This window comes from Miniopterus schreibersii (genome assembly GCF_964146895.1).
Source record: "Miniopterus schreibersii genome assembly, chromosome: 1".
Lineage (NCBI taxonomy): Eukaryota > Metazoa > Chordata > Mammalia > Chiroptera > Miniopteridae > Miniopterus > Miniopterus schreibersii.
This window is the reverse complement of record NC_138101.1, coordinates 170523253-170811610: the sequence shown is the minus strand read 5'-3', so window position 1 is coordinate 170811610 and position 288358 is coordinate 170523253. Positions and strand designations below refer to the sequence as shown.

General features: G+C 37.8%; 6 protein-coding genes and 1 long non-coding RNA gene across 15 annotated transcripts; 2 read left to right on the top strand and 5 right to left on the bottom strand.

The window, feature by feature from the left end:
- Positions 1–23936: 23936 nt before the first annotated feature.
- On the bottom strand, positions 23937–112494 carry KIAA0586. 4 transcript variants are annotated; one of them, XM_081157608.1, is made up of 32 exons: positions 112391–112494; positions 111626–111977; positions 110438–110508; positions 107491–107560; positions 106478–106547; positions 100471–100642; positions 99507–99728; positions 97360–97510; positions 95443–95610; positions 94416–94539; positions 91128–91260; positions 90008–90225; positions 89516–89588; positions 87852–88076; positions 86749–86923; positions 83935–84129; positions 82349–82536; positions 80463–80570; positions 78746–78826; positions 78339–78532; positions 76931–77049; positions 72504–72703; positions 67869–68025; positions 67234–67453; positions 66454–66698; positions 65528–65604; positions 63290–63424; positions 59763–59928; positions 50931–51082; positions 49299–49407; positions 31551–31607; positions 23937–24284 (listed from the first exon to the last, which is right to left on the bottom strand). In XM_081157608.1, exons 2-32 carry the CDS (start codon positions 111822–111824, stop codon positions 24133–24135), a joined length of 4626 nt encoding a protein of 1541 aa, XP_081013734.1. In that variant the 5' UTR covers positions 111825–111977; positions 112391–112494; the 3' UTR covers positions 23937–24132. The 4 variants fall into 4 exon arrangements, with proteins under 4 accessions (XP_081013734.1, XP_081013733.1, XP_081013736.1 ...); XM_081157607.1 differs by having other exon boundaries at positions 112356–112488; XM_081157610.1 differs by lacking the exon at positions 31551–31607.
- Positions 112495–114313: 1819 nt separating this feature from the next.
- Positions 114314–130015, bottom strand: TOMM20L (translocase of outer mitochondrial membrane 20 like). Of its 2 annotated transcripts, none has more exons than XM_081157560.1 (5): positions 129814–130015; positions 129625–129668; positions 123489–123570; positions 123022–123164; positions 114314–116560 (listed from the first exon to the last, which is right to left on the bottom strand). In XM_081157560.1, the coding sequence occupies exons 1-5, from the start codon at positions 129947–129949 to the stop codon at positions 116549–116551; spliced, it is 417 nt and encodes a 138-aa protein (XP_081013686.1). In that variant the 5' UTR covers positions 129950–130015; the 3' UTR covers positions 114314–116548. The 2 variants fall into 2 exon arrangements, with proteins under 2 accessions (XP_081013686.1, XP_081013685.1); XM_081157559.1 differs by lacking the exon at positions 114314–116560 and adding an exon at positions 121924–122095 and having other exon boundaries at positions 129814–129997.
- On the top strand, positions 115766–121879 carry TIMM9 (translocase of inner mitochondrial membrane 9). Its single transcript, XM_081157583.1, has 4 exons — positions 115766–115851; positions 119737–119801; positions 120155–120250; positions 121458–121879. Exons 2-4 carry the CDS (start codon positions 119763–119765, stop codon positions 121590–121592), a joined length of 270 nt encoding a protein of 89 aa, XP_081013709.1. The 5' UTR covers positions 115766–115851; positions 119737–119762; the 3' UTR covers positions 121593–121879.
- A 4883-nt stretch (positions 130016–134898) lies between the features above and the next one.
- On the bottom strand, positions 134899–190059 carry ARID4A (AT-rich interaction domain 4A). 3 transcript variants are annotated; one of them, XM_081129619.1, is made up of 24 exons: positions 189861–190059; positions 188742–188798; positions 186839–186949; positions 185908–185973; positions 184670–184760; positions 178117–178196; positions 177938–178032; positions 176215–176347; positions 172403–172482; positions 171432–171508; positions 170864–171030; positions 161119–161191; positions 159995–160089; positions 159744–159841; positions 158539–158770; positions 155803–156053; positions 153224–153421; positions 150119–150203; positions 148890–149091; positions 146277–147413; positions 145911–146015; positions 141661–141867; positions 140900–141046; positions 134899–136891 (listed from the first exon to the last, which is right to left on the bottom strand). In XM_081129619.1, the coding sequence occupies exons 2-24, from the start codon at positions 188745–188747 to the stop codon at positions 136788–136790; spliced, it is 3840 nt and encodes a 1279-aa protein (XP_080985745.1). In that variant the 5' UTR covers positions 188748–188798; positions 189861–190059; the 3' UTR covers positions 134899–136787. The 3 variants fall into 3 exon arrangements, with proteins under 3 accessions (XP_080985745.1, XP_080985747.1, XP_080985746.1); XM_081129621.1 differs by having other exon boundaries at positions 148950–149091; XM_081129620.1 differs by lacking the exon at positions 189861–190059 and adding an exon at positions 189110–189164.
- Positions 190060–190427: 368 nt separating this feature from the next.
- On the top strand, positions 190428–206198 carry LOC308557538. 2 transcript variants are annotated; one of them, XR_013998842.1, is made up of 5 exons: positions 190433–190604; positions 191553–191605; positions 193598–193683; positions 193954–194152; positions 204831–206198. It is a non-coding gene; the product is annotated as an uncharacterized lncRNA (long non-coding RNA). The 2 variants fall into 2 exon arrangements; XR_013998841.1 differs by lacking the exon at positions 193954–194152 and having other exon boundaries at positions 190428–190604.
- Positions 206199–206543: 345 nt separating this feature from the next.
- PSMA3 (proteasome 20S subunit alpha 3) lies at positions 206544–228606 on the bottom strand. Of its 2 annotated transcripts, none has more exons than XM_081137894.1 (11): positions 228475–228606; positions 225818–225900; positions 220123–220246; positions 217417–217518; positions 217259–217332; positions 214606–214678; positions 213728–213793; positions 210770–210816; positions 208708–208775; positions 207082–207146; positions 206544–206700 (listed from the first exon to the last, which is right to left on the bottom strand). In XM_081137894.1, exons 1-11 carry the CDS (start codon positions 228493–228495, stop codon positions 206656–206658), a joined length of 768 nt encoding a protein of 255 aa, XP_080994020.1. In that variant the 5' UTR covers positions 228496–228606; the 3' UTR covers positions 206544–206655. The 2 variants fall into 2 exon arrangements, with proteins under 2 accessions (XP_080994020.1, XP_080994021.1); XM_081137895.1 differs by having other exon boundaries at positions 220123–220241; positions 228475–228561.
- A 4743-nt stretch (positions 228607–233349) lies between these two features.
- On the bottom strand, positions 233350–256930 carry ACTR10 (actin related protein 10). Its single transcript, XM_081117502.1, has 13 exons — positions 256558–256930; positions 254470–254542; positions 251518–251600; positions 250388–250496; positions 248444–248551; positions 246674–246741; positions 246319–246398; positions 242622–242657; positions 241283–241362; positions 241129–241202; positions 238083–238164; positions 236935–237136; positions 233350–235415 (listed from the first exon to the last, which is right to left on the bottom strand). The coding sequence occupies exons 1-13, from the start codon at positions 256632–256634 to the stop codon at positions 235234–235236; spliced, it is 1254 nt and encodes a 417-aa protein (XP_080973628.1). The 5' UTR covers positions 256635–256930; the 3' UTR covers positions 233350–235233.
- Between the last annotated feature and the right edge of the window lie 31428 nt (positions 256931–288358).

The window sequence follows — 288358 nt, the reverse complement described above, 5'->3', positions numbered from 1 at the left end:
CTGGAGCTCATACAACTGCTCATGGAAGTCACTGGCAACCCAGGCCCTTCCTCAGCATGTGCTCCTCATCCTCAGATTTGAAAGATGCTCTCCTTTCTGTGCTCCATTCAGGAAGAAGTGGGAAAGGGCTTCAGTTGCCTCATCTGTAAAATGGGTACAGGCTGGCTCTCTTTCCATTGAACTGTTCTATGATTCACCAACCAACCCAGTATCAAATAAGCACTGCTGAGAAAAAAACAAGACGGCTGAGTAGGTCACAGCTGCACCTGCCGCCTCCCGCAACCACATCAAAATCACAACTAAAATACAGAACCACCATCACTCGGAGCCTCCTGAGATCCGGCTGAACAGAAGCCCCACAACCAGGAAACTGAAGGAGCACCGAGACCCGTAGGAGGGGCGGAGACGCGGCCGCGGGCCCACACCCGGTGTCTCAGGTTAAACCCCAGAGGGCATCTTGGCAATGGGGGGTTCCCAGAGGAGTGAGGGCTCCCAGCCCCACAGCAGGCTCCCAGCCCAGGGCTCCAGGGCCGAAAGAGATGTCCCCACAACTCCGGGCTGTGAAACCAGTGGGGACTGTCCCTGAGGGTTGCGGAGGCTGCGGGAGCCCCAGCAGCTCCTCTTAAAGGGCCCGCGCATGGACTCACTCACATGCCCTCCCTCTGAGCCCAGCGCCAGGCAGCAGCCTGAAAGGACCTGGGACACTCGGGGAGGAACTAACCTGCCTGAAATCGGGGCGAGAGCTGGAGGGGCAGCTTCCTCCCAGGCAGAAGGGCTGGCAGAGGCCATTGCTACTTTGGCGAGTCCTCTCTGCACACAGCCCACAGGCAGGCGCCATAATTGAATCGCCAGCACCTGACTCACACCTTTGGCCCCGCCCCGGTGATTCCCAGAGGCCCCACCCCTCCCTACCTGCAGGCTTATCCAGGCCATTTCTAGGGGCTTTTCTGTACAAGTGGCCTCTCAAGCCTCATGCTCAGGACTTTCCTAAAATCTCTCAAACAAGCAGCAGCGGGCCCCATACGGCTTGATAAATGGCCCCAGGCCTGGCACTAGCTGCAGCCTGCATTGGTTCATAGCTTGGCCTCTCCAGGACGACAAGCCCAGCACAAGTAGCAGCCATCTATGGATTGCTGTGTAGCTCATGCTGGATGGCCCTGGGTAAGGCACTGGCACAGGCTGACTTTGTACCTCCTGGGAGGCCTCAAAGAAAGTGCACCTGGTGGTCAGGCTCAACCACGCTGGATTACAACCCTACCACATCCATGAGTGACACACTCAAGGGGTGCACTTGGTGAACACCAAAACTCCACTGAAGGAAATCCTGATCCATAGGGGTGTCTCCAGCACAGCAGCTCTTTGGCTGTAGTTGCAGCTGGTCCTCACAGCTGATTGGTCTGGGGGTCAATTCCTCCCAGTGACGCCAACAGCAACCAAGGCACAACTATAACAGGACAGCACACACAGCACACACAGGGGAGCACCTAGAAGGCCCAGCTCAGGTGACTGGAGAGGCTGAGTCATTGGACCCTACAGGACACCTACTACACAAAGCCACTCTACAAATTCCAGGAGACATAGCAGCTCTACCTAATATATAGAAACAAATACCAGGAAGCAGCCAAAATGTGGAGGCAAAGAAACATGTCACAAAGGAAAGAACAGAAGAAATCTCTAGAAAAGGAACTACATGAAATAGATCCAAGCAAGCTAACAGATACAGAGTTCAGACTAATGGTTATAAGGATGCTGAAGGATATTAGTAAGAGTATGAGGAAAATAATTGAGAAAATCGATGCTACAGGAACTGAAGTGAAGAATAATTTACAGGGAATCAACAGTAGAGTAGAGGATGCTGAAAATCAAATCAGCAATTTGGAACATGAAGAAACCAAAAACACCCAACCAGAAGAGCAAAAAGAAAAAAGAATCCAGAAACATTAAGATAGCATAAGGAGCCTCTGGGACAACTTCAAGAGGCCCAACATTCATATTATTGGGGTGCCAGAAGGAGAGGAAAGAGAGCAAGAAATTGAAAACCTATTTGAAAAAATAATGACAGAAAACTTTTCCTACCTGGGGAAAGAAATAAACTTACAAGCCCAAGAAGCACAGAGGGTCCCAACAAGAGGAACCCAAAGAGGCCCACAGCAAGACACATCATAATTAAAATGCCAAAGGTTAAAGACAAAGAGAGAATCTTAAAAACAGCAAGAGAAAAGCAATTAGTTACCTACAAGGGGGCACCCATACGACTGTCAGCTGATTTCTCAACAGAAACCTTGCAGGCCAGAAGGGAGTGGCAAGAAATATTCAAAGTGAAGAAAAACATAGAACTACAACCAAGTTTGCTCTACCCAGCAAAGCTATCATTTAGAACTGAAGGTGAGATAAAGAGCTTCACAGATAAGAAAAAGCTAAAGGAGTTCATCACCACCAGAGCAGCACTACAGGAAAAGTTGAAGGGTCTTCTTTAAGAAGAAGCTAATGAACAAAAGAATCTGATGAACTAAATAGATCCAGAGACATTGATGCATGCAATAGGCGATCATATTTCAGAGGAAAGAGGGAAGGGGGGTGGAGGGTGGGAAGAGATTAACTAAAGAAGTTATATGCATATATGCATAACCCATGGACACAGACAATGATGGGATGAAGGCCTGGGGAGGGGTGGGAGCGAGGTGGAGGGGGTCAATTGGGGGGAAAATGGGACACCTGCAATAATTTCAACAAGAAAGATAAATTTAAAAAAACAAAAAAACAAATAAGCACTGCTTACCTGGGATAATGCTTTTGTGGATAAATTGTTTCGTGCCCCACGAATGAGCCATGTGGTCTCATTTCACTCACACTCATTGTTCAAAATGATATCTGAAAATATTTGGCAATATGAAGAAACTTTCGTAAAAATGTTAAGTGAGACAAGGCGGGCTATAATAGTTGATCTAGGTACTGACATGGAAAGTTCTCTCTAAGATTTATTAAGTGAATGAGAGGAGGTCACAGACAACACTTATGGAAGATGTCATTAAAAAACTAAATTATAACAACACAAAAACTAGTTGAAGTGAGGTAATGGAGAGTTTCACTGTTAGTTCTATAGAATTCTAGCTTTGAATTTTTACTGCACATTAATATTCATATGTTACTTATCTAATGAAATTAATCTAAATTAATGATTATACCTATGCAATGATGTAACTATATAAAATTATGTATGGATAGGGCAGAGAGCTTGGAGAGGATTCTAGAAAAATGAAAACAGATGTGTCAGGCTGGTGAAATTATAGAAAAAGCCCCAATCTGTGTTATTATTGCCATGTTGCATGTGCAATAAATGTAATTCCCCCTACAGTTGTTCACATGAGGCACAGGCAAGTTTCTATAACAACTGGAGTGGGGCATTTTCTAAAAGATAACCATGGGCTTTGCTGATCAAGACATCAGACCAGTGCAGCCTCAGCTGGAACCAAAGTTTGGCAGAGATTACCTGGGAGGCTTGAAACCAAATTATTTTAGCTGAACCTGGTGAAATAAAAGCTGTCTCTCCAGTTTCATTTTTGTTCTTTTACCTCCAGCACTGAGAGCCAAATGCACAGGCCAAGAACAAGGCTGACCAGTACTTCCTCTGTCCCTGAGAGCCTGTCCTCACTGTGGCTGGAGCAGGGTGCTCTGTGCCTGAGCTGCAGAGCTGAGCTGGCTTTATTGACAGGAGAGGAGGCTGGCCTAAGGAGGACCAACCACTTAGCACTGCCCTGCAACTCTGCCACATGATTTCCAAATGGGAGGACATTACCTGGATCATTAACCTTGACTCCTATATAAACTTAGTCACTCAAAGCAGCTCCAAATAAAGCAACTGGTAGGGGCAGATTCCAAGTTGGGCATAGAAATGTTGGTATGGGGGTCCCTGCTGAAGTGTTCACAACTAGCTACTACTTATGACTCGGGAGCCAAGCACTCAGGTATCCACTTTACATGCAAGATCTCAGCTCATCTTCTCCGTGAGATATTACACACACACACACACACACACACACACACACACACACGTACACTCCCATTTTGTAGAAGGTCTAAATGACTGACATGCTCAAGACCACATAGCCCATCACAAGAGAGAGGCAAAACTCAAGCCCACCAATTTTGATGATTCCAAAATCCATACATTTAAGCATACTTTTAACATTTTTTCACATGGATTTATACTAGAACAGAGTTTTGGACCTTTGGAACAAGGACTCAAGCACATTTGAGGAGAGTTTCTTTGGTATTGGAGGGGAAAAAACAAAAGTTTTCTGAACACTTTCAATGCTACAAACAGACCCCCAAAAAAGCAGCCAAGCTTAACTCTACATAAGTGTGCACAACACGGCCTTCAGGCGACTGGGTGTGTTTTCCCCCAAGCAATACATCACCTGAGCCACAGTAGCCTCTAATGTATGGCTTTAATATATTACCAAGGGAACTTGTCCTAATGATTTACTGGGGTACACATCATTGGTATTATGAGGCAGCATTAATCAAAGCTATGGAGTTGGCTTCTGAAAACCATTAGGTAAATCCCAAGCTCTACATTTAATGTATTCACCTTGGACCACAGTCTGGAAGGAATGAAAAGATCTCATTGCCTTCTCTTTAAAGCTGCCTGCCCATTAGTAAAACTAGTGTGTGTGTGTGTGTGTGTGTGTGTGTGTGTGTGTGTGTGTCTACACAGTTACTTGAAATTTTAAAGTGCATTTTAAGATGAACAGTGGTTCAAAGGTCTCTTGACATGTGTCTCCCTGAAGGAAGAAAGGCCAGTCCCCTAGTGATACATTCTGAGGAGGGAGGCCTGCACTGGGTTTCTAGTTTAGTTGCCAAACATAAAACCAAAATATGAAACTAGAAGTCATTCACTTTAAAAAAATAGATTAATATCACTTGTTGAAGAGATAGTTTATCAACAAAGAAGCTGAAAAGCAAGCTCTGATGAAGGAAGTTATAGAAGGGGGGCCCATGGATGCCAGGTACAAACTGGACAAAGGGTGCACACTCTGTTTCTTCTCTGTGAACACTGTCTCCTTATTGATTATCCCCTGCTAAAAACCAAACCAAACCATCTGTTTGCTACTTTTGAAACGGAGTAGCCTGGCAGAGCTGCCAGTGCTGACATGAATGAGGAGGGGCCCCAGGATAAAGACCAAATTCCGGCACTCATTTCTGCACTGTATTCTCACAGTGTGCCAATCGGTCACGGCACAACGTAAGAACGCTTACATTTCTTTGCAGTAAAAGTTGATCAACCAAAATCATAGGGATATTCACTAGAGCTGAGAGGTCCCGCGGCTCGGTTTGCTCCAGGGACCTAGGGCTCCCTGCGTCGGAGGAGACGAGACACGGTGCGTCCAAAGCTCAAAGGGCCCGTATATCCTGCCCTCGTTCGTGCTGCTGCAGGCCTGCGTGTGCGGAGCAGCCATCACCCCCCACGCCCGGGGCGGACATGGCAACGTGGGGAGTGTGGGTGGCCAGGTGGGAAGGGCTGTCGATGAGAAAGACAGTAGACAATAGCTTTTCCAGGGAAACACCTTGGATAATGAAGGAAAAAGGAATAAAAGAGGTCAAATGATTGCAAGCCTGGGCAGCATTTTACATCTATAGACAAGGAGTCCTGCTCTCATGAAGCTAAATGGATGAACACACACTAAGCAAATAAAAATACAAAGAAAATGCTAATTGCCAGACACCCTGCAGCCTTTGCACTAATCACCATTTCCTCCAAAGGACTCCCTGGTTTGCAGCGAGCAGTGCCGCTTTTCAGGAGCTTTGCAGAGCTTTGCTAGTCTCCTCCCTCCTCCTGCACAACCACCTTAACCTTATTTACAACTTACGTTACCAGTTTACATGCAAGGCCCCTGCCCTGCCTGAGCTCCGAGAGCTCCACTCCCCGGTGGAGCGTCGCTGTTCTGAACTGATTCCCTTGTCCTGCTCTAAGGAAACCGACTTCAGAAACAGGTTACTAACTGGATACCTTAGAACTTAGCACATCATTAAAAAGAAAACTACAAGTGACCTCATCAAGTAGGGGTGGACGTTTAAAATGAGCCTTTATTAAAGCGGCAGCGTGCCTGCCACCAATAGCTCTACACATGATGTCTCTTCTACTGTGTAAAAGTTCTCCTATTAAGTTTTACTTCTAGATCCCTACCCACTGGGAGGATGATCACTGAGAAACATCCCTCCATCCTGGACAAAGTGATATTTAACGTACAGTCTGCAAACCTTGAAGAAGGAGCATATTTTCCCTTCGTTTTCATCTACACTTAATTCTCTAATGACATTTTCGGCTGCTCCAGAAATCATTTATTTGATTGTTTATTTACCCAAATGCAATTCAGCAGCAGAAAATATCTACGTCAGATGAGAGAAGGAAGATATTAAATGTCTTCTTTTACAAAGCAATTTCCAAATTCTCCCTTGGGACACAGATTAAACAGAACTGACTCACGGGGTGGTAAACCAGAGAAAGACTTTCATTCCTGTTAAAGCCACATCCAGGCCCACTGTCCAAGGCCAACTGTTCCTTGGCACCTGCAAGAAATCTCAAGTGGGCCCATAGCTTAGCGCTCACTCCTAGGGGATTAGCGGTGTCATAATCACATGATTAACCGTTATATGATTATTAATTCTTAGATGGTAAGTAACATCATAATACAGGTAGACTCCACAGCTCTCCACTCATTCCTAGTTAACAAAAAGTCCTCTGATCACTTACAATCACAAAAGAAAAAAAATCACAAAAACTGCTCAGTCTTACAGTGAGAATTCTGAACTGCATTCGAACCTTCCCCTCTCACAGGTCAGGGTCTGCAGCAGGGAGACCTGCAGTGAAGGAGTCTCTCCTGATTCTTTGCTGCCTCTACTTCTGCTCTCTCCCGCTCACTCTCTGGCTCCTGAAAGGTTGTAAAGTGGATGAAGGTGAAAGGAAAGGGGCATGGTTGAGTTCCCCTGTCTGCATAGCTAACTGAAGCTCATGCTCCCTAAGTTAGGCGAATGGTTAAAGCTGACCACCTGTCTTGTACATTTCTGGTTCCTCAGACATCATAGTGGGAGCATTAGATTACAAGTCTTTTAATTTGTGTAATGCATTTCCCTCTGGCTGGTTGTTTTTAGTCTTCCCTCTGCCCCAGGGAATTGAATGGTCCAACCCCTGGTTGGGTTCATGTCACCCCTCTAGGTGATCCCCCTGGGAAGATGGCAAATGTCTTCATCAGGGCTCTCTCCCACATTGCCCACTTCTGGGCCAAGGGAAAAGCTCACATCCCTGTGCCTCCCTTGCCCCTTGGTGGGATGGGTAGCTAGTTCCCAATGCAGCACAGTTGTTCTCGCTCTCTCCCCTGCTGCCTCAGGGCAATAGCCACGGCATCCAGCCTTTACATTCCCCAAACTCCTGGGACTCAACAAGCTCTCCAAGTGGTCTCCTCACAAGCTTCTTGCACAGGGTCCCAGGAAACTCACCACCACCCTGAAAACAGCCTCTCCCAAGAAATTCTATCTAACACCCAGCATCCGCCTTTTTTATCTTTGGGCCTCAGACTATCACCACCCACTGTGCAGGTCCTCTTTCAGTGGTCTAGCACCTCACTTTAGAATGGAGGCATAGTTACACCTATTATCTAGCCTTGGACTGGGAAAGAGTTCATTTTATGTACTTGTTACTAAAGGGTTCATTCACTCTACAGGCGGCAACCTGGCCCTCCTAGACATAAGCAGTGTAGCTGCCATACCCAACCTGAGTCCCAGAATGCAGTGCTACACTGCCTGCACCCAGGGGGCTGAATATTGGGAATCACTTGGACCAAAGGAAATGGATAAAAATCACAGCAAAACCCATTTTCTTTGGGAAAATGATTCACTTTCTTGGTCTTTCTCAAACAGATTCCAAAAGAAACCCCCCGATAGCCTTGAGAGGCTCACACACCTACTATGTACACAAGCAGACCCCTATCCAAGGGCTCACCCCTGAAACAGACGCATAAAGAGACCCACCCCACCCCTGCTGCCTCTTAGGCTTCCTCCAGTCCTTGGAATGCCTTTTATTTCAGTAGAACTGCTTTGTACCAGTGAGAAGTGCTGGACAATATCCTGGGCCAGTCTTGGCCACCAAGTGCCAGTCACCAGGGTTTTACTTTTATGGAAAGAAGACCTCTGAGGCCAGGTGAGCTTTCATTGCTCGCTCCTCTTTTGTGAGTTCAGAGTTTCGTGTGATGCCAAAAAAGCATTAGTCTAATACCTTGTTTATACAAGAGAAAGGTGAAGGGGCAAAATGGCTCCTTTCCCCCTATTTCTAAATCACCCTCTTCTTAATAGGTTAAAGCTAACTTCTTATAAAACCTTAACAATGAAACATCCGTGCCTGAAAGAAAGTCTCAGGCTCTTGGCACCGAGCACTGCCAGCACTTCGCAGTAAGATTTTCCTCTCAGCTCGCTGCTCTTTCCCTTTCAGCAGGAATGCTTTCTGGGTTTTATAGCCAACTGGGATGAGAGAAGCAAAACAGCAAGAGGCTTTCACGTAGTCATGTTACATTAAATCTCTAACATGCGGGCCCATTAGCGTTCTCTCTCTTACTTACAGAATACCACTGTGTATACATTAGGGTTTCGGTCCTCCAGAGCAGGCCTGCTCACGAGAAACGGGAGATTAAAGAGCTGAGGTCTCTATAGGAAGAGAAATAGCACGTCCACGGTGTTTATTTGTCGGGTTACATGATTTATGCTTTCTCATGTGAAGATGGAACGGAGAAAAGAGGACACGTGACATTGTTTAGATAATCCCCAAAGAAAGACAGAGTTCCTCCTGCAGGAGAGGGGTTGCCTTCCATTTAAAATATAAATGGTACTGACAGCTCACGGGGAAGAGAAAGATTTCTTATGTTCTAAGGAACGGATTCAAGATGCACCTAATTGAGTCTCCTGAGGGGGAGGACATTTAGCATTCTAAGGGAGAAAGGGGAAAAAAGGGATCAGGATTCAGGAAGCCCATAAAAACAGGGAATTTAGGGGCCTTTCCATGAGACTTTATGTTCACAGAGATGAGACAAGGAATGATGCGACGTGAATTTAAAGTGCACATTCAAAATTCTTTGGTTGGCCCGAACACATTTTAAGCAGGCTTCCCGCCTCTCAGTTAGCTGTCCATTCTGCGTGGATGATTGGAGCAAACAATAACGCTGAGCAAAGGCTTCAGAAAAGCCTAACATGGAAAAGAAAAATAAGTTGATCAAGCTTCGAAGGAGATATTCTCTTTCACCAAGCTGTTCTTCTGTTGGAAAAACAGGTGGCAAAGAAGTGCCAGCCCGAGCTCTGCTGATACAAGCCGTGATTTCACGGGGCTCCAAACTGGTGCGTAGACTTACAACTAGTGCGTGTCAGAAAGCTCTCGTGTACTAAAGGGCTTGTGCTAGGTGTTATACTCACTTTTTCTTTAAAGCCATCCTCACTGCTTCACAGGAATTGCATCCTAAAAGAGAAACTCCAGATGTGAACGTGTAGCAAGAGAAAGAAGAGACAGCTAAAAATAAAACCACGGCTTACTGATGGCGCTTCTGAAGGGAAAATCCTGACACACATTCTCTCGTTACTGACTAGTTACTGCAATAAACATGCGGTGAAAGCGCAGATACAATGATGTGCCCTCTAGAAACCCTCTAAGGGGCACGTGGGAGAGAGGGAACCGCACATCCCTTCCGTGGATGGTCTCCCTGTCCTGAACCACAGGCCTCTGGCGTGGTCACACAGGGGTCTCTCAGTTCGCGGTTGAAGCACGCGTCCCTTTTCTTACTGGGACGTTTCAAGTCCCTGAAACGTGACGTATGTTCATCTTACAAACAAGAGCTTTGTTTACAACATTTCATACCAAAGGAGCCTTAGGTTAATGCCAAGAGGCAGATCATTGCCGCCCAAAGGGGAAGAACTCTTATTAAAAGGGGAGGGTTTCAAAGCCACTTTAGAGCAGAACCTCTGGGTGTTATTTTTCAGGCATCATAGGGCATTTGTATTCAGCTGCTTTTTGATCCAAGTAAAACACTTCGAAAGATAAGTGAGGCTTGTTTCCTGAGTTAAGGATATCTTTACGTGACGGATGCAGGACAATCAAAGGCCTTTTTTCAGGAGCATATAAACTGGAACCAGGAGAAACAAATCTCAAGTCTGTTGAGAGATTGAGAAACCTAACAGGACACCTCCCGTTTAACACATTCTCAATGGGCTTCAGATTTCCTGGCTGTTCCCGAACTTTCCCAAGAAGCAAGGCATCGTAGATCACTGTCAAAACACACCCTGGCTGACACAGCGCCGGAGGAGTCCTCGACAACTCAGTGTACCCGAGCCAGCCTGCGGGGAGGCGGCGGCTCTGTCGGTGGAAACGCCCTCGCCGCTGGGTTGTGCACACGCACTCACTCACATGTTCACTCCGGACACGCTTGAGGCCTGCCTCCTCTAGCACCGGGGCCCGGTCCCGGCTGCGTCGGGCTCACCTGGGCCCGCCCGCCCGCTGCAGATGCGGTGCGTGTGGACGGGGCCTGCGCAGCTTAGTTGTTAAGTGCCCACAGCCAGGCTGGGAGCTACGCCTGTAGCGTCAGGGTGTCATTGATGAGAGGAGGCGTACCCGCAGCAGCATCTAATTCTTGAGCACCTTCCTCCCAGCAGCCTATCCTGTTCCTTCCTTCTTACTGAGGTCCAGGGCCTTTTCAGACAGGTGCCAGTGGAAGGATTGATGGTAGGCAGAGGAGAGCGAAGGAGAAGGGGGCAGTTACAAAATGAAGGTGCGGCCACCTCTCCCTCACCATTTTATTGCTTCTCCAATTCCAGCTTCCAGTAATGGTAAAGTATTTATAACAGACTAACCTTCCTGCCAGTAACAATTACAGATTCTAGACAAAACATGACACCTCTGGAGAGGGACCAGGAGCAGGCAGGAACACGAGAATGTTGATACCTCTGAAGAAGGAAACACGCTTGTTTGGGATCCACACTGACCCAGAGCACTTCCCAACGCCCACGGGCCCGGAGGAGACACTCAAGCAAAGGGGCAGTCCTGTCGGCCTGAAAGTCAGAATCAGAACTCAGGGCTCTCAGAAAGGCTGAAAATTGAGCAGGGAAATTCCACAGAGAAAGGAGCCACGGGGTGGAGCCCTAATATTTGCATATAATCATTCAAATCTTTTGCCGACTCCTGCACTACACATGCGCTGGGTGAAAAATCCAAGGAACCCAGCAGAAAGCAACAGCTGGAAGCCTGAGAATGCTGAGTAGAGATGCCAATAGTTGCCAGTGCTGGAAAAACAGAGTTTAGGATTCACGTTTCTCCAATTAGAGGGGCTTGGTAAACGAGTGGAACATTCCATTGAAATCCTAGAAGGGCCATAGTTTAAGAATAAAAACCACACCCAAAGGCTAACGGCTATGCTTATTAATGCTGACCCTATTAAAATTTAAGTCAATCCTTATAAATTTCTGCCTAAATTACCCAAGACTTACCCAAACCTGACGAGATCTCATATCCAGTCCCCTCCGCCTCTTTTTAGAACATTGGCTACTTCTACTTGTCCCAGTGCTGGCGGTGCTCGCACTGCTAATTAATAGACTTGATGGGAAAACTCCTGGTTTGTCTGAGACCTCTGAGAGATCTATAGAATTAGATTTTCCGATTCATTACCGAAATATTACTTTGCCCTCCATTGCCCTGTGAGACCATATTCTGTGGTGGTGGACATACCTGCAGCCTTCTTTAATAACCAGGAGTTAAGGAGAGCTGGCACTTCCCTGCTTCATGTGCAAAACTTCACAGGACTTGAGGACTTAGGGACTCACCCTCATATTTTTCTTAATGTCCAAACAAATGATCTTAATAATTCGATCTTCCCACAAGGATCCCCTCTAGGACAACAGGCAGGTAATTTATTGCTAAGGTCTCCTGATCTAAGCTGTTCACAGGAAGACTTCATATATTTCTTAATAAAATTGGCAGAAAAGGGACATAAAGGATCTTAGAAAAAAGCCACAACTCTACACAATCTTGGTTTACATCATTGAAAATTCGTAACTACATAATTTTAAAAAGTGACTACAGAAGTTGAGACTCCGTAATTCTGGTGGTGACCTGCCTTCAGGCAGACGCTCTGTACTCCTCCAAAATGAAAACAGTTCAAGGCCCCAAACTCAAGGACGGCTGAGAGGGTTGGCAGGATTGCCCTTGCAAGAGCTTCCCACGACGGGATTCCTGAATCCTTCCCTTGGGATGCTAAGGTAGAAGTTCCCCCTGCCCCCAACACTACATTTTGTATATCCCTAACTCTGCTCAAGCTATCTCTTTAATGTTCAGGAAAGACAAGGCTGCCTAATAGGCGTGTTAATTCAGCAGAGAGGTTCACACCAGAAGCTCATTGCCTAGAGGAACAGATCTCTTGATCTGGGAGCTACAACGTAGCCTCACCCCTACCCCCAGCCTGCGTGCTGGGGCAGCAGCGGCTAACTGATCAAAGCGCCTGCCCTGGGCTGATCAGCGCTCACTTCTGCAGTAACTCTGCGTTCCACACGCTGTGCAAGCCCTGGTACTTCTAGGCAACACTCAGCTTCCCTGTGTCAGCTGCCGGGCTGACTAGGAAATCCATCTACTGTCCACTCTGCATACCACCGCTGAGCATCGTTCACATTTTAATCCCACCTCTTGCTTCCCCTTGTGAGTGAAGAGAAATCCATGACTGGGCACTAAGAATGCCTACGTCCTACTAAAGCTAAATATATGCCTGCCATATTCCCCAGAAATATACCCAAGAGAATTAGTGCATCTGTCCACCAATAATACTCATAGCAGCTTTGTTCATAGCAAAGAATGGCGTCAATCCAAATGTTCATCAACAATCGAATGCATAAATTAATTTTGGAATATTTATATAATGTAATGCTACTTGGCAATAAAAAAAACTATTGATATATGCAAAAACATATATGAATCTCACAGAAATTATATTGCACAAAAGTAAAAAAGAAATGACTATATACTGTGTGATTCTACTTAGGTGAAATTCAAGAAGCAAAACTCACTGATGTGTGATAGAAGCCAGAATGGTGGTTACCTCTGGACAAGGAGGGCTGTGTTCTGCCTGGGAAGGGGGCACAAAGGAACCTTCTGAGGTCTAGGAAACGTTCTATTTCTACCTGGAAGGGATTTACACAGGCATGCATACACGTGTGAAAATTCATTGAGCTCTTTATGATTAGTACTTTTCTGTATAAAATATAAACTTTAGTAAAAGCTATACAAACCAGAACACCCAGTCAATCCTGATTTAATACTATTTTTAGATGGGTCTTACCTTAAAAATGGCAAAGGCATTCCCTGTACAGGATACTTTGTCACCACTGGACCGGAGCTACCTAAGCTGCTCCTTTGCCTAATGTTCAGTCTGCCCAAGTGGATAAACTAATCGCTCTGACTTGACTCTGCACTCTGGCAAAGAAAGAAATAGTAAACATTAAGCAGAGAGTAGAGGTGAATTTGGAATTGTTCATAACTTTGAGATGTTATGGAAACAAAGAGAATTGTTGACTTCTGAAGGTACCCTGATCAAAACTGGTAAAGATATTAATGATTCACTAAAATCTACTCAAGACTGAAAAATACCTATCAGTTAAGGTAGCCACTCATAGACAGGACATTGCCCCGGAAATCAGCGAAAGCCCTTGCTAACTCACACGCTAAACAAGCAGCTTTTATGACCCCCAAAACAAGTTCCACCAAGTTGACTTCTCTCCCCACCAAACGTGGAAGGAAAACTGGATCCATTTAAACTGGCTATAACTGGCTCAGAGCAATCAACCCAACCTTCCAAAAAAACATTCGCAATTACAGGGACGTTTTCTCCATAAAGAAAGGTTCTGACAAACCTGACAGCTGCTCAGAAGTAACACAATCCACCCAATGGCTGCTGATTACATTGCCCCATGATGTTTTGCATCTTGAATTCAATCAAGTTCCACAGTAGATAAATATGTAAAAATGGAAAAAAATTTCAAAATCTGAGCAAGAAGTGGTAGAATCATGTCTTACCTACACCAGCATAACCCTGGGAAAACCTGAGAAGACAGATACAGAAACTTCTCAAGGCCCTTGCAACATTTACAAATGGATTTTATACAAGTACCCGGGTCTTCAGGCTATCACCACATACCAACCAGCAGTCTGTAAGTTTCCAGGGTGGATACAACCTGTTCATTGATGAAAAGCTACAGATATCACAGGAGGAAAACATGGCTAGATTTTGTGTTCCCAGCACAGGGAGGCCCTACCTTCCTCTCCAGTGACTGCGGAACTCATCTCACTGTTATCAGTCTTACAGGAACTCCGCCAGGCTTCTCTCCTAACACAGAATTTACTCTCCATTCGGGAAAGGAGAAATCACAAACAAGACACTGAAGCTGAGTGTCCCAGTCAGGGGTTGGCAAACTACAGCCCCCGGGGCAAATCTGGCCTCCAGACTGTTTTCATATGGCCCACAAGCTAAAAAAAAAATGATAATAATAAATTAACTTTTTTTACATATTTTAAAAGTTTGTTTAAAAAACAAGGAGAAAATGGAATACATGATAGAGACCATATGTTGGCTGCAAAGATTATGTATTTACTACCTGGCCCTTTACCGAGAAAAATCTGCTGACTCCAATTCTAAACTATCAGAAATCCTTAACCTGCCTTAGCTTAGTGTTTTGTCACTGGTATTAACGGCCACAAGATCACTTCCTCCAAGCTCATACACATTTTCTCCTCTCTGGGACATCATTATACGATGTCCCATGGGATTGGGAATAACTCCACCAATCACTACATTTTGCTGCATTCAGATCAAGCTAAACACTGTCAGAAGCTAACCTAGTACACAGTCCTGTGCCCGACACGTACAAGCCACCTTCCCAAGGAGACATGATCCAAACCTCTGTATGATTTCTAGCTCAGTGGCCAGGTTTGCTAGAAAAGGTATCAGTACATATTAAATTGCAGAAATGGCCGCAAGTTCTTCCCACTCGCATATGCATGCTCCTTGCATTTGACTTTGCAGAGCTTTCCATCAGAACCATCAGAACACGGAGTTTATTTCTCTACTCCGAGCCTGGGCTTGGTTATGTGACTTGCTGTGGTCGACAAGGCATTAGCATGACATAAGCAGAGACTTGAAAGCTGCCTGCACATTGGAGCTTGCTCTCTCTTGCTGCTCTTTGGAACATCAACCAACATCATGTAAATGAGCTTGCACTAGCCTGCAGGTGATGGGACGCATGGACCAGTTATCTCCATTGTCCGGCCAACAGCCAGCAACCACTGGCCGTGTGAATGAAGCCATCAGCTACCACTGACTGTAAACGCCTGTGTGAAGCCAGACATCATGAGGAGCAGAGTAAACTGTCTCAGCTGAGCCCAACCAAGTTGCTCATCCACAGAATTATGAGTAAATAAATGGTGGTTTTAAGCCACCTAGTTTTGGGGTGATTTGTTTTGCAGAAAATGCTAAGTGAAACATGTAGAAATGCTTTAGAACAGTTGTGGAAAGGAGCCATTTTGGGTCCTGTTGACAACAGCTACAACAGTCTATTGGGGGGGTTAATATGTCATAATGAAAATGAACGTCTACCCTAGACCAATGGACTTGTGCTCCACACTTGCAACGTGACTGCACGTTGATGCTCACCGAGCAGCTGCCAGAGGCCGATGGCGTCAAGGCACAAACAGTTTATCTGAGACCTTCAGATCAAGCAGGCAACTTCAGAAGTGCAAATTTTACCCAAGGCAAAAAAACACAAAAAAAACCCAGAATTTTTGGTTATGCCCAATCAAACTGACAGACTTCCTTATAAGATTGTCAGTGTGTAATACGGGCTATTGTTTTCCTTCTTTGTTTTCCATGACTCCACTCTTTTCATTTCCCTCCTCCCTTTTCTGAAAAAACACATTTCCTCTACCTTGTTTCTAAGAATGAGTTAGACCATGGCCTCATCTGCCAACTGACCTCTTGCTGGACCTGTTGTCCCTTCCCAACTCCTGGGGTCACTCAAATTATGGGAATAGCTCTTAATGCTAACAACCTCATCAAGGATATGATCTGAAAGGCTCTTCTATATTTTAGAACATACAACAAATATCCCTACACCCAGATACTGGTTGTTATAATTACATAGAATTACACACAGCCAGTATTTTATCCAGAGAGGAAAATGAACCCAATCACCCCCATCTTAAAGTACTATCCTGGATGTCTATGGTACTTTCATAAGCCATGCAACTATTCAGGAATAAGACCAAAGGAAATAAAAATAGCTACCAAGCTTACCAAGAAATCCCATACGACTATCCCAACGGTAGATATATCTCCTACATTACAACTTAGTACTATCCCTAAGGTAAAACCTTGTGGAAAAAGAAAACAGAAAATGTCTCTGTTCAGGAAAAGCAGGCTACGAAATGTCGACTGAAATAGTCGTCACTGTTTGTCATAATAACTTAGGGCAAAAGACATACGCTTTCAACTCCTTACATATAGATCATATCAGTGCGCACTCCAGGCCTGTTCTTTATCTGTGACCTCCGTGCATACCAAGAACTATTCCTGGGATTCCTTACCAGCTCCTTTGAAGATTTTAAATCCTGTTCAGTCTCACCATCTGGGTCTCCTCAGAGGTCTCAAAGGAGAGATCTCCCCAGAGAAGTTAGAGGAGTCTATTGATTTGCTTGAGGGTTTTTGCCTTGGTTAGGGTCCCTGAAATTAAGAGACGTATCAATAATTTATCCCTCACTGTAGCTGAAATTATGAGACCATTCACACTGTAAAGACTCAGCAAAAGAGCTTTGATTTGCTTTGCTCTCTTGGTAATTAATGGACCATCACTTGGCTTTACAGTATTTATTGGCCTCACAAGTGGACACCTGCACTCTGGCTAATATTTCCTACTGTTTCTAGGTAAACACTTCAGTACAAAAAGAAAAAAAATCTTTAAAACATCCAGATACAGGCTGATTGCTCTCAAAGGTTTGAACATCTGAGACTGGGAATCTCTTCTCTGGGCATTAGATAGGTTAAATAAAAAACTGGATTCCTGACATTTTCTAAACTGTAATTATGGGATTTGTCACTATAATAATTCTGTTTGTGTGTTTTTCCAATGCATCTAGAAGAGAGTTTTTAAAAAATATGTATCTTTATTGATTTTAGAGAGAGGAAGACAGACAGACAGAAACACCAATGATGAGAGAGTCGTTGATCGGCTGCCTCCTGCACGCACCCTACTGGGGATCGAGCCCGCAACCGGGGCATGTGCCCTGACTGGGAATTGAACTGGGTTGTCCTGGATCCTTGGTCAATGCTCAACTGTTGAGCCATGCTGCCTGGGCTTTAAGAGAGTTTTTAAAACTACTGGATAACTGATATTTGATGACCAAATGATGATTCTATATTAGGAAGAGACAGAATTCCTTGTGGTCAGCCTTCTCTAGGAGCAGCAGATGACCAAAAGGCGGAGGAGGGCAAATCCTGACAAGCTGCCCAGTCTGGCCCATAAGTGTCCACACCACACTGTATGCCTGATGTGCTCCAAAGTCAAGTTCTGTTAAACAGGTACACTTATGCATTATGGTAGAAAACAGTACACTTCAGTGGGTTTCTTCTCAGTAACATCACAGAAATCCTAAGGATTCGACTACCCATTACTGTTCAAGTTACCCATCTATCAGGAAATGATAACATCAGGATGTTTTTATAAAGAAGTTTCGCCTGGCAGGGCGTGGCTCAGCCGTTGAGCGTCGACCTAGGATCCAGGCAATCGGGGTTCGATTCCCGGTCAGGGCACATGCCCGGGTTGCGGGCTCGGTCAATGACTCTCATCATTGCTGTTTCTATCTCTCTCTCTCCCCCTCCTTTCCTCTCTCTGAAATTAATAAAGATATATTTAAAAAAAAAGAAAAAAAAGTTTCAATTATAGAATTAATCTTGGATTGGGGCTGGTAATTCACTATGTACTAAGAAATGCTATTTCACAAGAGGTACCCCTGTAAACTCAATAAAAGGGATATTATTATTAAAAAGAAATGCAATTTTACTTATTTTATAGAAAAACAGTAAGATTTTAACAAAAAAACCAACAACTTTAAAACTGTTCTAAAAATGTTTAGCATTTAAAAAGAAGAATTCTTGCCTGGTCAGCGTGGCTCAGCGGTTGAGCATTGACCTATGATCTAAGAGATCGAGGTTTGATTCCGGGTCAGGGCACATGCCTGGGTTGTGGGCTTGATCCCCAGTTGGGGGTGTGCAGGAGGCAGCCGATCAGTGACTCTCTCTCATCATTGATGTTTCCATCTCTCTCTTCTTCTCTCTAAAATAAAAAAATATATATTAAAAAATTAAGTTAAAAATAAAAATTCTTATGAGACCAGAAATAAGCAAGTGGTAAGAAATTAATTGAAGCTGAAGTAATCATCTTATGAAAATAAAAACATTTAAGTCATTATTCTATTAATGAGCAAATTTATTTTATGATTTATACCAAAGGAACATTTGAATAACCATTACCCTAGTATTAAGGCATGGAAGCCCAGCAGCAGTAATAGCCTTAATCTTTTTAAAAAATTTTTTCTAATGTATTGGTTTCAGGTGTACAGCTTAGTGGTTACAATCCTATACTTTAGATAGTGTTCCCCTCGATATTTCCAGTACCCTGACTGGTACCATGCATAGTTATCACAATGTTATTGACCACATTTCCTATGCTTTACTTACTTCTCCATGTCTATTTGGTAACTACCAACTTATGTAACAGCCTTAATCGTGATAGAGTCCACCTCTCAGTAGCATGTCTTATAGTTCATTCTAGAAGTTGAAAATTATAAAATAAAATTTAAAAATTTTTAAAGCTTTTACCATCAAAAATGGCATTTAATTTACTTTTACATAACATAGTTTCATTCCAAAAGGATTGAGGTAGTTGGCAGAAAAATACATATAGGAGTAACCCTGGCCAGAATTAATTCTATAAAACAAAATGCTGACGAGCAGTGGAGTAAATGAAAGATTCTGCTGCTTCTTTAAAATTAGAAAAGGCAGGTTTTCTATGGTTGGGGGCGGAACTACCAGCATCTTTCTTTCTTTTTTTTAAAGAATTTTTGTGAGTTTATTTTAGCCAAACTGTTGACAAATGCTAGGAAGCAGAACCTCAACAGATTGAGATAATGCTCCCCCAACATCTTTCAATAAAAAATGCTTTTGCTAAACTTAATTATCTTTTTCAAAAACAGAAAAAGCTCTAAAACCAGAAGGCAAGGGGGGTAATGTTTCCAACACAGCAGCACTTAGAAATGTTTCCCCACCCTTCCCCCTACCCAGAGACCTGTAGATGAACATCAAAAACAAATTATGATACACACAACACATTTTGTTCTACTTTTTAATGGGAGCCATGCCAAGTAGACCTGTCCACAAGGCCACAGCAAAGAAAAACAGGTTCTAGAGGGAAACCTAAGGTGTGTAAGTAGCCAAACATCTTCGAGGAGCCCAAGGAGCTGCGACAGAGGACACATTTCTAAGTTTCTGTAAGTTTGTGCAGCTGCTATCGTCTGTGAAAAAACCCTCAAGCTCTTCCAAGATTCCCCAGGCTATGGGCCCTACTTGAAGTTTAAGGAATTCCACATTGCTCTTCAGTAATTCTCAACCCTGAGTGGACATTAAAACCACCCAGGGAAGGTCTTTTTTCTTTTTTAATACCAATGCCTGAGCCCCACCTCAGGTCAATGAATCAAACCCCTGGGCCTGAAACACAGGCATTTTTAAAGCACTCAGAGGTTCTAAAACGCGGTCAGGGCTGAGACTCACTAAGGAACTGAGAAAAGTCAAGGATGACTACAGTTACTGTGTGCTTGAACTTTCAGAGTGGCAGAAACATTTTCAGGGAGATAAATCTGTTTTCAGCTACAGCTAGGCTGCCTTTCTCATCTGCTTACACCTCCAGTAGTGTAAGATGCCGGAATCCCTCAGGATAATGACACCCATCATTTAGCGAGTGCTTATCTGGTGCCAGGCACTGTGCTGGGTGCCACCCCCAACATTATTGACAATCCCCACGATCCTGCCAACTAAATACTAAACCCATTCACCCAGGCAGCCGTGACAAAGGGGTTTATTTGCCTCTATCACGGAGCAAGTAGGTGAAGAAACTGGAATTAGAACCTACATGTATCTGGTTACAAAGCCATGCTTTTATTTTCTTATAATTTTATATATTTGTGCTTTGAAAGGTAATCCAGTCTCATTTCATAGTTTTTATAAAATATGAAGCTTTAGGGACGGAAACAAGACGGTGGCGTAGGTAACAGCTGCACCCGCCGCCTCCCGCAACCACATCAAAATCACAACTAAAATACAGAACCACCATCACTCAGAGCCTCCTGAGATCTGGCTGCACAGAAGCCCCACAACCAGGGGACTGAAGAAGCATCGAGAGGGTAGGAGGGGCAGAGACGCGGGCGGATCGGGGCTGAATCCCAGAGACATGGCTGCAGGCCCACACCCGGTGCCGCGGTTGAAACCCAGGAGGGACATCTCACCGGTGGGGGTTTCCTGGAGGAGGGAGGGGTCCCAGCCCCACATCGGGCCCCCAGCCCAGGGCTCCAGGGCCGGGAAGAGACGTCCCCACAACTCCGGGCTGTGAAACCAGCGGGGACTGTCCCTGAGGGTGGCGGAGGCTGCGGGAGCCCCAGCAGCTCCTCTAAAGGGCCCGGCACGGACTCACTCGGACGCTCCCTCTGAGCCCAGCGCCGGGCAGCAGCCTGAAAGGACCCGGGACACTCGGGGAGGAACTAACCTGCCTGGGATCCGGGCGAGAGGTGGAGGGGCGGCTTCCTCCCAGGCAGAAGGGCTGGCGGAGGCCATGGCTCCTTTGGCGAGTCCTCCCCGCACACAGCCGGCAGGCAGGCGCCATATTTGAATCGCCAGCACCTGACTCACACCTTTGGCCCCGCCCCGTGATTCCCCGAGGCCCCGCCCCGTGATTCCCCGAGGCCCCGCCCCTCCCCACCTGCAGCTCATCCAGGCCATTTCCAGGGGCTTTTCTGTGCAAGTGGCCTCTCGAGCCTCATGCTAAGGACTTTCCTAAAATCTCTCAAACAAGCAGCAGCGGGCCCCATACAGCTTGATAAGGGGCCCCAGGCCTGGCACTAGCGGCAGCCTGCATTGGCTCATAGCTTGGCCTCTCCTGGACAATGCCAAGCCCAGCACAAGTAGCAGCCAACTACGGTTTGCTGTGTAGCACATGTTGGGTGGCCCTGGGCAAGGCACTGGCAGAGGCTGACTTTGCACCTCCCAGGAGGCCTCAGAGACAATGCACCTGGTGGTTCAGATTCAACCATGCTGGATTACAACCCTACCACATCCATGAGTGACACACTCAAGGGGCGCACCTGGTGAACACCAAAGCTCCACTGAAGGAAATCCTGCTCCATAGGGGTGTCTCCAGCACAGCAGCTCTTTGGCTGTAGTGGCAGCTGGTCCTCACAGCTGATTGGCCTGGGGGTCAATTCCTCCCAGTGACGCCAACAGCAACCAAGGCTCAACTACAACAGGACAGTGCACACAGCCCACACAGGGGAGCACCTAGAAGGCCCAGCTCAGGTGACTGGGGAGGCTGAGCCACTGGACCCTACAGGACACCTACTACACAAAGCCACTCTACCAATTCCAGGAGACATAGCAGCTCTACCTAATATATAGAAACAATCACCAGGAAGCAGCCAAAATGCAGAGGCAAAGAAACATGTCACAAAGGAAAGAACAAAAGAAATCTCTAGAAAAGGAACTAAATGAAATAGATCCAAGCAAGCTAACAGATACAGAGTTCAGAATTTTGTTTTTAAGGATATTTAAGCAGACTATTAGGGAAATAACTGAGAAAATTGATAACATAATAAAGTACCAATTTGAAATGAAGGCTACAAGAACTGAAATGAAGAAAAATTTACAGGGAGTCAACAGTAGAGTAGAGGATGCTGAGAATCAAATCAGCAATTTGGAACATGAGGAAACAAAAAACACCCAACCAGAAGAGCAAAAAGAAAAAAGAATCCAGAAATATGGAGATAGCATAAGGAGCCTCTGGGACAACTTCAAGAGGCCCAACATTCATATTATTGGGGTGACAGAAGGGGAAGAAAGAGACCAAGAAATTGAAAACCTATTTGAAAAAATGACAGAAAACTTCCCCTATCTGGGGAAAGAAATCGACTTACAAGTCCAGGAAGCACAGAGGGTTCCAAACAAGAGGAACCCAAAGAGGCTCACAGCAAGACACATCATAATTAAAATGCCAAAGGTTAAAGACAAAGATAGAATCTTAAAAGCAGCAAGAGAAAAGCAGTTAGTTACCTACAAGGGAGCACCCATACGAATGTCAGCTGATTTCTCAACAAAAACCTTGCAGGCCAGAAGGGAGTGGCAAGAAATATTCAAAGTGATGAAAAGCAAGAACCTACAGCCAAGATTGCTCTACCCAGCAAAGCTATCATTCAGAACTGAAGGTCAGATAAAGAGCTTCTCAGACAAGGAAAACCTAAAGGACCTCATCACCATCATACCAGCACTATAGGAAATGTTGAAGGGTCTTCTTTAATAAGAAGCTAATGAACAAAAGAATCTGACAAACTAAATAGATCCAGAGACACTGACGCATGTAACAGACGATCATATTTCAGAGGGAAGAGGGAAGGGGGGTGGAGGGTGAGAAGAGATTAACTACAGAAGTCATATGCATATATGCATAACCCATGGACACAGTTAATAACGGGGTGAAGGCCTGGGGAGGGGGTGGGAGCGAGGTGGAGAGGGTCAATTGGGGGGGAAAATAGGACACCTGTAATACAACAATAAAGATAAATTTAAAAAAAAAAAAAATATATATATATGTATATATAAAGCTTTACAAGGTATACATAATTTATATTTTAAAATTGACCGCACTCATAATTTTTTTTTGTTACAACTGTAGTTCAAAGACACAATAGCTATAGTCACCCTTGACTCCTGTCACTTAGCCTATCACCTAGCCATTCAATCCCTGGAGACCAAGTTAGCGGACTCCTGTTTATCCTTCCAAAGATACTTAATGCATGTATAAGCAAATATACGTATGTAAGCATAGACATTGTGGGGCAAAAGGTTTATAGTTGTGTGGGAAATAATACAATAATTAATAATAATACAAGAATAAACTCTGTGTTTCATGTACTCACAACTGTAACCCTACTTTGCTCCTCCCTGCATGTGTGTACACACCATATATTTAAGTTCCATTTAAACAATGGTAGCATATTCACACACTTCTTGCATATGGCTTTTTCACTTTAATAATACATCTCAGAGCCCTGGCCGGTGTGGCTCAGTTGGTTGAGCATCGTCCAATACACAGAGAGGTCACTGATTCTATTCTTGGTCAGGGCACATTCCCCAGATTTCGGGTTTGATCCTCAGTAGTGGGCAGGCAGGAGGCAACCAATCGATGTTTCTCTCTCTCCCTTCCTCTCTCTAAAATCAGTAAAAACATATTTAAAAGATAGCATCTCAGAGATAATTTCATATCAACCCATAAACACTTATGGATTCCTTTTTGTACCCCACAGTATTCCATTGTACAGATACATCATCATACATCACTTTTTAAAATCACTCCCTTACTCATAGGCATTAGCTTGATTCCAAATATTTACTATTATAAACAATTTGGGGTGAAACACCTTGACTAACATAATTTCATAAGTATGTACAAATAATCGTTTCTATAGAATAAATGCTTCGATGAAGGAGTTGAACATGCCCTTTCCACTATTCCATGGTCCTCAGGGTTCTAAGAAATAACTCACAGCCACACTCATGGTGATTTACATTTCAATCACTTTATTTAAAAAGTTCACCTAACTCCCCAAATTATGCTTTTCATTTCAATAAACATTTAGAAATAATTTTTCAGAATACGTTCAAAGACCAAAATAGTCTAAGAAATAGTTTTATGCCAGAGGAAAATGACCTCAAGACCAGTGGCACAAATATTGTACCGGCTCTGACTCCCCATTCAGAAGGTGTCTGTTCCCGAGGACTCTGGGTCCCCCTGGACGCTGCTGGCACTCGGGGACGGAGGGCAGTCCTCCAGGTTGGCTGAGGGCAGCGTCACCGACATCTTGGTGGGTGACGTCTGACTCGTGAGGAGTGGCACAGCTTTACCGCCTGTAAAGAGGAGAAATTCATTCAGCCACACAGGTGTATCCTGAGTATTTATATGCTTCAGACTTTCCTACGTTATACAGGGGATCAAACCAAGGATTGCCTGTGAGGTCATTTCTTCTCTCAAGATGCTCAGGACTTGTCACAGAGATGAAATACACCCTCCCTCCTTTCTACCCCCACCCTAGACAGTTAGGGACATTTTAAAAGTATATGTTATGATATGAATGCTTATGTCCCCCCAAAATTCACATGTTGAAACCCTAAAGCCTGCTGTGATGGTATTAGAAGGCGAGGCCTTTGGAAGGGGCAGAGGTCATGAGGGTAGAGCCCTTATAAAGAGGCCCTAGAAAGCTGGCCCCTTCCACTGTGAGAACAGAGAGGGTGCTAGCTATGAACCAGGAAGGGGTGCCTCGATCCGGGCCTTCCGGCCTCCAGAAATAAATTTCTGTTGTTTAGAAGTTATCCAGTCTGTCATATTTTCTCTAGCAGCCTGAATGGACTGAGACAGTATTGCAAGTGCCATAAGCTGTGGTACAGATGATAAATGCTACAGGCAACATCGAGTAGAGGCGGTAGAGTTTGGGATGAAGAATTCATTAACACGTTAAAAACACACACCCAGAGTTGACTATATACGTATATCTACCTGTGAATACCCTAAATCACCCCTCTACGTTTAAAGCATATTGACTAAGAATATACAGAACGCCACCTTGGTATTATTTAAGATCACAAAAATCCTCGTTTCAAATTTCATGGACTTACCATATACACAAAAGAATAATAAGCATTTTTTAATATACATTTTTTATTGTTGACAGTATTACAGATGTCCCTCATTTTCCCCCCCTCCACCCAGCCCCTGCCCCACCCCAGGCCTTCACCACACTACTGTCTGTGAATAGTAAGTATCCTAAGAACAAAGTATCTTAAACAATGTTAAAGAAATCTCTGAGTAAAGAGTCATAGTAATTATTCTAAAACTCCTTTATATTTTTTAAGTAGTTTCCACAGTAATAAAGTGAAAATTTTTATAGGGACCACAGTAAAAGCAGATAGTCCTCTAGATTTCAATGATGACTCAGTCACAGCTGTCACGATGATCAGACTATTTGTAAAAGCAAATTCCTTTAATATTAAGAAGTCTAACAAACTATTTTAATATTACATCATTCCTTTTTATTACTTGTGTCAGGTTTTTGTTTTGTTTTGTTTTTTCATAGAGGAGGGAAGAGAATTAAGATCTGGCATTATTGTAGCAACATCACAAACTATAATACCACACACAGTAATCCTTTAAGAAAGAAATTCTTATGTCAATTTAAATAGAATAAATATTTTAAATAGGAAGGAAACTTTTTAAAAATTTAGCTCTGTCAGGATATAATAAAAAATAAGAAACAATAAGAACTGCTTTGAAATAATATCTATAGGACATAAGTGTTATTCAACTATTCTGACATTCTACCAAGCCATAATACAGAATACACAAAATAACCACGAGAAGTACCCCAGCTCAGAGCTTACCTCACCAGTAAAGTAAAAACTAACACAGGCTATAACTATGGCTGACAGCAAAATTAACTTTCAACCCATAAAATCAATTCAACGTTACCTTCCCCCAATTATTAAGAAAAATTCCACTCTCTGAGTTCCATATCTGTAAAAACTACACTGATGAGAAAAATTCTTTCCTGTTATCTAATTGCACAAAGTTGCTTTCTGTGTACCTTCATTTGCCACTTTTTTTCTCTTTGAATTGCAAAGACATTTCCAAATGTCAAGGACCATATTAAATTCAATTATTGTAAAGTTATGCTATTTCTTGTAGTTACTGCCTTATGTTAATATAGCAATTAAAGTTTTGCAAAGATCTTTTCACCATCATTTCATCTCATCCTGGGAGACAAGCTGACAAGGCAACTGAGGCACAGAGATGTTAAAGTTGGCTTTTCTGAAAGGATACCCTCACTGAGTAAAAATCTACGCATGCCTACTGTGTGTGCAGGGCTGAGATGGTGCCGAGAGGATACACAGGTGAAAAAGAAACTGTCCTCCGCTCCCGAAGTCTCGAAACGTAGCAGTGGAGATAAACATGTACAGGGATTCTTAGTTTAAACGAGGTGAAAGTGGCAGTTAAGCTGGGACTTAAGAGGTGTGGAAGGCAACGAAGGAAAAGAGGCCAACAGGATGAAGTGAAGGCAGAGTTGGTGTGCTAAGGGAACTCTGAGTATTCTGATACAAAAGTACTGACTGGGTAAGGGGGTGAGAGAGAAGGCTGGGAAGGAGGGTCAGGGTCAAGTCCTGTAAACAATTATGAGTCACAGCAGACTTTGAACATAGGAGTAATATGAGCAAATATATTTTAGAAAAGAGACTTCTAAGAGCCGTGTGGGAAATAGGGGAAGGAGAGGAATTTGTGGGACACTCCATGCAGAACTGAGGATCCTTCAAGACATCTGGGAAGCCTGAGTACTTTACAAAGAACTGATTCGGGCTCTGAAATGACAGGTTTACCTGACTAAGTAGTAATAAGAATATAAAAAGCTTGAGGCTACGGTGATATAGAGAGATGGGGAAATACTGGGATCAGTTCCATCCTTGGTGAACTCGAAGCCAGCAAGATGTGTGAATGGACTTTTCCAGGGGACCCTTAGTCAAACCCTGTACGGCAGTTTTAGAGATACAGAAATAGCAACATAGCCATCCCCTACACAAACACAGCAGCTAGAGCAAGGAGAACGGTGATCTCCTAGGGAAGGGAAGGAGACTGAGAAACGGTGACAAAAGTACCGGGAAGGACAAATACGGTGCATGAGGACAGAACAGAGGAGACAAAGGGGCCGCGTCAGGGTAGCAGAGGGCCCAGGGTGAAGGGTCGCACAGAGTCAGAGCCGGTTTTCCAAAAGGAGCCAGTACAATTCCTCTGCCTCGTACTCAGCAGAGCTAAGGCTCCCGCCCGCTTTCCTGTGCCCTCCGCCAAGTACCGCAGTCACCACAGTAGGCATTACTACCCCCAAAGGCTGATGAGGGAGAAGCCATTTGGGTGGCCGTAGGCGATGGCAGCCGCCGAGGACAGCAGCAGGAACAGTTTCAGGCACAAGCCCCTTTATGATAGGCCAAGGGCAAGGGCAAGGGCAAGGGCAAGCGCAGGGTCCAAACGAGGTGTAGTGTCCAGGCGCCGGGGCACGGTCCCATCCAGGCTGTGGGTGTGAAGCAAGGAGTGGAGAGCGGGGCTGAGCGGGGCGGGGGACAGCATGGATCCCAGAGCAGGATGGAGCCGGGCAGCGGGACTTACCATCTATTTACTCAGCAAATACCAACTGAGCACCTACTATGTGCCAGCCACTGTTCTAGACTCTGGAAATTTCAGCAGTGAGAAAACAGGCTCCAATCGCACTGACATCAGCTTCCAGTTGGGTGGAGCAAAGGACAAGCGAGGAAAGGAACATGAGGTATGACAGGCGGCAAGCGCGGTGAACACTAGGCGCGGGGCAGGTAAGGGACAGCGCCCTGAGAGATGCGGGGAGGTTACGTAACTTCCCGAAACCCCATTTCCCCAGCTACGAGATGCAGTACCGACCTCCGACGGTTTGTGAGCATTAAATGGGATGAGGCACGTGTTTTGTATAGTGCCGGCAGAGGAAGCACTCGGAACAGATCAGCTCTTCGTGTGAGCTTCTTTTACTTTTATGTACCTGGAAAGGAACTATCCCAAGAGGTAATGACCCTCAGGCTCGGCCACAAAAGGTAGCTGACTTCAGAAAGGATAAGACTGTCACTGAAATGCACTAAAAAACCCTATAACCCTACAGCTCTAGAAGGCCTCCAAATAATTATGCTACTTTTAACTCTAGTAATTGTTTTAAACACAAATTATGTGAATACAATGCATTATTTTATTTAAAAGTGTTTCTTAATGTACATTTTGGAAAAACTTTATGAAGTATTCATTTACATAAAACAGTCATAGTGTTAAGAACTTTAAAAGAGAAATTTTTAGTTGGGGAACATTTTTCTAAAAGCATCATTTTCTGTTAACAGGCAAAAAGAGTAACATTCCTATCCAGTTATGGTCCTCACAGAGATTAATTTTTTTTTTTTTTTAAGAAAAGATATACTATTGTAACAAATCGTCAGTAGAGCAAACATAAATTCTCTACCTACATTAAATACAGTCTGATGCTTTTGAATTTGACATTTTAAATTTCCACAGTCATGTCATTACTCTATGATGTAATTGTTTCAACAGCTGTTTTCAGGGTTTTATTTTTTTTTAAAGAGATCATTCCTTGATTCAGTGGGTTTGCAGTACGTCATTTAACCTGGCATGCATTTAAGCTGGGATGCCACTGAGTGAGCCCATGCATCTGAAGCTTCCTAAGATGTATTTTAATATGTTTTATAGATATTTGAAATTCAAATCTTTTTGGCTTTAAAAATATTTAAAATTTATTAACAAATCTTATGTTTTCTGTTCTTTGATATTGGATTTATAAGGCTATGGAAGAGGAAAGCTAAAATTTATCCTACATAATATAAAGATTTTTAATGCCCATTTAAGATTTTGCCTGTATACTGTATGTATATTTTTAAAAATATACATAACTTTCCAAAGGTTTTTAGATTTAGATAATCCAATTTCATCAGCAGGTCTTACATTCTGACTCTGATCTTGAAACACTCGGTAACCAATTATTGTACCTGTTATTTGCAAACTTACAGAAATTCAAACAAAGCATTCTCTCCTAAAGCATGAGACAAACAGATAACTGCACATGACACAAGCCATATATATGAATTTGTGGTATTCTTCTATAAGATGAGGAAAAGATAAAAGTACTTTAAATTGTCTGGATTTGGGGTTTTCTACATGCAGATAAAGACTGGTTTCTTATAAACTGCATATTTAAAAATTAAATTAAAAAAGAAAGAAGTGAGCCTAGCCGACTTGGCTCAGCACTTGAGCGTCGACCTATGGTCCAGGAGATTGAGGTTTGATTCCTGGGCAGGGCACATGCCCGGGTTGTGGGCTCGATGCCCAGCAGGGCGTGCAGGAGGCAGCCCGTCAGTGACTCTCTCATCATTGATGTTTCTCTCTCTCTCTCCCTGAAATCAATAAAAACATATATAAAAAAAAGGAAAGAAATGTAATGATTTTTTTTTTTATCCTCACCTGATGATACATTTACTGGTTTTAGAGAGAGGGGGAGGGAGGGAGAGAGAGAGAGAGAAACATCGATGTGAGAAACACTGATCAGTTGTCTCCTGTATGCACCTCGACTGGGGGCCGAACCTGCAGCCTATGTGCCCTGACCGGGAATCAAACCCACAGCCTTCTGGTGTTGGGATGATGCTCCAACCAACTGAGCCACCCGGCCAGGGCAAACGTAATAATCGCTAATCCTAGTACGTGAAGGATGTTAACCCATACCTCGTGGATGGGTAACCAGGAATCTGTGAATACCCTGAAATGTTATGCAAACTATTTCATAAAGTGCAACTGAGGAGGGAGACAGATGGCCACAGCTACTGATGTCTCAAAGGGGCCTGTGGCCCCCAAATACCTAAGAATTGTTGACTCAAAGGATACCACAGCCTCATGAGTTGTTTTTCCAGCAGTAATGGTGAAATTTGGAGTTCCTCTCGTGTTGATTGTGCATTCCTTATTTTCCAAAGGAAACTCTACTGTAGCACTTACCAAACCGCACTGTAATTATTTATGTATCTGCCACTTCCCCAGAACGGTATGCTCCTTAAAAGCATGGACTTGGGCCTACAGTCACTGTCTTCTGAGTGACCAGTACAGCAGGTATACAGTAAGTATCTGTGTTATCGTTATTTGCTTGTGGGTCTGTTGTTCCTGTTAAATATGGGCTACATGAGGATAATGACTTAGTCTTATTTAGCTCTGCATTCCACAAAGTTGTAGCATAATGCCAGGCACACAGGGGCCTTGAGATGATTGCTGAAGCAAATTGATTGGTTTCTACCTTGAGTCTGTGGTTCCTCATGACTAAAAGCTTGCTTAGATTCACACTGACCAGATCTTGTCTCCAAAATCAGCCCTGAGTTCCAGCAATGCAGTTGCTTCCCAGCTGTCTATGAAAATGTAACAGCATTTCAGCTGTGTTTTATTGAGTTCTTGAAGTAGTTTTCCTGTCCATCCTGGACGCATCTACTCTTGCTGTAATTCCTTGTTTAGGCAGCTGCAAAACTATCCTGCTGTATTCAATTCTCCTCACATACTTAACCCAGCCCTGCAGATTTTGCAACATTATAGCTTCAGTGCTTGAGAATAAATACTATTCGTCTTGATGAAGGTGCCTGGTCATTTGATGTTTAGTATGTAATGTTTTATCTGCCTCTGCTTTCCAGGATTAGTCGCTATTAAACATTTCTGTCCTTGCTTTCATGTTTAAAAGTGATTTAATATGTTACTATAGCCTCATCCCAAATATGTTTAGACATAAATCCTATTACATTATTTTGAGTTTGCTATTGCTTCTGTTTTCTAAGTGAGCTGACAAATGCTTATTTTAAAATTTACAATTTAAGATAAAATTCTTCCTATAGGAAGAATAAATGTATCGGCACCTGTAAAAACAACTCCAATTCTCTTTCCTCTAAAAAGCAATAGTTAATGTGAAAGATTTGTTTCTTCTTATGCCAGGTTCCAGCTGCTTCACTTTGTTTAAAACTGACTTCAAAGTTTAAACACTGTCCTGTCCCAACAAATAACCTCCCCCAGATGGAATTATCTCAAGTACTATCCTCAGAGCTCTGAATACCACACCTGCAGCCTTTTAATTCAACATTTTATAAACTTTCCAAAGGGAAATGATAAATTTTTTTCTGTCTCCTAACTTCCGGAGAGTTTATTGCCTGAAGGGCGTTCTATACCTGGGGAGAGTTTATAGATATTTTAGGCAAATAAAAAATTGGGACTGGTTTCCCTCTCAGGAGGACACCCGCACCTTTCCCTTCCCTTCTTCTTCCCCCAGGTGTCTTACCTTTGCCTTTCTCTCTCCTAAGCTCCAAGGGCCCTTCTGACTGTAACTTATTTCCTGAGCCTATGCAGCCCAGCTGCCTCATGTCTACTTTCCTCTGTAACTTTCTAAATAAACTTTCTCTGGTAAATTGAAAAAAAAATTGGAATTACTAACTCTACTATGTTGATTTTTACGAGAGAAAGAAATCGCAGGGAAATGAAAAAATCTGAATAGCTCCCAAATCCAACAGCTTTTAAAGTAAAAAAAATCATACCTGTAAATACAGATGCAAGATACAGATTGGGCTCAATTTGTGTCCGATCCGTATCACCTGGTGAAGTTACAGTTAAAAATTATTTTTGCATAAGAAAATCAGTTAAACATAGAAATAATCATGATTCATTTTTATTCACTAAAAAGAACACAAACCAAATGCACTCCCCACAGTTGCTCTCATAAAACCAGGTAAACAGAAGCCTGATCTAGTGGCCTTAATATAAAGAAGGAAGTTAAACAGCTGGATTTTAATGACTGTCAATAAAATAATACTTTACCTAATATATTATTATCTTTATGCATCAAAGATTAGGGAAAGGGGGAAGTAAAGGATCAGGAGAGAATTGGCAATTTGTATTAAGTAAAAGAAACCCATGGGCGATTTCTCCCAAGGTTAAAAGTTTTCACAGATTTTTTTACTTAAGGATTTAATCATTACAAAAAGAAGTTTAGAATTTCCCTTCTCCCTAGGCCAGCCTGTGGGGCATACTGCCCAACACAATCTACGTGAAACACCAATAAAGTTGTCAGGGATCACAGGAAAGCCCTACACTGTTCAACCAAAGCCAAATTTTAACATTAAAATGAAGTGGGCTGGGGGAAACTCTCTTTATGGCTAGAAAATGATGAAGCAGAGAAATGTTAAATAACTGGAGAGAGAAACCTGCAGTACACAGAGTTCTCAGGCCAAAGGCATTAGCTCCTGGTGAGAACATGCTGTCAACCTATGCTCTGAAAATAATCAATAACTGCCAATAACCACTGTTTCAAACAAATTCTTTGGCAGAATGATTTGGAATAAAGTCATAATATGGTACAATTAGTATTTTCTGATTTTTTCTAAGGTAAAAGTCAGTCATCTCTCAAGCTTCCTTTAGTTCACAAAAATTTCAGGTGGATTTAAAAGAAGATGATTAACTGAATGTGACTCTAAGTGCTACACAGTCCCATCAAGCCAAGCAATATAGTCTCACTGGAAGCACACATTCATGTTAAACTACTGTAGCTATACTATAGGAAACACAAAAATTAAATGTTTAAAAATTAAAATGCGATACAATTCAGTGAATAAATAAATGAACAGTTTTAGAAGAAAATATAGTTTTATAAGGGTAAGATTGTGGGCAAATACAGTTGACTTATATATTAATAATCTGCAAATAGACCAAAATTGAACATCCAACTTTGATAGTTTTTTTAAAAAACCTTTATGAGAAGTGCTCACTATGATGTTACTATTGGACACCACCTATGACTGTCACTTCCAGTCTGCCTTGAAGTTTCCGAGAGTTAGAGTGGGTGAGCCGTTCCTGCCTGGCCCCTCTGGCTTATCAGAATTACCTTTCAGATCCTAAAGGTGTCTAAGGAACAAATGTGGAAATGGGTATCAGGACCACCTGAGAGGCCCGTTCCACTGAAGAACCATTTCTTTCTAACAAGTAAAATTAAGTAGCATCTTCTCTGCAGTGGTTGCCTCTAAGCCCAGAATTCACTTATCTATTGTGTTATCGTAGGAAATCAGCAACATCATTCCCTTTCATACTAAACAAAACTGGGTGGAAACTAAGAAAAAGAAAACCTACCTTAGGTCTAGGTAAGTTTAATTTTAAAAATTTAAGTACCGTGTTGTTGTTTTTATTGATTGATTTGAGAGCGAGAGAGAGATATCAACTGGTTGCTTCCCGATCAGGGGTGGGGAGTAAACTGGCAACCAAGGTACATGCCCTTGACCAGGAATCGAACCTTCGACCCTTTGGTGTGCAGGACGATGCTCTAAGCACTGAGCAACATAGCCAGGGCTAAGTACCTTTTATGTGCTCATCATTGTTACACTAGGTGTTGTGAAGACCTTTTATGTGCCCATCATTGTTACACTAGGTGCTGTGAAGACCTTTTATGTGCCCATCATTGTTACACTAGGTGTTGTGAAGACCTTTTATGTGCCCATCATTGTTACACTAGGTGTTGTGAAGACCTTTTATGTGCCCATCATTGTTACACTAGGTGTGGTGAAGACCTTTTATGTGCCCATCATTGTTACACTAGGTGTTGTGAAGACCTTTTATGTGCCCATCATTGTTACACTAGGTGTGGTGAAGACCTTTTATGTGCCCATCATTGTTACACTAGGTGTGGTGAAGACCTTTTATGTGCCCATCACTGTTACACTAGGTGTGGTGAAGACCTTTTATGTGCCCATCACTGTTACACTAGGTGTGGTGAAGACCTTTTATGTGCCCATCATTGTTACACTAGGTGTTGGGAAGACCACAAATAGGACATTGTCTCAATCCTCTTTCATTGAAAAGACAAAAGTAACAGCAGAATGAGTAGTAGCAAATCTTCCAACTAATCCTCCTAGTTCTACGTAAAAAATAAGGAATTTTAAAGGCTAACACCCAATTGAGCTCTCTGCCTTTTAACAGTATATCACTTCTCTCTGCTAGTGTTTCCACATGAGTAACTTAAATTCTATGCTTGGTAATTTTTCTTTTCTCCTTCTTGCTCTACGGCCTTCTTTTTTATTCCCTAAGGAGGCGCTATATATTGTACCTGGACGGTGTTGCATAAAGGAGTTGTAAAGCCTTTTCTAAACCAGTGATTTTCAACAGAGGCCAGAGGTAAAGAGAAGGGGAAGTCTGAATCACTTTGGGGGCTTTTTCAAGCTAACAAGGGCTCCCTTCTATTCTGATGGGCCTATACTCCGGGTGTATCCCCAAAGGGAGTTGCTGCGACACTGAAACACTCTTCTAAATTCATAAAAACCTAAATGTGAATTTTATACACTCCATTTTCTTTGCAATAAAAGGTGAAGCATGTTTCATTTAAAAAATAAATTTTAACTCAAATAAAATGACAACTATTTCATTACTACAAGCCAAAGCATTCTTTGGGATAATCTCTTTCTATCTAACAAAATTACATCATTAGTAAAAACATCTAAATTGAAGTAACATATCAAATCTGTTATTATTTTTAGGTCTTCATTAAACCACTTCGTAGACTGAAGTAAAATTACTATAAGGCTGGATTTACTTAAAAGAAAATAAATGGTTTCCCTCCATTATACTGCTTCATTTTCTCTAAGTTCTTTGCATATAGTTAGTTGCTCAAGAAATATCCAGCTGAGCAATGTTTCTGAAATCTTTATGTCAAACAGATATACCACTCTGTGATCTTTTACAGATCATTTTTTAGAAAGAAAGAAAAAACCCTTTTTTCCTATCCATTCTATACTGTCGTATGTAAGATAAAAAACTGCAAGTAAATGACAACCAAGCACCCTGTTAGAGAGGGACCTGCAAGCCAGTGGCTGGCTCAGGAGCTGAGCTGCTGGAACGTGAACTCCCAGCGCGACACGAGCCGGCTGGGAGGCCTCAGAGAGGCCACCGTGGGCTTCAGCTTCTCCCACCTCACAGCTTTCTCACGGCCATCGGCAGAGATGATACGTGTCACTAACTCAGAGCATAGCTACAGAGTAGGCATTCGATAAATGGTAGTTTTAAGCAATGGAAAAAATATCCTAGGGTGAGAATTTAATAAGATAATAAATAAGTAAATAAATGGTAGTTTTATTATTTAGCATGGGATTATTTTCTAACTTTTCCCAATTGACAAAAAAATCATTTCTGTTACACAATCTTTTCAAAATATTTTTTGAGGGAGACTTTTTGTTTAATAATAATAATAATAATAATAATAATAATAATAATAATACTGCCCTAGCTGGTTTGCTCAGTGGTTAGAGCGTTGGCCCTCAGACTGAAGGGTCCCGGGTTTGATTCCGGCCAAGGGCACGTACTTCGGTTGCAGGCTCGCTCCCTGGCCTGGTTGGGGCATGTGTGGGAGGCAACCAATCGTGTCTCTCACATCGATGTTCCTCTCTCTCCCCCCCCCTCTCTTTTTCCCTTCCACTCTCTCTGAAAAAGCAATGGAAAAAATATCCTAGGGTGAGGGTTAAAAAAAAAAAAAAAAAAAGACTGATCACATATTATAGCAGTAGAGCTACAAGGCGTTTCAGAGATTATTTTATCCTTACTAATAAGGAAATTAAGATTCAGAGAGGGTGCTGACAAAGAAGTCAATGTCACAAATTAGTCATAGGGACTAAAACCCACAGCATAGTGCTTCCCTACCTCCCAACTTTTCATTCTCTTCTACTAGGATGTGTCTTCAGATACTGAGACCTGTAAGACCAATCAGAAATGACCTCTAATACTTTTTTTTATATTAAGGAAGAAAATGTAATGTTTAACAGCATAGCCTTTGCTTTCAGAGTTGGACTTGGTTTCACTCCCAGCTCTGTCATTTATTTGTTATGTGACCTTGGGCAAAATATGTAACCTCTCTGAGCCTCAGGTTCTCAAATATAAAATGAGAATATTACCTAATTAATTGAGTTGATTAAAGACCTTAGCAGAGTGCGTCACCTTAGGAAGTATACATAGATGGTAGCTATCATGAATTGTTGTTGCTATTATTATAAACATAAACAAAATTCACCTCTACCAAACCTGGGGAAGAATCTTGATTTCTGCAAAGATTTCTCCCAACAGTATAAAAAAGCTACTACGTCAGTATTAGTGACTACTGTCATTTATTCTTGTAACAAGTAGATGCCTCATAATTCTCACTTGCTGAGTGATGTGTTTACTGGCACGGTGAGTACTGGGCTCTGCAGGCGGGGATTACAGTAACAAACACAACCTACACCCTGGCCAGCACGATCTGAAAACTGCTTATCAAGTTTGTTGGTTCTTATACAACCTCATCCTGTTGTTCAAATGGAAGAAACCTAATACCGGTATTTAAGGCAAAGGACAAGAAGAGAAATAAATATTCGATCTATAAATTTCTATGAAAATTCAGAATGGGTAATATGAACAAAAGCTGAGTCATAAATTACCTATGAATATAATATATCCTCCTACTTTAACCACAAAAGGCGAATGCATCAGTTTTTATTTAAATATTTAAAGACACCACAAAATAAACACAAGTGACTTTGGATTTGGAAACAGGATGCAAGGGTGAGAAAGCAGCATCACTACAGGAACAGCTTTCAATGAGGGTGCACAGAGGTGCTGGGATGGGCAACGTGTGCACTGTGTTTCTACTAAACACTCGCTTTTAATTTTATTTTTTAAATCTTCACCTGAGGACATTTTTTCCATTGATTTTGAGAGAGTGGAAGGGGGTGGGAGTGGGGAGGGGGTGTGAGAGAGAGATCCATGTGACAGAGATTTGATTGGTTGCTTCCCACATATGCACCCCAACTTGTGCAGGGGATCGAACCTGCAACCCAGGTACATGCCCTTGACTAGGAATCTAACCCAAGTCTCTTCTGTGTGCAGGCTGACACTCCAACCACTGAACCACACCCACCAGGGCTAAGCTTTTTCTTTCAAATGGTCAATGAAAATCTTATAGCTATATGGTGTTAATTTGAAAGCAAGCCATGTTGTAATATTTTAAAAAGTGATATTTAAAAGGATAGGAACTTGGGTTTCACAAATTTTTTTAATTTTTGGTTTGAAAGTTTATCTTCTCTTTAATACTATTTTTAGTAAGAATCACTAGTACAGCAATACTTAAATCTATAAATCGTTACATTATTGCTTTACACATTCTTTATGGATTATTTCTTAAAACTGTATGGTACTATAAAGCTGTTAACTGCAAAGTAAGGATATAAAGACAAAGGCCCCCAAACATGAATTTTTTAACCCACAAAACGAGATTTTTAAATGGATGATGTCTAGAATTTGCAACAAAATCTAATAAGGAGAAATCTAAAATTCAGTAACATTCATAATAGTTGGATCTTTTATACTAATTTGAGTTCACTGACAAAAAAGTAATATTATAAATATTAAAGAAGTTAAAATATATAAAAAGAAGTTAATATTTTTTAAGCAAATTAAGTTACTCATTGGCTCCCTATCTAATAGGTATACAACTCTCTCCAATAACAGCATTTTCAGAAACAGTATGTTAGCAGCATAAAAGCTTACATTCAATTGCCACGGAACTGACTGATAATTCAGAGAATAGATGGCCCACCTATCCTGAATGTAAACCATGATTTATTTGAATAATGGAGATTTCATTATTAAAGCTCATTTAAAAACCACTTAAGTGCTTGAATGTATGGCTGTGTGGTGTTATGATGAAGAGTTCCTGCCTTTTAGGGGCAGGAATGTCTAGAGGGACATTCCAGCATTAAAATTTGGTTTAGAGCTGAGAGTCGATGTTTTAGGAGACAACTTTATCTACAGCACACTTCCTGTGGGCTGAACAGACCAAGACACAGCTACTAAAATAAATTCCTCTCAGATAGTTCTTGGTAAAAGCAAGCTAAAACGGTTTGAAAATGAAAAGAATCTTAAAAAATACAATAGGTTTGCCTCATGACAAAGCCTTACATTCCACATGATTTCATTTATTCAAAGTACAGAAACAAGGGAACAGATCTATGCTGTTAGAAGTCAGAACAGTGGTTAACCCTGCGAGGGTGCAGGCTGTGAGTGATAGAGAACACGAGGGCTTTGGGGTGTTGGCAATGTCCTGTTTCTTGAACTGGGTATGAGTTATAAAAGTAGCTCTGCTTTTTAAAATTCAGCTATAATACCTATGACATGTATACTTTTCTGTATGTATATTACACTTCCATAAAAAGATATTGAAAAAAACCCCAACAGATTAGTTTCAGCAATGAAAAGGTGATTCCTTTATAGTTCTGAAGTGTTTTCCAAGGATTGAAATAACCAAATAACTAACTTTACTTATTAGGTAGCCTTCAATATCAAGTGAACGGTTACTGCTAAGTCACAGGCCCTACTGCTGACTACAAAGACAAATTTCTTTCTATTTCTTTTCTTAAAACCGTGAAATGCCAGTGAGCTGAAATTATTCAGAAGCAGAAGGTGAGTCTTTGTCGCTGTTGCTCTAGTTTGACTCTCACAGGACTTGCTACTTAGGGTACTCAGTGCTCTGCAACGATTAGCTACTCACTTAAATTAAAAGCACAAACTAATATCATTTTAACTAATCATAAAAGCACCTTATTAAACATAATATTATAAAGCATAATATTTATAAAATAGTAATACATTCTATAAAAGGCATTTAATTCCTTATTTTTGGTGCAAAAAAGGTTGCTGTTTCAGGTCATGTCTATAAAAAACAATGATGTCATAACTATATTTAAAGTCAACTTTAACTCTTACTCAACAGTAACTCCTATAACTTTAATTACCCGAGGCCATAGTTGTTAGAGGAGTTCACTCTTATCACATTCTTATAAATGACATCTGATAGCAAACAAAGCTGAAGGCCAAGAAATTCTCTAATAGTTACAAGCAGTTTGAACCAAAGTGCCTCTATAACCTACACACAGAAAATCCCATTTCTGAGATGGAAACCCTTCCTAAGTATAAAAACTTCATTCAGATTATGGCCTATGACGATCACTAGAAACACACTGTACTATTCATGTTGCCTTTAAGGTGGACTTTTCCATATCTAGCCATTCCTAACTACACTTGGAAATAAGAATTAAATGTGACATAGTGACCAGTTCACTCCACCAAGGCCAGACCTGGTAACTTTTGGAAAAGAGTGAAAGAATGAAAAATGAGCTTTCAAATACAGGAAGCCACTAGAAAATAAGAACACCGTCATTCCCTATCCTAACATTCAAGCTTTAAAGATTTTCTGTTGAACAGCGAGTTTCGGGTGAGAGGCTAGGGAGGTGAGGGTGGATTTCTGTTCACTGTACACACGACACCAATGGGAATAAGGGCCAGTCCAAGTTCTACGTTACCGCCGCTCTGGGTAATAGTTCCAAGCTGTGAGGCACAGCTGCAGGGGCCCTGCCAGCAAGGCCGGCCCAGCAGTGCTTTGATAGCGTGGGGCCCTGAAGTGTCAGGATATAGAGAAGGCAGCAGTTGTTGGCTGTGAAAACAGTCTGATACAAACCAGATGGGAACCTACTAGATGGGCAACACAAAGGAAAACAATTGGCTCATTCAACAAAGTCAGGCCCCTGCCCCAGAGAATTCACAGAAGACAATAACAGTCACCCAGAGTTGATGCAAACAAGAAACAGCCATGTGGTTACAGTTTAAAGAATTGTTTTTCCTCAGACTAAACAAAGTTTTGATTTCTAATTCTTGTGTTCATTAATTGTAGTTTGGTGCACAAGCCTTTTGTCAAAGACAAATATTTCATTTATACAATATATACTTTTGCGACACCGAGAAAAAATATATGGGGACATGGAGACTAATTTGGTGCTGCTTCCTGTAAAGTGCTATAAACACTGGCTAAGCTATTTCAGGAAACTGGCAAATTTAGAAAATGATTGATCATGCTGACACGGTAATTAGAAAATATCCAACATAATATTTCCAGGACTTCCTATCTGTCTGATTTGTTTTAACGTAGGCAGAATGACAAGAAAGGCAGAAATCACAAGTTTCTTAGAACTATGTTTCTACCTAAATGCTTTTTTTAAATCTCATTAGGTAGGACAGTATTACTGCAACTATGTTCATAAGAAAAAAGTGCCATAGTTCCCCACAGCCTGACCGTGAGGCTCATCACAGGACAAAGTCATTCTCCATTTGGAGCTGAAAAGTGTGACAAAAGTTAACAATGAGATTTTAAGATAACTTCTGACAGTAACATTTTGCTTAAAGACTTTTGTAGGTATGTATTCCACAAAAGAGTAATTTGTTTTGCTATTTTAAAAGATAGTAAACAGCATTCTAGCTTAAAATAATCTGCAGGTTACTGAATTTCTTCCACTGGAAACCCCGTGGGCCTCTGCATTTACTACTGATGTAAAAATGCACCCAAGAAAGCCTTAAATTTGTAATCACCATTCTTAAGGGATGTCTAAGGAGTCCATCAAAGAAACCCTGAAAACAAAAGCATTTTCATGCACACACAGTATCTGAACGTATTTTATAATTAAGTGATCCTGTTTTGTGCTTTTATAATAATAAATAATAAGTGTGTTAAAAGAGAAGGCATGCATCTGTGGAACTGTGAAAATTGTTGTAGTCCATGAGATGCACCTCAGGCTTCCCAATCTGCATCTGCTGCAGAGTTCAGATTATTCTCACTGACTCTTCCCACCCTAGAAACTGAGGCCAACACTTAAATCTGCGTTAGATCTTTCACCCCTTGCAAGGTACTTCTGAAGTAACCAGAGAAGCAGAATGGAGTACCAACTTGGTGGAAAGGTTGATGCACTCATAAGCATTTCCAGCCACAGGTATTTTCCTGCTGCACTCAGCTGCACATGCGCACTCACATTTTTTCAAAAAGTCTAAATTAACTTGTGGCAACAGTGCTGAATAACTGAGCATTTTGACTAACTGTAATCATCAAATCCAAGAAGTCAGTTTCTACTATTATAAGCTGAATTCCCATGTAAAAAAGCAGGAAAAGAAATTTTTTTAAATATTATTTATCAGAGTCTTACATAAGAAGAATTAAGAATCAACACATCACTCATCAATGAATCAATTCTGCTAAAAGTTTGTTAAAAGTTTTTTCCAACACCTGAAATCAACTCCCTTACAAAATGATTAACAAAGGTAGTCTGTCTGGGATTTGTAAGTAAATTATTTCTTAGACTCTGGGTTAACTCATAAAAATTAGAGTTGTACCATTCCAATCATTAGGCTTATTGATAACTATTTGTGCACTTCTTCAGAAATAGCCCAATTCTACTTTCATGGGGTGTTTATATATACAAAAATATCAACCTAATGAAGTAGCATAAATTTTGTAAGAAAAAACAAAGAAACTGCATTTAACAATTTTTTCTCTCCTAAATACATCTTGATGTGATTTCAGAGAGTAAGACCAGGGCCAGATCATGCAGACCTTTTAGGTCACAGTGAGGAGTCTGGACTTTATTCTGGTACAAAAAGAAGTCTTGGGAGGGTTTTGAGCAAGGAGTCACATGATCTGATTCATGTTTGTAAAAGAACACTCTTGCTCTGCATGGGTAATCGACAATAGAGGATCGAAAATAAATATAGAAAGACCAGTTGAGACTTCTCAGGATATTAAGGTTGAAGAATATTATTCTTAAAAAATCAAATGCACAACTACAGAAGGTAGAAAACTTAGTTTGATATCAAGTCACTGAAATATATCTTGGCCAGTTTATTAGTATACTGAAAACCACAGTATTGAGCAACAGTTTTTAATAACTTCTGTGGACACTGAGACAATGAAAGAGTAGTGAGGTTACTTAACCTCTGTGAGCCTCAGTTTTCTCATCTGTATAATAAAACAACAACAATAAAAACATCTTTACATACTCACAAGTTTGCTGTGAAAATGAAAGCTACAATATGTGAGAGGTTCTTTGTCAGCTATAAAGCATTTGACAAATGTTAGGTTTCATCACTGTGGGTTTGGGGGAAGAAACTGATCTATCATACCTAGCAGTGACTGTGTTCTGTCGTAGTGTGACTCTATACCAGATATATTGAGTGGAACATGAATGAACTAGAAAAGAGCCTGTTGCGCAAATGAATGAGCATGCACGGCCTATGTGCCTTCAGCAAAGCAGGCATTTGTGATAGCAACTCTGAATAGAAGTTTTCCTGTTTACCTTCTCACCACTTGTTTAAGTAGTATATATTTGCGAGATATGGGTTAAGGTTCAATTTTTGCATATAGATGACCACTTGTCTAAACACCATTTGTTGAAAAGATTATCGTTTCTCTATTAAATTCTTTGCCATTTGTGAAAAAGCAATTGATTATACACGTGGACTATTTTTGGACTCTATTTCATTGATCTATTTGTTAATTTTATGACAATACTACACTATCTTGATTATTGTAGCTTTATAATAAGTTTTGGAGTCACAAGTGTAAATCTTCCTAATTTATTTTTCTTTTTTAAAGTTATTTGGGTTGCCCAGCCAGGCGTGGCTCAGCGGTTGAGCATCGACCTAGGATCCAGGAGATTGGGGTTTGATTCCTGGTCAGGGCACATGCCCGGGTTGTGGGCTGCAGCCGATCAATGACTCTCATCATTGATGTTTCTATCTCTCTCTCTTCCTCTCCCTTCCTCTCTCTGAAATCAATAAAGATATATTTTAAAAAAATAAAAATAAAAAAATAAAGTTATTTGGGTTAATACCCAAAATATATAAAGAACTCATACAACTCAGTATCAAACAAACAAACATCCAATTAAAAAATGGGCAGAGGACCTGAACATACAAATGGCCAACAGATATGTGAAAAGGTGCTCAACTTCTCTAGCTATTAAGGAACTGCAAATCAAAACTACAATGAGATACCACCTCACACCTGTTAGAATGGCCATTATGAACAAGACAAGTAATAAGTGTCAGAGAGGTTGTGGAGAAAAGGGAAACCCTCATTCACTGCTGGTGGGAACGGAAACTGGTACAACCACTATGGAAAATAGTATGGCGGTTCCTCAAAAAATTGAGAATAGAGTTACCATATGATCCAGCAATCCCTCTTCTGCATATCTACTGGAAAAACTTGAAAACATTTATTTGCAAAGATATATGCACCCCTATCTTCAATGCAGCACTATTCACGGTGGCCAAGACATGGAAACAGCCAAAGGGACATTCAATAGATGATTGGGTAAAAAAGATGTGGTACATATATACTATAGAATACTACTCAGCCATAAGAAAAGATGAAATACTGGCATTTGTGATAACACGGATGGACCTTGAGAATACTATGCTAAGCGAAATAAGTTAGTCAGAAAAAGGTAAGAACCATATGATTTCATTCATATGTGGGATATAAAGCTGAAACTCATAGACACAAACAGTATGGTGGTTACCAGAGGGAAAGGAAGTGGGGGGTAGTAACAGGTAAAAGGAGCCAAATATATGGTGATGGAAGATGATGTGGCTTTGAGTGGTGGACATGCAATGTAATATACAGATCAGGTATTATAGAAATCTACACTTGAAATCTTTATAATCTTATTAACTAATGCCACCCCAATAAATTTAACTTAAAAAAGTAAATTTAAAAAAGTAATTTTGGTTATTCTAGGCCCTCTGCTTTTCCTTATGAGATTTAGATTCAGTTTTAGTTTTACATTTAAAAAATCTTGTTAGAAGTCTGATTGAGATTGCACTGAATCTATAGATCAATTTGGGGAGTTCTGACATCTTAATTTGGAGTCTTCTAATACAGAAATACATTTCCATCTATCCATTTACTTAAGTCCTCTTTAATTTCTCTTGAGTGTTTTTGTAGTTTTTAGCACACAAATTTTGCAAATATTAAATTAGATTTATACCTAAGTATTTCATGTTTCTATTGGTATAATAACTTGTAGTTTTCATTACAATGTCTAATTCTCACTGTTCTTACAAAGAAATACCATTGATTTTTATATATTAACATTATAGCCTATGACTTGATAAAATCATTTATTAGTTTTACAAGGGTTTTTTTGTGGGAGTTTCTACAGACAATCATGCATCCTCTCAAACAGTCATAGTTTATTTTTTCCTCTAGAATCTTTATGCCTTTTACTTCTTTTCCTTGTATCACTGCATTGACTAGGACTGCAGTCTGATTTCAAATGGGAGTAGTGAGAGTGGACTTCATTCACCTTGTTTCCAATTTATTGGGAAAGCATGTAATTTTTAACCATCAAGTATGATGTTGGCTACAGGTTTATTGTAAATGTCCTTTATGGTGCTGTCCTTTGATTCTTAGTTTCCTGAAATTTTAATCATGAATAGATGTTGAATAATGTCAAAAGCTTTTCTACATCTATTGAGATAATCACGTTTTTCTTCTTTTTTTAATTTAAATTTTATTTTTCAATTACAGTTTACTTCAATATTCTTATTCTTATTCTTATTTTTGTTAATCCTCACAAGAGGATATTTTTTCCATTGGTTTTTAGAGAGAGAGGGAGGGAGGGAGGGAGGGAGGGAGGGGGGGAGGGAGGGAGGGAAGAGAAAGGAGGAGGAGGGGGGAGGAAAGAAAGGAGAGAGAGAGGGAGAAATATCCATGTGAGAGAAATTGCACACACCCCGAATCCAACCTGCAATACAAGTACGTGCCCTTGACCGGAAATCGAACCTACAACCCCAATATTTCTGTTCATATGGTGAAATACATTGATTTTTTTAATGTTGAACCAACCTTGTTTTACTGGGATAAACTCAATCATAATTTACTGTCTTTTTATATATTGTTGGATTCAATTAATGTTTTTAGAGGAATTTTGTCTGTATGTTCATAAGGGATATTTGTCTATATTCTTCTTTTCTGGTAATGTCTTTGTCTGGTTTTGGTATCAGGTTAATACTGGAAAGAGTTCTCTCCTCTTCTATTTTCTCAGAGAGTTTGAATAAAATTGATGTTACTTCTCCCTCAAATATTTGGCAGAATTCTCCAATGAAGCCATCTGAACCTGAAATTTTCTTTATTGGAATACTTTAAGAATTTTTTTTCTTTAACAAATATAAGATTACTTAGGTTATCAGTTTCTTCTCAAGTTAGAGTAGACAAAATTTTTTCATTTTGTCTATGTTGCTAAATTTATAAACATAAAAATATTCATAATATTGCCTTAGAATCACTTTAATTCCTATAGAATATGTACTGATTTTCTCTCTTTAATTCCTAATAACAATAATTTGTGTTTTTCCTTTTTTCCATCTAGGGTTTCCTGTCTAGAGTTTATAAATTTTATTAATCATTTCAAAGAACCAGTTTTTTGCCCTGGCCAGTGTGGCTCAGTTGGTTGGAGTGCCATCCTGTACACAGAAAGACCAATGGTTCGATTCCTGGTCAGAGCACATACCCAGATTGTGGGTTCTATCCCTGATCGGGGCACATGTGGGAGGCAACTGATCGATGTTTTTCTTTCTCTCTCCCCCTTCCTCTCAGGACATTAAACTCAGAACATAATGTCATAAAAAAAAAGCCATCTATGATTCTGTAAGTTTATTTCCAACAAAAATATAACCTGCTTTTCATATATTACTGTAATTACATTAATTAATTTTAGCATTTGTCACATATTTTCTGAGCAACATAAACAATCTACAAATAAGAAAACTGAAGAATGCTGTATTTTCAAGCAACTTTGACAACTAATCTATCTTAGCATATGAATACAAAACATATGATTTAATTTTTCCCCACTGATTATAATATAGCATGATTGACTTTCTAATTATTATAATGGCCTTAATATTTCTTCAATTTATTTTTGTTGTTGTCAATCTTCTCCCGAGGATATTTTTTCCATTGATTTTTAGAGAGAGTGGAAGGGAGGGAGGGAGGGAGGAAGGGGGAGAGAGAAAGAGAGAGAGAGAGAGAAAGGGAGAGAGAAAGGGGGAGGGGGAGTGGAAGGGGAGGAGGAGGGAGAGGGAGAAGGGGAGGGAGAGAAACATCAATGTGAGAGACACACATTGATTGGCTGCCTCCTGCACGTGCCCTGACCCGGTGCCAGGGATGGAACCTGCAACCTAGGTAAATGCCCATGACTGGGAATTGACCCTTTGACCCTTTGATCAGTGGGCTGACACTCTAACCACTTAGCCACACTGGCCAGGGCAGTCTTAACATTTTAAGAGAAAAACTAAAAGCGGAAAAAATGTTTTTTAAGTTACCTATTTTAATACATCACTCTGTAGAATTTAATTGTTCCTGGGTTCACATTGAATAAATGGATTTGAAACTAGTCTCATTTGTATTGAAGAAAGTTAACTTGCACAGTGAAAGAGGAAAATGGCTCATTAAAATCACTTAAAAAGTTGCTTTCACTATAAAATCTTCAGGCACATTAATTGGGACACAGACTCAGATAAGTGGTATCATGGGGTCAAAATATACCCAAAGAATTCAATATCAAATGAAAGAGTTTTACTCCTTGACTCCAAAATGTCATCTGTCTGAACAATCAATTCAATCTCTATCTTTTACATTAAAATATGAGAGTAATAATCAAGGGGCAGTGGGGACAAGGATTTTACAGATTTCCCAGAAGTACAGTGCTAGAACCTACGTCCTACCATATCTTCAGTTAATTTTTAATGATCATTGAAAGCACTGCTACTGCTAGGAAAATGCTTGATTTTTTAATATATACATATTAAACTATTACTCATTTCAAAGTGAAATACATACTTCCTCCTGAAACAGCCATCATTTGGTGTTCAAGTATTCTTAGAAGCATTTACCTGTCAGACAGGATGTGGTTTTGATTCCCTTGTGATAAGGTGAATTTCCTTCATTATCTTCAAGGCCTCTGTATAAGATAGGATTAAATTCCTTCAAGGTCACCTGAAGTCTTGAGCACCCTAAAGGATTATTTTAGCACTCTGACTCTCCTATTCTCTGAAATATTCTCTGGCAATGTCTCAGAGTTTCATCAAAAAAAAAAATAAAACCCACAAAACTTATGGAAATAAAGTTATAACTGATTATATTTGCCAAGGCAATCATATTCATTCAAAAAATATTCAGGCCCCAGGGTGGAGGGGATCACTGGGGGGAGGGGGGGGGAAGGGGACATTTGTAAGACTTTCAACAATAAAGATAAGTTAAAACATTAAAAACAAAATATTCAGGCCCAGCCAGTGTGGCTTAGTGGTTGAGCGTCAACCCAAGAACTAAGAGGTCACTGGTTCGATTACCGGTCAGGGCACATACCCGGGTTTCAAGTTTGATCCCCAGTAGGGGGCGTGCAGGAGGCAGCCAATCAATGATGTTTCCCTCTCATCGATGTTTCCATCTCTTTATCCCTCTCCCTTCCTCTCTCCCTAAAAATCAATAAAAACATATTTTAAAAAAATATTCAGGATGGAGATACGTATCGATTATAAAGTAAAATAGTTAGCTTCTATTTAATATGCTCACTGGGTATTTATTTCTCTTAGTCAAAGCTGACTTAGGTCTGCTCTCCTAACTTTTGTATTAGTTGTAAAATTAAATTAAAAATTTATACATATTAATTCCATTGATTTAAACTCTTTCTAAATAAAACTTCTTCCTACTAGTAACACCTTAGTTTCTCTTATTCTTCTTATGATTTTTATTGACTTATTGAATGTTAACTGGACATTATTTAATGACATTGTTCTAAGCCAACAAAAATTTAACTATTGCCATCTTGTGGTCAGACATTCATGTCTATGAAACTAAAAACAATGTCACTTTCCTAAAGAGAGATATTTACAAACAAATATATTTTTCTATCAGCTGAGAAAAATGATCATTTATTACATATAATATCCCCAAAGAGATAAAATTAATTTATAATTTTAAGAAACTGTAATTTAAAAAAAAACTAAATTAAATGTATAGTCATTGGCCATGAATGGTAACAGTACTCAGGAGAAGCACATCAAGTCAGTCCTGATATGTTAGGAACATTCATTTGCTCTATATGCTGTCATGATTAATTTTTAAATACCGTGAGAAAAGTTTTACAGGCAATTTTCATAGGAGTCTAAAATACAATATTAACACTACTATTCCATGGTTAGGTTAAAAAAGTAGTAGGGAGAGCAAAGTTCTGACAAGTTGGAGCAAGAGAGGCACAGAAAAGTAAAAATCTAAACCTCATATAGCATGATCTTAATAAATACCTTGGTGCTTCCTAATTTAGGTCCTCCCCCAAGTGCCAAATACATAGCTATATTTTGCAATTATATTGGCACTCAATAAATGAGATTACAGAACACAATTATTAAAACAAAGAAAAACAGTCCAGCTGTCGTGGCTCAGGGTTGAGCATTGACCTATGATCCAGGAGATCAAGGTTTGATTCCCGGTCAGGGCACATCCCCAGGTTGCAGGCTCGATCCCCAGCAGGGGGCATGCAGGAGGCAGCCGATCAGTGACTCTTATCGTTGATGTTTCTCTGTCTCTCTCCCTCTCCCTTCCTCTCTCTGAAATCAGCACAAAAAAAACCAACCAACCAAACAACAACAACAAAAACACACACAAAGGAAAACATTCTATTGCTTAAAATATTCCTAATACTTTTTCCTGGATTGTGAATAGAAAGTTTTAAACATCAGACATCTTAAGTTCTACTGCCAATTTTCAGAATTTAGGTTATATAAAATTTAAATGACTAAGAAGTAAGATGGCAAACAACAGGCCAACAGCCTTGCAGAAACATAAAAACAACATCAAAATGCTGTGGTACAGATTATAGAATTAAAGTTCAACCACACAATTTTGATAATCAAACAACAGTACAGAAAAGTTCATCCATATGATAGTATTTAACATGAGAATCCTTTGTTTTTAACATTATACTTGGTCAACATCACCACACAACAATAAATAGCCTTTTACAAAGCACCTTAACAGCCATACCCCTGCCTTTTATCATATTATAATTTAAAACACACAAGTATGATAAAGATACAGACTTGTATATAGATTAAAAAGGCAGACACTCAATTGTACAAGAACCAAAAGGTAAGATTAAAGGAAAAATACTACCTGAGAGTTTTTTAAATCCATTAGAAATAGAGTTTATTGGTAAAAAGAACAAACAAATACACCATCAAATATGATGCCAGATTCTTTATCTCAATCGACTGAGAGAAAGCAAACAACAAAAAAATCTAGAAACAGGATGTATATAAAACTAAAGAATTCTCATTCTATACCTGTTCAATATCAGAAGTATCAAACTATTATATTATTACTAGAAAATGAATCTTACCTTGTTGCTCTGAAAGTGAAATATCAGATTTACTTCTTACACGTATTATACGAGCTTGTATTGGCTTGTGTTCAACTTGCTTAACATCTTGGTCTTGCTTTTGTTGGTACTAAAAAATTTAAGACATGAAGTCACAGTATTATTTTTAAAGTTACTTTAAAATAATTTGAGCAGTTAAATCATTTAGGAGTTTATTATATAAAATTTGAATATTACACATGCCTTCTAATTGCCAAATGTTACAAAAGGAAAGATACTGCAAATAAAATCTTTAAAAATATTTGGATAATATACACATATTTCAAATATTCAAATCATTTCTATTTTTACTAGGAAATTCAGAGCTACTTCTAAATCAAACTATTTTAGATACATATGTATGGTGGTGTTAGTGTTTTCCTAATGATTAATGATGCTGAGATTCTTTTTATGTGCTTACTTTCCATGAGTATATCTTCTTTGAGTAAGACAGCTGTCCAAATACTTTATCTACTTTTTTTTAAATCCTCACCTGAAGACATGCTTAGAGAGAGGGAGGGAGAGAGAGGGGGAGAGAAGGGGGGGGAGAGAGAGGGAGGGAGAGAGAGAGAGAGGGAAAGAGAGAGAAAGAGAGAGAGAAACTTCGATGTGAGCAAGAAACATCAATTGGTTGCCTCTCACATGCGTCCCAACTGGGACTTGGGATTGAACCTGCAACCCAGGTATGTGCTCTTGACTGGGAATCAAACACGAGACCCTTTGGTCCGTGGGCTGATGCTCTAATCACTGAGCCAAACCTGCCAGAGCAGAAGTTCTTATTTTTTATAAGACCAATTTGTTAATTTTTTCTTTCATGGATAATGCTTCTGGTGTCATATTTGCATAACCCAAGGTCGAAAACAATTTTTATTTTATACAGAAGTTATTAACATGTATTTATTCATTAGTAACTAGTTTTTCTGATCTTTTCTTGATCACAGGTTATTAATACTGAACCCTACATAATGGTATGTTCCATAAACAATCTTTATTTTTCATATTTTTTGCTTTCACCCTCAACACCATGCAATGCTATACCACACCATGCAATGAATACTTATTGAGTAGAGTAGCCCACAGTGAGAAATCCATTACAATTACATAGATAAAAAACTGTACTTAATAACATGAGCATTTTTTTCCTCTTAGAGAGTAATTATCCTATTTTTTCAGTAAATAAGATTTCATGAACCACTGGCTAAAACTCAGTTTGAAGTTTCTTATCTTTCATGGTAACACATTTTGCAAATTTTAATGTAAAAAACATTTATTGAGTACCTACTATGTACAAATTAGTGAGCTAGAAATTGCACGAGATACAGAGGTATGAATGATAATAGCCACCCAACAAGGTAGCAGGCATTTTATATACATTATTTGTATCTTTAATTTAAAGCTGAGAGAATTAAGGCTTAGAAAAAGGCTAATTAATGTGTTCAAGGTCAGCTAGAAATGAAACAAGCTAAGATTTATCTCCAGGCTTGAATTAAGTAAATAAAGGATGCATGATTTGATGCTGACTCCAAAGACTATGCTCTTGAGAGTGCACCATGCTAAGACAATAGTGTTACCATTCTCATTTTAAATAAAGTACAAGTACTACTGATTGGGTACCTGAGGAAAATCTCCAGCTGCTACTGATAACTTATCATTTTCCTGTGCTGTCAGAAGTGTCGTGGGAAGAGCAAGATGAGAATCCGGCTGCAACCCCAATTCTTTCAAACTCATGGGACCACGACTAGCGCATGAATCTTCATAACCCTTGCCTGTTATCAAATATGTAAACAAAAAGTTAAAATAAATTGTTTAATTTATCTTAGACAAAGAATAAATAATTGGCTAAAATTATCAATATTTCCTACGTGCTGAATCAGAAGGAGTAACCAAAAGCCTGGTACTAAGCCTTCATGGCAGTGAAAAGCAAGCTCATCAGGCAATACACGCAGCACCTCCGCGCAACACGCGTGGCGCGTTCTAAGGTCCCGTCAAGAAGCTGCCCGTGCGGGCCACACCCGCCCCACTCCCGCACGCCAGCTCCTGACACTCCAGCTGGCCTTTCTGTCGGGAAGAGCCAATACAATACTTTCTATCTAAAGGGTAGCCTTAAAGCAAGCGGCAATTTCCTGCCTAGAAATTGCTTAGCTCTGTTCTGTAAACAATTTTCTTCAAATGATCAAGTTCCTCTTTCCCTCATCCAAATGGAATCTCGATCAAATCAATAAAAAGACGACAATAAGAGCAGAAAGAGATGTGATTTATTTAACATCACTGGACATTTACGGTGCACTTTATACTCGAAGCACTTTCATATACATTACCTCACTTAATTTGAATCTCAAAATCATTGTGAGGCAGGCAGGTCAGATAGTATTACAATTGTCTTTCATCGAGAAAGCTAAGGCTCAGGAAAGTTAACCGTCCAAAAATCAGAGGGCTAGTAAAAGGGACAAGGGAATTAAAATCCTCATCTTCCAACTCCCAGTCTCTACTCTTTATTTCACATTTTTGCTAAAATATTTCTAAGAAAATCCTGCTTTTCCTAATTAATGACTACATTTTAAATAAGGCACAGTATAGTCTATTTCATTTTAATCAATAGAAATACAGGGTGAGGCGAAAGTAGGTTTACAGTTGTGAATACATGAAATTGAATTTATTCTTATATTATTATTTACTAATTATTGTATTATTTTCCATATGAACTGTAAACCTACTTTTATCCCACCCTGTAGACATGAAGCATTATATACACTAAATTGTTTTAAATGAAATAATATTTTAAAGACCCCATAGATATTTTCCATTTAAAGATAGTCTGTTCAAAATTTCTTAGGTTTAGCAAATAACCACCCTCTGATATTTTATGTCAATCTATATTTTTAGGTGGATTTTGCATAAAGCAAAATACATTCATTGAGTTTTAAGTTATATCTTTCTGGTATTCAATCTCTATAAAACAATTTATCAACATTATTACCTGTTTTATTTTCATTCAGTTATCTAGAATAACATAAGATTAATTTAAGTAAAGGTAATAATATCCATCATTGAGTAACTATTGTTCTAGGCCTTATAAAGGCCTCTTTTATCTGTTAAACCTTTTTCTAGTATATCACTTTTCCAAGATTTTCTTTTTTGTTAATCCTTACCTGAGGACATTTTTTCCATTGCTTTTCAGAGAGTTGAAGGGAGGGAGAGAAGGAAGGAAGAGGGGAGGGAGGGAGAGGGAGACAGACAGACAGACAGACAGACAGACAGACAGACAGACACATCGATTGGTTGCCTCCTGCATGCACCCCGACTGGGGCTGGGGATCGAACCTACGACCCAGGTACATGCCCTTGATCGGGAATTGAACCCTTGACCCTTCCATGTGTGGGTCGGCACTCTAACCACTGAGCCACACTGGCCAGGGCTCCAACATTTTCTTAAGATTGGCAAATCAATTAAGACAAAAGAATTAGCATATATAATGTTAAAAGAGAAGAGATTTAAAACTTTGTGCTGATCATATGGTTATATACCTGGAAAACCCAAGAAACTCTAGTGAGGGGAAAAAACTATCAGAATTAATAAGAGAATTTGGTAATGTGACTATATACTAGATAAATATGTAAAAATCATTGATTTTTCTCTATATTATAGCAGTACACACATAAAAATGGAAAAATAATCCTTTACTATTGTGACCAGAACTATAAAATCATTAAAAATAAAATTATTAAAAAGGCATAGAATCCATATGAAGGAAATTATGAAATCTTATGGAAGAACACAAAATAAAATCTGAACAAAGAGTAAAATATACCATAAAAATGTTAATTCTCCCAATATTAATGAGTAAATTCGTACAATTCCAATTAGGGTGATTTTTAATTAAAAAAAAAAAAGAGTTTATATGGAAGAATAAATGCCTGAGAATTGCCAAGAAAAGTATTAAAAATTATTTTAAAAAGGGAAACTTGCCCTATCAGGTAATAGAATGTGCCATAAAGACACAATGGTAGAATATATTTTAGATCATAAAGAATGTTTTAGATCTAGAATAAAGAATCCAGAAAAATATTCCTACATCTATGGGCTTTAAATATAAATATTGGTTAATATTTCCATTCAGTAGGAAAATGATAGCTTATATAATAATTGATGCTGACACAACTGGCTATTTATCTGGAAGAAAATAAAACTGAACTTCTACCATATACCATTTGTAAAAATAAATTCCAGACAGACTTAAATATAAATATATATTAAATAATGGAAATCTTAAAAAAAAGCTAGGATATTACAAGCATAAACTTGAGTTAAGGGAAACCTAACCAAGCCATGAAAACACACAAAAAATATAAAAGACAGAAATAACTATATAAAAATTTTTATAAGTTATATGGCAAACAAAGATCATGAATAATGCCAATGAACAAAGTATAAATTTGGAAAACAGAATTTGTAATACAGATGACAGAAAACATGTAAAATATAGAAAAGTTACAAGAAAATTTAGAATCTAACAGATGGGGAAAGACCTTAAGGAGATAATTCATAGAAGAGCAAATCCAAATGGCCAACAAACATGAAAAGACATAAACTCACCAGCAGTCAGAAACATATATTTATATTTCAAATGACAAAAATAAAAAGAGTAATAAACACAATTTCTGGAGAAGATGCAGGAAAAAGTTTCTAATAAATTATTGGTAAAAATAAATTAGTTTGAACTTTTAAGACAGCAACTTGGCATATCTATTTTAAAATTAAAAATATATGTGCCCTTAGGCCCAGTAACTACTACTCGGAAACTATTCCATAAATATAAAATACAACAATATGTTAGGAGATATGTCTATGGATATGTACTCTAGCATTGTTTATAGTGGGGGAAATGCTAATAAAATACATATCCATCAACAGAGCAATGACTGAATAAAATTACTGGAAATCCACACTAACAAGCTTTATGCATTATCAAAAACAATGAATTTAAGCAATATCAGTTGATGTGAAGTAATTTCCACAGAGTTTACTGAGTAAAAACAAAACGCAGGCAAGGGAGCATGATATGATCTCAACTTGTAAAGTAACTGCATGCACAGATTCGTGCTTGTGTGTGTATAGTTGTATGTGTTAGGAAAAAGAGAAGTTTACGTATCAAATCTTAACATGAGTTCCCTAATATGGGACAGGAAAAAATGTGAGAAGGAGGGTGGATGGAGGGCACTAGAAAAAAGTCTGCAATTTAAAGTAATATAATATATATAAAGTATATAATATAATCACATTTTTGTTTTTATGTAAAATTATATGTGGGTAGTATATGGGTATAAAGAAAAATTAATTAAAAGGACACAAGGTAAATGTTGATTTAAAAAAGCACAACTAAATGTAGAAACCCAGAAAGTATATAATCAAACATCTCCCCTAAAGCATTAGAAGTACATAACAGCTTTCAACTGATACAACACCCTATCATTTAACATACATTTACTGACTATAGGCCCTCCATACTCTGCTCGATGACAGGGATACGACAGTGAGCAAGACAAAGACCTTACCCTCAAGTGAGATTACAAATCAGTGTGATAAGAGCAACATCAGGCCGGCGACATGAGAAGACTACACAGAGAGCATGCGACTCGGACCTAACCCAGAGATGAGGGGTCAGGAAAGGGCTTCATGACAGCCATCGTAAAAACGCTGAATTCGAGTAGTCGCTTCTAAACAGTATGCTCACTGAGTGTGGGCGTCTTGTCTGTACAGTGTAAATTTAACCCTTTGTACCAGGGATGCTTAAAGTAGTATTCCATTCAAGTCAAATTTAGTTAATCATAACTTGAAATCCCTATTCTTACCTTTCTAGAATCTTACTGTTATGACAAAGCAACATGATGGGCTTTGGGAGAAGACTACATCCACTTGAAGCTCTCAGTGCCAGCGGCAGCGCTGCGCCTGGCATGCCCAGCAGGTTATTCCATTTGTGTGGAGCCCAAAGGCACCTCAGGTTCCGCATCTCTAAAACCCCACTGACCCTATTCCTTCCTAGTCCTGCCCTTCCTCCGTATTTCCTCTCTCAGTGAATGAAAGTATCATCTGCCCGCTCATTCTAGGCAGAAAAGTGGAGATTTCTCCTCCCTAATTGTCACTCGGCTCTCCTTTTTCATATATACCTTGCTGCTGAATGGTGTCCCACCACATTTACTTTCCCAGCTGTCTAATCAGGCTCCTCGCCCCCAGTCTTAATCCCCTCCAACGTATCCATCGCATTGCACCTCAGGCGGTCTTGCTAAATGAAAGGTGGATTATAAAACATTCAGAATTGCTAGAACTTCAAAACTGAATTTCCCATGGGAAGAGAGTAAGACTGGCATTATTTTCCATTTTGCGCACAAATGGATCCCTACCATCTTAGAGTAAATCCAAAAGCTACTTGATATGTCACTCATGGTTTTTGGGACCTGGTTTCTGTTCACTGAATCCTAAACTCTAGTCCCCTGATACAGGCCTGTGTTCCCTAAGGCTTCCTATTTTTCCACTTTATTCCCTTCTTCACTGCATATTCTGCCCGAAAGGTCCCTCCTCACTGACTGCACGGCACATTTATTCATTTTTGAGAACTCGTTTCAGGCCGCCGCCCCTCGAGCGTGAGGCCCTGCTTGACTGCCCTCCACGGGTGCCATGGGCCTGAACCCCACCCGAGACGGACTTCACAGAACTCGGGTCATTTACGGCACGCTGCCGCCTTCTCATCTGCCGCCTCCCCTAGAGAGAAAGCCCGTGTGGGCAGAGCCTCCCCAGGCTTTATAGTCCTAGCGCCTAGAATGTGCTTAGAGCATAGCAAGCCCTCAAAGAATCTTTCCTGAATGAAAAACGAACAAACTGGAACGCGCTTATCCTACTTCACCATCTGGCTTACTCCTTTACGATTCAGTTTCACACTGGCTCTCGTGAGAAGCCTCTGAACTGTCATGTGCGGGCTGAGTTCGTCCTCTGGGCCCCCACGGCAGGCTGTGCTATCGCTCCAATCACGCGATGCTATGACTGCCGTCTTTCTTGTATTTCTCCTCTAATAATTTGTAAACTTCCTTGAGAGCAGATGTCTACCATCTCTGTACTTCAAGTGCCTAATACAGTACTAATATAGTAGTGGGTATACAGTAGGAATTCAATACAAGTTTCCTGAGTAAATAAAGAGCTATAATTGGTAGTAAATCCAAGAGTCCTCACTTGTTCAAAATACAGTTTACATTTTAGGATTCCCAAGCTAACTCTTCAAAGCTTACTTTGCATCTTTTTGTTACTCAATCCAACCTGAGAGCCTCAGAATTAGAAACAGTGGTAGGGGACGATGGGCTGCAAATAGGACACTTCATGAAAATGAGCAGGGATAGGGAGAAGCAAAGTAAGAACAGATGAGGCGCTATAAGCAAAGTTATCAAAAATCAATATAAAAGGCATGAGATTAGCCGCCAGCAGAAATGATGATACTCAGGCTTCATTCTGCTACAGTAACCATTATGTAACAAAACACTAGAAACAAGTTCACTCTCTACAGGCACATTCCTTTTAGGCAACTGTGGATAGTTTCTGGTTTTATTAAATACATGGAAAAAGCTATTTTTACATACTGCAGGTATTATTAAAGAGAGTAACACTTATCATGTGCCAAGCACTGTGCTAATGACTTCATGTGCATTGTCACTTACCTCCCCTAGGAACTTTGTACGGCAGATACTGTTTATGGTAACTAGCCTCCAAGATGCCCCCAATCCCTGCTGCTGGGGTTCACACACTTGTGTAGTCTCCCACTATGTTATTCTAGGGTTAGTCTGTGTTGTTGACAGAATGTGGCATAAAAAATGGCACTTCCTTGCTGAGATTAGATTATAAAAGAACATTGCGGTTCCATCTTGTTTGCTCACTTTCTCTCAGATCATCTGCTCTGGGAGAAGCCAACTGCTATGTCATGAGTAGCTCTGCAGAAGGTTCATGTAGTTAGAAACTGAGGCCTCTTGCAGCAGCCATGTGAGTAAGCTTGGAAAACAGATCCTCCAACCCCAATTGAAGCCCTCAGATGACCTCAGCCCCAGCCAACAGCTTGGCTGCAACCTCCTGAGAGATCCTGAGAACCACCCAGCTAAATCCCTCCCAGGTTCATGACTTTCGGAATTGTGTGAGAGACTAAATGTTTGCTCTTCAGCTGCTAAACTTTGAGGTAATCTGTTACATAGCAATAGATCACTAATACACTAATATTACCCCCATTTGATAGATGAAGAAACTTGGGCTCAGAGATATTATTTGCCCCAAAATACACAGAGCTGGAATTCAAACTGATATCTGAAACTCCGAAAGCCCAATTCTTAGCCATTCTGTTTAATGCCACATCTATATGCTCAGTCTTATGTTATGCCACGTTACTAATCACTTTTTCCAATCAAATCAAATATCTACAGTGTACCTACTATTAAAAATGCACTGCACTGTAGGTAATCTGCTAGACGCTACCGCAGGTACAAGGAGGAGTTGAATAGGAGATGCTCTGGTGGATTTTATTCTATAACAACTTAACAAGCACCTAGTTGCTATCAAATACCTAGCAGCTCTCAAGTAATGTGTGAGAGCCATCTAGTGTCAATTCTGTTTAATTGCAATCTGCACAGATAGTTGGATACAAATGTCACAATTTGTTTTTTTATCCTACTAATTTTGAATCCCATTTTAAAAGAACATAAAACATTTAATTCTCTCATTATGTGCCAAAATGATAATTCCAATCTTACTTTACATTTATCCCCATGGAAAACTCAGTCTTTAATTTCTTTGAATATAATGTGTACACTGAATATAAAACTGAGACTTTAAAATACTCTACAGCAGGGGTTAAATACTCTACAGCAGGGGTGGGGAATGTGCAGCCCGTGGGCGGGACTCAAAATTAAATAAATATAGGAGCTTTTTTCATAGCTAATTTTTAAGTTGACAATTTTGTATGGCCCGCGAGTGATATTATAAATATCCAAATGGACCTTGGCAGAAAAAAGGTTCCCCCTCCTGTTCTATAGCAATGTTTTTCTAACTTCAGGCATTTCCTTTTCAGATTTCTAGAAAATCTGCATACATCCACAAGTTTCTTCACTTATGAGAAGGCAATGAATGGGAAAGGGAAAATCAGTTAAATGAGAATAGAGTTGATCCTCATTAATTTGAAGACTCCATATTTGCAAATTCACCTACTTGACAAAATTTAGTTGTCACCCCCAAAATCAATGGCTGCAGCACTTTCAGTCATTTTCATAGTCATATACAGACATGTGCAGAGAAGCGAAAGCCTGAATTACCCTACATAGACTTTACCAGGTGAGGGTGAACAGTGAGAGAGGCACCACTTTCTTATCTCAGCTCTTATACTGTAAACAAGTGTCCTTCTTACTGCCTATTTGGTGACATGTTTTCCACATTTTTGTACATTTTGTTGGTGATTCTGTTTTAAAATGGCCCCGAGCATAGTGCTGAAGTGCTCGCTAGTGTTCCCAAGGGCAAGAAGGCTGTGATGGGCCTTACAAAAAAAATGTGTGTTAAGTAAGCTTCGTTCAGGTGTGAGTTACAGTGCTGTTGGCCGTGAGTTCAATGTTAACAAATCAACAACATATATTAAATACATGTCTTTAAATAAAAACACATATAAAACAAGGTTATGTATTGATCAACTGACAAAAATGTCATGATCAGAGGTTCACAGGAACCTAACTGTATTTTCCCTAAGGGCAACAGTTCAGTGTTTGCTAATTCAGTGCTCCTGGTGACTCTACAGAACATAAGTCCTGCAGAGAGCAAGAATCAACTATGCCAATGACTGTACTGGTATTCTCTGTTATGTTCTTATCCCCAAAGTATTATAGCAGAAAGTTTCATTAATGAAGTTTAAAAGTAGTCCTGAGTGCACTCAGCACTGAGTCAGAAATTCATATAGCACAAAGAGTGAATTTCTATGCTATTACCTAATTTAACCTTGTCCTAAACAAAATCTGTTAGATCACAGTTTTGATGAGCTATACTTTCCCATTATATATTAAAATAAATATATCACTATTAAAAAATTTTAAGTGTACAGATGCTTATTACCAAAATTATCTCATGCACCACCCACCCAATGGTTCATGTACCAACTGAAAAATGAATCACTTTCGGAGAAACACTGCTATATATGCCACAGGAAAAACTGCTACCAAACTTTTCACTTATGAAGACCTATTTAAATAAGAGAATCTTGCAAGGCCCCACCTGAAAATAGTTATGCTTTTCTGAGCTCAGATTAGGAACACTACTATGGATTATAAAACAAAACAGAATACAGCATTCAGCGTGGAAACAGTACAGAGAAAGTACGATGGGATTCAAAGTGCATATTCTAATAGATGACACATCAAGAAGCAGTATTTTGGTGTATACCTGTAACTGTGGCAAACTGCTGAGATAAAGGCTTAAGAGCACATTTTTGATCCCAAGACTCTGCATTAGCGACAGGCTGTTGCTTGTAGACAGGATGTCCCAGTAAGTTCTCTGCTGCTGCTGTGAGCCTGGGCCTTTGTCTTTCACCCAAACTGCTTTCCAAGTCCTGTAAAAAGTAGAAACAATTGTTAAAACCATTATATTAAAATCAAGTCAAAACAGGAAATATTTGTCAAACACCATGGGAGATCCATACCACTTGACGACTTAAAGGTACTTTAGAAAGTGCTTATTATGCCACATACGCCCTACATGAAAGACAGTTTAAAAAGTTAGTTTAATGAGGCATCTGGCCATAAGCTTTCATTTTAATCTTATTTTTTATGAACTTAAATAACCATTATCTATTTTTCCAACCTTCAAATTAGATATCAATAAAACACATAAGAAAAGTTTTATTATTTAAAACACTAAATGCTGAAACATATTACATACTGTTCACAAAGTTTAAAATTAGAATAGAAAACTTACCTTTCATTCTTCATTAATAAAAATTGCCTAAAGTTGTTAGTGTAAACTTTATAATTAAACAATTGATATGGAGAATATACCTCAACTGTTATAAAGATTACCCCTATACAAATAATTACATTTTTTATAAGTATGCAGATTAAAGACAACTACTTTAACCATTTTAATAAAGTTCTTTCCCTGGGAAAGTATAAAAGTTAAAAAAGAAAGGAGCAAATATGTTTCTTTGTCAAATATATTAAATGAATTTAAAAACTTAAAAAATTAAGACTTCTATTTTCTTTCTGTATTAAAAATTAGACATTATCACATTTTGTGACTTGGAGATATTCAAATTAATAAGTTTATTACTCAAGAACAGAATAAAAATTCCAATATCTAAAAGCTCTCAAGTTTCTCATTTAAAAGGAGTTTAATTTCAACCAAGTGGGTTTTTTTAAACTAGAATATATGAGGAAATCACTGCTGAAACATCTTTGATGACTCTAATGACTACAAAATAAAATATAACTTCTTAGCTCAGCATTCAAGGTTTTCACAACCTGCCTCACTCTTCTCCATGCACTTCTACCTCCCCTTATTTCCTAATCTGGCTTTTCAAGAACACCAACTGCCTCAGTATCCTTTAAATAGAAGAGGACTGTTCTGCAATTAATATGAAAACCTTGAAGACTCTTGTGCAAAGTTTGGAATGATGGCAGATACATTTTCTCTAGAATTTAATTAGAAATATTTCACAGTGCCTATATTACTCTGCCACTACCATATAAAATATTGTGCAAAACGCACTACCTTTTCTATTTAAATCAATATTCTAGGGTACTTGTAACTGCTGATACCTTAGCACTCTATGACCCTACTGAAGACTTAGCTTGCCTAGTCACAAAATGTTCTCGTAACTCAAGTATCATTTTTGTATTATACTCAAAGCTTAGACTCACGTAATTCTAAGTTACACTGTCTGTAATCTATAGTAATTAATGTACCTAGCCCAACTACATAAATGTACAAATTGCAGTTTTGCCATCAGACTGATCTTTGTCGACCTAAAGCTCCCTCTGGGCAAGTAGTTTTAAGCACAAAGAAAAGCCACTATTTTCTTACCAAAGCAATCTCTTAACATATAAATATATCATTATTACGAACAAAACAAATAATAGTTTTGTATGCATATGAAAGTATGCCAAATGTCACTGTTAATCAGACTGGCAAAATTTAAGATTAAGAACACCATGTGTCATAATGGGAAAAGAGACTCATATAGTTAGAAAGCAATTTATTAGCAACGTACTGAAATTATAAATGCTTGTATCTTTTGAACCAGTAATTCCTCCTCCTGTTATCTGATCTAGAGAAATAATTCCTCATAAGTGCAAAAAAGATTTCCTTATTATAATTTGAATAGAAAAAAGTAAAATGAATCTAAAAACCCTTAAATAGAACAATTAAATTATGGTATACTATATGGTAGATTAAAAGAATATGGTAGATCTTCAGAATTTATAGTTAAAATTTTAAGCAAGATTGCATAGTAATCCATACACACAGCTCACAATTTTACACAGGCATGTGGCATACACATTCAAATGCTTAGATTCTCAGGAAAAGATCTGGAGAGAATCAACTTGCCATGTCTGGGCTTCTGGCTTAGCCAGGACTGCATACGAACAAAGGCTGCAAGTTCCCTGTCCCCAAATTGGCCTTGGAGTAACTACAGAAATGAGAAGAAACCACAGATTCTGAAAACTAGGTAAAAATTGTGAAAAACCACTGGGGAAGACAGACAGCTGACTTGACCTGCTGTGTGGGAAGAAGGGGCTGCGTCCTGCGGAGGAGGGTGGCTGGAGGGGCTTCAGCAAGAGGAATGACTGGAGCAAAGCACTGGCTTCTTTCCCTCATCAACTTGAGATCGTCACTACTTGCCCCTTAAGCACAAAGGTCTTGGCAACAACCCAGGCTGACACTTGTAGCCAGTAACATCAGGGAGCATGAAGGCCCAACTGGGGTGAAAAGTCATAGGTAACATCTGACCAGGAACCCACGGGAGTCTGTTCCTTCGCCTTCTTCCCCTACAATCCCCAGGACTACATAACAAAACCTCCACTCTCCTTCGTAAATATCTGAGGGCGATGAGGGAAAAAAGGACATCTTCAATACTCTCAACAATATAAATATATATATGTATATATGTATGTGTGTGTGTGTGTGTGTGTGTGTGTGTGTGTGTATGAAATCTTAATGGGCTCCACAGTGCCCAAACCCTTCCATGGCCTACAAGGTTCTTTATGATTATCTGGTTCAACCTCCTCCTGCAGACTGGTCTATCTACAGCCCTAGCCACATTGAGATTTTCAATACTTTCTAAATATGCCCTAATCTTTCTTGGCTTTTATCCCTAAGCACATGACATTTCAGCTTTTGGAATGTCCTTCCCCTTCACCGCTGTCTAGAAAAATCCTATTGGGTCTTTAAAACCCCCATCAACATCATATCCTGTACAAAGGGTCATCGAACTTCAAAGAGATTTTTCCGTCCTCTGAGCTCATATACACCCATAAATACAGCTATATGGCAAGATGTTGCACTGCACAGTAACTGCTTAAGCCCTTCGTCCTCTATACGACTGTCAGCTACTTACAGGTAGGAATCCTGTCTCACCTTTTTATCTTTTCCAAGGCGGTGTCTGGCATATAGCAGATACTCGGTAAATGGTTGTGGAAGGGAGGGAAGGAAGGAAGGGAGGGAGGGAGGGAGGCCCTCACAAATCATTTGAAAGGGTTCAATTTTTTCAGCTGTAGAACAAGAGGGTTGGAACAGATGGCCCAAATTCCCTTTAGCTGTAAAAGTATGTAACGCTATGGTTCCAGGTTAAAGTTACTACAAGGATGATCCCTGAATAAGCTGAAGTATTAGCATGCTTTAACTAAAAGTAGAACTATTTTTTCCTGTATGTAGATCTAACCAAAAAGAAAAAACGCATTAAGGTTAAAAAGTACCTCTGTATGATAGACGGCTTGCTGTGAAATGCATGATTCCTGGTCTTGTTTAGCAAGAAGAGAATAAAATGTATCTCCATGAAACTTTTTATGGGGCATTCTGGTCACTTGTCCTTCACTGGGAGAATCATCTTCCTAAATGAAATATAAAGATAATTAATACAACAACAAAAATACTATCAAACAACTGCATTTTTCTCAATTATGATTAATAACACTCAGTCACCATTAAAATAGTCATTTAGCACTTTATGGAAGGAAGATGACTCTTCATTTCCATTTGGTTCTCATTCCCATCCAACTACAATAAAAATCCTCTATATTTGCCTCAAATATAAACAATAATATTCAGTAATTTGGCTACATTTAAACTGGGGATTTATTATAAAACCATATGAAAATGAAAGCCTCTGTCCTGTGACTGAATTACAATGATTCATAAATGTTTTACATTTTGGCTCCCACGGCGTCCTGCTTCATATTCATGCAGCACACAGAGCAACGCCACAGTGTGGCAATGAGGTGAAGCACTGCAGTTCTGATGCAAACGGGACTGCACATAAAAATGAGAAACTGCAGAAGTAGGTCAAGGCACCTGTAAGGCCTTCGACTGCTCCTTTGCCTTTGTGCTGATCTCAGGCACTTGGCCGGGGAGCAGGCAGCTGAAAGCCCTCACTGGAAAACCCAGCTTAGGGTTCTTGGTGCCTCAGAATAGAACTGTCCCCAAAATGAGGGACAGTGTGGGCCTAAGAGTCAGAGAAACTGGGTTCCCTTGTAAGTGCAAGTATTTACGTGATTTTAAATTCCATTAATAGTTTTTTACTTAAGTATTTTATTTTTTTTAAACCTCACTGAAGGATATTTTCTCCATTGCCTTTCAGAGAGAGCAGGAAGGGAGAGAGAGAGAAACATCGATGTGAGAGGCACACTGATTGGTGGCCTCCCCACCCCAACTGGATGGAGTCTGCAACTGAGGCACATGCCCTTGGCCGGAATCAAATCCGGGATCCTTCAGTCTGCGGGCGAACGCTCTAACCACTGAGCCAAACTGGCCAGGGCCAAGTATTTTATTCTTAATGAAATAAAGCTTATTAACTCCGGACTATAAGTCCTTATCTCCCACCATATACAGATAAATGCCTACTGGCACATGACTTCAAGTTATTCAGTTTTGTAAGACTGCACTTCTGCACTTGACTATTATGAATTTGTAGCATACCTGATTTAGGCTTAGTAAAAATATCAAAATTAGAATTTAGTTTCAAATGTGGAAAAAGAGAGATTGTTATAATTTAGTCCTGGCTCAGTTTAGCTATTTACTTTGAACAAACTTAAACGTGCTTTGGCACCATGAGAAAGTTCTGAGAATGGACAAAGATGACATAATGACATATTAAGTAGAACAAATGTTAGTATAACGCTTCTCTGAAAGTAAAGATGTCTCATATATGACTTCCCCCCATATTATTTTATAAATTATGTCTATAAAAGTGTAATTTTTAAATGCCATCTTTTTTCTTTTATAGGGCTTGATAATAAGTAGGAAGGATTAGTGCCCTGGGTCTTATTTCAGTATTTATTTAAGTTAATCCTCACCTGAGGATATTTTTTCTATTGATTTTTAGGGAGTGGAAGGGAGGGAGAGAGGAAGAGAAACATCGATGTGAGAGAGACACATGGATTGAATGCCTCCTGCACTGGCCCCAGCTGGGGCTGGGATTAAACCTGCAACCCAGGTACATGCCCTTGACAGGGAATCGAACCTCCGATCCTTCTGTGCTCAGGCCGACTACCTAACCACTGAGCCACACCAGCCAGCGTTCAGTATTTTTTTAAGCCACTGAAGTCAATTATTTTTAGCACAAAGAATTATAATCATGGTTAGAGAAAAATAACAAATGTATTACAAGACAGCTGGTTTAAACAGCTAAGGTCCTGCTGAAGTACCGTATAGCCCACATATTCAGGTGACACTGTGCACTGAGCTGGATTTTCATCACCTGATTACATTAAGTGTGTATTTTCCAGCTACTGGTGCCACGGAACTTAATAATTTTCTTTCATTTTCACAATTATAATAATGAGATGTGCAAGAAAGCAAATTCCTTCATGGATATTTTATTACATTTTATGTTTATGACAAATACTTAAGAAAAACTCTTGATCAATAGCAATAAGTTCATCTAGATAATCTTCATGTCAGATGTCAAAATTCAATGTGAGTCAGTCATTTCTTACCATATCATGGGCATCATGAAGAGTGCTGGATAAGCTATCACTTAGGTTAGTCAGACACAGTCCTCCATCTCCTAAAACTAGAAATTAAAATGTAAAAGTTTAGAAAAAAGAAGAAGCATAACTTTAGTAAATAATCTGACCATAGAGCCATAGAACATTACATTTAAACTTACACAATGAAAATACTGGCAAAGTTCATAAGTAATAAATCACAAGTGAAAGTACACTGTGTAACAAAGATGAATTTTTGTCTCACCTACCAACTTGTAAGAAATTAAAAACTATAAATATTGACTATAACTATGAAATTGAGAAAGAGGCACTCCTATACAATACTGATGTAATTAAAACCTGGTTAAAATGAAAAACTGATTAACCTTTCTGGAGAACATGTTAGCAATGAGTCACTATTTTAACAGTGCATATTTTGGCTCAGCAGTTCCACTTCTAGGTGTGTATTCTAAGGAAGGTATCAAATAAGGGCAAGGGTTGTCACTGGAGAGTGAAGTATAGTATGGAAACACAAAACCACCTAAATGCCTACCACTGTGGCACTGTTTTAAGAGACGACACAGCCACTAAAAAAAATTGAGGTACAGCTATATGTACTGATGTAGAAAGGGGTCCACAATATATTATTAGTATAAAAAATTCAAGTTTCAAAACAATATGTATAGTATGATCTTATTTTTAAAGGTAAAAACACATACAAATATACTTTGTTATCTATATATGCATAGAAAATAACAGACTGGAAGGGAATACCCCAAACTAATGATATTAATTCTGGATTGAGAAGGGAGAGTTTATTTTCTTTGCACTATACCATATTAAATCTTTAAAATTAAGTAAAAACACTTTAAACCAAAAGGTATTACTTAGGAATTATATTCTAACCAGTGAAATCAATTTATATGTTAACTTACTCTTGGGAGCTGCTTTTCGATCACAGTCATATAAAATCTCTCCTTCAGAGATGGGTCTTTCCGTTTCAGTGCCAGTAATGCTCAAGGTGCTCCCCACTGTTGAGGAATCAGAACTCGGCGTTTGCATGCGGAGAAGGGCTTTGGGGTCAGCAGGAATGGGCATCACGGGAACTAGCTTCGGAGGAACAGGTTGAACAGGGAAATCCATACTCTTAGGTTCCTCATCTTTGGCCACAGACATTACACTAAGAAGAAAAAGACATATTTTGAACTTATTAGGTCACTGAAGGCCTATATTAATTTTTATATTAAAAAACAGGTTCAAAGACTATGTCTCCTTCAGCAAAGTGTTTCTATAATCTGCACTACTATAACTAATTAACAAGATTTATTTTTCCAAGACTGTTTTCATGCTCTAATCACAGACCATCTTGAAAGTTCTACCATCCACAAAATAAATCTACATGGGGATATATGGTACTATAAAAGTCAGCTTATCATGGTAAATATTCACATTGGGAAAAAATCATTTTCTATATGATAGATATCTTAATTTTAATGTCTCCCAAAAAATCTGTTTTTTAAAAAAAACAATGTAAGGTATAAGTTTGGTAAAAATTTTAAAAACTTAAAATTTATGAAACTTGTTTCTACTAAAGTATAAAGTGGTTTATAAAACTTCACTGATCATTTCTGATGTTTTCAATGGGTGACATAAGTCAGCTTAAGAGGAAATGTACAGAAATGTACAGTTACTAAAAGTGAGTATGTTATCTTTACATAGCTCTCAGGTGACATTCTTCTGGAGGAGAGTTAGGATTCTCTTCTTCCAACGGCAGGTCTCCATCACCCCATGGCTTGGGAAGCTCTGGGCTAGATATCTTCAATTTATCGATGGAAATCTCTGACAAAGTTGGGGTAAGAGCAGGTGCAGGAGGTGGTGTAGTAGCAGGGGTAACTGTTGGAGTATTAACTAGTGTGATAGCAGGCATGTCTTTTCCTAAAGATTTTTTTAAAAACAAAGAAAATATAAAAGATAAAACAACTCCATAGGAAGGCAAGATATATTGTTTCAGAAATCCTATAACATTTTAGCGTAAAATAATAATAATGATAATAGCTACTAATGGAAAAATTCCCAAATTAATTTATTAAAGTATAAAAAAACAACCTTGAAAAGACATCACTTTTAACACTACCATGAACTTAAAGTAGTTTAAGTGTCTATTAGAGTATATATTTTAAAAAGTGGCAACCAATTTGTTAGTTTCCATGCAAGAAAAAATGATTTACTAAAACCTAGTGAGCAACAGGCATCTGTATACTAATCTATAACGCATTTTATAAGACAAACCATGAAATTTTATTTAACAGTTGCTGAAGTGAAAGCTGAATTATAGAAATTAGGTGTGTACCTTTTTCAGTAGATATTTCCTTCATGGGAAAAGCTGTATCATGGTCTGAATCACAGGGAGAAGAATCTGGTGTTTTCACCAACACATGCTCCTTAGGAGGTGAAGGTGAGTGAGGAGGAGTTGGCTGTGGGGTAGCCACTGGGGTACACACTCTTGCCTAAAATAAATTAACAAAATAAGATAAATGGTACTTATAATCACACAAGAAAAGGTAATTTAAAACAATAAAATGAGCTCATTCAGAGATTACGTAGAATTTAAACAGATGGGGGGGATAATGGAGCCCTAAATACCCTGGCTCTTGAACTTCTAAGCTCTTTAGGTTCAAGACTAGCCTGGAGACAATGTTAGGACTTGAAATAGCTCTGCCTCTGAAATAGGCCCCACAGAAACCGAAGGCTGCCTCTGCTGATATGGAGAAGATTAAGCAGACACAGCTGAAGATCAAACCCAAACATAACCTGGGTAGACCATGTACAGAAAGAAAGCATTTTAACTAATTTACGAGATATCAAAAGTCAGCCTTTTAGCACAAAAGAAAACAACTTATTAAAAGCAATGGAAGGACAGGAAGTAGGAGAGATCAAATAAAGACAATATGGAGATGAAAAGTATTAGGAAAGAAAAAAGTCCACACTTTGAAATTAATTTGTTAAATAGGTTAATCAATCATTCAAACAATTCAAAATTCAAAGGGTACAAAAGGATGAGAGTGAAAATTAGGTCTCCTTTCCTAGCTGGGTCCTATCTATCTAGTTCCCTTCCCCAGAGTTACTAAATATAATCTTGACTTAAGGCATTTCATATGCAAAGATTATCTATGGAATAAATTTCCAGTAGTGGGACTGCTTGGTTAAAGGGCTAATTGCATTTTTAATTTGAATACCTATTGCCAAATTGCCCTCTACAGGGTTGTTATTTTACACTCACACCATGGAGGATTCCTATTTCCCCAAGGTTTGCTAAACAATCAAACTTTTAGAGTTACTATTCCAATCAGTAAAAATAAAATTTCAGTGACATTTTTCTTATTATCAGTGAGACTGACTATCTTTTTATATGTATTTGGGTCAGTTGTTTTTTTGTGAGTAACTTGTCTGGACATGTCTTTTCCCCATTTTTCAAATACATTATTTATCTTTTTCTTCTCATTTTAAACACCTTTATATAGTAGGTTAATTGGCCTTTATTCTGAATTATGAATTACAAACTGACACACAATTTTAAAACCATGAAGCATATTAGAAATTCTATACCATTGCTTAGCAATTAGCATAGCCTTAGCCTTGATTTTTAAATGAAATACACGATTTTTTTTTTCTTGACTGCATAAACCTATATCATAAGAGCTCTGTTTTCAAATATAATGCTGCTGACTCATCATGATGACAGGATTTGAGGGTACTCTACTAGCATTGGTAATGGGCGACGACGACAAACTATCAGTCAACTGAATATTTACCAAGCTCCAGGCATTAGATTAAGCTCTTTTTATATATCATCATCTCATTGGATTTTTCACAAAATCTTGTCAGACGACTAAGAAGATACAACAGTATCATAATGATGTAAATTATCTTTAAAGACATCTTTTAAAAGTTTTGTTGTCTTACTTTTCACATTTAGATCCATAATCCATTCTGAATGAATCTTGATGTCTGATGTGAGGTAGAGACGAAGATTCATTTTTTCTTCCTCACGGTCAATTTAAACCAGCACCGTGTGTTGAGAAGACTGTCTCTCTTTCCCGGCACACGGCAGTGTCTGTTCCTGTGCTGTCGACTCTGTTCCACTGCTTTATTCATCTATTCTTGCACCAATACTAGCCTATCAAAATTACTGTAGTTTGATGATAATATAAACTATATCTGGCGGTGTGAATTCTCCAGCTTTGTTCTCTTTCTTCAGGATTATTGTGAGTAGGTCCTTTCTATTTTTATTTTTATTTTGGAATAAATTTGCCAATTTCAACAAAAATAATATGTTAAAATTGTGACTTTCATTATATTCAATGTATGTATCAATTTGGAGAGAACTGACATCCTGACAATATAAAGTCTTCTAATTAATTTTTTAAAAAGGTATAAATTCTCCCCAAATTAAACCAATCAAAACTGGATTAATTCCCATAAAAATCCCAACAAAATCTTTTATAGAACTTAAAAACTAATTTTAGAATATAGTTGGAAGAACCACCACTGGTGATCAAACCCGCAACCTAGGCATGTGCCCTGACTGGGAATTGAACCCACAACCTTTTTGGTATACAGGACGACACTCCAACCAATTGAGCCACCCGCTGGGGCAAGACATAACAATTCTGAAGATAAGGAACCATATGGCAGTGGGGGAGGGTCAGCAGATTTTGGTAAACCAAGTTTATTTAAACTCTGTTTCTACTATGCAGATGAGACTAAAGTAACAGCTGAGGGTTCAAATTCACAGCTTCTCAACTCTAAAGTCCACGCCCTTAACAATTACATATGCTGCCTGTTTATACTGATTTTTCTACATTTTCTCATTCAATCACCTCATGTAAGTATATGCAGTATATCAGCAGAAAACAAACCGAAATTAATCAGCATAGAGAAAACCATAACCCTGACAACATCTGCACTGCATGAGTCACCAATGACCTAATAAAGCACAGGCCAAAACTATGTACTAAACTCTGACACACTAATCGCATTACACCAATTATACTTCATATTTGAATTTTATGGAGATTGGTGTAAATTCATGTTTATGCCTCAAATTAGTCAATTTAAATGTTTCACTTATATCAAATGATGTCTCTGTCATCTATAGGATCAGAAGTGACTACAAATTTTTAAGATAGTAATATAGAGTACATTTTAGTTTGTATAATTTCATGCTGCTATTATGGGGTTCAGAACAAGTTGCCCTGAGATGTGCCTCTGTGCTATGAAGATCTGAGCTAAAGGCAACTTTAGCTGCTGGCTCAAGACAGACTTCTGCCCCTCCCTTAATTAGGGCCCTTGCCCATAGTAAGAGATTATCACAGATAACATCTTGTGACCTAACTATATGGCAGTGTAAACTACTAATTACTGAACATGTGCTCTCCCTGCAATGGCCTTCTGAAGCCTCAAGGTGCCTTACCTCACCCCTAGCTAGGGTGGGATATGTCACATATATCCCATTTTCCCTTTCTGTCTCTGAACCTCTCATGCAAGTGGGGTCTGACTCTCATATATGCGGAGTTCCCATACATATGTGTATTAAATGTGGTTATTTTCTCTTGCTGATCTGTCTCATGTCTATTTGAATATTAGACCAGCCGAAAGAACCTTGAAGTTAGAGGAAAGTTTCTTCCTCCTCCGCACTATAATAGATTAAAAATTCTATTACCATAGTAAGGCTCATTAAACAAACAATAACCAAAGTGTCTAAAATATATATTTTTAAAGACAAAAAATATCTATCCGTTTACATAGTGACCAAAAGCAAGTGTGATCATTAGCTGTACCTTGAATTTTTTAAAAAAGCTATAAAGGATACTTTTGGAACAACTGGAGAAATTTGAACGTGGGTTCTATATTACATAGTGTTAATATATCAATGTCAAGTTGTGGTGGATGATAATGGTGTAACCAAGCAGAAACTTCGTTTCTTTAATATGCCCTTTTCTCCCTCTTTCCTTTTGATTCAAACTGGCCTTGTCCAGCCTAAGAGCACCCTGACTCACCTGCCTCTCCCTCCCTTGCACCACCACTCCCTTAATCATTAAGTCCTCAGTACAATGAGGTTCTGGTCAGTGGCATCAAATAATCTGAGGAACAAAGCCTGGGGTCTGTTGATCACAGAGACAGAGTTTTAGTCCAAATACAGATAACATCTAGGTCTCAGTTGTGTTTCAGCTCCAGAATGACCCCACCGACCACAACCTTGAAAAACCAGACAAAGTAACACCATGGCTGACATCAGGGCTAGATGCAGTGATCAACTACCTGCTACCCTGGCGCTGACCAATCAAGAAGGACCAAGACCCTAACCTCTTAGTCCCCCTTTATACCCCATCCCCTAGAAGCCAGTGGGGAGCTAGGTCTTTGAGCATGAGCTCACCTGTGACTCTGGGCATGGCGCCATTTCCTTAAAAATAAACCTTCACTTCCTTGGCCGCCAAGTCCTATTGCCTTTGACTGGGCTTTGATGCGCACAGGTGAACAAGCCCCTTTTGTTCAGTAACAGTATTTTGGTTATGTAAGAAAGTATCTTGTTCTTAGGAGATACTGGTGATGCTTTTACAGTGTCATGGTATCTGCAACTTCCAAATGATGTTTAAAGAAATATAACATATAAAGACAGATAAAGTGTGTAAAAATGTTACCAATTGGTAAATACAGGTAAAAGGTATATGTTCATTGTGTCTCATACTTTCAATTTTTCTATGAATTTAAAACTTTTAAAAATAAAATGCTGGGGAAATGTTACTATAATGATAACAACAAGGAATCAATCTCCACTACAAACTAGGATTTTATCATACCCAATTTAAAATTTGTCCATTTTACTTTTCTTTAATAAATGTATCAAAAATTCCCCAGGAAACATATAAGGAATCAGAAAAAAAAAATTCACCAGGAACCCAAGTTACAAAGCAGTCATACCTACCGGCAAGTATGTTTTACTTGTTGAAACATCCCCAGAAACACCTGAAGCAACAGGATCTTGATTCTTTGTTTCTCTGTCACCCAGCATGACAGCAATGGTCTCAGCAAGAGCTTCATTCACAAAATGACTAATCATGTCTGAATTCACAGGAACCCCAGCATCGACAAAAAGCTGGAGGACGCCACCGCTTGTTCCTTCCACTACAGAATGAAAAAATTTCAGACTAGGTGTGCAAGAAATGTGCTTGCAATCCAAACCTTAATTCTTAAAATTTTAAAGATGCAAACATATGTGTACATGGGAATGAGAAGATGAATAAAAGTGAAAATACAATATCTACTTATTATGAAAGAGAGTAAGACAATAACTTAATAATGAACACTCTCTGTAAGCAAATAAAGAAGGGAAGGAAAATATACAAATGAAAATGTACTTATATGGTCTCTTCCCTACTGTAGAATTTAGTGATAAAAAGAATTTACATCCATATTAAATGTTTTCTCTGAAAACAATCCGCATTTCCAAGAATAGGCCATAGGAAACCCTGTGACAGATCTTGGCCAAAACCCAAGGATACAAAGACTGTGGGGGAACTTTAAAGAAATGGTAGCTGCTTTATAAATATGAAGACAACCTTCCTTCCTTCTAGTTTCAATACTAACATTCCAGGCTAATTGTCCTCAAACTTTTACAGTTCAGATGCTTGATATCAGAAGCTCCACAAATTTCCCAAACAGGTTGTACTTTGAACTTGTATGAATAGTGCATAAAATTCAGTAGAACTTTCTTAACAGACTTTACTAGATTTAAAGTGGCTGTATTTCTAAAGCTTTGTGTGGAAAACATGTAAACAATGATCTATATGACTTGATGGAGATGTGGCCTCTCCAAAGAGCACTCCTCCAATTTGTACAACTATGGCAGTAATATCCAGAATTCCCTAAAAAGTGGGTATAGGTGCCTTGGGATCACTTATTGAGGGATAAGTAATAGCAATTTACCCTGAAGTTTGCAAAGACTATCACAATCCCAAATTTATATTTGACATTATATGTTGACATGTCTCCTTTTTCATTCCCATATTTCATTGCTTGGGAAGACCAAAAATCAGAACATCTTTGCCAAACCTAGGAAAAACAAAAGCAAATGCACATGCTTTTAAAGAGAAGAGAACAGCCCGGCCGGGCGTGGCTCAGCGGTTGAGCATCGACCTAGGATCCAGGCGATTGGGGTTCGATTCCCAGACAGGGCACATGCCCGGGTTGTGGGCCCGATCAATGACTCTCTCATCATTAATGTTTCTACCTCTCTCTCTCTCTCCTTTCCTCTCTCTGAAATCAATAAAGATACGTTTTAAAAAAATAAATAAAGAGAACAGGATCTAAATACCCAATTTGGAAACTTTAAGATTTTCATACAGAAAAACATCAATTTCCTCATGACATTGTTGGTTTTTTTATTTCCTTCAAAAAATGAGATGATGAAAGAAAATCTAGGGTAGTAGCAGTGTAGGGAGCATCTGAGTAATACTAAGCAGGAAGAATTGACCAGATGCAACAATAAATTGTATGGAGCTGGAAGAGAGGCTGTGACTGGATGGCGACTGAGGAAGACCAAAGGAAAGGAAACAGAACAAACAATAACTCCAAGGCTTTGGAGATTGGGTGCTTGGAAAATTGTGACATTACTAGCAGAAACAGAAACAAAGGAAGAGCAGGTTTGGTTAGAAAAATGAGGTACATTTTGGACATGCCAAGTTTGGGATGCCAGTGGAACAAGTAGGAATATTCATCAACAGGCAGAACTGCAAGTTTAGAGCCTCGATGTGTGCCTCAGGGGTCATAAGTGACACAGGAAGAGTAACGGCAAGAGAAAACAGAAAAGAAAGAGGGAAGAGCACAGAAACCTGGGGAAATTTTTATTCAAGTATAAGGAAAAAAAGGTGGGGAAACGAGGCCTTAAATTAAAAAGATGGGAAGAAGAACAACAAACTAAAACCTGAAAACAAACACCAGCAGAACATTTTAAGAACTAGAGATGTCAACGATGCCCATGCAAGAGCCATAAAAGAGGACAAGGGTTTGAAAAGCGATTGTCTTTGACAACCAAATGCTGTGAGAGAGGAGCTCTGTTAGGGAGAAAATACAAGCAGTAAATTTAGACTTTGATGTCTAGGATTTGAGCAGTTAAGGGATGGCCTGGGGGGAGGAAGAGGTTATTTAGGAGTGAGAGAAGGAAAAAAAATAGAGGACTATAGAAAAAAAGAAGAACAAAGTTGGAGAATGTACACTATCCAACTTCAAGAATAATTTTTAAATTTACAGTAATCAAGAAATCTGGTATTGGTATAAAGATAGGCTGTAGATCAATGGGACAGGATAGAAAGTCCAGAAACAGATCCACACGTGTACAGCCAGCTGATTCTCAATAAGTGTCAAGGCAATTCAATGGAAAGGATAATCTTTTCAACAAATAATGCTAGAACGACTGGATATCCACATACCTCGCATCATATATAAAAATTAACTCAAAAGGTACCGGAGAACTAAACGTATAATCTAAAATCATACATCTTCTAGAAGAAAATCTTAATGATCTTAAGTTAGGCAGATTTCTTAAACAGTACACACAAAAACACAAGCTATAAAAGAAAAACTGATAATTAAACTTTATCAAAATTAATCTTTTGGTCTTCTAAAGATAATGTTAAGAAATTAAAAAGGCAACAAACTAGGAGAACATGTTTGCAAAACATGTATCCAAGAAAGGACTTGTATCCAGAACAAATAAAGAACTTTTATAACTCAATAATAGGAAGACACAAACCCTAATTTTAAAATGGGCAAAAGATTTAAGAAATACTTCACCGGCTGTGGCTGGTGTTGCTGGTGGTTAGAGCACCGGCCCTCACACCAAAGAGAGTCACAGGTTCAATTCCTGGTCAAGGGCACATACCTGGGTTGCAGGTTCGAACCCAGGCCCTGGTCAGGCGCAGGAGGCAACCAATGGATGTGTCTCTCTCACACTGGTGTTTCTCCCTCCCTCCCTGCCTCCCTCCCTGCCTCCCTCCCTCCTTTGGTCTCTCCCTCCCTCTTTTGGTCTCTCCCTCCCTCTCTCCTTCCCCCACCCCTTCCACTCTCCTTAAAAAGCAATGGAAAAAATATTCTCGGGTGAGGATTAAAAAAAAAAGATACTTCACCAAAGTAAATACACAGATGGCAAATAAGCACAAGAAAAATGGTACATCATCATTAGGGAAATGCAAATAAAAAGCAGAAGATCTCTGCATGCTGACAGACAGAATGGCAGAACAATGCAGAACACTGACAACACCAACAAAGCTGAGGCTGTGGAGCAGCTGGAACTCTCGCTCTGCTGCCTGGATGGCAGGAAAGAAGAGCCACTTTGGAGACACACAGCAGTGTCTGGTCAAGTTAAACATTACTTACCATATGACAAAGAGAAATGAAAAGGTTTGTCTAAAAGATTTGTATGCAAATATTCATATCACAGCTTTACTTATAATAGCCAAAAACTAAAAGACTACAAACATCCATCAACTGGTAAATGGATTATAAATTGTTATATCCATACAGCGTAATATTATTACACAAAACAACATGACTGTCAAAGCATTAGGGTAAGACAAACACAACAGACTATGGATTGTATATATATATATATAAAATTATAGAAAAAGCAAACACAGTGACAGAATGCACATCAGTGGTTGTTGGGGCCCTGCAGGCACAGGAGGTCAGGAATTGACTGCAGCGTGGTATGAGGGAACTTTCAGGACGATGAAATGTTTTTCAGTATCATGATCGTGTGGCTAATGTATAGCTGTGTTTACTTATCAAAATTCATCAAACTGGACACTTAGAATTGGTGAGTTTGATGGCAAGTAAACTATACCTCAAAAAAGCTGTTGGAGGAGGGGGAAGAAAAGGGGAAGGGGGGAGCGGGGGAGGAAGAGAATGAATGACCTGCGCGCCACAGAGAGGCTGGCTGTCCAGTGAGTGCCACCCAAATTCTTCCTAGGTGTCAGTCAAGGGCTAAGCACAAATGGAGAAAACATCCTTGATCCTGAGTAATTTATAGTCTAGTGAGTGAGACAGATATGTAAACCAATTACAATGCAATGTGATAGTTACTGTAACAAAGATATATACAAAGTGCTATGGGAAATAACAGAGAAATTTGGGTGGGAGGGATGGAGGGTGTTATAATGGTCTGAATGCTGCAGTAAGAAATAAGAGGGTGAGAGAACTAACCTCCACTACAGAGAAGAACTGGGAACCGATACAGAGAGTAAGAGCTTATCTTTTGTCAGCAGAATACCTGACCTCTAGAATATGTAAATCCACAATGACCGGAAAGTTTTGTCTTTTATTAACAAAAAAATTAAAGGATTCCGTTTCACTTACCAATATCAGAAGTCAACGCTTCACTGGTCTCACTGGCTGAAACACTGACATTAGCTATGGCCTGTTGTTGGATTGGAAAGAGCCCAGAGATAATTCTTGACATTATTTCTTGTTCTACCCTAGGGGATAAAAGTTAAGGATTCCTAAATTTGATTGAAATGTATAAAGTGTTAGAAATAGCACCCTTAAAAATAATCTCTAACCATGAACACAAGCATTTACATGTGAAAGCAGTCATTCTAAAAGCTGAATCTGAAAAGAAAAAAATTATATGTATCCCCTAGCAAAATAAACCACATGAACCAGATCTTCATGTGAGAGATAATTCATTAAATCACATTACAATCTTTCAGATTAGTCTAAAAAAAGTCTAAAAGACCTCGTAAATTCATAAGAAGGTTTAGGTCAAAGATTACCTAGCATACCATGCACCTAAAATGTTGGGTTTCACACATAGAAAACCACACAAGATCAGAGCTGGAAAAGAAAGCCAGCTGCCCTCTCTTCAAGGAATAAATACAGAGACTGCAATATGGGTAGGTAGTTTTCCTCTTAAAAAGGAAAGAAAATTTATTTCCAAGGTCATTGTTAGAAAGGAAAAAGGAAGGAGAAGGGGAAAGAAAAGGAATGCAATAGGAGACTGCTTCTGTACATAAAAGCAGCTAATAGACTGATTAAAAATTATTATACAAGTAAGGGATGTTCATTGTAAAAAAATCAGAAAATATATAAAAATTTAATAATCCCAGATTCAAGGATAAACACAGTTAACAATTTTGAATATGTTTTCTATTTTTCTGCTATGCACATTCATTTTGGAGTGAGTTCTTACAAACTACAGTTAAATCATTAGTATCCTGCTTCACTTATGTAGCAGTGTATTATTAATATATTTCAACATCATTTTTCTAAACCTAATCTTGATAATTGTATTAATATTCAGTTTAGTTTATTCTATAACTTCCTTAAGGCTTCTCACAGGGATAAAAACAGAGTTCATAAGTTTATATAAGTAACAAAGAGAACAGTGCCTTGCTTGTAATAAGCACTGTATCTGCTAAGTAATCTATGGCCTAGTGGCAGAACTGTAATTACTGTATTTCCTTAGGATAAATTTCTGGAAGTTAATCACTGGATTGAAGCACATGTACATTTTTAAAGCTTTGTTACTTAACAATAGCCTCTTTTGCCATAATAAACAGTCTAAGTACAAATATTCAAGGACAGAAATAATACTTCCAACAATTAGTTAAACACTAAGTACCACATTAAGTCGTTTCCAGTGACTATAACAAAGGAAAGAAATTTAATAAATAGGAGACAAGAAAGATTTTCAACTAAAATTCAACACTTTCCATTTATATTTGCTACTATGATTCTGTTAACACCAATACCAACATAAACTCACCAGTGAGTTAAACTATTTTCCAAGGTTTCTTTTCTTTGAATTACTTTGTCCAGAGTATCAGCAGTGGGCTGAAAAGTAGAAGCAACTGGTGGAAACGGAGGACCATTATATTTTGTAGAAGCAATTTTAACACTTCTATTAAACTCCAGAATTGGTTCAGAATATTCTGGAATTTCATCACATTTTTCCTCTTCCTGGTAATAATAAAAACAAAACGATTATATTCACGTATCTGTTCAACATTGCTGAGTGACAAGTGTAGGCAGGAAACTTATACAGATGAAGTAACCAACACTTCTAAATTAACCAACAGCATTGCAATTAGGTTGATCACATTATTTATAGTATACATGTTTGTTTATCACATGGAAAAATACTGGTAGAAAATGATTCCTAAGATTTGTTACCTGTATGACATCAATTACTTCATCAAAGTTAGTTCCTGGAAACTTCACCTCTTCTTCATCTACCTTCATTAACTCTGGAGTCTAAGAAAGAATTTACATAAAGTTTTTGGTGTGCTTAATGCCTTTTAAATGTATACATTATTTACCATATTTCTACCCATAGAATAAGCTTGTAACACTTGGCCCTATTTTTTTATTTTAATATCCTGTTCAGAATTTATTTCATTAGCAAATGAAATCCAAGATAGTCCCAAAGCTATTAGGTTCTCATTTCAATAATTATAAAAAATAAAATATAAGTTTTTCTGTCAAAGACTCTATCAACAATGAGATTTAAGTCAAATTGATATGATGGTGATTTCTCTCCTAGAGTTAAGAGAAAGTGTTTGAATGTGTAGATAATATAAGTACACACATACAAACTCACAAAAAGGCAAATACAGAATCAAAAATTTAGGAAGATAAACAAAATAGTTATTTTAAAAATTTAGTCTTTCAGTCTCACTGTAAATAATCTAGTTACCTAAAACTCTTTCTGAGAGCAGAACAATAAACAATCTGAAATTATTATTTGTAATCATATATGTTTTAATATACTTCTGGTGAAAAAATTACTGATGAAAAAATTAAATTAGGTGCAAATGCATTTAGAGTCAGTTCTAATTTACTATTTCTGCTTGTGAATAATTGTTGGTTTTCTCCCTCTCAAGACTGTATCCTTGAGGACCAAATTTGCTTATAATAGATGAAATGTGGGAAAAATTACAGTGCTATTTTGATGTGTAGTAGAGTCATAACTTCATTACTCACTAGCAAATAAATACTAGGAAGAAATGCATATTTGTGCAGAATGTCAACAGTATGATGACAAACTAACATCCCAAAACGTAAACTCTTAATTGTCACTATAAAATTCACATTCAGAAAAACAATATTTAGTTCCCATTTATTTATTTACTTTAAATATTTTTAACTTTTTAAAGAAATATATTGTTTTTTTAAATTGATTTCAGAGAGAGGAAGGGGGAGAGAGATAGAAACATCAATGATGAGAGAGAATCATTGATCGGCTGCCTCCGGCACACCCTCTACTGAGGATCGAGCCTACATCCTAGGCATGTGCCCTGACCAGGAATTGAACCAGGATCTCCTGGAGCATTGGAGCAATGCTCAACCACTGAGCCACACCAGAGAGGCTTTAGTTCCCATTTAAATAGAGATTCTTCTCCAAAGAGATAAAAATTCTTTCTTCACATATGAGAGTTTTACAGCGTAAGTGACCAAAAAGTTACACTAAGGATTATCACTTTCAAAATGTTTATAAATGTAAGAATCTTAAAGTTTCTTTCTTAAGTTCGTAAGCAATTCCAGATTCATTCTGAATCTCCTCCTTAAAACCCTAAATTATTATAATGAATTATAATTATAATGAAAGACTTTGCAGGGAATAACATTAGTTAAAATCTATAGTGAGAGCCCGGCCAGGCGTGGCTCAGCGGTTGAGCGTCCACCTAGGATCCAGGCGATCAGGGTTCGATGCCCGGTCAGGGCACATGCCCGGGTTGCGGGCTCGATCAATGACTCTCTCATCATTGATGTTTTTATCTCTCTCTCCCTCGTCTTTCCTCTCTCTGAAATCAATAAAGATATATTTAAAAAAGAAAAAATCTATAGTGAGACATTACTCAAAACTATAAAATAGATTTCTGAACAATACCTGTATCCAGTTGTTCATAGGAGAAGATGCTTGTTTGGGACTAGGCAGAGATGGACTGACATCAACACTGGCATTTGAAATGGTATCAATATCTACATTGGGTAATACCTAAAACAGAACACAACATCTAACTTTCTGTTCATCATTTTGACTCAACTATTTGTTAATCTACATATCAATAACATATATTTAACTTTTTATTGCAAAGTCAGTGAATAACAATTTTTTAATTATGAAAGGATAATTTACACTATTTGGAAGATAAGGGGGGATACAGAAAATCCTACTATCTTAAGAAAACTTCATTTTCACTATTCCCTTTTTTTACTATCCACTTATATAGATAGCTAAAATGTAAAATAATTTCATTCCTGATTTTTCAATGTAATTAAGTCATTAGCATCTTATCATGCTTCCATATAGACTTGATAATTATATTTTAAGTGACTTTATAATATACATTCTTTAATTTTTTAATCATTTTCCTGTTGGTAAACATTTAGGACACTACTAATATTTCCACTATTATATGTATATCACTACAAAAAACTTCTTCATATATACAGGGTTTATTTCCCTAAATTTTGAATTATATCATTAGACTAGATAGACAGATACTAGATTAAATTCTTGAGCCACATGGCATGAATATTTAAGATGCTTGGTAATTACTGCCAAAATGCAATCCAAATGGGCTCTATTTACATCATCAAAAAACATAATCAATTATAAGTTTTATCCACCCTTCACTCAAATTAGAGAATATAATTGCTTCAGCAATAACAGTTTTTAAATGGAGGTATATTAATTTGTATTATCTGAGTAACTAACAAGATTTAAATTATTCAGTTTGCTTGTTTATAAACTATTTCCTCTTCTTTAGTCTTATTCATGTTCTTTGAATATTTCTGGATTTGCATCTATGTTTTCTTATTAATTTATGGAGGTTTTTATATTTAAAAATTAATCCTTTCTAGCATATTCCTTTCATATGTTGTCACTATATGTAGTTTTCCTTTTTATTTAGAAATTTTTTACATATTTAAGTTTGAGATTTTATGGATTCAAATCTATTTTTGTATCATATCTAAGTTTTCCTGTCTCATATTCAGACAGCGTCAGCTTTGATAAAGATTCCATGCAATTGTCCTCTAATTCTTCCATATTTTTATATTTTGTAGTTACACATTAGCCTACTTGGAGCTCATTTGCTATATACAGAAGGAGTTTTAGAGTCTAAACAAACCAATTTTCCACATTGCTAAGCGACTATACATTATTTATAAGAATACTATCTCCCACTGATTTATACATCACACATTACATTCTTTTTTAAATAACCAACACAATTTCTGAAATACTTTTTTATACAGGACCAGTACCAAAACACTTTAACTTTCCTAAACCCTTTGTCCTTCAAATATCAAAATGATCCTAAAGTTCAAGTAAAAAAAAAAAAGTCTTTTTTTTTTTTTAATTACAATTGCCTTTAAATTATACATTAACTAAGGAAGAACTGACTACTTGAATATTTAATCTTCGTATATGTTCAAGTCTTCATATATATGTCTATATAAAGATTGAAGTGTTCGTGAAGTCACAAACACTGTATTTTTAAAATTAGTTATAATATATTGTTCAATTGTTCCCTTTGGAATATCATCAAGCCACCTGGATCTGAGGCATTGGCTTAGAAAAGGTAGCTTAAAGCATGGAAAGCAAGGATAGAGAGAGACATCACAGTAACACCACAGCTTTAAAGAAAAAGACCCGTCAAGAAAGCAAAGTTTTCATGAAGAAATATAATAGATGTTAAGTACTAAAGTTAAGCCAAAGATTTTTTTTTTTTCTTCCCTAAAAAACGTCTGCCATGCACCCCGGCACACCTGTACAGTGAGCTGAGGAGGATCCTTTTTTTCCGACTTCATTTCTACAACCGCTATGTTAGGTTTCTTTACTCCAGTTCCTGTTTTTCGAGATGATGGAGGAATAGAAGTAGTCACTGTTACAGGGTGTGGCTTGTTCACAATTACTCCAGCAGGTGGCATGGAATCACTATTACTTTGGGTTTGTCCTAAAAAGTTTGGGGGAGAAAATGAGTCAACCATTTCAGAAATAAAGGGGGAAAATCTAGTATACAACCTAGATCTTTAGGGCTGAATTCTCACATGAAAGGACGCACCATCTGCAATCACCTTTCCCTCTAGCACCACCATTCTCAACAAACCATGTAATCCTTTCAGCAATTACTAACATTTATTTGACATTCACATATACTAAACTACATACACTATCTAATTTAGCCCTCAAAATAAGCTTTGAGGTATTAATATTACCCACATTTTATAGTTGAGGAAACAGAGGTTGAGAAACATGCAATTTGCCAAAGATCATACCTGTAAGTGCCAAAACCAAGACTGAAGCATATGGCATTATATTGAGTATTTTTATTCTTAAATCTTCATAGAGCAACAATGGACAGACATAAAAACAACAACAAAATACTAATGTTTGACCACCAATAAATAGCATGTAGGCCAACTATTTGGTGATTATTGTAGCTGTCAAAAACTTACTAACTTTCAGTCCGCAAGTTCCACTTGTTACGGTACAGAGCACTCATTAAAAGCATAGACTCTAAATAAAGCCATACCATCTGGATTTTGAATTTGGGATCCACTCTAGCTATGTAGCCTTTGATAAATTACCCAACTCCTCTGTGCCTTGGTTTCTTCATCTATAAAACATACATTATGGTGTGTTTTATAGGGTGGATTAAAAAAGTTAATATATGTAAAGTGCTTAGATCTGTACCTGGCACACAGTAAGAACTTTTTCAATATTAGCTATTATATTAGTAGAAGGTATGTTTGAACAGGCATTAGCTACCAAGTTGACATGCCATTAACCCATAATATCAAAAGTAAAAACTTCTCTCATTTTGAAAAAAGTCATATTTAAATCATTCATCAAAATTAAGAATAGCAATGACACTAAAAGTGAAAAATAGCTAACTAGTGAGAGCAAAAATGATTTGATCAATTTTTACAATGATGAGCCTAAGAGACCTCAAATAAGTAAATAACCAACTATTGGCTTAGAATATACAACCACACAATTTTACTTATCACGGCCTAGTTCAAAGGTACATAAATGGTACTTTAAAGTACTTCCCCTAATACATGATGATATTAAACCAGTCAAAATGCTTGAATTCTTTATTTTATGAATGTCTATGATATCTAATCATTTTTAAATTTTCATTTCATGTTCAGCAATGTATTATAAATACCAAAAGAATGTTTCTCATGAGCAGGAGCTCGTAATATCAGAGACTTTCTGAGGCCCTCCCCACAAATATAAACAACACATAAAGGAAAAGGGAGGAGGCTATCATGTCAGCACCATTCTGTAAGTCCTGCTACTGCTAACGTGAATTTTAAATTTACCCATATATTTTGTTGGATCTTACCTAAAAGAATTGCCATAGGAATTAGATGACCTTCCAGTGTACCTGAAAGAGTAGGCATTTCTCTGCTTGGGCTGAACAAATACTGCTGATCACCAGGAGGCAGCATAGCAACGGAATGTTGCGGTTTAGAATCTATCTTCTTGGGTTTTGTTGAATAAAAGTCAGTTTGTGTTCTTATTGACTTTACTTTAGTGCCTGTAATAATCATCAATGGCAGATATTTTTAATTATTGTTTGAGGATCTACTATCCAGCCATCTAGAAATATACAACTCTTCTTCACAGAAAGATTTCACTCTATATAAGGTTACAAGTGCCCTGAAATAGAAGTAACGTATAAACCAGGGGTTGGCAAACATTTTATTAAATGGCCAGATACTAAATATTTTAGTCTCATGGGCAATGTGGTCTCAGTTGCAACATCTCAACTCTGCCATTGTAGCATGAAAGCAGTCATAGACAATACATAGAGCATAGTTATGTTTCAATAAAACTTTATTTATAAAAACAGACAGCTGACCTGCAGACCCTGGTTTCTCAACCCCTAAATATAAGTAACAACTTATACAAATACTATGACAGAATATATACAAGGACTAGGAAAAAAACATTGAATAAGGACTTGGGAGAATATTCAGACTATATTATTTTAACTCATTAAAATTTTTTCCTACAGGTACAAAAAGTTAATGATCATTTTTGGAACTGAATTTTTTTCATTCTCTCATTAGACCTTACTCATGACATAATTATGAATTACCAGTCTTTATCTTTTGAAATTACTTACAGATAATCAAATTCTATATCTATTAAAACCTTACACATGGCCCTGGCCAGTGTGGTTCAGTTGGTTGCTGCATCGCCCTGTGCACCAAAAGGCGGTGGGTGGGTTAGATCCCTGGTAAAGGCACGTACCCAGACTGCAGCCTTGATCCCTGGCTGGGGTGTGTACCAGAGGCAACTGATCGATGTTTCTCTCTCAAATCAATGTTTCTCTCTCTCTCTCCCTTCCTCCCTCTAAAATCAATTAAAAAAGAAAAAAAACAAACATCTCACAGGTGTTAATATCATTATATACTTTTTCTATTTCTATAAAGTAAATCTGTATAGACATTAAATCCTCAATTCTTAAAAAATTAGAAATTTGGTTATCTGTCTCTTTGGAGAAGATAAATGGAATATGAGAAAAGTGAAGAAAAGTAAAAGTATAAAGAAAAATAAATTATTTTCTAAATAAATTCCTGACATTACACATTTTAACTTCTAATGTGAGTAGTTTTATAAATCTACACTTTTAAATAAAGTTTCATGGTCCCAGGAAGGAAATCTTAGGACCACCTTCTATATTTTTCATCCTGTTCTTTAATATTCATCCGACTGAATAAATATTTTTCCTGTGTTTACTGAAGATATATTTTCCAAGCCTTTACTATGTGTTCTGTATCGCTGCAGACAGAGCAGAGGGAATACAGTGCTGAATAAACTGCTGTGTTCACAGAGCCCGCAGTCTAACAAGGAAAACAATCAATAAACACAACTGTAACATCAGACAGTCAGCCAAGGGCTACAAAGAGCAAGGAGGCAGGGCAAGGGGACACACGGGGTAGAAGATAGTTTTCTGGGACAGGATGATCAGGGTAAACCCCTCTGAGGAGCTAACGTCCCAGAGCAGAGACTGAAAGAACTTTGAGAGTGAGCCACACAAGTGCCTAAGGAAAAAGCTCCTCAGGAAGATGAAGCCACAGGAACTAAGGTCCAAGGATAACCATGTGTCCACAGATTCTCAACCATTCTACCATTAAACAGCTGCTTAATAAAGTTATTTTAGCCCAGGTTTTTTCTGGTGCACCATACAGTAGCTACTATAAATTCTTCACAACCACATTAGAGATATATAATCTTAAACAATAAAGTGTAAAACTATATTTCAGTATTTATTGCTGTGGAAACCAAACTGACACTTCACCTTGCTGCCACTGTGAGTAAGCATATACATACATCTTAAAGTCAGGAATAAAACATTTTGCACTCCAAGATAAAAACAGGGCTACCCTGTCTAGTTCTATTCTCTCAAATATACAGAATTTTAAGAACTTCCTTTAAATTACTGACCCACTAATAAAAATAACTCTCTTAGACTTGACTTCAGGTGGTGAACACACAATGCAATATACAGATGATGGATTATAGAACTGTACATTTGTAACCTATATAATTTTATTAACCAATATTGCTCCAATAAATTCAATTTAGAAATTTTTTTAAAAAGATTAAAAACTCCTAAATTTGTGCAATGCCAATGTCTGAAGATACACTATGGATGTGAGAAAGTGGCAGGTTTTCCATCTGGAACTAAGTTTTATAAACTCAGTAACGTTAGGAATTGGTGGGGTATTTTCCCTTCAAATAACTTTGGTATTTTTACTTTGGTAAGCCAATGAGCATTTGTATGATAATACACAGCATATGGCTGATCTTTCTGTTCATAAAGAACATGATGAAGAAAGGTCTTCAAGGAAATGTCTACTTTCTCTAAATTGTAATTTAAATTGTTCAAGGCTCATTGCATAAACGCAAATTTTATCATGCTTTATCTGAAGATTTCATCTAATCCTATATTTTTTTCCCACTTGTTCCTACCTTGTGCCTTGAATCAGGTCTATTATTTCCTACTCTCTTGGAATTGTTTTTCCATCCCTAAACATTAAATAATTTGAACTATATTTATAATAAATAAAAAGCAAAAATTAAACTTTACATATTAAACTGATACCATAAAAAATGAGATTTATCACACAAAAATGAGGTTTCTTACCTTTGACCCGTTCTATAACTTTTGGTCTCTGTGGTTTGGACTTAGGAGGTGGAGAATTAAATCTGAGATATGGTCCTTTTTTAAGAGTGCTGCGATGGCACTGGTAAACTGGTTTTCCATAAATTTGGAACATATAATCATCATCTTGCATGGCTGTGGTTGCTTTCAAAAAACCCTAAGTACACAAAGTTACTGAACTCAGCAACAAAATAGTCATCAAACACTTACCTCATTTTTCTAAAGCCTCCTTTTGCCAGCTTAGATGCTATCATAAGAATGATCAGGTCAGAATAGTCCTTTATTTTAAATGGTTCTTAAATTCTGGACATAATTTTCAAGCTACAGTTTTAAAGTTTTCAAAAGCATGAAAATTAAATATTAAAATCATATACCCAAGAAACATGAAAGTTCTTACACTACTAGGAATATTTTCAGCACCAAAGAGTAAGGTTTAAACACAATTTATATTTTTACATTCAAGTACAATTATATAGCATAAATCAAGTCTTTAAGTGATTTTCTACATTTCTAATCCTACCTCCAGTCATAACCCAAATGCCACACAGAAAGGTAGCATTTATTGAGCATCTACTTAGTGCTAACCCTTGAATTAGATGCTTTATTAATCTGCCCCAAAATCCATGCTTGGTATTAAGATAGTTACAGCCTAGTTAGAGCAACCAAAACATTCCATCCATAACACCTAGTACTATGTCTCACAATCACTAGGCACTAAGCATGCATTTGTTAAACTGAAACATTAAGGAACAAAAAACATATGTATACATACACAAAGATGAAATACATTTTTTATTACCATGTGCTACTAATTTTTGGACTAGATGATCTCTCATTATACTGCTACAACTAAAATACTGTGATTGTAAGTGTGAGATCACAGAAGGAAAGAATTATGTATTTTATGCAGTGATTTCCACATTATGGATATCCAAAACCCTAAATATCAACAATTTAAAGTTCATTTACATTTTTATAGTTCTTCATATTTTTACATTTTCATATTCTCCTCATTATTTATATCTTAAAGAAAAGAATTCGTTTTAATGCAACATTTATGCCACAAAGCCAGGGTAAGATCTTACTTCTTTTGGCTCTTTCTGTAAGCTTGAAGCAGGCATCCTCCTCATAGGCGGAGTTTTAAAATGCTCCTCTTTTTCTTTTTGACAGTGTTTTCTTGGAATTACAGAATTATTTACTGTTTTGCCTTGTTTATTAGTTTTAATATCTTTACTCATATTCTGAGCTTTCTTGGTCCTTTGATTCTTCTGATCCAATCTCTTTTCTTCATCTTTTTTTGCCAGTTCATCCTTAACATAACCAAAATTTAAATTACTTAAAATGTATCGAAGTACTAATGCTTTCGCATCATAAGTATTAAAATTTATATTCTTTTGTTATAAAAATACAGTTTAGCAGTTTTAAATGCTTTATAAATAAATAATATTGGCTTACATATGAATAAAAATTCTCAGGAAGAATGAACAGAAAATTAAAAAGACTAGTGTCTTGTAGAGCAGATGAGAAACAGGAGATGCAGGACAGAGGTAGGACAGCTTTTCATTATAGATCTTTTTATACTTTTTGACGTTTGAACCACATGACTATAGAAACTGTTCAAAAATTAAATTGAAAAAATAAGTTTCCAAAAGTATACAACTTTGTAATAAAACTCTGAAATAAATATTTATAAATTAAAGTTGCTTGAAGGTTAAAACGAACATATTTTGTATGGAATCCACAGTAAGAGAATGACATATATTGCTAGTTGTCTGCAGAGCCAGAGCTGGCCTCCAAGTCTTCTGACTCTTATTTAGTTCAGGTTTTTTCTGGTGCACCATACAGTAGCTACTATAAATTCTTCACAACCACATTAGAGATATATAATCTTAAACAATAAAGTGTAAAACTATATTTCAGTATTTATTGCTGTGGAAACCAAACTGACACTTCACCTTGCTGCCACTGTGAGTAAGCATATACATACATCTTAAAGTCAGGAATAAAACATTTTGCACTCCAAGATAAAAACAGGGCTACCCTGTCTAGTTCTATTCTCTCAAATATACAGAATTTTAAGAACTTCCTTTAAATTACTGACCCACTAATAAAAATAACTCTCTTAGACTTGACTTCAGGTGGTGAACACACAATGCAATATACAGATGATGGATTATAGAACTGTACATTTGTAACCTATATAATTTTATTAACCAATATTGCTCCAATAAATTCAATTTAGAAATTTTTTTAAAAAGATTAAAAACTCCTAAATTTGTGCAATGCCAATGTCTGAAGATACACTATGGATGTGAGAAAGTGGCAGGTTTTCCATCTGGAACTAAGTTTTATAAACTCAGTAACGTTAGGAATTGGTGGGGTATTTTCCCTTCAAATAACTTTGGTATTTTTACTTTGGTAAGCCAATGGTCCTAAATCTGCTGTCTTGAAACATTTGTTAAAGTATACTTCTTTCTTTTCTAAATGCTTTTGCTAGCTTTTCTTTCAAATACTCATATTCTAGTTATTATCCAATGATTTGCAGGATAGGAGCCATAATATAATTTATGAGACAAAGCACTTATTAAGTAAAATGAAAATTATTATTAAATGAATATAGTGACATAGTGAAATTAAGAATTATAAGTGGACTTATATATAAGAAATATTTTGAGGATAAGTATCATACTTATAAACTGGAAACAATGTTATATCCTAAGAATTAATTTGTCTTTTTTCTAAAGTCTACCTTAATTTCTGCGGAAATAGTTTTAATCCACTCATCCACTGTCTTTTTGATCCGAATCTTCTCTGACATTTCTCTACAAAAGAGAATAAAGAATTTTCTTAAATTAGCATTTGATGTCCTGAGAATAGAATCTGGATCCAATCTCTTAGATACTTTTGAATCTACTGTGTAGCCCAACATCCTTTGTCCGAAAAGAAAAAAAACAATGTTTTCATCAAATGTTAGAAGAATGTTTGTAAAGCACATGTAGATCCCAGAAGATATGTACCAAAAAGAGAAAATTAAAAGGAAAAGTCACATTTGTAAAAGTAATAGTAACATGTATAGATCCAAATTCAACTCCATCGTAACTACATATCATCAAAGGCAATAAAGAACCCTTTCTAAACATTAAAACACATTATACAAAATGAAGTGCTTAGAAAGAAATTTAAGAAAGGCTGTAAACTGGTGGTTTCATAAATAACCTTGGGATACCACATCCCGCCTTACCTGTTGTTCGACAGAGCACTGATAAACGAATACATGGCAGCTCCATCCTTTGCACGAACAATGGCTTCCAGGTTTTCTTCAAGCATTTTTTTATTGTTTTGTACTCCTCTCAAAATCTTCTCAGCTTCTTTCAATATTGATCTCGCACTAGTCGTCTGAAGCTTAATGGAATTCTGTGGAAGATCAGCAAGCCTCGACATAATCAGAGATTCTTCTGGCTTAAAAGAAAAATGGCAAAAATGTCACCATGTAAAACTCATTAATTATTTTAATCCAAACAAGAGCTATTACTATAGTTGGGCCATATACTATGCCAATATATTCTAAGGACTCAATTTGTCCAATTTAAGAGCTATAATAGAATACTGGGCAACCCTCTGTACCATTCCAGCAACTTTGACTAATGACCCAAGTATATCATGTGAGATGGTGTGTGAGGGATGCACCATCTCTGAAGGCAATAAAACAAATCTGGGAGGCTTGTTTCAGATGCCAGCGCATATCTGGTGAACACCCAGTGACCACAGTGGCCCTGGTTCTCACCTCTTGCATTCCTGGTCTGAAATAAGCAGTCTGTAAACTTTGTGTGGGTATTTTTGGTAAATTCACAAAGCTTTGGAAGAAAAAACAATAAATTATTGATTTTTTTAAAAAAAGAATACTTGGCAATTAAGGCTTCTTTCCATTTAGAAGTACTAATGTGAATGTTAAGTGAAACAGGGCTGAGAAGTCCATAGTGGTGGTAGGCAGTCCAGTGGCCAATAAAAACTACCTCTGGTGAAGAAGCTAAAACAAAACGAGAGAAAGTTGGCTCTAGGCAGGCACGGCAGATACTGTGAACTGGATAAGCAAGGCCCATCCACAGTTCTCTCCCCCGCTTCCTCCCTCTCCAATAGAAGCTGTAAAGCTAGAGGGGGCCATGTGGCTCCATGCTAGCCAAGAAATCACTTGCTGAGGGCTTCTGGAAAAAACCTATAGAGAGAACAGACTGGGTTGACATGTCTTTTTTTAGTGCTTTGTCTCCATCTTTACTCTTGCTTTCTGTCTTGGTAACGTTTCTATTCCTTCATAATTTTTACCTTTACTAATCATCAATTTTAGTATCCTGTTGCCACTTTACCTGGAGTATGCCATTTGTTTCTTTCCTTTTTTGGCCAAGATCATAAAGAACATTATCAGACTTCTGCACAGTCGCCTTAGCTGTTCCTAGTTCTTCATAGGAAGGAAATCTTTCAGAGCATAGAGTAGAAGTGCTGTGAAAGATTTAAAAATAAAGTGTCCTAAATTGTGATAAATTCAGAAAACATTTGATTACATAAATCTTTGAGGCATTCTTAGTTACATGAATTCTAAATGGTGTTCTTTTAAAACTGTACAATCAAATTAATCAATTGTATGATTAAACATATATAACACAAAATATCACAAGAGACAAAATTACTTAGACCAGACTGAGTAATTAGGCATAACAGGAAAAGAGTAGAAAAGGTTTTACTCTGAAGAAGCTAACATGCAGACTTTCACAGAATGGTTGAGTAAGAACCTCTAAAAATCCTCTTCTGCATAAGAGCAAAAAGAACACTTGCAAAAATAGTCAAAACCAGCTTTTTCAGAACTCTGGAAAGTAAACAAAGGCTTACAAAACCTGGGAAACATTAATGAAGAAAATGGCTGATTCTCAGTAAGAACAGGAAAATGTGTTGCATTTTTAACCTGCTCCATTCCCACTGCACTTTCCCCAACTCTGTGGTAGCCTTGAAAACCAATAGTCTCACAACAACTGAAAAGGGCAGAACAGGTTTGGAGCTCCTCAGAAAGTCCCATTCACAGGGTTTCTCTTTATTTGACTTGATTGAGAGCTAGCTCAGTGAGAAACTCTATCCCCCGGTCACTTTTCAAAAACAGTGGCAAACTGTTTAACATCTTAGCTGCCTGAGACGGCCATATCAGTTGAGGTGAACAAGAGAGTTTGCCAATAAACTAAAAATCTGAGGAATGAAATGTCCATTGTGTAGCTCTGAAAAGTTCCAACATATTACAGGGGATTTAGAAGGTCATGTGCAGGTACAGGAGGGCTATGTGCACATGCCCAAGAAAGACCTGAGAAGGGACTAATCTCACATCTGGCTGAATTGAGGCTCTGTGCAACAGGAGGTTAAGGCTAACAGAGACTTATAAACTGCTGGAGCACTGAAGGTGTTCCCTAAATCTCCACACACACCCCCCTCTCTCTCACACGTACACACACACCTGCTTGGCAAAGAGGGCAACTCAATCATTCAAGGCAGTTAAGGAAATCTCTTTCCAATCATTAGCAGACTTTAGCTAAATAAATAGAGACTTTCTTTACATGGCAAAGAATACAGAATTTAGTCCAGGAAAGAGCATCAAGAAAACAACAAACCCTGGGGGGAAGGGGGGAAGAAGAATTTCCAGAGTTGTCACATTATATTATTTTAAATGTCCAATTTTCAACAGAAAGTTTTGAGACACACAAAGAAACAGAAAAGTTGGATAAGATCAGACACAAGAAAAACGATAGTCAATAGAAACTGTTCTTGATGAACCCCTAATATTGGGCTAAAGACTATAAATTAGCAATTACTAAAGAAAACCAGGTTCAAAAATTAAAGGAAAGTGTAAGAATGAAGTCTCAGCAAACAGAGAATAGCAACAAAGACAGAAACTACTAAAGTAAAACAAATACAAATTCTGAAGTTGAAAAATACAATAACTGAAATGTAAAATTCACTAGACAGACTAAATAGCATATTTGAGTTGACAGAAGAATCAGTGAAATTAAAGATAGGTTAACTGAGATTATCCAGCCTGAAAGACAAAGAGAAAGAAAGAATGAAAAAAACTAAGAGCCTCAGGGACCTGAAGGGCATCAACAAGCACACCGACATGCAACACAGCCCTAGGAGAGAAGAGAAAGGTCATGTGCACCATTTAACTATACAAGGAAATAAAGGCCAAAAACTCCCCAAATATAGTAAATATTAATCCACTCATCCAAGAACTCAACAAACTCCAAGTAAAATGAACTCAGAGAGCCAAACAGACACATCCTAGTCACACTGTCAAAACCCTCAGGCAAAGGGAGAATGTTGAAAGCAGTGAGGGAAAAAGGACTCATCATGTACAAAGATTCCTCAGTAAGATTAACAGTCTGCTTCTCATCAGAAACGACAGTCCAGCGAGAGGACATATTCAAAGTGCTGAAAGAAAAAGAAAGTCAACCAAAAATTTTAAAAAAGAGAAGAAATTAAGGCATTCCCAGATAAACAAACTTAGAGGATTCATCACTAGCAAATCTACCCTACATGAAATACTAAAGGAGCCCCTCAGAGTAGAACAAAAGGACACTGGACACTAACCCAAATCCAAGCAAAGAAATAGAGTACTGGCAAGGTGAACTATAAAGGTAAATATTTTAGAAACTACAAAATGTATTTTTATTTATAACCCCTTTCTTCTCTTATTTAAGAGGAACTACATAAAACAATAATTATCAAGCTGTATAGACAGGCTTATAATGTATAAAGATGTAATCTGTACAATAGTAATAGCAGAAAGAAAGGGAGAAAGAATAAAGTTGTATTGGAGCAAAATCTTTGAATCCTACTGAATTGGTATCAATCCTAACTAGATTGTTTAATTAAAATGTTAATTGTAATCCCTATGGCAATCACTAAGAAGGGAATTAGGTAGTTTTATAAATGAACTAAAAATATCTGCTAAATAATAATGAAAATATGCATAGTTAGAACTGACTTAAATGATATAAACAGGAGTGATTTCACACAAGGTAAGGAAGTATAAGCTTTAAGGACCTTCATTTGCACAGGCCTCTTCAAAGGTGCTGGGAGGGGTCCTACCAGTTTTGTATTCAAAATTTTATATTTTCTTAAATAGGGTCCCCCAAATTATATAAACTAGGAGCCTCATAAAATCTGGATTAATCCCTAGATATGGATACTCCCTGGATAAAGGGGCAATTAAAATAGAACCTTTCAGCTTTAACATCTTTTGAATTGGAATAGTATAAATATGGAAAAGAAAATTCTGAATATTAAGTCAAAAGAAAAACAATTATTTTTTACATTTTATATCTATATATATTTTCATTCTCACCTGAGGATATTTTTTCCATTGCTTTTCAGAGAGAGTGGAAGGGAGAGAGAAACATCGATATGAGAGAGACACATCAATTGGTTACCTCCTGCACATACCCTGATGGGGGCCAGGTATTGATTGAGTCTGCAACTGAGGTACATGCCCTTGGCCAGAACCGAGCCTGGGACCCTTCAGTCCACAGGCCAATGCTCTGACCATTGAGCAAAACCAGCTAGGGCTGAACAACGCTCTTTTCCATCCAGCTTTTATTCCAGTCTCTTGTTTTTACCTGTCTGTCCTTTCAGGATTCCATCCTATTTTTGACCTTGTTAGTGAGGTTTTGTCTGAAGATTCACTTATTCTTGTCAAAGAATCCTGATTATTCAAAATTTGTTCCAATAGTCTTACAGTTCCTAAAGAGAAATAACAGCATCATTTTTCAAGTACTACTTCATTCCTCTTTTATATAATATTTCACATGTATTTATACCAAATTAGCTCCTTCTGATGGTGATCAACTCAATTCACTCTACAATGTAGGCTATAAATACACTCATCAAATAAAACTAATTTCATAACTCATGAAAATGATCCAGGTGAAAGTTTAGGCCTGATTTTATTTCCATTACAGAAAAAAGGAATTTGGAAGCGAAGTTTTTCTTCATAGCAACTATCAGCTGAATCTTCTCTTTAGCCTCATCTTTAATGAGACTACATACAACCTTTTCTTGGTGAAGATGGTTTTTAAAGATTTTATTATTTTTTTAAATTCCTTAAAACTCCTCAAATGTGTCCAAAACAGGACTTAAATACATTAAGGAATAAAAGCTTATACTTAACATTTTCACCTACTTTTCCTAAAGGACTATATTTAAGGGTCTTAATTATTTCAGGTCATTTATAAAAGTTAATATATGAGCACTTTATCCAACTGAACACAGTAACAAATGTTAAATTTCTCTGAGTTTTATTACTGAAACTCACACCTAAAAACAACATAAGAAAACATGCTCTAAAATGATCAGCAGAGCATTATTTTTTATTTATTAAAAGCAAAATTTGTTCATTAAAGGTTTAATAACCTATAGAAGACAATCAAAATATAATCATAAGTGTATATCTCCAACTCCTTCTATGAAGAATCTAAAGAAGCTTGATTTGCCCAAACCATTTAAAGAAAACTATTAAAAATAGAGAGCCCACTTTAGTTACTATCAAGCTCATTAGAAAATTATAATACTGAGTGTGGAAATCTGTTCCTAATATGACATAGGCCTAATAAAAGTAGTGGGTGCTAATAATAATTGCTTTATTACCTGCATGACCTGATATCTCCATATTTTCTTTTTCTTCCACAGGATTTTCCCTCTTTGATATTTTATCATCCTTTGAAACTGGTATCGGAGCAAACTTGCGAGGTGCTGGGGTCTCCAAAGGAGATTCCTGTTTATCAAAGCCCGTATCTTCAACCTCCCTTGATGGTGCTTAAAAGAAAAGAAATTTAACTTACTTCTTAAAAAGTTTACATTGTAGAGTGTTCAGCTTCCCCATATTTTAAAAATAAAACCAAAGTTATAAAGAATATATAAGTCATTAACAAGTATATAGAAATAACTTCACCCTCACTAAAAAGCAAAATAAATCAACAGACTATAAATATTTTACACATATAGCTAATAAGCAAGAAAAAAATCAATATGATAATGTTCAGTGCTATTTAAGCTGTGGTGAAAATGGCATAGCCGGGCACTGCCTGTGGCAATAAAAACTGGTAATACCTCCCTGGCCGGTTTGGCTCGGTGGTCAGTGTGTGGGCCCGTGGACTGAAGGGTCCTGGGTTTGATTCCCGCCAAGGGCACGTACCTCGGTGCAGGCTTGACCCCCAGCCTTGGTGGGGGCTAGTGCAGGAGGCAACCAATTGATGTGTGTCTCTCACATCGATGTTTTTTTCTCTCTCTCTCCCTTCCACTCTCTCTGAAAAGCAATGGAAAAAATATCCTCTGGTGAGGATTTAAAAAAAATAAAAAAGGTATAGGAAGTACTAAACATTCAACAGACTATCATTCAGTCATTAAAAATTAGTATTTTGAAAATAATTATGTAAACATACGAAATGCTTTTGGTATGCTAGCAAAGAAGTAGTATGAAATTATATTTATGCTACAACTACAAGGACAAAAATGATGTATGCCCAAGAAAAAGTATAGGAACATATAAAGTTTAATTTGAATTTTTAATTTACTCATTTTAAAAAATTTGTTACTGTCACTAAAATATACGGAAAAAAACACAATTCGGTATACAATCAATAAAACAAACATCTTTTTCCTTTAAAACTCAGGTGTGAAAAAACAAAATTACAAGCAAGTAGTTTTCCAGAACTGAGCATGAAACAAGTGTCTACTTCTATAGGAAGCACATGGGAGGGTCATAAGGAAACCCAAGTTCTGGCAGAAGCTCTGCCGCTCTTACTCTCATGCCAGATGACCTTGACCAAGCAAGTCATAACCTTCCTGTGCTTCATCTTCCTCCCTTCACAGCTTAAAAATGGACTCATATCACTTCACAATAGTTTTGTAAGGACCATTAATTTGTTGTAAAACAAAGAGCCTAACAATATAAGGAATCTTTAATACGTATGTAGTACAACAGCGTTCTAACAAATCAAATGCTGGGGATATTGTACTACATGGATCTGTGTATCATGAAAGGAATAGTCCTTGATTTTCATTAATTCATTATTCAAATATTAATAATTTAGAATACATGCATTCATTCATTTTAAATTCCAAAGGTTTCATACAAATAAGCTATGTATTCCTCTATTATAGAGATTTTAAAAATCCTATTAAGATAGACAGACTTGCATTACTAACTCTGAAAATACTTAGAAATCATTTATAATTATACTCAGGTGGTTTCTCTCCTGACAGAATCAATAAAAATAGTAAATCCACAGTTTGCCAGAGAACTGGAGAATTGATTATAAGCATGTTTGACACTAGATAAGTAAAACTTTCCTAAATTTATAAGTGCTTCTGACAATTTATGAAGGTTATTAATTAAAACCATAAACTAAGACATGATCAAGTTTCCAAATGACCTAAAAATTACTTGACCTACAAAAAGAACTGATTTTTATAAAAGACTTAATCTTCTACAACCCAATAATATACCACAAAGAAAATTTATAGCTGACATTTTTAATTCATAGAAAACTACATTTGTTTTACCTTGTTTGGAAGCAAACAAGTTATGTGAAGATAGGTTACTGCTACCATGATTAGAATGGTCTGGTTTTACAGAACAGTTTTCCACTGCTCTAGGAGGCACAGTAGCAGGCTGAAAACTACTAGTCTTGAGTGCAGCACTAATGAAATGAGTCTAGAAGAAAATTATGTTATTAATTTCAAATATCATTTGAAAGAGTTAGACGACAAAAAACATTGAAATTTATTAGAAGACTTAAAACAATTCATTCAATTTAATAAACAATGAAAATAAATACATTATATGCAACTATCCACTGTAGCAGTAATGCCACTAGAAGGATATAGAATTACAAAGGCCTGGATTCAGCCTGGCTCTGTGGTATGACCTTATCATTTTATGTAACTAGCCTAAACCTCAATTTCTTCCTTTCTCATTCAGAGATGGCTCAGGGGACACTGAAACAGGCTAGGAGATGACCAGAAGAAAGGGGACCTCTACTTCAACCAGATAATTTAAAACCAAAACATCTCATCTTTTATATTATGGATGATTTTGTTTTGAAGTAAAGGATTAAAAACCATTGCTAGTAAGCACTTAAACGGTAGCCATACTTAGCAGCAGCAATAATATATGCACTTATATATAAGTGTAAATTATAGCGGTAACTGTTTTCAGTGCTATTTATGAAAATATCTGAAATGTATCAGTATCTTATCCAATAAAACTGATTTTAAAAGAGAGTTTTATGCCGAGTAAAGAAAAACCTAAAAATATTTATAGTTTTACAGTATTCTTATAAAAGTGTAGAGATCTCTCTACACGAAACAGATGGAAGAGGCTCAATAAATTTCATTTCATTAAGCATTTATTGAACTGCTAATATACCTAGTATGTCACTGAAACCTCAACTTTCTCTGTAATTATATGCTTTATAAATAATACATCTGAATTAGCAAAGATTCCATTCTTCCAAAATCAGAAAGTCAATAAATTATGGGTTTATTAATGGAAGGATGGATGAATGGCAGAAAGACAATAGGACAAGGAAGACCCTCTCTTTAAGTTATCAATGTGCTTTTCAAATGTGTCATCTCATTTTGTCCTAAACAAAAAAATGACAATATTTTCTAGGTAAAGAAATAAAGGCTCACAGTACAGTTATTTGTAGACTGAGAACCCTCATAGGCCTACTCCTAGCCTCTTACTAGATAACATGCAGCACACTCAATTTTAGTCGTGCATGGGGTACTTAACGAAATCTTTACATTGTATGCCCATGATCATTCCAATAAAAACACTATCTTCAACCACATAAAAGCTCAAGGCAAACTCTATTAAGAAGTCTTAAAAATTACAGCATATTAGTGTTCACTTTGTAACAATATATCAAGCTATAACAAACTTATTTTTTTAAATGTTACATTTTAATTTAATTTTTAAAATTTTAAAGTTGCACATTAATTAGAGAAAAAGTAAATTAAAACCAATGTATTTATAATGCTGGTCATTTACCCATTGAAAAAAATTTTTTTAAGTATACCGAGTACTTGAATGCTGGGTCCTATCCCGGGATCTGGAAATTCCACAATAAATAAGAAATTATACTATCAGCTTCTTGCGAGGATAACTTTTTGTTATAATAGCTCAGTGCCTCATATTTAAAAGACACTAAACAATGTTCATTCTTTTAATTAACTGCAGAAGCAATAAGTATGCTGGATGTTTTCATCCAAGTGTGTGCATCAGAATGATTAGAGAGCTTTTAATTCCCAGACCCCAACTCAGACCTGCTGTCTCAGAATCTCGGAGAGGTACAGCATGTGTATTTTTATAAAGCTCTCCAAGTGATTCTCCTGCACATTTTCAGGCTAAGAAACACTGATGTAACAAATAAGTGCAATGTGATGTGAGCACTTTAAAAATGGTATGAATAGAAATACCACAAAAGGAGAAGCCAACTGTAAGGAGAGGTCCTACAGAACTAGTGACATTCGAACTGGAACATGCAGAGTTGTCCACACAGGTGGGAAGAATGACGAACAAGCATCATTATTTCAGAACTAAAACTCTTATAATCTAACGAGCTACTGCAATTATCAATGAATATCAGCTTAGAGACCCAAGTGATGAAAGATCATGGGATGTGTGCTGGCTTTGGTAGAGATACCTGAATATCTATTTGTTGTTGTTGTAGTTTTTCAAGATGTCTAATGTGCTGCTCCATAAACACATTCATTTGCTTTTCATGATCATGACAATGTAGCTTCTCGTGTTTATTCTGAATGCTTGTTTGCTGCTCTGTAACACGCTGTAACTGTTTGTCAGTCTCCTGTAACTTATTGAGTAATTCTGTAACAGAATTGACCTTTGCTTCCAAATCACTCTGCACCTAAGGCAATAAAAATATCAAAAGATATAAAAATATGCTCAATTACTGAAAATTATTTAAAGCAATTGATACTGAGAAATGATCAAACCAGATTTTTACCCTCTAAATCTCTGATGATTTAATGCCTTTATTTTTATAATCACAGAAATAAAAGGGACAACATAGCTATCCTTAAGTAGATCTTTTCTCTCATAAAAAATACCAAATCTGCCACACAATTTTTATAATGTGAGAAATAAAATACTTAATTAGAAATTTAAAAGAAGGAAATAGCAAAACAAAGTAGCTTTAGATACTTCACTAATCTCAGGCTGAGCGAGGTCAGCAGCCTGGAGTTCTAGTCTTGGCTCTGGGACCTTGTGCTGCTCTGACCTGCTTCTCAGTTTTCCCATTTATGAACTGAAAGGGTTGGCAGAGATGACCTCTAAAGTCCCTGCCAGCTCTGAAATAAGGATGGCCAACTGTCCCAGGTTGCCCAGAACTTAGGGTTCCCAAGACGAAATATCTTCAGTGCTAAAACTGGGAAAGTCCTGTGTTCTCTAGCATTTTCACAGCAATGAGGAGGTAAGTCTCACAACTTCTGGGAAGTAAAACACCGGCACAAAAAGGAAAATGCTTTCAAATTGAGAGCAACTAAAATGTCCATAACCTACAGTTGAATGCAACCATTTACAGAATCAGTTTCTAAAGATTTTCACATTTTACAAAGTAGATGAATGAATATCTGGGGAGAAAAATATACTTTTATCAGTGGAGCGGCTGTTGCAATGGCGGCGGCAGTCGCTGCAGCCACAGTTGTAGCTGGATCCACGCCGCTGGGTGAGGTTCTAGGCTCCTGAGCAACAGCGTCTTCTGTGCCTGCATCCTCTAAAAGCTGTACCTTTACTTCCTTAAACACAGGCATGCTTTGAGCTCTGTAAATAAAAAAGGGATACAAATATATTCAGTAAGCTACTTTGAACATTTCAAGAAATACCTAAGTGGTAATCTGCTGAAAGTGAGTTTTCTTGTGTTTTTTAAGAAAGCAAATCACCTGGTTTTCCCTATCAGCATCTTTTCAGTCATTTGGCTAATGAAATCTATCAAGCTAAACACTAAAGAAATAAGATAATTCCTTGAAGGCAGTGATATTTCAGAAACTAAGACTTCCGCATGGGAAAAAGACATAACCACAATTACAAAGATATATAATCAAGATGAACAAAATACAGAGGCATGGATAAAGGGAACAGACTGACAGCTGTCATGGGGAGGGGACTTGGGGGGCTGGGTGAAAGAAGGTGAAGGGATTAAGAAAAACAAAAAACAAAAACACATATGTAACACAGACACAGACAACAGTGTGGTGTTAGCCGGAGGGAAAGGGGGGTGGGGGAGTAGGTGGAGGTGGGGCAAGGCGGGTAAAATGGGGACTGAAACTTTGCTTGGGGCAATGGGCACACGATGCAGTGTGCAAATGATGTTTTCAGTTGTACACCTGAAACCTAGATGGCTTTGTGAACCAATTCCACCCTAATAAGTTCAATTAAAAGATAAAATAAATAAGTAAATAAAAATAAAACATGCAGAAAAGGCTCTAAGAATTTAAGTACCAAGTTTTATTTCCACAGGAAAACAACCCAAGGAGGATTGTTAAACTGATGAAAGTTATTTTTGAATTGTAGCTCATTTAGATTTAATTTTAAAATGTCACATGATTTTTTAAAACAGGCACAAAACACACACTATTAAACAGCCTGAATTAAAAATTAGTCTACCAAATTTGGCTTCCCAGCATCTGGGATAATAATGCCGAGGCTCAAACCACCAACCTTTCAGTTAACAGTGGAAGGCGCTGATTGCACACAGTACACCTGAAAGTTATATAATTTTATTAACTAATGTCACCCCAATAAATTCAATTAAAAAAAATTTTTTTTAAATGAGTCTAGCAAATATATACATATTTGCAATAAGATGTTTAACTAAATACTAAAAATAAAAGACAGGTCAATTGCCCTCTATATTTGGCCTAAAGAAGACAATGAGCCCTGGCCAGTGTGGCTCAGTTGGTTGGGCATCGAGGCAGCTGATTGATGCTTTGCTCTCACATCAATGTTTCTCTCTCTTCCTCTCCCTTCCTCTCTCTAAAAGTAAAATTTTAAAATGTTAGAAAAATAAGTAAATAAATCACTGACAAAACTGAAGTGTCCCTAGTAAAAGAACCTAAGTAAAATCGGCAGGAATGCGCTCCATCCCCAGCTGCTGGATTTCCCCCCTTGATTTTTAGAGAAGACACAGAACAGCTCTCCAACTTACTCCTCTTTGATATTTCTGCATTTCTACTAGGAGCATCATTTTTCTCTGCCTGAAAATTGTGAAGTTATCTTGAGTTCTCTACCCTCCGCTAACCTCCTCAAACCCACCTGAGTCATCAAATTGTGTCAATTATTTCATCACAATTGCAGGAACAGTGTCATAGAATTATAGAAGCAGGGAGAACCCAATGGGCCATCTATCCCAACTTCCTAAGTTTACAGATGAAGAAACAGGTCCACAGAGATCATGGGATTTAGCTGATCAAAGTCACATAACTAGTAAGTAGCAGTTAGGGTCTGACTCCGAGGTCTCCCCAGGCCACCTCGCCTTCTCTCTCAGAACAGCGCTTCTCCCTTATTACTTCTCCCTCTCTGTAAAACACGTCATCACCTCCTGCCAACGATTTTCATTCTTCCAGTTTTTACTTGCTTAAATACTGCCCACACATGTTTCTCCACCATTCAAAAATCTAAAAGTGTTCCTTACAGCCACTAAATAGGCTAATTTCTTCTGGCTGGCCTCCCACGCACGCCATTCTCTGGCCCTGCCCTAGCTTCCTAATACCTCCTATTACTTCACAAAACCTCTCTGGAGTCCCGCTCCCACCCCCTGCTCCACGCACGCCACTCCCACAGCTCACTCCACGCCCTTTCCCACTCTGTTCTCTCAGCTTCTTCTATCCACTTATTATAACCTCCTCCTTCAAGATCCACCATCAGCCTTACCCTTTTAAATAAGCCTGTCCTTGCCACACCTCCTCTTGCTCTCTCCCTTCATCACTCCTTTTGCATTTACTGCCTGTATCACACAATTGAGACTTGACAGTCAGCCATGCTATGGTTTAAATGTGTGTACAGAACAGTTTCATAATATACTGAATGCAATGCTGTTTCCTATGAGTTCTAGTCCCTATTTCCTCCACATGTGTACATATTCTCTTCCCGACTAAGCTCTAAGCAACCTGGGTGGGGTCGAGGCGGGGGACTTATTTTATACCAAACAGCAGCTAACAAAGTGCTAAGCGCATAGCAGGTGCTCAATATACGTATACTTAACTGACTGAGTGGTGTACTAAGAAAATGTAATTCAGATATTCCCTACCTCTCATTTCTGTCTGAGATCTGAGTATGACTTACCCTTTAAGATCTCTCATCCTACATTAACTGACGAACAAGAGAAATAACATTATAAGGCTAGACACCAACCTCTTTTATAGGCTTTTAAATTTTATGCTTTCCGCTATCAAATTAATAAACACTCAATGTAGCAAATGTAAAAAGATTCCAACTGTTAAAAACTGGAAAAACAGACATAATTTCTTATCTCATTCAGAAGAAACTATTTCCTTCTAGTCTTTTTTAAAAATGTTTTTCTTCATTCCTAAACCTTCGGAATCTGGCAACTATCCCATTGCTGTGCTGGAACTTCTCTCGCCGAGGCCACTCATGACTCTTATTCCATTCAATGGCCCGTTTCAGTCCTTTCCTTTCTTTACCTCTGAGCAGCACATCAGACTTAGAGCCTCATTCCCCTTGGCTTTGTTAGCACCATACCCCCACAACTCGGGACAAACCTTCTGAGTAGCAATTAGTAGCTAGCTTGCTACCTCTGCGTATCTCCCAGGAGTCCGGTTTTCTCAGCCCCATCCTATGCCATCTTTCTCTTCACTCTCACTGAGCCACTGCAACCATCTCCAGAGCTTAGACTACTGTCTACTTCCTGATGACTTCGAATCTGGATGTCCAACTTAGATCCCTTTTGTGAACTTGACCTTTATATTCAATTTCTTACTGGACATTTTTTTACCTGGATGTCTCATAGGTCACTCAAATCCCTTCCCGCATCCAAAATGAAATTTATTCCTCTAATGATTTTCTCAAAAATTTCCTTTCTCAGTGAATAATACTCCTGACCATGCATTTATACAAGGCAAAAATCTCAATTCATCAATTCCTGTCAATTCTATTTCCAAATTATCTTCCAACTCTGTCTACTTTTCTTCAGTGCAGCATGATTCCTACCCTCATTCCACCACTCCCTCATGTATTCAGGAATAATCTAACCCATTTCTCAAAGAGATCCTGGAAAAATGTATAGTCAGTTGGCTTCCTGTACTGCAGTCAGCCCTTTTCCAACACATTCTTTGATATAACCACCTGAGTGAGTCTTTTAAAACTTTTAAACGGTTTGCCATTTCTCTTGAAGTCCAAACTCTTTAAAAGGAGTTTATAACCTGGCCCTCTGCTTACCTGTCCAGTCACATGTAAGGCCATTCTCCCCTTAGTTCTAGACACTCTGGCCCAACTCTTCACTCCTATAAGGCTCTAGTTTATTACCTTTTATTATTATAGCTTTAGAGCATACTATGACATCAAATAGGGGAAATTTGCCATCACTCCATTTTTGTTCCTCCAAAATTAGCTATTCTCAACTGTGTGTATTCTATATGTATATATTCTTAACTGTATGTCCTTGTAGGTAAATCTTAGAATCACTTTGCCAAATTCCATCTACCATTTTCAAAAAAAAAAAAAAAAATCAAGTGACACAGGCTACAGAGAAATTTATTTCTTTAGACATAATTAGACTGTCTTTTAACCCAGCATAAAAGTCATTTTTATCGTTCTGATTCAATTATTATTCTCTATATTTGCAATTATCTTCTTAGAGGCTTTTCCTAGTTTGTTTTTTAAATATTCTGTTCATTCATCCTGAAATAGGGAGATAACTACTATCAACAGATGAGGGAAGTGTTGCCCTGGCTGGTTTGGCTCAGTGGTTACAGTGCTGGCCTGTGGACGGAAGGGCCCTGGGTTTGATTCTGGCCAAGGGCACGCATCTCAGTTGCAGGCTCGATCCCCGGCCCTGGTCAGGACTCAGTCCCCAGCCCTGGTGGGGACTTGTGCGGGAGGCAACCAATCGATGTGTCTCTCTCACACTGATGTTTCTCTTTCTCTCTCTCTCCCCCTCCCTCCCTCCCTTCCACTCTCTCTGAAAAGCAATGGAAAAAATATCAAGTGAGAATTTAAAAAAAAAAAAAAAAGAAGGGTAGTGCTCCCTCAGTCTGCTGCTTGTTTAGGAAAACCTTCCCCCTCTCGGGTCTGTGAGTGCTGAGAGGTCTGAGAGACTTCAGCTCGGAGAGTTCTGACCTGAAGGTAAGTTGATCAAGTCCCTACTATGGTTGCAAGCAGCCACTTCTATCAGATGACAGCTGGATAAAAGTGATAATCACTTTCTGTCTAACTGAGGCAGATGGAATCCACAATTTTCAGTTCAAGTACAGAACGTGGAAGACTGCACCACTCCTCATGCCCCTACTTCTTCTTTTTCATGTATATTTACAAACTCCAGTATACAATATACCATCGAAATTACTTTCCTAACCACACATATTCGGAATTGCAGGCTGAACAAACACAAAGAGGAAAGACATGATGAGGCCAAACAGCCAGTTGTAAAATTCTGGCGGGCTCAGATCACACCTCTGTGGCTTAGAGATAGTATTATTTTTGTGTTTCCCACGCATAACATGTATGGATAACTAGGAGAAAAAGAATAAATTTTTTATTTTAGTACTTGTGTATTTATTTTAACTGTATTATTAAAAATACTAACTTCCAAATTTCAGAAGTAATATAAATCTCTCACTGAATAAAGTGAGAGTTCAAAAGTAAGTAAAAATTTTTCCTATTTTCTAAAGAGGTTCAGGAGTAGTATACATTTAGCCTAAGAATATCTACTCATTCCATCCCCACTAATGACAATAATTTTTTAAATTGCCTCCAGAGTAGTGGATGTATTCTTTCATATTTATCAAGGTGCTGTTGACAGGGTTGGTTTTGTATTGTACTGATATTTAAGATAAAGTTGAGAGGGAACATTTAAGCGAAATAGTAGCCATGGGCTCCCTTCACTCCATCCAGATACTAAGCTTGTCCCTTTCTCAAATCTTGACCAGGAGAAGTCTAAATATCCTTTGGTGGTAAATAGCAGATATTATGTATTTGGAACTACCTGACCACTGCTACAAGGTATAGTAATGTGATTAAGACCACAGGCTCTAAAGCCCAGACTGCCTGTGTTTAAATTTTAGTCTAGTGTCTACTTGCTAAATGACATAGGGAAAAATCAATCTCCCTGGGCCTCAGTTTCCTCATCTATAAAATGGGAATTCCATAAAATTAAGATGGTAATGGAATCTATTTCATTGGATTTTGTGAATATTAAATGAATTAAATCACATAAAGTACTTAGAACAGTACCTTTTCTATAAAAATCGTTAACAGCTATTGCATACTTTGTATGTGCCAAGTACTATGAAAAATGCTTTATACATATTATCATACAATACATATTTCTTTCCTATATCCATAGCATAAAGTGAAGCTGATTTTAGAGAACCACATAAAACACAAGAAATGGCCCACCTATTTTCTGTAAGTGAAACTTACTTTTGTTTTAAAACTGCTCTGAGAGCATCTTTCTGCCCCGTGGTGTACTGAGAAATAAAGATGTCATTTGCTGCAAAATCAAAACATAAAAAATATACTTCAGATTCCTGAAAATTTGTTAAATTTTAATAAGCTACTCAAAAAAACCTTTTTAAGCTAAAAGAAAATTTAAGAATTCAGCAATAGGATTTCACAATTTTAAAAAGGCAAGACACAAGTGACTAAATAACAATAGTCATAACCTGAGACTGCAGGGAAAAAATTGTATCCAAAAAACCCTGAGGTCAAATTGGCAACATTCACTCAAACTCTAAAGAGAAAACTGCTTAGAATAAAGGAAAACCAACTTCTTTAAAAAGCATCATTAAATAAAATTTTCAAAGCATACCTTCCATCTACTACCTTACCAAAGACTATCCAAAACTTGGATTCAGAATTTGGTATAGTACCAAACCTATACAACAGGTTGGAAGTAATAAAATTACCTTTACCAATGCAAATCCTTTTCTGGATTTTAGAGATTCTATTAATAGCTTAATTTAGAAGGAAAAATAATTAAAATTAAAATAATAAGAAAAACTATTAGGTTGTTTAATGAACGTCTAAAAATCAATGAGTATTTAAAAAATCTAAAATTCTATCCTTATGAAGGAAATTCTGACACATTACAGCATGAAGACATGCTAACTGAAATAAGTCAATCACAAAAGGTCAAGTATTGTGATTCCATTTATATGAGGTATAGTTAAATTCACAGAGACAGCAAGTAGAACGGTAGTTGCCAGGGGCTAGAGGGAAGGGGGAATGGAGAGCTGGTGTTAATGAGTCGTACAGAAGTTCAGCGGAGGTTCAGAAGATGAAGAAGTTCTGGAGATGGATGGTGGTGACAGCTGCATAACAATGTGAATGTACTAAATGCCACAGAACTGTATGCTTAAAAATGGTAAAAATGGTAAATTTTATAATATGCACATTTTCCTATAATTAAAAAAAAATCAAATTTATCCTTTTACCTTTTTGTCTATTGTTCTCCTCTGTTTTATCCAAAGGCAACCCTTGCACTGCAACATCTTTAGAAAAACCCTTTGGGATATGAAAGGAAAAAATAAAAGGCTAAGTAAACTTCATGATTTATTATTTATCAAGTACTATTTCCTAGCCATGTGACTGCTGTGTTTGGGGAGCGAGGACTGTGTGCTTTATATACGTAATTCCCAGCACCACCAGAATGGGTAGGTATCTTGAAGCTTCTCAAGGGTTTGTTGAAAGAGTAGTGAGCTATCTGGCAAGTGAATGAGTAAATTAACAAGCAAGCAGTGGCCCTGAAATTCTGACTCACACCCAGATTTGCTACTTGTAGCAGAGCAAGTTATGTAACACATCTCGGTTGCTGCAGTTAAATGTGAAAATCTGATTCACAGCGAGTCTGATGGAGTACATAAGGATGGCCAATGCATGGCACAAAATCACAATTAACCACAGCACTCTTTGTCACTGAGCTCATAGCGTGATCTCAGAAGGCCTGTCTATATAGGTCATACCTACTGACAAATAATAGCTTTCTGTTCACAGGTGCAACTTCACCTCTAAGATTCTATTCAGGGCTAAGACGCCAAGACTTTTTAAGTACTAGATTCATTCAACACTGCTATTCACTTGCCTTAGACACACCTTTTCTTTTTTTCTGCTACATCAGAAAAAGGAAAAGAGAAAATCATAAAAGAAAACTGATCCAGGCTATCAGCTGATAACAAATGTTAACCGCCCCCCCTCCAAAAGCCAATGAGACTAGCAATACAGTAGAATGCACCTGGGAAGTTAATATAAAGAACTCCTACAAATTAGTAAGAAAAATCACAGCACAGAAATAAGTAATTCACAAAAGAATATAGATGGCCATATACAAGAAAAAAAATTCTGCTTCATTAATAATAAAATAAATACAAAATAAAACAATGAGATGCCTTTTATAGATCAAATGGCAAAGATTTTTTGTTTAATTTTAATGCTCTGTACTGATAAAGATGGGGCAAATAATTCCACTAATGACCTTGCTGGAGAGCATATACATTGGTAAAGTCTTTCTGGAAGCAATTTAGAAACACTTCAAAGAGCATGCTTATCCTTTCTGATCTAATAATTTTACATCTAGAAATTAATCCTAAGGAAATGACCAGGATATACACCAGAATGTTCATTACATGGTTGCTTACATTATAAAAAATTGGAGAGAGAAAACTTTAATGTCAAATGATAGGAATATGAGCAAATAAATATATGTACGTACAATTAAATTCTATAAACCCATTACAAGTTTCTATAAAAAAATGACATAGAAAAAATATCCTTAATATTACTTAGTTAGAAAAAAATATCCTTAATGCTATTTAGTTATAAAACAGTATAGTCCCATTTCACAAAATATATTCACACACAGGAAAAAAAGACACCTCAAAATGTTAATAGTTGTTGATTTTAAGTTGTTGACTTTCTTTTTTCTTTTTGTATTTTCCACAATGAATGTTTTTAAGTTTTTATTTTCTTTCTATACATGTGTAGGATTAGCCCAAATAGGAAAAGAACATGTTATCTTCTGGTAGTAGGGAGAAATAGGTATGAATAGGAGCGTTTATAAATGTGAGAATATCAGGCACAAATTCCTTCAGTTTTCTCATTAAAATAGCACGGCCAAGTCAATCCACACTGTAATCTTAGTACTCACTTATGAAACAAACACATGATGCAGAGAGACTGCAGTTTGTTGTTCATGATAAATGATAATGAACTAGGTTTGTTTTGCAGGCATATTTTACATTAGACAAATCTACACATAACAAGCTGTGAGCCCACATTAAATGTAATGGAATCCTGCCTGATCATCTTCATGATGAATGTCATTTATTCTCAAATATAAACTAACAGTGTATCCATACATCCTGAAAATTATTTAGATACTGAAATTCAAATAGCATTAATCATTAAGGCCTGCTCAAAAAAGAAACAGAAAACACCAACCCGAAGGCTAGGCATTTACTCAGGGACCAAGCACGTCACATTATCATACATTTTTACTGAGCTTTTGAAAAATTTGACAATACAATTTAATTCTTAATTTACCAGTTTCAATTTTCAAAATATTGTGAAAAAACATGGACATGGACAACAGTATGGTGATTGCCTGGGTGGGTGGAGGGGAAGAGGGAATGGGGGAATAAATGGTGGTGAACAGAGACTTGACTTGGGGTGTGAACACAACACAGTGTACAGATGATGGGTTGTAAATTGTGCACCTGAAACCTGAATAATTTTGTTAACCAGTGTCACCCCAATAAATTCCATAAAAAGGAAAAAAATAAAAACAGAGGGGGGAAAACAAAACAAAATACTGTGAAACTCTCTTCTTTATAGAGTTGTTAAATTGACACTACATAGGTCAACATTATGATTCGTGGTCAAAGTCTAGTTAGACCGCATCATCAGAACATTATATTTATCATCAAATATTTTCAGCATTATAAATAAAAAGGTCAACATGAGAATTTCATGTTTTTGTTTCTTAAAGACCCCTAAAAAACAACACAAAGACTTCACAATTGTTTGTATGATATATAATCACACCTCACTTTTTTTATTATGTTACTATTTCTTACTTTTGTATAAGTTCTCTTTTTCAGAATAGCTTTTCCTTAGATAATAGGAGAGGTGTGTTTTTTTTCCTCCAGTTACAGTATTTCTCTCCATGGTTATTATCTTACTAATGGATGTTTTTGATTCTATGGAAAGCTTTTTGGTTGATGCCTCAAACGCTATTTTCACAATTGTTGTATGTCAAACATTTCTCTTGGTAAGTGACATTTAAATAAAAACAAGGACTGTGCTAATCAAACATAATTTAAGAACACATTATTTGACAATACTGAAAATTTTAACATGAGCATAATTAAGAATCCTTTTGCTTACACTTTCTGACACAGGAGGATTTTCTAATGGAGGCTGGTGATTATTTCTAGCAGAAGCTAAGTCCGATGAACCTACCAAAACAAAGAAATCAACTTTAGTGATTTTCAAATCAGAACACTACATTTAGAAACTGTATAGGCATGACTCAAGAACTATAAACTTCATATTAACGCAAGACCTAAGTTGGAAGCCACTTTTCATGCAAAAAACTTAAGAATAATGAAAGTTTTTACAACTCATAATTTGGAAAATATGGGTCAGTACCGACAATCAAGTGAGAGAAGTATGAAATGTTTTAAAATATATCATTGTACTGTTAGATTTGGACAAGCTGGGGCAGAATCACTTGTCACGAATTAAAATGTACAAAATATAAAAGCCTGATTTAACAGCAGGCATATGATACGCTGTACCCCCCCAAAAGCAGCATTATAAAAAAGCATTTTTTTGTTTTTGCACATGTATTCATTAATTTGATCCTTACAATTAATTACCCATGAAGTGGGTAAACCATATGTCATCTTTAATTTCACTGAGCTCCAGGCAGGTTAAGTGAATTGGAAGGTGGAAGCCATCAAATGTGAGAAGTTGTGCTTTTCTACTATGCCAAACTGGGCATCACAATCCAAACAGAAGGCAAAGTATTTGGTAAAAACCCTTGGAAGAGGAAAACAAGCTCAACATACAAGTTAAGTATGTGAACTGGAAGAGTGTAAAAAAGCCACACAAGGCCAGGCCCCCCCTATGGCTCAGCGGTTGAGCTTCGACCTAGGATCCAGGCGATAGGGTTCGATTCCCGGTCAGGGCACATGCCCGGTTGTGGGCTTGATCAATGACTCTCTCATCACTGATGTTTCTATCTCTCTCTCTCTCTCCCTCTCCTTTCCTCTCTCTGAAATCAATAAAGGTATTTTTTAAAAAAAGGAAAGCCACACAAAGAAAACACACAATAGGAAATGTTAAAGTTTCATTCATTCTGTCTACTCCATACTATTCGATGCAGGCTGTGCCTGGCCCTTTTCCCAGGGAAAAGGGTCACTTCTTGACACCTGTACAAACTAGACGTATCTTACATTTGTGAACTTAAACATTAAAGATCCTCTAAATTTTAAAACACACAAAGAAATGAAAATAAAGACTAAAGATTTACGAAAACGAAAAGTTGAAAAACTACTGGGAATCACATACCACGTACAGTTCCGTTCAAGCCCGTCCCGGTTCTAAACCGAAGAGGCTGGTTTGCCGACGACGCCGGAGGAACGCGGGGCAGCTCGCCTTTCGGCGAAGCCAAAAGATCTCCCCGATGTGGGGAAGCTAACTCACGAAGCCTCTTCGCTGGTATTCTCACCCTTCGTTTCTTTTCCGGGCTAAACGCAGGGCCCTTCATCGTCCCGGCAGCGAAGCCAGCGGGGCAGCTCCCGAGGAGGGCTTCCCGCGGGGTCCACAAACCCGAGGCCGGGCGGGCTGCCAGGGAGCGGCGAGCGCGAGTAGACGGAGGGAACGGGAGTTTCAAGTGATTCTGGAACGGGCCGTCACCGACCTTTAAATAAAACAACGTCTAAACAGGCTATTCTCTAAGCTAGAAATTTTAACTTTGGTATTTCACCCAGCATTGGGACCAGAACACCGCTTCTACCCATGAACCCCACTCAGCCTGCTAAGGCACCGCGCAGACGGCGAGGGCACGAGAACGGCTGCGTGAGCAACCACCACCAGAACGGTGCGCTCCCCAGCCCCGAGCGGGCGGGCAAAACCGGGGCGTGGGCGCGGAGCTAACGTTTGCTGGGAAGAGGGAGTCAAGCAGGTGAAAGCCAAATCCGCAACGAACCGGCAATACCAATCGCATATGTTTGTTTGTTTTTAATTTTCCCCACGTAAGAAGCTTAATAGCATGCTTCAGCCAAGGCGTCTTACGCACCCTTCCAGATGCAACCACCGGCCACCTAAGCTCACCCCTCCGAGGCTCCGGAACGCCTGACAGCCGCACAGCCACAGGGCAATCGCTCGACAGCTTCAGTGGCCCGCCGGTCCGCACCCGCTTCCGGGGAGCCCGCCCTAGAGACACAACGCGCATGCGCGCCGAGAAATGGGTCCAAAACCTCCAACCAAAAAGCCAAATGCTCCCCGGTGCTCCTCCATCCCTTTCCGGGTGGAAACAAACTCCCAACCTAACTGGCTTAAAACAAGGTGTGAATTTCTTTAAGGCAGTACCTTGCCCCGCAAGACTTAAACATCGGATAAAACCCGAGAGGCTCATCGAAGACCTGCAGAGCCCCCGAACTAACTGGTACTACCGCTCGCATTTATTAGGGACTGTTTACAGCGTAGCTCCTGGAGACCGTTAGGGACGCCGATTAAGTAAATTAGACTTTCAAAAAGTTCCCGCAGATTCAGGTTACTTAGTGGCGAGGAAGTCAGGAATAGGAAGCACTGTCGAAGGAGAAAAAATCACAAAAATTAATTCTCGAGGGATTTTAGAATTATTGAGTAATATCGGCTTTCTTGCTCTCACGTTCCCCTCGTTGTAACGAATCGGCGTCGTAGGCTCTAAGGGCTGTTTGACACCGCCGCTCCCACGTGTTCTCTGGCCTCCAGCGGCTGCGGCACCTGGCGTGACCCCGACCCTCCGCCCCCGGACTCGACTGGCAGCGCAGCCCCCCACTCTCGCACTGTTTTCGGAAGCGGGAGCCTGTGCTTAAGTATGATCTCTTTTCTCTGCCCTCGGAATCCCGGGTTCCCGGGCGGGGGGCGGCAGGCTACGCTCCGGAGAGGTGGGGGGTCTCAGAATGACGCCGCCGCGTGTTCGTGGGCTGTGGGGGCTGCGGAGCGGGGCAGGGGTCGGGCATCGCCCCCAGAGCGGGTGCGAGACCTGCCTGACGTTCGTGTCCCTGGGGCGCGGTCGTAGTCTGCGGCTCGGGGCCACAGCAGGCTGGGTCTGAGCCGTGGGGGTCGCGGTCGGAGGCTGCGGGGCTTGGACTGTGGGGCAGCCGCGCCTTGACCTTGAGCGCACCGGCCGGGACCCTCCTTTAACTGAAAAAGCCCTCCCTTGACCCGAAACCAAGGCCACCACCTTTATCTGAGCTGCTCGTTTTCAAGGACGCACCACTTTGACGTTTCCCTTTGCGCAGTACTAGCGGCTTTAAAAAAAGATCAAAGCAAAAAATAAAATAAAAATGTAATCTTCTATAAAAGCTAAATAACACATTTAACACACATTTTATAGCCGCTGTCTGCTTTCATAGAAGAAATCCTAGAATTAAAAGGGGCCTTAGGGTCTCGGTTTTGGAGAACCTTTTAGTCTTAGCAAGTTCTGTGTTACTCCAGTTCCATTTCCCTCTTCATTGCTGGGCTCGTAGGTGGGTGGCACCCGCTTGTTCACAATTTGTTTCATAATATAGGGGAATTAAAAGATAGAGTGACAATGGCATAGCTGTGAGAGACTTTGGAGATGATTTAACTCCCTTGTTTTCTAAGTGTAACTTAGATGTGAAAGGAAAAGTAACCTTTCCCCTCTAGTCTCTAAAGTGTGACCACAGCCATTCATTAGAACGAGTTGAACTGGATTGAAACCCAAGCAAGCAGTCTTGCCCCCGTCTAGGCCAGTGCTCACAGGATTATCCTTTAAGCCTTGAAGCCAACCTTTAACCCCAAGAGCACTATATAGTAATCTTTCAAAAGAATTTGTTGCTCTGATTAATGAGTTGCCATTTAATCAGACATTAGCTTCCTAAACCTGCTGCAAATAATATAAAGGGACATGTGGTAGAGTCCTGTTAAAGCCTAGCAACCAAACAACTTAGTTCAGGTCAATTTAAACATCTGACCTATCAAATAAAAGACATTGATAGCCCTGGAACAAAAAACATGGCTCACAGGTCTGTTTTTCCTTTTTATTGTTATTTTATTGTTAACATTTTTACTTATTTCCTGTCTCTTTTTCACTCTCTCTATAGACATAGATACAGTATTTTTTTGCTGAACCATTTGCAAGTAAGTTGCAGACATGACCTTTAACCCTAATTTCTTCAGCATGAATCAATTTAACAATCTGTTACATAGCCAGGACAAGATTATAACACCTAAAATGATAACATATCCCCAAAATGTCATTTTTAACTCAAAAATGTTTCTTTTTTAATTCAGGATCCAAAGTTCACTTATTGTGTTTAGTTGTCATGACCCTTTAGAGTCCTAATCTAGAACAGCCCTCTACCCCCTTTATGACTTTTTTTTTAAAGACCAGTCTGATCTTACATATTGTTCCATTTGGTGGGTTTCCCGAATTATTCCCTCATGATGAGTCAGATCATGCATTTTTGACAAGAATACTACACAGGTGATGCTGTGTCTATTGTGTTTGTGATGCTAGGTATAATCATTTGGTTAAGGTGGTGACTGCCGGGTCTTACAATATAGAAAGACAGTTTTCCTTTTGTGATAAGTAACCTGTGGAGATGTTTTGAGATCATGGATATATCCTGATTCTCAGGAACCTATCGCCTAGTGGTTTTATGACCCATTCATGATCCTTGCCTGAATCACAAGATTACCAATGACCAGTACCAATCATGCAAGTACCAGGTTAGTGACAGAGGTCAAGGACATCAAAAGAATCATTTGCTTTAACTATTTTAACAGAATTAGAAATTTGGCTCCAGGCCTGGTACAAATCTGCATATGATTCTAAAAAAGAAATGGCAGACATCTCCCCCATCACATCCTAGTTAGTCTGTTAATTTCTTTTTAATATTCAGAAATTTCTGGGAATTGTTCTTCTGTGATGTCTGTTGTTTTTTAATCCTCACCTGAGGATATGTTTTTATTGATTTTAGAGAGAGTGGAAATGAGGGATGGGGGGAGAGAGAGAGCCAGAGAGACAGACAGACATCAATTGATTGCCTCCCAAACACGCCCCAACTGGGGCTGGGATGGAACCTGCAACCCAGGTACATGCCCTTGACCAGAAATTGAACCTGAGATCCTTTGGTGTGCAGGCCAACGCTCTAACCACTGAGCAACACCTGCCAGGACTATTATGTATTTTTTAATACATATAACAACATATGCTAAAGATCTGTAACCTCAAATAGATTGAGGAAACTTAATTTCACTTACTGAAAAGGAAGAGGCTTTTTTCGTTCTATATAACATTGTTTCAGGTGTACGTCATAATGATTCTGTATCTGTGTATATTGCGAAATGATCACAATACATATAAGGAAGAGGCTTTTTAAGAAATGATTTCGCCAACAGAAATTTAGATTTCTCAAATACACTATTAGAGCTTGAAGGGGTCTCCCCAGTCATTGTAATCTCATCATTTTTCAGATAAGAAATCGGGCCTCACTGGAGACATTCAAGCAAAAGTTGGACTACTTTTCCAGAACAGAAAGGAAACTCATGCATCAGAAAAGGTTTGAGCTTGATGACTGATAAGATCTCCCTTTATTCTTAAGTTCCCTGGTTTTATGATATATTTGCTTTGGCACAAAAATAACATTGCTGTCATCATTCCCAAGACCTAAGCCAGGGATTCTGGAACTCTTATCCCTTCCCTCCATCTCCAGGTTTCAGGGATATAATCGAAAGGTAACCCCTCAATGGATGTTTGCCTCTATAATAACAAACATTTGCTCTAATATGTGGAAACTAGGACTAAATACAAAGGCAACCACATTGCTGCTGCCTATTTGAATAATCAGTAATTGGCTTGCCTGCTGGAGTTTGTCAATCAGCATAATTTATGATTAACTGCAAAAGAAAATGCTGAAAGACTAGAAGATACCAAGGTAGCAAGTAAATTTGCAAATCATTCAATCATCTTTAGTATTTTCTAGGAACAGTTGCCTACAATTATGTGTATACCACAATCTTGAGTACAGGCGTACTTCAGAGATACTGCAAGTTTGGCTCCAGACCACCGCAATAGAGGGAGTCGTAATCTTTTTGCTGGTGGAGGGTCTTGCCTTCAATTTGTAAAAAAAAATGCAACATCTGTGAAGCACAATAAAGCAAAGAACAATAAAATGAGGTCTTCCTGTGTTGATGACTACAGAGAAGAGCTTTAGAGATTTAGGCAGACAAGAAATTGCTGGCTGCTAGCTCTGCAGATCAGTTGTAGGTCTGGGAAGATATTTGAAAAATAAAGAAAAAGGAAACCATAATGTTAATATAGTGGTCTTTGAGTAGAACTGTCTCTTTTATTTTCCAAATTCTGAAGACAAAGATTACATTACTTTTATAATATGATAAACTGTTGCATTTTAAGGAAGTATACACTATTAAGAACTGTAAAGGATAATACCAAGGAAATAATTTTAAATAAAGATTCATACCAACACTGTTGGGGCACTCCTCATCTATGTATTGTCAAATAACCATCATTTGTCACCCTGAGTTGTATACTAAGGGGCAGGTGGGATAGTTAGCAGAGTGGTACTGGTCTGCTATTATTTTGTTAAGGATTTATATGTCTATTTTATGAGGGATATTTCTCTCTAGTTTTATGTACTGTCTTTGTCTGGTTTTGATATCAGAATAATAGTAAATTCATTATACTTTTAATGTCTGCAGGGTCCATGGTGATACACAGTTTCATGTCTGATAATGATAATCTCTTTAAAGAACTCTTTGTTTTATTGATTTTTGTCTGTTGCTTTCATGTTTTCATTTTTTTAAATATGTTTTTATTGATTTGAGAGAGGAAGGGAGAGGAAAAGAGAGAGAGAAACATAGATGAAAGAAACATCGATCGGCTGCCTCCTGCACATCCCTACTGGGGATTGAGGCTGCAACCCGGGCATGTGCCCTGACCCAGAATCTAACCTCTCAGTGCATGGGAAGACACTCAGCCAACTGAGTCACACCACTCAGGCCTTATGTTTTCATTTTTGTTGATTTCTGCTCTTTATTATTTCTTTCTACATGCTTTGGGTTTATTTTCCTCTTTTTCTAGGTGCTTTAGTAGGAGCTTAGATTGTTAATCTGAGAGCTTTCTTGTTTTCTCTCTTTTTTCTGTGTTAATCCTCAACCAAGGATATTTTTTCCCATTGATTTTTTTGAGAGAAAGTGGAAGAGAGGGAGGGGAGAGAGAGAATCATTGATGTGAGAGAGACACATCAATTGGTTGCCTCCTGCACACTTTCAAGGCCCAGGATGAACCTGCAACCCAGGTTCATGCCCTTGACTGGGAATCAAACCCTCCACCCTTCAGTGAGTGGGGCCCATGCGCTAACCACTGTGAACACCAGCCAGGGTTCTTCTGGTGTATGAATTTAGTGCGATAAATTTTCCTCTTGGCACTGATATAGCTCTGCTAACACAAATTTTGATATGCTGTATTTTCAGTTTCATTCAGTTCAATGATTTTTTTTTCCCCCTTGAGACTTCCTCTTTGACCCATGGATTATTTAGAAGTGTACTGCTTATTTTCCAAACATTTGGAAATTTGTCTGTTCTCTTTCTATTACTCATTTCTAGTTTGATTCATCTGTGGTCAGAGAACATACTGGGTATGATTTCAATTCTTTTAAATTTGTTGAGGCTAGTTTTATGACCCAGGATGTTGGTTCAATGGGCACTTGATAAAAATGTGTATTCTGGCCGGGTGGTGCGGCCGACTGGTTGAGTGTGTTGACCCCGTGCACTAGCAGGTCTTCGGTTCAAGCCCAGGTCAGGGCACATGCCCGGGTGTGGGCTTGATCCCCAGGAGGGGGCGTACAGGAGGCAGATCGATGTGGATGTTGCTCACTCATTGACGTTTCTGTCTCTCCCTCTCCCTTCCTCTCTCTCTAAAATCAACAAAAACATATAAAAAAATGTGTACTCTGTGGTATTGGGTGAGATGTCCTGTAAGTATGGGTTGTATCCTCACTGACTTACAGGATAAAAAGGGAAAGGAGAGAACAAATGCAGACGAGCAGAAGGTCTGTCCCTGGCTGGAAAGGCTGACACGGAGCTACCCTGGCTTACGTTGTTATCAAATGAGAATGTCCACTTTCTCCATGGTGGTGGCACTTTGAATTTCCTAATTAGTTTCCTCTCCATATAAGTTTCATGAAAAGCTCATGCTTTACAGAGCCACTTTAAACAATTGATGAGTCAATAAGAATGACTTACACATCCAGTTTGTCTTTTGCATTAGTTATCAGGAAACTCAAAGCTAAATATAATGCATAATAATTCTGTTGATAAAGGGTACAGGATTAGTATTTGCTAATTTTTCCTTTTACATGCTGTTTAATTTCTATTTTAAACAGCTTCATTTTATACAAATCTTTTATATGAGATGCTCTTCCATTTTAGAACTGGCCAGACAGAATAAATAAATAATGTGATACACTCTTATATCTGGATTAACTGAGCCTGGGCCTCTATTTAGGACATGTGAAAATCCTAGTAATTCAGAAAGGCTTTTGATTTCTTTCGCTTCTCTGTTGCCCCCGGTTAGATCACGGGTGTCGTATGTTTAGAAGTGTCTGTACAGCGATTGCCCTTTCTGGGTTTTGTTTTATCCTCACCTGAGGATATTTTTTCCAGGGCTTTCCAGAGAGAGTGGAAGGGAGAGAGAGAGAAGCATCGGTGTGAGACACATTGATTAGTTGCCTCCCGTACATGACCCGACTGGGGCTGTGGATCGAGCCTGCAACCAAGGTACAGAATTGAACCCAAGACCCTTCAGTCCTGGGGCCAACACTCTAACCACTGAGTGAAACCAGCTAGGGCAGTGATTGCCCTTTTTGACTTGCAGACTGTATGACTCCTATAACTTCCTTTTAAAGTCTATTAGAACTCTGAATACCTTTCATTTGGGTTGTTGATTATAAGTTAGGATGGTGTCTGTTAACAATTAATAGGGCTTTGCATAGAGAAGGTAAAAGAATCATTAGCACAGGTCAAAGCTACATTAGCAACCAGTGGAATAGTTAACTTAAGTACTTATAGGACAACAACAGAGATCTCTTGGATTCCCTGGGAACCCTCCTAGGAATGGGGCTTGAGGTAGCAGAGCACATCGTCTTAAAACTGGAGATTGAGATAAACAGGATTTTTGGGTCCTATAGGTAATAGCATTTTAAACATCTCATTCTAAACTTTATGGTTCTTTGTTATTAATGATACGGGAGGTTGGGGGAGTGGCATATAATTACATACACTGTTAGAGATTCGTAAGATGAACAGTATTTCAGGTAGACTTTTTTCAGTTCTATTTCATAAACTATTCTTGTTTTGATTACCTGATTCTTCAAGTAGCCTAAAGACATTTGCTTGTAGACTGACAAACTTCTTTTCTTAATCAGGTGACTAATAAGCACACTGAAGGAGTATGGCCGCTCAAATGCCAGAGTCTGACCAGATAAAGCAGGTAAGGTGTCAGAGTCAAGGAAAGCATTTTGCAGAAATTTAAGGCACTACTGGATGCAACTATGTTGGTCAGTGACCTCACAAAATAAGTGTTTATATTTCCTTTCCAAAGTTGGATATTAAATGAAGCATATTTATTTTTCCAATAATCCGGGAAAGGATATTCAATGAGAAAAACCTGACTGTATTTTGTAGCTCATACTACCTAGATCATAGTATACCTATTTAAGTTAGTAAAAGAACCTTGATTTCAAGTGTTACAGGATATTTTGCCTAAACCAAAACTTCAGTGAAGTTTTGAAACATTTTTGTTTTATAAACCAAATATTAAAGAACCTTCTGATTTCTTTATAGTTTAAAGAATTTCTTGGAACCTACAATAAACTTACAGAAACCTGCTTTTTGGACTGTGTTAAAGACTTCACAACAAGAGAAGTAAAGCCTGAAGAGGTATGAAAAGTGTTGCCCAGTAAAAATTCTCTAAGCTTGTGATCGGCAATTTAAATGGGATCCCCCTAAGCATTTTGCTTGTTCCTAGTTATTACAGGAATTTTTGGCTACCTTTTATGTTCCATTGCTTGGAAGAACTGAAGCAGCCAAGGACCCATAACATTGAGTTTAATGATGACAAATTTAATATGACAGTCACATTGAACCAAGGCAGTCTTCTTTAGAGAAGCTGCCTAGGGCTTGCTGAGTTATTGTTCCATTGCAAGGAGTCTTACTAATTAGCTTTCAGTCATGATGACCTAGCTAGAGAAACTTGACATGGCTTTTCTATTTGACCCTGAGAATTCAGGGTAACTTTGGAAAAACCAGAGCTTGAATTTGGTCGCTCGCTCATTTTGCATAGGTAGACTCTGAAAACCCAATACTATTAGAGGTTATAACTTCTAATATGCTCATCAAAACATTTATATATTGGCTTAAAGTGACATAACTTCTTCCAGTGGAAGATACTGATAAACATTCATGCCAAGAACTTAACACATAATCAGCAATGAATAAGTACTTGTTAAATAAATGACAAAGTTTGATAAATGCTAAGTGGAATATTCTTATTGGTAAAAAGTAAAAGGTTGAGAATTAACTTAATGATAAGAATGGAGTTTCTCATTAAAAAGAAACTTGCCTGGACGGGGGTGGCTCAGCAATTGAGCATCAACCTAGAATCCAGGAGATCGTGGTTCGATTCCTGGTCAGGGCACATGCCCGGGTTGCAGGCTTGATCCCCAGCCGATCAGTGACTCTCTCATCACTGATGTTTCTCTCCCTCTCCCTTCCTCTCTCTGAAATCAATAAAGATATATTAAAAAAACAAACAAACAAACTTCCTACTGGGCCTCCTTTTTAATAATCAGAATAAGGGGTGGGAATGTGGACTTTCAGTTAATACTAAAACATTCCTGCAAAAAATCTAGTCCAGATGGCAGGGACTTACCATTGTTTTTAGTGCCTACAAACTTGTAAGTATTCAGTATTTATTATATCTTGTATTAACAGTTGAAAGCTATGGTCACCTGCTACTTATTAATACCATTTAATTGTCAGCTATATTCAAAGTACCCACTGGTTGGTCTTTTAGAATACATGTACTTTTTTTAAAATTAATATTTCTGTGTTAGCTCTTCCAACTTCTCTTATTTTTTATTTCTAGACCACCTGTTCAGAACATTGCTTACAGAAATATTTGAAAATGACACAAAGAATATCCATGAGATTTCAGGAATATCATATTCAGCAGAATGAAGCCCTGGCAGCCAAAGCAGGACTCCTTGGCCAGCCACGATAGGAAGTCCTGATGGATGGACTTTCCCTGAAAGATTGCCAATAGCTTTGCACTGGAAATGAGGATTCATCTGATAGAATCCCCTGAACGCAGTAGCCACCATGTGAACCATCTGTCATGACTGTTTGGCAAATGGAAACCACTGGAGAAACAAAATTGCTATTTACCAGGATAATCAAAATCGAAGGTCTGATTGTTCAATGAAAATAGTAAGATGCAACATTTGTTGAGGCCCTTACGATTCGGGAGCTTAGTCACTTGATTAGAACAATAAACCATTGTTTCTCCAATTGTGACTATTAATTTTAAAGCAAAATATGTGTTCAATCATGAATGAAATAGAAAATTTTTTTTATTTCTACAAGTAAAGTAAATGGAAATATCACTGAGCAGTTGTTTATGCTATATAGTAACAGTATTCTGACTGGACTGTGGATACGTTGAAATGTTTTTCAATCAGGATCATCCTCCAAGTGTTCCTGTTCATTCATGTCTGCCTCAAATTGCTGGTAAATACATAAAATAGTTACTTGCTAATCATTTCAATGCACGATCCTTTTCTTGCCTCCCTTGTGTCAGGGTGGGCATCACACATTCTTATTCTAGCTACATTTTCATATATCTTCAGGAAACAACCTATCTGAGATTAGCTTGGGAATGTTTAAGAATTGACTGTTACGCTCTAGTGGAGTGTGTGTTGTGTTCAAAAGCTGAGTCTATCATGAATGACTCCTGAGTCAGATCAACAAAACAGTGTCTTCTCAGCCATGACATGTGATCAGTGTACTACAAAGTGAACCAAAGTTAGTGTCTTATGGCTAAATGAATCCTAAAATGAAATTCTAGTTGATGCATAGGCATACCAAGCAGTTTAATGAATGTCGGTGGACTAATACCTATAATAATTCGCTTACAAACAGATTTCATTTGATATCAGTCTCAAGTTGTACTTTAGAAAACACTAATTAGCCTCTATGTTTCGATTTACCAAAGTGATATCTATGCTTTATCAAACTAATGGAAAGTAGAAGTGTTCTACTTTGATAATTTACTGTTTTCTATGTTACATCTAATTTTTAAGTCATTAGGTCATTTAAATAACAATACTACTTAATCTGTTGACATTACAGTCGCTCAATAATTGTGATATCTTTGAAAGTATAAAGACAAATAAAATGTTAACAATGCTATCTTTAAATCGAAACGCTGAAACGTATAATTCTCAACAAAATATACAATAGGTTATAATCAAAGGAACGTGAAAGAATTAGCTTGTTTACCTTACGTCAAGAAAGGCAATAAAACATTCAGAGATTTTACTGATGTAAAATTTTGGGCCATTCACACACCTACTTTGCTATTTCTGTGTATGCAAGCCCAGTACAGTTATTTATTCTGTCCATTTCACAAAGGTATTTAAATATGTGCTCACCTGGCAAATAAGGGGAATTTTGTGTAACAGCATCTCAAATACCTTGGGAGGGAGTGTGTGTTTAAAAACCTTCAGAAGTTCCCGTGGTTGCCCACACACTGAAAAGGCATTGCTGAGATGTTCAACCCCCATTCTGTGCTCTCCTGAAACAAATTGATAAGTTCAGAGCAAAATTTTAATGTTCTTCAAAATATACATTATACAAATTACCGAAAGAGCACCAAGCATTAAAACTTAAAGAGCATATCAAGATAGAGTCTATGTAAACAGTGTAAACTGGACACTGGCTGGCACACTGGAGCTGGACAGTGTGATGGACTGCAAATGCTGGCGCAGTGTCTCTTGAAACTGAAGCACTCTGGCTGACACATTTAGCTCGCTAAGTTATTTGACATACAGATGCCAGTCAATATATAAACATAAACTATCATAAATAACTGCTTACAAGAGAATGCTGACATTCTTACCTCTAGATAACCAAAGTTCTCCCATGCGTATCTCTTGCAGAAAAAGTTCTTGCAATTTTTCATTCCTCGCTGGATCCCACAACTAAGATTCACAAAACATTTAACAATGAGTAATGAATGTAAGGAATATAGTTACCAATCAAAATTATTTAATTTTTATTTTAAAATGCACTTCTTGAACCCAGTTTCTAAGTCCAAAGTATGACAAATGCAGTGGTTCTTTACAATATTGAAACCAATTTCTTAAAATGTAGTTACAGTTTCAGGCCATAAAAAAAAAATACATGGCATGTTCAAGTTAGGTCAAGATGCTTGTAATAACTCACCCATACTTCGCTCAGCTCACTAAGTACACATATCTGAAATCCTACTGTAATTAACTATAACAAAGATTGCTTTGTAATGTTGCAAAACTATTTTCTTCCCTGGCGTATTAACATTGCTTGTTGATTGGGAAACAGTATGTGGGGAGTTGGCAGTGCAGTTGGTGGTGTTGAGAAGGCTGCTGTGGTTTGCTGCAGCCTGGTTCATGAAGGTGACCACGGTCACAGGATGCCACATCACTGGTACCATGCCCAGGGCTGGTCTTTAAAGGGAGCATGAGCAACCCCTAGCCAAAAATATCAACTCCACTGTCAAGTCACTTCAACTTCAGTCCATTATATCTGGAGGATTTCTGTGTTTGTTTCCCAAGAACTCTCTTTTTTTATTTTTTAAATCCTCACCTGAGGATATTTTTTCCATTGCTTTTCAGAGAGTGGAAGGGAGAGGGAAGGAGGGAGGGAGGGAGAGAGAGAGAGAGCGAGAGAGAGAGAGAAACATCAATGTGAGAGACATCGATTGGTTGCTGACGCTCTAACCATTGAGACAAACCAGCAAGTCAGCAAGAATTCCCTTTTTAAAATGGGATGAGCCTGGCTCTGACCAGGTAGCTCAGTTGGTCAGAGTGTCGTCCCGATACACCAAGGTTGCGGGTTCAATCCTGGATCAGGGCACATACAGGAATCAACCAATGAATGCATAAATAAGTGGAACAACAAATCAATGTTTCTCTCTCAAATGAATGAATAAATAAATAAATAAATAATAAAAATGGGATGAGCCTGGGGAAGGGGTCATATTTTAAGCTTTTATCAACAAATATGCTAATGATCAGTAACAACGAAAGGTTTTATTCAACAAATACTTAGTGAGCACTAAAGACCAAGCCACTCTAGAAGAGTTGGAAGGGGAAGGAGACCAAGACCCCTGTGCCCATCCCCAAGGAACCCAGGGCAAGGGCAAGTATGCTTAAGATCAATAACACATTAACAATGAAGTCCAATGTCCTCTGGGCTTCAACGTACATTACATTACATCTGATGGGGGAATCAGGGAAAGTTTCTCAGAAGTAATATTTGCATGGCCGGTGTGGCTCAACAGATGAGCATCGACCTAGGATCTAGGAGACTGAGGTTTGATTCTGCTCAGGGCACAGGCCCAGGTTGCCGGCTTGATCCCCAGTGGTGGGCGTGCAGGAGGCAGCAGATCAGTAACTCTCATCATTGATGTTTCTATCAATCTCTCCCTCTCTCTCTCTTACTGAAATCAATAAAAATATTTATTTTTTTAAAAAAAGATAGCATCTGAGATATGAATAATCTCAGTGACAGTCTGATGGGGAAAGAGTACAGGCAATGCAAATTTGCAGGGGGAAAAATCAAGTGATCTTCATTTAGATGGATTATATGAGGGTGAATATTGCAATGATGATTAATTACCAATTATTGACGGCCAGCCATAGACTAGGAACTTTACATATATTATTTCCAACCCTTAGGAAAATAGTGCTGTCAATATGGGGCACCCGTGGAAGGCCGTGGTGCCGGCGAAGGGGTCTTGTTCTGCCATCTGCCGAGCGGGGAGCTCCTGCACAGAGCTATGTATTCAGGGCTGCCATTTAGGAGACTGTATCGGAGCAGCAGGGAGACAAGTCAGAAGTTACTCCACTAGTGAAGCAGTGTGGGCGCGATGGAAACAGAAAAGGAATGGGGTATGAGGTTAGAGCATAGAAAAATAAGAGCTGGGGACTGACTGAAGGATGAGGAGTCAGGGTCCCAGCAGGGAGGCTAGTGATGCCAGCAGCACCGTAAGGACACCGAGGAGGAGCGGTGGCAAGGGATGAGAGGGTGAATTTACTTCTCAGTACATTAAGATGAGATACCAATAGAGCACCTCGGCAACAGCCTGGCAAGCAGATGAAATTCGGACCCTGAGTCTAGAGCAGTACACCTGAGGTCACCTGTGGAGAAAGGAAGGAGCTTCCAGGGACATGAGGGGACAGTGCAGAATCTGAGGACAGTGGTCACAGACAAGCAGCTGATAGAGCTGTTAAAACTGCATTTTCTTGGGCTCCACCTTGACCTACTGAATCGACTTCCAGGAGCAGGGCTCAGGAATCTGCATTTTAACAAATTCCTCAGGTGATTCTTATAAAGTCTGAGAATCACTGTCTCCATAGCCCCTGGCCTACCCCTGACCCCTAAATCAGAACAGTCTGGCCCTCAGGTCAAATAATCTATATATTTTTAACAAATGCCCCAGGACAATCTAATGCGGATGGTCCATGGACCACACTTAGGGAAACTAAAAGGGCCTGCGGGTGAGTGGGAAGAGAGGCCCTAGAAGAAGTGGAGAGAGACATCTCTCCGTGCCTTAGTTTGTTCATCTATAAAATTAGAATAGAGTTGTGAAGATTACATAAAAGAACATTAAAAAAATCCTGCTTCTGCCTCTTCTTCCTCATTTGAAGAAGATCTTCATTTTTTCTGGTCTGTACTGCCACTGACCGATTTTCCCGTCTTCTTCAACGTCCCTCCTCCACCCCATCCTCAAAAAAAAAAAAGCTTCCATTCTCTGAAATGAAGTCACCATCGCTGGTTATCCACAACAGAAAAATGTCCAATCTTTTTAGTTTGTCTCAAAGCCCTGCACAATATGACACCAAAGTACCACTCAGCTGTCTCTCTGGCCACACACTCCTTAAATATTGGAATTTCGTGGTCTGTGCCTCTGCACAAGCTGCCCACAAAAAACAACAATAAAAAACAAATATTGACTGGGCACCTACAATGTACTAGACACTGGAGAGGCAAGTGGAGAGTAAAAAAACAGACAAGGTCTGCCTTCCTAGAGATAAGTCTAAAGATAGAAGCATTAATCCGTGTAACCAACTGTGTAACTGCCCCCATGGATAAGAGCGATGACAGAGAGGGATGTGGAGCTGAACCCGGCCCTACCCAGCCAGAGGTCAGGGAAAGTGTCTCAACTCTCCCGTCCAGCTCTTCGGACACTCCCTGTCCTGCTTCCGTAACTATATCAATTACACCTTTATTCTCTAAGTAACCGCATCCTGAAACCGCAGAAACCTGACTCCTGCCTCCCCGTGACCTTTTCATCCATCAGCATGAACTATGGATTCTTCCTGGACAATTCACCTCACCTCTCTCATCACCAGTTACCACCGACCATGGCAGCCCAGGACTTTACCTCTCACCTGTACTGCTGCAGTAACAGCTTCTCCCTTCCCATCTAACCTAAAACGTTTTTTTCTTCCCTTCTTAAAAAAAAAAAAAAGCCTGCCCAGAAGCCTTCAGTAATTCCCCCACTGAATCTTAAATTTCTTAACCTCCTTACTGCACCCCCTACTGAGCTCTCCAACCTTACCTCCCACTAGTCCCCACTCTGACTCCTCTGTCAAACTGATTTACTGAATAGACCTGGTAGACCCCTCACTTTGCACCTTTAAGTAGGGGTGCAGTTCCCTCTGTCCTGAATGTTGTCTCCCCTGAAACCAGGACCCATCCTTCCAGGCTTGGTTCAATGCTGCCTTTCCTCCAAAGTCGTCTGGGAAGGGCTGCATGTTCCAAAAACAGCCACAGCAATATTCCCAGTACCACCTGCACTCCAGAACCTCGCCTCCCCTATCAAGAGATGGAGTCTATTTCCTCTTCCCTTAAAACTGAGCAGGCTTGCCTGGCCGGGCGTGGCTCAGCAGTTGAGCGTCAATCTAGGATCTAGGCAATCAGGGTTCGATTCCTGGTCAGGGCACGATCCCCAGTCGGGGGCCTACAGGAGGCAGCCAATCAATGACTCTCTCATCATTGATGTTTTTCTCTCTCTCTCTCTCTCTCTCTCTCTCTCTCTCCCCCTCTTCCTTCCTCTCTCTGAAATCAATAAAGATATATTAAAAAAACAAAAACAAAAAACTGAGCACGCTCAATGCTGCAGAAGTGGTGGGCAGGTATGCACACACACACTTGCTTGGCCCTTGGGGCCCAGCCATGGCGCTGTGAGGAAGACCATGCCACACGGAGAGAGGATGTGTGTGGCCAACAGTCCTGACTAAGTGGACTGCCAGCATCAACTGCCAGACCCATGAGGAGTGTGCCTTCAGAAGACTGGCACTAGCCCAGAGTCAACCAGCCTGAAGCTGAGTGGAGCAGAAAGGTGCTATCCCCACCAGGCCCTGCTGAAATTGCAAGTGCAGAAGAGATACTGTTTTAAGCCTCGATGCTTAAAGCAGCAATAGGTAAGCAGAACATTTTCCGTGAAAATTCTACTCTGAAGATGATCCTCCCCCTCCTCTGAGCTCTTGGTTACTTTTCCCACCTTGCTAACCTCTGCCACGGCGGGGACCATGCCGCGCACTTGAGGAGGCTATCAAGTAGGCCTGGACTGATCCGCTGGACATGAAGGTTAAGACTGAACTCCTCCTGAGAAGTCAAAGAAGAACCTAAGAACTCTCAGTAGCACTTTTTAAAAAAATTGATTGTGACAGAGAAAGACATGGATTTGTTGTCCCACTTCTTTAAGCAGTCATTGGTTAACTCCTGTATGTGCCCTGATCCGGCCTCTAACCCACAACCTTGGGGTAGGGGGATGATGCTCTAACCAACTGAGCCACCCGGCCAGGACTCTCAGGGGCACTTTTTAAAAGTATATATCTATATATTTTTATTGGTTTCAGAAAGAGGGCGAGTGAGAGAAACATCAATGAGAGAGTCATTGATCGGCTGCCTCCTGCACGCCCCCGACTGGGGATCGAGCCCGCAGCCCGGGCATGTGCCCTGACCAGGACTCGAACCTGGGTCTCCTGGATCGCAGGTCGACGCTCAACCGCTGAGCCACCACCGGCGGGCCTCAGCTGGCCTTTTACAGCTGATGTGAGTAATTAAGTTGGGCCAAACAAGATTATGATGCTCGATATCTTTAAACACTACCAGTCACATTCCGTTTTGGAGAAAGAGCAGATGTTCTGCTTCTGAGCCAGGAGCCAGGCGCAGCAGGACCGGAGCGGCCCGGCCTGGGTCTCTCGGCGCCCGCGCCTCCTTCCCCTGAGAGCCCTGCCCCTCGCCCTGGCGGGCCCAGCGGTCAGCGCGCCCGGCCTGGGTCTCTCGGCGCCCCCGCCTCCTTCCCCTGAGAGCCCTGCCCCTCGCCCTGGCGGGCCCAGCGGTCAGCGCGCCCGGCCAGGGTCTCTCGGCGCCCCCGCCTCCTTCCCCTGCGAGCCCTGCCCCTCGCCCTGGCGGGCCCAGCGGTCAGCGCGCCCGGCCAGGGTCTCTCGGCGCCCCCGCCTCCTTCCCCTGCGAGCCCTGCCCCTCGCCCTGGCGGGCCCAGCGGTCAGCGCGCCCGGCCAGGGTCTCTCGGCGCCCCCGCCTCCTTCCCCTGAGAGCCCTGCCCCTCGCCCTGGCGGGCCCAGCGGTCAGCGCGCCCGGCCTGGCCGCAGCCTGGTCACCCGCGCGGCGGGCGGCGCCCTGCGGCCGCGTCTCTCCCGTCAGTGTCTCTCCCTCTCTCCCTCCCCCTCTGAAAAAGCAATGGAAAAAACATCCTCGGGGGCGGATTAAAATAAACAAATTTTAAAAATAATAATAATAAATAAAAGCTCGTGTTCCTACAAGTTTATTGTATAACTGGCTTCTCACAACCCCAAACGGCGCTAACTTCCCTTCCTTCTGTACGCGACAGTAAAGACTAAACCCGGCGGCGGCGTGGGCTGCGAAGCGCCGCTCAGAGCCCGCCCGGGACCCGCGGCCCGAGCGGCGCGGCACCGGCGGGGGCGGCTCCCTACAGCGCCCCGGGCGTCCCTAGAGCGCTTCACCTGGGCGCCGCGTCCGTCCGCCTGCTGCTGCCGGGCTCTCCTTCCTGCAAAGACAGCGTGCGCGTGCTGAGCGGAGCCTTCCCGCAGCGGGCGTGCGCCCCGGCCCCCGACGGCGGCGGCCCCACGGCCCCGCCCCGCCCCGCCCCGCCCCGCCCCGCGGGCCCGCCCCGGCCGGCCCGCCGCGCTCACTGTCCCGCAGGCGGCGCCTGAACGCCGGGTCGTCGCGCCGCTTCCAGTCGAAGTAGACGCAGTAGACCAGGAAGGCGACGGCGCCGCCGGCCGCCAGCGCGGTCAGGAGGCCGAGGAGGCTGCGGACGCAGGGCATCCGGCCGCGGGCGTCCCGGGAGCCGAGCGTTGGGCGCGGGCCGGCGAGCGCGGGGCCCGGCCGACCGGCAGGGGGCGTCGGCGCGCCGCCCACCGCGGCCTCGGCGCTCCCCGTGCGCAGGGCGCGTCCACGCCTCGCACGGCTGCAGGGGGCGGAGGAGGAGACCGAGGGTCCCAGAGGACGCGTGTGGGCGGTCGCGCCCAGGAGCGGAGCTCTGTTCGAACCCCGGTCTGTTGCTCTCCAAATTCGGAACCCCATTTACCCAACATACCCCAACCCCTATGCCTGCGGCACCCAGTCAGGCCCAACCAACACCGTAGGCCTGCAGTCTGGTTAGCGGGGGAGCTGGATCCCTCCTAGGCCTCTGTTTCCTCATCGGCACATTTCAGTTGAATCAAACCTTTGGTCTCCTCCTAGTACACGGCACTGCCCCGTGAGCTCCTGGGCGCGAGCCGTGCTCCCCACCCTGGTCTGCGTTGGCACCTGAAAGGACCCAGCAAGTCCAAAGCACCCAACCACCTTAGCTCGATAACAGAAAGGAAGGCATTTTGAAGCAATAATATTTAGCCTAGAAAAAACCGTTAATTCGCTGGGCTGAGCCTGACAGCCAAAGGTCCCAGAGCAAGCCTACCTCTGACTCATGACACTGACTGGCCTAGATGCTTTTCTTCCTAACATTGGCCTTACTCAAAGGACAGCAGAAAGGAGGAGGTAAGCGCTTACCCCCAATACCGGAGTTTTGAGTTTTATACTAAGCTAAAGAGAAGGCATACGCTAGGTATGGACCTAAGGAACTAAATTATCTTTTTTCTTAGGTTATTCAACTGCTCCTTACAATTTAACAGTATCACTAGTGTGTGCAGAGCAAGGTGCTCATCACTGCTGCGACCACCGTTGGGGCTGAGCAGCAGCCCAGGCCCTCACAATGGGAGTTAGCAGGTGTAAATTAGATGTAATTGTTTTCTTGGGTGCTGTGTTTCTTCCCATGATGACTCAGCCTTATAGTTGGGAACTTGAGCTGTTGTCAAAATCTGATTGTGAACACAAAAATAGAGGACAGGATCAGAATACACTGTTACTGTTTGGAGTTTTTGGTTCAGAATCTTGGTCATGGATTTAGCCTGGCTCCAAATAATCTTTTTCTAAGCTGACTGCTCTTATAATAAAACCACTCTGTCACCTTCCTGTCCCTTCCCATCCTTCATTTCCACCAAAGTCATAGTTAATCCCTATGGTACATGGAGGGGCACTGGGCCAGGGAAACTGTGCAGCAAGGTGGGTGTTCAGGGACAAAGTAAACAGTGACATGTAACAGTCAGTGAATTATTACAGCAATTAAAAATAAACAGATTACTCAAGCTGAAATTGCCACGGAGATCATGTGGGAAAGTAACTGAAAAATTTTAAGGCAAGTTTTTATGGTAAGTATAGGTTTTTCTTCTCAAATATAGACACCACTCTTGCTAATTGGGTGACCAGAATTCCTAAAAAGCTTTAATTATTTTCCAAATTGAGAGAGCATTAACAGTTGTCCCCAAAGCATAGTTCTATGCTCAATAGTAGCTCTTTCTTTTAAACAGCTTTAATGAGGTATAAATGATATACAAATAAGTTGTACATTTTAATTTTGACATACGTATACATCCCTAAAACCATCATCAAAATCAATAGTAATCATATCCATCATCCCAAAATGTTTTCTTAGGCGCCCCCCTTTAAACATTTTTTAAAAATTGATTTTGAGAGAGAGAGGGAGAGGGAGAAACATGGATGAGATGATCAGCTGCCTCCTGCATGCCTCCTACTGGGGATCGAGCCCACAACCTGGGCATGTGCCCTGACCGGGAATCAAACCCCAATAGCCTGGATCCTAGGTCGAGGATCAACTGCTGAGCCACGCCCAGCCGGGCTACAATGGGTTTAATCATTCATCTGTTGATGGACATTTGGATTGTTTCCAGTTTTTGGCTATCATAAAGCTGTTATAAACATTTGTATACAAGTCCTTATATGGACACATCTTTTCTGTTCTCTTAAATAACACCTAAGGTGAATGGCTGGATCATACGGTAGTAGTATGTTTAATTTGAAAAGAAACTGTCAAACATTTTTCCAGAATGGTTATACCGTTTTGCACTCCCACCAACAGTGTATGAGAGTTCCAGTTCCTCCATATCATCACAAACATTTGGTATGGCCAACCTTCTTAATTTTAGCATTTTAGTAGGCATGTTGTGCATTCTCACTGTGGTTTTATCTTATATTTTCCTAATGCCTAATGATATTGAACACCTTTTTAAAAAGACTTTTTAGAGAAGTTTTATACACACAACAAAATTGAGTGGAAAGTATACTCCCTGACCCTATACATGCACATGAGCCTACATTCACACATCATTATTACCCAGTCTATAGTTTACATTAGGGTTCACTCTTGATGTTGTACAAATATATAATGGTTTTGACAAATGTATAATTACATGTATCCATCATTGTAAAATTATGCAGACTAGTTTTCCTTTGTTCTGTGTCTATCTATCCCTCACTCTTTCAACCCCTGATCTTTTTACTGACTCCATAATTTTGCCTTTTCCAGAATGTTGCATACTCAGAATTATGCAGTCTGTAGTCTTTTTAGATTGGCTTTTCACTTAGTAATATGTATTTAAAGTTCCTTTGTGTCTTTTCATGACTTGATAGTTTTTCTTAGTGCTTAGTAATATCCCATTGTCTGGATGTACCAGCTTATTCATTCACCTGCTGAAGAGACATCTTGGTTGCTTCCAAGTTTTCGCAATTATGAATAAAGCTGCTGTAACCATCTGTGTTGCAGGTTTTTGTGTAGATACAAGTTTTCAACTGACTTCAATATATAAACTAAGGATCTTGATTGCTGGATCATATGGTTAGAATGTGTTTAGTTTTGTAAAAAAATAAACTATTTCTAATTGGCTTATCATTTTTACATTTTCACCAGCAATGAATGAGAGAGTTCCTGTTGTTCCATTCTCACCAGCATTTGGTGGTGTCAGTGTTGTGAATTTTTGCATTCTAATAGGTATGTAGTGGTATCTGTCTTAATTTGCATTTTCCTGGTGACATGATGTAGACCATTTTTTCACATGCTTACTTGCCATCTGTGTATTTTCTTGAAGTATCTGTTAAGGTATTTGGCCCACTTTTAAATCAGATTGATTTCTTATTGACTTTTGAGGGGTTTTTAATATATTTTGGGTAACAATCTGCTATGGTCTGAACGTCTGTCCCCCCAACCCCAATTCCTGTGTTGAAATCTTAATCTCTAATGATGGTATTAGGAGGTGGGGCTTTTTTGGGATGATTAGGTCATGAAGGTGGAGCCCTCATAAATGGGATTAGTGCCCTTTTTTTTACAAAAGAGGCCCTACAGAGCTCCCTAGCCCCTACCACTCCAGAAGGCCCTTACCTGACCATGCAAACACTTTGTTCTTGGACTTCCCAGCTTCCAGAACTATGAGCAATGTTTGTTTATAAGCCTTCTAGTTTGTGGTATTTTTGTTATATCAGGCTGAACAGACTGAAACGTAGTTCTTTATCAGATGTCTTTTACAAGTATTTTTTTCCAGTTTGTGGCTTGTCTTCTCATTCTCCTGATGAACACTGTTTATAAATGCTTATTTGCCATCGGCATATTTTCTTTGGTGAAGTATATATTTAAATCTTTGTGAAAAGAACCCCAAAGACAACTTTTAAATGTCTGGCTTTGTACATAAGGATCACTGGTAAAAAAAAAAAAAAGAAAGAAAGAAAAGAAAAGAAAAAAGAAGAAAAGAAAAGAAAAGAAAAGAAAAGAAAAGAAAACAATAGCAATTCACAAGTAATTTTTCTCAATGTAAATGAACATAGTTTTGGACCTTTTTACTATGTGTTAGATACTGGACCAGGCACTTTGTGGGATACAACTGTGACTAAGGAGTACATAAGGAACTAAACATCTAGTAGGATAGAAAGACACATGCATAAGTAAACATAATACAAGGTAAGTTTTCAAGGAAAATAATACACATTGAAAGTGCTATCTGAGTATAAAAGACAGCAATATTCTCTCTTGAGAATGTGCAGAAATCAGCAGAGCTTCATGGAAAAGTAGCTGATGAGGTAGCTCTGGACAAATAAGGATCAGAGTTGTGGGGGGAACAGAAGGAGCAAGAGGCAGAGGTTGGCAGGAGCAAGGTTTGGGCAATGCTTGAATAACTCTGCTTGACCTAGCTCCTGGCCTCATATCTATTCTTGTCCTGGCTTATTCCACCAATTTCTCCTCTGTTATGTGGCTTGGAGCCCTTTACTTTCTATAATTTCTCTCCTCCCACTGCCTAGTGAATTCATCATTGTGACCAGGCTCAGTTTTACTGTTGCTTTTCTCTGCAAAGCCTTCCCAGACCACCTTTGCCTTCGGACTTGGGCTCTGTATCACTGTCTCATGGCATGCCAAAGCTTCATATAAAAGTACACAATGGAATACGAAAATAGAAATCTCCATAATCTTCAAATAACTTGATTTTAATAGATAGCACCTTCCATTTTAGATATTAAAGTGTCTTTATACTTTTACTTTTTTAGTCACATGCAAGACCTATCTATCCAAAGTTTAGCTACTCAAAATATGCCCAATATTTGAACTTAATACCTAATCAATATTCATTTACTTTCATAAGCCTTTCTAGCCCCCAAATAAAAGGATTTTAACAGTATCAATGAATATATAATTTTGCTCTCTGTAACAAGGTCCCAATACTTCATTACCAGATTTATATCAATTAGAAGGGACAACATTCAGGCTGATAACTAGTTATCTCAGCTTTACTGATTTGCTACTCAAGGAAATCATTAAAATATCTAATGTATGAATCTAAGGTTGCCTCCTAGTTCCAAATGGATTCAAATGACACACTTTTTTCAATTTTATAATTAAGTATTAGAGAAATTTTATTGTGAAAACTGAAGAATATATTGAATATGCTTTGTTTTGTGAAGTCTGATTTTCCAACTGTAAGTTACTGGCACTTAGGTAAACAACAATCACTTGAATGAAAACTAAATATGTAAAGCCTATGTTTAAAACATGGCCTTTATTAATACTGCCCACTGAGCTTCATTTTTATTTTACATTGAAATACTTCTGCTTTGCAAAGAAAAGACAGAGAAGTGCATTTTACAAGAGTACTTTTTTGTTTTTAATTCTCTGGGAAAATGGAAGGAATCTGAATCACAAGTTCACAATGTGGTAAAATGAAATTAAGAAACAATGATTTTAGTAATGCTATGCCATCACTAGTGTTTGGCTCTGACTCTGTTCTTGTAAATCAGATCCTGATATACAGTCTAGAGCATCTAGGTTATTACTCTACAGCATATTAAACACAGAAGAGGAGGTTTAAAAAAAAAACCCTTTCAATGTACAAACATGAATTTAAAAACCAATTTTAAAAAATCACTTTTTTACATAATGTATATGGCAAAACTGCTTTAAATACATGATTTTGGAAGTTATTTACAAAATGTATCAGTCTGTGGAACAATTCACAGACATAGCATACATAATTGCTTGGCTGTTGCATCTCAACTTTGGGAGATATAATTCATTCGGCAGTATAGCAAACATAAAAACTGTGACAAAGTATCTTAAGGGCAACCAAAAACTTGATCCTCAAAAAGGTGTAAATACTGGGACTGCCAAAGTGTCTAGAGGAGGGCGTACTTTAATGATCCAGATGCCCATGTATAGTTCATACTGGTGGAAGGACTGAGACAGACTCCCTTCAACGCAGGCAGGACTGTTGGGTGCAACCTCCTGTAAAAGGGACAGCTGAGAGCTATTGTCATCCAAAGAGTGAATTAACCTAGAATTTTCTTTTTTTCAATTTTATTAATATTTTAAAAAATACATAAAAATACAACATCCAATGTCTGAATAAATATATTTAACAAGTTGCAAGATAATACCTTATTTTACACAAAATTTTCAGCTTTAGAAATCTTGTTAAATAACTTCATTGTTGTTATATATTTCATTTTTGTCTTTTTGTAACAAAATAAAAACTCTGAAATTACATAGAAAAAAGACAAAATATTTTTGTCAAGGGATAAGATAGTCCACTGAAAACTTATTCACAATTCCACTGTAAACATTAATAAACATTAAAATATTTGCATAATTGTGTGCTCAAAAATACTATAAAAAGTGGAAGACTTATTACAACTGTAGTTTTCAGTTAACTACACTTCCTTTCACAATTTATTTTGTCCCATTTACACCTTTAAACCTGGGCACACTGCTGAACATATACTTTGGCAGTTCTAAATAGCAAGTGCTTCCACAAAAATAAAAAAATAACAAAAACAACGACAACAATAAAAAAACAGAAACACACAACATAAACCCCCTACTCACCAAGTGTTCAATACATCTTAGTGAAAGTGCAGCAGTAACTATTCAGCTGGATAATGTTTTGATGTTTATCATGTGCACTTGCCTGTCTATGATTTAACACCTGAAAGCTTTATTATACAAATTCATATTTGCTAAGTGCCCTTTTTCTATCTTTGCAAAAAAAATGAAAAAAAATTGAGGAAAAATTATGACAAATATGTCAGGCTGCCTAACTTTCAGTTATTAATCAGCTTATTTTTTGCAACAGAAAAAAGAAAAGAAGGGAAGAAATATAATCCAGCCTGGAAGAGTTGACCGGATATACTTAGCAATGTCAAACCAGTTGAGTGCTTTCTGTGGTTGTATTTCACGGTTTGGGGATTTATGTCCATGGCAGCAAACTGCTGGGAAGGCAGAGAAAAATGAGTATCACCTGCATTCTACAGCAAGTACATTTTGTGGGGGAGATGATGACGAGGGACTCATTCCAGTGTCTGACGAAGCAGATGACATGGAGGCTCCTGCATGAGACACTGTGAAATCAAAACAACTACATTAGACTCGAAAACTATCATACAAAAGATACCCAGCCACTGACCATTTAGAAATTCTTAAAGATTATTCACTTCAGTTATAAGTCTTCTTAACTGCTGCATGTAGGAATAACAAATTGTCAGCAAAAAAATTTTTTTGGCTCAAATTAGTGGAATCAGTCTCTGGTCAATAAAATAACTCAGTTCAAATAAACTCACCATGAAATTTAAAGACCAAAGAGATATAAACTCTCTCTTTTTTTAAGTCCAAGACTCCCAGGCCCTCATTTTATTGATTGATTTTCAGAGATTTGTTCCACTTATTTATGCATTCCTTGGTTGATTCCTGTATGTGCCCTGACCCGAGATCAAACCTGCAACCTTGCTGTATTGGGATGACACTCTAACCAACTGAGCTACCCAGCCAGGGCCTGAGACATAAACTCTTAAACCCCTATTTGAAAGATCCCTGGAAGCAATTCATTTTGCTCCAAATCTGAAACACGATCAACCAGAGATAAATTCTCACTATATCAGATTCGTGTTTTATCTCTGGGTTACAGTACCTAAGAGAATTCACTTATCTCAGAGAATTTCCTGTAACCAGCTAACCACTGGCCTCTTTTTTTTTTAATAATATATTTAAAAAAATTTTTTTTAATTGATTTCAGAGAGGGAAGGGAGAGAGAAACATCAATGATGAGAGCCACTGATTGGCTGCCTCCTGCACGCCCCCTACTGGGGATCGAGCCCGCAACCCCAGCACGTGCCCTGCTGGGGCTGGAACTGAACCGCGGCCTCCTGGCTCGTAGGTCCACACTTACTTCTTACCTTCTTTCTTTCCTTCTTAACCCTCATCTGAGGATATGTTTTCCATTGTTTTTCAGAGAGTTTGGAAGGGAGAGAGAGACACACACATCGACTGGCGGGCACCCCCACCCCCCACTCTCCAACTGGGGCCGGGGATGGAGCCTGCAACCAAGGTCCGTGCCTTTGACTGGAATTGAACCCAGGACGCTTCAGTCCGCAGGCCGACGCTCTATTCACTAAGCCAAGCTGGCCAGGGTTGTCTTCTCTTTCTTCGCAAAGCTCACCTGCTCCCTGCTTATCTTTACCCAGTTGTTCCTATTTTCTTTGAAGTGTCATTTTTTTGTTTAAGTCTGTCTCCCTCGGCGAGTGCGGACTACCAATATGACATTAACTCATCGCTGCAGATTCTAACATGCATGACAGAAGTCTCACTTTAGGAACTCATTTCACACCGCAAAAGAACTACGAGAACCAAAAAGGGAAGGCAGCTAACAACAGAGCCTCCTAGCTGTCTGAAACTTCTAGCACCGTTAGGAAACTCAAAGCAGTTGATTCTCTGAAGGAGTTTCAATTTGTTAATTTGCTGCCTTCTTTTTGTTGTGTTTATAAGTTTTGTAGAGACGTCTTGCTGTTTACACTATTTAAAGTAAAGGACAAATGGCAATCATATCCCTTTCCATTTGCTCCACCAAAGGGATTAAAAACCGTTGGACGGGGAGTAGAGGGATTCAGGACCACATGCGACACAGGCTGCAGTGTCAGTAATTCATCCTCTCTCTCTGCCATGGGGGACAACTTCTCTCAGTACGGGTGAGCCTGTCATTTTTTAAAGAAACAGCCTCCCTGGAGCCCTCCTGCCTGTCCCATCCCATGGCTGCTATGTAATGGGCATCCTAGCGCTTCCCTCGCATGGAGCCCGCAACCCGGGCCTGCGCCCTGACCGGGAGTCAAACCAGCGATCAAATGATCGGAGGGTCAGCGCTCGCCTGCTGAGCCACGCCGCCGGGCTTTCTCGCCATTCTTTAGAGATCACAGGGAGCCCTTTCAATCGTCTATCTCATACCCTTCAGTTCTGGAAATTTTTCTTATAATACTGTTTTGATGATACTTCCTCCTATGTTTATTCAGTACCTTTTCTAGAAATCCTGTGATTCAGAAGCTGACTCTCCTGGCCAGATCCTATACTTTTAATTCTTCTCTCCTATTGTCTTTTTGACCTACTGGGACTTTTTTAGCTTTGCTGTCTAACCCTTCTATTACATTTTTAAAAATTCCTATCATATTTTTAATTTTAACATGTCTGTCTTGTCCTCTGAATTTTATTAATATATTCTTGTTTCAAGACTGCAGATCTTTCCTGTATCTCTAGATACTATTTATAGTTTGGTGTCTACATGGTACACACAGTCTGCTTTTCTCCAAGTTCCTTATTATTCTCGTTTTCTACTTTGGTTTCTGTCTTTACGTATGTAGAGGCTTTCTTGTCTGGTACTGTGGCTCCCACATTTAGAGAGGGACGTTAAAAAGCTAACAGGAAGCTGTGCATGAGTACGCAGGGCTTTTCAGTGGTGGGCCCTGCACATGCAACAATCGGCAAGGATCTTGCCTTTTGGTTCAGGAACCTCCAAATGTTGGTATCTATGTTAGACCATTTCTCTTGGGTTGTCCAGTTTCTCCAGAGGGACCCTTCTATTTTCTCCCAGGAGTTAGTATAAGCTTGGTTTACTGCTTCCAGGGATAAGCTATTCAGCTGGAAAAAGGACAGGAGTCTCAACCATTCAGTTCTGCGAACTTTTACTCACGATAATTATTTTTGGTTTAGCACTTAACCCTCATCTTCACCTATGGCTGGTGTCCCTGGGTATATGAGCCTATTGAGCCCTTTCACTCACTCAAGTAAGTTAATTTCCTATTTTCTGACACCATGTGGAAAAAGGTAGTTTGCTGAACAAGGTGGGACAGAAGGATCCAATTTCTCCTTCCATTGTCTATCAATTCCCATTTTTCAGCCTCACCACATATCCCTGCCATCAGAGCTTTTCTGGGGTGACGTGGTATGAAATAGCTTGCTTCCTGTCCCACTGCAAGAATAAACAAGCTTAGGTTGTAGCATTCCCTTATCTGCTAGGACAGTTACAGTTTATCTGCTCCTCAGCTTCCAAAAGACAGGCTGTTGACATTTCTTACCTGTCACAGTCTGCTGTCCCATTCTCTAGTTCCTTGTCCTTAAGGCTGTGGGACTTTTGATTTTCTTTACTATTATTTTAGTGGGGATTGAGGACAGAGTAGATATGAATGTGTCAATATTTAACTAGAAGTTAATCCTACTTTTTTTTTTTAATCCTTACCTGAGGATTATGTTTATTGATTTGAGAGACAGAGAGGAAGGGGGGAGAGAGAGACAAAGAAACAATGACTGGTTGCCTCCCGTATGCACCCCAACCAGGGATCAAACTTGCAACCTAGGTATGTTCCCTGACTGGGAATCAAACTGCAACGTTTTTGGTGTGCAGAAGGATGCTCTGAGCCACCCAGCTGGGAAAACCCTACACATTGTAAAGGTTTAGGTCAAATTCTACTCTCTCTCCATGACTACTCCAAAGTAATCGCTCCTCCTACCAACTCCTATACTTGTTAATATCACTCTTGGCGCCCTCATCACACACTGTCCAACTAGATACGAGAACCTTTGAGATCAAAATCTGGGTCTCATTCATCTCCATACTCCCAGCACATAGAAGTGGTCCTAGCACATGGTTCATGTGCATTAATGTTGCTCCCCTGAACTATCTTATACAGTAGTCGCTTAGCAAATGACCTAAGATCCCGACAAAATAATCTTGAAGATAAGCCATATGCCTATTATAGTGAACCTCATAATAACAAATATAGTGCCTATTAACGGGCAGCCAGTAAATGTTGAGCAGAGTGAATTCAGAGCGAGTTAGCTCTCGAGAACCCACCACATTTAGTAAAAATCTCACATTTTGTAAAATAGTTCATAGTCTCTTTCAAGAGTCTCACTCTGATTAATGCAGTTGTTGACACACTTCAACAATAGCAAAGAAGAAAATACCAAGAATCTAAAAACAACAATTAATAAATGTTTACTATATTCAAGGAGAGACAAACCAAAATATTCTAAGATGACAAGATATATATCTGAAAATAGAAGAAAGAAAAATTAAATCAAATTACCTTCTCTGTCTTTCTTTTTTAATCTTTTTCTCTTCCTGTCAATGGTCGCAACTTCAGACTTCAAAGACATGTAATATTTTCTGATTTCCTTTAGTTTTTCTTGAAGAAAAGATATTCTCTCTGTACTGTTCATATTATCTAATTCATCTAAAAGGGGGGAAAAAAGTTAATTAGGATTTCAAAATAATTCTTTCAGAAAAATATGGCAGCTCTATCAGAAGTCCAACTCATAAATCATCAAGAGCTTTAATTTATTAAAACCTACCATATTAAGCTAATAAGTCTCTATAAACATGGAAGATATTAAATTCAGGAATATGATTTCTTTATATATCCCAGTATTTCTGTACTAAACATTACTTGACGTATTATTTAAATGATCAGAAAAAATGTAAGAAAACATCAACACACAGCAACTCTGATGTACAATTGTAGTTATTTATCCAAATAGTTTTTTTAATATTGATGGCTTTCTCATTTATTAGTTATTTCCAACTGTCAATATTAGAAAGGGTGTTTCAGTTTCGATTTATGTAAATCATATGTCTTATTTCCTAACTGGAGATTTTCCTCCAGTGAAGATTTATCAAGTTAGTATAATGAAAAGACATGGATTTCTATTTAAAATAAGTGATGACTATTGATAAGACAGTATTTGGAAACCTAAATAAATGAATCTGCTAATTGTTACTCCTTATTTTGACATTTTAAGGTATATACCACTTTACAATATACATTCAAGTTTTCTATAAGCTTCTTACTGAGTTGAAAGCTCCACTTGTATGTCCTAGGGGATGAATTTGGATGCTTTTCTCTGTGTTTCTCTTTTTCTCCATCTTTGATGTGAGGGGATATTCTTGCAGGAGATCGTGCAAGCTTCTGTGGCTTGGGTACACTAAGATGCTTCATGGGGCTGCATTTACTTGAATTGTCTACGACAGGAAGATCTTCACTGTCACTGCTTTGTCCTATAATAAGAAAAAACTGACTCAGATTATAACTTATAAAAATCTCAAATATCAATATGCAACAGAACCAGCAATTGCACTTTTTGGTATCCTACAGAAACAAATGCATAATGCTCAAAGTTTTTTAACAGGAAAAAAACACCAAAGAACATCTAAATGCCCACCAACAGGGAAACAGTTAAAAATGATATACTACTGAATACTTTGCTAAAGTTGTTAAAAAGAATGAACTACAGGTCATAAGAACAAAAACAGGAAAATAGCCAAAGTTGTAATATATGTAGTATTGCCCCATTTATGTTTAAAACAAAACATACAAGCTACTCCAAAGAGGACCAACTGAAACTACATATATGAAAAAGCACAGAAAAAGATCTTGATGTACAGTCTTTAACATATATATAATAAAACATGCGCAGATACTTGTTTGCAACTCTACATCCCTCCTAACCAAACTTGTACTTAGAGATGCTTTTGGTTTTCAGTTAATAACAAATTAGAATTCGCTCTCGATTTTATGTTTCTCAAGCTCTATACCCTACTTCCACCCTACTCTCTCAAAAGCAAATCTTGCTTTCTACTGAAAAGGCAAAAGTTGAGGGTTACACACAATTTCCCAGTCCCTCTTCTATCTGTAACTTAGTGCTCCTTTGTTGGCCTCAAAAAGGAACTGTTTCTGGGCAAACTAATCTTTTCAGCTATACCCTTAAAACCATCTATTTCCAGCTTCTCTGAAATTCTTAATGTCAATTAACCAGCTTCTTTTATCTTCAACTTCTTTTCTCAGAGTCTACCAACATGCTTAGATGTTTTCTATCCTTAGAGAGAGAGGGAGAGAGAGGAAAACCTTCCCCTTTAGCTGGCACCTCTTTCCTTCTCTTTAGGGTCCAATTTCTTCAAAGAAATTCTTTATCATCCTGATTTCCACACCTTCTGATCACATCACTGTGCTATTTTCAGGGTCCAAAACACTCAATGACTATATATCGTGACCCCATTGAATACCCTATAGCACATGAGACTCCTTTCTTATTGAAACACCCAATGCTTGCTCACTTTCACTGAGCTCCCATCAGCGTCTACGGGAGTCTTCCTGGCCATCCCACATAAAAGGTACCCCACACAATTCTACCTTTGGTCCTTTTCTTCTCTTTTCTCAATTACATTTACAGCCAATATTATTTGTGTTAGTTTCAGGTGCACCGCATGACAATCAGTCATGTGCATTACTCAGTGCCCCCTGATATTTCCAGTGCCCACCCGGCACCACACACAGTTGCTGCGGTATTACTGACTCGATTTCCAATGCTGTACATCACTTCTCCTCATTCTCTCCCACAGCGAGCTCAGTGTCTTGTACTCCTGTGACAACTGTCTTCTACAGACTTTCTTCTAAGCTCCAGGCCCCACTTTCCCTAATATTGGGGACCTCTAACTCAATCCCTAAATTACTCTTCCAAAACCCTGCTGCTATTCCTGTGTTCCATGTCAGTTAACAAATTCCTCTTAATAACAGAACTGAGTCCTAGTAATTTTATTTCCCAAATCTGCTTCATTCATTCCTTCTTTCACTGCCTTAAACCAAAGATTTGTTCCAAAAAGTAAAACTGATCCATCTTTTTCTTCCATCCTTTTTAATCTTTTTAGCTCTTTATTTTGAGACGATCTTCAAACTTATAAAAAGATTATAAGGACAGTTGCCAAGAAATGTTTTTCTGACTCATCTGAAGGTAAGTTGCCCTACCATCCATACTTGAGTACTTCAGTGCTTATTTCTTATAAACAAGAACAGTCTCCTGTGTTAGTTATCTACAAATTAGCCCAAATCTTAGTTTAAATCTACAAATGTTCAGTATCTCACACACTGTCTGAGGGTCGGATTCTGGGAGCAGCTCTGCTGCATGGTCTGTCTGGCTCAGGAGATCCTGTGAGTTTGCAGTCAAGCTTTTAGTTGAAGCTGTGGTCTCTGAAGACTTGACTGGAGCCTGAGGAAATGCTTCCAAGGTGACTCACGGGGGTGTGGTCAGAAGGCCTCTGGTGTCTAGCTTGCTGTTGGCAGGATATGCTCAGTTCCTCACAACCTGGGCCTCTTCTTAGGCTGCTTGAGTGTCCTCAGGGCATGACAGCTAACTTCTCCCAGAGCAACTAATCCAAGGGAGAGCAAGGAGGAATCTGCAGCGCCTTTTATGACTTAGTCTTCCAAGTTGAATTCTATCACTTCCAATTTGTTAGAAGACAGTCCCTAAATTTGGCCACACTCAAGGGGAGGGAATTAGGCTTTGTCTCTTGCAGGGAAGAGTATCAACAAATTTGTGGACATGTTTTGAAAACCACCACACTCCTACAGAACCATAATATAACCATCAAAATCAGGAAATTAACACAAATACATTACTATTGTCTAATCCTCAGATCCTATCCAAGTTTCTCTACTTGACCCGATCGTGTCCTTTTACAGCAACAGGGTCCAGGTGAGAATCATATACTACACTTAGCTGTCTCATCTCCTAAGTCTCCTTCAATCTGCAACAGTTCTTCTTTCTTTGATTTTCATAACCTTGAGAATTTTTTAAAAAATTTCAGGCCAGTTATTTATAGAATATCCTTCAGTTTGAATTTGTTGATGGTTTCTCAAGATTACATTCATGTTATGAACCTTTGAGAGGAAATCACAGATATGCTACTATGTTCTTCTTGGTGCATTGCGCCAGGTGGGTACATGATTTCAACTGTCCCATTATTGGTGGTGCTCACTTTGATCATCTGACTAAGGTTGTGTCTGCCAGTCTTATCCACTGTAAAGTTACTCATTTTCCCTTGGTAATTCCTGCTACCTTTCTAGTCTCATCTCCCATCACTCTTTCTCTATACTCTAGTCTTGTATTGTCCAGCCACATAATGGCTACTAAGAACCTGAAATGCCTTTATCTTCTATAAATTGTATGTTCTTTCTTTGGCACATGTAGCTACTATAACCTAGAATTTCCCTTTCAGACTTGTATGAAGGCAGGTTTGGAAGGTAAAATTTTAATTTGTCAAAATCCACCATGTTTGCTCGGCCGGTGTGGCTTGGTGGTTGGGCATCAACCTATGAACCTGGAGATCATGGTTCGATTCCCGGGCACATGCCTGGGTTTCGGCCTCGATCCCCAGTAGGGAGTGTGTAGGAGGCAGCCCATCAATGACTCTCTCATCATTGATGTTTCTCTCTCTCTCTCCCCTCCTCCTCTCTCTGCAATCAATAAAAACATATTCTTTAAAAAAAAGAACCCACCATCTTTATTTGTACTATATTCTATGACTTAACTTTATTTCTTATTATACAGAAGTTTGTTTTTCATTATCTATTCATAGTAATTTACTAATTTTCTTGTTTTTTAAATAAGAACTTTATTTCCCCATGTTTTAACATTACCATACCATTTAGAGATCAGCTTTTCTAGATTCAAGAAAAACATTCCATTTGGAAATACAAACTTAATTTGCTTGTACCACTACCGCAAATGTTGTTTTTCTTTTATTCAAGTTTCCTAAATACATTCCTCTAATATTAAACTGTATTAGATAAAAAATAGGCATAAAAAATAATCACAGCTATCCTAGCTCTAAGTAAAATTGACAAGCACCTGGGATTAAAAATTAATGGAAAGCTGTAGCCAGTTTTGCTCAGTGGTTAGAGCATTGGTCCGCAGACAGAAGGGTCCTGGGTTCGATTCTGGCCAAGGGCATGTACCTCACTAGGTAGCAGGCTCAATCCCCAGCCAGCAGTTTGGGGGGGGGGAAGGGTACGTGAGGCAACCAATCGATGTGTCTCTTTCACATCGATGTTTCTCTCTCCCTTCCACTCTCTCTGAAAAGCAATGGAAAAAAATATCCTCAGGTGAGGATTAAAAAATAATATGAATTTTAAAAAAATTAATGGAAAATTTTCTATTTCAGAATACAATAAACCAAATTTATTTTTAAACTGACATAAATTACCAAGCCAACAACCTGCTGAAAATATTAACGCTGTACTAAAGCCAGCATTGAAAAGCACTAACCTGTTCCATTCTTTTCATTTTTGGCTACAGCACTTGTTCGCTTTGGGGTACGCTTTTGCTTTTTTGTCAGTAATCCACCATTTCCATCACTTGGCCTTTTCTGACCTGAAAAATGGGGAAAGAAAGATCTTGAAAAGTCAATAGCAATTATATTTATTCACTTGTCTACTCTACATGAATTTCTGTACATACATTTATAAAAAGGGCGGGGGGAAAGGGAATGGAGAGCAAGGAAGGGCAGAAAAAAGGAAAGGGAGGGAGGGAGGAAGGAAGGAAAAGTACTTTACAGGTCAAGAGTTCCTAAAACTCTTAATTTACTATTTGGTTTTAATATAAAGGCAAGTTTTCTCCCTATAAAGTCCTTACCCTTGTCTCTGCTCTCTCTTTCTTGAACAATAATACCACAGGTACCAGGGGCAACGCTGGCTTCAAATCCATTTGCTGATTCCCTCTCACAGAGACCTTCTTGGGATTCTTCAGCAATACTGTCAACTTCAATGGTTATGTCACTCTCACTTTTTATACTTCGAGACTCATCCTGACTGAGAGCAAGTGGTGAAGCTACTGAAAAGTTATGCTGTACTACAGGAGGTAGGGCGGGTGGAAGAGAAACGAGAGAGTTAGACTCAGAGCTTTCCACTGCGACATCTTCAACACTGGTCTTGTCCTTTTCGTCCAGATCATCCAAATCGACTTCATGGCAAACCAAGGTTTCGGGTCCGATCAGAGGCATCGCGTCATCCTCCTCTTTCAGTGGAGCGCTCACAGCTTCTGCAGGCGGGCTATCCAGTTTCGCACTAGTCAAGTCCTGAATGCCCTGGTTCGACTCTGCTATTAATGACGGCATTCCTTCATTTTCTACTTCAAAGTGCTGTTCGAAGTTTAAATTTTTCATTCCCTCAGATGCAACACAATCACCGGTCCTTTCTTGAGATATGCTATTTGTCATTTCCATTCCATTCTCAATTCTTATTTTTTTCTCTGGTGACGATTGTCCCAGTATTTTCCTTTTCAACTTTTTTTCTTTTGCACATTGGTCAATTTCATCTTCAGTAGCAGAAGAAAAGTTTTTACTGTCTAGTGAAGGAAATTCTAGACTGTGAGCTTCTATATGAGGTTCACTTCCTGCTTCGTCTTGGCTAAATGATGAAATCTTTATAATTTCTAAAGAAAGATCTTTTGTCTTGCTTCGTCTTCCCTTTCCTTTAGGGGATTTTTCTGCCTCTTTCTTAACTTCTTCTGCTTGTTCCACTTTATTTCCAAAAATTGGTACTATTTGTTCATTCTCCCCAACATCTAACTTCAGGGTCTCTAAAGGCTGCATTTGAGTCCTGTCGTTTTCCTTTAATACATGGGCAGCAATCTTTGGGTTTTCTTCATCTTGTTTATCATCATTTAAATTTTCGTTTTTTTCTAGTTCTTCTTTAATATCAGGAGGAAGTTCTTCACTCATCAAATTCTTTTCTAAAAGGTCTTCTGTTTCACTATCAGATGAGCCAGAGTCTGCAAAAGGAAATATTGGAAAGGATTCTATCATAACTACCAATTCAACTTTGTAATAATTCTGCCAAAGACAAATAAAACTCTTAATCATGCACCTCTGAACACCTTCCTATAGAAATAGAAATTTTTGATGTAAAATCAAACATACACTTGTACCAAATATGTGTGGGGAGGAGGATTTCAAGTGAAACTCCATGTAAAAATACGTTACATAGAAAACACTACTATTTTAATTCTGTAAAAGAGCTATTTTGCAATTTTCACTAGTATCATATTCAGGCTACAATACTCCTTAGAAAATTCAAAGGACTAGTACTGAGATATAAAATTATAAAGCAGTTTGGTCTGAGATCTAGTGGGTAGTGATTAATAAATGTGGTGGCCATTTTGTATCCATAGGAATCTGACATTCTAGTTAAAATAATTCTGGAAAGAAGCAGGTACACAAAATGAGTAATGTGAATTTCTCAAAACTTAAATATTCTTCTGATTAAGAGACAAATCATTCCCTTTAATTCAGATAATTTTAAATATAGAGTAAGGTTTTGAGACTGTATAGGAACTGTAAAATATAAAAGTTCTGTCCACACAGTGCTTATTTTCTAAAGAAGTTCAAAAAGGCAAACTTAAATGTATTTTGTAAATAAAAAGGTACATAGTTTTATTCTGTGATTTTACCACATACAGGATTTAGAATTCATTTGTTCTCATGTTAAAAAAGAACTTCTTTTATGTGTAGTTTAGCAAGACTACAATGTATAGTTTAGTAGGTTGTACACTGCACAAGGGCATGCTGTTTTCACTTTGTGGACATGTTGTATTTGTGTAATATGGCAGCCTTCCAGCAGATGGCAGTAAAGAGAAGGAAAAGGAAGCACTCCCGTTCCTAAACTGCACGCAGGCATCCCACAGACTAAAGGCAAACCTGTAGGTTCTGAAGAGCTTTTTCCTTGAAAGGAGGAAAATTTTTATATATAAGGCAACTATTTAATGTTTCTTACATTACATGGAAAAACATTTAGAAGTAGAAAAGTGGGGGAAAAGGTAAAAGCAGAATCAAATATGTTCACCTATACTCATCATGAAACATGTCTGTACCATATTAGTTTGTGCTCTTTGAACAACAAGGTCTCGGCTTCGCTGAAAGATCCTAGGGGAGAGCACTGAATTACAGGAGACACTGGTGCATGCTCTGAAGGACAGTGCAGCACACAGTAGGATGCATGGCTTGTCAACCTATCCTCTATTAAAATAGAGTATTTCTACAATATTGACAAGAAAAGGGATTCCTAAATTAAAGTAAAATATCACTAAGTTTTAAGTAATCATGGTATACTAAAATAAACATTTTCTTCAAATCAAAATTTAGTTTAAATTACATGAGATTAAAAACCTAGATGACTTTCTATGACTCTCACACAACTGACTTTTTTTATATTGTTTTTTTAAAAATCAGTGATCCTCAAAATTGAGCACCTTCCATTCCATTTGACAGAGGTGAGCTGTCTGCCATATTGTTGCGAGCACTTCTGGTACCTGATTTTCCTTCACCGTTTGGAGTCTTGGACAAACCATACGGCATGTTTGATGAAAGGGTAGATTTCAAAGGAGGTCGTCCCCGTTTTGACTTCTGTCTCTCCTCATCCCTCTTTTCATCTTTTTCACTGTCTTCTTTATTCTGGATAACAACAAAATGTATGAGAAGAGCCCATTCCTTAGGAAAAATGAACATTCTACTTCTCCAAGGAAAGCTGTAACTCAAAAAGTTTTAGATATTTTATGTGTCCATCCCTAATCTGTGCTTATAGAAAAATTAAAAACAAATAGTTTTCTAACACATTTTATACTTATATAAATGTGATGGTCTACAGTATTATAGACCACTGAGATTATATCATGAAGGTGAGAGTCGGTGCATTAGAAAGCTATCAACTGCTCTGCACCCCACCCCTTGTTCCTTACTATTTATTCCCTGAGGAAAAGAAAGAGATCTACCATAAAACAGACAAAACACTAGGCGAATCTCTACAGCAAAGGTTGAAAATTGAGGGTGTGGATGAAGATACAGCTAGCCAGCAGGTATGTGTTTTAAAATTTAGTATTAGCTTCCAACATTTAAAAATCAGATTTCAGCCCTGGCCAGGTGGCTCAGTCAGCTGGAACATTATCCTGTACACCAAAACGGCTGCGGGTTCAATCTCTAGTCCCGGCACGTCTGGGAGGCAACCAACCAATGTTTCTCTCTCTCATCAATGTTTTTCTCTCCTCCTTCCCCCCCCCACTCTAAAAAAAAACAAAAACAAAAAACAAAAACATCCTTGGGTGAGGATTTAAAAAAAAAAAAATCAGATTTCATTTTTTAAAATACCCTGACTGGATCCCACTGCAGAGGGGTTAGTTCCACCCTCTCTAGATGAGGAACGTGTCCTTTAATCGGTCACTATCAGTCCTAATTTACCTTTTTTCTATATAGCCGCTTATAGGCGTTTGAGTTTAAAGCCTATGCCCTAGGATTCACTGGTTTTCACCTTTCCTGAAATAATGTGTTAATGTGTTTACTTTTTTAGCTCTGAGTTATAAGAGAGAAAAATCACAATTACCTTAAAAGAATCAATGTAATTATTACAGTAACGAAACAAGATTTACAAAACACAATATGAATAATTCCTGTACATATCATAAAGAATATGAATCTATGAACATACTTTAGTTTTTTTCTTCTGTTTTTTCTTTGGTCCACCTTTGTCCAAAGGCCAGATTATCCTGTCAGCCTTCACCCATTCATCATACCTTAAAATAAAAAATATATTAAAAAACTCACAATAATACCTTATTTGAAATGTATTCATCAAATAAAAACAACAGTGGGATAAACTAAATAGTTTGTTTCTACTGTTGGCAGAAATGTGAAGGGCACAGGGGCTGGTTTGCTGATAACATGGGCCAGCTACTGCACTAGGTGCTTTGTATACCTGCCACCAATAGGGCAACACAAGACAGCTAGGTAAGCAAACGCTAAATACATTCAAGACTGAACTGCTTTGTTTTCCACAACTCCCACAGATCTGAACTTAATGAAATAAAACTGATTCTGCACTGGAATTCATTTTATTGACCAAATAATTTAAAGTCAGGTAAATTCAAACTTGCAGTATGATCAGTTCCAGATTTATGAAGTCCTCCTCAACTCTCTTTTCCTCACAGAACTCTCTCTAGCTTCTAGTACTTCTAATAAAATTTTATTTTGAACTATGTCACCTCCAAGACTGAATTTCTTTGAGATATTTCATTTCCTTTAAGTTTATTCTGTTTAGCTCAAGTTGAAAACTCATTTCTCCTGTACCTTTTCCAAAATATCGACATCACTTTTGAATTTCAATTTAGTCAGTCCAAATTACTAATCGGGCAAATAAGAAATTAAACTTTCTAGAACTAAGTAACAGTTTTTTTTACATTATGTAAATATATAGGTATTTATAGATAAAGCTCTATCAAAAATCTAAAATCTGAACATTTGAGCAAAAAATTACGGGCAGTCCTTGCTTCAAACTGTATCATGTTAATGGAACCATACTCTCATTTTGTAACCCAGTGACCATGGAGCCATGCAAAGCAAGGACACGGTTCCAAAACCCACAAGTTTTGGTTGATATGGTACCATGATTACCTATATTATGTTTTGAAAACTATCTCCTGGATCAAACCAGTATCTTCATTTTACCAGGTTAAGAATCTATGCGTTCTGACCTTATTTAGAAGCATTCATTCCCTTGGCCCTTTACTGAGGGAAGGCCCTTGCTCTCATGCAACTTACAGTCTGGTGAGAAAGTCAGACATACAGTAAAACCAAGTACAGTCTCGTAAACCAGGGCTATGCATCTGGACCAGGGCTAACACAGAAGGAGTAACTGCCCAATTCCAAAATTCCACAGGACACATCAGACGACCAGGAAGCACAGGCCTGATCTGGAATACAGCTTGTGCCGGTCACCGCGGTATGTCACAAGGGTACTTCCAGCATTAATACTGCCAACCAAGGGTGGTGCGAGGGTTTCTCTACTAAGACCAGGACTTCCCTCACAGTTTCAAGGGCCACACTGTTTTAGAAATCCAACTAGATTCTCTAGGAACTACGATGGCTCTATGTCATTGAGCAGACCAGAACTGTACTAGCTTTTAGAAGTGCAGAGGGACAGGGAAAACCATGAACCTTGTGAGTAAGCAGGTAAGTGGATACTTAGGAACGTCACTGGCTAGGGAGAATGTGAGCATACAATAACAACTCTGAACTGAACAGAATCTGAGGAAAAAGACGACTCTAACGTGTCCTAACTACAAAGATAGTGACTCAGAGTTCCTAAATGTGGCCCTTTCCCCCTAAACTCAACATGTGCATATAAAACAACAGTGAGATAGACAAGTTTGTTACTAATGTTGGCAGAAATTTGAAGGGCACAGGCTGGTTTGAGAGAGAAAAAAAATTTGAAGGTTTATATGCAATAAACTACTATCTTTAAAATCTTTTATATATGATAAATCCAAACTCTTTTAAAATGATATGAGATGAAAGAAACCTAACTCCCCCTCACTAAAAAAACCCAAACAGTTAACATTTACTTGAGCACTTGCTAAGTGCCAGGCATTGTTCTAAGTATTTTGTATGTTAATACAGGTATTAGCACAATTTCTCACATCATCTCTACAAAGTAGGTACTTTATCTTCCCCATTCAGAGATGAAGAAATTGAGGTGTAACAGAGTACACTCTGGGTATGCAGGGAAACCTTGGCGTACCCTGGCTCCAAACAAATACAGGGCAAGCAGAATATTAAGCACACAAGCCTTCCAAAGGAGAAAGGGAAAAGTGCTCCCTGATATTCAGTAACTAGTCTGGTACTATCGGGTTGGGCTTGATGTTGCTACAGAAGTGATCCGGCATCACAGCTAGATCATGCTGTTCTGTTGAACATGAACAATTTTACACAACATCAACATCCGACAAGTCTTGCAAAGTGATCGTGAGGAATCGAGAAAAAACAAGACCACTCCCTAATGGTGTGTAAACACAAAAAATAGAACATTGTCCAAGCTACAAAAAAGACCGAACATCCTTTTTCCCTGATGGCAGCTTCTTTACCAATTTACAGCGCTAACATTGGTCTAGTCTTCTCTCCTTATAGATTACATTTACTAAGATTATCAATCACAGAATTAACTGTACTTACTGACAGCATCCAATTGAGAGCAAAGCTCCACTTCCTTGAACCCTCCCCCAAAATCACCCAATAGATGCTCAAATCAAAGTCCTTTCTAACATTCTTTTATAAATTAATCAATTGAGAATTATTACAATGCTTGATAAAGTTTTGACTTCTGATAAATGTAATAAGCAAGTAAACCCACGGGCACTGTTGGGAGCTGTGGGCCTGGCTCTCTGCCCACATCCTACAGGGTATCCTCACAGAATCCTGGGCTGTGGCTGTTCCCAAAGGTGGTGCCCTGGGCTTTCACCCATCCGTCTGACACCCTCTTACTGAGTCACCTCAAGCTCTCCGTGCTGTGCACCCTCCCTCACTGCAAGCGAGCAATAGATCCAGCTTGTCAAATTACAGGTATGATCTGGCGACATTTTGTCTGGAAGTACTGGCACCGAAACAGTGAGAATGTTGGAAGTCTTAGAAAATTAGGATACACGGTGTGCTGTTGTAAATACACACATACCATTTCCTTTGGTTCTTCACAACATTAATTTGATCTTTTTGAAGCACTGAAAAGAAATTTCAATAGTAAGAAAATACATTTCTTGCTTACCTGACATTCCATCCATAGTAATGTACCAAATATAAAACTTCTCCGTCGTCAATTTCAGTGCTTTTAATACTGGCTTCATAGATCTTCTGCGTTTTCCCTCGGCCATATTTGACTTTCACTTTGGTTCCCGTTAGGCAGGGTTCCGTGTCTTCCTCATCTTCCTCCCCTTCAGAGTCGAATTTGCTTTCGGTCTCTTCCCTGCAGTAAGTTATAACATTGATAACTACTAACGACTCATGGAGACCAAACCACCGCACGCTACAGAGGTCCCACAGGAGGAGTGAAGCCTACGCATGACCTTACGGGGCTGCCGCGGAGCAGGAGAAGGAGGAGGAGAAGGAGGAGACGGAGAAGACCGGCTCGCCGCGCCCGGGAGCCCGTCGCTCGGACAGGCGCCCGGCGGCGGGGCCGCGCTCCCCGTGCCCCAAATCAATCACTTCTGTTAGAGCAACGGAAGAACAATATATGCCCTGAAAGCCTCTGGAACTCTTACTTCAGTGTCACCTTATATGTGAAAGTTATCTCAAAGTAGTAACTTCCTGCAACTAAATTCTTTTAAATCTACACCACCACTACTTTCTGCTCAATTTAGAATGGTTCTTCCCAAGACTGTTTGGTGGATAAAATAATGAACAAGAGCTATCTACCTTAGTAACCGTATCTTTTAAGCTAGTTTATATTTTAAAGGTTTCCCCACCCTAACAAGGAAACAATAGGTATTTGAATATCAGGTCACTGGTTGAAACTGGGATAGCACGAGGAAAATAAAGCTTTGTGTATCTTGTACTGATTTCTATTTGTTTTTACTCAACTCCCATTAGTTTTTCTTTGTTTTGATAATAAGGTATAAAGGAGATTCACATTGGAAGGTCCAGTAATATTTTTAATATTTTTACAAAAGAACATCCTATGTTAATGCTGCAAAGATTCAGAAGAGATCTGCATCAAAGGCCAGTCTAGTGTCACAAGAGTATTAAATGCTTAAGAGGAGGCACTGTGCTCTATAATAAACATGGGGCATTATTTTGGGGACCACAAGGGGGCCGACATGAAAAAGCTTTGACGAACCATTTGCCTTGGGAATGTTTTTTTCTCCAAGGGACCTTCCAATTACAGCCTGATAGGGTCATTTCAAAACACTATGAAAGAAACTACTTCAAACAAGTTTCTGCAGATAAAAACATCTCCCATTTCCATGATTCCTTGCTATAGAATGAGAATATACACTGTGTTTGTCTACATATTCCATTTTTATTTAATAAAATGGAATAGTTCATATATGTCTGAAATTTTCTCTAAAATATTTGTTCCATTTATACATTATAAAGGTTTTTTAAAACCACATATTTTATGTATTATGTTTTACGCATCATATATAATAATGTATTTTGATGCTTATTAACAAAACTTCAAACTATAATTAAGTCCCACTTTATAAGTGGTTCACCTTTGCTTAAATTTGTTGTCCAAGTATTTGAAATATCACTATACTCAACTCCAATTATTTCCTCCCACTTTTCCTAATCCTAATTATATTTAACTACAGAACTTTCTTTATTCGGTAATCTAATTCACATGTAATTGTGATAGCTTCCGTACTTATTTGTGATGAATAATAAAATTACCTCTCCATTCACCAGTCATTCCTATTTTTCTAAATATTTTGTCCATAGTCAACTTTCCGATGGATGTCAGCCACTAGCTGGATGCAGCAGGCCACTTTTCCCAAATTTTGCTCAACAACTCAAATTTCTAGAAAACTTAGCATCATATAATAATTGAAAAATAACTATGGAGGCGAGCTTATATTACAAGTGTGTTATGCTGTTGTTGCTGAATTAAAATTCATTTTTTAGTAGTATATAAAAATTAGTAAATCTATTTGACAACACAGAAATGGCCAACTAAACACCGTCGGATATTACTTTGATCTAGCTGGACTGCCTAACTGGTTATTTTTAAGTCAATTCAGTCCATACATGTATATAATACATGGGGAAAAATACAGCTTTCACTCAACAGCAAACAGGATGGACATTAAAAAGCTGAAATTTATTGGTGTGATGTGGGGCAAGAATGTCCTTTCCAAACAAGAATCAGGGGTGCATGCCACTTAATCTAATACAATAACTTGAAAAAGAAAAATGTCTTAGATAAAGCTAACACACAGAAACATCTGCTAGTACTGTGCACCCATGTGTTTGTTAGCTTTCCCACATTGTACCTTTTTTAAAATGGAATTTTTGCTGTCGCTGTTTCCTCTTGTCCACTTCCTCCATTTTTCTCCAGCTCCCTTCCCTGCTGTCAACTGCAGGACCTTTCTTTTGACTGGGTGGCGCAGCCTTCTTTGAGGCCACTGTTTAGGGCACAAGTGCTATTAAAATGGTGCGACCAGTATATTCTCTCCAATTCCGAAAGGCGATACACATCATCTTCACAATGTGTTTCACCTTCATTAGACAAGAGGAATGGAAGTCCCAATAAGAAAACATTCCCTCAAACCTGAGTATCTAAGCAGGAACAGAGCACTGCCGTGCTCCCGACAGGTGCTTCTGGAGAACAAATGTAAGATAATGTACCTCTCGTGGCTTTTCTCTTCCTCTTCATCCGAGTCTTTGTCAGAGTCTTCCTGCTTTCTCAGTTTCTTCTCCTTTTGCTTTGGTGTATTTTTTCTCCCCAGTAGTAGCTCATTTTCTTTTTTCTCTGCAGTTTCATAGTCATCATCTACATCCTTATTTTCTGTATCATTATCTTTTAATTTGTCTTCTGTTTTCTCTTCTTCAATTTCCTTTTTAATAGAATTTGCATCTCGAGCAATTCTCCTTCGTCCCTAAGTAGAGGGAACAGACGCTTTACAACAGCTACCACTATTAGGGGGGAAGAGGTTGAACAACAGAAAAATGCGTCTTTTTCTTAAACCTTCACAGCAGTGACTAGTCGTCTCTGTGGCTTGAGACAGGACAGTGACAACTTAAGTCCTGTGTACTTTTTTCCCTTCCTCTTGAAAGTATAATAATACCACATGTAAGTTACTTAATTAAGTCCAGGTCTACTATGATCCTTGGCTACAGACTACTTAAAAATGAAAAATGTTCTTTGTTCACTACATTATTCATCTGACTTTTAGTATTTGACTACAATAAAAGTTTTAAAGGCAGTATCTAAATGTCAATGATACAAGTTGGTAATAATAGTAATAATAAATCAACCCCCTAAGTTATGAACTTTTAAAAAGCTCTGTGGTTTCTAATTCTACTTTTTTAAGATGAAATTTATATTATCGCTATATTTCTGTGTGACTACATTTTAAAAGAACTGAATTGCATCAATGACTGAAAATTGAGCTGATCTCTTTGAATGAGTATCTGAGAGCTCACTGGGCCTGCAGTGTATTGTTCTGCCCCCAGAAGCTTTAACCCAGAGTCTTGTTGCATGCTCAACTGACCATGAAGCTGGTGAGCCATTTAAGTATTTCCTAAATTCTCCTTCAAGTCAACCTCTGCACATTGGCAGGATTCCCCTCTACTTGGAATACAGTGAGAATAAAAAAATGCCAACAATTTAGGGAGCACTAAAATACTTCACAATCAATATTTCAGTATAACAACTGTTCTTCCGAGTTCCTGACTATGTATTCTGTTAAACTTCAAAGGTAGACAAAGGAGAAATTTCTTTTTCTTATCACAAAGAACTAAAATGTATGTACCCTGAGAACAGGGACTTTGTCATGCTCACTTTTGTATCCTCAGATCTAGACAGTGACTGGCACATAGCAGGTGCCCTTTAAATATTTCTATGTACGAAGGAAAGCTTTTATCTATTAAAATTTAAGTCTGTATGCCTTTGTCCCAGAAATCCCATTTTTATAAATCTGTTCTCTATATTCAGCTATATTAGAAGAAAATTTTTACAAGTACATTCATTGCAGCACTTCTTATAATTGTAAGACATTGAAAAATCGCGAGGAAGGTAAATTTATGGTACATCTATACAATACAGGACTCATATAAGACAGTGCAGGTGTTTTACATAAGATGAGAAAGGTCTTTATGTAATGGCAAAACATACAATGGGGATATTATTCAGTCTTAAAAAGGAGAGATATTCTGATACAGACATGAATGAACCTTGAAGACATTATGAAATAAGGCAGTCACAAACGGACAAAGACTGTTTAATTCCACTTATATGAGACACCTACAGTAGTCATATTCATAATGACATCAAGTAGAACAGTGGCTGCCAGAAGCCGGGGAGCAGAGGAATAGGGAGTTATTCTCTAATGGGTACAGTTTCAGTTTTGCAACACGAAAGAAGGTCTGGAAGTGTTGCACAATTTGAATGTAGTTAATGCCACTGAACTGTAAACTTAATATTGGTTATGACAAATTTTATGTTCTGTATATTTACAATTTTTAAAAATTACAAAAAGAAAAGAAACAAACCAATTTGGATGTTTCCTAAAATTCACTAGACAATTCCATTTACTAGATGACAGTCAGAATGGACAGTCTTAAAAATGGTTTCTGGTTAAATAAAAGAGAAGGTGACTTCAACCTCCTCTTTCACTAACTATGATTTCACTGAAAAAATAGATGTATTACAGTAATTGAACTTCTTTGCCAGTGTGATAAATTTTCTTTTTCCTAAAATTTAATAAATCCTATTATGTGGACATCATTCAACAATGATCAAAACAGTGGCTGACAATTCTTACATAAGACTTACATAGTAACGGAGAGGAAGAGTAGAGTTAGAAGATAAAACCACTGTGCACATGACTAGAAAACAAGACAAACATGAAAAACAGCCACAAGAGCTGTACAGTGTGCCACGCAGCACAGGAGTTAGAAAGAGGAGATTCATTCATGCAACAACTATTTAATAAGTCCTCACTATGTGCAGGCCCTATTCTAGATGTCTGGGAACTGTCAATAAACAGACTGGACACTATAATCCCTGCCCTTGTGAAGTGTGACTCTAGTGCAGAGTGGGGTAAAAGAAACAATATATAATAAATAGAATGAGTAAATTAGAGATAAAAAGAGCAACGTTAAAGGGAATGTGCAGTGAATATTTCAGATTGACCCCAGGTAATAATGACTTGAACAAACAAAAACAGAAAACAAGAGGGGAATAATTTTGAAGGTAGAAAAAATAATATGGGATATCTTTGGAGTAAGGAAGCTAGACTAAACACTGGAAAATTAACTAGGTTTATTAAAGGATTTTTGTATGTATCTGAAAATGTCCATAATAAAAAATATTAAGTAATTCTTAAAATAAACACAGACAAAACTAGTTTAATTACTTACCCTTGGAGATTTTAATTCTATTTCTTCTCTTTCACTTTCACTGTTTGAGTCAATATTTTCCTCAGGTTCACTCTTTACTTCTACTAAAGGCATTTCTTGGTCTAGCTTTAGAGACTCTTCCATTGATTCTTCTAAGTCTTTTTTTTCCTCTTTTACTTTTGGTTCATGGTGGTGAATAGTTCTGAACTGAATATTTGCAGAACGGCAGTACTCCTCAAAACCATAGAGATACCTAAACAAACAATATTTCCTTTTAATAAATCTTAGTCTTTGCATTTAACTTGAATACTATGTTATTAAACACATTTTTAAAAAGCAAAATTCAAGCCCTTTTTCTTCTTTTTTTTAAATACCTGTTTCTTTGAACCGCATACAATAAATGTTAAGGCTAACTCAACAGCTTTCAATTTTTAAAAAGCTTAAATTTTTTTCTATCACAGGAGGAAATTATATTCATTGAATCTAGAGAAGTCTCTTTGTCCAAAGCTTAGTTTGATTTGAGCATTGTGATAGTCCAGGGATTTTCAACAAACAGAAACTACCTTCTACTCCCTAGATGTGAATTTATGAATTTCTTTGATAAGCTATGAAATAAATAAATCAGAAGTTCAAGCATTAGAAATCATTCAGGAGATTTTTCAACAAAGATGTTTTCATTTTTTCCAAAAATAATTTTAAATAAAAATCAGATATTGCTGCTCTGATTTCTCACTGATGGAGTTTCCTGTTTCTAAAGACCAGGCAGTTGAAATCCTCCTTCTTGGTAGGAGTATGCTTAATCAAAAGTTCAGGCGAGGCCAAGTTCAAGACTTTCTTTTTGTAAAGTACTTTTCCTCTTACTAAATTCTTGCTGTTTTTCTTCCTAAACCATCTTAGCTTGTGATAATTGAACATAGACATCATAGTTTTGATCTGCAGGCTGTTCACACAAAAGACACAGCTCCATAACATGTACTGTCATTTCAGATGATAAACGCTGCCTGAATCCCAGATTTTGAAAGGAAATTAAGACAACATGAAAAATGGAGCACAACCAGCTTGGTGCACTGAAATAACTATCAATCACAAGAATGTATTAGCCTAAACCTTTCCATACACTTTCTCCAACTTTAATGTTCTTTAATGTGCTCTTATTTGTTAACAAAATAAATGGAAAATATCCCTTGTAATTATGCATTCTTTGACAAATAAATTATACCACTTACTTTCTATAAGCAGTTTTTACATTGTAGGAAGCAGCTGAATTCAAAATAGGAATGCCAAGGTCCATATAAATTTGCTTCCATACAGCACCACTATCAATCTGGAAAATAAAGTTTTTATTTGTGAACATTTGCAAAGTGAAATAATCTTTACACCAATATTCTATATTCATTAAGAAAACGTGCTTAGTATCTAAAGTACATATAACAGTGAAACAACAGATGATTTAACTTTTTATCATTTCCTTACTTACATTGTCACATCCACCCTGATGATAAACCAGTCTAAAGAGTTTGAAGAGATTGAGATCTTTATAGCCCAAAACAGGTGGTTTGTTGATTGGAGTACCTATTTTTAATTATCAAAGGGCAGAAATAACATTTTTATTCAAATGGAAAAAATGAAGTTAAAATCTCTATATTCTTTATACCGCATTGTGGTGGTCCTTAGATTTACTTCCACAAATAATAAAATCCCCTAACTACTACTGAATTGGGTAAAACTAAATTAAACCTTAGGACTACAAGGGGTAGCCAACAATGTTGTTGGTTCAAGAAACCTGGGCAAGAATACACACAATGGAAAGGGTACATTTTAGGCCATGGTTCCATTTTCTCTGCTTTAACACAAATGTTAAGACCATTAGCAGTAATCTCAAGGATGCTTTCTAAAGGCCACAGTGTGTCTAGGACAATTTATCTAAGGGTTTCCCAGAATTAATGTAATGTCAAGAAGTATGATGATTTCTAAAGGTTCTATTTCTTCTAACTCTAAAGCTTTTATGTATTCTGACTTCTAAATAGAAATCCTATTCTAAACAGAAATCCTAGTCTATTTAGATAGGAACTGATCTATTATGTTTAATTTGTTGAGATTAAGGATCAGGCTAGTTTATTTGCCACAAAGACAGCAATAGTTAATTAAAGGGTATGTAGATTAACATTATGACTGTTCACTTTCTGTTACTGAAATAATATTATAATATATTTTGGTTTTATAAGTCCTAAGGAGGCTAAATTTAATTATACCAAAACTGTTTTCCTATGTATTTCTACTCAAAATAGATGTAACACCTTGCTGACTGGTCACAAGATTAGCTCATGTCTACACTTACATTAATTTAAGTAATGTTAAACACCTTATTGACAAAAGCAGCTGGCTGCACAGGTTAATTCTGGCTCAAAATAGCCAGTCAGCAAGGTGTTTTAATAGTTGTTTTTATTCCAAGTACTTAATTATTGTCAGGTATAACTGATTCTTAAGTTTTACTTTAAATTCAAATCTATATACTCATGATTCTAAAAAAAACAATGTATGAACCTAGAATCTAAAACTGTAAAATAAATGAATACTTTTAATTAATGAGCATGAAAGTACCTCTGTCTTCCATAAACTTATAAAGCTGTTGGAGGAAGTTGTCCCTCTCTTCAGGATCAAGTTCTTCCTCAGGCTGTAAAGGTAAAATATACAAATATGTAAAACAATGAATAGGATGAGATACATTGTCTTTTTTGTTTTGTTTTGTGAACTCAATATAAGGGGATACACTGTTAATGAAGCTGGAAAATATGAATTTCCTCAAAATCCTACACTGCCAGATTTTAAGTCATATTTTGATAGCGCTGATTTGACGCAACTGCCAAAATATACAAATCTCTACCCTTCACGCCACTTATCACTCTAACTCCACCCTTGAGTATCACCATAAGGACTAAGATTAACCATGAGAAGAAGGATCAGGAATGGGTGAGAGTGTTTTCACTTCACTTGTTGTTTTTTTAAATCCATTAAATTAACATGTGGCCTGTACACATATTTTGATAGATAAGCACAGTAATTACAAATGTATTTATTATCAAAATAATCCTCATACGAACATTAAAATGTTATTGTTGAATGACTATAAACCAAAGGTTGCAAGGTCACCCGGCAAAGACTTTTTGTTTAGATAGCATAATATTTTTAAAAAATTTAAATGCCTTGCCCCAGCTGGGTTGCTCAGTTGGTTGGAGCAGTGTTCTGTGCACCAAAAGGTCAAGGGCTTGATCCCCAGTCAGGGCGCATACGGAAGGCAAACGATAGATGCTTTTCTCTCTCTCCCTCCCTTCCTCTCTCTCCAAAATCAATAAAAACATATCCTTGAAAGAGGATTTAAAAAAAAATTTAAATGCCTTTAAATGAGTGAAACAAATTCTGTTTTGTCCCAGACCCTATCATCCCCTTTTAACACATTAGCCTGCTTTTCTAATTTGCCTGGTGTCTGTAGTTGACTTTGCAATCCCTGAAAATAAGACAATTTAAATTTTCTTAGGAAAGAAAACTAGCTAATTAATTACTAATTTATTTGGGAGTGGGGGAACTAACAGAAACAGTCATGTAAAAGCAACTATTCCTACAAATACCTATTTAAGTGTTACTTTTTACCAATTATATAAACCTAATAATTTCTTCTTATACAGCTAAGGTTTTTGGCTCTAATCAAAGAAACTGGTTATAGGTTCGAATAAAATATTCCCTTTTCTGATAGGCTACTTATAAACTAGTATTTGGGAAAATTCTTATTTAAAATTTATTCAGAATGATTTATAAAACTGGAGTACTTTGTTTTATCAAATATAAAGAAACTTAAGCCAAAGTTCTACTAAGCCTCAAAAATTAGCAATTAACAAAGTTAACAGGGGTCATTACTAAATGCTCAAATCAACAGATGGTAGTTTTTAATATAATATTGTATGTCAACTATAATTGAAAAATAATTTTTTCTTTAAATATATCTTTATTGATTTCAGAGAAAGGCAAGGAGAGGGGGAGAGAGAGATAGAAGCATCAATGATGAGAGAGTCATTGATCGGCTGCCTCCTGCACACCCCTAACTGGGGACCGAGCCTGCAACCCAGGCATGTGCCCTGACCGGGAATCAAACCCCAATAGCCTGGATCCTAGGTCGACACTCAATCGCTGAGCCACACCCAGCCGGGTGAAGAATAAATTTTAAAAAATAAACACTTATACCAAAAAAAGGAGAGAGAGAAATGACAGTCTTTTTCCCCACATGAGTTAAAATGCCTTGCTTTTGCAAGGTTATTAGAACAACTGCCTATTGCGGGGGAGGAGACGGGGGGCCACCACACCTTGTCTAACACTTTGCTGTACATCTGAAACTAATACACAATAATACTGAATGTTAACTGTAACTGAAAAAAACCCCCAAAAAACCTACCAATGAGTTAACTCAAGAAGAAAAGTAATCTAGCAGCCCAGGAATCATTTCAGCTATTAATTTTCAGGACTTGCAGTACAGGGGAGAAAAACAAAAACACCCCATACCACGCTGGCTCTATGCTTTGCATGGCCCTCATAAGCACAATATTCTCCCCTCAGGCTAACAACTCATTTCCAGTATTTATGATCAAACAAAATTCAAATAAGACCATCTTATCCAATATATGTAAAAGCACTTATTTAAAAAAGGCACTGATTTAAAATCAAAGTTTCCTCCAAAACAAGCAAAATGAGGCCAACAATTATAGATTAGGTATTTATTAAGGTTGTATCAACCATTTGATAAATTCTTAGTGATTAAGAATATACTTTTACAGATAAAAATTGGTGATTTAAATACATATATATGACTTAAAAATCAGTGGATGTCGACGTCCAAGATTGTATTCCATAAGAAACCATGGCCATAAAATTTTAAGTTTAGGTGCAAATGCTGCTTGAGGTGAAATTTACTTTCCATACACAAAGACAAGGCCATAAACAAAGTTTTAAATTTACCTGATGGTCTTTGCAAAAATTAAAATTGCTTAATCTTACAATTAGCAATTCTTCACAATCCGTTTTTGAACAAGCTGTGTTGTTAGTCACCTTGGAGTAGACAGTATATGGGAGGAAATGTCTTCAACTAGAAGAATTCGCCTTCGTGCCTTTTGTTTGGGGGCTCGTATTTGCTATCACATGGCACTTTCTCTGTTCATGGTATCTTCACACCCTCCTCATTGACAGCTAGAAGATGTTGCATCCCTCAGGGGTTTTAGAGTGGGAGAGAGTTGTAATAATGGGAGGTAGAGTCCACTAGACTGCCGATGAGCCTTCCTCCCTTCATTTAGTCAAGCATGTGAAGAGTAATTATGCTCCCAGTAAAATGGCAGGGAAGGGGGTTAAGGAGATAGAAGAGGCGCAGTCATAATCATCGCTCCAGGAAATGTACAATTTTAGTTGGCATCAGTATAATAGCTGTGTATCTATTTATCTACACTACAAGATTATGACATTTCTAACTTTGGAAACTATATCTTCAAATTCAGTTCAAACATCTATTGATGGTTACCATGAGTCAGGGACTAAGAAAAAGTACTGTGATTAAATGAGAAAACGTGTTACCTTCTACTTTTGCCCCTCTGAGTTTGGTAGGGGGTGTCAAAATGTAAAACAAGTCAATTCAACACAATGTGATAGGTGTTGTAAAATAATACCAGAGGGGATGAATGGTTCTACTGGGGATGGACTGACAGTGGTAACATTAGGGAAAGCTCCAAATTCAAAGAACAGACAGCCCAGGAGCTAGAAGCAAACAGCATGAACACGAGGCTGGCAAAGGCAGACTGTGATCAGGAAAAGACTTTGTGTTGATATGCTAGAAAATCAGAACTGGATACTCCAGGTAGCTGTGGGTCTGAGAGAGCTAAAGAGGAATTAGGTCAGCTTTGTGTTTTCAAAAGTTCTCTGCCAGGAACCAGTTTGATGGACTAGAAGGGAAAGAAAAGCTATTACAGTAGTCCACAAGAAGGATCAATGCCTGAATTAGTCTTGCCAACTGATGACAGAAAGATGACCCTCCCCGGAAGAAAAAGAGAGAGAGGAGTTAATGCTGATATATATACATTTTTAGTTTAAGTCTAAGTTAATTAAATTGCTCATATTTGTAGTCCTCAAAGTTCCAACACATTGGAAATGCTTGGTAAGTTCTATGATGCTACAAACATGCCTGCTTTACTCACAATTTTATCACCGATGACTGGCATTTAGGTTAGACACTATTATTATGTGAAGGAATGTGACAGTGAAAATGAATTAGGAGATTTTCTTCAACTGTTCCACATTCATTGAGTTTCACGACTAACATTAATGATAATATAAATGCAACAGGAGTCAGAGAACAGACAGAAAAAATAACAGCTGAGGATGCTCTTAAGTCGCAGGTGGTTGTGGCATAATCACTTGCTAGTATTTACCTCATTCTGTCCCCAACTACATTAATGACAAAAATGAATGATTCTTCACTCCGAAGGGGCACACATTCTAGTGAATGGGCTTTCCGCACTTCCTTGGGATGGAAGATGAATACATTTTGCTACTTTTTAATAAAAGAAGACCTTGTTTTTGCTGAGCTATTAACTTACTTACCCAGCAACTCTACTCTCCAGAACACAATTAGGAAGGTGAACAGAAAGTGTCCAAATTGTCAAAATATGCCAGTAAAAGACGATACACTTTACACAAAGCCCCTCGGACTGATATAACTTATACACAGTTTTAATGAGCGGGTCAGTAGTTTCTTTGCATATAACAGATTAAAACCACAAAGCCTGACATTTTGAAAGTGGGGAAGGGTGTAACTGAATTTGATCATTGTGGTTTCCCTGTGCTGCGTACTGTATGTGAAGTACATATCTTTTGTTGATGATACCGGTATCTCAGCTCTCACGAACCCCTACTGGTATCCTTAATAAGTTATCGATTATACAACACCCTCCTCCTTTTTTTGTTGTTGTTGTTGTGTGTTTTTTTGTGGGTTTTTTTTTTGTATTCCAGTACACCATGCCTATTTTTCAATACCAAAATTACTGTTTTTGTGAATTATGAATTAATGTTATTTTGGATAACAGCAGCTTTGTTTACCCTTCATGCTGGTGCTTACAGCACCTCATCTGGCCCTCTCTACTGGCTCCCCTTCTCACTCTACCCCTGGAACTCCGCCACACATTCTCTCAACTCCTCAGTTCTTAAAATCCTTGATCTCTCATGCCCCACTACTTTAAAAAAAGAGGCTGAGCTTGGAGTCCTCTGAAGTGGGCAGATCCCTCTGGTGGGGAAGTGAGGGTATTAAGACAGCACCCTGAAAGCTCCACTGTGGGGAGCTAAACACGGCAAAAAGTACAACAGCAGCTCTGAGGGCACCTATGGGCTGGAAGACTAAAGTAAAAGCAGCAGCAGTATCAGTAGCTGCTTATGCTTTTTTTGCATACAATTTTAAATTTGAAGCATATTAAGTAGCCTCACTGATTTTTTTAAAACTGTGAAATAAATAACAGAATTTACTAAGGTTAATGCATATAACATTTATAAGTCATACTCAATCACTGTAATTCAGGCAGATCGCTCTTTGTTCTGACATAGTCTGTTGGGTCCTTTCAGTCTTATCTATTGTGGGTTTTTTTCCTGAGTTTTTTAAACTTTCAATTTATTTTCCTATTATATTTAATATGAATAAAGAAAATGGGCAGCACAAAGGTGATACTCAATGTTATATACCTGACAACAAGCAACTTCTGAGCAACATCTAAGAGGCGGCGAGGGGAAGCTACAGGAAGCTCCACATTGCTGGAGAAGAGGGGAGGAGAGAATAAAAGGTGGGCGTGCATCACCTCATGAAGGGCCAGACTCACAAAGAGCTGAGATAAAAGACCTAAGCCTCATCCTGGCGATGTGCTGAAAGCCACTGAAGGGTTTACAGCACAAACCACTTATGTTTTAGGAAGATGTCTATGGATAATGGATTAAAGATGGAGAGAGTAGGAAGGGGAAAGATTATTCAAAAGATGCCTGAAGTAAGTGAGGGCAAGATATGAAGGAGTATTATTAGTCAAGAACTCTCACTGCAAGTGACAGAAACCTACCCCAAACTAGCTTAAGCCAAAAAGAATTAATTTATAAACTTACAACATTAGATAAGGAAATAAGATTGCTTACAGAGTGTACTGCCTGATAAAAACTGATCATGGCCCTGGGCTGGGTAGCTCAGTTGGTTGGAGTGTCAACTCATACAACAAAAAGGTTGTGGGTTTCATCCCCGGTTGGGGCGCATACAGGAGGAAGCTGATTGATGCTTTTCTCTCACCTTCATGTGCGCTCTCTCTCTCAAAATCAATAAACATATCCTTGGGTAAGGATTAAAAAAAAATCGATTATGAGATACCTATCTCATGTTTCCTTCCAAAGTGAACTTTCTGGAACCTTACAACAAATCTTCCATCACTGTTTCAAATAGAAATTTGCTAGAATAATTCTGTAGCCCACATTCATTCATTTATTCAGAAACTATTTAATGAAGGTTTACTCTGTGCCAAGCTCTGTGTTACTAGATGGTGTATATTTATACCGGTGGAAAAAGGAAAAACCAAAACTAACAACCACTGCTTTCATAGACCTTAAGTTTAAAGGAAGAGAGAAAATATTCTTAAAACTCTGTGAAAACTTCTGTCATCTTCCTAAGCCTCAGTTTTCTCAGTCATAAAAAATCCTGTTGTGAGGATTAAATAAACAATCTTACTTTAAAAATCATTTAGTCTCCAAGAATAAATTGAGAACACTGGAGTACTTTCAGGTTTCCATGAATAAAAAAATTCAAGCAATTATGATTTTATAATAGTGGAATGTAATTCTAGGCATTAAATGTATCAGTGAACTCTAGAAAATTCAAAGGTTGGAGAAATGGGTACTTCTAAACAAAAATAAACATTAGTTACAACAAGTCACTAAATTCTAATTTTCATTACTAAATATGAAATCAGAAGAGATTTTTGAAAGGGCCCAACACATAAGCCTACCTAGCAAACCAAAAAGATAAAAAAGCTTAAAACTGGTCAAATTCCCCTCTGATATTTAGTCTTCTAAACAATCACCTATTTATTTTATCCTCAGAAAACTCTCCTGCATTCATCCAAAGTGAATGTGAGTCAGGAGAGTAAATGAATAATTGACATCACTACTTGTGTTTACATGGACTTTCAACCAATTTCAAAGCTCAAAAGGAAATTCAGTAATATCTTTTCTAATATAAAATTTTCTTAAGACATTTAAGTAATACCCACAAAAATATTCTCCATTTACCAGTGAGTTAAAATTTAAAGCCATCAAGAAAGATAGGATCTAATTCCTGTCAGACTCTCAAGTTTTTTCCCACCCAGTAATAGTACGAAATATATTTCTCGTACTCGAATCCTAAACTACCAATGCTTAGGAATTCAAATAACTTTAAGTAAAAAGATGCGTCTCCATGGTAAAGCCATGGAATCTCAAATCTCCTTATCAAGGCTATATTACAATACTCAAAGCATCAAATATAAAAACAATGCCCACTGCCCACTAACACTGCAGAAGTATCTAACACTTGTATGATTCTGCTGCATAAAATTTACAAACACCAAACGAGAGGCTGAAGTATTGTTATAGTGGTTTACAGAATGTCATAAAAGACCTTTTTGATCATTGTAAAGCAATATTAAATCTTCACGAAAAGCATGGCATAATTACATTTCAGGAAAAATATGATCTGTAATGTAATACAACAGCTTAACCTCACTTATGTAGTAAAGGCCTATGTAATGACTAAGCCAGGTAGGCCTTGGATTATCAGATTTTAATTCATTTTATACTATACCCATTTTTTTTTCCTTTGCTATATAAAGATTCACCTGCTTTTCAGTTTATCAATGTATTAATTGTTTTAAAATAACTGTTCAAGACAAGTTAGAATGATTCAGCAACTAAATCTTAAATTCAAGAGCAAAAACTGCAGCTGATATTTTTTTCTAAAGCAACCAAAATCTCACAACAAAATCTACCTGTATGGCTAGAGAAAAAGAGGAATTCGTTTCTATCAAGGAATTCAATCAAGTATGTTATGAAAATGACCATTTGAAAAATAATTTAAAATAATCATATAAATCAGTGCCTGCATTTTGTAATTTTGCTTTTATTTTTTAGTACACATAAAGCATCCTGGTTCACTTAATTTTAACAGGTTCATAATTTAAATAATACATTATAAGAAGATGCTAGCCTTACAAAAGTCCTTACCTTTTTAAATTTTACTTATTACCTGCAAACAATAGGTAACAGAGCTTGCCTCTGCTCTTCGTTCTTTTTTACTAATGTGTACTCATAACTTGAATAAAACATTATGATTTTTATGAAATTAATAGCTGTAATAAGAGCACTATTTACTATTTTATAGCCATCATCTCCAATCTTACTACACAGCTCTTTTTCCCCTCTTTGTTTAAAATTTCAGGGTTTTTTTGGGGGCTGGGGAGTAGAGAAAATGCATTCTGAAAGGGATACCAATTAAAAGTATTAGCAAAATAGGCTAATCTTTTTTCAGTATTTGGCTATATAAGATCCTAAACTAATGTTAATTTAGAAAAAAAAATCAAAACCAGACTCCAACAGTTCACACCCTGAAAATGTGGCCTATTTATCCTGAAAACATATAATCTATAAATACAGATAAAATACAAAAATCACATTTGATATTTAGACTTTAAATCCTGAATTCTGCCAAGCTGTCTCATCATTTTCATTTCAAAATCTATTTTGTTTCAGAAAAATAGCCTTCATCCTGATATTCTAAAAATAGACTCCTACTGTCTCTTTTACAAAAAACAATTACTCTTGGTTACGAGCTCTATCATATCAGCCACATCACCAATACCTAAAATTCCTATTTAACCTCATTTTTGGCAATCAAAATGGTAACTAAGTATAAAAAAAATCTTACCTATATGCTGCATTTTCTTTCAAATGCAATATGGTTAGATTCCCCTTCTACTTAATCAGTACAGTGCCTGAACATTTTTCAGTCTGACTTGCAAATATTTGCTTTCCCTCTTAGGGCATAGCATCCGCAGGGTTATACAGCACTACTTACATTCTCTTCCACATAAAAATCAGACATTACATGAAAGGAAAAGAAAGACAGCCCATTTCAAAGCATCTGGCAAACCTCCATTGGCAACCTGCCAAGCCTCTGCTAAACCTTCCTGTCTTTCCGAGCATGCTCACTTAAAACCAACAGCACGTTACTATGGCAACTCTGTAGGCAGCCTCTAAGTATGAACCGCCATTCTGATTTCAGAGTGCAAAAAACCAAATACTGCAGGGGAAGTAAAAGGACAGAAATGCTGTATGCCCTTCATCACATACAAGTACACTCACTTTATTTTATAAATTCATATTTGTATATGTAAAAGAGGAACAAGTATTCCACATTTTTCAAGCAAATATTTTTCATGCTCAAATAGGTCTTCTTTTTCAGTAAACTCATTCTCTTTGTCTGCCCCCAAACCCCTTTACCTCATAATAACCAAAAATATACTGGACAATTTATCTCATTTGACAAAACACTGCTGAATAAATAGACAACATTCATGCACGTAATTATGTGGAATTCCATGAATGATTTCCTACAATTATAAATATATCTAAATGACATAGTAATATCACAAAGAAAACCATCAGCACTTAAAAAAATACAACCTAAATCTTTGCTATGATTTATCAAACTGCCAAAAGAAATATTCTCTTAATTTGTATATAATTTTTTAAATCCCCATTATCCTTGAGATACTGTGCAATGTCTGAAAGAGGTCATGTTTTCGAACTTCAGACAGACCAGAGCTAGATTCAAATCCTTGTTCTCCAGGTTTAAGCTGTGCCACCCTGGGAAAGTTACTTAACTTTATGACCCTCATTTTCCTCACTCAGTTACTCCACATGGTAAAAATTCAAATGAGTTAACACATATAATATACCTAGAAGTTACATTTCTTTCCTCCTTGGTTGTTTGGGAAAGATACTAAAAAAAAAAAAAAAGTTTGCACTTCATTACCCTGGAAACTTCTTTGTAACCTCTTATCAGCTAAACATTAGCTCCGATTTACACACTAAGCTAGAAGCCAAACACACACACACCCTCTTCCCCAAATCAAGGTGAAGTAGAGAAAGACAGAAGCAAATAACACAGAGCCTTCAAACAGCGGAAAAATATACAAAGGTACAATTTTTGCTTTGGAGTATTACAATGTTTTTCATATGTTACAAACAGAATTTCACCTACCACCTCTTCTTCTTCCTTGCTAGCCTCCTTTTCCTTCTCTTCCTCATTTTCTTCCGCTGGGCCATCTTCATCATCACTGCTGGATGACTCAAGGATTTCACTTATATCCATTTTCCAATTATCAGGAACAACTCTAGTTTTTAAGAAGATGCTTGCTTTCTGCAGCCCTAAGATTAAAAACGTACTTCAGCAGTTGTTATGGAATCAGCAGCATAATAATAGAAAGGCATAAAACCTTCAATCAGAAGATCTGGCTTCAAATTGAACTGTCACTTATAAAACAATACAGTAAACCTGAACATATTTCAAAAGTTACAATGTCATATGAATGTTTCTTATTACTCTAGAAAATACTGTTAGAAATCTTAATGGTAAAACATGTAATGTTATACTTAAAAATTGTAAATCAAATGTTCTTTCTAGCCATTAAAAAAAAATAGCCATCATATAAGAGGCGTATCAATGCTAAATAGTTAAATGGCACCAGAGAATCATCAGCCTTGCTTTAGTCACTATTTCCCATTAGAGCCACATCGTGACATAATGCACTGATTCATCCTTATCTTACCTGGTTTAGCAGAGAGCTCAGATTCAGGTAGATTGAGTATGTCTACTTCCTTGATATCCTTTCTTGCTATAGAATAACTAATTACAGAGAATAAAAGGGAGGGAACCATTATTAAACAAAAATTATCACTTAAATAGTCCATGTTAACACACAGAAAAATATAAACCTCAAAATCACAATTATTTTGCACATTTTAAAAAGATCCTTAATAAAGAATAGGAGATAATACAGGCAAAGCTGGTATCTTAATTCTGATGGTTCACATACTCACAGTATATTAATGAGAGCCTCACATTTGTAATATTTCAATGTATGCAACTCTCCTATATACAGTATGAGGTAGTTTATATCAGCATGATGTTTTCCTTATAGAAAACGTCTATTTTGATTTTTAATATTTCTTACATTTACTGCTCGGTTCAGTAAAAAAAAAATGTAATCGAAGGTAGTATTAGAATATGTTTACCATTGTAAGATATATTATGGCACTAGATTTTTCAGAGCATTTATAACTCAAATGTATATTTTTAAATTTTACATCTTTTTTTTTTTCATCCTTTTATGGAAACAAAGCAAAGTTAAAAATTAAGAAGAGTTTCTAAAAATCTGACTTTTAATCAGAAAAAAGTCAAAATAATTACTCTCGTAATATAAATTTTATTCAAAGAAAATTTCATAGTTCATAATATATAATAGTACATATGATAAATGTAATTTTTACAATTAATAAAATCAATACCATGCTTTATTTAAAAAGCTGTTTACTATTATTCTCACATACTGTTGTTCAGTTTTTATAGTTTTTAAATATAAAATAACATACATTACGAAAAGTCAAAACGTACTAAGTAAAAACTCAGTTCACAAAGTGACTAAACTTTAAAAATAAAGTCTTGGAGCTGGGAAGATTCTATCACTGTGATTCTATTTTTTCCTCCCAGGGTAACACTATGAAGTGATTCATTACTCACAATTTAGAATCAATAAATGATCGAACTAAACACTGGTCTTTTTTCACTGTGATGTCATCATTACAACTGGGAGATATTACCTAAAATAAAAAATAAGAACACATTAATTCCTATTTATCCTTGCTCAAATAAAGAATATATTCTCAAATGGATTATATTTTATAAAAAATAGCCTCATTATCAATACCTTCTATTATTAATGAATTATTTACCAAAGATAGCCTTATAATTTTTCTTAAGCATAATAGTTTTCTAGGTATTTTATTTATCCAGTCATTAGATTATAAAATAAATAATTAATGACATATAAATTATAATGTGACCACCACTTTAAAATATTAGGACTTACTCAGTTATTGTACAAAAATGTACAATCTGGTATATTATAATTTTTTTAAAAAATATTTATCTTTATTGATTTCAGAGAGAGGAAATGAGAGGGAGGGAGAGAGACAGAAACATCAATGATGAGAGAGTCATTGATCGGCTGCCTCCTGCACGCCCCCGACCGGGGACCGAGCCCACAACCCGGGCATGTGCCCTGACCAGGAATCAAATCCCGATCGCCTGCATCCTAGGTCGATGCTCAGCCGCTGAGCCATGCCCAGCCAGGCAGGCATATTATAATTTTTAAAAATTACTTGAATCAGGATCTATTTTGAAATAACCACCTAAGTTCTCTTTCTTACCAGGAAATGTACAATTTTTAGTAATTAATTCAAATCTGAGGAAATCTGAGTAAAGAACTTTTTAACTTCTTAATTTTAAAAATAATGTCTTAACATTAGTAAATAGTCTCTGTATATTTTTTATAGAATTTAATATTTTTAAAAATATTAGTACCTGCTCATTATTACCCCTAATACTAGCTTCTCTGCTACAATCTAGCACCATCCACAAAACTTTGTTCAATGATGAAAATCTTCTATATCTGCACTGATCAATACAGTAGCAATGAACTACATGGGGCTGAGCACTTGAAATGTGGCTAGCGCAATTTAGAGATTGAATTTTTAATTCTATTTAATTTTAACTGTTACATTTAAACTTCAATAGCCACACAGGGGTCATGGCTATCATATTAAACAGCATATATCCAGATAATTAAAAATTCTTGGCAATCATAGCAGCTATTTTAACATCAGATGAAAGTAAATGTTTGTTAGGTGCTTGTAATTGTTAAATTGATAATATATTTGTGCCCTGGACAGTGTGCCTCAGTTCAGTGAGTGGTGTCCCATGCACCAAAAGGTCACTGGTTAAATCCCCGGTGAGGGCACATAAGGGAGGCAAATGATTGATGTTTCTCGCACATCGATGCTTCTTTCTCTCTCTTCCTTTCTCTCTAAAAAGGAAAAGTAAATAAGTAAGTGAAAACATATTTTAGAAAAAGATAAACGAGAGGTGAATATTAAAAAAAACAGTATGTTTGTGTCTGCCCTCAAGGAGCTAACAGTATAATGAAAGGGTAAACACAAAAAGGAACACAAAAAGAGCACAATGGAAGGTAAGTAGTGATACCACTAGGCTCAGGATAATATGAAAACACAAAGGAGGAAGATTCAACCCAACCTGGGGAAGGAAAAAGTGTGGCAGCAAAGGCTTAAAGTAAGTCTTAAAGAATGAGTAGGTAGAGCCAAAGCTTAATTACCTCACCTATGAACCACTCTAATGGTCTTCAAATTGATTCCTGCCACCTCCAGTCTTTCCAACAACAATCCATCCAACGTACCACTGCCGCATTAACATTCCTACATGCAGCTCAAATAACATCACTCTTTTGCAAAATTCTATGCAGAATTATGCGCAAATTCCCTAGAGGAACTCTTAAAGACTCTTCTGCCTTATATCCAAGTTATCTTCCCAATCTTTTTTTTTTTTTTTAATTTAATCCTCACTCGAGGATGTTTTTATTGATTTTTAGAGAGAGAGGAAGGGCAGGAAGGAAACAGGGAGGAGGGAGAGGGGGGAGAGGGAGAAAGAAACATCGATTGGTTGTCTCCCACACATGCCCCAACTGGGGATCAAACCCGCCACCTTTTGGTGTATGGGAGGTGCACCAAGCAACTGAACCAGCCGGCCAGGGCTACTTCCCCAATCTTATTTCCTATTATTCCCCTACTCACGTCTAATATTTAGCCAAAATGGATTCCCAGATCAAACAGTTCCATGAATAAACCTCTTGCTTTTCTGCTTTTTACTTATCTTTGTAACCTCTAAGTAAGTCCTCTAGCAAAGCTCTGCTTACTAACTTTAAATCGTTCAAGGTGCATTTCAAAAGTACCTGCTTCATGAAGGTTTTCTGGATTTCCTTTAAATAAATGTCACCTCTCCAGACAAGAAGTCATAATATTTAACATATACTATTTTATATTATAGTCACTTAGATTATTTTCTGCATTAGACTACAAAATCATCAAATGTAGACTGGTGTTTAACTCATCTTTTATTTTGTATATCGCCTGACAAATGATAAATCTGTTGAATAAATAATTTTTTAAAAATCTCTTAGCAAATTATGACTTGAATTTTCTGAACCCAAATGCATTTACTTATCTGCGTACAGGGAGTGATTCAAAGGATTCGCAGGTGTTTCCCATGCACAGCAAATCTGTTAAACAGGAACTGAGTAATGTACTTACATGCACAAAGAACCCTAAAAAAATGGCCTCAGTTCTGCAAAGGATTCTAATGTAATTTGGGACACATTTTTGTGCCAAAACTACTATTAGAGACATAAGTGCTATCAAAACTCAGAGAAGAAGGGCAATTTATGTTAGTGCGTAGGGGAGATTGCAGAAAAGGTAGGCCCTAAGCTGGACCTTAAGAGATACTATAAAGAGAGAAGCAGGAAGAGGGGAAAGTGGAGACGGGCATTACCCAGCCTGATTGATTCCTTGTGAAATAAATCTCTTGCCCATCCGTTCTTCTCATTCCTTTCCTGAATAAGCAAAGATTAGTTTTCTCTACCAACATATCTTCTGACTCGCATTTCCAAAACCCAAGTATACCTTTCCTTTCCCCAGTACTCCATCCTGCTCCGGGGTCTGCACCAAAAGATTTTTAAATTACTATACAACTTTTAATTACTATATAACCTCTTTTAGATGTGTATAGTAAGTGTCTTGAGGGCAATGTATTACAAGTCTCATACTTCTCTTTCTTCTAAGGAACTTAGAACAAACCTGAGCTCACTGCAGATCCTTAGCAAATACTAATGATTTAAGGCAGGGTAAATGCCTGGAGGAGTGAAGTGTCTTATGGAGGGAGCAATTAAGAAAGAACCTGAGTAGAGAGCTTACACTAAGAATGGGAACAAATCAACAGCTAGGGATGGCCTCAAATACTTCTTTCAGAAAGCAGAACTGATTCATTAGGCAGTCAATCAAGTTTTTTTTTTTATTTTTATGAATGGGACTATTATTATGATTAAATCTCTAAAAAAGTTACTTCTAGAAAATTAGTCTAAATTTAGCAAAAAAATAAGAATGCAATAATCAAGGGAACTTAGAGGAAGTTACTGTAGAGATCAGGTTTAAAGTGGTAATTAGAACAGACTAAAAAAAAACCATTAACATGTTTTAAAGGAAAAATTGAAAAATCTCAATAAGTGATCAGTTACAGAGAATTAAAGAAAGGAAATAACAAGAAGACAGTGAAGTATAGAGGACCTGAGCATGACTGCTCAATTTTGCAATAAAGTCCAAATTAAATTTATGTAATACTTTCAAAATATTTTAAATATTTTTTAGAAATCCATGTGAAACAAATATGTTAAATGGTGATTAACTCTGGAAAGAAACCTTACTTACCAAAGCAGGATACCATTCAGTCTTCTCAGAAGTAGATACCACACCTACAACTTTTCCTAATAATTCATCATTGAGACGACGTTTATCTTCATCTTCCTCTTCACTAGTTTCTTCTTCCTTTTCATCTTCATTCCTAAAAGTCAGAATAACTTTATCATGATCTTAAGATAAACCATTTTGAATAGTCCGAGTGGTGTGAATGTAACACATACAATTCAATTTCTAATCAGGATTATCCCAGAATAGTAGCCTTTTCACTCTCATTGGAACTGAAGAGCTGGACACTTCCCAGCCCCATAGAAGAAGTCCTGAGCTGTCCATGGTAACTCTGAGCACACTTTGAGGATGTGGACTTAGGCTCTCCTGCCAAACCACTGGGACAGGAAAGACTATGTCACTGTAAAGTACTTACTGTATGCCAAATACACTTTTTAAAGACTCCCATTCTACTTTTTATGTATGCCAGATGCCAGGTAATATAATTTTCTAACAAGTTATGAAAAGATCTCATTAAAACACATCTGAGGGTTTACGTAGATAACCTAGCTGGATAACCAAACAATCAGAAAAACCCTGCCCGGCCGGGTGTGGCTCAGCTGTTGAGCATCGACCTAGGATCCAGGTGATCCGGGTTCGATTCCCGGTCAGGGCACATGCCTGGGTTGCGGGTTCGATCCCCAGTCGGGGGCATGCAGGAGGCAGCCGATCAATGACTCTCTCATCATTGATGTTTCTATCTCTCTCTCTTCCTCTCTCTGAAATCAATAAAGATATATTAAAAAAAAAAAAAGAAAAACCCATAGTAAGGACTTTTCAATAATGTCAATGTCATGAAAAGACAAAGTCTGAGGAACTTTTCCAGGTTAAAGGAGACTTAAGAACCAGATAAAATAAATGCAATGCATGATCTTGGATTGCATCCTGGAATCAGGGGATGCTGTAAAGGCTATTTTGGAGCAACTGGCAGAATCTGAAATATGGAGTACATATTAGCAGATAGAATTTTATTACGGTTAAATTTTCTGAATTGATCATCATACTTTGGTTCTACAGGAAAATGTCCTTGTTCTGTCCCAAGTAAAGTATTTAGGGGTAAAAGGTCATGATGCCTGCAACTTCCTCTTAAAGAGTTCAGCCAATTAAAGTTATTATTAAATTAAAAAACTCTAAAATGATGTGCCAAAAGTGTTAACAATCAGTGAATCTAGATGATGAGTATATGAAAGTTTATTGTAATATTCTTTAAAATTTTAAGTTTGGGGGGGGGAAGAGTACCCAAAGGACTTATATGCATGTATGCATGACCTATGGACACAGGCAACAATGTGGTGTGCCTGGGGTGGGGGGCAGGTGCAGGGTAGAGGGAGGTCAATGGGGGAATAAAAGATAGCTATAATACTTTCAACAATAAAGATATATTAAAAATTTTAAGTTTGAAATGTTTTTGAAATAAAAAGGTTAAAAAATATACTCACTCAAAATAGGAAAACCATTGTATCAATTATGGAATTTGGCAAAGAACTCAAAACAAAAATAACCTCCTTGAAAGTTATGATAATTATTGGACAAAGTAATGGGAAAAAATAAAAACAAGGTTGGCTCATGGCAAATGTAAGAATACAAGATGCTATAGAAAAATTACCCAAACAAATTTAGCCATTCTAGAAAAGTCATTTAACATTACCATAATTACTGTAATGTTACGATATATGATAACACTCACATAGGAAGAGAAGACCTCCTTCCTCTGTTTGTCTTCTTTGCAATTACTGGAGTTCCAAAATGCTCTGGATTTGTTAATGGAAGCTGGTCAAGTGTCTAGATAAGAAACAAACAAATGGAGTCATATTTTGCTCTACATGAGTAGCCTTTGTTCAACCCAAAAAGTCTGTGTCACCTTACCTCACTCTCAGCAAAATGTCTCTCTCCTTTTAGGCAAAGTGAGGTGCGTCTCAACGTCCTCTCATCACCATCATCAAACACTACAATAAACAAAAGAGAGAAAATTTATGCCCACAAATATAAATGCAACTGTACAGAATGCTGTTATTGCTATTTATTTAGGGCTTAATATTTGCAAGCAACATAATTTGTTAGTTATTTTTCAAAACCTTTTAAAATGTACATAGCACATTTTTCATTCTATAGATACCAAACAAATAGGTTAGGGAACTGTCCCCAACTGCAGCATAGTCAAAAGAGAGATATTAAATACCTTTCCTCCTAAGAGAATGAGCAAAAAGTTGGTTTACAAAAAAAAAAGTGTTATGGGGGTTTTTTCAAGTTATCAATGGAGTATGTCTAACCTCAAGAAACTGACTTCTGATAACGGTGCTGGATTATCCTACTGCTTCTAGTTATTTGTATGATAACTTACCATAGCAAATTCTAAAGTCATAAGACTCAAGTTTTTTCTTTTGGTAGAAGGGACTGTAAGAAGTTTAGACATAAAGGTTGAAATGGGGAAAACATCAGAAAGGTGAAATTTTTTAAAAATTCTGAAAAATAAGTCAAAATTACATGGAAGTTTTCTTAAAAGTTTTTACTTGAACCGTAATTTTTAAAAATCATACTACTTGAAAACTACTTGAAAATATTACAAGGAAATGGGGGTAAGAAATTTAACAATTAACAACTAATCTTTACCATATAACTAGCTATATTACTTTGATAATTTTATAGGTTTAATTTTGCAGAAATGTACTCTGATTTTAACATCTAAAATTTACAGAGCTTATTAAAAATAAAATGTTCTCAGAAGACACCTGACTGTCCAGCATTATGAAGAAATAAAATATAAGATGGAATCCTTACCTCAGATACTTAAAATGTATAGACATATCAACAAATGTCTGTGCATCTTATGAAAATAACATATACACAGGAAAACATATATATACAAAAATAATTATTTTAAGATTTAATCCTGCTTTTCATAATTCTATGTTTTCCATTCTAACACAATAGGTTAGTGTTAATAAAAGAAAGTTTTGCATTACCTTGATTTAATAATATCTTAGATATTTTACTGTTATCTATATAATCACAATCTTGCATAAAAAATTTTTTTTTATTGATTTTAGAGAGAGGGGAAGGAGGAAAGAGGGAGAGAGAGAAACACTGATGTTCTACTTATTTATGAGTTCATTTGTTGTTGTTTTTAAGTTCCCTGACCTTAGATGGAAACTGCAACCTTGGCGTATCAGGATGACTCTCTAACCAACTTAGCTACATGGCCAGGGTCAGCCCTGCATTTTTTAAAAAGGGTTGTTTTATTAGTACTTTGCCTTCAAATCACAAACTTAATTTTTTACACTAGAAACTTAATTACATAAGAGCACTCTACTCTTCAATATTTATCTACCTCAGTCAGTTCTTTTTGTTAGACAAAAGACATCTAGCTTAGACTCTCTTACATGCAGGAGACAATGCAGAGACAATTAACAGCTCCTGGAGCACTTATTCAAAGAACCATAATGATCCCACAAACGCAGCTGTTTTATACACTGTCAATGATGCAGAAATTAATGACCGACTCAGATACAATGACAGGATAAAACAACACCTTTCAACAATTACATCACTAACCTATACTTGATTAACAGTGCCCTAAACATTTGTATCAAAATTCTGATTAATGTGGTGTCAAGTCTAATAAATAAACCACTGTTCTTTGTAAAATTTAAAATCATAAAATTATCCTACCAAATTTAAAATAATGCTTCACATTAGTTGTTAAAGTCCATAAGTGTACTAAAGAATAAAATCTTAAAAGTTCCAATTTTCCTTAATGCCTACAATACAAAGATGGTGACACTGGGGACACACAAAAATACTCATATGCACACACATTTAAGTGGAGGTGTGAGGAAGGAAAATGAGACAGTAAGATCAATTAATAAGATCAAATTTAGGCAACAAAATCTTTCCCCCAGTTTTTTATCAATAATAAATGGCAGCCCAAGTCAAAATGGTTTTGAGAAATTTCAACAATTTAATATAATTAATTCTTGGTTTTTAAAATAATCACACTTTGAAGTTCTATCTACAAGAAGTTTTCTCTATAACTTTAATATATCACTTAAAAGAACACAAAATTTATAAGAATTGAAGAGTGACTTTGGCATTTTGATAAAAGTGGATTAACTGGTGTATTTAGTAAACTCAGCTTCTTTTCATTGAAGATGAATACTACAGCATGCCAAGAGAAAAAATGTAAGACTATTAAGATTTAGTAATTCTATGAAATTTCTTACATTTGTGAAAAACAGCATTTAAATAGACTATTCGCTGAGTGAAATAGAATAGATATAACAAAAGTAGTATCTGTTATTATTTACACATAAATATTAAAACCTAATTTGAGAAAAATGATAAAGCTGAGATTCTCTCGATTAACTTTAATCATACTAGGCAAAATAATGCCAATGCATACAAATATACAAAGCCTAACCCTAAACTGTTAGAATTCAAAGAAACAAAAGCAACAGGATCTAATCTAACTATTAAATACAAAAGATCTACCTGTTATCATAACACTGTTAGATGCTGGAGGATAGCAAGATAATAACAGTAAATAACTTTACCCACTATATAATTGGCTATCACTTATTAAATTTCTACCATGTCCTGATAGTGACAGCAGCCTCTGCAAGATAGGAATCACTATCTTCCTTTTATAGATAAAGGAATTGAGAATCAGAAAGTTAATCAGTGAGCTACAATTTAGTTAAGGGGGATCAAAACACGTAATACATAAGCATGAAGCAGAGGTATAAAATGAACATGGAACAAAGTCAAGAATTCTGACTTTGGAAAAATAAGTAGTATTATGTCTGTGTATCACAGTTATGATTAACAAAATATTTCACATAATGGAGTAAAAATTTTAAAATTAAAAATAGATGCATACCCTAGGTAAAATCAATAGTTCTACTATTCGTAAAATCATCTGCTGAGTGCCTCTAAAGCTAAGGTAAAAAACTTCAGGAACAGAGAAACTTGAGAAATTAACATTCAAATGTCTAATTATATTAACAAAATATGGGAATTCTAAGTCTCGTGGAAGGCCACTTAAACAATGAGTTAAAGCCTATCACAGGATTGAATAGATTTGTTTGGTAGGTTTTTTTCTTAATGATTTTCTAGTCAGTGGAATAACCACCTAGTTTTGAAAATATTTTGTGGTTGATTATGGTTATAACAACATTTGTTAGATGAGACTCTAACTAAATTAAAAGCCTTATAAGCCTGCAGCACATTCGAAAACAATGTCAGTGCATTCACCAGTTTCATCTGAAGTAGAAATTCCATGGGATCTGATACAACTGATGTGCAGAACGGTAACTACAAGGCATGGAAAAACTAAGAATCTTAAAAAAATGTCACGAAAATATATAAATAATCAAACAGATTTCAACGTTAAACCTAGTATATAGCCCAGCCGGGCGTGGCTCAGCGGTTGAGCATCGACCTAGGATCCAGGCGATCAGGGTTCGATTCCTGGTCAGGGCACATGCCCGGGTTGCGGGCTCGATCCCCAGTCGGGGGCGTGCAGGAGGCTGCCGATCAATGACTCTCTCATCATTGATGTTTCTATCTCTCTCTCTCTGAAGTTAATAAAGATATATTTAAAAACAAAACAAAAAAAACCTAGTGTATAATGTATATGTACATTTTATATATAAATAGCTAAATTTAATGGCAATTTTCCCCCTTATTTTTCAAATCAATGTGTTACTTTCATATTCCAAAAAGGCAAAAAGAGCAGCAGTTTTAGAATGTCTTATTGACAGTTTTATTTACCAGGAGTTAATGGCAACATTCAAGCGTACGTATGAATTCTATTCCAAATTTTGATACCTTTAAATGACTGTACAGATAACAACACACTTCCCCGCATTACAGATTCCTTCTCTTTAATGCAAGGAAAAGAATGGCCAAATAAATAAACTACGCTAGGAAGCACTGTTTTATGATAGGAAGAGGAATTATTTCCAAGGCTCAAAAAACAAACACAAAAATCCATGAGCCAGAGCTAATTATTGTTCAACCTTACAAGGCAAAGTATTATTAGATTTTTTAAAATTGAGTTATAGAAGATCTATAATCTCTTTCAAAATTGATTATTCAGCTATAATAGGAAATATTAATACCTATGTTACATAAGGAGCTACTATCATTGACTCATTGCTAACTTTTGATCACTAACAGTTATAACTCATATTTGATCCAAACCAGCAGTACAGTATCCTGCTTTGTTCCGTTTTTAATAATCTGACGTAATTTTAAGACCTCTTAAGAAAAAGTCATGAAAAATGATCATACTTTGTATAACTTTCTGTTTTTACCTATACAACACTTCCTTATGAACTAGAAATCAAGAAAAATGTCAGAAAACAGCAATTAAGTCCAATAGGTAGTGGGCACTCAATCAAAGAAAAATATACAAAGTTCATGACCTTTAAGAGATCTTTTTCTTTTGCCTCTCTTAAGCTCATTATTCTCCAGTCATTTCTAATGTGGTCTACCGTCCTTCAATACCTAAACATTCTTTACAGCAGAGTGCCATATTGAGTATACTTAAGGGAATAGTGCCTCTTAACCCTTAAATATTTTAGGTCATTCTCTTCATTACACAGATGCAAAGATCTTAAATATTTTTTTTCTCCTGAATAAGTCTCGTTTCTCCAAGTATGGTTTGTTTTCCTAAGTGTGTACAAGCTACATTAGATTCAGCCATTGTGCATATAAAAAAAAAAAGATTCTTGGGTTGTCACCTCCGGATCTACTAAATTGGAGAGAACTTGGGGTCCTCAAATCTCATTTTTCAAAACAAGCGCCAAGTGATTCTTATGTACACTAATGATTGTGATGCATGAATTATATGTAATTACAATTCTAAGCTCTTTGAGAACAAGAATTATACAATTTCTTCTGTAATTACCCATCGTAGAAAATCACCATAGAGAATGCTCAGTAGCAACTAGCTTTTAGAAATGCTAAAATTCTTTTCATGTAAAGGATAGAGGTTGCTATTCATAACTGAAGGATTATTCTGGGGTCCAGAAACCAAGAATGTGAAAACCTGAAAAGCATAGCTTCTGCAGAAGCATGAACACTGTATCAGAAAACTATACAAGTACTATGAATACAACCTTGATATTGGGTACCAAATAGAATGAGATAGTAGTATTTGAACATGCATCATATAATTTAACGATTCCGCGCACATCAACTCCTGTAATTTTTATCACTGCCTTATTTAACATAGCAAAACCGTATTTACTTACTCTCTAAGGGTTAACATTAGCTTAGTTTTTAAATCTCTAACAACTATCAACAGCCACAATTAAGCTTCCTAAAAATATGTAGTTCAGAAATAATAGACCATTGTGAACCAACACCAACTTCTAGGAAATCCAAGAATAAAAATGGTTACAAAATAGTAGTTATGTTCAGTAAATCACTACTACTACTAATAGAAGCAACAGGGAGTATAATTTTTAACCAAAGCATGTTCTTCACAGCTTTGAACATCAACTGGAGATGAATAATTTTTACCCAAAGCAACAAATCAATTAAACTAAAAGTAAACCTAAGGGCCATTTCTCTTCCTTCTACAAGGAAACCACAACACTATCATTATACTATTTATACCAAGATATATAAACCAAACAATGCACTAAATGTTCACTGTAAAACCAAGGATTGGATGTTATCCAAAGGATTGTATAGTTAGAAAGTAATGAGAAAAAATTTAGAAATGTTAATTGTTGATATTCTCATTAACATAATGGCAGCAACTATATAAGTAACTACACTTCGGTTTTAATTTACTTGTGTTATGACACTTGTTGCTATTCACTACAGAAAGTTTTTAAAAGCCAGTATAAGATTACGCAAGGAAAGTTAAGAGTGCATTTACATTAGTAGTATATACCATTCATTCTTTCTTTTTTGTGTCATTCTTGCACAGGGGTCATGCTATGCTAATCTTCTCTGTATCATTCCAATTTTACTATATGTGCTGCCAAAGCTAGCATGCATGTATCTTTCTTGCCCTCATTGTATCAAATTTCAAAAATTATGCTATGATTACCTAGGCTTGACTCTACTCTTGTCAGAATTTTTTAGCCTGTAATTCTATGGTAACATCTGTACTACTCTTATATAAAACAGGTAGCAATACAATAAAAGATTGCAAATTGTAATTACAGAAAAATTTAAAAAGTCTGATTGTTGACAATGCTAAGTTGTACTGACTTTCCTTATAAAACAAAAATAACCATAAATCTTGGGTGAAATTGCCACAATATCCAAGTTACCGTAAGACATAACTGACAGGAAAGAATACATATTTTTTTGCCAACATAATAATTCAGTGTTTTCACAAAATAGATGTATATGCAACCCCCAAATCAAATCCTACGGATTAAATTATTACTTTACTTACCCACAGTATACCAACTAGCATCTGTCAACTTGATGATAATAGCTTCCTGAAAGGATCCATCAGATGTCCTTGTTTCAACAATAGCTCCTACCTAAAACACAAAATCAAAATTTCATTACCAAATTTAAACAAAATCACCATCTGGGTGAAAAAGAATAATAATACTTAGAATAATTCTACCTTACACTGGTTTAGATCTTTATCACTTATAGTGTTCATATATTTATCATACAATTTGAGCCCCCTTTGGCATAGGTAAGGAAGCTATTATTACCCCTATTTTACACATTGAAAATTGTGACTCAGAAAGAGAAAATAATTTGCAGAGTACAGAATGAGAACCCAGTCACGTGTTACTTCAGAGCTTCTGTACTGTATCACATTGTCTTCAAAAAAACTGAAATATTAAGAACTGAAAAACCGTATGACGAAGCAACAATAGCTTCTATTTTCTTTCATAGAAACATTTGATTCAGCATTTGTATTTAAGGGACATTTTAGATATTCACCTAGAACAGGGGTGGGGAACCTTTTTTCTGCCAAGGGCCATTTGGATATTTATAACATCGTTCATGGGCCATACAAAATTATCAACTTAAAAATTAGCTATGAAAAAAGCTCCCAGATTTATTGAATTTTTAGTCCCGCCTGGAGTTGCCTTGGCAGGGCCAGACCAAATGCGTGAGGAATATCTCTCGGGCCAGACATTCCCCCACCCCTTAACTAGAGAGAGAGAGAGAGAGATGGACTAGTTGACCTCTTTCAGCTTCCAGACTTTTGTATATCAGACATTAACCAAAGTGGTATTCCGATATAACAAAGATTACATTAAATTCAATTATTAAGTCAACAGTTTACTTGGTATGTTAGAAAGAATAACAGAAGATTCAGACTTATGGTATCAGTATATTATTTAGCAAGCTAAATGTATACGACAACAATGTAAAAAACAAAATGAAGCATTGAATCCAAGAATTCAAAATGAAATGTGGCTGAAAACTCATGTTTATATATATTAAAAATTATCCTTCTGTAAGACGTTTAACATTCTTAAGTTAAGGGCATAGCCATTGTAATATAATTTATACTAACTACATAACACCACATTTGTATTTTTTGTTCTCTAATTAACATTCTTATAAAATTTTAAAACTGTATCTACAAATGTAAAATTTACGAAGTTATTGTATGAATTTATGATTCATCATTTCAGATTTTAAACTGTAGAACATACGTACTCTTAAAGGACCCTTTACTTGGTCATCTTGAACCAACTGTGTAGTATTGTCCTGTTTTAGGAGTACCTGAAAAATATTTTTTCACAGTAATTCACATTACTTTTAAAACAATACATGTATGGTAATACTGTAACAACGTCTTTAATCTATGCTTTCTTAGCATCCTGTGGTTACTTCTGTTATAATACTTATTACACCGTCTTGTATTTATGCTTATTGTCTCTCTCATTAACTGTGAGCTCCTTGAAGGCTAGAGTGCTCCTTCATCATTATAGGCCCAGCAGTTAGCAAATGTCAATGCATATTACAGGCACTTAATAAATGTTTGCTGAATTAATGAACTATAACTAAGATTATTAAAAACATTTATATAGGAAAATTACTATAAGGAAACACAAAAATGTTAATAGTAGTATTTCTGAGAAGTAAGCTTTGGGCATTAATCTTTTGGTACATTTTTTTATTTCCAAATATTATACAGGAATAATGTGTATACTTCTTTTTGGTCATAAAAGCATCTTAAAAATAAATTTCCTAAATCATTTTAATACTGTCTTAAAAAAACAATTCCCACTGTATTATTATTGCTAATCACTTGAAATCGTCTCAACATGAACATTATGAAAAAGGAGAAAATAGATTATAGCCTAAGTAAGCATAATACCACAAATAGGAAAGATCCAAGTGACAGAAAGTATCTTAAACATGGTATTTTCATGGAAGCACTTTGAAATAATTTCTTATTTTGAGTTATTTCTCAAATCTTAATGTGCTTTTTCTTTAGTTTTATGTATAACAGTGCTGTCACAAAGTAATGGTTCATTAAGTAATAATTCAATAAATGAAATGTTCATTTGCAGCCTCCCTCCTCCCCAACACTTTTCATTCTAGGGTTAATAAAGCTGTTACATAAAGAGAAAAACAAAATTACCTTAACTTTTACCAGCCTTTTCACAGTCTTAATTTTTGCCTCACAGAAGGCACCTCGGTACTTGGCACTTACATCCGTTCCCACTGTCAGGTAGGCAGGCTCATCAGCCGCCTGATGAAAGGAACATAAAATGTGAATTTCACTACTATTTTCCCATGTTCCAACCTCAAGTCTCATTAAAGGGTTGTGTTTAAAGTAATAAAAATGGTAAACTATTTGCTTATTAATATCATTGATAATTTAAAAAATACCCCAAAGCAAACACTTTATTAAAAATCCTTTATTTTATAAACTATATCCTGAAAACATAAAACATTTTAAATTGAAACTGGAAAGTATCTGTAGGGAAATATAATAATTTTCTTCAGTTACAAAATGTTTCAACAACGCTACATTTAAGAAACTATAAAGAAGAAAAAACAAAAAATATATCATATTAAGTGTCTCAATACTTTAAATTACTCAACTATGGCTTCCAGAAAATTTTGTTTTCAAGTGAAAAGATAATGCTATTAAAATACCAACAATATGTAATTAAGTGCTTATTAATATAGCTACATAAAAGCAACATCTTTTTGAATATGGTACAGATAATGAAGACAAACTTTTCGTAAGGAGAGCATTATCTGAAAAAAATCATTGGCTACAAGCTGTATTTTAAAGGTTAAGTCTGATGAATGCAGAGATATGAACTGATAGCTCAACACTTGTAGCCATACCAGTTTACCACACTACTCTTTTGGGTATATATATATGTGTGTGTGTGTACGCATATGTATATATCTTTACTGAGAAATACATACTTTTTTAGCCAATGACCCTAAGATACATGGAAAGATGTGAGAAATTTCATTCTATGATTTATTTTAATCTTGACAACAACAGAATGATTGCTATCTCAATGTCATTTTACCTATTTTTTTCCAAAAGCTAAGTGTACTATACAAGTTGATTCAACATTGCCAAGTGCAAAAGTTACAGTGTACATGCTTAAGAGATACACTTTTAAGTAGAAAATGATTTTCATTTTCCAGTAAGTTTTCCCAAGTAACATTAAAGGTTATATGTAACCTTTTAAAAAAGTAATATTAAAGTTCACTTTAAGGAGATAAAGCAAGAGAAAATTTGGAAAAATGCTGTATTTCACAGCTTAATACACTGAAACAGTAAATGACTAAGGAATCAAGAACCTCTTAGTGTATTTACAAATAATGCAAACTGAAGAGGAATACTTTTAGCAAGTAAATATGTGACCTGAAACATTCAATGTTACAGCACAACAGACTGCTATCCCCTCCTTTCCCTTTAAACATCACATATGATGTTTGCAGTATTAGTTGCCTACAGAATATACATATATATATATTTTTTAGGTTGGGTAAAAATTTAAAAATATTTATTATAACAACTGAACTAAAACTACTTGTTTTGGTTCACCTTCAAACATTTTAGCCACAGAATTTCACTTTATCCCCAGCAAAAATGGTACCTCCCTTACACAATCCACATATTCTCTCCTTAGAAAAATCACACTGGCACTGGGGAAAAATAAAATTTTCAAAAAAATCCCCTAAAGAACCAAAGCAGGACAAAAGCTTTACTTCTGCAAAGGTTGCTGCCAACACAGGAAGTGTTTAAAAATACTAGCCCAATGGACAACAATGGAAAGGCAGCCTTTCCAAAGTGCTAACTGCCTCAGAGAGGAGCCGAGCTGACTGCATTTTGCATTTAGACACAATGATCATTTTTCACCCATTCAACACGTCCTCCTTTTCAGAAGGCGCTGCCTAGTAGAGAAATCAATTTTGAGTAGCAAAAAAAAAAAAATGACATTCCATAGCACTAGCCTCACGACAGGCAGCGTCCAGGGCACAAGGTTCAGAGCAGCGCTGACTCCACTTACCTTCATTTTTGTTGGTGACCTATGGGGGTCCAGCTCAACCAGCTCTGTTCTCCGTCGCTAGAACGATGGGGAGAGAGTCAAGCCAGGATCAGTCTACACCGGGGACAGACCCAGGGAAAGAAAGTAAACAAACGCCAGCGGGGAGGGGCAGAACCCGCACCAGCAATGGGATAAGAAGATCCCCTCGGAGGGTAGCTGGGACGCGGGAGCAGAGGGGGCAGCGAGAACCCCGCGGGCGCCGTTCCGCCCTGGACTTCGCCAGCGGCCCACCGCGCCCCCGCCTCGCTCTCCACTTTGACCCGGAATGCTCAACTCGGATCCCCACGACCGATCCCTCTGGAAAAGGACAGGGCGCCGTTTGGGCTTACCCTAGTCCCCGATAGGCGCGGTCGCCCCGCCTTTGCTCGGCCGCCCCCCGGATACCTCGACTTCGGCCCGCGCCCCGCCTCCGCCGCTCGGCCCCCTCGGCCCGCCCCGGGCCCGCGGTGTCACGGCGCCATTGCTCTCCTTCCTCCGCTCTGCACCATGTCAGGAAGAAGGAGCGCTTCTTCGCCCGAAGGGGCAGGGGCCGAGGCCTTCAGCGGGAGGAGCGAGGGTGAGGGGAGACCCGCGGCAGAGGAGGGGGCTGGGGGGGCGGAGAGGAGGAGGGAGGTGGCCCGGACAGTGTGTGGGAGGGGAGGGGAGCCGCACAGCGGCAGCCGCCGCCTCCTCCCTGCGCCCGCCTCAACTTTTTGTACAGCCCAGAGAGGTACCTGCCTCCAGCCCCTCGGGCTCCTGCCATGGACTCCACAGGGGACGACGCGCCGCGGAGTTGGGGGCAGGCTCCCCAAAGCAGCCCGCCCTTCACGGCGCGGAAGCAAACTTAGCGGCGCGGCCAGTCCCACAGCCATTTTCCCGGGGAAGCGGCCGAGCAGGCGGCTGCGGCGGCGGTTCCCGCACTTGCTGCTGCCCCTGCTCCGCGACTTGCCCCTTCCCCTGCGCTCGTCGCACCGCTAGCCTAGCACCCCCTTCCCCACCTCCAAAGCTTCCAACTGCACCGGGACCCCGGGCAGCAGCAGCAGCAGCTGCGACTGCCGCTTGATCCATTCAGTATCCCCCACTTCCCTCCTCCCCACCTACCAACTGCGGGTGAAGTGCGTGGTGTCAGCTCCCGAGTCCTCCGCCCCACTGACCCCCGTGGGCCCCCGGCTGGGCAGCACCACTCCTGGCCGCCGCGGCAGTTCCTGCGCCCGGTTCCCCACTAGCCCGATTTACTGCCACAATCCACCAAATAACAAGCTGTTGAGCAGACTCGCTTCTACACGAACTCCTATTGGCTGCTCATGACGCCGAAGAGCTCCGGATTGGAGCTCGCTGCCTGCCGTCCTCATTGGATGTAGCTCTGAAACTTAACGGATTGGTGCGAAAAACAGCAGGTAGGACATCTTCCACTTGTGATTGGCTGTCTCCGAAGCCTAATATTACTGGAGAATCAGGTATTGAGTAAGCAAGTCCTGCAAAAGGATTGGTTGAAAAGACTCCGGATGTGCTTGACTGAGCACTGATTGGTAAATTGAGGGGTCAGGAAGAGCGGTTCCGCACGAGGATTGGCAGTGGAGTGTCCCATGGAAACCGAACCCGGAGCTGCTGCCAAGACTAGCACGGGGGCGGGGCAGGGACTATCCAAGGCGCATGCGCTAAGCCTGCTTCTCGGCGCCATTTTGTCTAGGCAGCGGTGGCTGCAGCTCTATCGCATTTCGTGTTTCTGGCGAGACGTCAGCTAAGTCTTTCTCCCGTAGGTTCTTTTCAGTGCGGTACCCGCCCGCGGTTCCCTCCAGGACAGCACCTAGCGAAGGTCAGAGGAGTCGCGGGTCTGTTTAAAAGGTCAGTTGGAAGCTGCGGTGGTTCGATCGGCTGGGGGATGGCGCAGCTCTAGCGGCACCGGCACCGGAAGTGAAGGGGCCACAGGGCAGCCATAGCGAAGTTCTCTGGCGTCTGGGTGGGAAGTAGGGGGCGGGATGAAAGGGGGCGAGGCTTCCTCTCCCGCCTTGAGAGAAGGAGGCGGAGGGGGAAGTCTCTTTCTTCGCGCTAGTCCTTGGGCTCCTCTAGAGAGCTTAGAGGTTTTGTGGGGTTTGCTCCACCTGTGTTCCGGGAATTTGTCATATATTCAGCCAAGTCTCACTGGCCGTGGGCGCCTCCTTAATTAAGACGGGGAAGGCAAGGTTCTTAGACACACGGTGCGTGGGGACAGGTGTTTCCGCGTGCTCCTCTGGCTCTTCAGCTCCGGGTTTCGGAATGCGGAGCATTCCCGAGCCAGCCCTGACGCTGCTGCTCTGGCCTCAGGCAAGCAGCTGTTCCGCGCTGCACGAGGCTTATGCTGCTTTTTGAAAGGAAACTGCAGCCGCGGTTTCGCAGGGACCGAAAACACCTTAGATAAAAGGACCTCCCGACAGGCCAACCTCTAGTTCAGGGCAGCCATTGGTCTTGTTCTCTTAGCCAAATCTTGTGTTCTGTTAAATGAAACAGAAACACATTTGAAATGGTGGAAATGGAGTATTAATTGGCAAGTTGTCGTAAAGAACGAAATCATTAGGGAAATGGAAAATATCGTCGATAATCCGCGTTGACTACATTCACTCAAGCCGAATCAATTTCCCATTCAGAACAGTGATTTTTTTCAAGATGACTTTTTGAGAAAGTGAAATATATGTTGGTATTTCTGTTGAGTGGCCCAGTAGCAGTGATCTGGATAGCTTCTTAAATTATCTTCGTAATACCTGTTTCGAACACTATGGTTAAGTGATTTAATAATTTATTGGGTTTTGTTGGCAGTTGGTCTGAAGATAACAGGACCTCTCAGTGACAGATATGCGAGTGTTATTGAGGTGAGTTCTAGAATTTTAAGTACTTAATATTTTTATCATGGAATATGAACAAGTTTATGATTTTCCCCCCCAATTTAAAAACTGGCATATAAAAAAGATATTTCAATAAGAATTTAGAAGTGAAGTGATTTTTTTCCCCCTTAGGGAAATTATAAAACTGTACTACTGAACTTTGCAGGGGTATTAATCTCTAATTTCACTACACAACTTTCAGCTGTAACTTTCAGCTGTTACTATCCAGATAACATGACAGTGGGCATTTGGAAATTACTAAAAAGCCAAAAGAAGAACACAACAATCTCTTGTATTCCCTTCACCAAAAAGTAATTACAGTTTATACTATACAAAAGAGTTTCACTTTTTCATTGGGTTTTTTTTTTTTTAATATCTTTATCAATTTCAGAGAGAGAGAGAGAAACATCAGTGCTGAGAGAGTCATCATTGATCGGCTGCCTCCTGCACACCCCCGACTGGGGTCCAGTCTGCAACCCCAGGCATGTGTCCTGACGGGGAATTGAACCGTAATCTGGTGATCGGAGGTGCATGCTCAACTGCTGAGCCATGCCCTGCCGGGATTTTTCATTGGTTTTGTTTTACAAGGTAAAGATCATTTGAATCCTACTCATTTTGTCACCCATGTTCTTTTTCTTTTTTCTTTTGTGTTTTAAATCCTCACCCTAGGATATTTTTTCCATTGCTTTTTAGAGAAAGTGGAAGGGGGAGAGAGAGAAACACCGATGTGAGAGAGACACATGGACTGGTTGCCTTCCACACACAGGTGCAGACTGGGGCTGGGGATCAAGCCTGCAACTGATCCCCAGCCCCAGGATCTATGGGCCCTTGACTAGAATCAACCTGAGGCCCTTCAATTCCACGGGCCAACGCTCTAACCACTGAGCCAAACTGGCTAGGGCCTATGTTTTTTTCTTTATTGAAAACAATGGGAACATAGGGAATATTTTGTTCTTAAAGCATTTTTATGGCTGCATCGTGTTCTGTAGGATAGGTGCACAATAATTCATATAGCCCCATCTCTTCACGTTTTCTATTACAGCAATATGTCTGAATATTCTCCTACATATTATACAAGATTTTGCTTAAGAACTGGCATCTATGGCTAAAGTTTTTAGACATCAAGATTTTCCTTCACATCCCTGTTTATTTCTTTAGAATAAATTCCTGGAAGTGAAACTATAAGGCCAAAGGGATTGTACATTTAAGGCTTAGATTAATCTTTGTAAAGCTGTCCATCAAAAAGCTTTTGCTCTTACTGTGCTTACATTTTTTGTTGTCTTTTTTGCTTTTATTACATTTTCTGCTTTTTTTTCTTTAGTTTTATTTTTTTAACTTTCTCTCCTGGTCTCTGTTTATTCAAGTAGAATTATTACAGTCTTTAAGTCACAGATTTAGTAAAATAAATTTGAGAATTTTTGTTGGACCTTAGGAATAATTTTTACTCTAGTTAGGCATTTGTGTAGTGAAACATTCTGCTTCACAGAGGTTGCTAAAAACAAACAAATTGTTTTTATGGTATAGTTAGTTGAGCTTTAAGTGTTTTACATTTCCTGTAACCTTTCCTGAAGTTTTCCATCCTTAGGTGCATTCTTTTTGTGCTTTCATACCCTTACAAGGACCCTTTACGTGACTCATAATATTTACTTAGCAGTTGCTTGGTTCTCCCCAGTTTGAGACACTACTTCCAGACAGAAGCAACAGAGGTTTTAATCATTGTTACCTTTGCCTACCTGATACATGATAGATGCCCTGTCATTACTTCTTATGACTTTGTATGCACTTTTTGTATACAAAATATGTAAAATAAGCTAACTTAGGTTCTAACAGTAGTCCTTTTATGAAAATTCATGATGTTCCACTGATGCTGCTTTAACCTTCAAAAATACTTGAGATCTCACCTGTGAAAGTGTTTAGAAATTTTTTTTATGGAAAATTTAAAACATTCTGTGTTCTGAGTATGTGGGCTTTGTCTTTTAGAGTGAGCTTCATTTTGTGGAAAATGAAGGAAGGTGTTCCAGTTTTGAAATACCTGAATTTGCTCTCTGTTGAAAATTATGTTTCTGGTAAGCAGTTTTACTTAACTATTTTTTAGTAATCAAGATTGGTCGTGTTACTATCACATACATTTCTTTTGAAAAATGATAGAATTTGCTCCACTGTACAGCTGTTTCTGTAAATGTCTGTGTCAAGAAGTAGAACACTGCTATGTTGATTGTAGCCGCCTGATGATTCCTAGTGATTTTGGGGGTATTTTTGTTTTGTCTTAAAGTTTAAAATTTGCTTATTTATAACCAAAGCAACCTTTGCAATTGTGTGATCTTTTGCCATATTAGGTGTCACTGCTGATTTTATGGCCACATGGAGTCGTTGGTACTGGTTTTCTTTCACATATAATTCAAACTAGAATGACAGCATATTTTAGGATTGGATTCAGCTGATCTAGGTTACCGAGTGGCATTCCTGCATGGCAAGGATCTGTACTCAAGGAGCTTACTGTCATTAAAAGGAAGAACATAATTAAACATGTGGAAAGTAAGTAAAAAATAGTTATTTCAAAAGATTCAATCATTTTAGATTAACTTTTTAAAGATTTAAATTATGGCTCACAAGAATAATAGATTTATGAAAAGTTTATTATACAGTATAATTAATCTCATTGCTTTTAAGAGGACAAATTATTTGATAATACTGAATAGAAAGAAATTTAGTGTTCATTGCAGACTTCTCAGAGTTAGTGAGATGTAATATGTTAAAGTTTAAGAAAGGAAGACATTCTGAGTGGGTGGAAGGTTGTGATCAAGAATACAATTATATAAGGAAAGCTATGTTTGAGATAGTGAGTAAACCAGTTTGGAGAAAATGATTGACTAAAGATTACATTGGAAAAATTGTGTGAGGCCAACTTGTCAATGTTTCTAGAATTAGCTGAACATCAGAATTATGTGGGGTGCATATTCTCTATACCGATTTAGGAACCTGTAGAGAGCCTTGAAAGCTGGGTTGTGAACAGTAAATGAAGATTAAAATTTTTGTTTTATTTTCAAATTTTACAAATCAAAATGGAACTAACAAATTATATTTAATCCCACCCCAACATTAGATTTTTAAAAGTTTTCTTCCCTGTCTGTATGCATATAATTTCTTTAGTCTTAGAGTAATTTTTATTTTTCTTCCTTTAACATTAAATATGACTATGCAGTCTCCATAATAATTTTAATAACTGAAAATATTCCATCAAATTGTTTTACCATTAACTTCATTTTCTGTTGCCTGGCCATATTTAGGTTTCTCCTTCTTCAGTATTGTGTTATAATTATCATTTATGTGCATACAGTATTTTCTGTCTTTTGAACTGTTGTTTTAGGATTGATTTAAAAGGTCATTGTATGAATATTTTTATGACTCTTAAAACATTGCCATGTTGTTTTCCAAAAGAGTTATAATTTACACTGTCACCATCGTTGTGAGTTTAACTGCCAGCTTTGTGTAGTGTATAATTATAATCATTTTTGCTAATTTAATAGGTGAAAAATATGTTGAGCTCTTTTTCTTTTTGTAATGTTGTTAACTAGTGAGGTGGATTTTATTGGTTGTTAGTAATACACAAGTTGTCTATTCAAGACTTTTGTCCATTTATGTATTAGAGTCTTCATATTTTTTAAATCTTTTGAGTTTATTAAATACTATTCAGTAGTAATTTGCTGCAAATATTTTTCTATGTACATTTCCCTTTTATTTTTGTTGAGTGTTTTTGAACAGACACAGTTATGATGTACACAAAATGTATTTTTGGAGAATTATTTTGATACAGTGTCCAATGTGACTGAAATGACACAAGAATTGGAGGTAGGGAGACATTAAGATACTGTTGCAGTTGTGTCAGCCTAAGATAAAACTAGAGTCCGACCTGGAGAGAGGAAGGAACCAGGTGAGCAAGAAAAAGAGTTGACAGCGTTTGATCTCTAATTAATTATAGAGGTAAAGAAGACAGAAAACAAACCACTCAAGATTTTTAAAAGCAGGTAATAGAGCGTGCCAGTAACTAATTTAGAAAGTCAGAAGAGACCACTGGTTAGTAAGGAAGATGAAATCAGTTTTAAACTGATGTGAGTTAGAGCTTGGTGTGTCCAGGAAGCATCTAGTCTTCCTTTTCTCAAAGTGCCTGTGCGGTCCCTAATTGGGACAAGGCATATGCTGGACCTTTATATTGTCTGTATTTTGACTTTCAATTTTATTTTTCCATTAGACTTTGGTGCTTTTATCAGAGCTTTATTGTTTCTGATTTTTAAAGTATAACTTGAAAAGTTAAAGTGGATTAATAGTAAACTAAGTACAGGGAAACCAGATGATTCTCAGACTAAATTAAGAGGAGGTTAGTTTTTCATGATTGCAAAAAAATAGTGTAAAGAGAGTATCTTGGAAAATATATGGATGCTTTTAAACTGTTCAGATATGTGGGATGAAATATCTTTCCTCTTCCTCAGTGATTTTAACAAAATATAGAGAGGAAACGTAATTCTGTGAAACATGATTCTGTAAATATATGACATCTAAGTAAAGGTGTTCATTGTCTTATTATTTTGGAAACCATTTTTATTTCAACAGATGAAATTTAATTATTCATTTTAAGGAACGACTTTGACAGACATGAAAATATGGGGTAGGCTAACTTTTTTTTTTTTTAAATATATCTTTATTGATTTCAGAGAGAGAAAATCATTGATGAGTCATCATTGATCAGCTGCCTCCTGCACATCCCCCCACAAACACACCCCCGGGGATCGGGCCCTCAACCCGGGCATGTACCCTGACCTGGAATCGAACCACAATCTCCTGGGTCCTAGGTTGATGCTCAGCCGCTGAGCCACGCTCGGCTGGGTGTGGAGTAGGCTAACTTCTGAGTGTCTTTCAAGAGGAAGAGCCACCCTAGCTGGTTTGGTTCAGTGGTTAGAGCTTCAGCCTACAGACTGAAGCATCCCAGGTTCGATTCCAGCCAAGGGCATATACTTTGGTTGTAGGCTCAGTCCCTGGCTCTGGTCTCTCTCATATCGATGTTTCTCCCTCCCTCTCTGAAAAGCAGTGGAAAAAATATCCTCAGGTGAGGGTTAAAAAAATGAAGAGCCTGCTGTGTCTAGTTAATTTCCCGTGGCCTTTCTCTCCCCCCACCCCTTTTCCCTAGGGCTTTAAAAAATGCTTTCTGCTATTTAGCAAGGAAAAGGTTACAATTCTGTTTTAGAAAAAAAGGTCCCCCCCCTTTTTTTCCTTTTTGATTTGGCTTTCTAATCTGTTTTTAATAAAACCTAAACTTTTGGTGTTAGTATATGACCTTATGAAATTTGAGCTACTTTGTTGCATATATCAAGACACTCTTATCTCATTTAAATAATTAGGTATAAAAAAGTTTTCCCATCATAATGCTTAGCTTTGAGTTACAAAGATTTAACCTATTTAATGAAGAAAAAGTAATTAGAACACCCAGAAACATGACATTTGTGCATTAGTGTTTTTGTTTTTTTAATAATCATACTTTTTCCATTGCTTTTTCAGAGAGAGTAGAAAAGGGAGGGAGGGAGGGACATCGATTGGTTGCTTCCTGCACATGCCCGGATTGGGCCCGGGGATCAAGCCTGCAACCAAGGTATATGCCTATGGCCCAAATCGAACCCGGGACCCTTCAGTCCACAGGCCAACACTCTAGCCACTGAGCCAAACCAGCCAGGGCTCAGCATTAGTTTTTAATGACTGTGTGGTATGTGTATGTTTGAATTGCTTCTCTTTATAACCCCTTTGCTCTGGTATCTCTTTATTTTTCAAAGATTAAGTCATTTGAGTTACTTACAGGATGTAGATCTTCTCCATGCCCCCCATTAGGATGATAGCTTTCAAAATTATTCAGGGATAGCAGAGAAGATACTTCCAGCTTTAGAATGTGTAGGTGTGGCCAGGCTTTTAGTGAGTGGTGTGGTTTAGAGCAAATGCCTTAACCTCTGTGCCCCGTCTGTAAAATGGGGATAATAATAGAACTGACCTGACAGGGTTAGGATTAGTATTAAATAAGTTATTAAGACATGTAAAGTGCTTAGAATGATGCCAAGTATTTAGGAAGCACTCAGATATTAGGTGGTGGTGTTAGTGTGTGTAAAGATGTTATATAGTGTCTGTCATTCAAAGAACATTTTAGAAGAATACATTATTATAAACATATGCAGAAATGAAGCATCTAGACTCTGCCTCCCATTCAGTACCTTCCAAAAGGTCATCTCAACCTCTCTCCAAATGTCCTACTTCTCTTTAGGTATTATTTGCTCTTGTCACACAAAAGCCATCATGTCTCCCTCCACAGGCCACTCCGGCCTGGCCCAGCTCTTTGTTTTTATTCATACTTTTCCCACTATCTGGAATGTTGCCCTATTACATGTGGTCAAAAGCTACTACTTAAGTGAAGCTTTCCATAATACCCCTACAACTGTGGTAATCTGTCCATATGGATTTCCTCTTACAGATTCCTACCATTTTCTTTGTTGCATCTCAGCTTTCTGTTCCCTTTTTAGCCACTGCCATGTTCTTCACTGAGTTCTGACATCTTTACAGGCAGACACCTATACCTTATTCTTCTTTGTAGGTTTAGAACCTGTCACAGGCCTTGGCACTTAGTAGGCACTCATTTGTGGAGTGCAAGTTTATAAAAGGTATAGCAAGCTAAAAGGTGATGTTTAATGGACAAATGGGTGCCAGTGAAAATGTGCTTTGTCAGTGTTTGTACACCAGGAACATCTTGCCTGATCAGTTACTGAAAATGAGATCACTTGAGGTTTTAGGAATTGGGTCAGATTCAAGAACATGTAGGGAGTAGAGTATAATGGCTGCTACTATACACAGATCAAGAATTTTCACTAGAATATCCCCCCTCCTTTTTTTTAAAGATAGTATGTCTAATTTACCCCCAAAGGTATTGTTTTTCTGACTAACTGATTTTTCTTAGATCTGCCCTCCTACTAATCTTTGTTACCACCATTGTTCCAGATTTGTGAAGTTTGGCTAGGACTCGGTACATCTGCTGCCAATAACAAAATATATAAGCCACCTGGCTCAATCAGTTATTGAACCTACTCACTCTACAAGTACATTTTTCTTATCACAATGCCATAATGCCTCTAGGCATGAAAGTACTCTGAGAAGAGGAACTGGATGAGAGATATTATGAAGACACTTATTTGATCCTTGGTTACTATAATATTGATAGGGTCTTCTCCTCTAGATTTAGAAGAAATGGGAATGGTGGCACATCGGGAGATTAAGTTAAAATACCGGGCTCCTAGTAGGCGTTCATAGAGCTAAAGAAATTATGTACTCAGCTTAAAAATTCTATGAACTTTTACAGTAGTTCAGTGGGATGTCCTATTGCATAAATATCTTAATGTAGAAAACACTGTACTTGAACACCAGATGTTCTGTGCTCTGATCATAAAAGCCTGCTTGCATTGGTTGTGACCTGGGATACATTGCTCAAGTGTTTGCTTTTAAAGTGGAAGGGGCTTGGCACTAGGTATTTATAGTTCCTAATACTTAAGAGTTCCCAATCCAGCACGGTATTTTTTCAAATAAGAACTCCTGTAAGTGTACTTACAATATTTATGTACTTCTGAAAGATTAACTGATGTTTTAACAACCCCTGAGAATCAGAAGTATCAGACATTGACTCAATAATTTTAGCGCTTAAGGAAGTTGCTGCTGTTCCTCCCGCATAGGATCAAATTCTGACAGAAGCTTTAATGTCCTACCTACCTCACTGTTTTATTTAACAAGTGTTGTAAATGCTTTTGTTGGCTAGTGAAACAGATATTTGAAGTAATAGTTAAGCAACTTCACTGAGGAATTTCACTGTAGCGATGTTTCTTTAGGCAGAGGAGGGGGCAACTGGAAGATGTCACAGGGGAAGGATTCACTTTTTTTTCTTTGGTTGGCTTATGGTATGTTTGGTAGTGTGTTACTGAGTTTGCTAATCCTAACGGCCCACTTAGGGATTTATATTCATATTTGTATTTAAGTTTACCTCAAGTCCTGTGGCAAGCACAAACAAAAAAAATTTCCCCTAAGTAGGTTCCCTCAAACCAAACTAGAAACCTTTTTTTTTTTTTTAATCTCTATTTCTTAGTCTTTATATACAGTCATAAAACTGCTTCCAGTATTTGTATAATCTTTTTTTTTTTTAAAATATATCTTTATTGATTTTAGAGAGAGGAAAGGAGAGAGAGACAGAAACATCAATGATGAGAGAGTCATTGATCAAGCCCACAACCTGGGCATGTGCCCTGACCGGGAATTGAACCCCATCACCTGGATCCTAGCTCGACGCTCAACTGCTGAGCCACGCCCGGCCGGGCAAGTGTTTGTATAATCTTGATGGCTTAGGACAGGGATGGGGGTTTTTATATGAAGGAACATAACAAAGAAAAGCCATCTTCCTGTTTCTTATTCCTCTATGTATCACGTGATATTGTCTTTAAGGCCTTTAAATTGCAAAGGGAACCTCGGTAACCAAGGCAAATTTGTGCTGTTTTCCTCTTAAATGTGAAGTTCTGCATTTTATTACACTGTCATGAAGAACTAGTTTGCTACCAGTAAATACGTAAGCCACAAAACTTGCTTCTCTGTGCTGCCAAGTACTTCCTGTTTTGTCAGATTTCCATTTAGGGGAAAGAATGGATGAGCTTGAGTTTCATGTTTAAAGCATCTCTCCTGAAGTTCAGTTTGGAAGCTGTTCAAATGTTGAGATGGGGGGGTTGGGAGGTGGCACATCCTGTCTACACTTGAAGACATTTGTCAGAAGGCTTCATTTGGCTTGTGTTATAAAAGAGGATTGCCTGGAAGAGAAACTTTTGTCATCAGAAATTATTAGCATATGACTTGCCAACGCTGTGGCTCCCCTTTAGGCTTTCCACATCAAACGTGTTGCAGTTTGTGAATGAATCATTACATAGCCCATGAAGGAAGAATCTATGTTCATTTCTAGTAGACTTTTCCTCTACAAATACGTAAGAACTGCATTCAGCCACATTTCCTCCGTTTTCAGCAGGGATAGAGGAAATAGAATAGATAGAAATGGACTACATTGTGAATATAGAATATCTTTGGGGGAAAGGTTGCAGTAAAAGGACTGAAAGAATCTTTTGCAACTAAAATAGTGAAAAAGTAGAACGTTAGTTATAAATGATGAATTATTTGTCATGTTTTTCTATGAAATCAACTTCTAATTAGGTAATAGAATGTATCAGTAGAACACTTTCAGTGTAAACTTGAATCCCCTCATATTGCTGGTAAGGAAATCTTGTGTTAAGGTTCTTTTGCAGTCAGAGAACCAAGCGTAACACTTTCTTTGACCAAATTGGCCTGGCCTGCCTTAAGTCAGAGCTGTTTTTCTCCTTTTTGACCTGACACTAAAATGAGGTGCTTTTTAATCCCTGAATACTTACATAATTTCCTTGTTATCGGCTCCCTGGCATTTTGGAAATGTTCAGAGAACTGATGCTGATTTATAAGATCTTTGAAGTCATCTATTATAAAGTTTCTACCAGATACTTTTCATCATCTCAGAATGTGCTATTTCTGAGACATGTATTTCTTTAAAAATGCAGTGAAAAAAAGTTTTCCTAAATACCTACCCACCGTGATCTTTGGTCTCACCTTCCATTTTGATTATAACAGACATTTCGTCTGTTGAAACCCTTTATGTTATTGTTCCTGTTGCCATGTTCTCCTTTTAATGACCTGGGTCCAAATCAGTGAATCTCAAATTTTAGTGTATTTATAAGCATTACATTAGGTTACTTGTACAAAATGCAGATTCCTGGGTCTCACTTCGACCTAGTGAGTTCAGTCTATTGAGGATTCTTATGCAGGTGGTCTTTGAACCAAATGGTTGCATCTAAATTCTGTTTATAAAGATTAGTCTTTTTGCTTGTTTCAATTATTGCCATCTCAAAACTTTTTTCCTACTAATTATGAACATCCTTAGTTTTTCTAAATGTCCTAAATTCACTGATAGGAGAGCTCATCCTACTAGATCTCCAGGAAACTGTCCATATTCCCTTCCTTGTTTGTCAGTTTATCTTTTCCCCCCTTCCCAAAGCACACGTTTGTAGTTCAGAATGTACATACAGTATATGTATATGTAGTACACGCATATTTCTAATATACCTTGCCTAGTGATTTTTAAATGTGCCTGTTTTTCCCACTGGGGAAATAAGTATAGAATAATTCTCCCATACTGCACATTGGTCTTGTTGACTTTCCTGAAAGTTTTTTAACAATTTCCATTCCCATATGGACTGTATAGTCCAACTCCTTAAATGAATTTTCCTAAATTCCACATTATGGTTCCACATATAAAATTCCAAATCATACACTTCAAACACAAACTCAAAATGTGTAAGGACCCTTGCTCTTCAAGCTTTATATATTAACCACATTACACCGGCATTTACTATTTTGAAGAGCTATTATATATGGACTAGAGAGATACATATAAGGTGATTACCTTTTGAAGGGGTTGGATGTGGAACATCAATTTGATTTGTAATGTGAATTTTCTGAATCTTTTGCTCATTTAAAAATTCAGACAATTGTTGAGTTTTGAGAATTCTTTGTATATTTTGGACACATGTCCTTTGTAAGGTTAAGTGATTTCCAAATATTTTTCTCTAGAGTTTTTTGTGTCTTTTCATTCTTTTTCTAGGAGAGCAACTTTTAATTTGTGCGAAATTCAGTTCGTCAGTGTTTGATACAGTGAGAACTCTATTTTTAAACCAGATTCAGAGGTCTTCTGTTTCCTTCTAGAAGCTTTAGAGTTTGAGGCACATTTTGGCTTATCACTTTGAGTTAATTTCTGTATATAGTACCAAGGTATGGTTTGGCTTTTGGTGTCGGTTTCTGTTTTTACATTATGGATGTCTGTCCAATTGTTCCAGCACCATCTGTGAAAAAGCACTATTCTCCATTGATTTGCCTTTTCACCTTTGTCAATCAGTTGACCATATTTATTTCTAAGTCCGTTGTAAGACTCCATTCTGTTCCATTAATGTCTGTTACATTAATTTATATGGTCAGGTGGCCATGGGTCTTTTTCAAAATTGTCTTGACTGCTCAAATTCCTTTGCCCATATAAATTTCAGAAACAGCTTGATTTTTTTACCACTCTCAACCCCACCCCCAAAAAAGAGCCTCTTGTGAATTTGACTAGCTTTACATTGAATCCATAAATCAGTTAGGGAAACTTGAGAATACTGAATCTTCTGATCAGTTTCTGTTTAGTTCGTTTTCTTGCACCATTTTGTAATTTTCAACATAAAATCTTGCACAATTTAAATTTATACCTAAGTATTCCAGTTTATGCCATTTTAATGGTATATAATCCTCATTTTATAGATGAGGAAATTAAGTAACTTGCCCAAAGTGACACAATTATCAAATAACAAAGCCAATTTGAAACCTATATGAACTTATAAACCACTAATCTGGCTTTAATTTTGATGTTAGTTTTATTATGAAATTGTTGTTACAGTGGTGGCAGAAAGGAAGCCCTAACTTCTTTTAACAAGAAAAATCCCATTATCATGCTTTCATAAAATACTTGATTCCACCCTGGCCAGTGTGGCTCAGTTGGTTGGACGTCGTCCCATGCACCAAGAGGTTGCTGGTTGATTCCTGGTCATGGTAGCTGCCCAGGTTTTGGGCTTAAACCCTATTAGGGAGCGTGCAGGAGGCAGCTGATCAATGTTTCTCTCATCGATGTTTCTCTCTCCCTCTAAAGTCAATAAAAACTAACTTTTTAAAAAAAGACTTGATTACCCCAAAGTTTATATATTTTCTGAGCTTGAGTTTTCCAGATCTTTTCAAATCATAAATGATGCTCACCTTAATTTACAAGCCTCTCTGATCAATACAGTAAGTAGTGAACCAGTAGTTTTTTTCCAGGATATTTTTTGTTCTATTTTACGATTACAGTTTGCATTCAGCACTTTTGTATTAGTTTCAGGTGTACAGCACAGCGGGTATATATTCATGTAGTTACAAAGTATTCCCTCTGGCAAATCAAGTGCCCACCTGGCACCATAGATAGCTGTTACATTTTTTACTATATTCCTTCCCTATGCTTTCTCTTATATGCCCATGACTATTTAGTAACTAATTAGCAGTGCTTCTTAATCCCATCACTTTTTCACTCTGCCCCCCAACGCCCGGCCTATTTCACTTAGCATAGTCCCTCTAGGTCCAGCCATGCTGTTGCAAATGGTAAGATTGCATCCTTTTTTTATGGTTGAGTAATATTTCATTGTATATATGTACCACAGCTTTTTATTCACTCATCTATTGATGGGCACTTGGGTTGCTCCCATACCTTGGCTTTTGTAAATAATGCTGCAATGACCATGGGAGTGCATATATTCTTTCGAATCAGTGTTTTGAGTTTCTTTCAATATATACCCAAAATTGGTCTACCTTATGCTGCATTTCACTAGTATGAATTACTTCAAATTTTTTAAAATGTGTACCATTAGCATTTGAATGCCTACTGTGTGCTCACCAGTGAAGATGAAAAACATGGTTTCTTTTCTTGAACAACTTCCATCTGTGGGAGGGATAGTCAACACCGTAACAGATGCATAAACACGTAATAGATGCATAAACACGGCCAGTGGTAGAACAAAAGCTTTTACTTGGTTAGGTTTAAGAATACTCTTACTCCATGTTTTGGAGTTCCTTTTTCTTTTTTCAAAGTAGTTTGACAACTATTTAGTGGGAAACATGTAAAGAGCTTTGAGAGGAAGAAATCATTTTAGAAGGCTTTCTTTGGGAGGCAGTCAGAGTCCTTAGGAAAGACTACTTAAGAAATAGCCTATGCATGGCGAATTCAATACAGATATGGTAGCGTATAGGAAAGTAAAATAGAATCAAGTCTGGGTTCCATTTCCAAAGGTAGGTAATTCAAAAGTTAGAGAAACAATATTAGGATAGAGTGTTCTACATTTAAGTCATTTTCATTTGTAGATTTCTTCTGGTTTCTTAATCACATTTTAATAAGTGGATAATTTTTACAAAATGAGAAAGGAAATGTTAGTCATCTTAATTGGCTCTTCAATTTGAAGAGTGTTTTGTTTCAATCAGTTAAACGTATTGACCTACAATGTGGTTTTTCTCATTTATTTTTCAGGTCCCTTTATGAATGATAGACATAAAAGCAGATGGATACTATTATCAGATAAGTGCTTTTATAGTCTTAATAAATTTTCTTATTTGTAATCCCTAAACCAAAACTTGATTCTTTAAAATTTGTTTTTTGTTTTTTAGGTACCAGCGTCAAAGTTTACAGGAATCAAGGTACTCAGTCTTTTCTGAAAATAAATTTGTAGTCTTGTATAAAGTAATATGTACTAGCTTTTTCTTTCCTCAGAAGCTAATGTATCTCAGTGGTGCAGTCACACAGTGCCCCTGTAACTGGACCTAGACCAGGGGTGGGGAATGACGGGCCTGTTTGGTCTGGCCCTGCCAAGGCAGCCGCAGGCTGGACTTGAAAGTCAATAAATTTAGCTTTTTTCAAATATAATTTTTAACTTGATAATTTTGTATAGCCCATGAATGATGTTATAAATATCCAAATGGCCCTTGGCAGAAAAAAGATTCTCCACCTGACATAGATTATTAAACCTATTAGTATGTGTGAAAATAAATTGTTTTTCTTCCATAATAGCTGAAGAGCTGGGTGTATCTGGCTTAAACAGTTTTAGATTTATCTGATGTTATGGCATCTATACTAGTTTTCAGGTGGCTTAGCTGCTCAAATTTAGGTTTCTTTAGAACCACTCCTGTCTTTTAAAAAGGTTAACTATACTGACATAAGAACACATGTACTCACAGTACAGTAATAGGAGACCCATGTATTGTTCTTACTTTGGAAGTTTGGAAAAGAATGGCCATAGATTGGCTTGGGGATAGCCAGCTTATTTACTCTCTCTGTATAGCTAGATCCAGTTTAATTCTGTTTAGGTGTTTGGCCAAGGCCAACACTGGTGCCATTCTGAATTAAACGTATGAGCTGTAAAATGTAACAGCTAATTTTATATAAATGAAGCCATGGCAGTTACATTGGTTTTGGCTTATTTGTATAGTAGTTAGCTATTCAAGTACAATGATTTGCTATTTGAACTACACAGATGCTCAAAGTCCAGCAGTTCCCTGCTGCTAAACTCTGTGACTAGGTTACCTTCCTAGGAAAGCATGACAGTTGAATGGAGTGAGCCTGGCATGAGCCCAATTACGGGTGTGTACACCTGGATACTTGGCCTGAGTTCAAATTGTTTCTTCCTGCTGTGAATGCTACTCTTCAGGTTATGACAGTCGTTCTTGTAGGCCACAATTCTGAATGTTCTCAGTAACATCTCTGTTTAGAGTACTTCCACATATATTCTCATTTATTTTTTAGCATAAAATATGAGTATTTTTATATAAACTTTACAGATTGAGAAATTTCTTAAGTGACAGAATAGCAACTTTATGGATACTTAAATCCACTCCTCACCACAATAAAAGAAAAAAAATACATTCTTGACTCTACTGGAACATCTTTCTTGTGTGTGTACAACTAGAGGTTAACAGTGGCTGATGATAAACAGTCATTTCACTAAATACAAAAGTGGGCAATTGCCTACTACATTGGTAGGTCATTGTTACACAACACCCCAGCAGAATACAACCTTTCGATCCTAGCTGGAATGGAGCTTTGAATTAATCTGATTCCAAAGCCTCTATTTGCAGCATTTTAACTAAGAAATTTTTTAGTAGGCATAAATTTACATTTTAATGCTAAGAATATGTGTTCAGTTATCCCACCAATTTTGTCATGGAGATAGTAACCAAACTTCAATAATTACAAGACAAAAATTTAATGAAAATTGGTCAGTGAATATGTAATAATCCAAGGGGCTAAATAGTTACATGGGGACTGTATTAGAAATTTAAAACAAATGCTGAAGTAAATGTTACATATTATCATCATCTGATTCATCTTCTTCCTTCAAAGATTCCTGTTAAGAGAAAAATAGTGTTTAAAATCTATTTTTCATATCACAACAACTGAAACTTACTAAAAATACTTTATAACTGAAAAATGAACACTGGTTTAGACTAAGGCACCCAACTAAAGAAAAGGATGATTAAATATGCCTTGGTCTAATACTCAAATGACTTATTTTTTATAGACTATGCACAATATGAAAGTATTAAATGTCCTGAAAAAACCTTGCCATTTTCACACACACACACAAAAAAAATTGGAACCAGGGCAGCTTTATCCCAATTGAGGATAACCTAGAAAATTTCTATCCTTAGTTCAACTTAACCTTTGTTATTTAATATAAATTGTTACTCTATGCTTATTTCCATGAAGTTTTCATGCAGTGACTTACCTTAGCATATTTCTCTGCCTCTTCCCTTATATCTTTTGGAACAATTTCATGTCTTCCTTTAGTTACTAGAAATTAAACCATATATTTAAATGAATTAAAAGCAAGGACTATATTGTGATTTGCAATACCATGCAATGTACCCAATCCACAGGTATGGTCCATCTAAGGTTAATTTTGTAAAGTTGTACTTTGAGTAATACCAGATGCTTTGAATTCATTCTTTTGTTTTCTGCACGTAGATTAAATATGCCCAAATCTAGCTCTTATGGAAACAAAGAATAAATTATGCTATGATTTATTCTGATGCTATAATAATCTTGAGTATTCATTCATGTGTAGCATGATTTTTTTTTTAACTGTTCTTGAAGCTCTATGGTTACCATGCTAGAAAGAAAAACTTGGCGTCTCAGTAGTATTTTTAAAAACATGAAATGGATGTTTCAGAAAGTTAAAACTATTCATTTTAGTCGATGATTAAGCATAACTTTCCCTTCAAACAGACTACCTGAGCCCAGTCAGGTGTGGCTCAGAAGTTGAGCATCGACGTAGGCTCCAGGAGATTGCGGTTCGATTCCCGGTCAGGGCACATGCAGGGCTGCAGGCTCGATCCCTAGTTGCGAGCATGCAGGAGGCAGCCAATCAATGACGGCTCTCTCATCATTGATGTTTCAACTCTCTCCCTCTCCCTTCCTCTCTGATATCAATAAAGACATATTTAAAAAAACCCACAAAAACGACTACCTGGTAAATTTGTTCAGGCTTTGTTTGTTCTGTGTCAGAACGCATTTTGGCAATATCTACTGCAGTGGAATATATGCATATTTCATGACCCAGCAGTTCTACTCTTATGTATATTTCCAACAGAAATGCTATGCAGGTGTACCAAAATAATTGTACATGATGTCCACAGCTATAATATTCATTCTAGTAAAATAAAAATAAAAACTGGAAACAGCCCAACTCCTCAGCAACAGATGATGAATAAATTGTGGTACATTCAGGGAACAGAACACTATACAGCAAGGCAAATGAACAAATACTGCTTAAAATACACAGCAACACAACTGACACAAATATGTTGAAGAAATCAAGAGACAAAAGAATACATATTATCTAGTTCCACTTATATAAACAGGCAAAACTCTGGTGCTAGAATTCAGGATAGCAGTTACTTTGTGGGAGATGGTAAAGGACTGATTTCAAGGAGGCCTACGAGGTGATCTAGGGGCTAGTCTGTTTTTTAAATACTTATCTTAATAATTTTTTATTTGAGTTCAGAGAGAGAGAAACATCGATTTTTGTTCCACTTATTTATGCATTCATTCATTGCTTCTTGTATATGCCTTGAACAGAGATTGAACCCATAACCTTGGTGTATGGGGAAGGCCCTCTAACCAATTGTGAGTTACAGGCCAGGGGGGCTAGTCTATTTGTTGACCAGAGCAATGATTATATGACTCTATCTATGTTGTAATAATTCATCAATTCATTTGTTATTTGTGTACTTTTCTATATGTATGTCTTTAACGAATTATTTTTTTTAACTTTTTTTAAAAAGGCATCCAGTGGTAAATTAGGTTTGGTACAGACAACTTGAGAGAAAATAAATGCATAAAAGTAACTTACTTTCACCAACCCAGCTGAGCTCCAGTTCAAAAGCTTTATCCTTAACTTCATCATGTACTATGTAAATTCTAGAACAGAAAAATTATAACAATCATTTGGTTATCTACAAACATTGTATAATTCATGTACCCAGTCAGCACAAATTAGAACATCCACCCCTAGTACAAGTATAAAATTACACATATGCACATTATACATTTTATATTTATGAACACTAAAAAAGACAAATTACACGAGGATTGATAACCACTACAAATCATTCAAGATACCTTTAAATCCATGTTGTTTTATGCACTGTTTTAGAGACATAACTAAAAAAGATACCTCATAAAGAACACAAATGGGAAAAAACCATCATTACCTGTGTGTTTTCAGGATATTTGTTTTCTCCATTCATTAACTGATTATTTTTAAAATAAACTAATTTCTAAGTTTGCAATTATTAGTGGTTTCTTCTATCTGCAACTTCTTGGCAGGAATCTTTGTAAACCCTTGTCCATTTCCCCCTTAACCTGGCCTTCAAACTACATATAATACATTCCAAATTGCAGCAAACAAGGAGGCACTACCATGTAACATATTAAAGTGAAAATATCAAAAAAGTATCAGAGCAAAGCTTTCCTGTTTTATATTTTCCACTACCTTACACACTACTTTTGGAGGGCATTCCTAACACCTTGCTATACCTTAATTTTCTGAAACGAAGTAAAAGATACGTAGTGCTATGTAAGGGATGGCCTTCCTACATGGAACTAATTAGTGCCTACTATTATACCTAAATAGAAAAGGTCTGGTAAGGGCTAATTTCCAGGAGCACTTCTCAGTGAAGGAGCACTTATCACGTTAAACTGTTACACAATGAGAATTACTTTTTTATAAAGTGGGTTCTGCTTCTTTACAACTGGAATGGGGGAAGTTCTGGGAAAGGGGGCAGATGAATAGGAGGAGTGATGGACAATGAGGACTTTAAAAATTATACTTTTGAAGTTAATATTTTATTTATAAAGACTATCAGTTAAATTGAGATTAAGGGTGCCATTTAGTACACTTATTAATAAAACAGCTCTCTAGGACTTTTTTCCTTGCATGTATTACTGGCTGAGACAGTTGTAAAGAGCTGACTGACTAGACCATGTTCACGTTGGAATAGAGGTGCTGTGAATTCTCTGGAGTATTATGTTTATGACTATAAAATCTGAAAAGTTGGCTACAAAACCAGCATTTTAATTAATTTCTTTTAATCCTCACCTGAGGATATTTTTCCCATTGCTTTTTAGAGTGTGGAAGGGAGAGAAACATCAATTGGTTGCCTCCTGCACCCACCCCGACTGGGGCCAGGGATCGAGCCTGCATCAGAGGTACGTGCCCTTGACTGGAATCAAACCCGAGACCCTTCAGTCCACGTGCCGACACTCTAACCACTGAGTCAAACCCGCTAGGGCCAAGACCAGCATTTTTTTATTTTTTGAATTACCAAATACTTACATTCCTTGATCTATAAGAATTATGAAGCACTGCCAACTTGGTTTACTGGCTTTATTGCTTACTATTAACTATTACATAGCAACCTACTCTACCTGTAATATGAATCACTTCAGGCTTTCTTCAGTTTTTAAATGTTTTGAAATACCGCTCTTATCTTGTTACAAGAGCTTTTATAATTGACATTATTTTGCCCAAAGAAACATTAGGTAAATGAGCCAACTTCACGGATCACATACAGAAATAATTAGCTGTAACTGAAAGTTTGTAAGTGAAGATTACTGTTATTGGGAATTTTGAGATTTGGGAAGTTGGGAACTGAAATGAAGTCCCCAGAGGTCCACTACGTCGTCCTACCCTTGAATTCTGTCACCTAAACAGGAGTTTATTTTATCAAAAGCTATTTTTCCCATTCCATTCATTGTCAAAATATGGATATTCTCTTCCTTAATTCATCTTCAAATATGAAATTCACCTTCTAAAAATTATGCAGTTACCGTCAAGTAAAACCACCTCTGAATTAATGTATGTGGTCAGGTGAAGAACTGTTCTGTGAGCGGTATGGAAAGTGGCCACTTACATCTTTGCAACTTCTTTAACGACATCACAGCAGGTCATGTCTTTCATCTACAGAAAATATTCAGTAAGTTAGGAGTCAAAAGAACACTTTCCACTTGTGTAACTATTTTCAGATCCTTTTCACAACCTGTATCAACAACCCATGCTCCTGAGAGAGATTCTCAGATATAAAACCAAGCAAAATCACCTAAAATCCCAAAAGACCACAACCTAAGTTTCTTGATTCAGTTTAATGTTTTTAAATTATAATAAAACATAGTTTGGATGACCCTCATCTGGGCACTACTAGTTTTGTGATAAGTATTAAAATTTATAAAACTCCAGACCCCTTTATGAGTCTATTCACAGGCAGACCTTAAGTTTAAGACTGGAGAAATTTTTTTTTTCTTTATAGCCAATTTGGGATAATAAAATGCAAACAAATCACACATGCCTTACTATATACAAGATACACAGACATGATTAAGAAAAACTGTCTTTTGTGGAATTATTAAAGACAAAATTCAAGACAAAAGTGCAAAATGTTGGTGAAAACTTTGAAGAACAAGAGTTGAGTGGGTTCTTAGAACATAGCTGGATTTGGTTTGATTTTGAGGCAGAGAAATGAAATGCACAAGGCAAAAGTGGGGAGCTATAATCTTACTAGAATTAGCATTCTCACAGTGAAAAATCTGGAAATCAGGGTAGAGAAACAGCCCTTAGATGCCCAACAGAGGAGTTTATGTAACAGTAGGTACTGGAAATAACCAATGCAAGACTTTATTAGGCATATGGGTTTCTGAACACACATGACAAGATGAAAAGAGCAAACTGGCATTCATACTCTGGATGTGCTGAGGAGGACAGACATGCTGAAAGATACAGGGTGCTCATAAAACAGACTTGAGGTGACTCAATTTTACCTCTAAACAGGTTCATTAATATTTTATTCTTGGTACATACTTAGATTTTAAAATCCTGATGCTCTGCGCCTGCACAACCATATGAGGAAGCAGGAACAACAACAAAAATCCTAATTCTGAATTAAATTTAAGAATACCAGTCTTGTTAGGAAATAGACAAATCTAATATATGGAACCAACTACAAAAATAACTGGCATGCGATCTTCAAAAAATTAATATTGGGGGGAAGGACAAATTAGAAGATATAAGAAACAAATTCAGTGTGTGAACCTTAATTATGTTTGAAAAAGTTACAAATGACATTGTTAGGATTATTGAGGCATCTCGATTATGGGCTGAATATCAGATGATATCTTAGGTGTAATAATGGTATTATTAGAAGGAGATGAATGCTGAAGCATTTAGGGATACAATGTCATGATGGCAATTTCTGTTTCAAATTATTTAGAAAAAATAGCATACAAATGGATAAAATGTTTGAAAACATTAACTGCAATCTAGATGCAGACATTTATTGTACTATTCATATCTTTTCTGATTAAATTTTTTCATGTTAAATTAGGAGCAAAGTGAAAGAAAAGGAATACCACTCTTTATACTTTTGCCCTTAAGGGTCAAGTTCTACATTTAGTAAGTTAATAGTATCATACAAAGGCAAACGTGAAAAGGGCACATTTTAAATATATTTTTACATATGTTAATGAAGTTTTTATTTCACAAAATATTTTTGGTAAACAGAACATCAGAAGAAAAACAGGCCAGAGCATAGATACAGGGCAGCGGTTGGCAAACTCCTTCTGTAAAGGGCCAAAAAGTAAATATTTTAGACTTTATGGTCCATATGATCTTCGGTCTGTCCCAACTATCAAACTCTACTGTAGTGTGAAAGTAGCCATAGGCTGAATAAAAGTAGAAAGTGTACATTGTTTGTTGACCTGCTTTAGAGCATGTTTTTGTCATTTAGATATATATGTTCCTCAAGCAAAGTGATCTCAATTTTTTGCTAGGATGTGTTGGTATTCCCATTCCTTGCCAGGATTTCATCTCAGAAAGACAAAAAGACTGCTCTAAATACTCTCTTCAAACTTCTACACAATAATAAGGAAAAATGAAAGCAAAAGGGAAACGAGAAGATAGGAACTTAGCACTACACCAGGAAGTATGTGACGGAAAAGAACACTGGTCTAAAAGTCAATAAGGTCTAGGAACTATTCATAACCAACCTAACTCTGATTCTAGCCAGTATATTTAACCCAGGGCTTTTCTTGATGTCTAAGGTCCTTTTATCAATTTTATTAAAATACCAAACATGAGTTAGGCTTCATAGGTCTAGAATGTGGCATTAAATTTCAAGCACTAAAAAGATGTTCTAGAGCCTGCCTTAAATACATTGAATGAGTACAGCAAAGTCCCCCTTTAATATTAAATGTATATGAAATTTTTTCTTAGTACAATTTGCCAAAATGTTAAATCATATGCCTGCCTTTTAGGGAAGTTTCTGAGAAGCAATGAAGAGTTGGTAGACACTGTTTCAATATTAAGTTGATCAATTTGGCTAGAAGGAAAACCAACAAACTTTTAAGAAAACTTCTTTACACTAAAGATGAATTTCTGGCTCTTGGGGGAAGAAAAAGTAGGCAGTTGAAACAGGACAGGGTTTCATGTCTTATGTAGGTAGGAACAAAGAGAAGAGAAGCACTGGAGGAGTGAGGCTCTTAATGTAAGACTTAGACAAAGTGCTCCAGAGAAGAAAGAAATGATAGAATAAAACACCAAAGTTCTCAACCTAAGACGGCTCATAGGGTTTCATGAATGGACTTGAAGGATTTTGTGAAATTATATGATAATGTTTGGATTAAGGGTTTATAGTAAGCAGACATCAAAATCATGAAGGGATCCATGACACAATTCTACAAGTAATATGTTACCAGCTTTCCTACTCTCAGCTCTGCTAGAAACAGCAAACTTTGGTAGAAAAGATTTTGTTTGCAGTGATAAAACTTCATTACATGAGGATAATGTTATAACAAAAATACAAGCAGTAAGTATGTATTACCTGAAGCTTTTCTATTTCTGTCTTTGCAGCTTGCTTGGCCTTGCCAATAGCACAGCCCCAATAACCCTATTTAAAAAGAACACACACCAATATATATATTCAATTAACATACTACCATAAATCACTGATGACTATTGTTTCTATTTAAAGGTTAATGAAAGAATGTTAAATGACTTTCAAAAGCAAGTGTGGAGAAATACTGTCAAACATATTCTAATGAACACCAAGGGACTAAAAATATTTAAAATAACCAAACTTAATTCTAGAATAATACGGATTATTTTTAATAAAGGGATATCCAAAGAAAAACAAATTATATCATTATAAATACTTCATGAACTAGAGACATATTTGAGAGTAGGAATGAAAAATTATTTTAGCATCGTAACAATGAAAAAAATTATTTCTGAAAGAAATCCCTGAACTTTATACTCTAAACCATAATTCTTTATTATTTAAATTATAAAGGTTATTTTTTAAATTAAAGAATGTCCATTTGTACTTGTGTATAATGACAATATAGTCTTTTTTTCTTTAATTAGTAAAAAATCTCAGAAGACAGAGAAAGGTCCAAGTAATCCCATATAAAGTCCTTTTTAAAAGGGAAATATATGGTTTTAATACACTGCTACTATTTATAGTAATAACACATATTCAAAATTTTATGTTCACTGTGTAGTTTTTATAAACAGCATACTGAAAACTACAAATCTTTCCTCTGCCTCATATCCACAGGTTATGTTACTAATGATAGATAAAATGTTACTTTCCTTGAATGAATTTTAAAGAAACTTCATATAATCTAAATATCTGATTTCAGTGCTAATAACATACCATTAAACTAAAAATAGAATTCCATATGATTAAAAATTACTCACATATGAAACACCCGATGGGTCAATCATGTAGAGTTGTGCACCATCATTCACACTGTAAGACCCTAACATGAAACTGCATAAAAGTAATTAATTGTTTAAACCATGGTTCTTAATACCATAAAAGTATTTAAAAAACAGTGATAAAAATGAAATTACATATCACAAAATCTCATCTAAAGAACTTAATAAACTGATGAACAAAATAGATTCAGGGACATAGAAGCATGGAACAGACTGACGAATCTCACAGGGAAGGCGGGGGTGGGGAGAGATTAACCAAAGAATTTATATGCATAAATGCATAATCCATGGACACGGACAGTAGTGTGGGGAAGGCCTGGGGTGGGGAGTGGGGTAGAAGGGGTCAATGGGGGGAAAAAGGGGATAACATTCTTTCAACAATAAAGATAAAATTTTTTTTAATTATACTTTTTAAGATAAATTACTTATATACACGTAACTCATTACACGCTTTGATAAGGTAGTTTTAATAAAAACTAGTATGTTTTTGAAACTGTTCAAAATTCATGTGGCATTGTTTGTTAGTATTAAACTTCCTAATGAAATTTTCCTGAAAGGATAGCTGTGTAGACAAAGGAGTAATTATAGATGGAAAACTAGTAAGAGGGCCCAATAGGTAAAAATATAAATATGAAAAAAGCCAAGATGACAAAATTCCTGATGTGAACACACTGAATCTACCTCAAATTCTTGTTCCACCCTTCATTCTTTTTTGGCTGTCTCCTAGTGTTCCTCCAGTTATTTTTCTGCAATAATCCAAACTGGCTCAATGAATTTTTATATACTCAACAAATTAAAATTAGAATATTAAACAATCATGTGAATTACTGATATTCTGAAATTCTTTCCTTTCCCTTCAGAAGTAGAGAAGAAACCAGCCTCATCTTATGTATCATTTCATGTACAGAATACCATGACAGCCACCAGTCCAATTCCCACCCCTAACATCATTCCCTTCCATCTTCCACATGGCTATGAGACTTATCTTTCAGATTACATAAATGATTATCATTATTTAAAAACCCTTCAGTGTTTTCTCAGTATGGAACAGACTTCTATATGACCTGGCCCCTTCCTATGTCTTCAATGTCATCTAAACCTCATAGTCTACACACCAAGTACACTTGACTACCCTGCATTACCTGAAATTCCCATGCAGTTTCATACCAGTACCTCTGCTTGAAATAAAAACCCTTAATCCCCCCACATCTCACATCCTCCTTTTCTTGCCAACTCTCCAGAAAGAGGCTGTTCCCTAACGGGTGCCCTGCTATACGCAGTACATACATACCTTTATCACATTATCTCTAAAGTCACATCAATGGTGACTGACTTATGACTGACTCATAGTACATGCTCAATGTTTACTGAAAAGTTCTCTCATCTCCACTATTCTCTCCCCCTTAAAAACAGAACTAATGAATTAAGAGCTCAGTTGAAAGGTTAAAAGTGGAAGTTATTCTATGAAGTCTGAAAGCAAAATGTTTCATAATGTAATTTAAGTGAGAACCTTAAGAACAACTAGTAACACTCAGGTTTTCTCTAGTATCTGTCCTCAGTAATTTAAATATGGTGATTATAAACAACTCTAAGGTAGGACTAAAGCTAATAAACTAACTTTCTACAACTTTTAACAGTGGCAAGCACTGACATATTAGTAAATTAGTTTATTTTAATGAAATATGATTGACTTGTTTATTTTTTAAAAGTTACAAACTAAACATGTTTTTTATTTGAGGGAAATCGCGAGTCATGACAGATCTCTGAGAAGCCACATTTGAATATTTACTCTAGGTCTTGATGCAACTGAATCCCAGCTTTCCCCCAAAATAAAAATATCAGCATTCCACCTTAACAATAAGAAACTGAGACTAACAGAAACTTGACATGTAATCTTGTATGCATGTTATTGAATGCTAAAAAACTCCCATTTAAGAGCATTTTACCTAACTGTTTAAAGTATGCAGATGGAAATTAATGAGAACACTGAGGTGCCAGTATAGTTGGCTACCTAATAATGACAACACAGAATGTCAGTTTGCAGTTTCGTGAAAATGTCTGGGTCTAACATCAGAGAGTTGTTTTGTTTTATTGAAAAATAACTGACATACATCTTTGTATCAAAGTTTTAGATGTACAGCATTGATGGTTTGATTTACAAATATTGTGAAGTGATTACAATAGGTTTAATTAATACCCATCATCTCATATAATTACAAAAAAGAGGAAAATATTTTCTCCTTGTGATGAGAACTCTTAGGATTTACTTTCTTAACTTTCCTATGCATCATACAACAATGTTAATATAGTCATCACGTTGCACATTACATCCCTAGTACTTATGTATCTTACAACTGGAGGTTTATACCTGTAGACCAGACCACCTTCTTCCAGAAAATGTATTATAATCAGATTAAAGTTATTACTATGAGTTTTCTTTTATCTTCGGCTCAAGTCTATATAGTGTTTTTCACTATTCAAAGTTTTTATTTTTATGTACAGTGATGTATTCAATCACTAGCCTAATACTTCTTAGTAACAATTCATATTTTTAAGGGTATAAAAGGCTAAAATGCTGGGAAAAACAGATCTATAGAACAGATCTGACTGAATATCTCAGAAAATTTCATACCTGCAGCCAAAAGGTCTAACAGCACTGTAGAGTGTATATGCGTGTACATACATGGCCACTCTGTCTGCAAGATGCTGGGGGAGGGGACGAAAACAGAAGAGCTTATCAATAAACTCCTATTACTGTTCAAAAGCCTCCTCACCAAGTTGTCAACTTACTTTTAGTGGAATGTTATAGCCAAAGTTAGATCTAAAGTTGGAAGCTTCTTCTCTTGCAATGTCTGCTAAAGAACGAGCATCTGCCAACAAACCTGCTACCGCCTGAAAGAAAAGAAGTACCAATTTAATAATACACCTATCATAAATCAGGTAAAGTATATAATTATTGTAGGCTTTCAAAATATTTAACAAGCATCACCATTAAAAAGGTTTCTTGGCTTGAAGGTTTTCGTAGGGCATCCTGGCATTTTGATCCATGGGTATGGGATTACAATTTAGAAATTTATCAAGTATGACTTTACTGCTTTGTCCAGTGATCACATTCAGAAGGAATATTTCTATAATCAATCCTCCATATCGCTCCACTTACCACTTCATTATAAAGAATAGAACAACAACAAAAAGAAGAAAACTTTTGGTCCGGTAAGGACTAATCTTTTATTTAAAGCAGTTCTACGTTCAAAAAATTATTAAGTTTTGTTCTAAACAGCACAACCTCAAGTCTCCTTTTTCAGCCTACTGACTAATAAATTGTAATGCCAAACCAAAACATGACAAATCACATATCGTCCCAGATTGGTGGCTTACAACTGCAGTTACCAAACGATGTACTGAGATAGCCTACAGCACTGTAGTGAATTCAAGAGCTGTGGACATTAAGTTTGGGGGAAACATTTGTCAAAGCAGTTCATAGTTTCAACATCAGATCATCCTACACTCCTTTCAATACATCATATCACTGAAAAGCTGGGTTGCTGTGATAAAAAATACTGTACAAAAATCAATGTGGAACAGGAAATGAGGGCAGCATGTAATCTGATTCCAAAGTTTAGAAGTTGCACAGTGCACACTGTGACTGTTTAAAAATAAAAAATATATATATTTATTTCATTATACGTGTATTTTTTAATAGCTAGTCTTTAGAACAAACACCAAGTTGTTTGGACCTAAATACATAACAAATAGAACCACTGAGTATTTTTTTGGCATATGGAAGCCATTAAAAAAAATTACTGGAACACAGGGACTAGGAACCAACAAAGTCTGGAAACCACTTGTTTAGGAAATATGCAGAAGTTAGAAGTGGTATCAGAATTTTTAATAGCCTTTTATCTACTTATACCTACTAAAAGTAACAATGATGAAAATTCCTAACACATATTGAGCACTCATTACATGCTAATAAGTATTTTACATAATTATTTTTTTACCTTGCCAACAACTGTATGAGATAGGTACCATTAGCACTGTAGTTTTGCAAGTGAGGAACCTAGTGTTTAGTGTGACTTTCCCAAAGTTACCTAGTCAGTAAATGTTACCATTTAAATCATCTATTGCTTTGGAGAAAGCTTATTGTGAAGTCTTAAAATTCTCAAATCACTTGAAGATGACAACTGTGGAAACAAAACAATCCTTCATTGTTCCTAACCCTCTTCAATGTCTAATGTTCTGCCAATTTCTGGCTATAAGGAATACCATCCGTTTCCTGGCTTTAAATAACAAATAGTAAAAATTTGAAAATTCTAGGATAATTTTCCATCACTACAGTGCCTATAAGCATATATTATTGTTTTCAAAATACCTCTAACTTAAAGTTTTTCTAAGTGAAAGAATGCCTAATTCGTTAGTTCCTCTCCTGTCAGCTACACTGCAATGTGGCAAGTTTCACTGGGAATAATAAATTTGTTCATGAGAGAAAATATGTTCAGAAATAACACATTGGAGAGGAAAAAAATTTTTTATCTGTAGCTTATAGTTTACTGGTTATATTTTACCAGTCATTTTTGTGTTTGTGTGTAACACATCTTATTTAGAAATACCAAAGCTAACAGCAGAGTGTGTTCTACAGGATCTCACTCTGCAGAATGGGTTCTGGAGTAATATGTAGGCCATGCAATCCCAAAAGTCTGAATCTCAGCTTATATCTTGACCAGCTGTAGAGGTCTGTTTTCTCATCTGTAAAAGTGGGATTAATATTACTCTCACTGGGTTGTCAGGATTAAAGCGATAATTTGTGTGAAGAGCCTCTAGCATAGTACCTAGCACACAAGTTTTCTCTTTTCTTCCTAGCCTTTTCAGTAAGCAGGGTTAGAATCCTTTCTTTTCCTTTTTAGGCTGTTCTTACTGAAGAAAGTCTGACACCCACACAGGATGACACCAGTATACACCACTCATGTATTTATGACTTGCCTTGCAATTGTGCAAAGCAGTCCAAGATATCAGCTGCATAAAATAATTTAAATACAGTGATGCCTATAAAACTATTAAAAAGGATGTGTTCACTTTTCCTTTCATTAAACATCCTTTCCTGCTGCTCCACCTGACTATAAAGGTATTCCTTATCTGGTAACATCTTCAGTATGACAGTGATCCCCACAAGGGATACAAAAACCTAAAGATTCTTTGCCTCTCAAGAATATGCTTTCATCAGTGATCTATGCTGCCAACATATCTTTTCTACACATACTTCTCACCCTTCTCCCTTCCTCCTTAAGGCAACTTGGTTTTTCATCTCTCTTTCCGATCAAGTTATGAGACTGCTACCTTTCTTTCAGATAGTGAACTATTCACTCTCTGTGATTACCTCTGTGGCTGCTGTCTAATCTGTTTCTGCCTCAACACTAAAGTAATAAATGGATTCTTATAATCACATTTTAATATATTCCAATCAGTTACTTAAAGGAACATTTTTAAATGTCACCTTACCATTCCAACATGTCGATCAACATTAAAAAGTCGTTTGTTGGACCCTTCTTCATAAAGTTTAGACAGGACTAATTTTTCTACCCCAAAGACAACACCATCTTTACATCTGATTCCAATAGCTGTACTGAAACAAGCAGAAGAAAATCAATTGAAACACAAAAATAGGTAACACTTAGTTTTTTAAAGCATGGCAAGTACTTTAAAACAAATGCATTTGAAAATTAGAAAGGGGAAACTACCTAACGTGTAGTAGATTAATCCATATAAATGAATATCATGTCACCAAAAGAATCTATATTATGACATAAAAGAATATTAATACACAAGTGAAAAAAGATGCCAACAAAATATGTACAAAATGGCAGTGTCTGGCATATGATAGCCATATTATAACAAATGTTTACTAAATTCATGTCCATTAAAAATGGTACATAATGCCCGGCCGGGCGTGGCTCAGCGGTTGAGCGTCGACCTGGGATCCAGGTGACCGGGGTTTGATTCCCGGTCAGGGCACATGCCCGGGTTGTGGGCTCGATCAATGACTCTCTCATCATCAATGTTTCTGTCTCTCTCTTTCCCTCTCCTTTCCTCTCTCTGAAATCAATAAAGATATATTTTTTAAAAATAAATAAATAAAACCTTTAAAAAAAAAAAAAGGTACATAATATGCATAGAAAAGACAGGCTATACACAAGCTAAAAAGTTAACAGTGACTTGGGTGAAGAGATTATAATTCTTTTTCTTTCTTTTGCTCATTTGCTTTTTCTGCACTAACCATGTATGGCTTATAAGCATATAAAAGAATAAAACATATGTTTTGTACAACTGTTTAAAACAAAATAGCTCTTAAAATAATCTATTAAGTAAAATGTGGAGAAATTATGTTGCCATTTTAAGATGAAAATACATTAATTACTTTATTCTTCTAATCCTTTTAATAAAGGGAATTCTGATTAGAAACAACCAGAAAAATGAACAGGGCTATGTACACATACTACAAAGAATTTCAGACACTCCTTCTCCCACACTTCAGGTATCTTCGATGGCTCCCCTTTCACGTTTTAACTCCTTGGGCCACCTTCCAAAAATCCTGAGAATCTGCAAAATCCATCCTATTTACAAATCCACTGCTCTACTGAATTCAACCTCACCATCATCCCTCAAACACCTTATGTTCATTTTTGCTATTAAGTCTTCATTGAGGTTACCCTGGGTGCTAGAATACGCTTTCTCCTCACCACTGCGTATTTAAATAAATTTCTACAAACTTTGGCAAAGTCACTTCAACTTAAACTCTTCAGCCTCAGATAGCCTTTCCTAGTTAATTCCACGTCATCTTCCTCACTGAACAGTTATTCTAAACTAAAAGTTCTGAAAAGTGTGGTCTGTGAACCCCCTAGGGATCCCAGAGACCCTTTCAAAAGGGTCTGTGAGGTCTAAATTATTTTCATAAAAATACAAAGACATCATTTGCCCTTTCCACTGCATGGACATTTGTACTAATGGTACAATACAGAAGCACTAGTGGATAAAACTGCTGGCCATTAACACAAATCAAGGCAATAACAAAAAATGGTAGTAGTTGTATTGTTGAATACTAATTGTATTCTTCACTGCTATGCTCTCAAGTTAAAAAAAAAAAAAAAAAGCAACTTTTAGTTTGAGAATGTCCTTGATACCGCAGTAATTACTTTAATTAGATCACAATCTTTAAGCACCTGCCTTTTTATTATCATACTGAAATGGAAGGTACTCAAAGTACTTCTGCTGTATATCAAAATACAATGATTGCCTAAAGGAACAAGCCCTGGAAAAACTGTTTTAGAGTTGTGAATTTTCTTATGGACTACCTGTTTTTACCGTCAATGAGCATTGGACAAACCAGGGTTATTGACACTCAGGTATTTGGAATTTGGGGAATCACATTCACCCATGAGCTAGTGTTTCCCAGTACTTAAAAGCTTTTTATGATCAGATTGATGGTGATAGTAACAAGTGTAATGTTTCTGAGAGTTTATAACAATATATGTCAAATTTGAAAGATCTGTTATAACTCAGTGAACCAGTATTTTCCAAATGACCAATTCATAATGTTACAGAGCATGCACAGGTAAAACATCCAAAGTGCAAGACAACCCAACAGACTTTAATTTCCATGTACAAAAAGTTTACTGTTAAGCTTTTAGACACCACACTGCAAAAAAACTTTTAAGAAATTACCGTTTGTCTAGTTTTGGTATAGTATCATAGAACAACATCTGTAATTATCTGAAAAGCCTTTATTAAAATACTCACTTTTCCAACTACATACCTGCATGAAGCCTGACTTGCTTCACATGCTTCAATACAAGTAACAACATGCTGAAGCAGGCGCAGATAAGGGGATCTGTCTTCTATTAAGCTTCAATCAACTACTGTGATTTACAAAAATGTAAAACAATGCCACTCTTTTCACTATACTTTTCTTTACATTTTGGGTGTTATTTTTCATTTAAAATGTTACTAATATTAAATATTTTTAATAATAATTTAAATTATGTTAACATGCAAAATTGTGTTTATTATTGTTATTTTGAGTGAATTAACATTTTAAATTTTGTTTTAAAATCTAACATGGTAAATATTAATAAGACCAATAACCTAAGTAAATAAAAGCTCTTTGGGGTCACAGTAAATACTGATAGAACCTATAGCCTATATAAGAAATGTTCTTTCTGGGGTGGGAGGGACACAGGTGCAGGGTAGAAGAGGTCAATGGGGAAAAAAAGAGGACATCTGTAATACTTTCAACAATAAAAATAAACTTTTTAAAAATACTCTTGAGGCCCTGTGTTTTTTTCAAGTATAAAGAGGTTCTGACACCAAAATTTTGTGTACATTTTTTTTCTCAACAGTATAATCCTTATATTATATTTCACAGTCTTCTTCATATCAAGATTCCACAATGAGGCTAAAGGGGAAGATTATAATTTAATCTTTTGCATATTACCTTCTAGGACAGGGATGGGGAACCTTTTCTCTGCCAAGGGCCATTTAGATATTTATAACGTCATTTGTGAGCCATACAAAATTATCAGTTTAAAATATAACCTGCTATATTTGGTCAAACATTTAATTAACTCACCCCTAATGTGATGGCTGGAACTGCTTCTCTTTGGTGAGGCCTTGACAGGCCCAGACCAAATGACATAGCCTGTGAGCTGGACATTCCCCACCCCTGTTCTAGGGGCATACTTTTATAAAATTATGATCATGGTATACATATTGTAATACAGTGCTTTTAAGTATTAACATACATGTCATTAATTAATTTGGTAGTTCCCATAGTTAACAGGTACTCAAAAATATTTCACTTTTAAATTCCCAAGATTAAATTTCTTTCTTTAAAAAAAGTGATCATCATTCAATGCAGAAATATAATCTTAAATCAATTTATTTACTTAAATGGTTAAATGTTTTCTATTAGTTTATATGCCAGACTCTTAAGAAAATTAACATACAATCTAATTTTTCTAATTTCCACCTTTGTGCCCACACAGCACATAAAAGATTTTCCAAATGTTTTTATATTTATTTCATTCTTATTGTCAGGTATATGAAGTAGTTAGGGTAGATGTCTACAACTAACATTCAGAAGACTGAATAGAGGAACCTTATACAACATCACTATTAAGTAGCAGCTAGGAGAAAAATTTACATCTTGTTTTCTAAAGAAATGTTTTTTTAATTTATTGATTTTTAGGGAGAGAGAATGAGAGAGAAAGAAATATCATTTTGTTGTTCCACTTATTTATGCATCATTGGTTGCTTCTTGTATGTGCTCTGACCGTGGATCAAACCCACAACCTTGACATATGGGGACAATGCTCTAACCAACTGAGCTTACCTGGGCAAGGGTGTAAAATTCACATTTGTGATCATCATACAATACTCTATCATACCAGGTTACATAGATCCCTTTAAAAGAGGAACTTACCCTGTTTTTTCTTTATGCAGAAAAAACATTCATTTATAATGTTTTAATTTTTTTTAATTCCAATTTTACTTAAATAAAGCTGTTTTAAACCATATTTAGAAATACTTAATAGAAAACAAATTACTAAGATACACAGATCCCCATAGCTTAGCCTCAATTTTCTGGGTTACAGATGGTTTAAAAATGTATTTTCAAGATTTTCTTAGTCAATACTTCTCTTAAGTTTTTTACACTAATGAAGGTGCAAGAATGCAGAGGAGGAAAAAACCAGTAACTTCCTCAAGTTCTTTCTCTAGCTCCCTAGTTTAAGAGCCAATTTTCCTTTATCAACAGGAAGAAAATGTGTCAACTTTTTTCTTGAATTTGACTCTCTTCTGAACTCTCAAAGGCTTTGTATACAATGACAAATACATTTTAGCCTAAGTTCTTAACAGCCTTACTTCTATTATAGTATCAGATACCAACAGCTTGTAAATACCAATATGTCTAATGATACAACATTTAAACACAAAATAAACTAGCTTTGTTTCAAATCCTATAACAGGACTTAAAATGTATTTTTGTGCAAAATATCTTAAATATTTCATAAACCATTAGAAATCCAGATACCTTCCTTCTACCACTCAGAAGATGGCACAACAAATGACCATCTGTTTGTTCATTCAATAACTATTGAGGGCTTGCTAACTGATAGCACATGGAAAGACAAATAACAGTCTCCACCCTCATGAAACTTCCATAATCATATATAAGGTACTAGTACAAATTTGAACAACTCAGCATTTATATGTGGACTTTTCTAAAACTCTAAAATTTCCCTAGTCTACCTGTACTCCAAAACCTTTCATTATTATTTAAAAAACTGAGCTTAGCCTGGCCAGTGTGGTTCACTGGTTGAGCGTGACCCATGAACCAAAAAGTTGCAGGTTCAATTCCCCTGGTCAGGGCACATGCCCAGGTTGCAGGCTTGATCCGCAGTGGAGGAGCGTGTACGATGCAGCCAATGGATGTTGATTCTCTCCCAATGATGTTTCTCTCTCTCTCCCTTTTCCCTTCCTCTCTTTCTAAAATCAATCAAAAACATCTTCCGGTGATGAATAAAAATAAATAAATAGTAAAAAAATAAAATAAGGAAAACACAAATACAAGTCACAAACCTAATGGCCAAGGAAAACAATGATATAAACCAAGAATTTTATTTATTTTAAACAATTTTATTGATTTTTTTTTTTTTTTTTAGGAGAGGAAGAGGGAGAGAGAAACACTGATGAGAGAGAAACATAATCAGTTCCCTCCTGCACGTGCTTCAACAGGGAATTGAACCCACAGCCCTGACCAGGAATCGAACCTGCCACCCTTTGGTGTACCGGATGACACTCTAACCAACTGAGCCATACCAACCAGGGATAAACCAAGAATTTTAAAAGGAAATGGGCTAGCAAAGTTGATAATGAATTTGGTTTTATACACCACATTTGAGACATGGTAAAATGTCCAAGTGGATAATACTGGCATCAACTGGAAATACAAGGCTGGCGCTCATGAAAAGATCTGGCCTAAAAAGAGATCTGGAAATGACTAATAAATTGAGATTATTTTAAGGTACATATTATTTTGTATCAAAGTAACAAAGCAAAGGCTAAGTACCAAAAATATAAAAAAGGAGATATTTAATAACTGGTTAAATAGGCTAATTTCAAATAAAACAATGTTTCTTACCTACTATTTTCCACAGCCTTCATAGCATATTCAACTTGAAAAACTCTTCCATCAGGAGAGAATGTAGAGGCCGACAGGTCATACTAGGAGGAAAGAGGCAACAATAAGCCTATAATGATGTAAGTTTGGCAGTAATAACTTCACTTTTTTTTTTTTCTAAATGGCTTACACATCAGAAATGTGTGTTAACTCTCAACAAAGACTTTGCTTTAGTGTATCAGAGTAGAAACAGCAGCTAAGGGAAAAGTTATACACTTTAGATTTACTGAAAAGCAATAGATAGATGCAAGTCCTAGATAAAATCAACTTTTTTCACACAAAACACAAAGCTCACTTTTGAAAATAATTACTATGGTATGGCAGAAATAGCACTGGATTCAGAACATGCTAATTCATAGCTGTGGCAATAAGTAAAGGACCTTTGACAAATAATTTAGCCTTCAAACATTTAATAAGCGTAATTCTTGAACTTCTTCATTACAAAGCAGACCAGGCACAAAGCTAGGTGCTAGAGATACAGCACTAACCCAGAAAAAGGACTATAATGAAAATAAAACAGGTTGAAGTGATAGTCAGAGGAACTACTACAGACTACCTAATCAGGAAAGGCCTTGCTGGGGCAGTTATATTTAGTTATTTAGACTGAGTCACACCTAAATAAGGAGTAACTAGACATTTAGTATATGGAGGAGCCATCCTGGCATTTGGCATAAAGACCTTAAGGTAGAAAGAAGCCTAGCACAATCAAGGAAAAGAAAGAAGGCCACTGTGTCTTGAGCACTGTAAATGGTAGTGAGAAAACTATATTAGAGCATGACATGTAAGGGCCAAACTATGTTTAGTCTTCTAGGCTGGAGTAGGAAGTTTATATTTTATTCTAAATGCAATAGGAAGTCACTGGAATTTAAACGGGGTGATATGATCTAATTTTTTTTTTAAAGCATCATTCATCTGAAAAATGAATTGCAGAGGTAACAAGAGTGGAAGCAGAGATCAGGTATTCCAAAGGTGGTACTTTGACTAGAGAAAAAGAGACAGAAGGCAGGATGTTTTGATGGTAGAGACCCTCCCCTTCCCCCCCAAAAAAACCCTGCTAATGGATTGGCTCTAGGACTAAAGTAAAAAAGAAAGGTGAATCAGATTATTTTCACTTGACCAACTAGAACTGGACCATTCATTGAGCTGAAGATTGTAGAGATGCAAGTAAGAAGTAAAAAAAAAATTAAAGGTGAGTCACAGATTTATTTTTTTTTCATTTGAGCAACTAGAACTGGACCATTCACTGAAGATGGAAGATTGCAGGAGATGCAAAATGGCAAGGGGAGAAGAAAAACCAGATCTCTACTTGGGACATGTAGTTTGAAATGCCTATTAAACAAGCAAGTAGAGAGAAATGTCACGTAGACAGTTCTTCTTATTCAGAGTTCTTAGAAGCAAAGACAGGAGATAAGCCCTCAACAGTGGTGCTTCCTGAGTTTGTTTCCTGATGTGTAAAACAAAGATCTACCACTGTAATGCCAAAATATCTCACATGGTTATATTATCAAGTATTTTCATAGGGTTTGTAAAATGAAACACTATCAATTGAAGGTAATATTAAAGCAGCTGCAAAGTCAATTTGCTACAATATGCATTACTGAGCAACTACTATTACTAACAACAACAACAAAAAATGACATAACTTTAGCATCACATAATCCAAGGAAATAAACCATTCCAAACATAAGCTACCTGCTATCAAACTTGGAAAACCAGTATTTCGGCTTAATACTCAGTATCAAAATCTTACGAACTGAAGAATTAGATGAACTAAGAAACCCATTTATTCAAAGCCTTAATGCAAACAACCCTTATATATTTCTAAACAAAAAACTGTATTTTCTATATGGAGAAATACATAAAGGGAGAAAGCGAAAGATTGTATATACGCAGTACGTTTAACAAAGGAAAGTAGTAAGCCCAACAAGTCCAGTCTAACTTCAAAATCCTCAACAGGCTTGTCTACTACGTCAGAAGCGGTTAGGTCCCTGGCTAATCATTTCAATGTTTGCGGCGGTGTGCTGTTAAGTACTCTGTACAGGAAAAGCTGGGACAAAAGAAAAACGGAAAGTAGTCTTCAGACTTCACTTTTCAGGCATTTTTCTTGTATGTCCTGTCCCGACACGTTCCCAGGGAGTCCTACTGAGCGATCGCGACACTCGGAGGGCAGAGGAAGAAGGGCCCGTGAGTCAGCAGCACCCTAGCAACTGCATGGAACTGTCCACGGAAAGCCGCGCCTCGGATCTTGGAATCTCAAGCCGCCGGGCCTCAGTGGTTCTCAAGAGGCGCTGACGCCCAAACCCTGCACTATTTCAGGCCCCACGAGTCTCCACTTTCGGTTTCCCTGAGAGGCCAAAGAAAGTGACTCAGCAATCCAAAGCGGCTCCACATTTTACTGCTGCGCCGCCAGGCCCGCCACACCTGAGCTTAAAGGCTTCAGGTCACCGTCACCGCAGGCTCCGGCCTAGAAACAAGCGTGGGAAAGACAAGTGGAAGCGGCACGCTAGGCCGAAGGCATTCCCATGCACCCCGAACTGGCGCACCCTAAGCGGTCTGTCCGCCTTCCTTCAGCGCTAATCCTTCGACCAGACGATCACATCGTGAGACAACGAACTCACCCCGGTGCCGATGGAGCTCATCCTGCTAAACACCAGCGGAACGCGTAGGGCTGCAGGGCCTAATGCGCTCCCCCTACAGCGCGGCACGCAGACTAGTAACGGGCTCTCTCATTGGCTGCTCTTTCAACCAATAGCCTTCTCTGTGGCTAGTTCCTCGGCGTTGAGCCCGGGAACAGAGGATTGTGGGAAAAGGAGGGGACCAACGTTGCGGGCGGCGCGCTAGTGCAGAAAACAATGGAGGTGGGGTTAGGGGAAGGTAGGGGTTCCTCCTCTTCAGTTTCGCTCGTGAGTGTTATTGAGCCATTTTGAGCCAACGGGTTTTCTGAGAAGCTGCTCTGTTCCATTACCTAAGAATTGTATTATCCCTCTATTTCGATACCTCATTCTTTCTTAGAGCAAAGCGGAGAGACGTTCTTACCAAGGCCCAAGAAAGCGATTGGGGGGATGCCTCCCTCCACACTTAGCGTCCCGGCTCTGACCCATTATTTTGAGGGCGTCCCCGTCAACCTACCTTTCCTCACAACAAAGGAAGTTGCACTCTAAGGGTATCTCACCTTTGAGCTCAGGAATTTTACAGAAGCATTAGTACCCTTTTTGTGAATACAACTATTTGCTAGCATTAAGGATAAGACTGCTTAAAGAAGGTAGAAGAGACAATGGAGGTTTGCACTTTCGGCTGCTACTTACAGAATGACTTTAAACTGATACTTGGAATTGTTATAGGAGTATGAGCTTGGCATGATACAGGAACGATCGGGACAGCGTGGCCTGTCAGTGATTAAGTGGGGGGATGGCAGGAAGTGAAATCAGAGAGGTGGTTATGGAGCCACATCTTGTAGTGGTTTAGATTTCAATCTTATTACCAATGGAGGGCCATTAGCACTTTTTAAACGACTAAATACTTCATTAGTATTACCCCCCCAAACAATATTATTTTTTACAGTCACAAGGCAATTATGAAAATCAGAAAATTAACAATACTTCCTTTTCTAATATACAGACTTTTTTAGATTTTGGCAATTCTCTCAATAGTGCCCTTCATAGCAATAATAATAATAATAATAATAATAATAATAATAATAATAATAATAAATAAAATCCAACACCACACATTGTATTCAGTTGCAGGTCTCTAGGCTCCTTTAACCTGGAAATAGTCCCTTAATATAAATAGTTGCTTAATAATCTGGATTATTCCGTTGTCTCAGCTTTCCATAATTTGATCAAAGTCAGTTTTTCTTCTTTCCTCTTAGAATTAACATTCTTTACCATAAGATGCAATGACTACAATTCTTTCCTCCCAGCTTCTGTTATTTGACCTGAATGATAATAACAACCTCTGAGGGTCCTCTCTCTCAATTGTCAGACAGTTTCCTGAAAGAGGCCTTATTTTAAGTGAACCAGAATCCCCTTCCTCAATTTAACTTTCCTTGACTAGGTCATATTAAAGGAAAAGAGCTAACCTCTGCTGTTTTGCATTGTAACCTCTTAGAGGATGAACTTTTTTTTTTTTTTTTAATATGGAAGCTTCAGAAACTTGCCTGACGTCCTTGAGCAGGGGCTATGCTAATCTACTCTTGTTTCGTTGCAATTTTAGTGTATGTGTTGTTAAAGCGAGCACTGAACTTTGTTTTTTAATGCTGCCCCCACGTTGTAGGAATCATTATGCCACTTGCTGGAGGGCGGGTAGCCTTGATAGGTATTTTTTAAAGATGACACATTAAGCAGTATTTTAAAACGCGTCAGAGAAAAGATTCAACGAATGAACTTGTGATTATAAAGACCTGCATAAGTTTTCAGTGATCTTGGTATACACAAGCAATAGAAATTATTAAATTCAAATACAATTAAATGTTTTAAAGAATTCTTGAAAATAATTGGGAAGTGCATAGCTAATAGTATGATACAATTTTTAAAGTAGTGAAGGAAAACGTGATGTAGCTGAGCAATGACCAAGAGGTGAAAAAACGCGGCCGCCTCTCGAGCGCCCGGCTAGCTCAGTCGGTAGAGCATGGGACTCTTAATCCCAGGGTCGTGGGTTCGAGCCCCACGTTGGGCGACAGCACTTTTTGTGTTCCCTTAGGGAATTTCAAGGTTTCTCCGAAGAAATATAACTAAGTAAGGAACCTTTAAACTTAACTAATTTAAATATTTTCAATGTTAGCCAGATCTCCGGAAAAAAGTTTACTTTGCAAACGAAACAGGTCTCAGACAGCGCTTGCGCACTGGAAAGCACACGTTCCTCTTCCTCTCTGCGATCTCCTCAAAGCACGGAGGAAACTGAAAGGCCTCTGTTTAAAGTTGAGGCTCGTTTTCTGTGTTACTAGACATACTTGAGTAGTTACTGGTGCAGGGGAATTTTTGCTTCTGTCAGAATAAAATAAGACCATCGATTTTGGCATCTTTTCCAAAACCCAAAGATTTTATGTAAAAGCAGCTGGGGAGGCTGGAGGGCTTCCAAGAAAATGTGTCTTCCTTTTTTGTTTATTTTACTTTTTCTTACTGTCATTATAAGGCCTGTCCTGGAGTAGGGGGCAGGAAGGGGACTACCCCCTGGAAAATGTACAGTAAGAAATATTTTTTTCTGTAGTCAGGTCTGTACAACCAGTACATACATCCAGTTTTCTTCCATTATTCTTGGGACTACATTTGGGATCTCTCCATCTAACTGGATGGCTATTAGGAAGTTAATATTCTGGTAAGAATGAGGCTCTTTCAAACAGAAGCACAAAAGAACTGAGGTGTGAAAATTCAGATGGGCATTTAGGTACTTACAGGAGGCAGGATTTCTGCCTTCTCTCTTCACTGAGAATTCTGAAATGACCAGAAAGAGAACGACCACACACACCAGGACCACCACCACATCCAGGCACATTCCAGGATCTCACTCGCAGGACCACATAGGTGAGCTAGCCATGCTCCCATCTGAAGCCAACCCTACCTAAAGCACTAGTTCCTGTACCTCTGTGTGTTATCCACCAGCTTAACGATCACAACTGCTTTCTCTCTCCCTGTTTTCTTCAACATACAAGCATGCTGTTAGTTCTCTATCTTAAAACAAAACAAAAACTTTGACCTTGTTTCCCTGCAGGCTTCCATTGTATTTCTCTGTTCCCCTTTGAAACAAGCCATCCTCCTCCCAGTCGCCTACCTTCACCATTCCTCTCCTTGCATCTCTTAACCCTAAAATGCCCTTCGACCAGACCAAAAACATCGCCTGTAGTTGAACAAGTTTGATTTATTACTCATTGCAGGTATAAAGCTGAAATTAATAAAGTTTAACAGTCGCTCATTTAGCAAGAGAGGATGTTTGGTATTTTAAGTTGGGCAGTGACCAACTTGTCTAAAGCGAATGTTCTGTGAGATGCTAATCTGAAGTACAGGTCTTCCACCCTTCTGACTAACCCACTATAAATGGACTATAAATCAAGGTTTCCCACAACCCTCTCCTCAGGTTTGATAATTCCCCTAGAATGGCTCACAGAACTCAGGAAAACATTTTACTTATTTCTAGTTTATTATAAAGGATACAACTCAGGAAAAGCTAAATGGAAGAGATGCAAAAGGCAAGGTATGCAGGAGCATGGAGCTTCCATGCCCTCTCCTGGAATGCCACCCTCCTAGCACCAGGAATGTTCACCACTCTGAAAGTTCTCTGAACCCTGTTGTATAGGGATTTTTATGAAGGCTTCATCATGTAGACATGATAGAGTACAAACTCAATCTCCAGCCCTTCTCTCCCTGGAGAATGTGGGGTGGGGCTGAAAGCTGTAAGGTTCTAATCAAAGCTTGGGCTTTCTGGTGACCAGCCCTTATCCTGAAGCTACCCAGGAGCCCACCAAAAGTTGCCTCCTTAGAACAAGACACTCCTTTTACCCAGGAAATTCCAAGGGATTTAGGAACTCTATGAGATCTTCTAACACCCCCATCACTCAGGAAATTTAAAGGGTTTTAGGATCTGTGTCAGGAACTAAGTGTGGAGACCAAATATTTGACGTCACACTTGCCTAATTTGTCTTTTTTTGAATCACTAAGAAATGACCCCAACCCCTACCACCCAATTCTAATTGGCAACTACCCCACCAGCCACTTTACCACACTATTTTTCCCATAGAAGATACCATCTTCTAACTTATGTTGTCTCTTCACTCATAACCCCTTGGAATGTAGGTCCACAAAGGCACGATTTTTGTCTTTGCTCACTCATGTATCTCAAGCATCTAAATTAGTATCTGGCAGATGTTCAATAAATGTGTTGAACTAGTGAGTTCAGAAACGTTATTAAGTTTCCTAGGGCTGCCATAACGAAGTACCACAAACTGGGTGGCTTAAAACAACCAACATTTGTCTCACAGTCCTGGAGACTAGAAGCTTGAAATCAAGCCATAGGCAGTCATTCTCTCAAAGGCTCTCTTGAATAATCTGTTCTACGGTTCTTTCTCCTAGCTTTCTGACATCACCAGAAATCTTTGGTGTTCCTTGGCTTGAAGCTGCGTAACTCCAGTCTCTCCCTCGGTTGCTGCATGCTTTTTCCCGGAGTATCTGTTGCACATGGCATTTTCCTCTTCTTATATGGACACCAGTCCTATTGGATTAGGGCCCACCCCAATGACCTCATCTTAATATGATTACATCTGCAAAGACTTTATTTCCAAATAAGGTCACATTCACAGGTACTGGAGGGTTAGGACTTCAAAATATCTTTCTGGAGCACACAATTCAACCCCTACCAGTGGGGCTCCACTTGTTAACCTCAGCCACAAGGTGTCTGCCACTTAACAGCTCACTATAAAGTTCTACTTCAGTCAGAGATCTTATTTTTTATATTACACAATGATGAAAAATTCAGAAATAATCCAAATTCAACAAAAGACAGAATTTTATAAACTGTTTACTATAAAAAAGACAATGTTAATAGTAAACCCATATAATTGACAATTACTAGTACATCTATTCCTGGCAATCTCACTGGGAGGTCTCAAAGCTAAGAAATAAAGGGGCTTTGTTCTTATGAAGCTGATATTCCTGAAAGGAAGATAAAAGCTGTGTAAAATACAATTACAAGGTGAAAACTGTAACTGCTTCAGTTACAGATAATGTGCTTATGGGAAAGATCACTACTTTGGGGGAAAGGGTGCTGTGGAAGTGGTGAGCACAGAGGACACAGGAATCTGTTAGAAATGAATATATTAGGAAAATAGATGGCAATTTTGAAATTTTAGTCACTGGTTTACCCTGGTTTTCAAGTTCTTCATAATCTTATCCTAAATTATAATTAGCAATGCCTCGTCTCAATGCCAAATGCTTTAGGATTTTGTGTAGAGAATTCAGTTCACATAGCGTGGACTAGATAGCCCCCAATTACTGAAATTCTGCTTATCCTTCAGGAACAAGGTAAAAAACTCCTCTATGAAGTTTTTCCTCGACTCCCTGATCAAATTACATCAATAACAAGCAATTGATACCCTTTACGGCCCCTACCACATTCTGGTTTTATAGTCAGTTGTGTATACATCCACGTCTAGCATGTACAAGGTCATGTCTTAGTGTTAGCATTTACAGTTATCTAAAACTATACTAGGTATAGTCGATAAATACTGAATGAGGCTTAGTCTTGGGCTACTAAAGCGGTAGGACATCGTGACAGTCCTACTGCTAGAAGTGGAACTCTACAGTATTTAAAAAAGTAAAACACATCCACATCCACAAATATAAAAACGAATCCTTTCCTATTCTTAATGCCAGGAACTGGCTCTTTCAAGTGTTAGTCGGCATTGACATCTTCATACCTAAAGCACATGGCAAAACAAGACATGATCCAGACAAGGACGATCAAAATTATTAAACTAAGTGAAAATGGACCTGGGATATACAGTCCAGAATATACATCAATTCCTACTCTGTCTTCAGGAATGAGTGTACATAGGTATATACATATTTCCCATCATTACAGGTACCTAGAAAGAATGAAACCAGCAAAATTTCAGTAATAGGGGATTCATTAAAAACAAGGAAGAAAACAAAAATAAAAATTAAACAATGGCTGAGTACATTATTTCTTTGCCCTGAGAAGAAGAAAAGCACGAAAGATTAAAGATATCATGATACATGTTTATGAAGCAGTGCATAAAAATGCATAAAATGAAATAAATCTTTTTTCCTAGAAGTGTAGAATGGTTGATAAATTGTGAAGTTAGGAAGTGAACATTTCCGCACTGTTTAACAAATGCTTATCTATGTTCCCAAACATTCTCAGCCCAAAAAGTCAAATATATTTCTGGAAAAACACATTATTTTAACATGGCCACATAAATACCAAAACAAAAAGATTTTAAGAAGTAGATCCATGTTAGTAATTGAAATAACTGGTAATGGTAACATTACTTGTTCTTTAAATGAAATAATTGCTAAAAATAATGAAATTAATGGAACCTCCAATGCCCAGGACAGATTATGTGAATCACGGAGGAAATATGTCATCATTCTTTTTAAAAATGTACTATGTAACAAACTTCCAAAACTAAACTGCTTTACCATATTTTATTGATATAAATACAACAAATTTCATAAGCATCAGCTATCATTTTATCACTACACAAGAAAAACAAGTCAAAAGAATTAAATATTAATATGGAAAGTAATTACAGAAATGCTTTCACTCCCACAAGTCATCTCTAACAGCATCTTGCATACTTTGTACAATTTGCGTATAAATGGTCTGATATTTGAAATGAAGCAAAGTTGAACTTATTCAAACTTTTATTTCTCAGTGGAAAATGCTCTTTTCATCAGAGGTGGTTGAGCTTTCCCGACATCAAACATCATTTCCAAAGGTGGGTTATTAAGAGAACACCAATCAGGAATACGGCCTGTCTGATTGTAATATTCCTTTGACACTGAACGGCTCCCCAGTATGTCTTGCAGTGCTCCAAAAATAGCTCCTGTATGGTAAAAATATTTTTTGTAATTAAGATGAAAATTTTTATCAGAAAATGTTATATACACATACATCCACTTCATTATATGACAAGACAGAAGAGATAAAATTAAACTGCATATTCACACTCTTCAAATTAATCCCAGTTAAGTTGTTCTATACCGTATATTTTAAATAGAATAAGCCATAACTACTATGTTATGGCCCATAACAGATTATAGTAAAAATGCTAACAAGTATTACTGTGTCTAAAATCAAGTGAGGCAGAGTGGGGTGGAAAGTATTTTCAACTCTGTAAATACAATAAATATGCTTAGTTTTCTTTGACACAACTCTAAGATTATATGTCAATAAATAAAATGGCAAGCCCCAAAAAGCATCATTGTAATACCCTAAGAATCTATGCTGAAGACTTTATAAGGACCCCAACAAGGCAGTCTTTAAAAAATAATTTAGTAACTAAATCCATGTGTTCTAGATCAAAACTACATTTTGACGAAATTCTACTTTACTAGAGATACAATGTCCATTTAAAATGGCAATACTTTTTCCCTCAGAAAGATCCTGATACCTATTAGCTGAAACTGCATCATTAAATACGTATCAGAACGTACACAAATATACACATCCATGATTATTTTTCTCTTTAGTCTTTATTAAGCGATTTCCTTATTTCTTTTAATATATCTTTATTGATTTCAGAGAGAGGGAGGTAGAGAGAGATGGAAGCATCAATGATGACAGTCATTGATTGGCTGCCTCCTGCACGCCCCCTGCTGGGGATTGAGCCCGAAACCTGAGCATGTGCCCTGACCAGGAATCGAACCACGATCTCCTGGATCCTAGGTCAATGCTCAACCTCTGAGCCATGCCTGGCCAGGCAGGCTATTTCCTTATTTCAATGAAACTATCAATTTCTAAAACATTCAATGAACTTAAGTCACAAAATAAGGTATAATTATAAAATAATCAATTTTCATATGGCTCACAGATTAGCTTTGTAAGGAATGAAAACATTTTAAGAAATGGTAGCATCATTGGAATAAATGCACAGTTATCACTATTATGAGGGATGACTGTAATTGGACAAAGTTTATTTTAAAAAGTCAAAGTGCAAATGCCAAGAAAAATAGGGATATAGTTCTGAAAATTAACAATTTAAGGAAAAGTGAATGTTCATAGAAAATTCTTTTTTTTTTTTTAAATATATCTTTATTGATTTCAGAGAGAGGACAGGAGAGGGAGAGAGAGAGATAGAAACATCAATGATGAGAGAGTCATTGATCGAGCCTGAAACCCAGGCATGTGCCCTGACTGGGAATCGAACCTGGATCGCCTGGATCCTAGGTCGACGCTCAACCGCTGAGCCACGCCCGGCCGGGCAGAAAATTCTTTAATAATTCTATTAGTTTATTAAGCGGGCAATTTTGGACACTGAGTCATCTATTCTAGATATCCTTTAGTTATACTATTCAAGAACCAATTAGTATATAATCATTATATTTTAAAAACTAAATTCTTACCTCCCAACCAGGCCACACAATTAGCCTTTGCAGGTGGAGTATGAATACGGAATGTCTTGGTGCCAAGTGTTTTTTTATATTTTGGTTTTTCTACCAAATACCTTATTTCTGCAAGCAATCTGTGGAGAAATCCTGGCAGCATAGACGTGCCGCCTATAACTACCAAGTTCTCTGCTAACTGCTTCCTGGTATCTATTGGGCACTGTTATGAAAGAGAAAGGAAAAAAAGGATTTATCTTTAACTTTATAAATAATGCTTGACTGGATTTAAGGATATATACAGCTTAAGTATTACAAATTAAATAGGTGATCATCTAGATTACAAAAGGGCCACAGCAAGGTTTCTTCAACAAGGGAGTGTTTCATATAGCAAATATAACCACCATGACAATATTGTCATATACTCATAGAGAACTTTAAAGATTTTAAAATCTAATAGTATAGAATTTTAAATTCTACCAGGTATAAGGTGGTAATATGCGAGTATTCTCATTTTCAGGAGCAAATGACTGAGCTGAGCAAAGAACATGAGAAGAAATACCTTTTAATTTCTTTTTTTAGTATGTAAAGTGTGGAACCTTAATTTTTCTAACGCATTATCTTCACAATATTATATGCAGAGCCAGTGATCGAGTAGGAGATAACATTCTTAGAAAAACTGTTTCCATGTCAGTATTCTCTAACAATTAGAAATGTTAAAGTCCTTCATTGATGTTATATTTTTCATAAAAGTCCCTGAGTGGAGCCCCAGAGGTAAACAAAATCTTCCAAAGTGATGTATTTTACAAGAAGCTCTGTGATTCCACAGTCATTAAACAAGAGACATATTATCATATACCCACTGGAATTTAAAATTCAATACTACACAAACCTGCATTTGAAGAAACTATAAGCCACACTAGGTACAAAATAAAAATCTGGTATTGTGGCTATGGAAAAAAGAATTATATGTCCATAGTACTTACTATCCCTAGGTTTGAAATGTTGTAGGTACTATATCTTAGTGCCAAAGTTAAACTAAATAACTATAAAATTTAACATAAAAGCTAAAAAAATGTAACCGATGGCTATAATAAAAATAAAGAAAATAACATTTAAAAATTTTCTAAAGGGCTATAAAATTTATACACTTTACAAAATAAAAATACCTGCATAAGGGAATCCAGTATTAAAGTGGCAACGGACTTCTCTTCGTTATCTTGTTCAAAAAGAATTTCCACAACTGAATCTCTAATGAGATTAAAAACAGAGTGCTTTGTTGGCATCACATAGTATGATACAGAATATACCATGAGTGCTATTGACACATTTTAAGTAGAATTATTAAAATACAATGTGTTCACATTCATAAATGAGAATAATAGTATCTGCCTCACAGGTGTTGAGGTGAGGACTCAATGAGTTAAGAGAACAGTGCTTGACACATGGGAGGCACTCCCTAAGTACTGGCTACAATTATCATGTATAGATTTACATATATTTTGTCCAGCTATACCTCCTTAAACTGAATAACAGAAAAGGAACAGAATTCTGTAAAAGTAAATACGATTCAACAAGCAGATCAGTAATGATACAAGAGACTTAATAACAAACAAAATCCTCCTCCCCCAAAGCATTTCTTTGTTTTTAAAAATAATATATGGCAAACATTACTAGCTGCCTAATAAAATATCCACTTTCCATTTTTCTATTTGTTCCCAAATTAGAAGAACTCTGTTTTGAGTAGCACAAGGAAGATCTTTGTGGCCATGGAATAGTTCGGTATCTTGACTGCAGTGGTGGTGGTAATAGAAATCTACTCTGCGATAGAATTACATAGAACTATTCATATATGTTACACCAATGCCAATGTACTAATTTTTTTAAAATATATTTTTAAAAATTTTATTTTAGAGAGGGGAAGGGAAAGGGAAAAAGATAGAAACATCAATGATGAGAGAGTTATTGATCAGCTGCCTCCTGCACGCCCCTGACTGGGGATGGAGCCCACAACCTGGGAATGTGCCCTGACTGGGAATCCAACCGAGATCTCCTGGATCATAGGTTGATGCTCAACTGCTGAGCCTCGCTGGCTGGGCTAAACTTTTCTTAAATGAGAGAAAAACTTCAATCTTGTTGAAGCCACTATTTTCAGATTTGTATAACTGGTGGCCAAACCAAATACTAACCAATACAATACAAAACTAACTATACATATGCATATAAAACACTATTTAAAAAAATAAAATTGGAATCATACTATGCATACTATTTTAAACCTTTACTGAATCTTTTTACCATAAAATTCCCTTCATGAGACTCAGCCTACTTGCTAACTTTCCCTTTCATCAATGAAGTATACTGAGGCCTGCAGTATTCTGAAGACTCAAGACTAGTCAGACCCTTGCTGCTATGCCTGCTCACTTCTGCTTCTACCAGTTGGGCAAAATACTGACTAAGCAGCAGCTTCCTTCTTCTTTTTAAATTTGAGGATTTAATACTAATGGGTGAGTAATAAGCATCAGTTTCTTTTTCCAAGTTTTTTATTGTCAGTTGATTTGATATTGAAATTACATAATTAAACAATTATCACTTAACCAGTGACATGTTAGGGTGGAAAATAAGCTGGGTTTTTTTTTCTATGTGAACTATAGGGAATGCTTTGGAAAGACAAAATAATTTTAAAAATCATTTTAATATATGTAATACAACTGTAAAAGTCTAGAAGGAAGTATCTAGAAGGATTCTTTACCAAGACTGATTCATAAATAACTTTAAGTTCTCACTGTACTTGAAGAAAAACCAACCCTGGAAATCACAAACCATGAATTACTGGTTTATGTAAATTTAACTCATATCTCTAGAAGCACACTTATCCTCAAAGGAAAGGTCTTGGGAAAAAGTCTGGGTAATAGATACTTATTTATAAATTTTAAGTTAAAATAAAACACTTAGCATATAATTTTTTTTTTTTTTTTTTTTAAAAAGGTCCTTTCTTTCCTTTAAATGACCCTTCTTCTGATTTACCAGTGAACTGTTGGTCTGGGTTGTATCTAAAGAGAAGATTTCAGTGGAACTAGATTTTTTGTTAGAAAAAGTTTGTTAGCAAACAAGTGTAAATTAATTGGGTTTAGAAAGTGAGACACAGTGACTTTTTCATTCCCCATGTACTTCCCTACTATTATGTAACCAAAAAGCTCCATATTAGTTGAATTTCCTTAAATATTTTCTTTTATTCTGGGCTCTACTGAACAATCAGGAGAAAATTTAAGAAATTAATTTAATGGATATGACATGTAAGAGGCAAAATGATAAAAAGTCACTACCAAAACGTATTGCATTCTACCCCAACCTACCATCTTAAACATCTGTGTATTTATGTTCATCCTTTTAATATCTCAAACTCTATATTATCCTGAAATCTAAAAGGATCTTAACTTAAATATTTACATAATTCTTTTCTGTGAATCTTCTGATCTAATATTTTGCAGATGAAACTTTTATAACACAAATTTTATAAAGCTTGGGTATAAACAAAAATTATATTGTTACTAATATAATTATGTAAGTCCTTAACAACACTTTTATTGCATCATCAGATAGAATAATCTGATAAATAATAAAAAAGTTGAATTACTAACTGGTCCTAGAGATTCAGTATATTTGGAAAAATGTATTCTTTCTAACAAGACAACATTTTAAAACAAGATTCAGCAAACTGTGGCCTTGAAGCCAAATGCAGCACACTGTCTGTTTTTGCAAATAAAGTTTTATTGGAACAGTCACACTCATTCGTTTACAATATTGTCTATGGCTGATTTTGTACTCCAACTATAGACCTGAGTAGTTGCAACAGAGACCATATGACTCACAAAGTCTAAGCTATTTAATATTTGGCCCTTTACAGAAAGAGTCTGCTAAACCTTGTTTTAAAGTAGCAAAGAATGCTACTTTATTCTCCACCTTGAAGAATGGTTAGTTGCATTAATTAAAATCTAAATTACTTGGATGAGTAAGAAAAAATATTTTTTACAGTTTTACAAAATTAAAAGGTTGAATAATAAAATTATGAATGATGAGGCTTAATGAAAAACACATAATAACTAATGACAATACTAAATAATAGTAATAGTAATAAAGGTTATAGGCAAATATTTTTAAAAGTCAAAAATTTATTTTAGTTCATCATTTTGCTCATAAAAATTTAGGTCTAACCTGATTGAGCCAAGGACATGTAAAATCTTCTCTCCATCTAATGGATAGTCAACATTTGGGGGTGGTGAGGGACGCTGAAATATAAATAATATGAATATATAAACAAACATAAATAAACTTCTGAAAAAAGAATATACATTTATTTTGAACTTACCTCAGTATTCCCATCGATATTAAATTTTGCTGCTTGAATTTGTAGTCCACGTTTCAGATCACTTACAAAACAAGTGCGCACTTGAAAGAAAAGGAGACTTAGTTATGCTTTGTGATTGAGTCAATCTATGTCCCCATTAAAAAAATTCTCAAGTAGACACGCTAATCATCCTTTCCTTCAAATTTTATAAATTATCTGTCTCTAGTTAGCTTATAACAATTTATTCACAGATAAAAAACCTGTTGTTCATTGAGTCATGAGACATGTTGTATTCATCTTCCATAAAACCGCATTTGAAAAGCAAAATCACCTTTGAGGAAACTATTTTGTTTTGAAATTCCTTATATAAAGAGTACCATAATAAAAATAAATTTTAGCATCATGAAAATGTGTAATTGAGTAGAGTGTTTCTCTGAACAAGACTGATCTATATTTATATATTTAACTTATGTAACTATCTGATTCTTTTTTAAAATCTTGGTTGGTTAAAACAAAAAGCCAAATTTTGCTCCTAGTTACAGTAACACTCCTTAGTTTTCAGTTTTTTGGCATGATTATTTTCTACCTCTTGCCACATCCCAATACTATCACTTTCCTTCTACTATTATCACCATTTTTGTTTTTACACTTTAAAATTTCTTCATTTAAAGATTATTTCTCCTGCAAAGTACCTTTTATAATAAGCTGTTTCAAGTTGTTCTTAGAAATAGATAAGGAATAAAACATTTTTTTAAAGTAGAAACAAAATTGATGTTGGGTAGAAAAAATCTAATGACTTGGTTAATTACTTACAAAACAGAGTTAAATATATAATTACATATATAAAATTATTTTTGCCCAGCTGGGTATGGCTCAGTGGTTGGGCGTCAAGCTAGGATCCAGGCGATTGGGGTTCGAATCCCGGTCAGGGCACATGCCCGGGTTGCGGGCTCGATCCCCAGTCGAGGGCATGCAGCAGGCAGCCGATCAATGACTCTCTCATCATTGATGTTCCTATCTCTCTCTCCCTCTCCTTTACTCTCTCTGAAATCAATAAAAATATATATATATTTTTTCGTTCACTAACTCAAAATACATTTAAGAATCTACAATATGCTACATAGTAAGCTAGGTGCTCAAGTTACTTATATATTTTATATTTTATTCAAATGCCAAAAACTTACATAAATCTGAAAAAAACAAAAATTCTATTTACATTATTCCATAGCCTATATACAAAATATTTTGAGGTATTACACAATGAATTTAATAAATTCCGTATCTTTGTATATATTTTAAAACACATGCCATCCAAACCAATACTTTAGAATCAAAGAAACAAAAATGGAACTTAACTTACCTTTAATGTCCTCTAAGATACCTTCTGGAATTGAACCTAAAAGAGAAAGTTTATTTAAAACTATAGAACTTTAATAATAAGCAAAAACAGTCTCATACTGCACTCACATTTCCATTTTAGCAAAATATTTTAAAAACATAAGTAATATAATTTTTTAAAAAGTTGAACAGAAAAATTAAATTGGCTTTTAGGGAAGAAACTTCATCATTCAAAGACAAGCCAAAGCACAGAAGTTAAAGCCAGATGTGCACAAAGCACTACTGGATGTCACTACTCATAAGTTTGATAAAAATTTAGTAGAGTAAGTGCCATTAGATAGAAATTACCTTTTCTATCATGAAGAGAAAAAATCTTTTTTATCATAAAAATATTTGTTGGCTATCTTGTGGTACTTAGAAGAAATACAGGGCTTAAACATAGTTATTTATTTTTCTTCTACAAAAAGTAGTTTCAAGTTTGCTTATCTTTCCTGTGACAATAAATGACTGTCAGTAACATGCTAACCTAATACATACTTTTAAAAAGGGTTATATGTAGACTTTTACTTTTTTCCCCTCAAGGTAAAAGTGACGGTTTGAAAAATAAAAAAGTACCTAGTTAAAGAAATTGATACAATATAGGAGGCCTTTGGAAGATGGATGTTTGGATATGTGATTTTGTTGCCAAAAATCTTTGTTTTCCAAATCAGACTCAGAAAAAAAATTTCTAACCTAAATACAAAATCTTCTAAACTCAGAATTTTTAACCCATTGTTAAACATGTAAAAATATTCTGATTGATTTATAAGAACAAATTATTGACACCTAGGAAGACAGAAATTTCTAGTTGAAAGGGGAGTCATGATTTAATAAGGGTAAACATGCACTTCTTCCATCTGGATCTACATATCTTGTCAGCTATATTTTTAAGTTGTGACAGCCACTGAAAATATGTATTAAAACAAATTAAACTTAAAAACTACACCTTCATAATGTTAAACCATAACCTTTAAAAAGTAACAAATAATATTTAATCATATTGTTATTTTAAGAAGAAAATATGTTTAGAATTAATAAGTACGACTTCGGAATTATTTTACCTTTATCATCTTGTCCTTTCCAAATTCTTACTTTTGTGTGTTTTACTATCTAGTAATAATAGTACACATATAGTTAATAAACATACACATTGAAAGTATGCGCTCAAAATCTTTTTAGTGATGGGGTCAGTTTTAAGCCTCCTATATTTGTGTTAAAAATTACCTCACAAGAAGATAAATATTTCCAAAAAGATTTAAATCTGGCTATAAATAGATGAGAGAAATATAACTAGATTTCAAGAACTTACAATTTAAGAATAGGTGCTAAAAACTGTAACATTCCACAACTGCTGTATTCTCACTAGGAATATTCAAATAAATTCCAACACGTGTAAAAGACATTTGGTAATAGGAAAAACAGTTTTCTTTACACAACATGTAAGGCAGGATTGAAACGAAAGTGCTTATTTTAGCTGGGTGTAGATGCCGGTTGGGAAAGGAGCCCCTTAATCTTACCAAATAATCATAGCTATTTAACTCTGCAAATGAGGAATGTAAACAAGAGGCCTTTGCTGGCTCTGGTTCTGAAAAATCATATTTAAATTTCAGTTAACGTAGGAGAATAAGAAGGATAATGCTTTGTATATAATTTACTTTTAAACTGTTCACATTTCAAATCAATATACTTAGGTTAGCTTTTTATAAGTTATAAGGTACTTCAGCACATTCATTCTTTTTTGAACTGGGTTCTAAATACTAAATAAAAGAGGCTCATTAAAAGTTCAGGTAAGGAAACCCAAGTATGTGTAAGACTTGTTTCAGATATCTTAAATGTATTTGTGTTTCTGATCTTCCTAAGTGGGTCCTTCAGCCAACAGCGATATGTTTTTTTTTAAATTCCTTAATCAGTTGGACTGCAAGGCTAACTATCACAGATGCAGACTTGGGGGAGTAAGAGAGGGAAAGATTAGAATCAGAGTCCAAAACAGATGCTTAAACAAAGGGTGTCCAAAACATACAGTTCAGAATTTTAAGAAAATGTTATAATGTTTTAAAGACGATCTCTATTAAGAGTATCTTGGGATGTTAAACTGAACTCATTCAAATGTTATAATGTTTTAAAGAAGACCTCTATTAAGAGTATCTTGGGATGTTAAACTGAACTCATTCTCTTTGGATACATTTTATAAATTAACTGTCATCATGCTATTACATTAACGACCAAAAGAACAGGAAAGTAATATATGCAACAAGTATCCTAAAAACCTGCCTGTCTCTTTCCAACATTTATTCAGGGCCCAGGCACCATGTTAGGTGCTACAGATTGAAAAATAAGTAAGACATGGATCCTCAAAGTCTACTGAAAAAAACTGGTAAGCTAACAGGAAACTAAGACTATATCATACATATGTGCTATAATCAATACTGCTGAGGGCTTAACAGATAGGGGAGCAATTTATTCTGCTTAGTGAAAACAAGGAAGGCTTCAAAATTAAGATGACATTCCAGCTGAGTCATGCAGGGGGATCAAAAACCCAACTAGACAAAGAAAAACATCTTTGTAAAGAAACAGAATAAAGGAAGTCACAGGGTTATAGAAGGACTACGGTGCCTGTAAGACCACATGAAATTTACTGTAGCTGAAATAAGGTGCAAAAGGTTGAATTTAGCAGTTAAGGCTAAGAGGCAGAGTAAAGTCAGATTGTGAAGAAACATGTATATCAAACAAATAATTTGGATTTTAGCCTGTGGGAGCCAGGGAAAGTTCTCAATCAAAAGAGCATTGTTGCCCGGCCTGGCGTGGCTCAGAGGTTGAGCGTCAACCTAGGATCCAGGCGATCAGGGTTCGATTACCGGTCAGGGCACATGCCCGGGTTGCAGGCTAGGCAGCCGATCAATGGTTGTCTCATCATTGATGTTTCTATTTCTCTTTCTCCCTCTCCCTTCCTCTCTCTGAAATCAATAAAGATATATTTAAAAAAAAAAAAAAAGCGAGCAATGTAATCACAGTTGTTTTGTGCAAGTTATTCCTAGCAACAGTGTAAAATAGACTGAATCAGTCCAGAACAGGCTCCTGTAATAATCCAAGCAAGCAATAATGAGGGCCTAGTTTACAATGTCCTCGTTTTCAGATGTCCAGTGGTGTGGATGATGGAAAAAAAGACATAAAATTTGAAAGAGATCTCTAAGGGAGAGTCAACAGGACGTGGTAACTCCAGCTTTCTAAGATGGGAGATAAAAAAGATGTTATCCTTATCTAAGAATGAATCACTGAAATGAATTTAGAGGAAGAGATAAGATGTTCACTTAAGTCTGATGTGCCTAAAGACATGTCTAGTTTATATCTAATAATCAGTTGGAAATACAAAATGAAGTTTAGAGGAAGGGTCAGACCCAGGGATATGTTTGAGAATCAACAACATTCCTGAAAGCCAAGGGAAAAGATAGTACCAAGAGTACATGATAATCAACAATGTCAAAAGTTCTAAAAAAAAATGACTAAAATTCAACTCTGGATTTGATGATAAAAAGCTCAATAATAACCTTTTAACTGGAGAAATGACATCGGAGGGATGTGGGGGAAAAGAGAATAACTGCAATGGAGTTAAAAAAAAAAAGAGTTGAAAGTGAAAAGGGGCTAATGTAAGCCACACTTAAATAGTGTGGAAGTGACTTTACCCATCACAGAGGGGAGGCTCTGTCCTTTAGCAGCACCTGTGTCAACAGCACACTGTTCCAATAGCTGAGTTTCCAACTCCCTGAAAGTTAAAAAAAAAAAAAAAAAAGTTACTGGAATTAAAATGCTGTAACTAACATCCTTTCTTATTTAACACGTTTACTGCATAATGTATTATGATGCTTTACGTAAAAGTGGTTTTATCCTTAAAAGATGAATACACTAAAGAGTAACAGAGAACAAAATGAGTAACATTAAATGTCCACATTATAAATCCTCTATTGAACACTGTAAAAAAATTAGCATCTGTTTTTGTGGCACAGGTAAAGAAAATGTGCTAAATTCCAAGAAACTTACCTGTGCAGAGCTTTTCCTCCTAGGGGGAGTGCTCCCCAACAATTTAGTACTGGGATTCCTTCATATATCTATAGGATAGTCAAGGATATTACTATTTTAGGAGATAAAATGTGGTTTCCTTGGTATTTTCCTCACCTTCAGCAGTATTGTTCTAAATTGGCAAATTCTTTTTTATTTTTAAAAGTTACTGAGAAATCAGTCTTTTTTCATATTCTTCTCCAAAGAAAAAGGTTAAACACAGACACACACAATTCATTAATTAATGCTGGGGTGTCCAATAAAGTAGCCACTGGCCACATGTGGCTATTTAGCACCTGAAAGGTGGCTAGTCTGAATTCAGACATGCAGTAAGAATAAACTCCACGCCAAATTACCAAATTTAGATTTAATACAAAAGAGCCCCTATAAAATGTCTCATTATAATTTTTACATTAATTGTTCTCTTTCATTTGTACTTTTAAAAATGTAGCTTAGAAAAATTTTAAATTATGCATGTCTCACATTGTACTTCTGTTGGACAGAGCTGAGAGGACAGTGCACAATATGTGGGTTTGCTACCTTATTTTATGTATTGTTTTTGCTGATGTTGTCAGTATAATATTTATAAAAAGGAAAAAGTATATTGGTAAAAGCATTGGCTATGGCAACAAACATGGGTATATATCTTGGCCATATGCTTACATGACTTTGCGTTAACTACCTATCCAAACTTTCAATCTTCTCACTTATATAATGAGAATAATACTTAAGTTATAGGGTTGTTAGGACACTTACACACAAAATACTTTATATTTAAAAAAGATATTGCCTAATTTAGTTCTTTAGGAGTTAACGATTCTTGATTTCCTTCCCATTTCTTCTATTAAACAAGTGTAAATATCAAAATTGCAAGAGTCTTGCATGTATTTCAACCTCCTTTTCATTGTAGCATTGTCCACTGGAATATTTCTGATACACATATATTCTGCTTAAAAGTTTATAATGACAAGGAATTTACCAGTTTATAGTTAGTAATTCCATTTTGGGACAGTTTGAATTACCAGTTTTTCCTGATGTTGTGAATGAAATAAAAACTACAGCACTTACTGAGCACGTTACTATGTGCCAGGTTCTTTACTAAAGACTTTACATACATTACTTCACTCAAGTCACACAATGCCTGTATTAGCTGGAATTATTGTTAATTCCCATTTTATGGAAAGGGAAACTGACACCCAAAGATATTAAACTACTTGAGCAGCATCATTCAACTAGTAAGCAGCCTAACTGAGATTTACACTTATTTGATTCCAAAACTCAAACTCATGAACATTCTGCCATCCTGCCACCAGGATAGCCTCTGGACATGAGAGAGAGAAACACATTCAATATGCCACAGTGAGCCTTTCAGCTATTTGACGGCAGGTTTCATGTCATCATTAAGTTTTAATTTTTCTTGATTTAACTTTCGCATTTCAGGTTTCTCCAATTGTATGACCTTTTCTTAGAACTTGAATATCCTAGTCAACTTTTCTGACATGTCCAATTAGCTGATGTTCCTCTTAAGAAATGAACATAATACTCATGAGGTCTGATCCCTGGAGTATATACTGGGACAAAGTCATAAAACAAAAAGTAAATTTAAGGCTCACAGTTCTGTAAATTTTTTCCACATGGTAATTCATACTTGTACACGGTTAACCCAAAGTAGTTTGATGCAATAAAAACCATTTGTAATTATTTTAAAGTAGAGTAAAAACTGAAAAATTAGCTGGTTGACAAAAAAGATACAGGTAACACCAGGCTTTCCCTATATCCGCAATCCAGGACCATGGCAGAGTTTATTCCAAGCGTCAAAAGAGCCATTAGATGGCTTGGAGCAAGCAAGACAGATGGAACCTAGAAAACAACAGCAGCAGAATGAGTATCAGTAGTTGAAGGTGTTGGCCTTACATTTCAAATATATTTTTAAAAACTCAAGGGAACGTTATACTTATTTATGTTATGATATCTAGTCAACAATTTTATGGCACTAAATTAAAAACTAGTTTGTTGCCTGGCCGGCATGGCTCAGCAGTTGAGCATCAACCTATGACCCAGGAGATCACAGTGTGATTCCCAGTTGGGGGCCTGCAGGAGGCGGCCGATCAATGATGACTCATCACTGATGTTTTAACTTTCTCTCTTCCTCTCCTTTCCTCTCTGAAATCAATAAAGATATATTAAAAAAAAAAGAACTAATTTGCTGATTTATTTTATTTACACATAATCAAAATATATTGTAATTAATAAAAACATTCTTTAAATTCTCAAAGTTGTTTCATTCCAAAATAAAGAATTTAAAAAATTCTTCTCAGAGGGAAAACTTGAAAGAGATATAAGAGGTACAGAAACATAAATTCAGAGGAAAAGGCTAAGTGTAAAAAAATAAAAAGATGCCTTTACCATCAAAGCAAAAGTACAGAAAAAGAATTCCTGATCGTCTTTATTTACAAAGCTTGTAATGTAGACTATATTGTTAAAACACGGTAATACAGCGGTTAAAATTAAACTGAAGAACTACACAAATCCTTAGTTCTTTTAACAATTTTTCAGTGAGAACTTGCCAGATCTGGTGACACTCCAAATAGTAGATAAATATTCAATTAAAACACGGAAGTCCATTATAACCAAGTGGAAAACAAAATAAGGGCTATATTTCCCTTATCGAAGTAGATATAGCAGGTAATCCAGTCATATAAGAAAGGATACATAAACACAGCTAAAACTCTAAGTATAAACACCAAGAATCATCTATTTTATTCAGATAAGAGCTAAAGTGATTTTTTTGTTTTGTCTGTGTTCTCCCTACTGCAAACCAAATTCCTAAATCTATGACATCAGTAAGTATAAGAGGTATGTAACTTGTTTCTCTGTTTTAATACACTGTAACTTAGAAATATTAAGTGCCCTTATCTCATAAAGACATGATTTTTGATATATTTTGAGTTCAGCAGAATGTATGAAAAATACATTATATGTGCTTAATCTCTTATATGCTGTACACATTTTATGCAATCTTCTAGTTTCCCTTGCCGAAAATCCCTAAATTCCTAAGGCAGAAATTCAAAAAAATTTAAGTAATAAAGATTCTCCACATGATCTTTTCTTAGAATATGAAATTTAACAATCTTAAATCATAATTTTGGTCTTTAAAGTAATCTTGACTCCTACGAAATGAAAGTTACAAGAAATATTACTAATATCAAGACGAGGAGTCATTCCTGGCACTGTCTACCCAGTCTAAGGGAAACATTACTTGAATATTCCATTTACTAGGAATTTAAAGCCTAAAATAAAAGAACTGAAGATTTTAGAGCACTCAGCATAACTGAACAATAGAAACTAGAAAGACCTGGAAGAAATACATCATAAACTCCACAGTACATAATATACCTTTAAAGTCTGAAAAAAAAAAAAAAGGTCCCCTAACAGAATCATCTGTATTAAAATAAATAAATATCAGAAACATCAGTAAGAAGAAATGTTCATTTATCTAAGTAGTGGATGAAATACTAATTATGTATGAAATAACCATACAAAAGAAGAAAATAGTCAATTTCAGGAGGCTTCGGTTTACTCTGTCATTTGGTTCTTCAAATGCACTGTGTAGTATATACAATGAAGGAAATAAATGAGGACCTTTAGTTTAAACTTTGAGTACCTATCGAAAACAACAATATATAAAACAGGTACCTCAAAATACTTGAAAAGAACGCGAGTGAGTGTCTCTCTGAAGTGGGAAGGACATAATACCGACTCAATAACCACGACTCGGCGATCTCTGGGATTCACCAACAGATGCCTAAAAAATGATAGTTTTGTTTTTAAAAGTAAATAAAAATTTGTATTTATTCTGGTACATAGTGAAATTTGCTAAGATTAGAGAAACTATACTACATTAGTTTAAGATGCTTTATGACAAAAAGACATCTTCATTTTATTACCCAGGAAAGATAACAATGTTCTTGACCTGTACATCTCATGCACTGTGTCAGAAATTTCATATCTATTAACTTCCTCAGAAGACAAAACAGTCTACTATAATAACCTGAGCCATTAAAAATACAGTTTCTTTCCTTAGGTTACAAAATTAAGAAAAAAATATATGCTCACAAACCTCCAAATATAATGTAAGTTTATAACTTGGAAAATATAAATACCTAAAACTTCCATTACCCAGAAAGTACCATTTGGTATATTTTCATTATTGTATATGTCCATGCATATATTTTAACAGAAATATTCATTTCATAATTGTTGTTCTGCAACTTGCTTTTTTCAATTATCAATATATCTAAGACGCCTCTCAGTATCAGTACATATAGATACAGAACTCTTTTTAATGTCTGTGTGTTTCATTATAAGGATGTACAATAATTTATTCAACCCCCTTTATTAATGGACATTTGATTTATTTTCAATATCTCTTTATGCTTGACCATTTTCTAGTCTCTTCAAATATATTTGGAAAAGGTTGAAAATAAGTAAGTAAAAATGGCAATAAAAGTCAACATTTTCGGCCAGGCATGGCTCAGTGGTTGAGCATCAACCTAGGATCCAGGAGATCGGGGTTCAATTCCCGATCAGGGCACATGCCCGGGTTGTGAGCTAGGCAGCTGATCAATGACTCTCTCATCATTGATGTTTCTATCTCTCTCTCTCCCCCTCCTTTCCTCTCTCTGAAATCAATAAAGATATATTTAAAAAAAAAAAGTCAACATTTCCCCCATCAAATGTAATACAACTAAATATCACTATGACTGGCATTAGGAAAATCTAATCACAAAAGCTAGGGGGAAAAAACAAACAGCACTGCATCTTACCTGAAATACAGTATGTGGATAAATTCCTTTAGGTAGGAATATAATTCTTCTGTATTGATATTATATTGAACAACTTTGATAGGCTATAAAAAATGAAAATGACTCATTAATTTATAGTAATAAAGTATTTTCAAGTTAAAACATGCTTATTTATTTTACCAATGCATTTTCTGGTAATAAATCAAAAGGAATTTGTATTGAGAATAAATACAAACATTAAATGTAGATTAATCACTTACATTAGGAATCATAAGAACTGGCATATCCAAAATGATGGAATCTTTTTGCTTGTGGGCTATAAAAATGTATGCCCAGAAGTAAGTAAAGAGCTATGCTCATTTACATTTTTCCTTAATCAGATGTGTCATTTTGGCAGGAGTGATAAAAAAATTAACATTGATTAAAACACATCAAAGGCTCCAGACTTGATCCAGTCCCTGTTAGTCACTTCCAAAGCACTGACACTTTCCCTTTTACAACATCACCCAACTTGAATACCTGTAAAATGTCTACCTTCCTGTTAGACTACAAGCTCCATGGCGCAAGAACTGTTTCTGGCTTGCTTATGATATATCCTCCTTCAATTGATACAGTACAAAGCACAAAGCATACAGGTAAAAAACATGTGTGGTAAAAATGAAAACATACCATTAGCACTAAAGCAGTATATGCAAACCACCAAACCATGAGTGCTAAATCAGCACAAATACATAACAAGGTTTCACTTATAATCCTCAGAAAGCTTGAAGTACTCTGATGCATCATTGTCAGACCTTTCTTCATTTACTCTTTTAAAGGAAAGACCATCAGCTCAGCTAGTTTTCTGATTTTATGAAGCTTAAAGAAGGTTCTGAACCATGAATAGCTGAATATAGATTAATCTTCACATATATTTGTTTTTTCAAGAATAAGATGAGACCTGAAAGCACTAAGAAAAGTGCCAAGAAGAGTGTAAAAGTTCAAAGTCCAGTCAGGAATCTATCTAGTAACACAGTGACACCGATTATTATAAAACAAAACAACATGAAAAATGAATAGAGAAGAACTTCCATTACATTTTGAATACCATATCACAAATATCTACTATATTTCTGGCTTGTCTAAGATCTGCAGAAAATTTAAAAATCAATGAAATAGGCTCGGCGGGATAGCTCAGCGGTGAGCAACCACCTATGATCCAGGAGATCTCAGTTAGATTCCCAGTCAGGGCACATGCCCAGGTTTTGGGTTCGACCTCCAGCAGGGGGCGTGCAGGAGGCAGCCGATCAATGACTCTCATCATTGATGTTTATATCTCTCTCGCCCTCTCCCTTCCTCTCTCTGAAATCAGTAAAAATGTATTTTAAAAAAATCAATAAGCCCGACCGGGCGTGGCTCAGCAGTTGAGCGTCGACCTAGGATCCAGGCGATCAGGGTTCGATTCCTGGTCAGGGCACATGCCTGGGTTGCAGGCTCGATCAATGACTTTCTCATCATTGATGTTTGTGTCTCTCTCTCTCCCTCTCCTTTCCTCTCTCTGAAATCAATAAAGATATATTTTTTAAAAAATAAAAATTAAATTAAAAAATTAAAAAATCAATAAAATAGTATCTTAAACAAGCATAATTAAAAAGATTTCTGAATCCATGTATTTCATATGTTGATCTTAATGATGCAACCCAATACCAGATATAAACTGATGTACTAGTCTCTTCTACTACATGTGCTTTTATAAAACTGAACGTGCTCATAATCAATTGTTAAATAAGGAAATACTGTGTGTGTCAATGTGAAATTTGTATTAGTTCATATTAGGCAAGAAGAACTGAAAATATAACAGAATTATTACCTTCATCAAGTAAAAGCAAGTAGTCATCAATTCAGTGGCCACACAAGCAGGTATCCTTTCAGATCTACTTTTAAAAAGTTTTTATGATCCAATGTACCAGGGGCCCCCCTTCTCAGAGTGGACCCTTCATGACTCTGTTGGTTGTATTTATTCTTGGTCCCACCTTAACAACAGCCCCACTGACTGGCTGAGCGCTCACTTTCATCTGCATTGTCTCAGTATTCAATAACCAACATTTTCAATCCATCATATCTTTTTGTTTTCGTAATCCCAAGACAGTCTCCAGCCAGCCACATTCAGTTTCAAACAAAAACTGTTCAATTTTTTCCTGAGGGATCAATTATTGTTTTGCTAGTGCTCTGATTACAAAGTTATATGGGTTTTATATAGTCTACCCAACCCTGTTTTTTCCATAAGCCTGTTTTTGTTTGTGATCAAAGTGAGGTTTTTCAGGAACAAATATTAAGTTGCAGCAAAAATATCTGTATTTGATTTTAACAGGTGAATTTATGGCATGAAAAGTTATTCTTTCTATTGTTCTACAATTCCTAATTTGCCAAATTAGCTTTGGCAAAAACTATCTTTTAAAAAATGTTTTTCACAATTCTTTGGATCTTAGATTTACAGATAAAGAACTGAAGACCCGGCTTATATATTGAACAGAGTAAGAATAAAGTTATCCTATAATTATGCTACATTATAAAGCTCAGATAATTATTTTACTAAGATTAAAAACTTTCTCTTGATATTATATAATTCCATTGATATAAAATGTACAGAAAAGGCAAATCTTTAGAGGCAGAAAGACTATGAGTAGTGGACTAGCGGTGGGAATGGGAATAAACTATAAACAGGCATTAGAGATCTTATTGGGATGACAAAAAAGTTCTAAGACTAGCTTGTGGTGATGGTTACAGAACTTAATATATTTACTAAAAAAACCACTAACTTGTACACTTAAACAGATGAATTTTATAGTATGCAAAATTAAACTAAATATTTTAAAATTTTTTCTTGAAATATAGTCATGTTATAGTTAGCACTGTTCTAATCAGTTTTATTTGAAGTCACACTTAAAAATATTTTACAGTAAAGTATTTATTGCTAATTTGTTTAAAAAATACCTTAGGCACGCCAGCTTTTTTTATCACACTAGGAATTATGCATCTTGGACTGGTTTCTCCAGCAAACCCACACCTGCAAATAAACAGAACATTGACACACTTAACTTTTAACAGTCTTTCTGTATATTTATTACAGAAACAAGTTTTTCTGTATTTATTTAAAAGCAGTGGACATAAGCACATCTGATGCATTCAAAGGAACCAAAAAAAAAAAAAAAATCCCACCTAAGAAAAAAGTTAATCCCATCTACTTATAACTGCTCATTAAAGGTAAAAAATTGTTTCAAATTAGCAACACTGACATATATCAATTTTTATGGTACCATTTACGTTTCAGTTTTTAATTTTATCTGAGTTTTAGGCAACACATCTCTACAACCTTGAATCTGTACTATATTATGCTACTTGATTCATATGAGTTACTTATAAGTGCATGATTCCAAAATTACTAGCTTCTATACTGACATGTTTTCTTTTGGTCTATTTTTTAAACTATAAATATTTGACATAGTTAGAATCACACTATTCATACATTATAAATTCATATACTAAGCATCAGCCTATATTTAGTTGTCATCACTATCATTTTAAAAAGTGCATATTTCACCCTTTTAAAAAATTCTTTCTTTAATATTTAAGTACGTCCATTTCTGTTAGTAAAACAAAATTTTGCTTAAAATGTTGCTAAAAAAATGATCGCCATTTAAGTTTAGTCTGACTATCTCTTCTTGTTCTGCCTAGGCTTCAGTACCGCTCTCCTCCTATTTATTTCCAAATAGCTCTTTCCATTTTCTACTAGTCCCATCTCCACATTTACTTACACTAGTGCTCCTCAAACTTCCCAGGATGCAACTCCCCAGTCAGCTTCAATTCCTTTCTTTTACTTTATAAATTCATCTTATCACCTTCCTGTTATCTTTGTCAATAGTCATCTTCCTGTATAGCAGTTTTCTGCTTCTCATTCCCTCAACATATAGCCAAAATAATTATATTTGGGTGTCAGCCTCAAGATATTTATTATGCTAGAAATAAACCTTTTCAAAGTCAGTTTAAAAATAAAGGGAGATTTTGCATTGAACAGTAAGAGAATGGACTGCTTAATCCAAGGGCTGTTTAATCCAATTCCGGTGCACCTGAGGTCCAATTCTTAAATAGGCTCTTTTGACCATTTATTCAATACAGTTATCAAATACCTACTATATGTTAGGCATTATTCAGATTTTATATATGTAAAGATTTACAAATGTTTCCATTTAAAATATATACAAGATGCAATTCTGGCTGTCACTATCCGCTCTCCTCAGTCCAGTACAAGGGGTCTCTCAACCTAGAGTCCAAGGACCACTATGATATCCGCCAATCCCTGAAACTATGTGCAAATAAATTAAGGTTTGTGTACCTTAATATATGTGGCTTTCATTCAGTCGTCAAAGGGATCTATGCCATCCCAAAGGTTGAGAACCATTACTCTAGTGTTTACAAGATGCCTTTTAAAACATACTAATTTTCCTACGCTAAGAGTTATTTTGGGGGGGGGGGTGCAATCTCGAGAGTCTCACCTATAGGGTGTCACCTCTTTGATATATTCAGTCTCCCTAATATGACTTCCTACTCTTGGGAAGCTATGACCCCGTCTTGAACATATTTGGGTTTCCAGCACCAACAGAAGGTCCATTCGGTAAGTGTTTAATGACGGAGATGGTTATCAAGTGTTACAATTCGGCTGCTAGTTTCCTAAGCTGAGAAGCCCAGGGGAAGCGGGGTCTAGGTCACCGCTGTCCCCCCTGCACGGGTGCTTCCAAAGGCTCTGTTCGGTTTGGGGTAACCACCAGGGACATCGGCAAAGGCAATTCTCCTGAAGCCTCTTGGACCTCTCCAGGAGTCAGAACCCGACCGCCCCACCGGGTCCTCGGTATTCGCGTCGCCCACGGTGGAAATAATAAAGGCCATCATTTGCGGCGGGGCGGGGGTGGAGACGTCGCAACTGGCCGGGTGAACTAGCCAAGAGGACCCGGGCCGCACCTGGGTTTCGGCACCCGCCCTTCCCCCACACACCGGACGACTGCAGCCAGCGCCACGGCCACTCACTTGGTAAAGGCCTCTCCCAGATCTATCACGACTGCCGTTTTCTCCCCGCCGCTCCCCAGGCCCTCGTACAGCGGCATGGCGGTGAAGAGAACAGTAGACAGGCAGACGCGGACCCGGGGCCGACGGGTTTGTCTCTAAGGGGGCGGGGCCCGGGCGTCGGCGGGGGCCTCGAGTGGCCGCGGGCGCACCGGCCCCGGGCTGTCCCAGGACGTGCCTCACTCCGCGTCGGACCCACATCCTCGCAGGCGACCCTGTCTGTGGGACTAGGGAGGAAGAAAAGTGCGTCTCGCCGCTGATCTAGGTGCGGGAGGAGCGGGACACGAGGTGAGCCGAGGCGATCAGGCGCGCCGGCCGCCCCTAGTGGGGCGGAGCCACCCTGGGTCCTTCCCGCCGGACACGCCCTCAAGGCGCCCTTTGCGCGCGTGTGGCGGGGTCTCCGGCCTCCCTGCGATGTAGGAAACGCGCAAGAAAGTTCGAAGAGAGAAGATGGCCAAAGCTTTGGTTCGTGCTGTCTTGGGCACATTTTGCTGTGTCCCGTGTTTTCCCTATAATTTAAGCCTCTCAATAAATACAGAGAATAGATGTACTCTTACGTGTGCGAACCGAAACGCAGAGATTAAGTCCCATTGCCGGCGCCCCAACTGCAAAGCCGGAGCTGGACCCCAAGACTGACTTCAAAGCCTGTACGACTGATGCTTTAGGGGATAATCCGTATAGACAACGTTTTAGTTGATAGTCATTCCGCTGGAAGTTCTCATTTTAATACACAAGAAAGCAGTTAAAATAGCACAAATCTTGATCAATGGAAAAACAGGGCCGTTTAATGGAAGGGACACTGAACCACGGGCTCCTGTTTACTCGAACACTGAGCAGCTGTGTAACCCGAGAAAAGTCAACTCTTCTGTGTAGGCCAGTGCGCGCTCAGCATCGGTCGTCCACAACTTGATCGTTTCCCAGCTCCTTTTGTTTCCTGCTGACAGTGTTAGGTGGGATGGGTTGCAGGAAGGGGAATTACATGTTTCCCCCCAGCATGTCTGTCTCCCCTGCTGTAGATGCCTGAACCTCCCTACAAGGTTAAGGTCTCAACATACTAAGAGTTCAGGCTGTACACTGCATAGGTGTGGACGGTGTAATGTTAGTAGAATTCACTGATCAAGTTGCCTGAGGTAAGAGGATGACCTTAGAGTTGTGATGGGAAAGGAAACCTCAGAAAGTGAGTTTCGTTTAAGAGAGAGTGTTTGAACAGGTCCCTTTACTAGGGTTCAAATTCTGTCTCTGCCACATTCTGTCAAGGCTCTCGTACTTATGATCATCCATTTTCATATCTGTAAACTGTCCTGCTACTTCAGGTATTTGTGGGGATGAATTGAGATTATATTTGTGAAATGATTTTGAAACTACAGAGTGTTGTTAGTACCCATCCCGTCTGCTCACCATTGCATTTGTTTTCTAGGGATAGCATAACAAAGTACCACCAACTGGGTGGATTAAAACAAATACGTTCTCTTACAGTTCTGGAGGCCAAAGTCCTAGATTAAGGTGTCTGCAACGTCATGCTCTCTCTGGAGGCCCCAGGGGAGGATCCTTCCAGGACTCTTTCTAGCTTCTGGTGGTTGGCAGCAGTCTTTGGTATTCCTTGGCTTGTAATCCATTACTTCAATCTCTGTCATCGTCATCGCCTGGCCTTCTTTCCTGTATCTCTGTGCTGTCATACGATGTTCTCTTCCCTGTGTTTTCATGTTATTTCCCTTCTGTGCATCTTTGTGTCCAAATTTCCTTATAAGAATACCAGTCATTAGATTGGTGCCCCAATCCTAACCCAGTATAATGTCACCTTAATTTGATTATATGTACAAAGACCCTAATTCCAAATAAGGTCATATTTTAAGGTTCCCAGTGGACAAGAATTTGGGGGAAATACTATTCAACCAGCAAACCAGTTAAATGTTAGTGCTCTCCATGGTTCTGCTCTTAGATCCCTTCTCACTGTATACCCTCTCCTTTGACAATCTCTTCCACTCCCATATACACAGCTAGAGCTAATATTTGAGTTCTATTTGCTAGCCTGTTTGCTGTATATAATCTTATTTATTCCTCATCATAAATTTTTTTTTTTTAAGCATATCTTTATTGATTTCAGAGAGAGGAAAGGAGGGGGAGAGAGAGAGATAGAAACATCAATGATGAGAGAGTCACTGATCGGCTAGCTCCTGCACACCCCCAACTGGGGATCGAGCCCGCAACCCGGGCATGTGCCCTGACCGGGAATCGAACCCCGATCTCCTGGATCCTAGGTCGATGCTCAACCACTGAACCATGCCCAGCTGGGCCTCATCATAATCTTACGAGTTAACTAATGTCTCCACTTTACAAATGAGGATGCTGAGACCAAGAGAGGTTAAATAATGTGCCCAAGGCCTCCCAGCTGATGAACAGCATAGTAGGAATTTGAACCCCGACAATCTGACTCAAGAGACAAAACTACACTACATAATTATAAAATAGTTATACCTTAATCCAAATAATTATCAAAGAATTTTCAATTTTAGTATATGAAGTGATATAAGAGGTTTTCAAGTCTAAACACCAACCTAATAAAAGACTTTCTATCTATGATGAGAGTTGTCTCCCCAAACATTTCCAGTGATGAACAGAAAGCTCATGACTAGTTGGGATCTACAACATACTGAAAATGCATTTGCTAGTATAATTAGGGTTTTTTTAAGGAAAAATAATGCTATAAGGTTAAGAATCATTTTAAAAAGCTCAACCTTCTAGCAGTTTTGTATAAAGAACCTGAGTTTACAGCTCTGTTAGCTGACTGACTTTAGGTAACATCATTAAACTCTGGGCTTCAGTTTCCTCTTTTGTTAAATGACAAAGATGTACAAACATTAATAGTCTAACGTAGGTTGAATTGGAGTCTGTGTTTGTTTAACTATCACCTCCTATTGTCCCCCACTCTCCCTACTCCCCCCCCCCAAGCTAGGCATTTCTATTCTATTTTTTAAAAATTTTTTATTTATTGCTTTTTAGGGAGAGAGGGAGAAAAGGAGAATGAGAGAGAGAGGGGGAAAGAAACATCCATTTGTTGTTCCACTTATTTATGCATTCATTCATTGCTTCTTGTATGTGCTCTGACTGGGGACTGAACACCAAACATTGGCATATGCCATTTGGATATTTATAACATCATTCGCAGGCCATACAAAATTATTAACTTAAAAATTAGCTGTGAAAAAAGATCCTAGATTTATTGATTTTGACTCCAGCCTGCGCTTGCCTTGCAGGGCCAGACCAAATGATTTCCCAGGGAGGACATTCCCCAACCTTGGCATACTGGGACTACACTCTAACCAACAGAGCTACCAGCGGTTAGAGTGGCATTTCTATTCTTTTAACTATTCCTCATTTTCATAGTTTTCATGCCACTTATGAGCCTGTTTACCCACTTCTAGAATTTCTCTATTTTGTTAATGTGCCCCCATAAATTACACAATTTCCAAGATATGTCTGAAGAGCTTCTAGTATGATAGGGTTTAACTCTCTGGCTTCAGCTACTACACTTTATTAATATGTAGCAGTGGGTTTCTTTGTTTATTTTCAGTCATATCATACTATTGATTCAGTTCTCTCTCACCTTTCAAATGAAAACCTAATGTGTACCTAAATTTGGAGATTTATACCTCTTTCTGTTAAATTTAATCTAACTAGCTTTGGTCAATCTTTCCAGCCTTTTCATATCATTAAAAACAACAACCCAGGTCCGCTCTGGCTGGGTGGCTCGGTTGGTTGGGGCATCATCCCTTTCCACCAAAAGGTTGCAGTTTCAATTCCTAGTCAGGGCCCATATGTAGGTTTTGGGTTTGATCCCCTGCAGGGGCTGGTGCAGGAAGGACAGGTTGAAGTTTCTCTCTCACATTGATGTTTCTCTCTCTCTCTCACTCTCTCACCCTCAGGTGAGGATAAGAATAAATAAATAGGCAGGTCTTTTTGAATCAAGAGTCTGGCATTAAATATGTTAAATATAGTGCCACCTACAAGTTCAAGAGGCATGCTTTCAAGATTTTAATTCTTTTTTAAAAAATTTATCTTTATTGTTGAATTACAGTTATCTCATTTTTCCACCCCAATTGATCCCCTCCACTTTGCTCCCACCCCCTCCCCAGGCCTTCACCCTGTTATTGACTGTGTTCATGGGTTATGCATATATGCACATAACTTATTTGGTTAATCTCTTCCCACCCTCCACCCCCCTTCCCTCTTTCCTCTGAAATATGATCATCTCTTGCATGTGTCAATGTCTCTGGATCTATTTAGTTTGTCAGATTATTTTGTTAGCTTCTTCTTAAAGAAGACCCTTCAGCTTCTCCTGTAGTGCTGGTCTGGTGGTGATGAACTCCTTTAGCTTTTTCTTATCTGTGAAGCTCTTTATCTGACCTTCAATTCTAAATGATAGCTTTGCTGAGTAGAGCAATCTTGGTTGTAGTTCCATGTTTTTCATCACTTTGAATATTTCTTGCCACTCCCTCTGGCCTGCAAGGTTTCTGTTGAGAAATCAGCTGACAATCGTATGGGTGGTCCCTTGTAGGTAACTAACTGCTTTTCTCTTGCTGCTTTTAAGATTCTCTCTTTGTCTTTAACCTTTGGCATTTTAATTATGATGTGTCTTGCTGTGGGCCTTTTTGGGTTCCTCTTGTTTGGGACCCTCTGTGCTTCCTGGACTTGTAAGTCTATTTCTTTCCCCAGGTAGGGGAAGTTTTCTGTCATTATTTTTTCAAATAGGTTTTCAATTCCTTGGTTTCTTTCTTCCCCATCTGGCACCCCAATAATATGAATGTTGGGCCTCTTGAAGTTGTCCCAGAGGCTCCTTATGCTATCTTCATATTTCTGGATTCTTTTTTCTTTTTGCTCTTCTGGTTGGGTGTTTTTTGTTTCCTCATGTTCCAAATTGCTGATTTGATTCTCAGCGTCCTCTACTCTATTGTTAATTCCCTGTAAATTATTCTTCATTTCAGTTCCTGTAGCCTTCATTTCAAATTGGTACTTTATTATGTTATTGATTTTCTCAGTTATTTCCCTAATAGTCTGCTTAAATATCCTTATAAACAAAATTCTGAACTCTGTTAGTTTGCTTGTATCTATTTCATTTAGTTCCTCTTTTAGAGATTTCTTCTGTTCTTTCCTTTGTGACATGTTTCTTTGCCTCCACATTTTGGCTGCTTCCAGGTGTTTGTTTCTATGTATTAGGTAGAGCTGCTATGTCTCCTGGAATTGGTAGATTGGCTTTGTGTAGTAGGTGTCCTGTAGGCTCAGCCTCCCCGGTCACCTGAGCTGGGCCTTCTAGGTGCTCCCCTGTGTGGGCTGTGTGCTCTGTCCTGTTGTAGTTGAGCCTTCGTTGCTGTTGGCATCACTGGGAGGAATTGACCCCCAGGCCAATCAGCTGTGAGGACCAGCTGCAACTATAGCCAAAGAGCTGCTCTGCTGGAGACGCCCCTATGGAGCAGGATTTACTTCAGTGGGGCTTTGGTGTTCACCAAGTGCGCCCCTTGAGTATGTCACTCATGGATGTGGCAGGGTTGTAATCCAGCGTGGTTGAGTCTCACCACCAGTTGCACTGTCTCCGGCGCCTCCCGGGAGGTGCAAAGTCAGCCTGTGCCAATGCCTTGCCCAGGGCCACCCAGCATGAGCTACACAGGAAACTGTAGTTGGCTGCTACTTGTGGTTGGCTTGGCGTTGTCCAGGAGAGGCCAAGCTATGAGCCAATGCAGGCTGCCACTAGTGCCAGGCCTGGGGCCACTTATCAAGCTGTGTGGGGCACGCTGCTGCTTGTTTGAGAGATTTTAGGAAAGTCCTAAGCATGAGGCTCAAGAGGCCACTTGCACAGAAAAGCCCCTGGAAATGGCCTGGATGAGCTGCAGGTGGGGAGGGGCGGGGCCTCCGGGAATCACGGGGCGGGGCCAAAGGTGAGCGTCAGGTGCTGGCGACTCAAATATGGCGCCTGCCTGCCGGCTGTATGCGAAGAGCACTCACCAAAGGAGCAATGGCCTCTGTAGCTCTTCTGCCTGGGAGGAAGCTGCCCCTCCACCTCTCGCCCGGATTCCAGGCAGGTTAGTTCCTCCCCGAGTGGCCCAGGTCCTTTCAAGAGGGAGCGAGTCCGAGTGAGTCCGTGCGCCAGCCCTTTAAGTGGGAAGCCTAGGGCTCCTCCGTGACCCTCAGGGACAGTCCCCGCTGGTTTCACAGCCCGGAGTTGTGGGGACGTCTCTTTCCGTCCCTGGAGCTCTGGGCTGGAGGTCCGATGTGGGGCTGGGACCCCTCACTCCTCCGGGAAGCCCCCACTGTGGAGATTTCCTCCCGGGTTTACCCCGCGGCACCGGGTGTGGGCCCGCGGCCGTGTCTCCGCGATTCAGCCCCGATCCGCCCGCGTCTCCACCCCTCCTATGGTCTCGGTGCTCCTTCAGCTCCCTGGTTGTGGGGCTTCTGTGCAGCCAGATCTCAGGAGGCTCTGAGTGATGGTGGTTCTGTATTTTAGTTGTAATTTTGATGTGGTTGCGGGAGGCGGCGGGTGCAGCTGTTACCTACACCGCCATCTTGTTTCTCCAAGATTTTAATTCTTTTAATAAGTACTTCTTGAGGGCCTGTTATATGCTAGGTCCAGAAACTACAACAAAGGAAAGAATGGTCTCTGCTCACAGACTATATTGAGGAGATAGACATATAAAGTCTATCTCATACTGGAAATATCTGAAAAGTATTCAAGGAGGACAGAGCAAGGGATCAATTAGCTGCCTGGGGAGTGGTCAGGGCAGCTCCGGGGAGGTGTTCATCCATCTGTTCTTGAATTCAAGGAGTTGCTGTGTTAGGCACTGGAAGCACAATTATAAAACAAAATTACTAGCCTCAGGAGCTTATAGCCACATTTGTAGACAAGTAAACAAACTTTTAAAACTATTGATAAAAGCTAATGCTTGGTTGAACATGGTGCTCTAGAGGCAGAGACCAGGGTGCAACTTGAAATTTTCCAGGGCAGGTGGGAATGGGAATACATAACAGAGGACACGGTGCACGAACTCCAGCTAGAAGCTTAGTGCCAGTTTTCCAGTGTAGGGCTACAGGGAGTGCAGTTGAGGTTGAGACATATAAGATATATGGCAAGCCTGGCCGGTGTGGCTCAGCAGTTGAGCATCGACCCATGAACCAAGAGGTCATTGGTTCGATTCCCTGTCAGGGCTCATGCCTGGGTTTCAGGCTCGAGCCCCAGGAGGGGGTGTTCAGGAAGCAGCTGATTGATGTTTCTCTCTCATTGATGTTTCTATGTCTCTTTCCTTCTTCCTTCATCTCTCTCTGAAATCAATAAAAACATTTTTTTTAAAAAAGATAGCAAGAATAGTGTTTTTTATGTTTGTTTTTTTAAAAAGAAAGAAGTATGGCAAGACTAGAGTGGGTGCTAAGGTGCTGTCAAGTACAGGAAATGATGGGTTCAAGTCATTAAGCCCCTTACAGGTGTGCTGGGGAGTTTGGACTTTATCCTATATAGTCACCATTCAAAAATATGTTAAGTAAGGGAAAGACAGTGTCATGTTTGTGTTTAGTTGGATCAGTTTGTATTCACTGCTTTTGAAGTGCAATAGACCAGGGTGAAGTGGAGGGGACTGAGACAGGTAGTGAGAAACCAGTTTGCGAACTATTATAAGAGTCCATAAGAGAAATGATGACCATGAATTAGGGAATAATTATGCATATGTAACAAATTATCTTTAAAATGTTATCCATGCTATGGGAGAAGACATAATTTTGTATTTAAAAACAATAAAATCTCAGTAAAGCGTAGATCACAGTTTAGAGCTGTTTTCTCAAGCACTGTGTTAGAAAAATATTTAATATTATGATTTAATCAACTAAACTTACAGAGTCAGAGGGGCTTTATCGTTCCAGTTATATTAGTGCCTCCTAATTAATCCTTTCTAAAGTACACGATTTAATCAGAATTGCAGCTTTCATAATGTAGTTTTCTTTTTCAACTGCTTCTGTAGGTTATGCTGCCAAAATAAAGATAATAACTAGCCCTTGAACCCATGTTGATAAACTGTTCGCTCTTAGTCATCAAAACCCTCCACAGAGCTAACAATCACTTATTGTCTCAAGGAACAACTCACCTTCTTTAACTTGGAGATCAATGTTGGGTCCAAGTGGGTGGGGAGGTAACCTAATCTTAGACTTCTTGAATGCACTATAAAAGCTTTCCAGTGTTTGGCTGATGAATGGTTTTCATCAGCACCAATGACTCCAGTAGTTGAATTTATAGCCAGAAACTTGGAACTCACCTAGGTCTTTCTCATTACCCTAATCAGTTGCAAAGACCTGTAGTATGTTTTGTGTAAACCTTATATTATCCTTTACTACTCTGCAATCAGGACTATGACACCAACTACTTAACTGGTCTCTCAGTCCTCTCCACAGTCCATTATCTGTATTGTAGGCAGAGTGAGCACTCGAAATGCAAATACAGTCATGACACTCGCTTAAAATCTTTTAATGACATGCTGCAGTTTTCAGATAAAGCAGGAATTATAACAGCCTGCCAGAGGTTTCCCAAATGGATCCTGCAGCTTCACACCTCCCTTATTGTGCCTAGAATGCCTTACTTAGTATCTTTCTCTTTGTCTTTCCAAACCCTGTTGAAGTATCACCTCCTCTGAACAGCTTTCCCTGACCCCTGGTCTATTTGTCTATTTGTCTATTTAGGTCATCTTTATCTGGGCCTCCATGGCATCCTGTGCACATTCTAGCACATTAAAATATTTCTGTGTGTTCAGTTTACTGTTGTATCTCTAGAGAGCACCTGGCATATAGCAGCTTCTGGGTAAGTATTTGATGAGTGACTAACACTTATTACTGTAAAGTGATACCTTATTTACTGTGCCTTCACCCTTAGAGCAGGGACATTGTAGACCAGCCACCTGATATAGGACTGAGAATGGAGTATGCAGTCAGTAGTTTTTTGAATGGATGAAAGTGGTATGGAAAGGAAGCCAGCTGAACTGCTCCCAGCTTGCCCTGTAACCAGTTGGCAAGGGACAGTAGAAAACTGCTTTAGACTCAGTATGTAGCTGAACATCTGCGTGACTGACCACAATAGTGCCTTTGAAGCTGATCTCTCAACAAGTATTTCACACCACATTTCATCAACACTCACCTCACATTGTAATAAAACTTCAAATAATGAGCCAGAGCTCACGATGTGCTGGAATTACGATGGTGTGTCCCCTTTTGGGAAAGAGAAGCAATTCACTAAAGAATAGTACCAGGAACTATGTTAAGGTCAGGACAGATTTGGGCTGATTTATCACACTCTTCATTTCTGTAGAACTCCGTAATGAGAATTTATTGCCAACTATGAGGTATGGCAAGATCCTGAACCATCAATCACAGAGTCAGTTACCCACCATATTTAAACTTAAAAAGACAGAGAAAATTGACTGCCCGGCTGGGCATGGCTCAGCAGTTGAGCATCGACCTAGGTTCCAGGAGATCAAGGTTTGATTCCTGGTCAGGGCACATGCCTGGGTTGTGGGCTCCATCCCCAGCAGGGGGCGTGTAGGAGGCAACTGATCAGTGACAACTCTCATCATTGATGTTTCAACTCTCTCTCTCCCTCTCCTTTCCTCTCTCTGAAATTAATAAAGATATAAAAAAATAAATACAGAGAAAATTAACTAAAATATTTAGCAAAGATTTAATCTACCAAACATTTAACATTAAAGCATTTGCTGAACTTGCATCCTATTTCATTAATATTATACTATAAATGATTTTCATGTTGTGTCTACAAATGGATGGACAAAGCATACATTTTTTTGGTTTCCTTACATTCATACCTCAGGTCAAGATCAGGTTTAGAACAGAACCCAAGGACTTGGGTTGGTTTGTCTTTTTTGTATCATTGCTAAGATGAGAAAATGAAGTTTTTTGGGGGTATTTTCCCATTATTTTCTTCTGTTAATTTTAAACAGAATAGTTTGATATTTTATTCTGAGAGGATAGAATCTATAAAAATGATCGAATTGGCCCTGATTTTTTAAAACAGATTAAAAATAAAATGGTTTAGGAGTGTCCATTAGTTACAGTTCGCTTACTCTAAGCTCTTGTTTACATCCAAGGCAATGATGGAAGGAACATTATTCCTTAGATATATGATCCATGTGTAATAGCATTATGGTTTTGTTTAGACATCAGTAAGAAATAATAATGCTAAAGAAAAGTCATTCTTGGGGAACTTGATAAATTATACATTTTTATTATAAAAATTTTTTCTTTTATTAACAATGACTATGATTTCTTGATTATCTAGTATGTGCAGGCACAGTGCTAAATCCATTGTCTCATTTAATACTCACAAAACCTCAATCAACAAACGAAAAAAACCTTGTTCAGAGAGGTTAAGTCTCTTGTAGGAGGTCATATTGCTGGTATGTGACAAAGCCTGGAATTGCTTTTGCTATTGCCTCACACTGCCTTTTGAGAAAAATGACAGCTAAATTATAAATGTGGACATCAGGCTTCCCTAAAGGGGAAAAAAAAATTCAGAACATTTAAATAAATGTGATAAGATATATCTAAAATTAAACAGTGCATTGAAGGGTGTGATTTGTTCATCTACAGAGAAACTATTTCCAGACTGCCTAAATTATGTCTCTAATCAATGTGCTCAGTAAAGGAAAGATATTCAATTTTCTGAAAAAGGTCCCACACATTTTAGCTGCTAATAGTATATCCGTCGTTTCATAACCAAAAGGGGAGAGTAATCCTTTAATGTCCATATGGCATATACTTTCCTAACTTATTTTTGCATTCTTTTCAGTTCTTTAAATCCCAGCCTGACAGATCACTTGGCAATGTGAAGAAATGTTGCCATGTGTGTTCTATCAGGATGAGCATGGAGCCCCTTGTCTCCAAGTCCTTATTTGACAGAGGTTGTTTTGCCACCTGGGCATATTGCTTTGTTGTAAATGCAAATAACAGAAACAATCACTAGAAATTTTATTGTTAATATTTGTTGTTAAAATATCTTAGATGTGATTGTGGTATTGTGGTTTTGTTATTACAAAAGAATTATCTTGTAGAGTTGCATGATGAAATATTTGTGGATAAAATTACATGATTTCTGAGATTTGTTTCAAAATAATGTGGGAGGACAGATTTAATTTGTGGATGGGACATATTGGCCATGCGTTGGTGATTGTTGGGCCTGGGTGAGAGCTACTTGGAGGAGGGGGGTGGAGGTTACACTAGTTTGTATACTTTTGCATATTAAAAAGTAAACATTTAGCCCTTGCCAGTGTGGCTCAGTTGACTGGGTGTTGTCCTGTGTACTAGAAGGTTGCTGGTTCAATTCCTGGTCGGGGCACATGCCCAGGTTGTGGGCTCAGTCCCCAGTAGGGGATAAATAAACTATTCTTAAAGTAAAAATTAAAAAACAAAACAAAACCGAAGAATCCAAGGCTGAATCACTTCTTGGGATATATCTATATATACATACAGTTCTCAAAGTATGTTCTGAAAGAGTTGATTACTGCCCATGGGCATCAGTGCATATAGAAAAATATTTATTTCAGGACACTTTTATTCCTATTTGGGCATAAGGCTTTTTTTAAAAATTGATTTTTAGAGAAAGAAAGGGAGAGGAGAGAAAGAGAGAGAAACATCGGTATGAGGGCAAACCAACAATCAACTGCCTCCTGGACCCTCCTGGACCAGGCATCGAGCTCAAAACCCAGGCATATGCCCTGATCAGGAATCGAACTGGCAACCTTTCAGTGCACAGGGTGACGCTCAACCAACTGAGCCACACTGGCCAGGGCTGGCACAAGACATTTTGATGTTCTTTTTCTCTTTGGGGTTACCCAAAGTACATCCTTCTTCCCATTATTTCTTGGAGGTTTTATTGTGGTGGCCATTGTCATTGCTATTATTATTTTGTGATATTTTGTCTTGTAGTGGCAACAATTTGGGAGTGTGTGAGGTATACATCCTGTGGAGGTGGCAGGTTACATTCTGTTGAAGTTGTCTGTGGTTTGGAAATAGTTGAGAGGCACTGGTCTAATGATCGGGTTTAATCATTGTGTCTTTATCGTCATCAACCTGTAAAGATTGGCAAAGCCTAGCTTCACACCCTTAGAGAAAATGATATACCACATTGTCTAAAGTTGTCAGTAGGCATATTAAAAGAAGAGAGAACTGTCAGTCTGTGCTCTGTCATTCAGGGGCAAAAGTGGAAGCAATAGCCAAGCACAAATGCCCATCATTTGGTGAACAGATAAACAGAAGTGGTGCAGCCATACAATACAATACCATTCAGGAACAAAAAGAAATGAACTACCAGCGAGCCTAAAAGTCATTATGCTGAGTGAAAGAAACCAGTCAAAAGACCACATATTGTATGATTAATTTGATTTTAAATAGCCAGAAAGGGCAAATTTATGGAGATTTTTAAAAAATAGATTACTAGCTGCCTGAGGCCCAGGATGGCAACAGGGATTAACTGTAAATGAGCATTGGGATTCTTTTGGGGTGATGGAAATGTTCTAAAACTTATTTTTTTCACTTAATGTATCTTAGAAATCCAATTAATTCTGTACATATACTCTGTCCACTATTATCTGAAGCTACAATGAACATCCTTGAAAAAAATGTATATAATCTTTGTGTAAGTATACCTATAGGATACTTGGGCAAGTATATCTGTAGGATTAATTCTTAGAAGTAGAATTAGCTAGGTCAAAGGATACAAATATATGCATACACCCTTTATATATCTGTAATGCAGCCTCCAAAGTTATACCATTTACACTCCCACCAATCATAAATAAGAGTGCCCATTGCCTCACCTTCTTGAGCACAGGGTATCAACAGTCTTTTTAATCTTTGTTCATTTTATATACAGAGTGGAGCAAAAGTAAGTTTACGGTTGTTGGTATGGAGAAAATACAATAATTAATAAATAATAATACAAGACTGAACTCTGTCTCGCATACTCACAACTGTAAACCTACTTTTGCCCCACCCCGTGTGGAGAATGGTATCTCATTATCATTTTAATGTAAAGTTCTATAATTCTGACGGGTTGAATACTCTTTCATGTAGTTATTTAATATTGCTTCTTTATGTTCTTTGCCCATCAGTCCATTGAGTTAATGTTTTCTTATTAGCAGCAACACCAGAACTTCTATAAAGAAAGCCTAAGATAAGCAATCTTGTTGGAAACGTTAAAGCTAAACCTTTGTTAGAAAGGTTAAAGACCTTGCCTTGAAATTGTAATTGCACAGTACTTTACATGAGACTGAGAAAAAGTCATTGTCCTTATCAGAGAATGGAGGACAGGTGACGATGGTAGCCTCCCCATCTCCAGTTCCTTCTGAATTTTACCACAGCTTTTATTTTTAAAAGAGCCCTTTGTTTAATAAATCAATCAGTCCCTTTTATGTCACGTTTGTTGCAAATGTTTTTCCTAGTTGTTTTTTCAACCTGGTTTAAAATAATTTTTACCCTTTAGAATTTTAATTTTTTAATATGAACTATTTTATCATTTTTTATGGCTTCTGGAATACCTGCCATATTTAGAAAACACTTCCATAATGAAAGACTATAAAATTTTTTACCAATTTTTCTCTCGTACATTTATAGTATCTGTCATACGTATTTGCTTAAATTTCTGATCCACCTGGGATATATTTTCGGCAGTAAAGACAAGGATCTAACTTTAAAAGAAAAATGGTTAGCTGGTTGTCCCATATAGTTTACAATTTTAAAAAATGTTCCTTCTGAAATTCTAACAAGATCTAACTAGAGAAATAAACACACGAGCTTCCTTTTATTGTAATTACTCAGAACTTCTTTTTGTTGCTTTACAATATTTAAATGAAGACACTCTTTTTCCAATATTTATTCTGGTTCAGAATACACCTTAACACAAATTAAATGCTGCTCAAATAAAGTGATGTCACCAGAGAATAAAATACAAATGGCTAGATACATCCTCACAGTGTAGTTCAACCTGAAGTGGACTTTATTGTCATCAACACAAGACAATTCTTTGAGAGCAAGTTTCTGTTACTTTTTATGTCACTGAGCAAATTTTTCCAAAGTATCTATCATCTAACTGGTAGAGTAATATGATTTTTTTAGGTGGTTTCTTATTGCCCTCTTTTTAAAAATTAAAAAAAAGTTATATTGGAGTATACCATTTTAAAGACACGGAAGATGTTTTAGTCAACATCATAGTGATACTAAAAATAATTTTTGAATAAATAGATGCATGTCAAGCTGTAGAATATATATTTTAATAGGCATATTTGTAATCATTACAATTTGGGGTTTAGAATTTTTGAAAAGTGAAGTGGGTTTCAACCTGTGATTGGGGATATTCTTTTACTGTTTTTCCTTCTTTTGTTAAAAGAAACCTAGGTCATATCATGCCCAGAGTTTATACTGAACATATTTTTAGTTCAAAATGTATCAAGAGTCAAAAGATAATATTGTACTTGGATACAAAAGAACCCAGAGGAATGTTCTCATTTATTGAAAGGATCACAAGTAGGATAGATTAGTCAAGCCAGCCCTTCCCTCGGCTAAGTCTTGGGAGTTAACAACCCAGGGCATTAACAGATAAGGTTCTGCTTCTCTCCGTATGTCCTTGAGGCACAGGGACCATGACAATAGTGTATAGAAGCAGGAAGAATGAGTTGGCAGAGAACAGTATGAAATGGTATGAAAGGTCTGAGCCCTGATCACCTGCAGCTTCTGAGCTTCGCATTAGATATTCCCCACAGAATGATGCTCTAAGACTTTCCCGGCTCCTTTGGCCGCTGCTGAACTGAGAGATGGAGCACATCCATGTCGTGATTTAGGTGCTTCACCATCACTTCTGTTTTAAGCCATATCTAATCCTGGGGAAAGCCTGACTTGGGCAGAAAATTGCTGTTCTGGTTGGTGTCATTTTTACATTTCCCCTTTCACCCACACACAATAAACGGGACTTCTTTTCTCTCTCCTTTTAAGTGCATGATTTTAACGAGTGCTCAATTCAGGTTGATTATGCAGATGGGCTCTGGAAACTACAGCAAGCTATAATTGTTTTTATTTATGTCAGCCCACAGGAGTCATTCTGAATAAAAACAACCTTAGTTGTGGCAAAATGTAGGCAGTAATTAAGGTGAAGATGTAGGCTTTTTGCTTAAATTATTAAGAGAGTTTCTTTGATTTTCCTTACCTATGCAGCATTGGACTGGGAGAACACTGTGGTAAGATTTTCAAGCTCTCAGTTTCTGGAAAAAAAAAAAAAAAAAAAAAAGCTTCTCAGGGACATAAAATTTCTCATTAAGTACCAACAGTTGTTTACATGTTGACATATACTTGTTGATCTTTATGTATATATGTAAAATATGTATTTTTCTTTGTTAAAAATATCTTTTCTTACCACCTCCTCTCCAATAGAAAGGTTTTTTAAGTGTTCCTCTATTTTTTAAAAAGACTATATGACACAGCTTGTAAGATCTTTTTTAAAATTGATTTGAGAGAGAGAGAGAGAGAGAGAAACAATTTTATTTTTCTACTTATTTCTGCAATCGTTGTTTGAGTCTTATATGTGCTCTGACTGGGGATTGAACCAGCATCTTGGCTTGTAGGAAGGATGCTCTGACCAACTGAGCTACCTGGCCAGGCTTCTATTGCTAATGACCACCCCCAATTTTTTCCTTTTTAATCTCTTTTGTGGTTTTATTTTTAATTGCAAAACGAATGCATGCTCTCAATAAAATTCTCGAACAACACAGAAGAGTATAAAATAAAATTTTAAAGCCTCCCTTTCTCCATTAAGTTCTGCTCCTTAGTCAATGATAAGCACTGCAGTGTCCCTTCAGACATTTTTCTATGTGTATGAAAACATTTTAAACAAAATTATGACTTTTTTCAGAATCCAGTTTGTATTGTAGGGAAAGAATTACTTTTTGGAAGGGTCATTTTTATTTTGAATTAATTCCTGACTTGCAAGAAAGCTGCAAGCTGTACAAGAACTTTTCTATGCCTTTCACTCAGATTCTTCAGTTATTAGCACTTTACCACTTTTGTTTGGTTTTTCTCTGTCTGTATACATACATATTACGTTTTTGAACAAACTGAAGGTAAGTTGCGTTCTTGGTGACCCTTCTTCCCTAAATACTTCAATGTGTATTTCCTAAGGACGTTTTTCCTCATAACCACAGTGTTAAGTATCAAAATCAGGAAATTAGCACTGATAAAATACTATTATCTCCTCCACAGCCTTTCTTCTTCCTTTTTGAATTTAAGGTCTTAAGAAAACTTAAGATTTGTCTTTAATATACTGATTATTAATTATAATACAAGCAACACTGTATTGATAGGCATGCAAAAACTCTACAGCCTTTATTCTATTTCTCCTATTGTCCCTCTGGCATTACTTTTAAAATGTATCTTTTTGTTTTAAAAGAACATATGAACAGATATGTGCCTTAATTTTTAAAAATTTTTTAATTTTTATTTTTGCAACTGTTCAAATGAATGAGCTGGTTGACTAACCAGAGAAGATTAAGGCACTTCTACCTCCATGCTTTCCTTTCCTCGCCCTCCATTGCCACAGACGCACATACCTCGCAGTAGCCATCCTTAGCGTTTCCTGAACCTACCTTGCCTCATGCTTTTGTTCACATTTTTCTCCCAAATGCCCTTCTCCTATCCCTTTTCTCACTGGCAAAATCCCACTTGACCTTCAAAACCTCCTGACACCTTTCCCAGCCCAACCCCCGCATGGGCTCTTAGTTTTGCTTTGTTTGAATGCTCCCTGCTTTCTGAACAAGGCTGGTTGATAGCATTTCCCATTATACCACCACCATTAGATTTCTATCTGATAAACTGTTTTAAGCGTACGTAAATCAGGTGCCCTCTAGCACCTAGTCCAGAACTTAGAACAGAAAGTATGGTCAATAAATGCTGGTTTAATACTGAGGGGTCTATAAGTCTTTTATCCTCAAGGGTGAGTACCAAAAAATGAATGAAATACTGATTGCCTTCTTATAAGTTGTATTCCTTTCTTATTGGAGCTAAGTGTGCCATATTGAAGAAAGGGAAGAAAAATGTTACATAGCTTAAGAACCTGCCTCATCTGAAAACTTATAAACATTGCTGAAAGACCTAAATAAATGGAAAAATATTTCATATTCACAGATTGGAAGACTTAACATTGTTAAGATGGCAATACTACCCAAAGCTATCTCTACAGGTTTGACACAATCCCTATAAAAATTTCAACAGTGTTTTTTGTTTGTTTGTTTTGTTTTGTTTTGTTTTGTTTTAAATATATCTATTGATTTCAGAGAGAGGAAGGGAGAGGGAGAGAGAGAGATAGAAACATCAATGATGAGAGAGTCGTCATTGATAGGCTGCCTCCTGCATGCCCCCAACTGGGGATCAAGCCTGCAACCCGGGCATGTGCCCTGACTGGGAACTGGTGATCTCCTGGATCCTAGGTCGATGCTCAACCGCTGAGCCATGCCCGGCTGGGCCCAACAGTGTTTTTTGAAGAAATGGAAAACACGGTCTCTCATCCGTATGGAATTTAAGGGGACTTGAATAGCTAAAACAATTCTGAAAAAGAATAAAGTTGGAGTATTCATACTTCCTGATTTCAAAATTTATTGCAAAACTACAGTAATCAAAACAGTGTGGTATAGACTTGTGAGACAGAATTGAGATTTCAGAAATTAACCCATACATATATGGCCACTTGATTTTTTAATTACAGTAAAATACATATTGCATAGACTTTATCATCTTAACCATTTTTAAGCATACAGTTCAATGACATTACCTATATTCACATTGTGCAGCCAGCACTACCATTCATTTTCAGAACTCTTTTCATCTTGCAAATCTGAAACTCTGTACTCATTAAACAGTAATACACCAAATGATTTTGACAAAGGTGCCAAGTCTATCCAATGGGGAAATAATAGTCTCTTCAGCAGTTGGTTCTGAGACAATTGGATTTCTACATGGAAAAGATGAAGCTGGACCACCCTCCCTCCCAGCATTTACAAAAATTAACTCAACATGGGCGAACAGACAAATATAAGAGCAAAACTTATAAAACTTGTAGAAGAAAACATAGAGGTAAACCTTCATGACCTTGGATTTGGTAATGCATTCTTAGTATGACACCAAAAGCACAAGCAACAATAAAAAATTAATTGGGCTTCATCGAAATTAAAAACTTTTGTGCATCAGGGGACATCAAGAAAATGAAAAGACAATTTACAGAATGTGAGAAAATATTTGCAAATCATATATCTGATACAGGTTTAATATGCAGAATATATACAGAACTCCTACAACTGAAAAAAATAATAGAAACTCAATTTATAATTGGGCAAAGGATTTGAATAGACATTTCTTCAAAGAAGGTATACAAATGGCCAGTAAGCACATGAAAAGATGTGAATAGGGTAGTCATTAGGGAAATGCAAATCAAAATTACAATGAGGTACCACTTCAGACTTACTGGGGTAGCTATAATTTAAAAAATGAAACATAAGTATTGTTGAGGATGTGAAAAATTATAACCATTATACATTGCTGGTGGGAGTGTAAAATGGTGCAGTCTCAGTAGAAAACAGTTTGGCAGTTCCTCAAAAAGTTAACCATAGAATTATCCTGTGACCCAGCAATTTCACTCCTGGTTATATACTCAAAAGAATTAAAGAGCGACTCAGATACTTATATGCCAACGTTTACTGCAGCCTTATTCACGATAGCCAAAGGGTGGAAACAACCCAGGTGCCTATCAACAGATGAATGATAGATAAAACACACATATGGGCGTGATACACACACACACACACACACACACACACACACACACACACTCTAGAGTATTATTCAGCCATGAAAAGGAATGAAGTTTTGATACATGTTACACATGGATGGACCTGGAAAACTGAAAGAAGCCAGACACGAAAGAACAAATGCTTATATGACATACCTATAATAGACAAAGTCACAGAGGCAGAAAGTACTTTAGAAGTTCCCAGGGGCTGGGGTAAGGGGTAATAGGGAGTTGTTGCTTAATGGTTATCGTTTCTGTTAGGAGTCATGAAAAGGAAAAAGCATACAGGCTTTCTGATTCTTCCTGATTCAGTTTTACACGATCTCACTCATAGGTGGAATCTAATAAACAAAACAGGCTGAGGAGCAAAATAGATCCAGAGGCACAGAAGCATGGAACAGACTGAGGGATCTCAGTGGGAAGGTAGAGATGGAGGAGTGGGTGGGGAGGGATTAATCAAAGAACTTATATGCATATAGGCATAACCCGGGGACACAGACAACAGTGTGGTGACGGCCTGGGGGAGGGGATCAATGGAGGGGAAAAAAGGGGATATATGTAATACTTTCAACAATAAAGATAAATCTTTTTAAAAAGCATAATGGTGATGGTTGCACAACATAATTAATGCTATTTATTTTTACACTTAAAAATAATTAAAATGGCATGTTTTATGTTGTATATATTTTACCACAGCAAAAAAAGAACCTATTCGAACCTACTGCAGAGTCTGAGCCCCATATGGTTGTTAGAGGCTAGTTACATTTTAAAGAAAGTGAAAGGAGAGGCATAAATACATAAATTCAGAATCAAGATGAGGAAGGTCTTCCTAAAGTTTAAAATCTAAACCTCTGGGTTTCCAATTTGAGTTTGCATCAGACTCACCAATCCAGATCACTTGCCCTTACCCATAAAGGTACTGACTCCTTAAGTCTGGGGTTGGCTAGAACACTGATATTTTTAACAAGCTCCCACAGGTGACTGTGAAGCAAAAACAGTGAAGAGAAGATAGCTTCTGTTATCCCTGAAGAGCCCCTGACTGCAAGATTCACTCAAATCTTTGCCCTTTTAATGCCAAGGTTAGGTTCCTGCTCTCAGTCTCTCTGGCTCACAGCAAGAGCTCTTGATTTCTGTCTGCACCCCAAGCCTGGACACCCGAGGGTCAGTCTTCTGCTGACTCAGCACCAGGTCATAGTGACTCAGCACCAGGTTGCAGCTGTTCCTCCTGATCTGATCTTGTCTCCCAGCTCCAACCTTGTTCCCATTTTTATCCCACTTTTGATAACTGGGCCTTTATTATTATTAATTTTTTTCACCAAAACCTGCCCTGTTCTCACCAGTTTTCTCAGGGGAGACTGTCCCTGAATCTTGGTCTCAGGACAAAGGTTTTTCTGTCTTGGTTCAGTTTTGTTTGTTTTTATTGAAAGCATTCATCTTCAGCACTTTGTAAACTACACTCTATTCCGCAATCCCTCCCCACTCCCAATCCCACCTCCAACACACATACTTCCTGTTTAAATTCCCTTTCTTTTTTAAAATATGTTTTATTGATTTAGAGAGAGAGGAAGGGAGAAGGGGAGAGAGAGAGAAACATCAATGGTAGAGAGAAACATCGATTGGCATGATCCTGCTTGCACCCGGACCAGATACCAGCCCACAACCTGGGCATGTGCCCCGACCCAGGAATCCAACCAGTGACCTTTCTGTGCATAGGACAATGCTCAACTGATTGAGCCACACCGGCCAGGGAGTTAAATTCTCTCTTCCACTTGATCTCCAGGTGTTTGGTGCCTTCCTTAGGTCCCCGTTCCTGACTGTTTACCTTTCCGTGAACATTCCATCCTGCAGGTCTATCCCAGCAAGAGGCAAGCCAGCTGTGGAGGTGGCTCTGCACACAGGGCACCCAGCCCCAGCCTTCGTTCCCCAGGACTTGCCTTCTGGATTCCCTAGTCCTGGGCTCTGCCCCGCACTGCTTCCTGCTGCCCCGAGGGGAACGGAAGAGGAAATAACAGGTATGGGCCTCTTCAATGTTTTGGGTGCTGTGCTAGGTACTTTACAGATGGCATTTAATGTAATAGATTGTTTTAACTGGTTTTTTTTTTTATAAGACTATGATAGAGAGATAAGGCAAGGTAAATGCAACTGGTAGATGGCATTTTAAACTGGTAGACTAAGTGTAAACTGAACCGGCTCTGAAGTTTCTGCTTTTCGACTTGATCATGCAAGTGTGGACTATCCCGCCAGGTGCAGGTGGGAGTGACAGGGCTGGTTTCGGGTCCACTGCTCCCTTCCTCTCTCAGTTCGCTGTCCTCTGCCAAGCCGTGTTGGAGGACACCGGACACCTCTCCTGGTTTGGTGACTATTTGCAGTGTGTTCCAGGGCTGGCACGAAGTAATGTTTCCCATGCTCTTTACATTCTTGGTCATTGCTCACTTGCTCTGGATGAAAAAGCGAGAAGGATGTGTTTTAGGTGGCACACTCATAGCAACTAATCTCCTAAAAACACTGAGGGATTTTTTAAAAGCTAGAGAGTGTCTAGTGATGGCCTGTAATCTATAATATTGACCAGCAATATTTTCTAATACCTTCAGCAAATCGGAACTGCTTTGATCTCACTGTCAAGAGAAAGCCACTTGCCACCTGCTTGATGTCCATTTAGAGCAAGAAAGGAACTCCTGTAGCTGACTTCCTCCCTCGTCCTGTTGACGGGAACCGCTGGCTCAGTGCCGCAGTGCCCGTAGCACAGCTGAACTTGTTGAAATTTTCTATAGGGAAAGGAGCCTGTATAGGATTCTGATGACCCTGTGAACTCTTCATACTTGTCTGGTCCTATGGAAAATATTCCCTCGGTTGTTAAATCGAGAGAGCAAATGCAGTTTCCATGCCACCAGAATCTAAAGACCTACCCATGCGTGTAATTATTGTAAGGAGGCAAATTTCAGTTCCAAGCAGAATTTAATCAATTTGTATTGTTAAAACTAAAATTATTCTGGACGGACACCCCTAAACCTTGGGAAAATTTTTGAATTCTTCGTTTTATCTCCCAAGTTCAGTCAGGCACCATATTCAGCTGCTGCTCCCTTCTCTCCAACCGCTTGCTTAAAATCCTTCCCTGTTGCCTTGTAATTAAGGCCAAATTTTTTGCCTTGGCATTCAAGGTAGCCACAATAGGGTCTCCACTTATCTCTTCAGCCTTATTTCCCATGACTCTCCTATACAAATTATGGCATGTTCCCACTCCTATGTCTAGTTCATTCCATTCCCCCAACCTGAATGCCCCACCCTTATAACCTCGAGCCCTAATTTTCCTGTCATGCTCGCTCAAGCCACACTTTCTCTGTGAAAATTTTCCAGTCATTTCAGTACACAGTTTTCTCTGCTTTCCCTCTTCTTTGTCACATAAATCATGCACATACGCTCCTTAGCACAGTGATCCTGACACCTAGTAAGTGTTCAGCAGAGTGGGCAAGAAGATGGGCTCTGGAGCCAGACTGCCCGAGTTGGCATCCCAACCCTGCTGCTTGCTTGCTGTGCGCCCTTTGACAGCATACTTAACCTCTCTGAGCCTCAATTTCCTCATCTTTAATAAGAGTAATAATTGTACCTCCTAGGATTGTTATGTATAAAATTATTTGATGCAGAGATTCCATCTGCTTCACCTAATATTTGCATTTTGAAGGTAGGTACTGGCTACTTATGCCACTCATTTGAATCACCAAAAACTGAGCCAAGAGAGTTCCAGTTTTGGTACCAGGATATATTATGGAGCAATACATGACTGAGAAAAGCACCATCTTGCAAATGTAAGTTGTGGGAGAGCACAAATGGAAAAAGTCCAGAAGGAGAACAGATAATACTTGTCCCTGAAATTGAGGTGGGAAACGGGGGACGGAGGGATGTCAGCAGTACTCCTGGAGGAAAGGGATTTTCTGATCCCGATGGAGAAGGAATGAAAGGATTTTGGCTGGTAGGCTTGAGGCCAGTTTATTTCTTTTGGAAAGGGAGTGCCTTTGCGACCTGGAGGGGCCCTCTGATTCTAGAGTGCTAACGAAACTGGCTCAGGGCTCAGGAAGTAGGACCTACTGGCTGCTCTGACTGACTGGCTTGAGGCTCAAGGGAGCAAAGGAGACAAGACTACAGTTTTCCTGGTCTTGGAAAGGAGACGGAATTTCTACCTGGTAATGCAGACTGTGAATCTGACTGGAGTGTTCCTTGAGTGAGATTACTTAGGATGCTGTGCTGTGCAGGGGAACCAGTGGTGGTGTGCGTGGTGCTTGTAGTGTGTGTGTGTGTGTGTGTGTGTGTGTGTGTGTGTGTGTGACTGGATGGAAGGGGGGGCTTGCATATGACAGGCTATGTGTATGTGGGGGGCATTCCGGCTGCTGAATGGTACAAGCTGGGGGTGGGTGATACAGGCTGCAGAAATGAGTCTTGTTGGGGAGATCCAATCCTGGGAAGATTCAGGCTGGGAGATCTAGAAGGAGGGGACCCAAACTGGGAGGCATACAGGCTGGGGTGACTGCTGGTTGAGAAGACAGAGGTTGGTGGGGGAATATGTAGAGACTATGTAGGTTGGGGGGGATATAGGCTGAGAGGATAACAACTGAGAGGGATACGGGTTGGGGAGTGGGGCAGGTGTGTGATGCAGGCTAAGGGGACGATGCGAGTTAGAAAGTGACAGAAGCTGCAATGAGACACAGGAGGCAGGCTTAGCAGGGCACCAAGGTAGAGGCTGGGTGCCTGAGACGTAGCTGTCTGAACCTGAGTGCTGCGACACAGGTATACCCAGGTGGGATGGGGGCCTGAAGAGGGGCTCTTAGCCCAGCCTAGGTAATCAGGGACAGTTTCCTGGAGGAGATGCTCAAGGTGAGTCCTGAAGATGAGTAAGCTTCCTCAGCCAGTCAAAACAGAAAGGTGAGAGGAGTGTACAAGTCAGGTGGGAGAACATGGGCCGGGCACAGAGCTGTCACTGTAGACTGTGATGCTTAGCTGTAAAGCTAAGTCTTCGATTAAGCCCGTGAATGTGTTTCACTCCTTTGAAACAAGATAATGCCACTGAAGACAGCAGGTAAAGAAGTGGTCTGGGGTACAAACCCAAAGGAGGGCTGTGGCCTGGCACTGGGCAATCCTCTGCAGTTCCAGCGTCTCATTTGATAAATAAGGAAATTAGAGCAGAAACACACCTCCATAACTATAGGGTGTTTTGAGATTCTTAAATAAGGTACATATATTGAATGTCTACAATAGGCCAGACCTTATTACAGCTTGAGCCTATTTTCGGTTGTGTAAGTGATGGAACTGGTCCCAGAATTTTGTCATTCTGTTTTGAAGCTGGATGCACACTCCTGGCTCCTAAATATTGCTTCTACTTAAATTCTAGAGTAATTGTTTGCTCTCTTATCCTAGAAGGCCAACTTATTCACTAGTTAAGTGGGTTTTCATAAAATACTAAATAATTTAAATAGCATAATCTCAGCAAATTTACAAATGCTTTCTGCCTATTTAAGAATATTTCTGTTTGGGGAAAAAATTAATGTTGATGAAGTCTCTAGTGGACATAATCCAAATTCAAGAGCCTTATTGATTAAAGTTGTTTGGTGAAATTCCAAGAATTTCAGAATTATGTCAAAACTACTGCTCTAAAAATCTATCCCCAGGCTATTCTTTCCATTTTAACTTGAAATCTAAATAGGGAGTTATTAATAGGTTCACTTCTGCTCTCAGAAGTTCCTCAAAGGGAAAAATTCCATTAGCCATCAACTCAGGAAATACCTGCTTTTATACCTGAAAATCAATACCTCATCAATTGATTCTGTACTCAGTTTCAAAAAATAGTGTTTATTGAACTTGTAATGGGTATTAAGGTCACTGCTAAGTACTTTTCACATTATCTCATTGAATCCCCCCAACAATCCTAGGATATCAGAACTATTGTCATCTGACCTTGGAGCTAAATGCACACTCCTGGTTCCCAAGCACTACTTAAATTCTAGAATACCGATCTGCTCTCTTATCCTAGAAGGGCACCCTATAGATAGGCATATGTATTCCTTCCAGACAACCTATGCAGCAAGTTCTACTTCCTTCTACAAGGCACAGGCTCAAAGGCATGACCAGGCTCTACCATTATGGGGAGCCACTTTGTAAAAAAGGTGCCATCTGTGGATTCGGATCTGAAAATGGGCTTTTTTGGGGGGTGAGGGGAGAAAGTCTTTCTCACATTCCCTTTCTACATGTGTCACTGTTCTGCTTCAACCAGGGAGGCTATTAAAAATAATTGGATGCTGTGAGCACTGCACTAACCAATCAGAAGAGACCCTGTTCTGTGGCAGGCATCACCCCCCCCCCCCCCCCCCCCCCCGGTACCTGGGGATGGTGGGGAGGTGGTGGAAGATTGAGGCTGGGAGAGGGAGGACATTGGAAGGGCTTGGAGGAACAGCTTGGAAAAATGGCTTTTTACCAACTCATGTAGAAGTACCTCGTTATTTTAACAACCAGTGTGAGTGTGCCACTGTGTATAAAGTAAAATTCCATCCTGCCCAACCCCACTGAGCTTTCCAGAAGGAAGGGTACTTCTCAGGCTTGTCATCTCCAGCCCCAAACTGTACCTCCTCAAAGTTTCTATGCTATGGCTGCCCCTAAAGAAGATAGGAATGGGAAAGAAGGAATCAAAGTGTCTCCTACCTCTTAACTCAAGTGACTGGTCCCTTGTTTTCCCAGGCAGAAGTGCATCTCCTGGGCCTGGAGGCAGAAATGGAGAGGGAATAAGAGGACGGAGGTTACCATCTTTGCCTTCATTTCTTGCTCTGCACTGGAGAAAAATGTTTATATCTTCTAATATTTTTATTTCTTCCATATCTTTAACATCTGCGTAAGATGCCTTTCACATCTGCCACATTTCCTCTGCCTAGGGAGAGAGAAGAGAGGGAGAGGAAGAGGGAAGGAGAAGAGAGGAAGTCAACTGCTTATATTTGTGCCTTGGGCAAAAGAAGGGTAACACTGCTCATGAGTGAATCATGCATTGCACCCCGTGAGATGTCGTTATAGTCCTCAAGGCCGTCTCAAACACAGCAGCACTGGAGTTTAAGACTCTCAAATCAAAAAGGATTGGGCAGCCCGGCTGGCGTGGCTCAGTGGTTGAGCATCAACCTACGAACCAGGAGGTCACGGTTAGATTCCCCGTCAGGACATGTGCCGTCATTGCGGACTTGATCCCCAGTAGGGGGCGTGCAGGAGGCAGCTGATCAATGGCTCTCTCATCATCGATGTTTGTTCTAAACAGGGAGCAGTGTACACACTGGAGAAGACATGACATTTCCAAAGCAGCAACAGAGAATCTAGGAAGCAAGTAGAAATATAAAAAAAGAAAACCAGAGAAATAGAATTTACAGAAAAATCGGAGCCTAACAGGGAAAAAAGGTTTGATTTTTTGATGAACCAAGCAGAATACAATCTGAGTGAAAAGTGCTCATCCATATGAGATGACTGCTGAAACAGTGTCGTAAAGTGAACATTAGCAGGCAGTGGTAAGTGCCTTAAAATGCCTTTTACAAAGAGAAAAATGGAAGGAAAACAAAATATGTCACTATGCCTGAAAACCACTTATTGGAAGCTCCTAAAAGCAAAAAGAGAAGAGAAAGAACATCTCGTGACCAACCCATTTACTTTACTGGGAATCTTTTGGAGACAAATGTATTTCTTTTGTGGTGATGCCTCACGCTTTAGACCAGTCCAAATGTAAATAATTTCCCCTGGATGAGACATATCTTCAATCATTCAGATTCTGAAGGAAATTTTTTCCCCTCTGGCTATTTTTGTAAACAAGTTATGGAGGAATTGCTTTGAACTGTTTCTGCAAAATGCATCTTTTATGTCCACTTTATATTGTAGGTCTTAACAAAAATAAATAAAACAAAACATATTGCTGTGGCTATTTCAAAGGATTCGGACCTGGATGGAATATAGAGTTCTGGATTCTGCTTGAAGCAGCTTTTTCCTTTTTTAAAAAAATTTTTTTTCTTGTTCATGTGCAACTCCTCTTTAAATGAATGTGAACTTTACCATTAAAAAGGTTGTAGACTTAATAAACCGATGAACAGAATAGATTCAATGACATGGAAGCATAGATGAGACTGAGGAATGTCAGAGGGATGGAGGAGGGCGGGGGGGTTGAGAGGGAGAGAGTAACCAAAGAATTTATATGCACATATGCACAACCCAAGGACACGGACAATGGTGGGGAGAGGGACTGGGGAGGGGGATGAGACGGGTGGAACGGGTCATTGGGGAGAAAAAGGGACATCTGTAATATTTTAAGCAAACAAACAAAAAGGTTGTAGACTTGTAGTCAGAAAGGGATTTGAAATATGAATATCAATTGGTTCAGTTCTCTGTTTTCAGACAGGACATATACAGGTGTGGATTAACCCCTTCTCATAAGCTGTAAAAAACAATTAAACCCTGAGCCTCAGAGCAATTTATATTGGAATGTATTTTCTTAATTTATGTTTCATTCTGAAGCTGGTCCCACTCCCTTTCTAGGTTAGTGGTGTTCAGTCTATGCTTCATAGTAAAATGATGAGCATTACTGTGTTTATTTTGGTAATAAGCTTATGGCCATAATTAGTCAACAAATGTTTTTTGAACAGCTAGCTGCTAAGTCAAGGCACTGCTGTAGGTGTTGTGGGAGGTGTGAGACTATATAAAACACACTGCCTCAATTCAGACAACTTGCAGTTTCTGTGGGGAAGGTGGTTATATAACACACGTCCTGACTATATTAAGACATGGAGTTTCCACATGGGCTTTACTAGATGTTCCCTTTCTGTAGTAGTTTCATGAAAAAAGATGATGAAAACCATACCACTCATATCCTTGAAGAAGCATATCATTGATGTCCTGAAGAAGCAGGACATTTTGCGTTATGTATTATGGGGAATGTTTACGTGTGCATAACCTTTTCCTCTCCACTGCACTTAAGACCTGTAAGAAAAGTTGTGTTCGATTATATATCTTCACCTATACCAATACTTGCCACAACACAAAAGTACTTGCTGGTCGAATAACCATGGAGCTAAGCTCAATGCCAAAATAAACGCATGGCCCGCATTAAATGATGGACTGCTCATTGCTGAATGACTGAATCACAAACTCAGTTCTGCTGTCCTCTAAGACAGCTTGGCCAGGAGAATTAGTCAACTTGTGTAGGGATGGGGAATGTAATAGGAGGCTGAGTGTCATCCTGAAGGAAAGTCTTTTTATTGCACTAATTTCCATGCCATATTTAAACCTTGGTAAACCAATGTTCATATTGCTGGTATTATTCTGCAAAAGTAAAATAAGCAACACTTGCTGGAAGGCAGATAATAAACAATAATGCAGTTTAGCCAGGGTAAATAGATTTGGTAGTTTTTCCACATTTGCAACTATCCTCATTAATTCCTTGTTGAGTGAGCTAATGGTGTTTCATCAGAAACCCTAACCCAGCCAGGATGAAATGTATCCTTTTTGAGAAACCTAGAACAAAAGAGACTATGTAATGTCTTTCTCTAATCTATTCCGGTTCCTAAGAACTTTCTCCGACAAGAGTGCTTCCTTGGACCTGAGCTCTGCTGTTCCTCGGTAACATCATTTTCTTACATTCTATCCTGGGTAGAGTCAGAGAAGAGTAAACAATATTTCTTTGCAACACGGGCAGTAAATATGCCTACCATTATGCCAATAATAAATATCCCATGCCCATTATTTAAGATAAGGAATCTGCTAACGTCATCGGCTTATTTTCAATTACACATATAAAAAAAGAGACAGGGATGGAGGTAAGACTCTTGCCTGACATAGTAAAAGGCAATTCATATCTTTTCTAGAGTTATAGATGCCACTGGGAATATAGTTATTCATGATGACCAATTCAGTTAGGATTAAAGTGTATATTCCACAGACATTAAACCTTTAACGTCCAAATCTTTTTGAAATAATTTTTATAGACAATTTCACAAGGACATTATTCATGGCTGCAAGAAGAAAAAAAGAAAAAAGAAAAAGGCTAGATTTCTTTTTTTGTAAATGTGTTCACCCTTTGCTTTATCTAAAAAGTTTCTTTTTAACTAGAAGTACTATTCAGAAATGTTGTTTGTGTGCCTGCATTAGTAGCTCTTTCCTCCCTTATCTTGCTTTTTCGAGGCAACGGGCACAAAAACAGTTGTTAGAATAAGAAAGTTCAGGGCCAAAAGAAATCTAACAGTTAATAAAGGAGTATAGAAAATAACAAATTTTAAAAAGAAGGGAGTGTAAAGCATATAATATTCTGCTCCTAAATAATAATAGATTTCTTAGGGGAGAGCAGAGAAGCAAGAGAATTCTTCTGGGTGTTTGCATAGTAAGAATTGAATTTTATAGATAAATATAATGGCCTCATGTGTTAAGAGTTAAAAACAGCTACAGAGTATAAAAACTTGCTGTTCTGAAACTTTGCTGAAGGAAAACCATTTGTTACTGGATTCATTCTACCTATTTACCTTCCCAATAAACTGCATACTAAAGACAATTCAGTATGAGGTAAAGATCTAAGCTCATTAGTGCTGAAGTAGATCACGTCAAGTGCTCTGAGGGTTTTGGATGCAATGAGAACATCTATCAGAATGAATGAAACAGATTCTAACACTATCACCATTATTTACATCATCATCACCATAACCATCAAATATTTATGGAATGCCCAGTGAGTAGAGTATACTTAATACTATTTTATGATGAAGTCGGCTCCTGGGAATTTTAACTTAAAAAATTAAAAGCAACCAGGAAGTCTCCCACAGAGAATGAGAGTCAGGGAGCAGTTGGCAGAGAACCTTTGGAGATGCTGGTGAGCTCATGTTTATAATGTGTGAGCAAGGCCAGAAAGGAAAGATAGTCTTTTGTAGTGAAGAGTATCCAATTTGTAGATGACCCTGCTCTATATAGCAGCTCCTGTCCTCCATCCATGCCTGGACCTCTTTGTTGGGTGCCTTGGGGGGCTATAAGAACAACAAAACCCAAGGAAGAAGTTTTAGAGGGCTCCAAAGTAAAGGGAGGGAAAGTCACTGCACCACAGGAAAGGTTTTGAGGAGACCCCAGGTAAACTCAGCCTTCCAGGAAGATTTTTCCTCATGCGTCTCTTTCATTTAATTTTGTTCTATTGCCTCACATACTTGCCACTCATGTACAAAACAAATTAAAACAAAATACACCCCCAGGAAACAGTGGTGCAGAGTCTGGTGAAGTCCTGCTGGCTGGTTTTCAAGAGCTCTTATATGAGTCCTTAAGTGACACCTTGGTAACGCCAGCACCACTCAAGGTCCTGTTCTCACTTTTGCAAGACCAATTTTTGTGGGCATCAGAAGTAGGTCTGTTACAAACAGACACACAGTCCACTTCACATATCTCATTTCAGCAGTGCCTTTGGGCATTATGCGTGGGAAATCAAGGCGTCAGTTACTTGGTACCTGGGAATCAGAATAAAGAGAATTCATTGATACACTGTGAAGCATTTCTACCCAATTTAGTGATAGCCTTACCAAGAACACCCTAATGCTCAAGTCTGCATCACCAATACCTCCCCTCTGGGTGGCATTTGAATGGACATTGTCCACTCCTGGCTCTTGGGACTGATTGTCCTGTTCTTTGCTACATGTGACCAATTCCTTTCCGATGCAAAAGATTTTTATCAACCAGGACCAAGCAATCACCTAATACTGCAAAGGTAACCAGATAAAATACAGAATGCTCAGTTTAATTTGAATTTCAGATAAACAACAAATAATTTTTAGCATAAGTATGTCCCAAATACTGAATTGAGATCCTCTATTTTTACTTACTACATCTGGCAACCCCCAAACTGCCTTCCTGAGCTTCCTTGCTTGTAGTTTTGGGTGTCCCAAACCCTGGTTGTAGTTTTGGGTGCTCCCAAACTCTTTGATGCACACATATAGTTTTTTGCCTTACTTATAAAAGGCTAGTAACGTTCATTACGTGTAGATTTACTGATTTGACTTTTAGAGTACAGTTTCCTTGATTTACAATTTGTGCGGTGCTGGGTGGAAGAGTGGGTCTTATTATGACTGCCATGTACTAGCATTAGCTATTGAGATGAATTGCGTTAATCAGAGTTGTTTAAAGCAATACAACCCATTTTGGGACGGATGAAGGATTAGTATAAAGGAGTTCCAATAAGATTGCTTCACTTTTACTGCGTAGCTGAAATAATGTGTATGGAGGAAAAGGGAAGTGGGAATTCCATTATGGGAGAAGGGTAATTTTGGAGATGAAATCTTTGCCTGTAAGGCAGCTGTGGGTAGCGGAGTTCTCTGGCGGGGAGTTGCAGTGTCATGGGCCTCTAAGAAGGAGAACACCAGGATGTTAGAGAGGGATTCATAACGAGAGGGAGAAAGATGTCAAAGAAACTGAATATTCATTTGGGTGTAGAGCTGGCTCTAGATGTGCCAGGAGCTGGAATTCTTTCCTCCTGCTGTCTTCTATTGTTTGGTCCAGCCTCATTAGTTAGGTTATTATTATTATTATTATTATTAGTAGTAGTAGTAGTAGTAATAATATTTGCCTGCATTTGGGTCAAGTAGACCCAATTTTAAGGTCTAGCTGGGAATCTCACCATACTACGTAACACTGGCTTAATAAGATGTGGTCTGAGTTTCAAACACATGACTTACAAATAAAAAGTTGAAACACGACTTGGCCAGGCTGGGTGTGACTTACGCACCTGGTGGGTGTTAAATCCAGGTAGAAGGCCTGGTCACAGTACAGTGTGTGACACTGTTACATTGAATACACGTAAAGAACAGCTCTTATAGACCCAATCCAACTCAATCACGTTCCACTCAGCAGCTATTTGTTGACTGCCTTTCTAGAAATACA

Excerpts from the sequence above, each read along its gene's own strand:
- ARID4A (XM_081129619.1), bottom strand. Across the intron at positions 185,974-186,838 it reads AAAGGCTGGTAAAAGTTAAG|GTACTCCTAAAACAGGACAA; the intron begins GTAATTTTGTTT and ends AATATTTTTCAG. Across the intron at positions 161,192-170,863 it reads GCAAGGAAGAAGAAGAGGTG|CCTGAGGAAGAACTTGATCC; the intron begins GTAGGTGAAATT and ends TTACCTTTACAG.
- TOMM20L (XM_081157559.1), bottom strand. The coding sequence starts at position 129,949 with ATGCCCTGCGTCCGCAGCCTCCTCGGCCTCCTGACCGCGCTGGCGGCC. Across the intron at positions 123,571-129,624 it reads CGGACGGACGCGGCGCCCAG|TTGTGGGATCCAGCGAGGAA; the intron begins GTGAAGCGCTCT and ends TGTGAATCTTAG. Across the intron at positions 122,096-123,021 it reads AAATTCCCCTTATTTGCCAG|CAATTTGAGGCAGACATGAA; the intron begins GTGAGCACATAT and ends TGTATTTACCAG.
- KIAA0586 (XM_081157608.1), bottom strand. The coding sequence starts at position 111,824 with ATGAAGGGCCCTGCGTTTAGCCCGGAAAAGAAACGAAGGGTGAGAATA. Across the intron at positions 97,511-99,506 it reads AACAACAAATAGATATTCAG|ACTCATTTCATTAGTGCTGC; the intron begins GTATCTCTACCA and ends ATTTTCTTCTAG. Across the intron at positions 24,285-31,550 it reads TCTTGCATCTGTATTTACAG|GCGGTAAAGCTGTGCCACTC; the intron begins GTATGATTTTTT and ends TCCTCTTTACAG.
- ACTR10 (XM_081117502.1), bottom strand. The coding sequence starts at position 256,634 with ATGCCGCTGTACGAGGGCCTGGGGAGCGGCGGGGAGAAAACGGCAGTC. Across the intron at positions 241,363-242,621 it reads TATCTTAGAGGACATTAAAG|TGCGCACTTGTTTTGTAAGT; the intron begins GTAAGTTAAGTT and ends TTTTCTTTCAAG. Across the intron at positions 235,416-236,934 it reads TTGTGTGGCCTGGTTGGGAG|GAGCTATTTTTGGAGCACTG; the intron begins GTAAGAATTTAG and ends TTTACCATACAG.
- TIMM9 (XM_081157583.1), top strand. The coding sequence starts at position 119,763 with ATGGCCGCTCAAATGCCAGAGTCTGACCAGATAAAGCAG. Across the intron at positions 119,802-120,154 it reads AGTCTGACCAGATAAAGCAG|TTTAAAGAATTTCTTGGAAC; the intron begins GTAAGGTGTCAG and ends ATTTCTTTATAG. Across the intron at positions 120,251-121,457 it reads GAGAAGTAAAGCCTGAAGAG|ACCACCTGTTCAGAACATTG; the intron begins GTATGAAAAGTG and ends TTTTATTTCTAG.
- PSMA3 (XM_081137894.1), bottom strand. The coding sequence starts at position 228,495 with ATGAGCTCCATCGGCACCGGG. Across the intron at positions 213,794-214,605 it reads ACCCATCGGGTGTTTCATAT|GGTTATTGGGGCTGTGCTAT; the intron begins GTGAGTAATTTT and ends CTTTTTAAATAG. Across the intron at positions 210,817-213,727 it reads CAGAAATAGAAAAGCTTCAG|ATGAAAGACATGACCTGCTG; the intron begins GTAATACATACT and ends TATTTTCTGTAG.